The 288,358-nt window shown below is 34.8% G+C and overlaps 1 protein-coding gene and 1 non-coding gene across 2 annotated transcripts; one reads left to right on the forward strand and one right to left on the reverse strand.

Annotated features, from left to right (window-relative positions):
• Positions 1–9,889: 9,889 nt before the first annotated feature.
• SEMA3D (semaphorin 3D) lies at positions 9,890–210,196 on the forward strand. The gene is made up of 18 exons (XM_033088884.1): positions 9,890–10,281; positions 72,628–72,818; positions 97,158–97,318; positions 114,853–114,915; positions 122,491–122,610; positions 127,361–127,454; positions 130,178–130,306; positions 148,565–148,707; positions 164,474–164,588; positions 166,368–166,437; positions 173,502–173,646; positions 186,221–186,443; positions 188,357–188,445; positions 190,819–190,860; positions 193,256–193,413; positions 195,574–195,638; positions 200,229–200,368; positions 207,616–210,196. The coding sequence occupies exons 2-18, from the start codon at positions 72,668–72,670 to the stop codon at positions 208,033–208,035; spliced, it is 2,328 nt and encodes a 775-aa protein (XP_032944775.1). The 5' UTR covers positions 9,890–10,281; positions 72,628–72,667; the 3' UTR covers positions 208,036–210,196.
• On the reverse strand, positions 109,304–109,410 carry LOC117012580 (U6 spliceosomal RNA). Its single transcript, XR_004421188.1, has one exon. It is a non-coding gene; the product is annotated as a U6 spliceosomal RNA (small nuclear RNA).
• Positions 210,197–288,358: the final 78,162 nt, after the last annotated feature.

A 288,358-nucleotide genomic window follows, 5' to 3' on the forward strand; every position in this document is an offset into this window, starting at 1 on the left:
TAAGGTTAAAGAAGAATTAAGCAAAATAATCTAGAGAATAGACCTATAGAAATATATAGAATAACAGAAAAATTGACTTCATTTCAAGTGCCCAAAAAAATAGTCATGAAACTTGATCATATATTTGCTCCCTCACATTCCCCAAATTTCTGTAAAGTAGAGATATTACAAACAACATTTTAATACAGGGATACAATAGATTCAGAAAATAATACAATTTAAAACTAAACAATAACGTCAATAATCCTATCTCTTTTTCCTGGAAATAAAAAATAAAACTGTGAATTAAGGCAAAAAAGAGGAATTGAGAAATAAAATTGTAAAATTCCTGAAAAATGATAATAGTTAAAACACTACGCATCAGACATTATTGGCTAAAATTAGTGATAATCAGAAGAAAACGTACAGATTTATGTATTTATATTAATAAAAATCAGAGTGAAATGATTGAATTAAATTATCCAAACAAAAGTAAAAGATAAAAGAAAACCCTAAAAATAGCAGGAAGGAAATAATTAATGCATTACAAAAAGTTAATGAATTTTAAAATATAAAACACTAAAACAAATTAATAAATGACTAAACTGTTTTTGAAAAAAATCAAAATAATTTCTAGCTTACCTAATCAAAACATAAAATAATGAAAAATAAACATAACAGAAAATTAGAACTAGTTAGAGTCATTGAAATAAAATGATTAAAAATTAAGTTACTGTTTACTCAACTCTAAGCAAATAAATTTGGAAACCAGATGAAATAGATAACATTCTAGGAAAATACATTTTACTATATTTTATTGCTGTATAACCTTCCATTGTGTGAATAGTCCACCATATATTATTTATTCTATTGATAAGGATAGTTTGCATGGTTTCCAAAGTGAGACCATGACAAATAATTTTGTCATGAACATTATTGTACATTTATTTTGATGACTACATCTATATATTTTTATTGGGCTCTATCTATACATCAAATTGCTGGTAATAGGGTATAGGTATATATAGCATTCAGCAGATGATGATAAAGAGTTTTCCAAAGTGGTTGCACAAATTTATACTTCTACCCACACACAGGGTATGAGAGTTCTGACCTTTCCATCCTTAGCAACTACTGGCATTTTGTCATTTTCAGTTTAGTCATTCTGGTGAGTATGTAGTGGAATCACATTGTGCTGTTAATTTGCATTTCCTTGATGACTACAGAACTTATTGGCCCTTTTAATACCCTCTTTTATAAAGACTCGACTCAAGTCTTGAAGCCATTTTACTACTGGTTTGTCTGTCTTTTTCTTATTAGTTTGAATAAGTCCTTTACATATTCTGGATACGAGAGTCTGGGATATATGGATTGCATATATCGTCTCGCAACCTGGATCTTGGACTTTTACTTTATTAATGGTGTCTTGATGGCCAGGAAGTTTTTACCTAATACAGTCCAGTTAATCAAGTTGTTCCTTTATGGTTAACAGTTTTGTATACTGTTCAACCCATCTTTGTCTACTCCAAGTGTGAAGGTGTTCTCCTGTGTTCTCTGCTAAGAGATTTACTGTTTTACCTTTCATTTTCAGATCTGAAATACACCTGTAATTATTGTTGTATAGGTGTGAAGTATGGTTCTAGTTACTTTTATTTTAATGCCGATTCTCCAAAATTTGTAAAACCTGGTGGTTCATTTTTATGTTTAAAATGTTAACGAAAACATTCTATTTGGGGGAATATTGTAAAAGAAAATGTGCTAAATTTTCTCAATATTTACTTAAGTATTATAATAATTACTTATTATCTTTGTCTCATAATTTTAAATACCATCTTTGATTTTACATAGGATATATTTTGAGGAGAACATTTTGGGGGTACAAAATTTTTTTTTTAATTTTTATTAAATTTATTGGGTGACATTGGTTATTAAATTATATAGGTTTCTAGTGTACAATTCTATAATACATCATTTATTTATTTATTTATTTTTTATTTTTAATTTATTGGGGTGACAATTGTCAGCAAAACTACATAGATTTCAGGTGCGCAACTCTGTATCACATCATCCATAAATCACACTGTGTGTTCACCACCCAGAGTCAGCTCCCCTTCCATCACCATACATTTGATCCCCCTCACCCTCATCCCCCACCCCCCAACCCCTTTACCTTCTGGTAACCACCAAATTACGTTCCCCAGATTAATTTGGGGGTACAAATTTTTTACCTCAGCAGTTCTTGGTTACCTTAGGACCCATCAGTGAGTCACTAGCAACCTATGTCCTAACAGGGTCATAATTGAAAGGAAGACCTAAAGGAATGCAATGAAATAAAGAGTCAACTTTCATCCTTAAGATTTCCAAGTAGACTTCTTAAATCTCCTAGCAGGGTTTCAAAAGGCAAGCCTTTGTGTTTGCACAAAAAAATGTAGGTTTGTTTTCAAGTTTGCAAATCCTGAGTACTAAAATACATGACACTAATAAGAGATAACAAAGAGAATAGATGAAAAACCAGATTATCCCTACTCAGGAGCTATACAAAATTTGACTATTCTGGGAAGTTGATGTTAAAAAATTCATATGATGAAATCCTAGTACTTCTAGTACTTCATTCAGGATGTGACTGTATTTGGAGATAGTGCCTTTGCAGAAGTCATTAAGGTAAAATAAGGTCATATGGGTGGGCCCTACTCCCATGTGAGAGATGCCTTATAAGAAGAGGAGATAAAGATACACACATACACAGAGAGAAAAGACTATGTGACGACCCTGGAAGAAGACGGCCCTCTACCAGCCAAGGGCACAAGGAGAGAGTCCTTAAAAGAAACCAACCCTGCCAACACATCAATCTCAGATGCCTACCCTCCAGAACCATGAGAAAATAAATTTCTGTTGTTTTTCTGTTGTTTATGCTACCCATTGTGTGGTACTTGTTGTGGCAGCCCTAGCAAACTAATATTTCTTCTTTCAACTACTAGATTGATTTAAGCCCTTTCTAAATACTCACATTTGAGAGAAAGTAAAAAAAAAAATTGCAGAACTCTGGAATGTAATGTTATTAGAATTTTAAATAGAGGGATCACTAATTCACTGAGTTTACCTGCAAACAGCTGAGTTCAATTTTCTGCTTTCAGGTAGAACTATGGGCTGGTGTTGCTTATTTAACCATTATTTCTGAACCCCACAATCTGCCTTCTGTACTCGATCTGGGCCTGGGAATCTGAAACATTACATGTCGTACTACTTTACCATCTGGCTCTTGGTTAGATTTAGTCAACAGAAGACATTTGCAGATCAATACTGAAGAGCAACAGAAAATGCTGTATGCTTCTGGCTCTCTGAATGAGGCAGATGATGGTAGTTTCTGGTAGTTGCAGGTAGAAAGGTGTTTCTAACGAGGTCAGGTGTTTCTAACTCCAGCACTGCAGAGAGATACTTTTCACTAGCCCATCCCCAAAGAATCACATTTTAGTAAACCAATATGCACTGGAATATCATGCCCAATGCAGCAGGTAAGTAAGACACAATTTGATCTATTTCCGCAGCAACTTGCTCAAGTAAAGGTGCAGATTAGGAAATGGCCCACTGGCCCACTTCATACATAAGTGGGCCCAATAAATGGAAAAGTGTGTGATTTAAGTCCCTTTAAGTCTCTTTTTAAGTAAAATGATAATAAGGGTGTTACTCATAATAATTATTATAACTGGATTAAGGATTTAGCAAACTGGCCTGTTTTAAACCTTTAACATTCACTTCATTACTAAGTTATTTAAACCATAGTTACTTGAAAGTCATTCTCTTGATCAGCAGAACTCATTTCCCACTAAACCCATCTCATCTCCATTTTGCTGTTTTAGGAAAACATCGTGGGTATTTTTTTGTGGTATCATGGAATTAATTGTATCTGCAAATCATAGGATGTAACATTTATTATATCCTCATTTCTGAATAAAATAGGGGGAAAGCAGAGAAAAAAATATGCGCAGAATGAAAATCAGCATTCTAACTGCTTTACCTTATATTTTACTTTTTAAAATGGAAAACTTAACATCATCCACCGTTAAAGAAATCGTAGAGGAACAAATACAGTAGGAAAGGAAATCGTGAACTTTCTTCTGTTTATGGAAACTGATGGTTTAAATCTGTCCAAAACAAACCTCACTATTTAGGAAAGAAATTCTATCTAATGCATTTATTTAGAAGGTATTTTTATAATATCTGTGAGAATTTGTGGGATATTTTGGATAATCTTCCCCTGTTTTTAGGAATACTGATTTCCTTGTGGCTAAGCAGCTGCTTATGACCTTGAACAAAGCAGAAGTCTTGGAATGCCTTCCTGCTGTCTGCACGGACCTGTTCTTTTCAGTTACTACACAAAGGAATAGTTGAATCCACTTGGAATATAGGTATGCTTGAGTTTCAGGAAATAATAGAGTACTGTTGATTAGTTGTGAACTAGAACAAATAAGCCACAAGAGGGCATATTTTTCTTGGTTTCATCACCCTTATACAAATAAGGTTTGCCTTAATTAGGGATCATAGGAATCCCTCCCTTCCCCCATTTTCTTAGAAGAACACATTGTGTCTAAAGTGTGCTCTAAGGGTGGGGTGATGGTGGTATGCGGTATTAAGAAAAGCAAACTTTAAAATGGTACTTTTTAAATATGATGTATAGGAAAGTTGTTTACTTTTCTTTAAGATACTTCCTTGGGGATTGCTTGTTGCTATAAGAACATTATTTTTTGTTTTTGTATTTTTTAAAGTCACTATTTGACTTTAAACTCACCATTCTGCAACAGCTATGTGGACTCCTGTATCAGGCAACGAAAGCCATTCCAACCTCGAAAGAACGTTCATAGACAAGGAGGTTTTCTTTTCTGAGGTCTCAGGACTTAGGCCAAAGGGGTTGGGTTGTGTTTTTATTTTTATTTTGAAGTGCATTCCTGCTGAATTTAATTATTCACCACACCCCAACCCAGCTAAGTAAATATAACCTTAAGATTCTAGCTTGGAAAGGTTTTGAAAAATAGCTGATTTTTTTTTTTTCCAAGAAAAGTTTCTATAGCAGGGTGCTGTATTGTAAATGGCATCGAGGCAGGAGGCAGAAGGAGCTGGGTGATCACGCCGTCTTCTTGACCTTGGTTTCATCATGCATAACGGGAGGGCTAGAAGGTCTCTGAGGCTTCTCCTAACTTTGTATGTTTATGATTATTTATGATGTTATCAGAGTTTAATACTCAAAGACATTAAGCAAAGTTCTGACAGTTTTACATTTCGATTTACTAACCATAAACTATTTTCTGTTTTTATTTGATGATGAGAAACAGATCGGTTTAGTTGTGAGAGTTCCATGCATGTGTAATTAATATTGAAATAAAGATAAAAGTCAGGTGTGTTCTTTTCAACCACTAAACATGATCTAATGATCTTAATATGTAATTACCTAATTATCCGGTGATGAGTGGATTGCCATAATCAAATGAAACAGATGGAAAAAACAAAATATCTGAAGTTTATAAGGGGAAAATACCTGATAAAAGATTAAGTGTGCTCCTTTCAACTCATGCCATCACTTTCCAATTAGACATAAATTAACATATAACATTTGTCTATCGTTACTGATATGTTAATGTGTGGGAAAACATTTACAAAGTAGTATTGATTATAATGTATGACCGAGGTATAACTAGTTTTATATAGGTGAACACTAAATGGCTTGGTTTTAGTGTTGTGGCTCCATTTTCTGTGTACCTGTGCATGGAACTTTGCAATCTCTTCTATCTAACCTTTTTTCCCCTTTAAATTTACCAAAGTACTACACAACCTCCCCCCCTTTTTTTTTTTGAATAGCAGACTGCACGGAGAAATAGGATAGTAGGACTATAGATTTTGTTGGAAAAGAACTACAGGCCAGTACCTTCTGCTGCAAGTACAGCCAAAGCCTCTGAGATCCTGCTAGATTTAAATTGTGGGCCCAGTAATTATCTTTCTCCTGTCTGCAGAGCAGAGGTAGCTATATGTGGAGTTGAGAAAGCCTAGAATATATCCATTCTACTCTTGCACATCAGTGGGGACAGAGCCAGGAGTGCAGTTTCCAGTCTCTCGACCTCACATGGAAAGGTGCTGGCTCAGGTAGTAAATGGCCATCAACTGTGATTGGCTGGCCATCAGCTGTGGCTAGTTGGCCGTCAGCTGTAACCAGTGAGTCACTGGCCGCTAATATAACTGCCATGGTTTCGCTAGCAGCAAATGGGGGATAGCAAGAAGATGGTAGCTGAGCTAGCAAGAGCAGATTGCAGTTAGCAAGTGAGGTTGGTTGGCAGAGAAGTAGACAGGGGGTTGTGGATCATGTGGCTCCTGTCTCCTGTGTCTCCAACCCAGCCGCCAGTGAGACTATAGTGGTATGACTCCCCTACCTATGGCTCCGTGGATGTTCTTTTTCGGCCTCACCATGTCCTGCGTTCTTATGTGGGGAGCGGGAGCAGAGACACTGTGTGACACCCTGCGTGACACCCTGCGTGACACCCTGCGTGACAACATCCCTGCTGACTTCCCCTTATAGCTCCCAACATGGATTGATGATTTTTGAAATTCTACAATTAGAACTTAATTCTTTGGTTTCATTTAGTATTTTAATATGATCCTTTGAGAAATAGTGTATTTCACAGATCTAACATGTAACTACTACCATAGAGTAAGAATAACTTACTCAGATTCTATGTGTGAGCCCTAAGGGAGATGGGTAAGGGGTGGTATGTCACAGGGGAAGTGACCGGATCCTCAAGACAAGTTTACTTATTCAACACATTTTCCAAGCACCTGGAAAGTTCTTTGTTTTCTTTTTCCTTTTCTTTCTTCTTCGTTTTCTCCCCCTCGAACTGAAAAAGGTATAGCAGTATTAGGTAGTTCTAACAGATTATATGCACATCTTTTTCAGTGTAATTAAGGATCACTTGTTGAATCTCAAATAGTCACCCTTGGAGATAAGCTAAACTGTATAATACAGCTAACATTTTAACAAAACTTAATGTAAAACAGACTTCCCACTGGATGTTATTGTAAGGACTCAGACAAGGTACTAGTCCGACAGGACAGATTACCGATTTGCTTTTGATGACAGTAAATCTCAAATTCGTAGGACGGTAAAAACCATGCTGGTGGGATCCTGAACAGTTAGTAGATAATTAAAAATAAATTCAGTGACTGATTATCATCATCATAGTCACTGTTTTCATGAACTCATTTAACACACAACTACTTCTTAAACACCTAACATATGCAAGACACTCAAACAAGTACCCTGAGGATTACAAAGCCGTGGACACGACTGAGGCCATTCATCACAACTTTGTGCTGTGCAATTGATTCTGCCTGCTGTGTGCTCAGAGTAATTAAAAGGAAGAAAAGCACAGAAACCAGTCTCCTCACGATATGTTCAGGATGCCCTAGTAAAGACAGTCTAAAGGTGAAGTCAGGGTACTTCAAGCTATATCAGTTCAATACGTATTCAAAAACATTGTTTTAGGGGCTGGGGAAACAAAGACACAAAATAGCCAAACTCTTGTATGGGATACAGACACATACAAAACTATATGATATAACATGAAAAGGGCTTATAATAGTGCTTTGGGAAAATAGGAGGGCATGATCGATTCTATAGGAACTTTGTGGAAAAGCTTAAAATCTTGGCAAAAGTGTGGGGACAGAGCCAGGAGTGCAGTTTCCAGGCACTCGGCCTCACATGGAAAGGTGCTGGCTCAGGTAGTAAATGGCCATCAACTATGATTGGATGGCCATCAGCTGTGGCTAGTTGGCCGTCAGCTGTAACCAGTGAGCCATTGGCCACTAATATAACTTCCGTGGCTACGCTAGCAGGAAGTGGGGGTTAGCAAGAAGATGGTGGCTGAGCTAGCAGTGGATTGTGGCTGGCAAGCACGGATTGCAGTTAGTATGCTGGATTGCAATTAGCAGGGCAGATTGCGGATGGCCGATTACAGCTAGTAAGTGGTGTTGGTTGGTTGGCAGAGAAGCGGTTGGCAGGTTGTGGATCCTGTGGCTCCTGCTTCCTGTGCCTCCAACCCAGCCACCAGAGAGAATATAGTGATATGATTCCCCCACCTATGGCTCTGTGGGTGTTCCTTTTTGGCCTCACCATATCCTTATGAGGGGAGCAGAAGCTGAGACTCTGCATGACACCCTAACGCATGACAAAAAGGGAGATGTTTGGTTTGAGTACAGTGGACTAGGAATTACACAGGAGGGAAAAAGGGAAAACCCAAAGTTAACCACAATTCTAGTTAAACAATAATCTGGGCAATAAACTGACAAAATGATTAGAAAATTAGTAAATAGAGAGTTAAAAAAAATACACATCATGGACCCACCACGTGCAAAACCCTAAGCGATGCAGTGACAAAAGAGGTATTTTCTCACAATGACCTTGCAATTTGGATTGAGGGGCAATGACATTAACAAATAAAAGAATATAAAAATAAGGAAATGCAATCAACACACCAACGGTATGGTTGATTACAAAATGAGTGGTATAGTCTTGACTATAAAGCATTCAGGGAAAAAAAAAGTTGCCATAGGTGAAATCGTCTATAGGGATTTAACTTTTCCTGTATCCAAAGAGGAAAATTATGGGGCTGGTTGGTTGACAGTCAAAACCAAGGTTATAGAGATGGGGTAGCATGAGACACAGGGAAAAAACCTTGGTCCCAGTTAGGAAACTTGAGTCTCTCCTAAGCCTGGCTCTGCCACCAACCATCTGTAACTTAAAATGACTCATTCAGCTTCTGTGGTCCTCAGCCTTCTGCTGAGAGGAGGCTGAATGAAGAGTCTCTCTCCCACCCCCTTTCTACTTCTTCCATTGTTGCCATTGTCTGCTCACTATTCCCAAACCAAAACACCCCTTGTCATTCTCCAAGGGAGCTTTGGGACCTTACAAGCTATGCTCTTAAATCAAGCAGACAAATGCAGGCCTCCGTGGCTACTTTTTTTTTTTTTTTTTTTTCCTATGGCTCTATCTCAAGTCAGCTTTATATCTGGCACTAATAAGTGAAAGGTGTGTGGCTATAGACCTAGAGTTCCAATCACAGGATTTACCATGCAGCTAACAAGGCTCAAGCTTCAGGAGTCATCACTTGCACAGGCCCTTTCCATGTCCCACAGGGAAGCCAGACAATAAATTCTCATGGTCATATGTTTTCGCAAAATCTGTAGAATTATGCTATTTCTGCTTTACTTTTTTTAAAAAAAAAACCTCACCTCCAAATTGTGTTAAGTTCTAGGCTTCTCTAAATGTGGATCCCCTCCAGGTCCCCATATACTTCCATGTTTTCTGTTGTATGACCAAGATGTGTACAAATCTACAAAGAAAACTTCCTTAAATAGAAATAGGTGACACATCCCTATTGAGCTGGTATGAGGTACAGGGGAAAGGAGACTTACAACTTCATGTTTTGATTTTTTTTTTTTTTTTGTCCTCATCTTGGTCTTTCCTGTGTGTGTCACTCATCCTCAGGCCTGCTCTTTCAAGGCCAGAATCAGTGGATTGAGGTTTCACATACTGGAACACAGGTACTCTTTTGAGACTTAGAATTTTTATGACAAACTTTGTCCTATTTCTTCCGCCGGAGGTTCTTAGAGACTTCATGGTATAGAATAAAACAGATCCTAAGTCACGTCTCAGACGTGCAGGCTCAGACGTCAGAGGTTGTTTTACAGAGTGCCCTGTCCGGAAAAACATCCCTTAGCGCGGCGGGAGCTACATTCAATCCACGCTGCTGACAGCCCGCACGCCGGCAGGGATGGACGTCTGCCGCTGGGGAGGATTGGTGTGCGCAGAGGGCGGGGGGGCCGAGGGCTAGGGGAGGAGATCGGAAGGGGAGAGGTAATCCCCGGCGTTTTGAGCATCCCCGTTTTAGAAAGACTGAGTCTCTCCCAGGACAGCTGCTGCGGTCACACCACAAACTTAAAAGCCGTCCTTCTGCTCGGAGCGTGCCTTTCCTCACCACCCTCGCCTTCCCAAAGCTCCAACTGTTGCCTGGCCCTCCGTCGGTCCCGGCAGCGCTCTGGGGCCAGCAGCGCCCCCTGCCTCTCGGCCCGGCCTCTGCGGCCGCAGCCTGCGCGCTCCAGCAGGGCCGCCGGCGGCTCCGCGGCTCAGCCAGGGCAGCGGCTCAGAGGAGCTCGCGCCTTGGCCGGGGAGTCACCGCCTCGCACGCCCACATCCTGCATCCCCTTCCTCTCTCTCTGAAGGGCCATCAGGCAAAGAGAGAGGGCGAGAAAAGGTCGCGGCAGGTAAGGCTGGTTTCGGGTCACCTGCTACTCCAGTGGGAGGGCGCGCTAGGGGCCGCGGTATTAAGCAGGGGTGACTGTATTTGGGGGTGGCTGTGGGTCCAAAGTGAGGATGCTGAGCGGCCGGGACACTAGGAACCTTCCTGGGACGGAAAAAGCACTGAGAGCGGACAGGGCATGGGCGCGCGGGGAGCCGTCGGCGCATCCGTGAGCTGCGGAGCGGCCGGCCTTTGCGCGCCGCGCCTGGGACAGCGTGGCGGCGGGGCGGAGTCCCACCTCGCGGCCGTGGCGGGCGCCTCCTCAGCTGGAGCTCCTTGGGCGGCCAGCACCGCGCAAACTTTTCCTCCCCACACGCGCCCAGAAACTTCTCCTTTGCTTCCTTGCTCCTTCGCGGGCCAAGGAGGCAGGGAGCGCGTTTGAACTTGCCTGGTGGTTTCTGCCGGCTGCAGGTTCATTTGGAGACGCGTTGGTGGGGTCCGTCCGGGGAGGACTAGAGCAGGGCATTTTATCCTTTTCCCACTGGGCTGGAGGAGAGGACGGGGAGACGGTCAGGATTGTTTTTGTGGTGGTGCTTTTGGGGAGGGATGGACGAGGCCGTTTTCCTTGGGAGGGAGTCGCGATGGTAGGTCGGATGGAAGCGTGCATCCTTCTGAACCCAGAGGGAAAAGTTGGATTCAGACCCCAGCCACAGAGCTGGCTGTCTGGGAAATGTGGTTGCGGCAAAAACACTCTTGCTAGATCGGGACAGCCCTGGGTAGCCCTCAGCTGGACTCGCCCGGGAAAGGCCGGGTTTTAACTCGGACTGGAAATTTCATCCCGTGAGTGAATGAATGTACGCCCCCAATCCCGGGACTTTGCTCCTGGCTCCCTACCTACGCTCCCCGAGTTGACCCGCTAATGGGCTGCCCTGGTTGCGCCCGCGCCGTTTTCAGCACTGGCGGATTCCCCTTGTTCGTGACAGGCGTCCAACCACTTCAGCTGAATTACTCAGCTTCAGTCCCAGCGCGCGGAGGGGACTTGACAGGAGGAGGAGACACCACGCTCTCGCCTGCAGGATAGTATCCAGGGGACTGGACAGGAGCCGCACGCCCAACAGCTGGGACCGCTGAGGTCCCGAATTCCGTGTTACGGAGATCAGAATTAAATGGGCGAGCTTTTAGCTATTTAGTGCAGCCATAATCAAAAGCAAGTGACCCTACAAGGACTCTTTTTCCACACACCCCCTCCCCACTCCATTCCTCCTTTGCTTCTCAGTGCTGTTTGCACAAGCAAAAGAAGAGATCTGCGGTGGGGGTGAGGGGAGGGATTTAAAGTCTCATGTTTAGCAGGAAAGGATTCTCCTGTTGACAGTGAGTTTGTGTGTCTGTGTATGTGTGCTTGAGGGCGTTGGGGGGGATCGCTAACGGGGAGGAAAAGGCTGAGGGGTGGCAGAGGAGATGGGACCCTCCTGGGTCGCGTGCTGCTGTTGTGTAACCGTGGCAACCGCCAGGGCAAGAGCGGTCACAGCCTTCCGGGTTCTGCACGTGGAAAGAAAAAATGTAAAGGGTGGGGAAGGGAGAGAGCCACTGTCATCACTCCAGTGATGCCTTTGCTTTCCCCGCTGCTCCGAGGCCAGACAGCAAGGAGGATGAGCAGTGAGGGTCGGGTTTGGAGTGCGCAGCCCCCGGCGGAAGTTGCTTTAACTCGGTCCAGCCTTGGAATCGCTTTGGTTTGTCCCAGCAGCTAAAGTTGGCCAGAGGAGCCATCGCTGACAGACTACAAAGTGATGGCCCAGGTCATGGAGATGGGAAAAGACCTTGGCCCTTGGAAGAGAAAGGCCAGGAAATACAGGAAAGTGATGAGGAAAGAGATAAGAATAAGGTCAAGAGGTAGCTGAGCTACAATAAAACGGTACTGATCTGGACTGGCAACATTTCAAGTGGAATTTGCCCATTTGTGAAATGGAAAATTGGTGGAGAAGGAAAGGGACGTTTATCAAACACATATTGCATCCCAGGCGCTTTGTACATTATCACCATTGATATTACCACTAATACTACAGAAAGTGTCATTATTCTCCTTTTTTTTTTCTTTTTGATGAAAAAAGCAGCGATACAGAGTTAGAAATGGGTGGTGTCCCATTTGGCTTTTGCAATCTTAAGAAAGAATCATAATTCTTCAAAATGGTATTGATGGTTAGGAGAATAGACAAAGCCGTTATTCTCATTTTAGAGATGAGAATGATGAGATGTAAAGGTGTTAATAGAGATGTCCAAATATAAGCTAGTGAGGGGCAGAGGAGAGACTGGAACTGTATTACCTGGATGTGGGTCACCTTTCAGGGACGTCAGGCAGCTTTCTACGACCGCACTTGAAGGACCTTTATAATATCTGTATATTATAATTTACAGGGGGAGAACACCCAAGAATTTAAATGGATCCATAGTTGAGGATAGGTATGGGCCACAACAAGTCTGCAGGCCAAGAATCACATGCACATATTAATAATCTATATTTATAAATGTCTTATTGTAGCTTATAAGAATTATTAGTGGCTTAAATAATGTTTGTAAAGGAAAAAATGAAACCAAAATAAACGTGTTTTGTCAACTAGTAACCCCATGCTGTGTTGAGAAAATTTCCTGAGACTAATGAAGTTTTCCTTAGTCTACTTATTTGCCTCCATGACCCAAATACCCAAAAACTTACTTCATATTTCAGCACCACTGATTTACCTTTGTAAGAGTCTGTTGCCAATTCATTTAGGAGGAGTAATGATTTGACTTCTGTTACCTTCCTGCTGACTTTCTGAGAGGGAGGTCAAGGGAAAATGTCTGGCAATGTGAAATGTTTTGGAGTTATCAGGCAACCAGAATTAACACAAACTAAGGGTGAAAGGTACAGAAATAATTATGTGGTCTTTCTTTTGCCTTCTTGCAGAACTGCCTTTATAGGTACTTCTTAAAGAATTTGCTTTATATTTTTGCCTGTGAAAAATGCACAAAGATGAACTAAATTTGTAATCTTTTTTTTGTGTGTGTGTGTGTTTGTATGTTTGGTGGGGGAGGGTTGGTAGGGTTGGAGTGGGAATTATTTTTAGTGGCACGGAAGGTCTAGAATATAAACAATTACAAAAGCAGAGGAAGCACATGCACTGTTTCCAATGACAGGCTAACAGATCAACTATAGATCTCAACTTGAGTCACTGAGCTGAATTACTCTTACATTTTTTCTTTTCTAAAAGCAGGAAATATATTGTTTGGGATTGCTGTTAAATCAAGATAGGAAGTTTAATTATTATCCTTCAGACTATATTTTCATTCCATTGCATGGGCATTTATTAACTATCAACAGATTTATCACAGACCTCAAAGTGTCTTTGAAGATATCTTCTGGAATTGGAAGGTGTTTCTGTAGCCTGGAGTTTGTTTACTGCTTGTACAAAGTTACTTGGTCAATGGTCATCCCCATTTTTATGAAGTAATTGGAATATCAACTTCTCAGTCTCAAGGGGGAACATATTCCAATTGGTTCTGTTTTAATGAATGTTAGTATGTCTTCAGATTGCTTGTTATAGTTCATTATTTTGGGAAAAAACAATGTGACTCTGAATTTTACTGTTCTGTTTGGGAGATATAGTGCTTTGATGACATATGTTCATTGGGAAGGATTCTTGTCAATTAATACATGATTTATTTAATAAATAAGAGAAACCATAGCACTATTTGGAAGTTATTATTCTTTCCATAAATACCTGGAGCTATATAGATTACTCAAATAAAGTAATAAGTATTTCAACACTCAATAACATATTCCGTGAAAGGAAAAAGAAATATTCACATTTGTGAAATAAGTAGTAACAACAGTAATAATAATCAGTGACCACCGGCAAAATTTGTTAGTCGCATTCGTTGTTACATTGTCACATTCATTGGTTTAAAAAAATATTGCCTTATTCCCAGCAACCTTGGTCCAAATCCCTTTTTATTTTTATATTTTCATTATGTCTTTCTAGCTGATATTCTAATTTTCAGTCATTTGTTTTCTTCTTTACTTTTGTCGTTTATGATTCCTGACTAGATCATAAGACCCTTGAAGGAAGGAATTTGTCTTCTCTAAAGTTTTATACCTTCAGATGAGTATATGCTAAACATAGCCTAGAAACTTAACACATATTGAAGTCTAATTAATTATCTAAGCAGTTAATAGAATGATTTTGAATTTATTTATTACCTATAAAAGGTCAGATTAAAGATCTTTGGTTTTATACTTTACTTTCTCTGAGATTTGAGGAAGGAGAGTTTTCTTCTATATCTGAGTTTTACCCTTTCACAGAAAAAAGTGGTGAGATGCTGAGTATTTTATCATAATGTATCACATACAGGAGCGCTGTAACGATCATGTGAAATAGAGTATATAAGAATATTTAGTAAAAAGTTGCATGCTACAAAAAGTTATTATTTTGTTTTTTAATTTCTTGAAGACCCAATTAATAAATGAGAATCACATAACATGTATGTCCACATTGTTCACCTTGACTAGATAATACCTACCCAAATAATAATTAGGAAGAAGGATATAGCTTAAGCAAAATTCTTTATAAACAAGAAATACACTGATAAGCAACTGCAACACCTTTGAGATTATTTTGAAATTTAAATAATATTGAGATATACTTAAATTATTATATATTTATAACATAAATGATAAAAACAGATAAGCAGTGCATCAAAAACCTGGAATATATAATGAAATATACTGTTTCATACTTAAATTTGAAATGGTTTTGATGATTTTATCTTCATTAATATTTGATCATTTATCTCCATGTTAATAATATTTAACAATTTCCGATAATTATGAGCTAGGATATCTTTAACCAGCTTGCTGACCTTTCACTGGTAAATTAGCATGTCCTTTTGCAAAGCTTAATAACCTACAAATATTACCCTTCCATAGAAATGTATAAAATAAACCGAGAATTAAGTGACCAAGGATTTATAGAAAAGTTCTCATCTTTCTGAATATGAATCTATCGTCCCTTTAAGGATATGTCTTCTGCTTCAAAAATTAGGACTTACTTTATGTTTGTGTGTTCCATAATGTTCCAGTTTTAAAAAACTTCAGCATTTTATATTTTTAAAACTGGTGGTTAATAATGTGTTCTCTTCGTGAGTTTTACTAGTGAATTACAGGCAAAATAGAAACATTTGCTATATTTTCTAATTAGAATTAAGCTCATTAAGTGGGACCCTTACTATCAAAACCAAAATCAATAAAGTAAGCAAAAAGGTCTTCATTATTGAGCATCTTAAGAGAAATGTAGTCCTATTGCTTTTATGGAAATAAAATAGTATAGCTATATGAAGGTAACATTATTAATCTATCATCATATAAATGTTCAATTTATTTTTCCATTATTAATTATGAATTTTACTAAGTCTCCTCTTTCGCCAATCTTTTGCATATCTTAAACGGATTTTAAGGATTGTAGTATCATACGTTAAGGATTTTGGTACTTATATTACTGGTCCCTAATCAATGAGTCAAACATATGTAGTTTCAATCATATTATAATAACATAAATTAGACTAATAGGATTACTCAATAGAAATAGTGTCTGGAGTTGCCTTAGTAAAGAGAGAAATAATATAATGCATACATTTATTATTAGTGTGTATAGACTGCTTAAAAACAATGTCCAGAAAAGAAGTAACCCTCTTAAGTGGCTTAAGTAGGCCCATAAGAAGCCTTTTATTCAACATACTGTATTGACAACTGGGTCCATGCCTAATGGTGTCTAAATAATCTAGTTTTCTTTGATGGGATGTATAAAATCAGTTTTTTTTTTTTTTTTGTTTTTATCTTTATTGTAAAGACCAGTCCATACATATGAAATTCAGGCATTCTTGGGTTTTGGTATATGTTATTGTTGTTACTTTCAGATAAATATTTGCTCTTCACATCTGAAATGATTGTTCTGTGAAAGAAAGAAGTGTTTACTCAGATGAAAAATGAATACTATTCTTATTTGGAGGAACACTTTTCAATTTTGCTCAAGTGTGTGTGTGTGTGTGTGTGTGTGTGTGTGTATCTTTTATTTTTATAGTAATAATTTTCATTACAGATCTAGTTTATGATCATTACTAAAAAACTAGAAAATGCAGACAAGCATACAGTAGAAAGTGTTAGTAAAAATTTATCCATAAAGCTACTACACACAAAGATATATGTTAATTCTTAGCTTAAACATGATCTTGGTTCCTAATACCACTCTCTGATGAAAAGGAATCAGGGATCTTTGGAGAAAGGGCTTGATTCTAGGACTGAGGTAGGAACTATACAAAGTGAGCCTGGATCATTTCGTAGTGTCAAAAAAATAAAGACCTGCTCAACCCACACACACACACACACACACACACACACACACACACTACCACAACAACCACCACTAACACACACACACACACACACACACACACTACCACAACAACCACCACTACCATCACCACCTACACACAATAATAGTGGTATATCAAAGAGATGAGGAACCACTGAAAGAGCTCCCTGGCCATATCTGGAACAATTTGAACCACAAAAAAATAGTAGCATTGATTATGACCCAAAGTATAAAATAAATATTCATAAGACCATGCTAATATAAATAAATGATTGAAGATGTCAATAAATGGGGAGATTAGACAAATCTCCCATACAGTAGAATTTAAAATAATATGTAGATACTCTGCCCTTAAGCAAGAGGAGCATAACTCCCTCCTTTTGATGTGGGAGATAAGAATGGTTACTTTCTCCAAAAAGTACATCATGGAAAGTGGGGAAAGAATACAGTGGATAAGCCTGGGAATCACCATCTCAGCCAGGTCGTCAAAGTCAACATCAACAATTATAAAACACATTGATAGTATGTGCCCTTGATAATGATGGGATGAAAATGACACTTTACCTCTGCAATCTCTCTCCCCAAAACCCATAACCCCAATAACTAAGAGAAAAGTATCGAATAAATTCCGATAGAGGGGCAGTCTACAATACACATGACGCTGACTCCTCAAACCTTTCAAGATCATCAAATAAAGGAAAGTCTGAGTAATTGTCCAAGATAAGAGGAAGCCAAAGAAATACGACTAAATGTAATGTGGTATCCTGGATGGGATCCACGAAAAGAAAAATAACATTGGATCAACTAAGGAAATCAGAATAAACTATGGACTATGGTTAATAATAATGTATCAATATTGGGTCATGAATCGTAACAAATGTCCATACTAATGTACAAATGTAAAACTAATAGGAGAAACTGGGTGTGGGTTATATAGGAACTCTGTGCTATCTTCTCAATGTTTTTATAAATTGAAAACTGTTGTAAAAAATAAAGTCTATTTTTAAAATTATATATTTCAAAGCACATAGATTAACCGTGGTGAGAAGCTATACAAACGGTGAACATTTCACTGGTCAGCAAGGTTAATGTCATTTGATTAAATGTTTTATTCCCCTAATTCTGCTATTTTGCCTATTTTTTTTTTTACTGTTGATGCTAAATGTAATAGATTGTATCATAATAAACAAATATTTTGAATTAACTGTTTTTCTCATAATTAGTTATTTTCTAAATAAAATGTATGATTTGTATTACTAAGAAGTTCCAGATCACCATTAGTATAGGTTCTCATGCAAAGAAAGCTGTGTACTAGTCACGTCCTATAAATCCATCTTAAATATTAAAAGAGAAGGCTAACATTTTTTTCTTCTTCTTTCTTTACTAGTTTATTGATATTGACAAGATCTATCATCAGTGCCAGATGTCTTCAGGTCTAGATGATGGTTATGCTTCCAAAATTCTTGCCAAAATGACTCGATGACTATTCTTTTTTCCCCTCTTTGAATCTCAAGGATGTCTATTACGTTAAATAATCTTTACCATAAAGATTATTCCCTATCAAATATTATATGTATAATACACATACCATTACTATTTTGGAAATTATAAGCATACCTAGGAGCCCCAAATTCCTACAAGCTGAGACTTACCCTGTGTTCCAGGCAATGTAAGGTGGGCAGGGAAGATGCGCTGCCAGTTCTCTTTCTACCTATATGCTGAGGTCTTATTTTTATTGCCTCATATTCCTAATTATTTAATAATTACTTGATTCTGTGCTATGCAGTTAACTAGTTTCTTCTGAATTTGTGTTCCACTGTGGTAGTCGTTGAGAAGTTTAGGCATGCCTTTTTCCCCCACTCTGTTTTTAGTTTATATGAGTCATAACATTAAAAACACAATTTCAAGAACTTGTTTGGGAAAAGTCATGGAACCTAACCCAGATTTTGTGACTAAAAGTCCTCTTTTTTGGTGATGCCCTAATTTCCTGAAACAATGAGAATGTCTTTAAAAGACTCATCAAAATGACTAATACAATCTGGACTCTCATTGGAATCTCGGATTCAGGGTTTTCATTTTTGTTACATAAAATAATTTAACAACTTTTTTAAAAAGAGAGAGACCCTGCCTGCAGTAATTTAACTCAATCAAAAAGAGGAATTAAAAAATGTAATATTCTGACCAAAAACTTTTAAAATATGTACCTTGCTTGCATAATAGGAATATGGGCAATTCCACATTTTTGCATTTTTTACTTCCTGTCAATATATTTTCAAGTAATTGATGTCTAGTGAATTTGTAATTATAAGTAGAGTGCTATATTTTAAAAATGTCTTTGTTAATGAAAACAATCATCCCAAATCTTATCAATTTTGAGGTTTGACTTTCTATATGAGGAAAATTTCTTTAAATAGTGCAATTGTATACTTATTAATTTTATCTTTGACATATATTCTGATTCAAAATTCACTCTTTTGGTCACATTAGCTTCTGTCGTATATTTCCATACCATAATGTAGTTAGTGTGTTATAAGTTGCTCCTGAGCAGGTTAGTAGAAGGTTAAGTAGCCAGGTGATGCTGTCTGCAAAAGTATTTGCATGATGAAATAGTGTAAGATGAGTTATTTGTAATTTTTAAATGGGAAGTTAATACAAATCAAGATTATCATATCAACTTTTGAAGTTAAGACTTATCACCTGTGAAGTAGCTGTTCAAAAGCATTTTTACTGGATATGCAGACGAGAGAATAACATTTCCCTTTCTTTGGCTTGATTCACATTTCACAGAGCCATGGGGATTGTTGTCTCAGACTAAACTCTGATGAGGTTTGGCAGAGAGTGTTCATTGTTCAGGTTTTAAAAAAGGGCAAGTTTTTGGCAGGAGTCACTTGCATAGAGAAGGAATGCTGTGCTTACACATGTGCACTCAATAAACCCTTCAGAAAGCTTGAGCTAAGATATTACGGATTCCTCACTCTGTCCTACACCCTGTCTCTGGATGTTGATTGTTTAGAATCCTTCTTTTGTTATGTCACTATCCATAGGCCTTTTCATATTTCAGGAAATGATACTTTTGATTCATATTTGAAAAGTTATTCGAGTACAGTGAGAAGTCATATCCTGTTAACTTTCACTTGAGATTTATTAAAAAAAAATAACAATTTAATTTAATCTGCTTTCTCCTAATATTTATCAGTCACACAACCATCATCTGCATGACAGCCAACAATTATACTTTTTATATATCTGTAATCCTTGGTTATTTCTGAAATCAGAAATGAAGATTTAGAGGTTCCCTTTTTTCCCTTATGGTATAAAAACAGTGTTGAAAAGTGTTTTTCTTAGTAGATAATGTATTAGGACGAACACAAACAAAAAGTCTTACAAATTCCCCAAATCAACAAAAAGGACAAACCAGTGTCAACCACATGGGCCAGCAATCTCTGTATTCTTTCGTCTTGGGGCTTTGGCTGTGCTTATCCTTTCACTTGGAATTTTTTTGTCTTTTATAGCCATCCCCTCCCCTCTCCTGGCCCCCAAAGGATGCGTACTCCTCTTGCCACCCTCACATATGTTCATTAAATCTTGCTTGGAAAAGTGCTTTTCATTCAAATTCTCCTTACCTATCCTTAAGATCTTTTCCAGTCCCCAATAACTGTTACCCTTTCTCCTAGTATTATGAGACTAAGTTTCTCAAGGATAAGGACCTAGCAAATGGTTGCTACCGCAACATTTTTATCCATATTTTCATAGCATATGCCCAAGTATTGTACATAATAAATAATCTCTAGTGCTGTAATTGAAATGAATCCATTTGGAGTCCCAATACCTCTGCGTTTTCCTCTTGTGACTACTTTGGATTGATCAAAAAGTTTATTTCACACGTATATTTCTTCCTCAGAAAGATTATTTCACACATATTTATATTACCCTTGATGCCTTTCTATCTCTACTTCCCTTTTCATCTTTTATTTAATTCAAGAAGCATTCATTGAGTGCCTGCTATGTGCTGGGCATTATAAAAGTCACTGAGGAAATACGGATGAAAAAACATGGTTGCTCTCCTAAAGTAGACAAGTATAAAATAATCCATTATCATCATGAGTCAAGTCAATCTCTTTGTGTTATTAAATCTAATGAACACAAGTTTCTATTCATAGCCTTGGTCTTTTCTCCCACAGCATTTTCTTTCATTATGTCATCTTCTTCCCTAAACTCAACTTTTATCTATGTGGAGATTATGCCCAGCGTATTATTTCCAACCCTGACTTCTCTTTCAGGTCCCTGTTATTTACGACACCATGACAACACCTGCAGATTAGTCCTCATTGCTCAATAAACTTATAAGGAGGTCAGTCTGTAGCTGAAAGCCTTAGAGTCTTTGATTAATATAATTTTAAACTGGGCTCCTTAAAATGTGGGCGAGCATGTGGTGCAATGCTTAAGACTATGCCCTGTGAAAGCAGCAGGCTGGGTTCTGATCCTAGCCCTGTCAACTCTTGGCTGTGTGATTCAGACAAATTGCTTGACCTTTCTACATCTGTTTCCCATCTGTTAACCGGGGTGGGGGGTGTTTATTAAAGTACTAACTTTGTATGGTTATTGTGAGGAATGAATGGGTTAACACAGTAAGCGCAAATGCTGTACAGCATATTTACAGTTTCTATGTGAGTGTCTTTTCTGTATTCTTACACAGATTATGCCTTTTGCACATAGATCAGATTCTCATTCTGTCATGCAGGGTCTCAGCTCCCACTCTCTGCACCAGAACACAGATATGGTGAGGCCAAAAAGGAACAACAACGGCACCATAGATAGGGGAGTCATACCATTCATTATATTCTCGCTGGTGGCTGGTCGAGACACAAAAGCAAACATCCGCCAATACCCCAACGAGGGGTCTTCCTGCACCCCTGTCTCGCTGGCGGCCAGGCGAGACACAGGAAGTGGGATCAACACGATCCACAATCCGCTTGCTAACCGCACTTGCTAGCTGCAACCCGCTGTCCGCTTCTCTGCCAACCAACCAACCCCCTAGTGTAGTCACTGCAGTTATATAAGTGGCTGATGGCTAACCGGTAACAGCTGATGGCCGACTAGTTACACCTGATGGCCATCTAACTGCTCAAGCCAGCACCTTTCCACATGAGGCTGAGAGCCTGGAAACTGCTCTCTGGGACTCTGTCCCTGCACATGCCATTTCCACACTGTTCTATGGCCTTCTTTTTCTTTCTCTGCTGAGTTCTGTTCATCTCATTCAAAGTACAGTCCTTTGGTGACCTCGCTCAGTTATATTACTGGATAAGAGGATGCCATTTTAGGACTATTACCACCTCCTTTTTTTTTGCACAGAAGTGTTTTTAAACAGACATAATTTGGGGAACACTGCAGCAGACCGTGATAGAGGGATGTGATGGAGAATCCAGAGCAAAGGAACTCTTCAGTACTCGTTACCATACAGAAGAAGCAACTATAGGGGCTAAGCAGCAAGTAATACAATCCTTAGGTGACCCATTTAAATTTCCAGCCTTACTTCTGGGCATCCCACCGTTCTCCTTTAGCTAACTACTACTGAATTCGTAACATTGCATGATTCTTTGTTGAAGTGCCCTCATCTCCAAATACAGATTTGTTCACAACCTCCCCCACCCTGTCAATTTTTTTTTTTTTTTAATCAAAGCATAGACTTTTTTTCCCTTAACCCTCCAACTGGGCCCTGCTGTCATTGTGATTCCCTTAGCCACAGCTTACACCTCCACTGTTTGATCACTATCTTGCCCTTGTACCTCTCTTAATCACGCCATTGCCCTTGGAACCTCTCATTAAATGCTTTCACTATTCTTCAGTTTCAGAATATTCTATTTCAGTTCCCTTTTTACAAAAGTGTAGGGAAATGAGATGACCTAATTCTCTATCTATCACTTGAGGATCTGGAAATATGCCCAGCAACATTATCTTGCAGGACAGTCTCATGCCCGGGGACTAGACGTTTTCTAGATGATAGACCAATGCTGAACTTTTCCGACCTGAGCAGTTTAACTACGAAGAGAGCCAAAGGTCCTTACTCCCTGAATTTTAGGCTTCAGGGGACTTTGCAGAAACTGCAATATTGTTCTTGGGGAATCAAGTCAGCTAAGGGAAGCTAAGCTCTCCTCTCTGAAGGAGGAAGTGTAGGAAGAGCCCAGAGATCAATGAGTAACGCCTGCATCTAGGTGTGAGCAATTGAGTATGCAAAGAACATCTTTATCCTGTGTTGCCCCATCTTCTTGGCAGGTCTCTGGAATATAACTAACTAGTAGAAGCAGCAAGTATGTTAATCAATGTATTTTCCAGAAATTGAACTTAAAGGTCACTTTAGCTTCTGAGCAAGTGGAAGTGAAACTGAAGAGTGTTCAAGTTATTTTATGGGAAAATGCTTTTCTAATGCCTTTCTTGGTAATGTTTCAGATTAGTCTTTTCCCATAATTGTCATTTTCACTTATGAATATTCATCAATATACTTTGTAGTAATTTATAAATTACTTATATATCAATATTAATTATATATTTTATACATATGTTAATAACATTTTGTAAAACCATCTTTCTATTTCACAAAACGTGATTTTTTTTTTAGAGGTAAGATAAATAAGATTTACTTAAAATATTTTCTAAATAATCATAAACCCTATCCCTCTACAGTGTTCATCCTAGGAATATTAAATATTTTCATGGTTGCCAACAAATTGATGTAAATATGTGTCAAATGTTTCATTTTTCTTTTCATATGCAGAGGGAAAAGAGATAGTGTGCGTGTGTGTGTGTGTGTGCCTTTAACATGTTTCACATTGAAAAATTCTTAAAAATAATTTTTATAATTTTTAGTAAATTTATTGGGGTGACAATGGGTAGTAAAATTACCTATAATACATCGTCTATATATTGCATGTGTGCTCACTACCCAGAGTCAATTCTCCTGCTACCACTATATATTTTACCCTCTTTTCCACCCCACCCTCTTACCTTCTGGTAACCACTAAACTGTTGTGTGTGTGTATGAATTTTTGTTTCTTTGTTTGTCTTGCTCATTTGTTGCCTTCAGTTTTAAATCCCACATATGAGTGAAGTCATATGGTTCTCGACTTTTTCTATTTTACTATTCGTTCAGCATGATAATATCAACATCCATCCATGTTGTTTCAAATGGCAATATTTTATCTTATGGCCGAGGAATATTCCATTGTGTATATGTACCACATCTTCTTTATCCAGTCATTTATCAAAGGACACTTTGGCTGTTTCCATGTCTTGGCCACCGTGAATAATACTGCAATGAACATAGGGGTATGTATGTCTTTATGGATAAATGTTTTCAGATTTTTTGTGCAGATACCCAGAAGTGGGATTGCTGGGTCATATGGTAATTCTAGTCTTCATTTCTTGAGGAAACTCCATACTGTTTTCCATAACCGGCTGTACCAATTTACATTCCCTCCAGCAGTATATGCAGTTCCTTCTTCTCCACAACCTCTTTAACACTTACTATTTGTCTTGTTGATAATAGCCATTCTAACAAGTGTTAGGTGCTATCCCATTGTGGTTTTGATGTGAATTTCCCTAATAGCTAGTGAAGTTGAGCATTTTTTCATATATCTGTTGGCCATTTGTATGTCTTCTTGGGAGAAGTGTCTTTTCAGGTCCTCTGACCATTTTTAAATTGGATTGTTAGTTTTTTGGTTTCTGAGTTGTAGGAGTTCTTTATATATTTTGGATATAGCCCCTTATTGAAGGTATGGTTTGCTAATATCTTCTCCCGTTTGGTTGGTTGCCTCTTTGTTTTGTTGATGGTTTCTTTTGCTCTGCAGAAGCTTTTTGGAACAAATCAATAGAAGAAAACAGTTTTAAAGACTAGAACCATGAGCCAATTTAGTTTTTGTTTTCATAAATTCACTCTTATTCTTACCAGTTTTTTATTACTGTAGTGAATAAATATTTATAAATATGCTGGCTTCTCTCATGTTGGGATTTTAAGTAAAAGAGATGATTTATATTACTTTTCTGATGATTTTGCTGGAATAAGGGGGCTTATTTTTCAAATAATTACTTTTAGGTGTCATCATGGGGACCAGCCTGGCTAGTAGTGGATTTTCTGAGTAGTTCCTGGGTCATTAAGATAAGGGTGATCTCTGTCAAGGTAACAATTCTTGTTTCAGGTTGTAGCCCAGGATTGGAGACAGGTAGGTCCTGTGGGAAAATCCTGGGGCTGTCCTGTATATTCTTATTTTGATTTCCTATAATTCTGGGGTTATATCTGAATGCTCCTTATCTAACTCTTGTCACACCTTCTCCTTTCTCTTCCTCTTACCAATTGCACTTTGCCCATAGTTCTTTTCTCTTTACAGATTTTCCTCACTGATCCATTCACTTTACTCTTTCCAGTTTTTGTTTAAATTGGAAAGACACATAACCTTGGTGTCTTTCAGACACTGACCTCTCTCCTGGTCTTGATCACTCTGGCAGTGCTCTGTCCAGTAGGCACTAGTCTAAGGCAATTCATCATCCACTTAACAAGCAATTTAAGTTCTTATTGGGGGAGAGGGAGAGATTTTTCTCTACCCATCTTTCAACTGGTCTAATAATTAAATCAACACAAGACAGATTAACCAGAGAAAATTACCAAATTTATTTACATATATACATATGGGAACTCTACATACATGAGAGAATCAGAGACCCTACATACATGACAGGTTCAGAGACAGAAAGCTAAAATGAGGTATATATGGCATCCTGAGATAAGGAATGAGGTAAGAGCCTGGAGCTTCATTGGGGGAGAGGGCAGTTCACAGGATGATAAGAAGAGCCAGTGTTCAGTAATTAGAAGTTTGCTCTGCCATATAGATAGGTCATAAAAAGTTATTTCTGGTAATAAATCTTTTTATGGACAAGGCCCCCAATTTTCATTTTTTAAGGGAGAGGTACTGGTTCTATTAAAGTTTTAACACAATACACCATGTTTGTTTGTTCGTGTTTTTGTTTTGTTTAAGTCTAGTCTTGGAAATAATCGGGTGTAAGCCTGATATACTGTTAGTCTCAGGATATCTATTTGGAAATACCTGTAATTAAGAAATAATAAATAGTAAAATAATTTTTGTTTAGTTATCTTATAGACTTATGGTATCTCAGAATAAAAACAAAACAAAACAAACAAAAAACAGAAAACAAAAAACCTGAAAGACTGTCTAGTCTAATTTCTTTATTTTATACAGAGGATTGAGGATGAAGCAATGTGAATTCTCTCTCCTCTCACTCTTTACCTTTCCCCCTCTGTTCTTCCTTTCCTCCCTCAGTCCTTAAGTTCCTTCCTTAAATGTGAGAGAACATCTTCTGTATACTAAGATGGGTGCTGAATATTTGAATAGAAATGGCCGTAGTCTTGAGTGATTCATAAGCCATGTCTAAGTGACAACTCCTAGTCACATAATGATGACCATTTCTGAAAGAACAAATTAATATTTTATCTGATAACCAAAGACTCATGGGATTGGTGTCTAACTGCACCCCTTTCCCTCAAAAAATGCTAAGTAATGGATAGATTATGTGGACAAAGATGGGTCCTTTTCTTCATTTTTAAAGTAAGAAAGATGGTACAAAACGCTGTCAAACCATTCAATTATACTGTAGACTGTAATCCAAAATAAATGCCCTCATCAAAAATATTCACATTAACAGTGCACAATGAGGCTATTGGTTTATTGTTTTCAGCTCTTTGTCTGTAGGAGGCATAGACTTATCTAAAATGTTGCCATTTTCCATTTATCATCTGGGTGTGCACAAAGAAAAAGAGATAACATTTTTTATACAATCTCATGCTTTCTTGATGTGGTCACCTTTAATAATAGAAACCAAAAGAAACATTTCCCAAAGTATTCATCATAATTCTACCAGGAAGCAGATGTGCATGCCTATTTTTCTCTTAATCATGTATTTATTTATTGCATTACATCTTTCAGTAGTGGCTATTTTCCTGTAGAGGGAAATTCCATCCTTCCTGGAATAATAATTCCCCAAGTTTTTATATGTATTTTTTTAAGCTGGTGAGTTGATGTGAAAATATATTTTCTTTTTATATGTATATTGGTCTTTTGATTATATCTCTATACAAGTAGAACTTGAGTGATTATAAATCTTTCTGAGGATATTTTTGGGTTATCGTAAAAATAAATTGAGGTAATTTTAGGGGGAAAATAATGAAATTCCGACTAAAATATAAACAAATGGATCGCCAACAATAGAATCAACTTCTTAGAACATTGTATCACATAAATGATATCATTATATAATCTAAAGCTGAATATTTATAATAATTCAACTTCCTATCATTTTAGCTTTTTCATTTATTTTCTTCGCTCCTGCTGAAATGATGTATGTCTCCCCCAGAACATCTCCACCCTTGACTGTCCTCCATATTTCTGGGGACTCTTGGTTTCACTTGTCCATGTTCCAGCCTTGATTTCCAGACCAGGCATTTTATACAAAAATTTTCAGCCAATTATAACATCTCATATGCTGATGCTTTGATGTAGTTTCTTATGTAGTGATGTATAATATGGCTTTAATTATTTTGTCTCCATGTGGGTTTCTATTCACCTGTGTCTAATGAAATGCCTACTGATTCAGTAGCCACCCATGTTGGTGGATATTTCTCTAGGCCGATTCATTTGTGTTGGCTTCAGGTCATTGTTTAGCCATCTTTTGATGAAGATGGTAATTTATAGTCACCATACCGGTCATTCAGACAATGGCATGATGCGTTGCCTTGGCCATAGTTTGTTATACCCTCCAGTATAAACCCTCCAACTCGTTTCCTTATCTACCTTTATATCTTCCTGGCTTTGAAACACAAAATATATAAAATAAAACAAGGTTTATGCAAGTTTCATTTTCTTTACTGAACTTTTTCGCCCCTTTATTTTTATTATTATCATCCAACTAGTAATCTGAATTTTATACAACAGTCATCTCTAATACAAGGTAGAACATCTGTTTTGGGCCTCATCAACCTGGGTTCCCATCCTGACTCTGTCACTTATTGGCTTGTAGCTTAGGGCACCTTATTTTATCTCTCTGTTTTAGTTTCCACATCTATAAAATGTGGTAATAACATTTAATGGGTTACTGAGGAGATTAAATAAGTCAATATGAGTTCACAACTTAGAATAGTGTCTGTTCCTTAGTTATCCTTGCGTAAGTGTTAGATGTTATTATTATCACTTCCCTTTGCTCTGGATTTCCACTTAGTTCAGCAAGTTTTCTTAAATTCCCACCTTTCTATTCTCACTGCTAACACCATGATTCAAACCTTCATGATCTTTTGCCTGAATTATTTTAATAGTTTTCTGTTAAATAGTTTCTAGTTAATAACTCATATCCCTCTTCTCATTGAATCATAAACCCTAACTAACTGAAGATGTTGCATTCCAAAACCTTTATCTTGGTTAGGAATACTGTATTTGCAAGATCAAGGTCTTATAGAAAAATATATAATTTAAGCAAGACTAAAAATGACAGTAATGAAGTACTATGTGTGTCTGTATGGGTATGTATATGTGTGTATGTGTATGAAATCTTGCAGTCAATAAAAGTGAAAGTAACCGTATTCTAACCCAATTAGGTAATCCAATTATCTAACCCAATTATCTAACCCAATTAGATAGTCATGGTTGTTAAACCTGCTGATACTAACCATTTTCTTGGCACATTTTTTGATTAATACAAAAACTACTGAAGCATGTAATATGCTCAGGTATATACTTATATAACTTTATATTATGGAGACTATCTGTTCTTTTAATATTTGTGAGGCAGTTTTCATATAAATACATATGTACATACACAAAAACACATGTACGCACGCACACACACACACATACACACACACGTACATTTTTCTCTACCACAATTTCTCTTCATAAATTGAAATTCCTTACACCACACACTTATTCCTATTTTATATGAGAGGGATCAGAATTAATTGATGCTCTTGTTTTGTTCAAAGGGGATGACCTGAAGTGAACTTAAATGTTGTGAATTTTTAAAAATTGAAATACATATGCATCAACTTGTTGAAAAATAAAAAGTAGTGAAACCATTGAGGGTAAGGCATGATTTGCTCCTGGTAATATGATCCCCTCATTATCAACTATGCTCAAATGCCACTGCTGTCATCCACTGCCTGCCCTTTGTGATGGCAGAAGCCAGTCTAAATGCCTTAAGTTGGCATGATCTGGCTGTAATCTAACTTTGCTGCTTAGATCAGACTTATCTTAGACACATGAAACTATGACATCACCTCTTTTCTCATGCCATATCTTATGCGTCTCTTGAAGTATTACTCACTCTCCAATTCAAGCTTAAATGACATCCCTACTATGAAATTTTCATTGATTCCACTCCATTCCCCTTCCATCTCAATCAAGAAATACTTTTAAAACTATTTAATTCATATGTATATCTCTTTTATAGCACTTACCTTCTGCCTAAATTGTAGCTATTTGTATGTAGGTTTTCTTTAAGTACACTGTTATCTCCTTGAGTAAAGGATCACATTTTATTGACCAGCTGCAAACATAATATACTAGAGTGTAATCTTATACAGATTCTAAATTCTAAAGTCAGTATTTAAAGTTGAATTGCATACTGTCAATATCATCCTGAAAAGTAGATACAAAGTAATACATAAAATGTATTACAGCATTTATGTGCCACATTAGGGGCTGATATTCAGTCTTTCAATAATATATAGCACGGAAAGTTTTTCCTCGGCGTTGGATTAAGTCACTGTTTCCTCACTTCAGCACAGATGAAGTAATTGGCTTGTGTTTAGAGCTGTGTTGTATGAAGAAATCCATGCATCTTTAAACACGAAAATCAAAGACAGCTTGGTGAAATGCTCAGACTATGAGAACTGAGAATGACTAAGGGGACTTATTTTCCGTAAAATTATTTTTTAAAAGCTAAGTGGTCCAAAAATTCTGTCTCCTTGGTTTTCACAAAATTTGGTTGCCCATATTCACAAGAGTTTGGGTAGATACATAGGCAGGTAGGAAGGTAGACAGATGATTGATAGATACAGATTTGGGTACAAAATGTACTAGTTTTTGGGACTATATCAAACTTTAAAATTTCTGTGAAGCAAAGAAAAAACAAAGCGATAATGTAGCCTTTAGAATGGGAGAACATAATTGCAAATCATGTGTCTGAGAAGGGTTACTATCCATAATATACAAAAAACTCCTACAACCCAATGACAACAATAAAACAAACAAACAAACAAAATGACCCAAACTGATTGAAAAAAAAGCAAAGGACTTGAACAGACATGTCTTCAAAGAAGATATATAAATGGTCAAAAAGCATATGAAAAGATGCTTAACGTCATGATTCATTAGAGAAACGCAAATCAAAACCACAATGAGATATCACTTTATACCATTTAAAATGGCTACCGTGCAAAGTTATAATATACAAGGGTTGATGAGGATGTAGAGAAACTGGAACTCTTGTACACTGCTGGTGGGAATGTAAAATGATCCAGCTGCTTAGGAAAGCAGTTTGGAATTTTCATTAAAAAATTAAAAATATAATTACCACATGATTCAGCAATCCCACTTTTGCATATGTAGTAGTTCCCCTTTATCCACAGTGTCAGTTACCTGAGGTTAACTGTGGTCCAACAATATTAAATGGAAAATTCTAGAAATAACAATATCTTAAGTTTTAAATGACGTACCATTCTGAGTAGCGAGATAAAAATCTTGTGCCATCCTGCTCCATATCGCCTGGGATGTGAAGCAGCCTGTGTATATGCTACTCACCCATGAATCATTTAGTAGCTCTCAATTATCAGATCAACTGCTGAGGTATTGGTGTTTGTGTTTTACATAATAATGGCCCCAAAGTGCAAGTGCTCACATTTCAATATGCCAAAGAGAAATTGTAAACTGCTTCCTTTAAGTGAGAAGGTATGTATGTATAGTAAAATACATATGAGATATGACTATTAAGTTCACAAACTTGCTATCCTGAGCTTACATTGGAAGCACTGTACAAACAGCTCAGTAAGGTTTCATAACCTTGGTGTATTAGGGTCTCACAGCTGTGTTCATGTCAACGGTGTGGCCATGTCTTGCTGAGTGGCTTTCATTATTGTCATTGCGTGTTTTTGTGTGCTGTCACGAGAATGTCGGCATTTGAATTAGAGCAATGAAAAAACTTTAAATTTCTTGTTAAAGTTGGCAAGAGTGGAAGTGAAATCAGGGATGTGTTAGTCCAAATCTATGGGGATAATGTCATGAAGAAAACGGCAGTGTACAAATGGATTAAATATTTTTCTGAGGGGAGAGAATGTGTCACTGATGAAGAGAGGTCAGCGTGGCTAGTAAAAAGAGTAACTGATGAAAACATTGCAAAAATATGTCAAATTGTGTGTCAATATCATTGGCTGACTGTGAGAAGCATAGCAGACCAAGTAAACATCGATAGAGAAACAGTTAGGAAAATCTTAACTGAAGATCTTGGCGTGAAAAGGTGTGTGCAAAGCTGGTCCCAAAGGAGCTCACAGAAGAACAAAAGCAAAGGAGAGTCAAAGTTTGCCAAGACCTTTGGGAGAGGTAAGATGATGTTTTGGGCCGTGTTATCACTGGTTATGAAACATGGGTGTGCCAATACGACCCTAAACAAAGCATCAAAGTGCACAATGGAAGTCAGCCAATTCTGCATGACCAAACAAGTTCTGTCAATCCAAATCAAGAATCAAAACGATGTTGCTAACCTTTGTTGATATCAGAGGGATTAGTGATTATGAATTTGTACCAAATGGACAAACAGTTGACAAAGTTAACTATTTGGAAGTGCTGCAAAGGCTGCGTGAAAAAGTTAGACGATCTGAACTTTTCGCCAACAATTCATGCCTCTTGCATCATGACAATGCACCAGCGCACACAGCACTGTCTGTGAGGGAGTTTTTAATCAATAAAGAAATAACTGTATTGGAACAACCTCCCTGTTCACCTGATCTGGCCCCCAATAACTTCTGTTTACTGGAAGATAAAGGAAATATTGAAAGGAAAACATTTTGATGACATTCAGAACATCAAGGGTAAATACAACGACCGCTCTAATGGCCATTCCAGAAAAAGAGTTCCAAAATTGCTTTGATGGGTAGACATAGCTTCCCAAGGGGAGTACTTTGAAGGTGACCACAGAAATATTCAGCAATGAGGTATGTGCACTTTTTCTAGGATGAGTTCACAAACTTAATTGTCATATCTTGTATACAGTTTCCGGTACTAGGGAATCCACTGGGTATCTTGGAAGAGGGGAATACTGTATATTTCAAAGACTTGAAAAAGCATCTTGAGATATTTGCACACCCATGTTCATTGTAGCATTATTCTTAATAACCAAGAGGTGGGAACAACCTAACTGTCCATCATTGAGTAAGTGATATGTATGTACAATGGAAAATTATTAAGTCTTAAAAAAGAACGAAATCCTGTCACATGCAACAATATGGATAAACCTTGAAGACATTATAGTAAGTGAAATGATTCTATCACAAAAAAAAAAAATACTGTATGATTCCACTTACATGAGGTATCTAAAGTAGTCAAACTCATAGAAACAGAAAGTAGAATGGTGGTTTCCGGCTGGAGGGAAATGGGGAATTATTCAGTGTGTTTAGAGTTTCCGTTTGTAAGATGAAAACATTCTGGAGACATGAATTCACGACAATGTGGATATGTATAAGAATACTGAGTTACAGCGTACATTAAAAAGTAGTTAAGATGGTAAATTTCATGTAACGTGTATTACCAAAATTAAAAATGATTAAAAAAAATAGGAGTTTAAATGACCAGTTTAAATCTAGGATGATTGGCATTATATGATGTAGTGGTCATACAAATTATTATTCAAGAAAGTCTTCAATATGGAAGCACTTTTAAAAGAGTAGACCTTTACTTAGTAGATTGACTTTCATTCAAATGCTCTGCAACTGACTGGCTACAAGACCTGAAATGGTAGTTTCTCTGACCATAAATTTCATCCAAAGCTAATTTGGATTAAAAAATAATATCTACCTACAGGAGCTTGAAATGACAGGGGTGTGGTTTAGCACGTGTTAAGCACTCAAAAATGGTTGGTTATTGTTACTATCAATATTGATGGTTCTATTTAAAAATAAATATTTATAACTTGTAATGCAAGTTTAAGTCGGCTTTGTTAGAACAGGCATCTGTGACTTTACTTAATTCACTTCATATTTGGAAGATAGGCAGGAATTACTTTTCTATTTTGAAAGGGAATTTAGACATGAAATGCTTGATTATTTACTTGAATCAGTATTGGAACACTTGGCTGGTTGAAGGCAATTCTGGGAATGAGAAGAAGGGCGCCTCTCAGAATGATTGAAGCTGGATTTCTGAATTGGGTCTTTCAGAAATAAGGGGCTTCTCTGCCCATTTTCCATGAATTTTCATTTTTCATAGTAAATTGCCCTGGATCAGATACATTTTAAGTAACATCTCTCATTTTTCATTCCTTAAAAAAATGCAGCTTAGGTCATTTTAATCTTTCTCAGTCTTATATACTTTTTTTGGACACTTGATTCTTTCTTATTTTGTTTCCTGTCGTGTTTACCATTTTTATAGCCTTTGCTTTTTTAGATTCCATTTCTTATTTTTCAAATATCATAAATACGCTCATGAATTTTGGTAAAGTCAGCATTATTTTACTGTTTACTCCCTCACCAAGTGTTCTTTGCTTTGTAAGAATTTTCTTACTGAATTACCACGATTCTGTTGTGTGGTGCGTGATATTATTTTCTACTTTTTACAGGTAAGGAAACTGAGGCACAGAGAGATTAAATAATGTACCCAAGTTCCCTCCTACCAAGTTGTGAAGAAGCCAACCCTGGGCTCCAGGCAGTTTGATTCCAGAGCTCAGGCTCTCAACTGCTACACAAATATTAGCTTGCTTTCTTGGAGAAGGACTTTCAAAGGCTGTCTTTTCTTTTTCTTTCTTTTATTCTCTATACGTTTTACATTTCTGCGCATTTCTCTTAGGAATTTTCCTCTCCCTTTCAAAATGTAAATTAACATTTTAAAATACACTGCTTTTCCCTGTCCTATTCCTCCCCTTTAATTCCACATCTGTCCTTCCAGTTCATTACCTCACTGCTTGGGATGTCCTCAGCCTCTAAACCTCTGCCCTGTGACAGTCAGTCGCTGACTCAGTTCCTTTACTTCTTCCAAAGAGTCTGAACATTTTAAATGTTATTTTTCTTTCAGTCAGTTCCAAAATGATGTTTGCTTCTGCTAAGTGTATTTTCCTTCAACTACTGGAAACCTCCTGTTTTGCAGATTGCTCCTTGGTGCATTTAAGAGGAAGTTGCCAAGTTTCTTTTTGTCCATAAGCTTGTTTTTCAGTTCCTGGAGACTTGACAGAGTTCCCACCCTTTTTCTACATTCTTCTTTCTCAGGTTTTGCCTCACTCTCCTAGTACACCTCTGCCATATTGTTTTCTCTCCACCCCCCTTCCACTTCAGAATATCCTCTTGCTCTGAATGCTTAAATCTACCTGAACCTTCCTTTGTCTTTTTTTCCTTATGGCAAGAGTTATATTTTCATCCACTATGTATGATATGTCATTCTGTGAAATCAAATGGCTATATGTTCTGGAAACTTAAGCAACTAAGTGTTTTTCTTGCTATATTTTACCTGATCTATTTCATCTGCTTTTTTCATTCCTGTTATATAATAATTGTACTTTAATGACTCCTAAACAACTCATGGTGAAGATGTGGCTTTACACAACAATCACTGTTATGGGAGCTCTGTTTCTTGGTGCTGCGATTGAGGGCATGAATCATTGAAGAAATCCAGGGCAGTAGAAAGAAAGATCACAGAACATGTAGTCAAATGATGCCGGTGTTTGCTCTTGGTGGTTTTTCTTTTCAACTTGACTCTGGTTTCTCAGTAAAAACTCTGATTCTCAGCTTTGTTATTTGTAAAATGGAGGATTAATAACATATACCACCAAAGGTGTGGTTCAAATGAGATAAAAAGCACATGTGTTTTAGAAATGGCAACAGCTACCTGACAGGTACAGATTATTATTATATAATGACTCTCAAAGCACAGAGATGAAAGTTTGTCAAGCACACAAAAATTTAAATGAAAACAAACGGAAAATAGGACTAGAGCAGTATACAAATTTCATTTATTCAGTTTTCAATTGAGCATCAAGAGTTTTCTTAAAATGCTGAAATCTGCATTTTGTCTTTTATTTAATCAAAGAAAACTTCTAGGTAGCCTTGTCGATATTTGAGTGTGTGAAGCAGGTGGGTGACAGACCTGTTTTGCTAACCCAAATACCATAATCCCAAAATAATACGTGCGTGGGTAGCTCACAGTTTCTTCCTGTGATAGGATGGGTATTCCAGTATGATTCACAGGAAAACACACACGGCCCACGTGGACGTGCAGCAGCCTGCGCGGATACTGATCACCTTCCACCTGAGAATCCTTTGCTTCCCGCTGTGAGGAGCCATCTCACTCCCACAGGACTGGTGATTTCAAGATTTTATATCTATCTACGTGTCTAATTCTGTACGTGATTCATTTACCTTTTGACCTTTAAAAATACCACATTGTAAACCAACACGTAGAATCATTGGAGACAATATTTAAAGGAGTCATTATCCCATTTTAGTCTCTTCTGGAAACTGCTGAATTACTTTACTGTGTCAGGTCATTACTTAATGAAGACCATTGGATGAATAAAATCTGGAGAGTAAAGCTAAATTTTTCAGTGCTTTTGAAAATCGAGCTTGAATTATTAGTATTCCAATATTTCTTTATTCTGTTGATCGTGTTGTCTTCTAGAATTATAGTAACCATCTGCATGGTTAAGTTCCTTATATCTTATGCATGCAGCCTGATATCAGCTGTTTTCTGGGACAGTGCCTTGTCTCCATAACACACAGATATATCACTGTGTGTTTATACTTCCTTTTTTCATTTTAGGATTGCCTTCTTTTCTGCCTATTCCAGTTTTCTCCGTAAACCTCTCCTCCTGGTATGTGGCTGAATAATAATGTTTTCCCTCTGGATTATTTATGTCTTCCGCCTGTTTGTAGATAGCTATTTTGCCCATCAACTTGTTGCTCAGCCAAGTTGGGCTTGTTCAATGCTTTAATCTTTCATCACAAATCATTTTTCTCTACATCTTAATCATTCTTCCATCATGTCTCTGAACTCCTTCCAGCTTATCTGAACCTTTTAGATAATGAGATGCCTGGGTCTGAACACCAGGTGCAGTCCCACCAGTCCTGCCTAGGAGGGCCCACGGCCTCCACTGCTGCTAGGATACCTTGTGTTCCTCCAGGTACTCATGAGAGAGGTGATGTCTGGCTCTGCAGGCTACATCTCCCTCATTCTTTTGCAACTCCCTTCTGACTTATCCTTTTTCCACAGTAAAAATTTCTTTCTCTCTCTCTCTCTCTCTCTCTCTCTCTCTCTCTCTCTCTCTCTCTCTCTCTCTCTCTCTCTCACTTTCTGCCTCTCTAGCTCTTATTAGAACTCTGTCTCTGTTCTTTCCTGTTTTAATTTACTCTTCCTGCCTGACTCCTGATATAATTTATCTGTGTCTTTCCCTATTTCTCTTTTTTTCTTGATCTAACCCAACATCTTCCCAGTTCCACAATTTCATACTTGGTGCTAATAGCAATCTCTGCCACTCTGATTGCAAGTGCATCCATCTCTTCATCATATCAACTTCATTCCCACCTCCACGGGAAAAGGTACACATTTCCTTTATGTTTATCTAATGTCTTACCTTTTCCATTTTTTTAAAATCAAAACGATAAGTTAATTTGGCATTATTCTGCTAGGCTTGAAAATTTAATTTTAGCACAGTTAATCAGAGAATTGAGCTATCAATTATTTTCATCCTACTACTTGCAACTTAACAAAATAATATTTAGTTCAGTTTTTATTGACAAATTATAGATATATATTGGGAAAAGATTTTATACCTTTGAAATAGTTACAATGTAAATTATGGCTTACGTTTCTTAAATACTAGTTAGTCCTTTCTTTCTTCCTTCAGACCATTCCTTCCTGTGTTTCCTGCTTTCTTCCTCCAATCACATAATATTTACTGAAATCCTGTCATTTGCAGGATAGTGTGCGGGAGAGAATACAGCACCTGTGTTGTAGACTCTGCTGTAAGAATGATTAACTCTGCAGCTATGTCAAATCACTTACATTCTGTCATTTGTGTTTTTGTACATAACAAGTGGGGTTGAGAAATATGATGATTAAGTAAGAATGAGACAGCATTTCGTTTACGAATTATAGGAATAGTGATAGATAGATCCCAAATAAAGTTTTGGATCAGAGTGAGGAGGACCTTGAAAACTCGAAAAGTTGTGTACAAAACAACAAAAAAGCTCCCCATTGCCTGCCAAAGAATTTTATCAAAACACCTTCAGGGTATGAATATGGTTTGTGTGTATGAATGGAGAGTTGAAGTGAGGGAGTGTGTAAAAGGAACTAGGAAAATATAATAGTCCATGAATTACATAATAAAGACAGATAAAGATTAACATTTAGAGGAACATTTGAGTCTGATACTATGGATTTGGGAACCAACTTTAAAAATGGTGGCTGTCAAAAGTAGTTGGATTGATTGTTGCCACCTGGGGTGTTTTCATGGTTAATCCAGTTTCCTGATGACCCCTCTGTGATTTGCTGAAATGGAATATTTGGAGATGGGGAGTATGGAAACTATAATTGTTACATTCCCCTCAGTTGATTCATGTGCTTATAACTGGTTACAAATTTTTCAGATGAAATAGCAGTCATTGTCAACATAAATGAACTTTATGGTCTAGTGTGAGTAGGAAAAGAAGGAATAGCCAAAGGGGGTTCACGGACTAAGAGACTAGAATCACGGAGAGTAAAACCAGTAGTTGCAAGGAGGGAGTGATGTGATTAATAAAGCAGGTAGACACCATAGACACAGTTGGTGGGAACCAGTTAAAAGACATTAAAGGGATTTGTGAGAGACTTAGGAATTCTGAGCCCTTGCGCTTAGTGGAATAGCAAAACTTCTGAGTACCGTTGCAAATATCAGGATGCCTTGGGTGACTAAAGTGAAAAGTTGAGGACAGAGTATTGTTGGGGAAAAGGAACTACACCTCTGGCCAGCAGAGATTTTGTTTTATTTGTTTCTTCGAAATAATAGTGGTGAATGTATAGCTGTAAATTGATGTTTTTCATTTACTTATAAGTCTTGGGAAAGAAAAAAAGTAAAGATTAAATGGCAGATCACATAAGGGCATAGTGCAAAAGATCCAGGCATAAGAATATCAGCGTGAGCACTTTAGATAATATGTGTATACAGGGATTGGGCAACGGTCAAATAGTGGAGATAAGACACATAAATTGTATAGTGGGGAGCTTTTTAGGTATACCAAATTGTTAACTTATTTATAGAAGCATCTTTTAGGAACTTAGTCTCACTTGGAGAAATTAGTTAAAAATCTTTCTGTTAATATTTTGAAAATAACCAGAATCTTTCATTCAAATTATTTTCTTTTATACTACACCAGTATTTTAACATTAATATCAAATTGTTACCTTGTTTGATATTTACATTATTGATTTACTTACTGCCACATTTTTAGTATTGTCTGTCATTATTCAGCTAAGCAAATAAGCCTGAATCTTTATTCTTATAAAATGAAGAAATAGAGTCGAAACCCAGATTTTTTTATTTTTCATTTTTTTAATCTAACTACAAATGTAGGCTTGTGTTAGGGATAATGTCACTTTCTATATTTTAAAGTGGCATTAATTCCTGAAGGATTTCAGCCTCTATGCACAGTAATTTACTGCATTTATCTTTATAAAGAGTAAAGTAAACTATTAATGCAAACTCGCTTCCATTTGGGAACTGTTGTGCCAAGTGTTAATGGCACCATTATTTCAAAATGTGTTAGAATCCTTACTTTTGGTGACAGGTTTCTTGTGGGAATTTCAATGAAATACTTATGGTGCATTAGATGTTTACATGGCATAACTACATTTTTGTTAATATCTATTATGCTAATGTTTTTCTTTGGGAAAGGTTGGTCCTTTTACAAAAGTTCGTCAATTTCTTCACCTTTGCCTGCTATCTTTTCATATGTATCCTCCATATTAAAGGAACATAGATATGATAGCTTTGGGGGAAAATGTAAACAACACATACGGGAATAGAGTTTGCTTATAAGTTGGTAAGCATCTTAATACTTTTCAATATTTAATTAGAATGTTGTCAAGACCATAAGCCTTAAAAAGAGACTGTTTGGTTTTTTTTCCAAGAGAGAATCATGGAACTTTATAGTCTTGAAAATCGATTTATTCCTTCAGGTTAGTAGTAGAATCAATGTCTAGCATTCTATGATATTGTAAAAGTTAGAGGCTGTTTTATTAAGAATTACTTATGGCATAATATGAGATATAAATATATTAACACCTTATTTTGTCTACATGTAACATTTCTAAGTATATATATATATATATATATACACACACACACACATACATATATATATACATACATACATACATACATATATATATAATAGGTCATAAAAACTACCGATCTAAAGAAGAAAAATCAAAATAATTGAATAAATCCAGATAAATTTGGACTTAAAAGCATATCAGGTAAAAAATAAAGGGACTTGTATAAGTGTAATGAGTCACATTGTTTATTCATATTTTCAACAACTCATCATTAAATTGTTAAGATGCCTCAGATTTCTAATGAAAAATCAATGACTGCTTACTTGTTCTATGAGAGATGCAAACATCACAATATTAGACTTTTACTAATTTGCATTCTGTTGAAGAGCTGATCTACATTATAAATAAATAAATATCTAAAATAAAATAAAGCACTCATATCTGTACATAGGATATACACCTACAGGGTAAATAGGCTATAATTATTTTATTATAATTTTTCAAATAGTAAATCTGTCTCACAGTCACTAACTATATAAATGAAACATTCACAAAATATCTTTAATTAACACCATCAGTAGGATATACTCGCTGATTAGCCTATAACTAAAGTTTTGTGTACTCTTGCAGGTTACTCCCTTGTTGAAAATACATTAAGTTTCAGTATTGCTAAGTGTTATTAGGAGTTTAATATGTACCTGGAAAAGCAAATTACTGATTGACCCATCAGGTCTTAAAACTAAGACCATTACCTCATAAGCACTGAATTCTAATGGACAAGTTAAATAGCCTCCCAGTGATTTTGTGCACAGTAAGAAATGTATTATGTTAAACATTATTATCTTTTAACAACGTATTTTTAAATTACAAGAGAAAATAGAAGTATTTATATCATTCTAAAGTATTTAGGGGTGAACTGGTATCTTCATTTCACTTTGAAAAACTTTTTTTTTTTTGAAAAATTAGATGGATTTGGCTGGATGGATAGATGTGTGATAAAGTATATACAGAACAATGTTAATTGTAGCATCCAGGTATAGGTATATGGGTGTTTGCTGTACACTTTATCTTTTATGTATGTTTGAAACATTTTGTAATAAAATTTTGGGAAAAAAACATTTGCAACCTAAGAAAGGCTATTACATCATTTTGAAAATAATGTGATAAAGCATGAAAGTAGATGCCAATCACATGACACAATTCCAGTAAGTACAAAGATAAGCATGCTATGTTTTAAAATGAGAAGTATATATTTTAAGTAAATGGGAACGTTAGCTAAATTCATTTCAGATTTATGCAATTTTTTAAAGAAAGATTTTACTCTAGATTTTGTGTTTAAACCTAATTATTTTTTATGGTTGTCTATTATTTAGTGCTAACCTGAAGTTATCACCTTGTGTTGTATTCTCGTCAATGGGCTTATTCACGTTTATGGTTCTCTCTGCTACATTTACAAAGTGCACTTTATACTGCACTTGTAGTTCGCTATAAACTAGGAAACAATCTGTACTACTGTATTTCAAATTATTGCCATCCCGACCATTACTTCATTTGCAATAAAAAGCACAAATAAACTGTGCAAGTGTAGTTCATAGGTACTCATTTCCAAAGTGTTAATAAGTAAATGTCTGGTCAGCCTCAGCATAGAGGAAGTGGCAGACCCCCCACATGGTGGGATTTGTCTGAGGTTTGTTGGAATACCAAGGGTGTACCTCCCTGCCTATTAGCCCTTCCAGGTTTTGTTCATCTTATAAAAATAAAATTTTTAAGGGGTCTATGAAAAGGTAAATGTTATCAGCTACTATGAGTTATTAATATTTGAGCTTTAATTAATGTATATGCTAGAGAGTCTTAAGAAAATGGGGCATAGAGAGAGTTTGGAACTTAGAGAACCTCTGATGTCTGTAACATCTGAACATTTCTCAGTTCAGTAGGCACAGAAGGGATAGCAGCTGGAAGGCTAGGCAGTCAGGCGCATCCAGTAAGGAAGGCACAGTGTGCTGAAAAAGGACAAGAGAAAGGTCTTTGGGTTGAGCTGATAGAAAGAGAACAGATAAATCTGCATGATACCGTGTTTCCCCGAAAATAAGACCTAGCGGACAATCAGCTCTAATGCGTCTTTTGTAGCAAAGATTAATGTAAGACCCGGTCTTATTTTACTATAAGACCGAGTAGAATATAATTAATATAACATAACATAACATAACATAACATAACATAACATAACATAACATAACAACATAACATAACACCGGGCATTACTATAAGACCAGGTCTTGTATTATATACTACAATATAGGGTTTTATATTAATATTTGCTCCAAAAGATGCATTAGAGCTGATTGTCCGGCTAGATCTAACTATTGGGGAAACAGGGTAGCTCTTTTAATAAAGAACTATATACTTTCTGGAACTGATTTTGAAAAAAAAATTATTACTGTTTGTTAAGAACATCACACTGGTTTTGTTTGTTTGTGTGTTTGCTGTGTTTTATTTTAACTTGAGATTGGAAAGGATTTCCAGAAATTATTTGTATATGTGTAAACGTAGAGAAGTTTACCTAATTTTATTGAAGATACCCAAGTGAAGAATGAATGAAGGAAAGAAGACAAGACTATGCAGGAACAAAAAAAGGAATGAGAAAATGAACAAACTTCATGAATGACAACGCTTTATTTTCTCTATTCAATTTTTACATAGGAGTTCTGTGGCAGTTCCTTTTTCATGTAGCTTGACTTGCCTTTTAGTATCAGTAATGTGAGATAACCTCCCTAATTGCATAGGGGTGTGTATGTGTGTGTGTGTGTGTGTGTGTGTGTGTGTTTTTTCTGTGTTGCAGGTAAGAGTGCTACGTAAACATATATGTTACTTAGCATTTAAAGGAAGTTCAAGGTGATATTGAGCTTTTAAATATTATAACTGGGTTAAATTACTTTTAAAACTTTAGAAACGTTGTTGTGAAATATCATTTTGTTTATCCCACATTTACAATGAAAGAAATTGACAGGAAACACAGAATAACACCATCACCACAGGAAGACGTGAGTGTGAAGAAAGTCAGCCTTGGACTCTTTCCAGTGGGGTTTAATTGTGGTACTACAATAAAGACATTGTTATACCAGGCTTTTGCCTACCTGGTGAACGCACTAAAAATACAGCAACATACAAGAGCTTCAATGTCTATAATTTTCTGGCTATAAATCTAGCAAAAGCTGGAAAATACGGAAGAGTAAACACAGTATCAAAATGACGCTTGGAGATTAAGCAGTAAATTGATTAGTAAATTGCATACACAAATTCTCCTTCAGATATGATTTGGTGGGTGATCTTACATGCAGTCATAATTTTCAGATTTTCTAGAAAAGCACTTAGAATGGAAGTTTCCAAAGTTTATTGGTTCATAGTACCTTAACAGCTCAGTAATAGTTTCTTAGCACCACTTAGGCCAACAAACAAGAACTGTGTTTATTAAATAGTTACAGCCAAACAATAAGGATTTATGTCCTGATAACCTAAAGTGAAAGAAAAATAGAATGGATATTTTTATTTTATTCTTCAATAACCACAGGTACTTATTAATGGGCGAGTGTGTGTGTGTGTGTGTGTGTGTGTGTGTGTGTGCGCCTGCCTGTGCGCACATGTTGGGAACTGCACAACTTCTCAAACCTTGGAAATGGATTGAATGCTACCAATTTTATTACCTGTTTCACATGAATTTTTGGCAGGTAATTGCTTTTTATCACATCACCTGCTGAAAATTCAGCTTCACACATGTGTGATGTCCTTGATAGGAATGTTGCATGTTGCACTCTCTACTGCTGAAACTGTGAAATACCTTAACTAATAGTTTGTATTGTGTCTGACAGATGTTGAATGTTGTTGTATTTACCTGGAAATTTTAAAATATCCCACAGCAAGCCCTGTGAGTTCACTTAGCATTGCAGGGTGCCTTGCCACACAGTTATGAAATCACAAATTTAAACTACTAGCTGCTAAAGTGAATCATAGCCCCTGAATTTTAAAGTTGAAAAAATCAAAAAGCCTCCACTATAGTGGAAGTGAATGGAAAGCACTGTAAAACAACTATAAAAGTCTCACATCTTGTTATTTAGTCTGTGTTTTCTAGTTTCCTCAGTCCATTTATCACAAATATTTCTCAGTATTCACACTGTAATTTTCTGTGGCTTTAGAAATTTGATGTTAGCAAACAGTAGAAAATGGTACCATCTTCATTGCTTGAGATGTTACTTGTATACTTTTTAAGAAAACAGTATTATCAGTGTCTATTAGGACTTTTTAAATTTTGACATGGCATTTTACGAGTTGGACTAAATGTTTTTTTCAAAGTTTCTAGCTGTACTTTTTCATTCAGAAGAGCTAGTTACTTTTTAAACAGCTCACATGAAATGTATTGTACTGAAAGCAGATGATCTATCTTCTTGTGTATCTTCTCATGTATCTTAACTGCAAATAAGTCCGGGGATTTGAATTATTAGGTTGGTGCACAAGTAATTGCGGTTTGAAAGGTTAAAAATAATTGCAAAAACCGCAGTTACTTTTGCACCATCCTGATACTTTTCCATGTTATCTCATTTTTGCATTTCAGTAACTATATAAACATTATTTTTTTAAAAAAAGAAAAGTTTCTTATAGAAATATATATTGACTTTCAGCTAAGAAACTCAGTGGATCTTATCTGGATTATTGAAGAAATTAAATATGAGAATTTTAAAACTAGGTGACATACGTTTTCTGCACAATAAACTATGAGAGCGATCAGTGTCCCCAAGAGAAGGCTCAGAACAGAAAACTGAAGCAATAAAGTGAATTGTCAAGAACATAAATCAATGTTTAAGTGAAAAGAAAAACAGAAAGCTAATAGCATAGAGCTCTTCTTATATATCTCAGGCAGGGCTAATGATGGTTATTAATGGTGACACCTAGTTCCTGTTACTGACAGTCTTGAGATTTTGATTTCAAATTTTGAGTTATTAGTTTTTTTCCCATCTCTTTATTTTTAATCCAAATTTCCTACCACTGACTTTCTTGATGAACTTCCCATACCTTTAAATAGAGTAAGTCATCATAATTTCTGGTTGTGGTGACAAATTAGCGGGCATTAGTAGCAGGGACAATTTGTTTAATTTTTATATTTATTAGATAATAAATAGGTATTTGAGGGAATGAAACTCAGAACTAGTGCTGGGAGGGCTGATTTGTCTGGGACCTTGTGAATTCCCTCAGCTGAAAGACTCCTAAAACTCAATAGGGAGACACAGCAGGGAGTTAGTTGTATGAATGAATGGAAACTGTAAGAAGGTAATGGAAAGGACACTTCACCTATGATATATGAACAGGACTGACTCTGATTATTTCATATCCAACTGTAAAAGCAGAAAGCAATAAATTAGCTGATAATTGTGGTCTGCAATATCTAAGGAAGGAAAACATGAGGAGAAAAACATAATATGTCAGTCATAAGCTACTAAAAGAAAAAAATAATTTGATTTTTTTAATCATTTCATGAAATTTTATCACCTAAATGTCACAAGCAGATGTGTGTGTGTGCCTGTGTGTGTACACGTGTTTCCAGATTTTGCCTTTAAATTCATTGTGGCATTATCGTTTTCATGATTGGCATTGAATTGCTTTCTAGCTAGGTAGCTAGTAGCAGGTGTACAGACAGAGGTATATTTAGATAGTTAAAGATAGGGATGATTAGAAAGATGGACTGAAACTCTACCCCAATGACTGGAACTGTGAGGAAATAATGTTAACATTGTGGTTTGCAGCACCACGAACCCCATCCCTGGAGGAATGAATGGCATTTTCTTGGTTCACTTACTTCAGCCTAATTGCTATACCAAAGTGCCTTCATTTGGACTTTTTCTTCCTGAGCCTCTCTCCTTGAATTGTCCCTATAAATTTGCAACTCCCCTGAGCATCCACACAGATTTTTTTGCAACTTCCTTCTATAGCCAGCATCAAAAGTTGGCTGCCGTGTTATCAGAAGTATCTGGAGATTTTTCTAGGTATTTCTCCATAAATATGTATTTATAAACATATGAGAAAATTGGTTCTTGGGCCATACTCCATTTCATTTATCTATGATAACTGCCAATATGCTAGTTTTTTTTTTAATATAACGAATTTATTTTTATTAATATAATGGCTTGCTGTCATAAATGTAGAATTAAGTAAAGGATTTTAAAATAGTACGATACTTAAAATGTGATTGTGTGTGTATACATATATTTATAATGAAACTATAAAGTACTACACAAATATAAGCTCAATTGAGTTATTCATTTATACCAACTGGTTTTTCTTTTTGTATATATATTTTGAATCTCTCAAAGTTTTGTATTCATGTCATCCAAACTAACTTCTTTTGCAAATACATTATAATTTTTCCCCCAAATAGATAATTCTTCCAACAGGATTTTTTTTTCTTTTTTGTTATTAAACATATTTCATCATCTTGTTCAGTGAGAAGGTTTTCTCCTGATAATTTTCTGATCCTTTTATGGGAGTTCTTCCCTTTGAGTTGTATTTTCAGTACTCCCAAGTTTCCAACAGGGCAGCTTTTGTAATGCCAAGTTCCTTAATTTGTCATTCTGTTCTTAAATACCTCTAGTACTAAAAATAAAGCAATAGAATAAAAATATGTCCATATCCTCTGATTATATTATTGTTTGATTTAAGGATTGAACTTTTGACTATAACCTTCAAAAACAATGAAACATTAACGTTCTTTAGACCATCATATCTGTGTCAATACTTCATAATTATATTTGGCTCCATTCATTCATGTACTCATTATTTTGTTCATTCTGTGTAATAAATTGAACATATCTTATGTGCCAAGGGTTATGTCACACTAGGGAATAAAATAAGTGATAAAAAGTAAAAGTATCCTCATAATTTCTATACTGAAATGGAACCATTCCAGGAAGAGGTTAAAAATTTGGGAGTTAGATTGTTGTGATGCTGTCATTTATATTCAACAATTCAGAGCCTTGAAACACTCTTAATGAGGTTTCAAGGATTATATTTTTCCTCCTTGCCTTATAAAGGAAGAAATTAAACCAAACTAAACACTAATAAAAGCCAAGCTAGGATTGTGTATATTGTCTAGCTGCTCCAAGATTTCCCTCCAAAATTTACTTGTTCTCCTTAGAAAAGTTCAATGGCCACCAAAGCCATGCTGATTTCTAATGACAATTTCTCCCATCTTTGAAATGTTAATCAGTGGATCGACATATAGTAGGACTCCATTACTCTGGATTCCTAAACAAATCTTGTGAGATATTAATAATACCTGCTTTATGTTAATCAAATATTTCAAAGTAGTGGTGAGGTGCACAGGGCAGATAAGAATAAATGCAGCTTTAATTTTGAGCTTTAGACTGACTTCAAAGTGTTAGATATTGTAGGCTAATTCTTTAAATAAAAAAAAGAAAAACAGAAAAAAAATATTTTGCATATAAATGCTTGGAAACCTTGCTAAAGATCCTCACAGAAATTCTGTGATTGTGTAAATTGTTCGTTTTCCTGTCATGTAAAGTATAAGGCAAAATATATATATCTACACTGGGAATTCCATCTCCTCTATCTCACATCAAAATAGATTTTCTACATCTGAGGACAAGGATGAAAGGTGCAGATTCCCACATGTTACCTAAGTTTCAATTAAATGTAAAAAGTGTTACTAGATTCAGTTATTAGAAAACTTTTAAATTTGTTTGAAACAACTTAATTGTTGGTTCAATTAAAGATGATTGATCTATTCAATCTCCTTTTTCATTTAAAATTTTATTAAACCTGAATAGAGACCAAGTATTCTAATGAGAATTTTGCATCCAAATAGAGAAATGCTGAAAATAAAATGCACAGCTGATTTTGAAGACTTAGTATGAAAAAAATAAAGTATCCGATTAATACTTTTTCTATTGATTACATGTTAAAATGATGATATTTTAATATATTGGATTAAATAAAATCAAAATATTTGTTTCATCTGTTACTTTTTACTTTTATTATGTAGCTACAAAAATTTTTTAAGTTACATATGTCTCACATTATATTTTAATTAGACAGCAATAGTATATATTTTAGAACTGGATTGTACTCATATGCGTTCTACTTTTATGTTATTTTTTTTATCTCTAACCATCTTGAAATAACTATAATAATGAAATTATTAACATTTACCTGTAGAGGTTATATTTCAGGCACTCTGTTAATTACTGTGCCCATATAGTCTGACGATATATGTGTGCTCAGATCATCTCATTTTTATACCCAGTTGCATGTAGCATCATGATAGGTATGTAGTAGGTGTTCATTATAATTCTTGAGAATGATTAATTTTTTTTTTTTTAATTTATTTTTAATTTATTGGGGTGACAATTGTTAGTAGAATTACATAGATTTCAGTTGTGCAATTCTGTATCACATCATCCATAAATCACACTGTGTGTTCACCACCCAGAGTCAGCTCCCCTTCCATCACCATACATTTGATCCCCCTCACCCTCATCCCCCACCCCCCAACACCCTTACGCTCTGAGAATGATTAATTTTTAAAATGATCTTTTTGGAAATAATTTTTGCCTAATGGGTAAAGGTATGAAAGACAAGGTTATTAAAAAGAGGAGAGAACTTTTAGCAAATTTTCTGAAGTAGACTTGCTCTTGATGTTATTTTTCCCAAGTAAGGTGTTAATGTCTTAACATTTGGCATTCCCAGAGAATTCATGATATAGCTCAAGAGAAAAATTTTAGTAAAATATGTATAAGATGGGTGGTATTTATTTTGAGAAACCATTACTCAGCCAAAAAGAGAAAAGGTTATTACATTCACATCATATTGCTTGTCTGGGAATCTTTCTAGTGAGAAAGCAAAAGGAGCCATAAAATTAAAGAAAATATTGACAGGGTTTTCAGACATTAAGAAATGCCTTCCCCCTTTACTTTTCCTATGAAGAACCTCTTTCTGGAATCTCTGAAACCAAACAAATATCAAAAGCCTTTATTCTTCTTTTTAAAACTTCTCTGTGTCCTGTTCTGTAAGATCTATGATGAATGCAAATTGGGCAAAACACCTTATTAGCAGGGAGAACGATAAAATAAAAATAAGACCCCCATGAGATAGTTAGATTCCTATTTCCCTGATGTGGTCTGTCTTTTATCAATAAATTATAACATCTTCAGAAAGTTTTTATTATAGAGTTTTAAACAAGGTGGTAATTTCATGTCGAAAGAAATAAATTTTGACTTTTAAAACAATAAAATTCATATGGAATTAACTCTAGCTAATAGGGAAGTTGAAGATAAAAATAAGCACTTTCTCAACATTTTACTAGGTATTTTTTATTCAAAAATCTGTTAGATTGGTAAAGTAATGACTCCTCAAATTTTAAGTAAACAACTGAATAATTTAAAAATTGGAGGTGAAACACCCAACAAATTATCTTTCTTTTAGTGATGTTGATAGTATTGTACTTAGAAATTCTTACATACCAAAAGCAACTAAAATTTATTGCCAACTTCCATATAATGCACATAAACACATTTTTTTCTTTTTAATATTTTGGGGAGCTCTTAAATTTAAATTGTTTATTAAAACTCTGTTTAAATGCATATTTTTAAACTCTTTTTTTGTTCTTTTTCTTTGAGTGCAAAGTGCATCCCACACATCATAAATTAATACTGAAAAGTCCAAATTTACCCCAATAGGGTCTCTCAGTGACGACTTTATAAACTCAGTCCTTGTTTATTCTGTGTGTGGCCACTTTGGTTATTAGTAGGGGTTACACTGGCTGCCTTTTCCCAGATTTATGAGACTTGGCAAAAACCTTGAGAAAACAGAGCCCCACTTCTCTTGATAGGAAACATTATTAGATACTAAATAAACATTAATTTAGGTAAACTGGTACAACAATACTCCTTTATTTAGATTTCATGTTGCTGGGTGAAAGAAGACATCGTGGGGGGGTTGCTTTATGGACCACAAAGAAGGAACATTTAAGTGCTAGCTATGACTTTGTCCTTAGAACACCTTCATGTTCATTCATGAAGGGCAGTGCTTGTCTCCCAGGGAGGCATGCCTCATGTCCTTCTCCCAGTGGAGAAAGATCAAGAGAACACTCAATCTTTTTAAAATTAACACAGAATCCCTGAAAGCAAAATGATTAATTTTCTCTGGATTACAACAGACACTTTGAGAAATAGGCATACTGTGCAGTTACTTAACACATAGTTTTCAAATAACTTATTAACTCTTGATAACATTGAAATTTATGAAGAGGTTGAAGCATCATTAAAAGAATAACTTGAACCTATCTCTTGCGAACCAGTTAATGTCCTGTAAAAGAAAGGGGGGGGATAATTTGTGTGCTAGATTAAAAATTATAGACATGCAACAACTAGGTACAATGTGTCACACTAAATTGGATCCTGAGTTGGACAAACCAGCTATAAAGAACAGTTTGGGGACAATCCTGAAAATTTTAATACAGACTGGATATTTGAAAAAAAAGAAAATTTATTGGCAAAATGGAGATATTAATAATTAAATTACAACTAGGTTACATAATAAATATTTGTTATAATCTCATTGTGATAAAATATATTTATAACTATGCATAGAAAAATATGGAAAGATGAACAAGATTTTAACAGTGACGATTTCTGAGTAGAGTGTGAATAGAAATATGATGCTTTTATTTTCTTCTTTTTGCTTTCCTGAGGTTTAACTATGTAAAGTGCAAACACTACTTTTGTAATAATCTATTATTGATGAAATAACTAAACAGCAGTAAAATTGACCTTGCTGTTGACGCTAAGATATTGTGTATTGTGAAAAAATATAAAGAACCCCTATTCTTTAGTCAGTGCAGTAGGTAATGTCTTTATTTTATTGTATAGAATCCCATAGGTTTTTTGAATAATATCAAATTTGTTTTTCCTGATACCAAAGTAGTTGGTACAAAGAACAACACTCAAACTTTGCTAGGAATTTCAAATCTCTTTTTCTACAAAACAACCCAAAACAGACCTTTTCTTTTTTGAGAATTCTAAATGAATTTTGAATTTTGTCATTTTTAGGGTAACAAAAACCAAAATCATTGCTCTAAATAAGAGCTTTTCAAAGTGCTTTCACTTCCATCCCTAGTCATGTTATGCATTCATTCATGCAGTTTAGACCATTCCCTCAGGAAAACTTCTTGAAACTTGGATTAAATAGATTTAGCTCTTAATAGGGATCTTAATGGTGATCATCAGAAACTGTTAATAATGTGTTTGTGTCTTGCAAGTTGCAGACTATTGATTATAGGGAATAAATGAATGACAGAGTCAGGAAATAAGAACTCAGCTGTAACGGGTTGGATCGAATTGTGTGCTGATGTTTGATGTGACTATGATGGAGAATACCTACACCTTTCTTTTTTTAAATGTAAGTGATGTTACACCCATTGAAACAGTAAGACACCTTAAAGACCACCTGCACTCGTGCTTTCATTTAAAGATGAGGAAACTGTAATTTACAAAGATGGAGTCATTTGCCAACAGTAACACTATTTATTGGCAGATTTTAAATCAGAACTTAACTTACACGATTTTTAATACTATGCATTTTCGCTCTGGCACACTAAACAGTTTTCTGTATTGGATGGAGAGGAGAAAATGCCAAAGTGTGATTTAGTAAATCAATATGCATTACAGAAAATCATATTGAAGTTACAAATGAAAGCATGATGCTAAACTGATTTCTTTTGGGTTACCAAATAGATCCCTTTAAAAATTCAAGAACAGAAACCTTCAACACATTCGTTGATGTCCATTGGTGCTATGAGTTTACTCTAGCCCATTATATAATATACAGCATTAAATAATACCATTTAATGAATTAGTCCTCCTGTTCAGAAATATGGAACTTTTGTAAGAATTGTAAGTCCAAGTAGTTACTTATTACTCACCTCAGGATTGATTATGAGTAGGCTGGTGATATTTTCACTATAATTGGATTTCAAAAAGAAACCACTCTTTGCTGTGTTCTGCAAAAACTCGTTTTGCATTTCTCTTTTCAATATTCATGTCAACTGGGATATTATGGTTTTTAACCATTTCTTGAAAATACATTTGGGTACTTACAACCCCACCTCCTATATCTAGAAAGGAGCAATGCTCGGTATAAAAAGAGAGGCCCAAGGCTACTTGACTTCAGAACGAAAATCGTTCTAGTTACATTGAAGGAAACAAGACCTTGTTCTAATACTATAAACCAGTAAGTACAAAGCTTCAAATGAGAACTAAGTCATTGCTTTGAAGGCAGTAACTCCGTTTAAAAGAGTAGAAATGTTTTCAATGTTCAGAAGCTACTTAATGCCACTTAAATAAGTTGTCTTATTTAGATGGCAACTTCCCCATCCCACCTTTTTGTCTTTTCCGTTTTTCTCCATAGCACTTATCACATTCTAACACATTATATAGACATTCTGACACATTCCTTTGTTTTTGTTTGTTTTCTGTTCCTTCTTCTGAAATCCAAGCTTCTTGAAGAGAAATCCTTTCTTTTGTATTCACTCCGTACCTGCAGTGCCTGGAAAGGTGTTTGACACTTTGAACACACTCAATAAATATTTCTTGAATGAGTAAATCAATTAGTAGTCATCGAGTAGTGATTCAATTATTGTTTTAAATCAGATAAAATAGAATATTTTTCTCCTGATGTTAACAAGTATTATATATAAAAGATGCTATCATCTCTTAATAAATCATCTTATAAACTTAATTTACTAATATGTTAGCAAATATGTTTCATATATGTACATTTGAAAATTATGGGGCACTTAATACTAGCTTGTAGTTATCTGTTAACTGCTTAGTAATTAATTACAGCCTACAACAAAATTATTTAATTTTACCTGTTTTGATAATTCTTCCTTGTCCTGGTATGCTGATACTTTACCTGGGGTGTAAAAAGGAGTGATTCAGTTTGTTTTTTGTTGTGTTGTGGGAATGATTTCTTATTCTGCAAAAGTACTGTAAATTATAGTGTTTACCATTTGTCTTACTTTTGATTAAGAAAATAGAATGTATATGTTAGCATAACCACAGAAAGGAGATGATTCTATAACAGTTCATGAATTCTAAGATGGGTATTGTTTTCCTATTTTGAGATCTCTGAGAACAGGATGCATCTTACACTCAAAAGCGTGCCATAGTTTGGCAGCATTTTTTCCTTAGACCTAACAAAATGCATATTGTAATAGCTTCTTAGGTTAGATTATATGAGGTATAATAAATAATATTGGTTGAATTTTTAAAAATGTTTTCACAATATGTTTAAAATCTTCATTCTTAAAAAAAACAGCATTTGTCTATAGACTCTGTGAGAAAGGCAGAAATATTGTCTGGTTACATTGATTTTAGGTTCAAAGCCTTAAATTTAAAGCATTTGTTCATATAAAATGGTATTTTTATTTGGAAAAGTGCATAGAATAAATATCTGTTTGAATAACAGTTGATATTTTTATGTATTGCATAACTCTTAATACCATTTATGTCCAATAGTCAGATCTCACTTTTTGACATATGCGTATAATGAAAATGTTAATGTGTTCAGTTGAGAATATTATTACTATAGTGTTATTTATGACAATATCAGAATGATGTACTTATGATAAGAGTATAATCAATAAATACTGTGAGCAAATATTATCCATTTTTAAAATGCAGTTCTGATCATTTTGCTGATGGCTTCTCAGATTGACCAAAACAGTCAATCTAACATTAGATATCATGTCTAACTTTTTAAGAAATAAAATTCCAGTTATGTAGATCAGCAATTTTCCTTCTGTTTTTCATTTTACAATTACTTAATATCCTTTAACACAGAAATATACCATGTTTGAGCACATGATTTTCTAGTGTTTCTATAACTGACACTGCTGTAGTACTAAATTCATTTCATTTACAAGTTGAGGTCGAAACATATAATAATATCAAAAAAGTAAATGTATTGCCTTTTGTCACAAATAAATTTATTACAAATTCCTTTAACATTCTTATTTTTTTGTTCCTTTCAACCAAAGCCACCTTCGCTATTTAAAGATGCCTCTTTATTTTCTTTGCTACAAGTGTCCAACCATTTCAGATGTGATTGGAGATTATATAATAATATTAAAATGAGTTACTATATTTTAATTTGCATCCCATAGACATTTTTGTGAGAAAAGCAAAAATATTGTCACAGTGCAAGCAGAACAGGTATCTTGTTATGTTGATGTCATGTTGTTGTAGCTTTAAATTTAAAACATTGGAAAAGTAACGTGTTTTCATTTTTCAAAGCTTTATAGAAATGCAGTTTATTTGAATAATAGTTTTTCATATTTTATGAATCCTTATTGAAACTTCTCATGGGGCTTTTTCCCTACCTGTCTTGAAGTTCTTGAATAATTGTGTCTGCGATACACTTTGTTTTCTTGAGTAAACCTGAAATGTTAAATCCTTCAAACATTTTGACAAAATCATGTTCAACACTGCAGGCAGAATCTAAAAATAAAGGTTAGCACTCTTGTTGCTGATAAAGTTTTCTTTCAGACTGTTTGTATGGCTTTTTACTTTGGGGAAATTGGAGGCACTGCAACATGACTAGATCTGCCCTATGGGGATTTTAGATTTAGAAAAGATCTTAACGTTCCAATAGTTCTAGCTTCCTCATTTTAAAGAAAAGGGCGGTAAAAACTAGAGAGGTCTATCTTACTCTGTTTAAGTTGCTATAGCAAAATACCACCAACTGGGTAGTTTATAAACAACAAAAATGTATTGCTCACAGTTCTGGAGGATGGAAGTTGGTTGCTTTTTTGAGTGAGGGCCTTCTTCCTGGTTCATAGATGACACCTTCTCACTGGGTCCTCACGTGAAGGGCCCAGGGATCTCTCAGGAGTCTCTTTTCATAAGGCACTAAGCTTATAGGGGTTCCACGCTCGCGACTTAAGCACCACTCCAAGGCCCACCGACCAATGCCGTCGCTTTTGGGGGTTAGGGTTTCAACATTAAACTTTTGGGGGACACAAACATCCAAAGCATAGCAAGGTCACATAAATTATCTTAGGAGAAAAAGCTTGTTGGTGGCAGAACCTGGTCTTGAATTAATGTCAAGAATCCATGTTGATACGGTTTCTTGGGACTGATAGTCAAATGTTTGGTTATACCATGATGTTTTCCATTAAAGACCATTCCATCATGACAAAAAGATGTACTGATTGCTGTTAAAAGAATAGCAAATTCTAAGAGGGTGAAAATAAAATTTCCTGAGTTTGCCCTTTGTGTGAGGACTATGCTGATTACAGTAAGTATGTTTTAAAGTAATGGAGTTATTCCAAGAATGTGAGTGTTACCATACAGTCTCTCTCTCTCTCTCTCTCTCTCTCTCTCTCTCTCTCTCTCTTTCTTAATGTTATCCCAGATTAACTCATAGAGCAGTTTCATGGTGCATTTTTCACATGCATTTATCATGTTTACAGATAAAACATGCATTGTTTTTCAGCCATGAAATGAAGTCATATGTTATATTTACCCATTCTTTTTAAATTTCTAATAAATTCTAAGTTGATTATCATTATCAGATTTTTGATCCACTTTTTAACACTTCATTAACTAGTACTTCAGCAGTAGCATTATCTTTGTAGTTACTGTTATAGAACATGTCTGTGAAATTCCATAGCAAAAATAAAGAAAGGAGGAATAGCATCTCTGTGCTGAAAGTAAGACAGAAACGTAGTAGGCTGTTGATTAAGTACTGCTGAAATATGTTTGGCCAAGAGAACTGGAATTGTACAAAGAAGAAAGAAAATCTAATCTGCTAATTCTTAACCTCTGATCACATAAAAGCGATACTAAAACTTGACTTCTTAATAATTTTAGAGTAACTATCATTCTATATCTGTATTGTTTTAAAAATTATTTTATTATGAAAATGTATTATAAATAATAGAGGAGAGAAAACCTATCAATGGTTTCATATCTGTAGGTTTTAAACCAATATTTAAAATCAGTTTTAAGGCAGTAAAATGAACATTCATTGTTTTCCTGTTACATGAAGACACCCAAATGTAGTTCTCAAACAAAACAGTGCTGTGTTTCTCTGTTTCACAGAACAATTGATGTAATCAAGGGTTCAGGGTGGGTAAGTGGCTCTGTCATGCTCTCAAATACTTTCCGTCGCATTAGCCTGAGTGTTAATCTCAGGTGCAGTTTTACCACAGCTGGCTTTCAAGCACCTTGACCATGTTCTAGCCTGTTTGAATAGGGAATGAAAAGAAAGGGAGGCAAGCAGTTTATTTTAAAGAAGTGTCAAGTGCATCATAGACATCACCTTTGAATTAGTGAGACTATGTGGACCCTGTCTCACCAGCTGTGAGAGGGGATGTGCAATGTAGCTTCTCCCATGTGCCTTGCTCAACTTCAGGGCTGATCCATTTCTATTCCTAACATGAAGTAGGGATGTTGGTACTGGGGACAATTAGTATTTTCTGCCGGACCCATCATAAAACAGAAAATTTTAAAAAATATGCTTTCTCAAGGAAAACACGATTCGTAATGTTAGCAGCTAATTTTTATCTTTCATTATGATTTTGTTACGAATTTTCAATCAAACCATACTTTACTAAAAACCACAGTGGTTGTTTTGTGGGTATACATGTAAATCATAACCATGACTGTGGTTATGTTGTCTGAAATGTGATTTATTTTTTAGGGTGAATTATAAACCCACTAGATGATTTTTGAAAAACAATTTACATAAAAATTTGTTTTAAAATAAAATCACCCTGTTAATGCCTAACATCTTATGGAAATAGATACTATCAGCGTGAATTAAAGAATGGTTCCACTGTACCAGACATCTTGAGAGTGTGATTTTTTTTTATCCACACCTAAATGTTTTTTTTTATATTCATAAAGCATAATCTATGATTTTTCTAATTCCTTATCATAATTATTCAATTCTGTCAGGTTCTTCATCACGAATGTACATGTGATCCCCAGGTTATGAAAGAATATCATTTATTTTTCTTAGAAAATTTATAGGACCTTTCATCCCTCAAATTCATTTAGTATATACTACGACAGAAGAACAGATATTTTTATTATGTTTTCCCTTTATAATTGTTTCCTATCTATCTAATAAATAATTATTAGCCTTCTACTTTGAGCCTATTCCACTTTTATGGGCCATTTGAGGTAGATTTAAAATAATATGCATTTTCTATGTTTAAGCATACTTCAGTATTTTTGGAGAGGTAGGAAGTGCCTACAATTCAGGCCGCATACAAGATAATTTACTGTAAGTTAATGTGGCAGAGAAAAATGTGCCATTTATCCTGATAGAGAGTGAATGTTTTGACCTGGAATTTATCCAGAAATGCCGTTTGGATGCGATTGGATCCGGGAGGGCAGGCCGTTATGCACAGGGAGAAGACAATGGACACGTGACTTGGATGGATGTGTTCATTGACCAACTTGACTGAAACATGGAGTGCACAGTGAGGAACCGAGAGAGGAAATGATTTATGTAAAGAAGGAACTGGCATACCAAGCTAGAGAGTGTATCTTTTAAATTAGAGATGACATTTTGGAAGCAAACACTTTAAGAAAACAAATCTGAAAACATCAGGCTCTCCCAGGATTGGCGTCTACAGGCAGAAACCAGAATATCAATTGTAGTAACTGAGGCATGCAGTCCTAGCAAGTTGGGGGCTCCATTAGTAGCCTTGAAAATGAAAATGCTAGAGATAAAATAACATGTACATTATTAAAAGGCATCATTGACATTGATGACAACCTTATTTGGTCTTTAAAAAACAGATAACCCCTCACTTTTCCCCCTGGTATACATGTTACTTCTCTATTTGAGAAAGATAAATTAGAATAGATCTGAAAGTCGGCTTTTTGTTGCCTGGCTGCAGTAGATAAGGTCCAATGACAGTGATCCTCGAAAAAGCAAAATTGAATTAAATCAAAAAAGTTAATCTCTTTCAAGGAATAGGTTCATATATGTTGTCTATTAATCATTTAAAGAATATTTCCATGCACTTTACTAGAACTACATAATATCCCTGTTAGGTTGATGACATATCAACACACTAAATTTACATAACAGAATTCTCACACTCTGAGTGGTTAATTAAATTCCTGGAGACAAAATGTCCTGTATGAGGCAAAGCAGGACTTTAGTCAGGTCTTTAGTCCCTTAACGCAAGTGCTCTTTCTGCTATAACATGATTCATCCTTGCTCATGATCTCTGCATCCTTTATAAACTAATGACTGGAGAAGCTGATGTATACTTACAAAGTCAGATTTTAATAGTTAAAGTTGTGTGACAAACTATTGTAAATAGAAACGTATTGAAAATGTCCTCTTCCAGTTGATGCAAATTCATTTTTAACAGCAATAAGGCACAATTTGCCTTCTGATGGTAATGATTTTACCTTTTTTATAGTATTTCAAGTAAAAATATATTGTAGACAATTGTATAATTTAATTGCTATAAACTTAAGTAATCTTTAAATACTGTTTGCGGATTATAATTTTTCCTAAAGTATATATGAATTTACAAATTTGCACTGCATAGATGATATATATTCTTCTTTTAAATGAATCAAATGCAATATTTGAAAAATTAAAATTGTGTGTCTACTTAATACTTATGCTTATCACAGTACCTGGCAGTCAGCCCTTTTTTAGTGAACAAAGAAAATAATATGCAAGGTAACGTTTAAAAAGAAAACTCTTAATTTTATTAGAGTATTGCAATAAGAGAGTTTTCTTGAAGAAATGTCTGAAAAACTGATTTTTTCAAGTGCCCTGGATAAGAAGATATGTTTTTTCATTGTTTTATAATCAAGACTTTTTCAGTTTTATTGAGATATAATTGATGTACATTAGTGTACAAGTTTAAGTTGTACAATGGCCAACAATTTTTTGCTCTTTGACATTCCTGAAGATGCGTGCATGCAGTATTACAATTGAACTTCACATTCTTTCTTGCCCAAGACAGCAATAATCTTTAGGTCTCTGCTTTTTTCTGTAAGTGGCTTGCATATTTTACCACTTAGACACTGCTCTTCTATTCCTTTTTAATCTGGATGTGCATTTACTTAGGAAAAGGTTTGTGCTGTCACTGTTCTTGGAATGTGGGAATTATAAAGACAGGATGAGTGCTTCATGAATTCTTAAATATATGCTTAATTTCTGTTAATGTTCAATTTTATGCTTCTTCTGGGGAAAAAATCAACAATTGACAGACGGAGAGAAAGGTGAAGTATAAGGAGACAGTAAGAAAGAATCACATTAAAATATAACTTTCTTATTATAAAAGTTTCTTTACTGAGACTATGGGGCTATTAGGGGGGGAAACTTAACAGAATTTCCCAAATGGCTAATGAGCATTTGCTCACTTGCAAATGATGGGTATCAACAGGATTCTTTGGCAGACCACACCCAGCTGGGGTAATGGGACTATCCTAATTTGTAATAGGAGTAATCACAATGGCCAATGTCTATTTTATACATGCTATGTGGATTGGGATTTTAACATATATTATTTCAAATTGTGTAACATAAAAAAAGTTGCCATTATTTCCTAAATTTGGAAGAAATGCTTGTCCAGAAAGTGGTAAAACTGGAATTCATACCCCAAATCACCTGATTCCAAATTTCAAATTCTTCACTATTTCACGGCCCCTCTCTACATAGAGGGGTTTTCTGTAACATTCTTAAGTGAGATTAGAGAAAAATGTGATTCTGAAAATTCTTGAAAAAAAGAATCTAAAAATACCAAGAATACGCCTAACCCACTCAGTCATTTCTTATATTTTTCTTTGGGTAGGAATCTTTATAGCATCCATGGGTCATTCTAGTTTGATCCCAGCATTCCCATATCTTTATGGTACTTTTGAGGCTACACAAGTTTGTCATGTCTTCATGATATGATACACAGGGATATAATATAGAGATTTTAGCTACTTCATCATCATACACCATCAGGCTGATAACTGAAAAAAGAGATCGACTACTTTCATTTATTTAACAAATCTATGGCTCATCTCCTATGCTATTAGGCTTGGGGGATACACTGTTGAATGTGATCGATGTCCTGGCCTTTGTGTGGCTTAAGAAAAAGTATGTGTGTCCATAGATGGAGATCACATTTGTTCTGAAAGGTACAAATGCAAATCTTATGAGATGTAGGCAATGATCTAAATATTATTTGGGACAGTTTTTTAAATGGTGATTTTACTGTACTATAACAGTTTATTGTTTGAATACTCTGAAAAAGTACAGCAGTTATAATTAAAGCTGAAGTTCTTTATGTGTATAAATTCTTTTGACTCTTATAATATCCAAATAAGCTTTCAGGAGTAACTTTAGGTTGGCTTACTATCAGTCTGTTTCCAAATATTAATCTCAGTTCTAAGAGTTCCTTCATAGACTTTTTGTTCAAACATATTTGGTAACCTCAAATTGAATATTCTAAAATAAAAACATTTCTTTTTCACTCTTCCTTTATTTTTATTTTCTAACAATTTCCATATCCAATAAAGCAATTAAATGTGTTATTTTGTTTAGTATTTCATTTTGGCAGTGCATAGGCGCTCAACAAATTGGAAGTTCAGAGAAAATAACGTATTATTATTACTGTAATAGGGATCTTATCTAATTGTGCATTGAAAAAAATTACATTATGGAACGAATGTTGGGAACTTTAATGCCAAATTACACAAACACATTTGTAAGCATGATACGAGAACATGGGAGTTTCCAGGTTTCCTTTTAAATTTCATTTTCACTTAATATCTTTGGAAAAATAGTTGCTATCACAATCCATGCAAAAATGGAAGACCTTTAAGCTAACAATTTTTAAGAGCTAGCTATGTGCCAGACAAGGAACTAAGTGCTTTCCCTGAGTTATTTTATTCTCACAACCATCATATTTGATAAGAACTGATAATCCTGTTTTATAGATGAGGAAACTGGATTTAGAGAAATTAAGTGAATTCTCTCAGGGCGTAAAGCTGATAAGTAGTAAAACAGGGATTACAATCCAAACCATCTCATAGCCAGGGCCTGAGCTCTTCCTAGGCTATTACCCCTGGGAGATTCAAGAATTTTATCCCAGTTGCCATAACACATGGTAAAAATAAATGAGTTCAATTATTGAGGATTTTGAGAGATTTTATCTAAGGTGAATTCTGTATTTTAAAATCCAGACTACAGTGCTAGTTTTACTCTTGAGTCAACTTCAGAGGTCATATACAATATGATATGACATTTTCTCTAAGAGACAAATACGTGAAAAATAAAAATGGAGAAATATCCTTCTGTAGCTGTGTGCTCAACTCAGAAATCCCCTGCTTATCTTAAGTGAGGCAGAAAGATTTGTGATGGCCGTTTCCATCCAGTTTTTTGGATATAACTGAGGACATAAAGATGGGATTAAACACAGCTCAGAAACTGATTAAATTACACAATGTTATATGTCAATTATATCTCAAAAAGGATGAAAAAACTATACTAGTAGATAGCGAACTAGATAAGGGTGATGATGAGGGTGGAAGGGGAAATTGGATAGCTACATATTCAGCACATGGCTTCAACAGAGTAATTGTGCACCCCCACCCTGAAAAAAAGGGCAGGATATGTTTACATAAGGAAGACCAGAAGGGTGTTTAGAAACATGGGGCTGCCTGATAAAGAAGGTGAAATTTCTGGTACGTACATATTTTATCAGTCTCATTTCATACATCAGCACCCCGATCGATTTTTTACACAGACATATTGTTCATGCACTGTGTGATGGCAGATTCCTTTTTTAATACAAATGTGAGTCCAGGAACTACTGTCTTGTATGTATTAAGAGTATAGAAATAAAAGGGATGAATTCAGCTCTACCCATGAGCTCTTTCACACAGTCTACACTGTGCTTCTCTACTGCATATCTAATGTGTCTCACAGTGTTTCTGAAAGAAAGTGCCATAAAGTCATACTTTAAAATATAATATCTTCATATGACAATATGTATAAATAATGTTTAAAACTTGTATTAAGTATAAAACAATATTTCATTTTTTTACAATAATGCTATTTGGTATTATATAACATTTCGTCATATTTATTTTTAGTTTTATTAGTTTCTGATGAACATGAATTGAGATATGCATTTTTAGAACAGTAAAGCTCATGTTATATAAACATTAAATACTTATGCAAATATGTATACGAGTAATTATTAAATATAGAGGGAATTTTTAACATGTACTTTTAATATTCCATCGTAGGGCTAGCAGGTACATTAAAATGTTCTAAGAGGTAGAATAGCTCTTTGAATCTGGGGAGAGAGAGCCTCAAATGTTGGTATGTTATAAATACAGCAATTATGAAAACTGATAATTTTTTAAAGTAATACTTGGCATGTTTAGAGGTCTGGAATGGTTTAAATGTAATTGAACATTGTTTTTTACTTACTAATAAACCTGATTGAATATTAACATAACATTTAATTTTACCCTGCTTTTAGTCATGAGATATTGCTTCCCTGTTTTCGGGGTTACCCTGTTTCCCCAAAAATAAGACCTAGCCAGACCATTAGCTCCAATGTGTCTTTTGGAGCAAAAATTAATATAAGACCCGTTCTTATTTTACTACAATATAAGACTGGGTATAATATAATATAATATAATATAATATAATATAATATAATATAATAACGGGTCTTATATCAATTTTTGCTCCAAAAGACGTATTAGAGCTGATGATCCAGCTAGGTCTTATTTTTGGGGAAACACGGTATTGTAACCAATAAACTAAAAATTATTTTCGAGCTCCTGCTATATACCAAACAAAGTTTTGTGCTATTATGATAGATAATCATAGGATGTTAATAATGAAGTTAGATCAACTACGTTTTGTAAATTGGTGTGAATTTAAAAACTACTTTGTAATAAAATGGCAATTTTATTGTATATATAAAAATATAAAAATACTTGTAAAAATGATCTTGAATAAAATATAACTGTTTTTAAATGTGATTATTTTTTCATGTGGGGAAATTATTTTAATTACTTCTTTAAATAATCCTATGCGTATGTTAAAGGATGTCAGCAACATATAAAAATGTATAAACTTCTTAAGTGTCATCATATTTGGGCAGAGCAATTTGTTTAAAGAAAATGAAAAACAAAGAACTTTAATAAGAGTTAATGAAAGATCTTTATATCCATTTTAAAAATAAAGGGGGAGAGGTGGGAATGAAAAGTAGTACCACACTGAATTAAATAGGATAGCTGGATAGAGGCATAATAATTAAAAAGTGTATGTGTATGTATAAAATGTGTTAACATCCATTACAAAGGATATATAGAATTATAGATGTGTTATTGCATTACTTTAACTATATCCTTCAATTCCACACAGCCCAGAAGGTTATTTAAATTCCCTATTTTTCCCCTTTAAGGCTAGTATCCTATCTGGAAAAGACACCAAGAGAATCCTAATGCTTTTAATCTTTTTAATACAAGAGAAAATTTTAATGTCAAGTATTAGACATATTCACCAATGTGTATTCTGTTTTTATTTTAAGGTTTTACATGAAGTTATTTTTGGGGTTCTTTAATTATTTCCCATTCTTGAAAAATTGCATGTTTCAATTGCATGAGTAGCATTGGAAGCACTCCATATACAATTATGTCTCATCCTTCATAACAAAATTATAACTATTTCTGATCGTCTTCTCTTAAGCCATAGAAATGGAGTCTGTTTATTTGCTTGCATGTTCATTGGTTTGTTTGGGTGAGCTCTTGTAATTATCTTCCTCATTTGCATTCATACTCTTGGAGGTTATACAATATTTTTCTGAAACCACTTTATTTTACAGGGGCATATGTAGGCATATGTCCAGGTCATTATTAAAAGTCTTTAAAACCATAATTTGCCTTTGTACTTAAAATAATTTTAAAAGAAAATTAAAACAAATTGAATACAATAATTTTAAAATGGCTAATACTCATCGATCACTCACTATGTAATAGGTATGGTGTAGTGCTTTACATCATGGTTTTTAAAGCCTTACAACATATGAGTTAAGTAACTTTCCCACTGATAAACAGGAGGCAAGTGAGAGACCTGGGCTTTGTGCCTGAGTGCTCAATTATCGTGCTACTCTGCTTCTGACATGTACTGGAGGAATTACAGAAGATATAACTGGAGACATTTAGAAAAGTATGTAGAAGTAATTTAGCAATGCAGTCATATAAGGGTACAAAAATGAAAACTATAACATCAGTTTTTTTTACAAAAGTTATAACTTCATTTTTAAAATTATTTTTAGTGTTTTAATAACAGAACTAAACCAAATGTGAGAACTTTAACTGGGTTGGGGTCTTGGGGACTCTTGAATTTCTGGTAGTAGCTAGTAGATCATCTATGGCATAATTCGAAGAGCTCTGTTATGCATACTTGTCTTCCAGAGATCTAGCCGTTTTCTGGTCTAGCAGCCCCTACAACAGCATGGGCAAATTTATTTTGTAATATTCACCTAAGAAAGACACAATTAGAAATATAAGTGGTGAAATTAGCAGCAGTTGTTATATAACCAAAAATTAGTCTTGCATAGCTGATAAAAATTTGTTTCCAATGCCACTGAAATAAAATGAATAAAATGAAACATGATCTTTGTCACCATCATACTCAAGTTTAAGAGGAAAGAAAATGGAAAAAATTAAGGTTAATCTGTTTAGTTTTGCTTTCAGAAATATAGAATAGGTGAATTGTGCCTTATAAACTCTTTTAATCAATGCCTATATTTTCTTACCAGGAAAAATAGGGAAAAAAATTATCCACTATTTTGTTCTGTGCTTACTTAACATTTATGTCCCAGAACTAAGGTTACTATTGTTATTATTACATAGTAATTACTACTTTTACTACTCTAGGACACATATTCTAGTTTCTGGACATGCACATCAGCAAGACATGCAAAATAATAATAATAATAATAATAATAGTAATGATAATAATAATAATAATAATAATAAGTTAAATTGTCAGAAGTTAGCAAAATTTAAATTTCAGTTTCTGGGTTTCATGCCTTTCAAGTGTTCACTTGCTACATAAGGCTCATGATTACCATGTTGTACAACGGGATACGGAGCATTGTCCTCATTGCAAATGTTTTATTAGGCAGTGCCAGGAGAGATACTGCGGGGAGAGCCCATAGTCATGGCCACTAGGTTGAGAGCCTTACTCCACCTGCAAAGCATTCCCTTGACAATGTGGACCCCGGGAATGCCTCTCACCTGCCCCCGCCCTTCCATGGAGTCCCCCTCACCTGTACTGTTTTGCAGAGTTCTGTATGTGTTTGATCCTGGCAGAGAGACCTTAGCAAGTGATGTACTTTCTCTTGGCTTCGGTTTCCTCATGTCCCAAGATCAAAACTGTTGAGTGCAAAAACACACACACAAAAAAAAAAAAGGAAGAAAAAAGAAATGCAAATGGATTGGAATAATTGCATATGAAGCATCCTGAACAAAGATGAAAACCATTACTAGATGTCATTATCACTAGAAATATAAATAACAATCTAAGTGCTGGACAATTTTTTTGTTTGTTGAAAGCAGCTGCCTTATTAACGGTCATTAGTTGTTGAATTCAATATACTAAAAACAAATAAGATAACATTAGCAATTTTTACATTTAATTAAATTCAATTGTTATTTATTTAATTTTTGTAGCTGAGTTGGGTCAAATATCATGAAATTCAAATCTGATATGAAGATTGGGTTCCTAAATTCTACATGTGACACTAAATTCCTTTCACACACTGCCTACTCTTAATCCAGATAGGATTATATTTATGAAGTGAATTATTTAAACTCTTCTGCTTATACAGATGGAATGCCTCACCTTGCTAGAAATGTTTATTTCCCTAAGGTGTTTCATTAAATAGTGAAAAAAAGAAATAAATAGTGTTAATAGGTTTAGCATATCTTTTTCCTTTAAAAACATAAGGCTACATAGGAGTCATTTAACATATTATGTTTTTTTGATCTCAAAAGTACATACATTCCTGGAGAATTTATGTGAATATGAAGTTCAAGGTCACATTTTTCCTGCTATACACTGTTTTTTAGATTAGTTTGCTGTTAAATATTGGAGTTACTGGGAGAATTGATTGAATTTCTTGATTTGTTTATGAGTTTTAAAGAGAATCCTTATATTGTTCTATATCATACGTGTCTTAAAAACATGATTTTATTAATTCATTATTATTTGCTGATTTTCAATAGTTATAGCTTTAAGATTCTAAAGTACAGTGTGTACCCATATTATAACTTAGATTTACTGTAGGAACTTATTTAAATACTATTTTCTATACGTAAGTGATTTTGTATAATAGGTTGATAATCAGTTTTACAAATGGCAACTAATAACCTCCATATACTGTTTTTGAGGAGATGATGAATTCCCTAAATCATAGTCCTATAAAGTTTCCAAGGGCACAATTATTTCTTCTGATACAGAAACCATGGGGTCACTAAGTTATAGTTTGATGTACACTATTTTGTACATTTTATCACTGAAGAGTCAATTTTTAAAAAGATTTTAAATTCATTTATTGCCCACATTAGCAGAAATGTTAGATAGATATTATAAAATCTGGGAAAACTTTTATTGGACGTATAACTCAATGTTTAAATTAATAACTAAATGTGTATTTCAGGAAAGAAAGTTAAAATCTTTAGATATTTACCAAAACATCACTCAGTTTTGGTAATAATGACATTCCCAAGAGACATAAGGCATAAAATAAATTAGAGTGAGAAACCTTTCAATAATAGACACATACTCAATTGGTATTTTATTATTCAAGAAAATATAATTGTTTTGCCTTCTTAATTTCAGTAAACCCTAATCTGCTTCATTCAACATTTTACGTATAAACAAAAAACAACTCTTTAAACAGTAGGCAGCACATATATTCGTGCTGGAGGGTGTAAAGTTTTAAAAAAAAACAATCAGGTTACATAATACACAGTTCTATTTTGAATAGAAAAGTCAGACATTAAAATTTGACAAATTTTCTAAAATTTTAAACATATTTCCATAGAACATAAATATTCTATAATTCTCAAAAAGCATATCAGAATACCAAAGGGTGAGGAGTAAGGTGACCTTGGTCATGAAAAGGTACATGGATTAAAATGCTATCTACAGTGTAAGAATTTGAAAAGGAAAATCTTAAATCTTTGGATTGTGGATTAATTAAATTGAAAGAGAGACCAACTATAATTATGTTGGTGGTACTTTCTCTCACCCACAAATTTTAATTATCAGTGCTCTGCTTTGAATACTAAATTTACATGATTTTTAAGGTAAGGAGGATGATTAGTAATAAAATCATTTACAATTGTGTTTTATTTTTTATTTTTTTGTAAATGTTAGTTATTTGAGCAGTTGGGACCTTAGGGACTCTTGATTTGTTTAGGACCTCTTTACAATATAAATATTGATTTGTTGTTACTGTTACGTTCAGGAAAAAAAAATGGAGTCCATAATATTAAATCTAGTAGGTTGCATATGTATGCTCTGAAATCTCACTAGTACATTATTTTCTATTGAGATGGTTTCATTAGGGTTAAGATCTTGAAGAATTTCATCTGGCTGTAAGTAGAAAGCTATGAGGCATGCAAAGCCAAACAACTTGTAACAGTGGTGTTTTATTGATCGGGTATTTACACAACAATATACATTCAGTGTATTTTGGAAATATAGACGTTGTGTTTAAACCACTACAAAATTAAAATTTATCTTTACTGACAAAGGGTTACTGACACCTGATTACTGATGATGTTCATATTTAGTTTAGTATACCGTAAAATATCACTGGCTGTTATCATACGGATGTGAGGAAGGAGATTACCATTTAATTAAATATAAGTATCTTTATGATATCTGAAAAATCAGATGTCTTCCAGACTCCATGGGAATATATCAATCGATGAGGAATTCACGACATGTGAAAGTAATGAAGTCCATTAATGGACAGTTAAAATTTTTCAACCCAAAATTGCTGCCCTATAAATTCTACTCATTGGTGCCAGTACTGTACACTCGAGCAGTGATTGCATATCCGTGACTGCACTAAAGTGGTAGGGTATTTGTGTATATTAGAAAATAGACAAAGAGAAATTTAGAAAGCATGAGATCAAATAAATGCATATGGACATTTTTGTATTCCAAACTGATCCCAGTGGGTGATGCAATTTGCACTCTGCTTTGCCATCATTGCCCTTGATCAGTGGAATATAAAATTACCTTCTGCTAACGTAAAGCTTCTCTTTGTTTGCCTACATTTTCCCTTTGGCTCTCAAGTTTCTTCCATAATTTCTATTTGGTTTCTTGTCCATATTTGTGTCATGATGTAGTAATGTTCCTAGTAATTCAGTCTTGTGTATCCTACAGGAAAACCATTTAATCAAACAATTAATCAGAAGTATGAGCTGCAATTTATTAGACAAAATTGAGTTTATAACAGGTATTAGCACTTTTAATTTGGGGGTGGTCATAGCACTTCGTTTCTCCTGAGTTCAAAAAAATTCTCAGGTGAGCCCATGAACACCATGAAGGTATGAAGAATGAATAGTTCTTTATAAGTTAAAAATAAATCAAGGATATGTTTCTCCCTTTCCCAACCTACACACACACACACACACACACACACACACACACACACACACACACAGAGGAAAGAACCCTAAATTTAATTGTTCAAGGTTTTCATGTGAGAAGGCCTATTGTGTATTTTAATTCTTGTTCTATGCATAAAATCTACTTTTTCACTATGATTATTATACATTATCTCGCCTTAATGCTTTTTAGAGCAAATGGATATAAATATATAGGGCAAATCAGTGAATTTTGCATGTAAAATTTTATATCCCTTGCTCTTCAGATAATATTTTTGACAAGTTATCATCCATTTAATAAGTTCTGCACTCTTTGTATTCCTTTGGGAAATGGCACAAGGTCTTTTTGAGTGTTAGATTATGCATTTGGATCTCTGATTTAGTGGAACAGTGTAAAAGTCTCTCATAATCAGAGCACTCCCTATTGGCTCCACATCTGAAGATCCCCAAGAGTGCTGTTTGTCCCAGTGAACATCTGGAATAGATTACATGCACTTAATTGGCTCCAGGTCGAGCTTGTTACAGACAGTAGCATGCAGTATAACCTATGCAATTCACTAAATCCACCCACTTTAGGTTAAATCACACCTACTTCTCTCTATAATTCCTCCCAGATGCAGGACACACACACACACACACACACACACACATACACACACACACACGTGCATACAGAAAACACACACACATACTGGAAGATAGCAAAATATCAATAGATTAGTGGAGAGGTTGGCAATGCATTTAACCCATAAGTTATCGCAATTAAAAGATTCACTATTGAATTCAAAGGATTGTTGGGAAGAATAACAAAGAATCAGGAGCAGCAGATTGTAGAGAGTGACTGTTTTATAGTAGAAAAATATTTAAAGTTTTAAAAAAGTTCCAGCAGGTTTGGGGTTTTTGTTTTATTTTGTCCCTCACCCTTAGCATATGTTTTAGCACGTGTAGGTACTTATCTGAATGTCATAGTAGCAAGGAAAGCAATGCTTTGATTTTTGACTTATTTAACAATATTAATGAGTTGGGTTACAAGGAACAGTATAACTACTGTTCATTGAAAACCAAAACATCAATCTTCTTAACTTATAGTGTTGGAGGCACAGGGCATGTCATAGCGATTAATGACCAGTTGGAGGAGTAGATATCTCAATACATAGCCAAGGGCCATTAACCCCAACTGGCCATTAATTTCCAGGAAATGTCCTGTACTGAGGTCATTATTGCTAATAAAATGCACACATGGAAAGTTTCCTCTCTTTTTCCCTCTGTACATAAACATACATCCACATTATATGCATTGTTACACGTCATGAAAAAAAAAAGTAGTATTTCACATGGCCAGAGGTTCAGAAAAATAAGCCTAATGAGAAATGTAATATAGACTCATTGTCTACATTCAGTTTACCTTTCACTTTTTTTTCAGAGGGTATGGGTAGGTGGAAGAATACATGGTTGTAGGTCAAGGCTGTGGATCTGCTGCAGTCAGACACCCATGTTCCGTTAATATGTGGGTATAGGGAAAAGTGAAAGGAACAGGCAAATGGGATTAGAGAAACGTGATGCATGTGGATGGAAGCAGCACACGTGACCTATTACCAAAGCAGTGTGGGATAACAGCATGTTTTGCGTCATAATATATTAGGTACTAGAACAGGCAGGAGGCATATTTAAGAGTTAAGTCAAGGTTCCTCTTTGGTGTCTTCTCTTTCCCACCCTACTGAATTATGCTACACTCTCTGCCTTTACCTCATAGCATCCTAACCAAATCCGTCATGCTCCTTGCTTTTCAGGGACTTTTAACTAGGTTTCACTCTTTTCTTGAACTGTCTCTTTGCTTTCCATGCTTCTTTATCTGGTCTTCCATGAAACTATCCTTGTCTTCCTTAAAACAACGTGATACTCCTTTGAGCTGTCTTCATAACATTCCCTTAAATATCTCAATTTTAGGAATTATTTCATGGTACTTTAATTATTTGTATATACTCAATTGCTTTCAGGAAAAAAACAAATCTCACCTTTTTTTTTTCACTTCAATAAAAGTTTGGTGTTTAGCTATGGTGTTAATGACTGTTAAGTATATATGAACACACACACACAGACACACACACACACACACATATATATATATATACACACATAATATATATGTATAAGTATAAATGAATGCATGTATATAATATAAATATATATTTGTATATATTCTTATTTGCATACAAGTAGTATGTTTAAGGAGAAACTGGAAGTCAAAGAATGCCTCTGTTTTACTGGTGTAAGTGTCAAAATGAAAAGTTACAAGGATGCATGTTTAAGAGATTAATTCAAAATTTACATAATTTAAGTTTAATCCTGTTAAATTTTTCTGTAGATCAGATACAGTGACTGTTTTGTGGCAATAGCATAAACATTTTGCCCTCCTAGATTTAAAATAATGCAATTCTTTATTTTTGAAGTGTTTGCTTTAAATGTTATATCAATAAGGACTTTATTAGAGTTTTATATTAAAATATACATTACTGAAATTTTAAAAACAAATTTTCTTAAAGGGATCTTTATGATCATAAATACATTCTTGTTTTTTATTAAATTATATCTTATTAGTTGAAACCATGAAGAAATATCATGTGTGAATAAAATATGTGATATGTAGCATATTTAGTACAATGTTCTTAAATGAATATGTAAATCAACTCTATTATTTGCATTTATAGTAACCTTCTAAATCAAAGAATTAAATATGCATAGATTACACGCAAGACAATAGTTTGGTATTTCCTATAGGTATCTTTGAAGGTAATTAAAGTAACAGAAATATAATTTATTAAGCATTTGTGATCAACATTTCATGAAAAAAACAACATAAAGTTTGTTGTCTATTTTTCAAATGTTCATCATGTATAAAAGTAAATTAATACATCCCTACATTTTATTTTATTTTATATCCCTTTCCCAGATTGATTTTAACGTCTGAGATTTAAGATACTTGGAACCATGATATAAAGAGTCTATGACGCATTTTAGTAAAGAGTTGATCTTCCATAAGAAAACATCACTTGCTACACCTTCTCTTTAAATTATCTAGACAGAAAGTATTTATTTTGATACTAAATAATTAGAAAGTTTCTTAAAGTACAATCCTTTTTTTTTTTTTTTTTTTTTTTTTTTTTTTTTTATGTGGCCAAAGCTGTCACCAAAGAAGTAAAGAAATTACTGGGACGAAAGCTGTAGCTTGTATTCCATGTGGATTCCTCCCTGGAAATAGGAATAGCAAATCCTTTCTGTGGGCATTTCTTAGAAAAATAGCAGTAACTGTGTGGTGAAGGAAGAGAAGGTGAAGGGCTGCATCAAGAGTTGAAGATCACTAGATTCTGCCATAATGAAAAGCACCCAAAGACTTGGGGTTTAGAAGGTCAATTTTAGCTGAAGTCCAGAATAAAAAATGTTTTAATCTATTTCTTGTTTGCCAAATGATCCTTGGGAGACTTACTTAACGCGTACTTCATTTTCCTCATATGTGAAGTAATTGTCTATCTTTCTTGGCCGTCATTGGCATTAATAAAATATAAAAGGAGGCATAATACAATTTTTAAGAATCTATTTGAGCAAAACTCAATTTGAATTGGATGGCACCAAACTGGAAGAGGTTAGGAGCACTCTATCAAGAGTCAGGGGAAATACTTATATAAGGAAAGTGGGGAAGCAAATAAAGGAACTTATTTGATTGGCTATAGCTCTAAGGCTGTTTGTGATTGGTCATCTTTAGTGTTTTGAGTTCATAACTTTCAGGTATTTACAGGCTTAGATTTTGGCCATCATGTCATTAGAGCCACATCAGTCTAATGGCCTCCTTATTTAATTAATAGCATTAAGCCATTTAATTTATGTAAAGCACTTTTTTTAAGTATCATATATATAAATGCTCAATGAATGTAACTTGTAATTATTATTATCAAGGTTAATTTGTAATAGTGAGTTTTGATTTACTCCAGATCTTAACAAAGACAATCAAGGCAGCTTATTTATGTCAACCTAGTTAATAACTTCCTCCTCCCTCTTATAAACCCTTTTATTTTACAGTTTGTTTTTCTATTCAGTGTTGCCCTGTGTAGTATAAGATGACGTGATCATATCCAATTTTCCCAATTTTAGGTAGACTATTACAATATCTTTTTAAGTCAGAAGCAAGAGAAGAATGCCCTCGAAATGACAGATTTTATTTGTTTTTGCTTGGGAATCTTTTTTTTTTTTTTTTTTTTTTTTTTTTTTTTGCCGGGTGCTGAGGGGTGTGACAATGGGGGAAAGAGTAGGATTCTACCAGTATGTTTATCTGATCAAAGAATTCATCAAGTTACAGAAATAATTGGTTCCCTCTACAGTTGCATTTAAAAAAAAAAAAAAAAAAAAGCTTGAGGAGAGGAAGAGATGCCGACTAACATAAATCATTGATTTTAAGTTAGGCGCTCCTCTCCACAACTGAGTAAAGCCAGAGCTGAATTTTAGTACTCATTTCTGGCTCATTTCCCTAGCAACAATTTGTAAGAGCAAAATGGGAGAAGGAGCAATTAGTTTTTAAAATCTATATACATTCATAAATTTATAATTTTATAAGTCTAGGAAAATCTGTAAACTGCTATATTAATAGTTTCTTTCTTATTTTTAGATTAAATTACCACTGTTTCAAAGAGAACATTGTTTTCATCATGAATGCTAATAAAGATGAGCGACTGAAGCCCAGAAGCTACTATTTTTACCTTTTTCATGCCTTGATGGTGCTAAGCATGACCATGCTGTTTCTTCCGGTCATTGGAACGTCTAAGCAAAATATTCCACGACTCAAGCTAACCTACAAAGGTAAATATGTAAATGTTTTTCAGATTGTCTTTTTGAGTCTTGTATTTATTTTATTTAGAAATGCATACTGGTTTCATGGAAATGTTTTTAGTATTGGCATCAGTTAATACAAATACTATTAGAGAACACAAAGCTGCATTGTTATTTTTGTGAGGAAAATAGGTGCCAAAACCGTTCACGTACATACACTTTTCATCCAGTTATTCACAATAATCAACTACTGATTAGCAAAATTAGGAAATTTTGGTCTGCAAGTTGTAATCAATTTTGCGTTTAAACCAATCCATAAAAATAAAAAAATAAAACATTAATCCCATATAGTTGCTACAAATCACTTTATCACTCAAGGGGATTTTTAAAACATATTTTTATTAAAATTATAGTTAGTGTATAATATTAGTTTCAGGTGTACACGATAGTTATTCAACATTTATATACCTAAACAAGTGATCACCATGATAAGTCCAGCAACCCTCTGATACTGTACCACATTATAACAATAATATTGAGTATATTCCCTATGCCGTACATTACATGTGACTTAATTGTTTTATACTGAAAATTTGGACTACTTATTGCCCTTCACCTCCCCCCGATTTAAAATTTTTCAGTTACAGTTGACCTTCAATATTGTTCTGTATTAATTTCAGGTATACAGTATAGTGGTTAGACTTTTATATAATTTAGGAAGTGATCCCCCTGACTAGTCTAGTACCCACCTGGCACCATGCATAGTTATTACCATATTATTGACTATATTCCCTGTGCGTGACTTTACATCCCCATGATTATTTTGTAACTACCAATTTGTACTTCCTAATTCCTTCACCTTTTTCACATACACCCTCAACACCCCTCCCATCTGGCAACCAGATGAGGCTTTCTGTTTTGTTTATTTTGTTCTTTAGATTCTACATATAAGGGAAATCACATTGCATCTCTCTTTCTCTGCCTGACACACTCCACTCAGCGCAATACCCTCCAAGTCCATTCATGCCACCAAAGATGACAAGAACTCATTCCCTTTCTTGGCTGAGCAATATTCCACTGTGTATATATATGTATCACCTCCTCTTTACCCATTCTTCTATCGACAGACCACCAAGCCTGCCTCCACTTCTTGGCCGTTGTAAACAATGCTGCAATAAACATATGGATGCACACATTCACTCAAAGTAGCATTTTGGGTTTCTTCAGATAAATACCCAGAAGTGTGATTACTGGGTGCTGCTTTGTCTGTTCTTATAGCCTTTGTTTTAAAGTCTATTTTGTCTGGTATAAGTATTGCTACCCGAGCTTTTTTTTATTTTAATTTCCATTTTCATGAAATAATTTTGTCCATCCCTTTACTTTTGGTCTGTGTGTGTCTCTCAACCTGAAGTGAGTCTCTTGTAGGCAGCATATGTAAGGGTCTTGTTTTCTTATCCATTCAGCCACCCTATGTTTTTGATTAGAGCATTTAATCCACTTACATGAAAGCAATGGTTGATAGATTTGTAGTTATTGCCATTTTATTATTTATATTTTTGATTTTTTTTCCCCATCTTAAAGAAGTCCCTCTAGCATTCCTTGTAATACTGGTTTGGTGGTGATGAACTCCTTTCTGGATAGAATACCTTTAATTGTAGGTCCTTGCTTTTCTTCACTTTGAATATATTGTGCCAATCCGTTTTGGCCTGCAAAGTTTCTGTTGCGAAATCAGCTGACAGTCTTATGGGGCTGCCTTCTAAGTAACTAGTTGCCTTTCTCTTGCTTCTTTTAGGATTCCCTCTTTGTCTTTAAGTTTTGCCATTTTAATTATAATGTATCTAGGTGTGGGCCTGTTTGGGTTCATCCTGTTTGGGACTCTGCACTTCTTGGGCTTGTATGTCTATTTTCTTCATCAGGTTAGGAAAGTTTTTATGTATTGTTACTTCGGATAGGTTCTCAAGCCCTTGCTCTCTCTCTTCTCTGGTACCCCTTTGATGTGAATGCTGTTATGCTTGATGTTGTCACAGCAGTCTCCTAAACTATCCTCGTTTTTTTGAATTCCTTTTTCTTTTTGCTGTTCCTATTGGGTGTTTTTTGCAACCTTGTCTTCTAAATCACTGGTTTGATCCTCTGCTTCATCTAGTCTTCTGGTGATTCCTTCTAGTGCATTCTTCATTTCAGTTATTGTATTCTTCACTTCTGACTGGTTCTTTTTTATGGTCTCTATTGCCTTTTTTATGCTTGCTATCTCTTTGTTGAAGTTCGCACTGCGTTCCTTGAGCATCCTTATAACCACTGTTTTGAACTCTGTATCTGGTAGGTGGCTTGCCTCCATTTTATTGAGTTCTTTTTTCTGGAGTTTAATCCTGTTCTTTCATTTGGGACACATTTCTTCGTTTTCTCATTTTGGCTGCCTTTCTGTTTATTTCTATGTATTAGGTAGATCTGCTATGTCTCCCAGTCTTGCCAGCTGGCCTTATGTAAGGTCCTGTGGGGCCCAGTGGCCCAGTCTCCCTTGTCACCTTAGCTGGGTGCTCCAGGAGTGTCCCTTGTATGGGTCATGTGTGCGCTCCTGTTGAGCCTCCATTGCTGTTGGCATGTCAGTGATGGGAGTGACCCTCAGGCCAATGGCTGTGGAGTTTGGCCAGATCCATATCTTATAGGCTACTGTGCAGGGGGCTTGCCCCATGGAGTGGGATTTGCCCCAGAAGGCTCTGGCTCCTGTTGAGACTGCCCTTTGTGTGTGCTGTTTGTGGGACTAATTGGGCAGAACTCTGCTGTGGTCTGAAGCCAACCTCCAGGTATGTTGGTTCTGGAGACTCTTGTCAGGGGCTCGAGTCCAGCCACTGCCTGTGACTGACTGGTTGGGGATTACCCGGTAAGAGCTACAAACCTATCCACAGTTGGTAGCTGCCTCTGCTGGACCTGGAGCCATGTGGGCGAGGACTTGCTGTGAACTAAGGATGGCTGCCACTAGTACCGGGCTGCCACTTGCTCCACAAAAAGCCAGGACACCCCGAGGCCTGCTGTCACCTGCCAGCTCACTTAATGTTCAGCCACTGATAAAGCCTCTTATTGTCTTCAAGGTGGATGCGGTAAGGTCTCAGTGAGTTAGCAGAGTGGAGCAGTGGAGCTCACCAGGCCAATTTGATTCAGGTTTGGCCTGTGGGGGTGGGCTCAACACAGGAAATGTGGCACCTGCCTGCTGGCTGCGTGGGGAAGGGCTCCACATAGGGCAAATGGGACTGCCCGTCCAGTCCTCGCCCTGAAGTTACACAACTCTGTCTGTCCCCATATGTCTCTGGTGCTCGCAGAGTAACCGTCCTCCGCCAGAGCACAGGGTGAGTGCCTGTGTGGGCCCTTTTATAGGGTGTCTGGGTTTCCTGCAGCCTTCCATACCACCTGGATGATTGGAGTTCTTACTGTTTTTCACAGCCAGAAGTTGTGGGGGCTCTTCTTCCTGACATCAGTACTTCGGGCTGGGGAGCCTGGTGTGGGGACCGGTGTCCCTCTCTCCTTCATGGGGAACTTCTGTGGCTGAGATATCCCTTGCGATTTTCATCTGCCACATGGAAGTTTGAGGCCTGCCTGTTGTGTCTCCGCATGCCTTAGCAGTCTTACGTGGCTTTTCTTTATGTCCTTAGTTATGCAACTTCTGTCCAGCTAGATGTCAGGTGGTTCTCCAGGTTGATTGTTCTGTAATTTAGCTGTAATTTTGATGTGTTCAAGGGATGAGGCAAACACAGCCTTTATCTACTCCACCATCTTGGATCTCCTCTCAAGAGGATTTTTTTTTAAAGAGTAAAATATCTTCAAAATAATTAACACAGTAAAATACTTTGACATCTCAAACAAATACATGTTTTAGTATTTTAAAAAGGCAATATGAAAGGCTTAAATATAGAGATGAAAAAACTACCTTGTTTCCCAGAAAGTAAGACCTAGCCAGACCATCAGCTCTGATGCGTCTTTTGGAGCAAAAATTAATATAAGACCCGGTCTTATTTTACTGTAATATAAGATTGGGTTTATCTAACATTATATCATATAAGACTGGGTCTTATATTAATCTTTGCTCCAAAAGATGCATCAGAGCTGATGGTCTGGTTAGGTCTTATTTTCGGGGAAACATGGTATTTAAGAAATGAAATCTGCTAATTATTTCTAAATGTTAAAAATAATATAAAAGCAAAGCTAAGAGTTGTATTTAATCATTTTGTGTATATGTATATATAATATGTATTTGTACGTACGTATATGTATGTATAATATATATGTATATGTATCTGTAATATCTTAGAGAGAGAGAGAGAGAGAGAGAAAGAGAGAGAGAGAGAGAGAGAGAAAGACATTTTTGCACTCAAATATTTATTTCTTTTGTTTTCTTTTCTGTGATATATGCTTGGCTTCTTTAATACTTAAGTAATGCGAGGGAGGTGGGAGAATCAGACTTCTTTATTCTGAACTTGGCAGGTAAAAATTATGCTAGCAGTTTTGATATCCTCGATCTTCAAGACAACATATTTTCAGCTCAAATTGAATATCAATAATACAAGCTAATTTGATGTCAAATGTAAGTGGAAGTGGAACTAACATATTATTACACATTTTCTATGTTGATGTTTGTTTGGAATTTGTATCTCATGAATTAAAGATTTTAGGCCACATACTATTTTTGAGCTTTTATATTTTCTATAATTTCTAGAACAGAGAAAACTAACTTATGATTTAAAGAAATCAGAACATTGGCTTTGTCTGTTGAAGGGAAGATTGACTGGAAAGGGATGAGAGAGGAAACTTTCTGAGATTATGGAAATATTCTCTGTCCTGATAGAGATGTGGATCACCCAAGTATATGTATTTTTTCACAACCCATCATATTGCATGTCATATTTGTTTATTTTCCTGTATTCAAAATTACCTTTAGAAAAGAACAGAAAACAAATATTAAAAATCAAAAAAAAAAAATACAGAGAGTTTGAAAATAAAGAGATTAAAGGAATAATAACGCATGTTATCTTGTTTCTATGACATAGTGAATAACACAAGAATATTGCATTGGTAAGTGTGAACAATGCAAAATAAATCAGACTTGCAAAGAAACTTTAATAATAGTTAATAATCAGTAAACATAGATTCATTATGAGTAAAGCATTGATATCAGTACTGTGTGTGAATTATGTCATTTCATCCTCATCAACACCCTTTGAGGTGTGAATTTTTATAGCATTCCCTTCTTATATATGAGGATACTGAAGTGCTAAGAAATGGAGATATTTTTCCAAGGTCTCAAATTAGTTCATGGCTCAGCTCCTGAGTCAGTTCAGTGCTGCATAGAACCTGGGAACCTAATCCTTATTCTTAGACCCTAGACTTAAGTAATTCTTCCCTGAGGCATTTATCTACCAGAGTGAATTTTCAAGTTTGCAGAAGCTTCTTGCTGATGTTTGACTAACTGATTTTGATTTTCAATTGTCAAATTTAAATGGACTTGAAAGACCACATGCTCTATTTAAGATCACTTGGGGGCCAAAAGAGGTTTACAGATTTCTGGGATTTTATGGCCTTTGATCAATTAATGGAAAAAACAAAACAAAACAAAAAAAGTAGATCGTCACTGTGATTATTTGTGTTCATACTCAAAATTTCATTCGATTGTAAAATATTAAATCAAGTGTGGTAAGCTGATCATTTGAAAATAACAGTTCAATCCTTAAAATAGAAAAATATCAGTTAATTCCTTATAGCTGCTACTGATTAGTTTATCCATGTGTATGTGTGTGTGTGTGGGGAGGGGTGTTGTGTGAATATATATTTTGGACTTGGAGCCAATCCTATAAGAGTTCAAAATCGTGTTTTATTTATCTCTCTATAACGTCTCACTGCTCTCGGCACCTAGTGCTTTTGTAAAAGGAGAAGTGGTTTAGGTGTTGGATTAAATACAGTAAGAGGTATTCTTTTGAGGGCTCATATTCAGTATAGTTTTGAAATGTTACATTTTTTATGTTTTTATCTACAAGTAGGTTATCTACATATCAAAGACTGGTAAGTAGTAGCAGGGTAGGAATTATGGAAATGTCCTCCCAGCCTACCCTCAATAGACAAACACACACATGCTCACGCACATGCGTGGCCATGAATGCATATCCAACACTTCTGCTGGCTCTCCATGGCTGCTACTAGCCATTCATTTCCATAGGTATGCTAATAATGGAGTAGTCATTTTGGCTAGGGGAATTACTGACAACCCTTAGGGAAGAGTCCTCTTTCTACTTTAAAGAATGTGGGGTCCTATCTTTGGAAATCATCAGTTCAGTAAGTACTATGAAGTCTACCTATCCCATCCACTTTCAAGAATTTCAACTGTTTCCTTATCCACCTCTTTTGTACCATATCTGAGAGTTTAGAAGGGAAGTAGTTCAAATTCTGACACACTACTTTTTGAAAAGCGGCCTATTTCTGAATAAACAAAGTTTTGGCATAAGAATTACTGCTAATTGAGGGTTTGGTGAGGAAAACTGTTTGCATTTTGATTTTTGAGGTAATAATCACGACTCTCCCTTGGCGTTTTCTATCTTTCTTTCTTGTGTGACTCTAATGAATTGAGATCAGCTAGTACCACCCATTGCTTAGGTAGTTTTAAGAGAGTCTAATCAAAGTTTGTGCTTGGGCACTGAAACAGTGCCAAAATGTGAAGTTAGAAAAATCAGCCACGATGGAAAATAAATTTTGTTTTCAAAGAAACTAATTTTTATGGTCACAAAATCAGCTTTGTTTTTCTGCTTTTCACAATTCATGCTTCCTTAGGTGTTGACCAAAGATTCAGCCAGTACAGTATCAGAAGAGTTAGCTACTTTGAACAGCTGCAAGATTATTTTGAGGGATTTCTTAAAGGCCAACAGAAATGTAATAACCATTTTATCCAAAGAATGTTCTTTGATAAAGACTTAGCTTTGAACCTTTAAATCCACAGGAGCTTGTTTTGTTCTATTGTTGTATAAAGAGATTTCTATTCAGTTGCATATTTTGAATTCTTGCACATTTATTCATGTTAAATCTGTTTCTTGAGTAACAAGTAAGGAACCTTAGAGATTAGGATGTTTTATATTTCTGGATTTTCAGGATGCTCTATATTTCTGGATATATATATATATATATTCCTACAAGGTGGGCTTCTCACAGTAACTTGTAAAGTTTATACTACAGATGTAGTAACAAATTTTTGAGATATGACCTACTTCAATCGTGTAACAGTGTTAACCTTTTCTATCTCATAATCATCATGAAGGAACTGACATAGGTTAAAGATATTTATATGCAGGAATCATTAGTATCTGTAATGTTATTTGTTTGGAAAACTCCAGAATATAAGATAGGTGATATAGCTAAAGAGGAAATGGACAAAAACTTTGAAAGGTAAGAGAAAATGGAAGTTAACCAATATGCAAAGATTCATCCTTTAAAATTAATTATACTTTCTTCTGTTTTCTTTTTTATGTCTTCTCTTTAGCCTTTCTTTTTCTTTCCTATTTTAGATTTTAGTATTAACTTACATTTGAATGGCTCATTATAGCTATAGGTATAGACATAATTATAAACCTGCCGTGTGTGTGTGTGTGTGTGTGTGTGTGTGTGGTTTGTTTTCTTACTAAATCCTTTTGAGCATAGCACAGTGAGAATTCAGCTATCAATTACATTCGAATATTTTCCCAACAAAACTTTTGCTGTCTCAAAGAATCACAGTAAAGCTACAAAAACACCAGCTAGTCAGCACAGAACCTATGCATATGAGACATCAGGAAGGAAAAAACCCACACATACTATTTAATATATATTTACCCATTCCCCAAATATGTAGTGAGCAACTACTGTGTACCTGACACTGTCCTGGTGAGGGAAAAGTCACTGTCCTCTCTGAATTTCTTTGCCAGATAGGGAGACTAAGACTGAACAAGTAAACAAACAAACAATATCATTTTAAATAGTGGGAAGTGCTATGGAAATTATAAAGCAAGAGAGTGACTGGGTACAGGTACGCTACTTAGACTTTATCATGTCTAAGTTTTATGACACCCTGAAAACCATTTTATGCCCATTTTATAGATAAGAAATCTGAGGCTCAAAGCCTTAAGGCCTGTCGCCAAACCAAGATGCTATTAAGTGGCAGAACTATATAGTGTATTTGCATCTCTCTATTTCAAGGCTCATGCTCTTGTCACCTTGTACCCTTGAGGGAAACTTTATATATTCAGGGACATAGTTACCAAGGTATTTTCAAAAAAAATACAAAGTTCAACTATTTTTGCTTTGGCAATATGCTTTTTTCAATAGTTACCAATAGTACTAATTCCTTTTTGCTCCTCTAAAACTTTCATGTATATGCATAGAAAGGAAAAACTTGAAATCATATTTAATTTTTGTTTTTGCTATTGTATAATAAAACAATATAGTTGATAGAGTGGTTCTTTGTTTAGTTGGGATTTTTTGAGAAATGAGTGGGTAAGTCTATATATTTTTTCTTTATTTAAAAATTACTCTATCTGTGAAATCTGACGTGTCTCAAGTAGAGATTCATGGCTATTTGAATCATCTAACTCATTGATTTCATTTGACTAATCTAATATTAGTTTGATTATCTCAATTAGGTATGATGTAGCAGTGGAAGAAAGCAGGTTCTCAAGTCAAACTGCTAGGTATTAACTGCTCTTACTAACTGTGAGGTATTTGGATTTTTATTTTCTGTGCTGCAATTTTCTTGTTCATAACAGAGTAAATCGAACAGTAAATCTAAATGCATTCATTTACTTATTTATTTTTATTTTATTTTATTTATTTTTATAACAGTTTTTTATTAGTTTCAGGTTCACAAAACCATGCAATAGTTAGACATTTATCATTTACATCCCTCACACAGTGACATCCCCCCTGCCCCATCCACTACCCCTCTGACATCGCACAGAGCCATTACATTTCCACTGTCTCTATTCCTAATGCTGTGCTCCACTTCTTGTAAATATATATACATATATATGTACATATATGTGCATATATATATATATATATAAAAAATTGTAGCTAACATTCATTATTGTTCAGCTTCAGCGTCAGGTATACAGTGCAGTGGTCAGGCATCTACATCATCAATTTGGGGAATGCAATCAATAATGTTGTCAAGATTTTGTAGGGTATCCGATGGGCACTTGTCTCATTAGGGAGACCACCTCAGGGATGATGTAGATGCCTGATCACTGCACTGTACACCTGATGCTAATTTACTTATAAGGTTGTTGTGAAGGTACATTGATCCATGTAAAGCACCTAAAACAGTGTTTGACATAGTAAGCATTTAATATGTTGTCAATATTTTTTTTTATGCAATGTCATTATCTTGCTAGATGTTAATGGTTGTTCCAAGACTGAAGGTTTCCCTATGTAAACATTTTTGAAAAATATTGCATAATTTCCTCTTGGGAATTTGCAATATATATTACAATTACGTCTGTTTACATCCAAGGCATTTTCTACTACAGTTAGTTTCCCTTAATCAAATACCATCTACAAATTGTGAGTTTATTCAAGGTACTTTCAGTATTTTTACCTTTGTTGTCTTCTAGTCGTTAACAAGCTCTACGGTTAAAAAGTCATTGTTGACCTTGATTAAAGTAGTGTCTTTGAGTGGTTGGTAGTCCTCAGAGTGGTTAAAAATAAATCATAAAATCATTCAGAAGTTCAGACTACATGATGCTATCTAACGTGGGCATTTTGTGTGGTCAAATTCATGGGAACGAAAATGGCTTGTTCTGAAAACCTCCTCTTAAAGTACTTAATGAAGAAGCATTATCAATCTCATAGTGAGAATTCCTATATTTTATACATATCAAGCCATTGATGATTTAATTTTGGTGAATGTAGTATGTTTGAATGGACTCATTTGTTTTCCCAGACATATTTTCTCTTAAACTGAAGCTGTGCAGTTGGGCTTCCATTTGTTTGAGAGTTCAAAAATAATTTCATTTTTCATGTAATATTCAACTGTCTACAGTTTATAACAATAGCTTCTGAAAGTTCACTATGTTTCTGGTCTCATTCTGGCAACAAGGGGCCTATCAGTAAATAGAAGAGGAAAAATTTCCTGTCATCACGTAGTTTACATTCTGGTATAGAAAGGCAGACCATACATAAGTATATTACATACAAGATAGAAGATAAGTACTATGGAGAAAAATGACACGAAAGTTAGCTAGAGAGTGGTGGAGGGTGTATTAGTGAAATGTGGTGGTCAGGAAAGAGATCACTGACAGAGTGATGTTTTCAAAAATACTTAAAGAACAATTGAGAGTCATGCAGATAATTGGGAAAGGAATATATACTGGGGGTGCCAAAAAATTTATACACATCACTTGTATTCATTTTTTGTTATCGGTATATATTAAGTATTACAATTTTAATACAGTTTTTTTTTCCTTTCTTAAAATGTGTATGCTTTTTGGCACCTTCTGTAGATATGCAAAAAGAACAGCAAGTACAAAGGTCCTGAGGTGAAAAGATGTCTAGCATGTTCAAAGATCCTAAAGAAAACAGTATGGCTAAACAACAGTGGGATGTCAGAAAGGAGATTGTTTAAATCAGAGAGTTAGTAAGAGGGAAGAAGGATTAGTCCTTCCACACTTGCCATTGTTAAAAGACTCACTTTTAGTCTAAGTCTTCTGGGAATCCACTGGAGAATTTTGAGCACAGAGGGGACATGATCTGACTCTCATTGTAGAAACTTTAGTTCCTATGTTGTGAATGCACTGAAAGGAAGATATCAGGGAAATAGGAAACCAGGTTTGAGGCTATGGCAGTAATCCAGGCGAGAAATGATCGTCCATGGACCAGACTGGTTGCAGTGGAGGGAGGAGAAGAGGATATGAAGGTAAAGCCAACAGTATTTGTTCATGGATTGATTGGATATGAAATAAGAGAGAAGTCAAATCTGACTCCATGATGTTTTTTTTTTTTTTTGGTCTAAGGATGGAGTTACTATTAATTGAGCATTGATGAAGACTGTGAAAGAAGTAAGTTTGGGGAGATCAAGTGGACATAATTTTTTGAGGAGGCTATTAGATGTCTAAGTGAGATGTCAAGAAGGCATTTGAGTACATAATTTCTGGAGTGTATGGGAGATATCAATTGGAGATATGATTTTGGCAGTTGGCCTATAGACATTTTTAAATCCATGAGACTCTGTGAGATGACTAAGGGATGTAGAAGAATTTGAAGGATTGAGTTCTGGAATACTCTCAAGTCAGGAAATTAGAGAAAGGAGGAATGAACATCAAAGTAAACTGAAAAGAATTGCCCAGGTTTCTAGGAGAAAAATCACGAGTTGTTGTATAGAGGAAGCTAAATGAAGAAAGTAAAGGGAAAAGGATTATCAGCAGTGTCATATTCAGCTAATGTGTTATGAAAGATGCCAAGTAAAAATTAACATTAGATTTAACAACAAAAGTTCATTGTCGTCTATGAGATCAGTATCTCTGAGTGTGGGAGGCATAGCACAATTACGATGGATTCTTATGGGCTAAGGGACTGGAGACAATTATAGATACTTTTTTCAAGGACTTTTCTTGTAATGGAGACATGGGCAGCAGTAGCTGGAAGGACAGTGTATCAAGAAACTTGTTTTTCTCTTCTGCTAAATAACAACATATGTATATGCTAATTGAAATAATCTAAAAAATAAATAATTGGTGATTCAGAAGAGATATGAGATTAAAGAAAATATTAATGAGACTTCATTTGTTTCTCTAAAAACAGGCTACTTTTAGAACATATGTAAATAAAAGTGGCTTATTTTGCATAGTAAACTGTTATCTGGTTCATTATCAGTGTCAACTTTTGTCTAGATGGAAAGAGGGTAAACAGATATAAAATATGTTTAAGGGGGAATGTGTTCAGTTTGATATAGTGATGTAGGCTGTAAGTACTATATATGTTTAGAAAATTGACATAAAAGGATTTGGAAATAAACCCCAAAAATATTAAATAATCACTCCAGGGTCACATAAATAAATAATTAAAAAAACTTATCCAAATCTTCTGCTTTTCAGTTCAATAGTGTTTGTACTACAACTTGCCTGTATCCAATCCTATTAGTTAATAATAATTAGTATCTATTTAAGTGTATGTGGGACACTGTTCTAAACATTATTGATCTGTGGAGGTTCACAGAGTGGTGGAAGTTACACAGTAATATGAGGTGATATATGATGTCATATTGCCATACAAATATCATACAAAAAGAATTCCTCGAATTAAGGAGCTACATAAAAATCACTGAGGTTTGTAGCAGTCAGTGATGCTGCCTAGCAGGGTAAAGAGAGCTATACCATGGGACATTTTGGTTTTGTCTTTGGTTATGCATTAACGTGGAAGGGACTTTAGAAGTGTTATAGCTTGAGTAAAGTCAGTATTTTCTGAGATTAAACCCAGTCAACTCTTTTTTTGGTTAAAAAAAGTTTTCTTTGAACAGATCTTTTATGTAGTTGGTTTACTATTCTATAAATTATTGAGGAGATAAAAATATTTATATGAAACTGCTTGTTTTATGACTTCACTTACCTAAATTTTGGCTCTAATTCCTTGGGTCTTATTAAAGGAATTTTTACAGTGAAATTCTTTCAATACATGTGTAAAAATATAAATTTATGGACATTTTTAAAATGAATGTTGCTGGGTCTTTTTAGCACAAAATTTGACAAATGGCTCTCTGTTTCTTGAGCGCTAGTAATACACATTTCGTATTTTTGTAAGAGTCCTTCAACCATGTTGATTTAATCCTATTAATTCAAAAGACACATAAATTAGAACTAAAGTGCTTTTTACTTATAAAGAAAGATACTCATAAAGAGGCTTATTTGACTAAAGCCACAGTGAGCCAGACACAGTAGAGAAAATAAGAAAAATATTTCGGTAATCCCGATGGAAGTGCAAGAAGCAATAGAAGTGACCTTGTCTGTGGGTATACTCCATAAATGTAAGTTGAGTTGTTTTGAAAAAGAATATTGTTTTTCTAAGTAATAGTAAATATTAAAATATAAATTACAGCTGTAGTGGCTGATGGGTTTTAGAGTTAGAAGACCTAGATAGGTTTCAGCTCTTTCTTGGCGTGTACTGTTCATGCTCCATTAGAGTGATTATTTGTTCTTTCTGAGTCTAGGTTTTCTCATCTGGAAATTAGTGATAATTCTGGATCTCTTTGAGGATCAAATTAAATAATATAGGGAAGGCTCCTTGGATATTACAAAACACAATATGGATGTTATAATAGGCTTCAAAGGGAGACCAAACATAATATATTATCAAATTAATTGAAGCAAGATATGAAGAAAATTGGTCTTTAAAAATATAATTATATTTAGGTATCATGGATAGAATTTCCACGCCAGATAACAGGAAATTTACTTGAAAGTCAATAATAAATCTAATTTGTCATCTTTGCATCTGCCTTCCATGTTAATGCATATTAAATGAATGTACTTCCTTTCATTGTCAGGGAAAACTAAGGGGGGTGAAGTTTATATCTCACTGGTTTAAACCAAGCAGGTCATTTATCACTTATAGCAATTATGTTATAACTTAATTCAGTTAGGGTTATATGGATTTGACCAATGTAGAATTGTAAAGGAAAAAAAATAATTTGCCCATCTTGCATAAATACATGCCATCATTTAAAGATTTGAGAAAAACTCTAGTGTGAAGAAGGAAGGGGTCCAGCTCTTCAGGGCATTGGGCCACAATGCACTGTTTCAAGGACCAGTAATATCCACATAACCTGGAAACTTGTTAGAAATACAGCATCTCAGCCCCACCCACCCAGATTTCTAAATGAGCATTGTATTTTCACAAGAATTCCAGCCGATTTGAATGCATGTTAAATCCTGAGGAGCACTGCTCTAGAGTGTTTTGTTTCAGACCTCCTCCCCTTCCCACCGCACACATGAACATTTGGAGATCACAACAGGAACTTCTTATGATTGCAAAGCATAAGAGCCACAATTGGATCTCCAAATGGCAAGCACATTAACCTCTCTAAATTATTAATAAGCCTGTAATAAATCCTGATTTAGATGGAAGGTAGATAAACTAATGCAAACAAGAATCACTTGTTTGAAAAATCATTAGTTAAATGTGTATTAGATTTATGTGCAAGAAGTGGTGTTGGATTACGGCAATGGTTTAGACATTATTCTTATCTGCAAGGGTTTCTAGTCTTTTTAAGGGACAAAATAACTGCAAAAAGATTCATACCATGGGATTAGAGTAAATAAAAGCAAACATTTCAAAGAATTTCAGAGGTGGTTGGGTATGAAATTGAACTTCGAACATTGGAGGAAACTTACTTAGGATTTACTGAATGAAGTATATGCTGGCATTGGGGGATTTTGATCATGAAATTGACCTAACTTAATTGTGATTTAGGGGGAAAAAAACAGAATAGACAGCATTATGTTGTAGGGATTGCCTGGGAGGGGCACACAGAAGAGCAACGTTGCATATGAGCCTGTCACAGTAATTTAGAGAAGTAGTCATATGGATCTTAGCCTGGCTGACAGTGGAGATACATATTTGAGGATAATAGGAAATTTGATAGAATCTACAAGGCTTTAAATTTAGCTGGATGTTGGTGTTAGGGAAATGAAATAGACTTAGAGGTACCAATTATTTAAATAAGGGGGAAAAAGAGTAAGGGAATATGGAAAAGAAACTAAAAATGATTCTGACATTTTGAGCCTGGGGACTAGGTCGTGTCATTAAAGTCAATAGGATGAGATGGTTGTGTGGAAAACAATACAAACAGGCTATTGGAAATTCTGAACTGTGACTTGGGAGAAGCAATGGGATTTAGGTTTGTCTGTTTTGAAGTCATCAGTAGAAATTACAATTTATGAGTGAAAAACAATTTATGGGAAACATTATTGAATTGCTTTCGCCCTATAAATACTGCCTGAATTTCAGGAGAACATTATTTTATGATGTCTTTTTAATCTCCCTTTGGGAAGTCTATGTGTGTATTCTAATGCAAATTCTCTGCACACCTATACCAAGGGAAAACCTAGAGAAAAGTTCTACAGATAACTGACATCTGTTTGTTCTTAATGAAAAGCCAAATTGAAATTTTCCTGAATCAATGGAAATTAAATTTCAGGTCAGACATCACATTGAGTGGCCCGCATGATAAGTGAAAACAAACAAACAAACAAACAAACAAAACCAAGACATATTCAGGCCAATTATTTTAAATTTCATAGTAGCAAGAGGAAGTGATTCAAATAACTACCAGGAAACATAGAAGACACATTTAAAGGCTTGGGATATGGATAACATCAGACTTCTCAAACGTGACTTTGGAAGTTGGCAGATAGTGTACAAATGCCTCAGAGTTGTGCGGATGAGTGCTGTTCAACCTACAATTGTATAGTTGGCCCAATTATCAATAAAAGTAAATTAGAAACATTTTCACACATGGAACGTTTCCAAAATTTAAATCTCAGTCAACCTTTCTTAGGAAACTTCTGGAGATGTGTTCACTAAAATAAGACATGGAATCCAGGAAAGATGGAGTTCATAATAGAAGAGAGGTAGACGGAAGTTTGAGATAGCTGTTCCTCAGGTCAGATAACAGCCAATCCAGACTGTAAGAAGAGGAAATAGGCCCTAAAAAGGGCCTTTCCATCTCCAGGAGAAAAACAAAAAACACATGGAATTTCATTTGAAGATTTTAGGGAGGCGTTTTTCAGAAAGTATAGAAAGATTTGACCAGGATTTTATAGAAAACTAAGCAAATGTAACAATTGGGGAATTACTAATAAAAACAATATTTTGTTTTCAAGAAAGTGTAATCAGAGAACACTACTTTTCTAAGTAGGGAAGGATATTTATTTTGCAATAGTAATGGAATCATTGAATACATGTTTCATAAAAAATTACATATTTTAATATTAGGAGCTTGGTTGGAGGGAAAGTTGGAATAAAAAATCTAAAATTCTTAACTTATGTAAACAGGAATTTAATAGAAATGTCTAAAAATGACATTTTAAAAGTTAGTAATATATACATGAATAGAAAATAAACTAATAAATGTGTTAACTGGGGGTTAGATTGGGGGACAGAGAAGAAGACAGGAGACAGATGGGCTTATATATGCCTTTTAACATTACCTTTTCATATGCATGTGCTTAATTTTGATTAATATGATGAGTTTTTTAAAGTAATATTTTTAAAATACAGAGGGTACCAAAGAAATGTATAGATATTTTAAGAAAGGAAAAAATGTATTAAAATTTTAATCATCAATATACACCAATAACAAAAGATGAATATAAGTCTCGTTTGACTTCTGCAATTACAAGAGGTGCTTAAAGTGGTTACCATCAGCATCCAGACATTTCTGATTACGGTGAATTATTGCTTGAGCAAACTTGACCATTTGTATACATTTTTTTGGCATCCCTGGTAGTAGTTACCTTTTAAGTTATTCTCATAACTCTTTACTCTATGCATTAGTTTGTGGGGATTTTAGCTTGAAGGATTATTCACTGTCACATTTGTGTTGCTTTTTAGAATCAGTAGTAGGTGGTGTATTAAGGTGATTTTCTGAGTCTTTTTTAAAAATTAAATTCACATACTTGATTGAAAATAAACCCACATTCATTTGTGACATGGTGTTTTGATTTTCAATATTCCTTGAAATTTGAAAAAGGGAGAAATTCTCAATACTTTGAAGGGAGTTAAGGGAATAATTGTCAAAGTAGAATCAATCTTCTCCTGAATTATCCTCTCAGCTATTTCTGAGAAGGTGTATTCTTTTATGGCATTGTTCTTCTGGAAATGTACTAGGTATTTATAATGCTAACCTCTTTTTATAGGTCGATAGGAAAAATTACCGTAGCAAAGCTTTTGAGAATTCAAAAGGAGTCATTCTTACTCAAAGTAAGAATTTAAAAGGTCTCATAATCATAAATTATGAATCTCATCTGTGATGGATTATATAAAGCATCTACTATTGAAAACTAGCCAAATAAGAACAAACCTGTGATTTAAAAGCATGGATGTAGATGGAAATGTGACAGTTTAAAATTGCCCACTCCTACTCCACATCCTGTCCTGGCAAGAACACAGCTCTGATGATATAACAGGCTTTATTTGTTTCTAATTTATGTTTCCCTATGTGGTATCATCTGATTTATTATTGACAGAGATAATGATCTGTCTAAGACGTAAAAAACTGAATCGTCTCCAACATTCCATTGCAGAAGAGTAAATGAGAATTTTATTTATTTATTTATTTTCTGATTGGGACTTGCATTTGCAGGAAGAAAACAAGGTTGGACTTCTCACCTCAGAAGTATAATGATAATATAACATAGACATATAATATTGAAGTAGTCTTTTGTAGGGATTTTAGGTTTAACTAACATTTCTTTATACACTTGATAATGTTTGAGCAGTTGGCTCTGGAGACTAAATCTATATATAAATAGAAATTAATTGATATTTTTGATAGGTGGAGGTAACCAGAATCTTTTTATATGATCTCAAGCATCAGAAAACTAATTGGAGGTCTTGTTGGGCCAATGTAAGATGAATTAACTTTCAAAGGTTGAATCCAAAAGAGATCCCATGCTTTGCCTTGTACCAAAAGCTGGAGACACAAAAACAAGTCCACAGAGAGCCAAAGGGGCTGAGTGAGCCATAGCACTGGGAACTAATTTTCATTTTGGAGTGAACAGTTTGCTTAATTCCTGATCCAAACTGAGAACAGGCTTTTTTTGGGGGGGATTTGGGGGTGGAGGATGCTTTGATAGCCAAAACATTTCTGGAAACTATGGGAAGAAGGAATTGCATAGACGGAATCTTTGAATACTAACAGGCAGCATGGAAGCCTTGGGAATTCAAAGCTCAAGAAGGAAAAGCTGAATTTATGGTGAAGGCAGGAATAGAAATTCCTTTACTTCTTTTTAAAATTAGTTTCAGGTGTACAAAACAATGTACTAGTTAGACATTTACATGCCTCACAAAGTGATAACCCCGTCCTCCAATCTACTACCCCTTTGACATCGTATTTAGGTGTTACAATGCCATTGACTCTATTCCCTATGCTGTATTCTGTATACCTGTATTCTGTATACCTGTAAATTATAGTTGACATTCAGTATTATTCAGCTTCAGCTTCAGGTGTAGAGCGCAGTGGTCAAGCATCTGCACTGTTCATGAAGTGGTCTCCCTAATAATACAAGTGCTCATCTGACACCCTATAAAAGCTTACAACATTATTGATTATATTCCCCAAACTGTCTATCTTAGCTTTACAGAGAACACATTGGAGATGTTACTGTATTCAAGAAACCTCAGAACCGCCGTACTGATACGATGGCTATTTCCTTGATGAAAAAGAGGAGTGGGTAGGATAAGAACTTATGCTGAATATCCTGAGATGGTAGGGAAAGGCAACTGGGTTTTGATCTGGACCCACATTAACTTGTCAGCTTTCTCTGCTGATGAATCTACTCCTTAGATTAGAGTAGATTGGAAATTCACTCTCCTGAAAGGTGATTTTCTTTTTACCTCATGAAGTTCTGCCTTTAATAACCTTGATTTTCTTCTTTAAACACACACACACACACACACACACACACACACACAAACATACACAAACCAAAAAAAAAAAAAAAACAAACTCTTCTCTTTTCACTGTTTTTTAAAGGTTACTGGAAGCCTTTTTTTTTTTTTTTTTTTTAACTATGTAGACTTCTATGAGAGAAACTGTCAACTCCACCCAGTTCAGGATATCTGGCAATAAATGCAGCGTTTCAAGAGTAGGGGATCTCATTCATTTAACAGTCAAACATTGAGGAAGTCTGTTGCTCAATCCTAAATTTATTAGATTCAATGTGACTAACCACTCCCTTCCTTTCTGGGGTGAAGAGGAAGAATGTAGACCATGAGATCAAATGTTTCTTCGGGCTGAAAACAATTGTATTAAAGGGACACTAAAAGGGAGATACAGATAATACTTTTTGGAAGAAATGTTTATTTCCAACAGGAGCAGGGATTATGGGATCCTTATCTTTCACCTCACGTGGAGGAGCATCTGGCTGTGCTTGAGGACATTCGTGGTTCCTGTGCTCGGTCTCTAAGAGCAAATTGGTTTCGTGAAGCCCACTTAATTCTTCTGGACTTCACTGAATTGGCACCATGTGAGGCAAACAGGAGAAGCTCTTCCTTTAGCCCTAGTTGCTTTATACTGTATATTTGTTTTTCCCACGGATTAGAGACTACCTGCTCCAAAGAATAGAGCAATGACCAGGAACAGATAGGTGAATGACAGTTTGCTAAATATTTGATATATCTTCAGTTTTAACCAAGTTAAACATAAGGTTCTAATGCCATAGAGCTCCAGTGTTGGAAGGAGCTTAGCGATCACTTGGTTTTTCTACCCACACATATTGGTGAGAGAACTGAAATAGCATTATTTGGCTTGCTAAAGAAAATACAGATAGGAAGGTCTTTCCATTTTACCCTGAAAGATATTTAGCAACAGTCTACTACTTCAAGTACTATTATCCTTTGTCACGAGTATGTTTTCATTTTCACTGTGGGTGAGCATTTCCTCTCCACTAGGCTGTGCAATCCATGAGAGTGGAATTGTTAATCACTCTTTGCAGCATGGTCAGAGTACCTGGTGATCTTAGATGAGTCAGTTGGTAGCCTTTAAAAGTGAAGTTTTATGAGGGTAGTGACTCACGTTCTTGTGCTAGAAATGAGAAATTATTGTAAATCAGTTTATTAACTATACGTGAGAAACATACAATTTTCCCTGTGACTTTTGGTAAGACACCAAGAGTTGCTGATGAAGACTCGGGGCATACTACAGAAAAAATGTACACACACATACAATACATGCAGATATCACACTGTGCATAGGGTTTTGGACCCTCAGGATTATCCTGTTGCTCTGTAGTAGTTTTTTGATCATGGGTCCTGAACTCTATGTCTGTGTCATCACTCAATTAAAATCCATCACCTGCATAATTTCCATATTGAAACCAGTGGAATAAATAAGTGATCATATCTTTGTTTCATTTATTTCAAAAAGAATCCGTGTGTAGATTTCCCAAGCGTCTATTGCTAGAAGAAGAGTGAGGATTTGAGAGTCTGGACAATTGAGTGAGGTGACAAACTGAGAAGAAGATCTTAGGACAAAGAGTTAGAAGGAGTGATTATGGTGGATGACGTCACAGGTTTAGGTAGACAGAACAACGACTGCATTTAGGACTTGGAGGTAAATACTGCTGTCATCTGAGGAAATGTGGGGCTGGTTAAGGAAGTGCAGAGCCGGCCTCCACTGAAACGCATATGAGAAGCAACACACCTACCCACTACCCAATCAGGGAAAAAAAGGGTTCCCATTCAAAAAGGTTATAAAGTATGGACAGTCTTAAAAATACATGCCTGACAGTTGCCAGTTTAGGAGAAAAAAATAAAGCCCTGAAGTATATTGCCAGATTATTAGTGTTTTAACTTTCATGAGTTTTCAGTTTGCAGAGCCAGCGTCCATTTCTGATTGCTGAAATCCTGGGAGTGTATTCGCTTTAGGTGTTAAGATGCAGGCTCTGGATTTAACCTTTTTTTCCCCCTTGGCTTTAGTTGATGATCCCGTGGAAACAAAAATGACTTTGCTTAGTTTGGCAGAAATGCAAGAAAGATAAGCTGCTTGGGGAAGAGGGAACCTGTTCCAATCCCTGTCCCAAGGTCTTTTCAAAATATGTGCGTCAGCCTGAGAAATTTTCATATGTAATGCCTAAGTCTAATTATTTAGTTTGGCTACAAAGGGTTGGCGAAGCATGCTTTAATCGTTTTGATGCTAACACTGTCACAAGGCAACATTAAATCATTTTGAAATGATAATACTTCAGGTTAGTCACTATTTTTGCAGCTGCGTTTCCTTGTCACATTTGTTTGAAACTAATAGAATCGGTTATGATGAAAGAAAATAAAGCAAAAGACTACGTCAACTTTATATTTCTTCCCCTCACTGTATAAGTAGAAACACAAAATGATATGGGAAATTCTTAAACATCTTCCTCTTCTGATTGGCGTAACCATAATTCAGAACTCACCGTCTTTTGGAAACTTTCTGGGTAGTTTCCCTTCCGCCACCTGTCCTGCTTCTCATCCTTCTTGGACACTGCAGCTAGACTTATTCTTCTAATATACAGTTGTAGTTTTTGTCACTTTTCTGCATAAAATATCTCAGTGACTTCCAGTTAGTTACACAGTGACCAAATCCCCCAGCCTGCCATCTTAGGCCCTGATTCTCTGGGGCTGCCTTTATGTCCAGCCTAACGGCTCACTCTCCCCACACATTCTCTGTGTGCCAGCATACTGAACTACTTCAATTCCACAAGTATTTATGAAATACTTACTTTGTCTCAGACTCTGAGCTAGGTGTTGGGTATTCAACGATACATATGATCGTTGGACAAAAACCATGATATGGGTTTTGCTCTGAAAGAGCTCACACTCCACGGTAGGAGAAATATTAAAAACACGGTGTATGAGTGCAACATACAGTGATATATGCCCTTGTACATTCTAGTATTCTTCTGCCTTCAGTAAACTTTTCTTTATATCGTTCTTGTAAAGCTTCTATCTTTCAAGACTGTTCTCAAATATCACCTACTTTTGTAAGGTGATTGGAAAGATCTGCTGATGTTTTGTATATACTTCTATTAGAATTTATTTCACTTATGTTTTATTTTGTGTACATATCTATTTGCACATTGATCTGCGAGCCCCTTGGAGGCAGGACTCAGTCATCCCACAACCTTAGCTACACGCTCAATACCTAAAATGTACTAGATGCTTATAAATATTTGTGGATTGAATAGCTTTATAATAGTCCAATATTCTAAAAAAATAGAGATGTTCTAATCTCCATCAGCTATGTTTAATGGAAGATGAGATAGTATTTTTCTTTAATACAACACATTTGGCTCAATATGGAGTTTAATAATCATGTTCAAAATAACAGTTTATATTTTTTGAACTTTTCCTATCTTCAAGGCATTTTTCTAGGAATTTTATATAAATCACCTCCTTTACATCATGACAATTATATGAACTGGGAAATATGACTTCCTTTTTACAGGTTTTGTATAGAGTTTAAAAAAATACGTCATCATCATCATTATACCTGATAGTTACGGGGCACTTACTATGCACCAGGCACTATTCTAATGCTTCATAGATTAACTCATTTATTCCTCACACCTACTCGATTTATTCCATAGTTTCTATTATTATCCCCATTTTATAGGTGAGAAAACTAAGGTAAAGAGAAATTAAATTTTGTGTCCTAGATCACATAGCCAGAGTTGTGAGGATAGGATATGATGATCCAGGTGGTCTGGACCTAAAGCTGCCTCTCTTCCTCATGGGGCTAAGCCATGTTTCGTTTTGTAATTAACATTGCAAAACATGGTTCAAAATAGTTGATTATTACCGGTGGACACTGAAATAATAAGGATTTATATCATATAACCTACTTTCTTCTCTAAATTGGGTCAATATATACTCTTGGAAATTCCCTTACATACTTTCCATGTTGTCCACTTCATTCTTTATCAAACACGGGGAAATCCCATGGAAGAAACAGAATTGCCTGATTGAATAAAAGTTTGTGTGAAATGTTTTCTCTTGTTAATGCTTTGGATCATACCTGTCTTATCTATTCTCTCGGTTTCATTCTTCTTTCCTGAGTTCTACTTACAACTAGTATGGATTTTTTTTCTTTTTCTTGGTATTAGACCTGCAAAAATAGACTTACTGCATTTGGAGATGCTAAAATATATTATTCCAATGTGTTTCTAGTCTGAAAACCTATTAAAGTTATATTTAGCTTAATAGAAAAATAATTAGTATAGAGTTCATACTTCATCTAGTGTACACAAAGTATGATTCATAAATATTAATAAGACATTTATGTTTGGTAAAGCTATACTCACTTGAGAATTCAGATAGCATCATATCTTCTTCAGCATACAGCCTTTGGGTTTGTCAAAACTAAGACAAACTGAGACTAAGGAAAATATCATTTAACCATTGTAAATTAGGAAAAAAGAGTGAAGAGAATTCTCAAAAATATGAAATAAGAATAAAGCCCGCAGTTGATGGATGGAATGTATAGGCTTTCAATTTTAGGGACCAAAATCTCCATTTTAGAGAGGTTAAAACTGCTATGATACATTTTAGAAGTATCTTTATGCCTATTTCTGAGATGTTATCTATTTTTATCTTTCTTATCAATTTATAATGAAATTTATAATGAACTTAAAAATAATGATTAAGGTTTAATGTCCAGTAACATATAATGGAGTTTTTAAAAAAAGTGATTAATGATGTTATTATCTTATTGGTATTTAACTTTAGAGTTGTGAAAATGAGAGGGTATAAGTACTTGAGGTAAAATCTGTTGAAAAGATTTAGGTTCCTATAAACCCAGATCTAAACTTAAATAAGAGTCTGTCCGTATCACATTTATGAATAAAATAAACAATTAAGACCTATAGACAAGTGTCAAAGAGAAATGGAGAGTGGGACTGAGGTTATATTATCAGCTTTATCATCACATAATTTTCTGACTTTAGAGCATGTGGTTCACCTTGATGGGATTAAACCTTCATTTGTAAAATCATAAATTTGTATTAATTGACTTTCAAAGTCCCTCCCTGCTTTACAATTCTGATTCCATTACTTGTTCAGGATCACATCTCTTTCACAATCTGTGTCTTTGGATTGGGCTTTAGTTTACATCTTTCTGATAAATATGAAACAGGTACAGTGTAATCCTCCAAACATTGGCATAGATCTAAACACTACCTAAAGTAGGAGAGAGAATGCTATGAAATTTACCACACACTTAGCTTGAGGCTTACTTTGCATATATTGATTAATTTAATCGGTTTGCAAATATTACTGTAGTTAAAGTAGTTAATTTGTAACTTGAGGTGAACACAGAGTTGTAAAATATTTCACATTTAATTTCTTTGTATTAATATGTTTTTATATTCATTTTAATATCATGCATTTTTCATGCATTAAGATATTGTATCAATAAAATCAAATACAGTAAATTGCATCTATTTCTAAATGAGTATGTGCTAAAAACTGCATATATATAAACTGGAGCTTGTTTGCCTACATATAAGCTGGAGCTTTCATGCATTCACAAAGTGGGACAATGTATATGTATTGAGGTAAATAAATATCTTGCTTATTAAGAATGTTTTTCTTTTATTCCATTCTTCTTTTACTTTCCCGTAGACTTGCTGCTTTCAAATAGCTGCATTCCCTTTTTGGGTTCATCAGAAGGACTGGATTTCCAAACCATTCTGTTAGATGAAGAGAGGAGCAGGCTGCTCCTGGGAACCAAGGATCACATCTTCCTGCTCAGTCTGGTCGACTTAAACAAAAATTTTAAGAAGGTCAGTTGATTTATATATATTTGACTGGATGCATTTATTTTGTGCCCTGCTCTGTTTCTGTTTTGTTTTAAATGACTCAATGTCAAAAGCAGTATAGCTCATTTACATGTCAAAAAGAATATATTGCCTCTGATAGAAGTATTAGGTTGTATAAAAGGGAGGGGTGGTAAATGAGGATTTAAGTACATATACATGTTCTTTGTTAAGAGTGAATGAGTATAATACTATAACCTTTGAAAATATGAATGAAAGGCTTGGAAGAAAGAAATGGATTGTTTCCATCATTCAGGAGGAATGCAAAGCTCTTGACTGAAAAGCTGGCAAATGAGTTCTCACCAAGTGTTAACATTTACATGCATAGCAATTATTGTAAAATTAATTTTTTAACATTTACATGCATAGCAATTATTGTAAAATTAATTAAGCACACTTTTGTAAAGTGTGCTTACAAAAAATAACAAGGAAGCACACTTTAAAATGATAGTGTGACTATGGTAGTATTTTAACACCACACTGTTTCTCCACACTCTCATTTTGTATCTAAACAGATTTTTCCAATGGCCCAATCACACTCCAACAGTGAAGATTAATAACGCCCCAACTATGGGCTCATTAAAAACAAATTCCCTTTCCTTAAAAGGAAATATACACAACACACAAAAGGCACTTGCTGCTTTATCCCACATTTTGAACAGCACCGTGATACCCAAAGGAAAGGGGGCAATACTTTAGGACTTATTATTAGCTAGTACTTTAGCAAGTATCTGTTTCTATGCAAGCAAAGATAGACACGAAGACCAGAAGGGACTAAATGACTAATGAGAAAACATACTATATGACCTATTCTGCCTCTATGAGGCGTCTGTGAATGTGTTTCTTCTTCTTTTCCAGTTGTATCCCAAAAGAAATACTAGGAGTCATTGCAAGTTTTCAGGTCAATAGTTCCCAGTATTGAGTTAGTACAGACTTCTTCCCATTCAAAGAGTTCTTTATAGGTCACCTTAGGACAGTGAAGCTTTATATAGCATTCATCTACAATGACCACTTTAACTTTGTAATTTTGAGATGTTTTTAATAGCTAAATATCAGTTGCTTAGTTATTTGAATGCTATCAATATTATCAACACAGGGCTTTAGTCTACATAGGAGAAATGTTTATCTCCATATATATTCATATTGCTTAAATAATGTCTGCATGAGAAACAATTGTTTTTGCTTTTGAATAATTTTAGCTTTTCATTTTTTTCACACATTTTTGATCAAGATCCACCAAAGGCAAAGGGGTTATTTATTTTTTACGAATGCTCAGACTTGATAAAGTAATAATAATCTTGGAATGCAAATGCATATGCGCGCATTTCTTATAATCTATGTTTCTAGAATAAAAGTGAGGGTTAAAATATTGTCGGTAGTTGTTCCTGACTTGTTTTAATCCAAACATACTTACAAAAACATTGTTATCTTTTTTTTTTAAATTATTATTCTATAGCCTGGATATTGTTTACAGTAAAGTGAAATAAGCAGTTGATTATGTGCTAGAATTGAAAAGCTTACCTTTATTCTGCCATTATCGCTCCCTTTCATTTATTTTTAAGGGTTTATTTTTTCTTTAGGATTCTTTTTGAGGACTCGTGCTCCTAGGAGAGCCTTTTGATGGTATCAACTAAATCTCAGTCATCAGTAAATATCTTAGCAGGGGATGAATCTTTTTATAAAAGAGTCCAAAGAAAATCTTAGTCAACTTTGCTGTTTTGCTTTAAGAGATGCTACATAGCTAACAGCATTTTTCCAAATATGTCTCGGTTTAAGTATAATAGTAAAAAGCAATTCATACTTTTAAGGAAATTTGTTTTTGTGCTGTTTTCTGCCTTCAGGGACTGGAAGAAAAAGTCCATTTATCTGAACGGAGTGTATTAGATCATTGCTTAAAATAAATTCTGATAGCACAACTTCCTTCTGTCACTATTTTAAGCAAGTTTCTCTTTGGCCATATTCCGTGTTTGAAATCTGCTAATATTTAATAAAGTAAATATTTACAAAATATTGATTTCCCTTATGATGTTATTGAAATAAATGGTTATTTGAACACATTATAAAATTAGAGTCTGTACTTGAGATTTCCTGCCTAACTGATATTGTTTTATGTCTGTATTACATGTATAATTCATAAAGGGGTTATGTACGTAAAGGTATGAATTTATGTTTGTGTAGGTATCCACCTTTAAAATTTATATAAATCACTCCAGTGTGAAAAGGTACTCCACAGCAGCAAGTAAGTGTCAAGATGTAGTACTTTAGCAGTGTTTAGACCTATGTGGTTTGCATTGGCTCCGTGCCCCGCGGCAAAAATCCAGACTCCTCTGTGGAAGAAACCACACATGTTGGGACTCTGTGGGGCTGAAGGATGTCCTTTGTATTCCTTGGAGTGAAAGCAATATACAACACATAATTGAGTTATGAGTGACTGGTTGGGATTTTTTTCCCCCCTCTGGGAAATTAAAAAAAAAAATTCTATAGAACTTGTTCAATTGAAGTACTGAAATTTAGGATATACGTTTACTTAAAGTTTTTGTTCAGGCAAGACTATGCCTATTGAAAAATAGCCATTATCATTTCATATTGGCCACAAGACTTTAATAGGGAATGACCAGAAATTATAGCAAAATCATGCACAAAACTAATTCAGTAATATATAGTTCATATTACCCTTCTTATTATCTTTACTCTGTTCAGAATCAATTTTAAGTCTACAATGAATGCTGCAGGTATATGCTCAGTAACTTTGATGAGTAAATGACTGTAGAGGAAGAAAGTCAAAACCAGATTTATTAGGGCATTTTCACAATCCAGAAAGTAAGTAAAAATTAAGTAGACTGAGGTTTTTTGTTTTGTTTTGTTTTGTTTGTTTGTTTTTAACTTTGACATTTATAGATACGCATAAGAGGGATAATAACATTCTAATTATTTTGTTTGTTGTTTGTCTGTTTTTGAGGGGAAGGACTGTTTCTACATGGACATAATAAACTTAAGGGCAAGTTTAAGCACACATCATGGGGGATGTGATACCTCATAATTTAAGAGGCTTTTCAAAATTTGCTTCATAAAGCCTCTCTTTAGTTAAGAATGCCCTGTGGATTCCTCTCTGGGACAGGTTTGGGACATTTATGCACACTGATTTGACATTCTCTTCCCTCAACACTAGACCAAAATGGAGCGTTCAGAAGCAGCCATTCCAAGGGAAAGACGTGGATCTGGAACTGCATTTATCACTCCTGACTGTTTTGTTGTAGGTTGAGTTCCCCCAGAAACCAACTATGAGGTGAAGATTAGCTTATAGGATATTTGTAAGGTAGTATTCTTGGGATCAACATGTGTGAGAGGGTCGCTAAGGAAGTAGTACTAGACAAAGGGAGAGCTGAGCTGTGATGCAATTCCAACAAAAGCCTCAGCTGACAGGCCAAGCTGATAAGATGGAAAACGTTTCAATATTTTCCTCTAGTGTAAGTGATAATACCATTATTTAGCTGGGTTAATCTTATAAAAGAGAATCTCCATTTTCTTCCTATCTAATCCATTTACCATGACCATCAATGTTATCTCTTAAAAAAAATAAAAATCTTATATTTCTTCCTGGTTTATACACTTCTGGCAGTTCCTGATTTCTGACGAACTTAAATAAACTCCAGATTTCTGCTGGCTTCCAAAGCTCTTCTCAACACATTTCCCCAACCCCCATGTTTTTATCCACTGTTTATATTGTTCCCTCACTCACATTTTATGGAGATGATAATATCATCTGCTTGATGATGTTATCAAGGACCCAGTTCTTCCTGTCTCTGCTGTCTGCCGCTCTAGGTGTTGGCATTATCCTTAGGTTGGCAGCAAGATGGCTACAACAGTTTCATCGATCACATGCTAACGATGAAATGTAACGAGGTAAAAGACCATAACTTATTATGTCTCTGTCTTAGGAGCAAGGGAACCTTTCCTAGAACCCTCCCGCACAGCTAATTGGCCAGAAACATGTAAATTCTGATTCTTAAACTCAAAAGAGGAGTGGAGTAACTACAATTTGCTTACACCTGTCAGTTACCTTAGGTGGCAGAGACGTTCAGAAATCAATCACATTAATCACTACACTTACAGGGAAGGAATAGAAAACAAGCTTTCTGAAAAATGTAATTAGGGGACCAATCTTGTTTTTCTCATTAAACGTTGGTTACCTGAGACAAACATAATTTTTTCTCAGCCAATGGGGGGAAAAAAAGAGTATATTGTCCATTTGGAGAGAATTATCAAGATTAGCTAATTCTATAAGTAAATGTAACATAAGGATTCATTTTTCTTTCAGTAGATAGCCTTGGGAAGTATTCATTTCAAGTAAAAATCCTTGAAATAATTTATTTTTCTCCACCTCACTTTGTAAAAGTTGGAAAATCTGCTAATCTTTACAGATACTTCTCTTGCTTATGTAAGAGTTTATTTACCTCTGTAAAAGTTTTCTGTGACTTTTAAAAATTTAATCTAAGCTTTATGAAATCTAGTGTGCAGCAGATCTCTTAAAATTTGCTGATACTCTCCCTCCGTTTTGTAACTGTTGTTGGGGGGTGACATTGTCAGGAGGGAGTAGATTGCAATTTGACTAAAAGAATTAAAGACTATATTATTATTCTAGTTCTAGTATTTAGCATTACCCACTAAATATTTAATATACAGAGAATATATTTTTTAAATTAAATAACTAAACATAATTTAAGCATTATTGACTATATTTCTTAGCAGAATCATATCTAAAATAATACTGCTTTGATTCATTTGGATTTGTCATTGTCTGGGGTTGGAACCAATTATATGCATTTGTAGAATTAAAAATTGAGATACTTTTTTAGTGACTGAAGTTTAAAATTTTTTTTTTCTTGTTCGACTTTAGTCAGTGATTTTTCCCCCCATTAAAAAATCATGATTATCTTCTGTTGGCACTTAGTATATTGTAATACAAGGTCTGACAATTAAGTTCACAAACTTATTGCAATCATGTTGCTAACATTGTTTTGATATCAGAGGGATTATTCATTATGAGTTTGTACTAACTGGACAAACAGTTAACGAACTTTACTACCATTTGGAAGTGCTGAAAAGGCTGTGTGAAAAAGGTAGATGACCTGAACTTTTCTCCAATAATTCATGGATCTTGCATTGGCATTGTCTGACGACGATGCACCAGCTCACACAGCACTGTGTGTGAGGGAGTTGTTAGCCAGTAAACAAATAACTGTACTGGAACACCCTCCCTACTCACCTGATCTGGCCCCCAATGACTTTCTTTATCTGAAGATAAAGGAAATCTTGAAAGGAAGACATTTTGATGACATTCAGGGATATGAAAGGTAATATGATGACAGCTCTGATGGCCATTCCAGAAAGAGTTCCAAAATTGCTTTGAAGAGTGGACTAGGCACTGGTGTCAGTGCATAGCTTCCCAAGGGGAGTATTTCGAAGGTGACCATAGTGATATTCAGCAATGAGGTATGTAGCACTTTCTCTAGGATGAATTTGCGAACTTAATTGTCCGACCTCATAGAATATAAAACTCAGGTCTTGTCATTGCTTATGCCCTAGTTAGGGAGACAAGGCATAACAGAGTGAAATGACTTAAAAGGCAAGTCAGAAAATCTTTAAAGATCCAAAATAATGAGACAGATCACATATCATAGGAATTCAGGGATGGGGGAAAAATCACGTATTTTGCATGGGATATGAACTAGTTCATGGTGGATGGGTAAAATTTGGATTGTTGTTAATTAGCTGGTTAATTAAAAATGGCTTGCATTTGGATTTGAAACTTGACGTTTATTGTTTCCTTTTTCAGTTAGGGTGAGGGTCAACATGTTTGAGGAATGGAGTAGAAGAGAGTTGTTTCTCCCCTCCATGTGTATATTTTTCCTAGTTTAAGTTAAAATAGATTCCCCTGCCCTTGCCTTTAACATTCTACACCATCTTTAGAGTTAGAGGGAGGGCATATAAAAATGATTTCAATAGTCCTTCAGAAAGGTGTTCAACTGTGGATGGACATTTGCATCCATTTATCATTCATTTATAAGTGATAGATTAGGAACCTTTTCAGGATAGACATCATAATAATGAAAGTGTTTGACATTTGTGCAATATGGTTTAAGGACCTATGATTTCTAAACAAATGGTTCTAAACTACATGTTATCTGTCACTGTGACTGCAACTGATCATTCTGTACCTCAACCAGCTCTATGGAATCCTAGCAATAATTCATATGAAATCCAGAGTCCTTTCTATGTAAACTTTGGGAGTAATATATACAAGCTGGAAGTCTCTCTCTTTCTCTTTCTCTCTCTTTTTTTAATGGATTCGTAGTTGACATTAAAAAAAAAAAATGCACAGTACTCTCTGTTTGGTTATGTTACTTAGTTGAGCTTCTGAGTTAATGAATTGTTGGGATCCTTCCATATGAAAATGTTACTCATTTTGGAAGCCGTTCAAACCGTGCATGGATGTAGTGAATTTCTAAAACAGGATGTAAGCAAACAGGTCACAAAGGGAATGATTTATTAAACTAAGCGCTGCTTTTGTATCTGTTTTAGTCAAGCATTTATTTTTTGTTTTTCTTTCTTTTTTCTTCTTTATCCCTGTTTTTTTTTTTTTCCAAGTGTTCTATAGAGGCAGAAAAGTAGACCAGTGAGAAATAAACTTACTCTGAGACTATGATTATTATTTATTTCACCTACTAATCTAATAGCAACCAGTATGTCAACTCATAGAGTATAATAATAAGCAACTTTATTTTACTTTCCACATTCCCTTTCAATCTACTGTGTGGGACTAGTTCTGGACTTCTTCGTTAACTCCAGCTGGCCCCGTGGCTTTTGAGGTCTGTGTTAGGTAGTACAGATAATTGTTATCCAGCAATTAAAAGTTCCCATATAATGTGATAAAACTTCCAACCTCATTTAAAATTGAAAATCTGCTCCCTCTACCTACCCCCGATTGGGCATGCCATGGGAGGGAGTAGGGAGATGTTCTGAGGCTTCTTCTCTCTTGTCCCTACCTAGCACTCTTCCTCTTCCCTAAGCTTGTTAAACACCATATACAACATCTCTGGCATCCAATCAAGAGAAGGGAAGAGGAGAAATGTCTACTGTCCTTGTCAGAGGGACCTCTCAACTTTCTGGTCTTGTCAGACATTTAAAGGTGACTTTTCTTTCATAGACACCTTTGTGAGTTTTTGGAATTTCCTCTTTCTGAAATTCTTTCCCTTGCTGTTCTCTGGATTAGCGTGACTGCCTTTCTCCTTGGATTGGTATGTTCTCATTCTTTATCCTGTGACAGATTGCAATTCCTCCAGGTGTTAACTTCTGAAGTCTTTTCTCAACACTCTTGAACAGGACCTAACGTGACCTCATGCCATCCCATTTTTGAGCGACCATGGCTCCCATCTGTTCCATGGGAAGCCATCGTGTGGAGTTTCCTGCCCACATTCTAGAAGTTCAGGCTGATACGCATGTAGCCATTGAGCCTGTCCTCTGTTTTCCCTACAGCTTGTCAGTCTCTCTCTCACCCTTTAGACGTTAGTCCTCCATGTCCCACGAACTGTAAGTTCAACAGCAAGTGCGTCTCGAGGGCCCGTCAAAGCCCCTTCCCTGGCACCTACCCCTCACCCTGTGGGTTGTAGGACACATGATACCACTGTCTCAGACGAAATATTCTTCTCAAGGGAAAGGAAAAACATTCTCATCTCCAGTTTCTAACTATTTTATAGTTTAAACATGGGTGAAATCATCTAAATGGATCTTGGCCACCTCCTTTGAAAATTTTTGCATCTAGAGCTTGCATCTCAGTTTGAATGTTTTCTCAGCTAAAACTTCTTTTCACATCTCGTTATATTATCAAAGCCATAAAATGAGCTCTCAAAAGAATGTTTGCTTTACCTCCAAATGTAATGGGCCAGCTCATTGTATATCATTCCTGAAGTATACACAGTAGAATTATGGACATAAGCAAATGGAGAATGTTAATATTCTTATTAACATTATTCACCTTCTGGATATCAACAGCCTGCGTCAAAATGTTTGCTGTTCTACATCTTGTTTCCTGTGCTTTTCAATAGTATTTCTGTTAGGCTCCAGCAAGGTTAAGCTATAACCAAGAATCTAGATCTGTATTGATTCATTTTTATATTCAGAATTAGTCTTTGAATAATTTACTATCATGTTGAGATGATACTTAATCATCTTTATTCCTTTTTATTTGGATAATTTATTTCTCTTGAAACTGATATGTGTCAAAATTAAATATTGCATATAAAATGATCAAAGAATTGCAATGTTAGCTAAACAGAAGTGAAGGGCTTAAACTGGGCCCCAACAAAAACCTATTAGGTAACCTTATAGTGTTGAAGGCAAAAACAGAGTAATACTTAAATTTTTCTGTTTAAAGTTATTTACATTTGTTTTTAATGTAAAAAATCATCCATGTGTTTCTGGGGTTAAAAAAAAAGGACGTTTTCCTATGGGTTTTAAAATGAGAAAGCAATGTACTGAAGCAATATATACATCATACAACCTATTTTACTCATTTTTATGGAATAATTTTTATGTAGACAATTTCATTTCACCTTGCTAAAATTTAGGTCCCCGTATTTGCTTAAGAACTTTACTCTGAGAAGATGAATAAGTTCTGGGGGTCTAATGTACAGCACAGTGACTGTAGCTAACAATACTGTATTATGTACTTGAAAGTTGCGGAGATAGTTCATCTTAAATGTTCTCACCACACACACAGAAAGGTAACTATGTGAGGTGATAGATGTGTTAACTAACCTTACTGTGGTAATAATTTTGCAGCATATAAGTGTATGAAATAATCAGGTTGCACACCTTTAACTTATACAGTGTTATATGTCAATTGTATCTCAATAAAGCTGGAAAAAATACAACATTAAAGTATTTTTCTTGTATCTCTTTCCTCCTATACTAAAAAATCTTGGTTCTTAATAATGTCAAAATAATGATTTATTTGCTATATCTTACAATGTACATAAAATGGTTTTGAAACAATAATATTGATATTACCACTAATAAACTGGAAAAAGTTAAAAAAATTTGTTGGTGATTTAGTGAAAAAAAAAAATCTGAATTATTTAAAAGGAAATAGTGGATAAACTTAAAGATGAAATATTTAAGCCAGAACTAGGATATTTTAAGAGGAATGACTTTTTTTTAAAGCAGAATGTTAATAAAACAACTTTATGTTTACAAATATGATCGATTTTTTCTTCCACCTAGCACTGGTGATTTTTGTATTATTTTTCTCCTTATTGAACATGAACAGTAGGTCTATAATTACAGCAGTTAGTCAGATTACTTGAAATTCACCAAACTATGCCTCTATTTTAAAACACTTTTATTAGGAAAATAAAATAAATGAGTTTATAATTTTAAATATAATAATTTTAAGTGAATTATTTAAATGCCCTTTTTGTGTAGCATGAAAAGGACTTTGTTATTTTCCTTTTCTCATGGAAGTCTAAAACAAGAGGGTTTTCATACACGAGGATCCTGTACTTGCTGGGTTTATATGAGTATAAGCAGAAATGCTTTTATAAATCAGAATGACCTTCTGACTCTAGTTCATTAACTTGCTTCATGGCTGAATAAGATATTCCCATCTAATGCTTTTACCCTGTAAGGCTATTATTTAGGGGGAAAGGCTCAGAATAAATAATTTCTCATTTAAAATCACGTTATTGATAAAAGAACATTGCCATGCTTTTTATTCTTAGTTCATGCTTGAAATTAAGAAAATATAAACACTTGGAAGCCATGTGGACATCCCAATAAATTAACTTTTTGTATAAGGCACCCTGCTTAGTTTCATGGTGATTAATCTCTTCTTACTGCCTGCGGAACACATGCTGTCTAGTAATCACAGAGGTAAAACAATTGCCTCGTTCATGGATGTGCTGGCTCCCCAGCCCGGGTGCTGATGTGCAGGTCCCATCTGGTCACTGTAACGGGATGTCAGGATGTTGTTAGACGGCTCACACTCCTGCCAGAACTCTGACAAGAACTCTTTCTCTGTCTCCATTTTAAGGGATTCTCCGCAGATCACTTTGTAATAATTATGGAGTGCTTATTGTACATGTGATACTGTGCCAGGTGCTAAAGAGGATAGGAAGAAGAAGCGATGTCCCTTGTCACTCAAGAAAAGTGGCCAGTAAACCTCAATGAGTTATATGCTCCTTTAACAGGATAATGGAGCCTCTGACCTGTATTCCTTACAAAATTTTGAAATCTAGACACCACCATAATTGTACCACAGATTCAAAATTACTAATTCATTTGTGGATTCCTTAAATTTTCTTTTAATTTTTATGATGCAATAGCATTTCTCTCACTTTCTTACAGTACATATTTGTACTGTACATTTTTGTACTGTACATGTCTTACAGTACATTTTATTGAAGGCCTGCTATATTCCTAACACTCTTCTAGAGGCTGGGAGTATAATGTAGAATACCTTTAAATTGGGGAGTGGGGTGATGGAGAAGAAAAAAAGGAAACAAATAAAATATCACTTAGTGCTGTGTTATTTTAAAAACCGTGTTATTCTTGGAAAACTACTTTAAATTGGTCTTCAGAGAAGGCTTTTCTGGGGAGATGATATTAACATGGACACTTAACTTTTAAGAAGGCACCATCCAGAGGAGGTCAGATATATTCCAGGTAGAAAACATTCATTCTGAGGATAACACTGATGTAATATTTGAAAGCACAACATTAGTTTTTAACAAGTGTATTAGAATTCTGAGATGGTTGGTGGATGAAAACTAAATGTGAAAGAAGCATTGAGTTGAGTTCTAAGGGGAAAAAAAGGGAAAAAAAATAAATAAAGGAGGGAGAGACTATTTTCACTCAAGACTTCTGGAAGGAAGCTACATGGGCAGATCAGACCAAAAACTTGAGAATTTAAACTTCTCATCTGTAACAATTTATGCCCCAGCCAGTTTTAATTATGCAGGCTTTCCCTTTGGTGTTCCTGTCCTTATTTTTCAATACTTCGTTCTTTGATTTCAGATCTCTTACCTCTCTCTGTCCATGGAACCCAAAGTAGTCATTGCGCCCTTGATTCAAATAGTTGTGCCGTACGGCATTTAGAGCAAAGTTTATCCAACTTCTTTGCAACTGTTCAAAACTTGAATCCTGTTCTTTGATAGAGATGGCCACTTGCATTTTTAGGGCTCTGAATTTTTCATCTTTAATTAGGTTTTATGAACAAGTTGTAACTTCCTCTTGTGTATTCCAGTCAGTCGTTTTGGCATCTCTGAATTAGGCCAAAGGGCATTTGACTGACCTTGGACTTGCTAACTTGAGTCAATCAAATTGCTTCTCCAAAGTTGAAACAAGGAGCAGATATAATTAGAATTTCCTTAGGATGTTGTTATAAGGCCTTATCACTATTTGAATGCTTCTTGATTAAAATTAAATAATTAAAAATGAATTGCCTGACACTTTCACCTTACCAAATGATAACTTAAGGAATTATATAACTTAGGAATGAAACAATAATTTTTAGGGATATTGCAATATTTTATTTGTGAGTTCCTCCTACCTATTTGTATTCAAAGTGAAATAAAAATGCTTCAACAAACAAACAAAAAAAAAACATTTTGGATTTAGATAAAAATAAGCAAATTAAATCAATAGATGATATCTAGATCAAAGGTTGTGTTTTTAAATGAAGCAGCTCCCACTATATTTTCATCAGAAAATAAATATTAAATCTCTTTTGCAAAAATGTGTTTAAAATATAACTATAGCAAATGAACACATGTAAAATGATTGAAAAACAATTTTCATTTCATTAGAATGATCACTTTTCATACTGGTAATCTGTATTCTATAACTTTAAAAGAAAAAATATATACGTATATATTTGTACTCTCATTCTTTTAAAAAAATACGGACTGCTTCACAAATTTGTGTGTCATCTTTGCTCAGGGGCCAGGCTAATTTTCTCTGTATGGTTCCAGTATTATTATATGTGCTGCTGAAGAGAACACTATATATACATATATATTTAGAGGTTAGTTTTTGATTCTTCCCAGTATCACATACAAAAATTAATCCTTTGGAAATAATCGATTTCAATTGTGAAATAATATGAAAACTGCATTAACATACTAACAAGATTAACTCAGTAAATTACAGAATGTGGGGACTGACTTATCAGACATACTTGTTTTAAAACATTAACCCAATAAATGATCCCTTCCAAGTGGAGAAATCTTACAAATTTATTTACTTTTGTTTCCCATAGTTTTCTGTTATCAACTTGATTAGCACTCAAATTAAAACCAATTTGCAACCCTTTAATTATTTAATAATGGTTAAAACCCTGGATACTTATATTGAGTGATTCTTGGGCTCATATGGATCTACAGAGAAGATCTGTTGGATTTATGATATCTGTCCTGATGTAGGAGGAGAGAGCAGCAGTAAGCTTTCTACATATTTGAGATCCTTGATCTCCAAGCTCCAAGGTCCCAACAAGTAATTCCCACCAAAATGATAGCCTTAAAATGTGTATCTGGTGCATCATACATTAGTTAAGAACTAGTGTTCTGTGGGAATATTTCAGGACAATTAAATACGGCAATTATGCAAGTGGCATCTCTGCTTCTGGCATGCCCTCCTTTGATAAGCGAAAGGAAAATATCTGTGGGTCAGTGTCTAAGGGAGTGGTGCAGCTGTATCAATCTTCAGGAAAGGGGTATGTGTCTTGTTTTGTCCTGTGTAATGTAAACTTTTAACGAGGCATGATACTGCATGTGCAAAGCTCTAAAGTACAGGAAAACTGTGTGTGTCATTTTATTGCTCATGAGTTCCGAGAGCAGTGAGAATATTGATAATCACTGCCTTAAAGCTGTACACAGTACCCAATGACCAAGAGAACTTCTTATAGATACCGTGGACATTGTATTTTTAGGTGAGAGATGTGATTTCTGTCTGGGAGTCAGGCAGTCTCAAAGGTTACTGACTGGGCTACTGAAATAATCTCAGGACTTTAGGTATTTCTTGGGCATTGTGTAAACCATGCTGAAACTTGAGACCCTATGTGAAATGTGTTATTTTATACCCAGAGTTTACATGTCTGTATCTTCCTCTATGTAACTGCATGCCTCTTTCTCTATTACTGTTTCGCTCCTTTATTTATCTAAAAACAAATGTTACTTGAACATATTTCTTCAAACCCTATAGAAATATGAAAATATGTCTTTTTTGTTTGTTTGTTTTGCTTTCTTTTGTTTTTAGATTGAATTATGGAAAATTCTGTTTCTTTACATTCTTTACTAGCAAAGAATCAAAAGGAATATTAAAAAAAAATAAACCCTTTGTTCTAATGACTAGGTGGCAAGTAAAAGAATAATCCTGCCATAAATCATAACTAAAATTATATCTTTTCAATATTGGCACAACTACAGTGATTTTTTTTTTCTTTTTAAGTAAATGTTTAGAGTCTGGACGATAATCAGATATCTGCTAGGTTGTTATTATTAAGGTAATTCTATTTGTGACTTCTAGATTCTTGACAGAATTGTGTCAAAATAAGCCAATATATAATCCCAACTAATCTTTACTTTTAAGGCTTGAACGTTACCTTAAGAAGTAAAATTATCTTTGTGATACTATCTTAGAGTCCTGTGCAATAATAATAATAATAATAATGATCCAAGGATAATTTCTATTTTTAACAGGTTCTAGACTTCATGGATTGAAGGTAAATGAAGAAAAATGAGATAACATTTCAGAAAAAAAATAGAAAGTCTGCTTTGTAAACAGAAAAGACAAGATTTATTAAAATTGGTTTCTGGAGTTGAACACCTTATGTAACATTTACCCACTGTTCAAATCCTGACTCTCTGAAGTGTGTAATTTTAGTTTTATTGCTTCATTAACTAGGATGACACAAATCAATTTACAATTACATGACTTACCATCAATAATTGAAAATGTACAAGAAAACCATTAAAACATCTTTCAGAGATTTATATTCCTTTGCAAAGAGAAAAAAAGAAAAATCTACAATTACTATTTTAATGATGAGTCCTTAAGACAAAATTAGAGTTGAAACTTCAAATTATTACATTACAGTTGAAATTATTAAGAGAAAATAATTTAAAACAATGGCTCAGAAGTTGGGACAGCTACACATTTTGTTTACTACTCTGCTGTTGAGGGCTCCGAGAAGGGCTCTATCCTCTGTGCTCTTTTTTCACTTCAAAGCTGTCTCCCTGACTCAAATCTTAGTGTGTCAATGCCACACCTTCCTAGGCATACAGAAAACCCTTTATAATTATGTGCCTAGTGAACAAATGATTAATGAACAGCAGTTACTCTGTGCCAATGTTGGAAATTTCATTAGATTTAAAAATGATATCAAGATTGCTTCCACATTTTGTCAGTCTTTAACTAACTGCCTCTTTTTTGAATCCCCTGTATATGTATTCAAAATAAATTTTAGAAACATTATTTATCTCATGATTTACTTTAACTCAATCATCCAATACACAGGTTTAAAGTAAAACAAAATAGGATGCTGTAATGACTTTTTCTTCTTTAAGTCTCATTTACTTAACAAGAAGGAGTTCTATATTCTCCTTTTCTCTTTTTTTCTGTAGTGTTAATACCAATAAGATATTCAGGTATCAACAAATCCATAAATATTTGTTCTAAATTTATTTCTGAAATATGATTAAATCTGACCATCTTCTAAAACAAAAAAATAACAGGATCTGGCATTTCGAAGGATTCAAAGAAATGTTAATCTAGATTAGAGGTAGAAGAAAATGAACTAAATATTAAACCAAGTGATAGATCATGGACATGCATTCTTTGTACAATTTAATTTCATTCCAATGATACAAAGTTGTCCTTTGTAAGATTACTTATAATATTCATTAATCAACAAGTATACCTGAAGCTGACCTGAACAATAATGAATGTCAACTACAATATATATATATACACACACACAAGAAGTGGAGTACCGCATTAGGAATACAGGCAGTGGAAATGTAATGGCTCTGTGCGATGTCAGAGGGGTAGTAGATGGGGAAGGAGGTTATCACTGCGTGAGAGGTATAAATGATAAATGTTTAACTATTACATTGTTTTGTACACCTGAAACTAATAAAAAATAAATAAACAAAATACAAAATGAACAAATAAACAAAAAAATAAGTACAGAGTTGCAGTTTGCAAGATGAAAGAATTCTGGAGATTGGTTGCCCCATGTGAATGTACTTAACACTGAACTGTATGTTTACAATGGCAAAGATGCAAAATTGTATTGTTTACATTTTACCACAATTGAAAAAAAAAAAGAATCGGCCACAAAAAAGTGTGCGAAGATACCTTGAGCTCATAAGCTCAAATATGAAGCCAAAATTTCATAAATTCACAATGTAATTTTAAGGAGAAATAAAGAACACTTAGTTCAGTATTTTGCTACTAGTGCTTAAAAAAACAACAAACAAACAATAAAAAAACAACTTGAAGAAACTTCCAAATTTCCTGCCAGGTGCAGTTTTTATTTACTATTCATTTATTCATTTATTTAGGACTTCGTGATTCTAGGTTGATGACAGACTATTGTCATTGGCCTATGCATGGTCCTATTTTGGCATATTTATTTATTAACATTACATAATTGTTTTTAATTATGTATTAAACACCAGAAAATGCCCCATCCAGAATAAAAGCTAAGATCTGGTAAATAATCTATTTCTTTACACCAATTTACCCCTTTCTTTTTCCTAATCTTTAGTAACCATCTTTCTGAATCCTGTTTATCACTCTCTTGCTTTTCTTTTTATATGTCTATTGCATTTTTCATATGCACGCAAAAAGTGTCTGGTTTATTTCAGTGTTTATTTTTACATCATTCTAAGAGGATCATACTATTTATAATTTTAGGGAATATACTTTTTTCACCTAATAATGAATTGTTCAGATCCATCCATATTGCTTTTCATTGCTGTAGTCCATTCATGTTTTACTGCTGGCTACTATTTAAGGTTGTGTGAAAGTATAATTGCACTGATTTAAACCATGTCTGAATAAATAGCATCTTTGGGTCCTTATTGTGAACCACATCAAAGTTAGCTGGTCATTTGAGCTTGCTGCTGGTTCAGCCACCCTGCCTATGTACACCTTTGGATTGTACATTGTTAAAATGTGCGCAAAATGAACAACCTTGTTTCATTGAAAGTTCTCAATAATTTCATTGTATTTATCTAGTAAGAGAATTTGCGTGCTGTTCTCTGTTCTTTATTATTCATACACAAACCCCTAAAATTTCACTATGAAGATAATATCATGTAAACATCGGTGACTTCTAAATCATTTGTTAATTCCAGGTTTAACAAGTCTTTTTCAGTGTATTCCCTCAGGATATTTTCCTTTTCCTCACCTATTAAAACATTTTCTGTTAACATTGGTGAGAACCATAATAAAAGTTTGTGAGGAACTCTTGGAACATTATAAGCAATTCAGAGCTTGCTTTTCTTGTTTCTTCTTGCCTATAGCTTAACAGAGGGCATTTCTTTCTGTAAACTAATGGAGTAATGTAGCTGAACCTTATTTTGCAAAAACTTCCAGACAGAATTCCTAAATTTTGTTAGTTTTTACTTTCTGACAAATTCAAGACTGTTAAAGCATGATTAAAAGCTATCAACCAAGGAGTTTGCTGCCCTTGTCCTTAATTATTTGCCCAAATAATATTTATTGTGCAGTGTGTCCCCTCCACACACACACACACAAGTTCAGGAGACGGACACTCGGTCATATTTTCGCTCTGCTGTGAACTAGCTTCATGATCCTTGACATGTTATTTAATATGAGTAAATTTTCTGACTTGAAAATGGGGAGAGTAAATACAGCTAACTCATAGGGTCATTGTGAGATAAAATAAGGTAATGCATACAAAATGCTTAACTAAGTCACAGATGCTTCTGAGCTTCGTGCATATTAAATATTGTCAGCAAATTCACACTGGTCTTTGACTTGGAGTGATAACTTACGCTTGTAACGAAGAGCTCTTTCCCACACCTCATTACACATGTTTACAATGCACTACCATTCTAAGTAAACATAGAAACACAGAATAAAATAGAATCTCTTACTTAAGTAAATGCTAATCTCAAATTTTATTAATATCACAATAAGAATTTATAACTTTCCCAACAAAATTTACCTATTGTTAAATGGATTTAAAAATAAATAAGGTTAACAAATGAAAATGGATAATTGTGTACAGTTTTTCTTAGAAATTTTTTTTGGTGACTTTGGAAAATACTTAAATCTCAAAATTCTTACATCATACCTAACAATATGTTCTTGGCTTGATATCCACTCTTCAAACTTCACATGCTCACTTCCCTAATGAGAATTGTAGGGTGTTTTAGATATTCAGATTCTAACACACCTTTAATGTTTTACAGATTTATTGGCCTGCTTCAAAGGAACGGGTGGAATTATGTAAATTAGCTGGGAAAGATGCCAATGTAAGTATGAGACTTAAAAATATCTTTGTTAAACTGGTACTGATATGATAATATATGTTTATGTTGGATTTTATTGAATGAATATCATTAGTGTATTATGTTTAAGACTACACTAACTTATTCTGTGACAAGATTATGGTATAAAATATTTCTACCTTGTCAAAAGGAATAATATCATTCTCAAAAATTTAGAATTACTATACTTTCTATAGTGTTAATTCTGAATATTACTATTTTTTTACAAAAAAATCTCAGAGTACATTTAAAATATTCAAAAATAAACTATCAGCAAATATTGTGTTTCTAGGGTTGTGTACTTTTCATTTACATGCATGCAGTTTGTGACTGTACACAAGACGATAGTTATTTTAGCATTGTGAACATACAATTGTTATTTAATTTGAGTTGAAATTAAACTTGCAACATCTAGAAGGATTCTTTCAAAATCTGACGTTACAGAGATGTTAAGAAGGATTGGTTGAAAATGAATGGCCCACATTCTGGAATAGGAACTAGAAATAATTTGCTCTCAAATGTACTTAAGCCTAATTATATGGAATAACTTATAAAGGATAAATAGGGGGGTTCTAATATAAACTTGTAGTTTAAGCTGCCTTAAGGACCAGAGACAACCTTTCGATAGGTGTGGCTAACCTAATCACCGTTGGGCTGTCCTGTCTGGATTGCTTTGGCATTGTCCAAGTTGTCCTGCTTGCTCCCCCAAATTTTGTTGCCTGTTTTATCTCCAGCTATGACTGCAGAGTGCTGTGGCTCAGCCTGCCTCTTCTCCTCATCCAAGTGCTCTGATTCAGGCCAGATGCTCTGTGTGTTGCCCTGACATTTTGCACTGTGGTGATAGGGAGGACTGCTTTTTTCCCCAAATAAATCACTTCCTGAATGTAACTCAAGATGATAAAAGGTTCTAACTTTGGGTAGAAACGTGGACGGATGTCTTGAGGCTGCTTTCGCAGCATCCCGTGGTGTTGCCTCTAACCACAATACCCAGGAGGATTAAACAGAGCAGGGCCTCTATATTTAATAGCAAATATTGTGTGTTTTATGAAAGCGTAATTAGATTTAAAAATTCTCATTTTATTAATGTGATAAAACTACATGATGCTTAATGAATTAAGGGGAAGATCAGAAGACTAAGAACCGGATTTGTTCACTCATTTGTTCAGTCATTTATTCAACTAATAGTTACTAAGAGCCTAAATATGTGTACAAATATGTGTACGAAACTGATACAGTATCTGCTCACCAGGAGCTTTCAATTTAATGAGGGATACATATATTACTCCCATGATGACTTAAACACAGGGTACTACAAAACAAAATAATTAAAACAAACTTTTGATTATGTCTGATTTTGTATTCAGTTAGTGTTAAACGTGATCTTTTCAGGCATTTATCTTAGTAGAGATACATCGGGGAGTGTTAGCATCAAATGCAACAGGAACCAGTTTTTACATTTATTTTACGAAGAATGGAAGAGATTAAACTATTGTAGAACACATTCTTCTTTTTCCCATTGTCTCTAATCTCTTTACCCCGTGCAATATTCCATCTCTGAGCAGGTGCTCAGGTCTGCAAAAGCGTCAGTGTTTTTTTTGAAATCGTGGGGAAAAAGATGTTTTAGCTATGAGTGTTTTCAAAATTATTTTGTTTATTAACAGTAGAAGCATGTCATAAACAGTATGAACACTGTAATGTTTTGTGTTTCACCAGTACTGAGTGTGTGATATGGAGGCAAGTAGGAAAATAATGTTTTCAATTTACTCCAATAAACTAATGTCAAGTTTCCCATGGAGTAGGTGAAGGATAAACACTCAAGGTCAAACAGTCAGTGGAGGTTTTAATTGTGACAGTGTTCTCATTTCAGTATGTTCACTACTTCTAGTTATATAGTAACTCAGTTGCCTGTATTATTAAGTTAAAGCAAAGTGTGATAAACCTTTCTGGAGGTGGCATCCTAGAGCCAATAGGACCCTGTAAATGGAACCTATTCTTCCAATTCAGTTGTGTTTGGAAACTAGTAGTAACCTCTAACCTTTAAATTAAACACCTACTGCTACCCAGGATTAGAGATTTGAGGAGCTTTTCTCTTTTTACTGAAGTCTGTAAAGTTTGATGCTGAACCATGAAGGCATAATACAAATATTTGTCTCCTTTTTAATTTGCCCCTTTAAAATAATATTATATTTTAGAATTACTAAGAATAGCTAACACTTTTATAGCATTTACCCTGTTGCAGGAGCTGTTTTTAATGTTTCATATTTATAATCTCATTTTATCCATATGACAATACTATATGATAGATTTATTATTATATTATATTACTATTATTATTATTTCTCATTTTCCAGATGCGAAGACTGAGGCTATAAAAATTAAACGACTTACTCAGTATCATAGGTCTTGTAAATAGGGAAGCCAGGAGTTGAATCCAGAAGTCTTGCCCCCACAATATGTGCTCCTATACATCACTATGAGCTACACCTAACGGTCTGAACTTTACAAATAAGGTCTGAAATCTGTATCGTATCCCTCAAAGCATTTCTCTCTCTCAGTGTCAGCATAGTGTAGCGCCTCCTCAGTCAGCGTTGCAGAGATTTTGGCTGACCGAAAACGGAGACAAATGTGTGTGGTTTTATTGACATTTTTTACTACCTTTGGCACTACCCTCTCTTTTCCCTTCTCTCTAGTAATTTTTACCTACTTCCCAAGAGTGTGTTTAGGATTAACAAGTGTTTGGAAAGGCTGTCCCTTTACACAAAGGTACTATATAACTGAAAAATAGTGAATTATTTACCATAATGAAAGTTAGCTAATTGGGGTTGGGAGGGAGTGGAAGATGAGGAAACAAAAGAGAACTATTCCACTTTTTGAACACAGTGCCCAGTTTAATCCATGCAAGGAAAGAGATGACAGGAAGCTATTTGGTAGAATTTTTTGCTAAAAATATTTTTCAAAAGAAAGTCATTAAAAACATGTCTTTAGTCCTGGCTGTGAAGAGTGTGGTAAGCAGGTCGATCCAGGCAGAAGGGTACACAGTGTGTGGGTAGCCGGTGCTGTTTGTCAGCTTAACCGCTGAGGCTCACGACCTATCAATAGAGACATTACAGAGAGTTGAAGGATCTTGCTTCTCTACAGTTCTGTGATTACATTTTTTTTTAGAATGTCTAAAAGTAAAACAAAGTGTTCTCTGTAGAAAATTTGCAAATTATATAGAAATCATCTGTAAATATTTCCTCCTCCATGAACATTACCCAGAGATAGCTGGTGACATTTTGATGTTTACTCTTCTATCTTATCTATTTAGTATTTTTCAGAATGAAATCATTGTATACATAGTCCCTTAAAACACTTTTTTTTCCACTTCACAGACTGCCATGAGCATTTTCCCATGTCATTAAATTCCTTTTTATAACACTACTTTTAATAGCTACACTGCATTCCTCTATATATTATTTCATCAATCCCCTATTGGTAGAAGTTTGGTATAAGTCCAGCTTTTACTATTGTAAATGATGCTGCACATGAAAACCCTTATATATAAATATTGTGAACATCTTTGACTACAGAGTAGAATTACTGGTGAAAGGATATAAATTTGTTTTATACACATTGCAAAATGGCTCTCCAGAGCTTATGCCTCTTACACTTTAACCAGCAGTGATGCTTATGAGAAGGTATATTTCCCTGTACCCTTGCTAATATTGGACACAACATAGAGTTAATATGTAATACTAAAACATAAATTTAAAATATATATATATATATATAAAATATTTTCCAACAAAATAAAATGCTGTTTGTGTTTCAGCTTGAAAGTTTTTCATTACTATGAAAACTAAATATTTTATGTAGTTGTAAAATGACTATTTTTTGGAATGACAAATTTGTTTATTTTTAGATTTAACATGTTCCTTTCCCTTACTGATTATTTTCAGAGATTTACAGATTATATATAATTATATATGTATAATATAAAATATATTATCTCTTTTGATCCACTTATGTAAAAATGAATATTTCCCAGTTATCCCGTTTGATATAGACTCTTAAATACATAAGTAAGTGTATCTCTCATTTTTTTTTCTTTAAGATGTTTTTCATTATTCTTCTACCACAACTAGGTTTAGCTCTGTAGAAATCTCCACTGTTAGATCTTCCACTTTTAAGAGAGAAATGTGATATTTGTTTTTTCATGTGTTTATTATGAAGTGTTAAAATATTTTCAGCACTTTTGATCTAAGGAGATATCTGTGCAGACTGGATTCTGAGGTCTGCTGGTCAAACCTAACATGTAGTACAATGATAGGCGTGTGATGAATGATCAAAAATATTTAATGATCTATAGTATTCTGAAAAGCATACTGAAATAAAAACGGATCAGATTCCGAAATCATGAGTGTCTTTCCATATATGACCTAAATAAGTTAAAATTAGCAATTACAATTCAGTTATCAGAAATACATGTAAAGCTCGATTGGATTTAATTGTACTATACATAAGTGCAGAGAATTACCAGTACTTCTCTTTTGTTAATACCAGATACCTAGGGAGAGACTAAAATTCCAAGTGTTAATATATAAACTAATATATACTTGTCTTTTCTCCAAAAACTAACTCAGTTTTATATTTGTTTTAGTTAGTTATATATATGTATGCATATATGTGAGAAGAAATACTGAAATTAATATCACTTGAGAGAATTTTTAAAAGTGGATACTAGTCTTTAATCCTCCTCTCTCTCTCTCTGTCTCTCTCTCTCTCTCTCTCTCTCTCTCTCTCTCTCTCTCTCTCTCTCTCTCTCTCTCTCTCTCTTAGTGAGTGTGGGGAGTAGTTACAAAGAATAAAGGAAAGAAAGATAAATTAAATTTTTTTCCAAAGTTGAATATATTGCTCAATGAATTGAACTGTTTGGTCAGAAGCAACAACCCTTGTCATTGTGGGCAACAGGTGAAATTAGCCAGCTCTCAGGGAAAGTCAAAAAGCTGCTTCTAAAGTTATCTTTCTTCATGCTTCACAGAATTATGCTCCCATTAATAGCCATGCAAGTCGCTAAGTGAATTAAATCAAGTTAATTATTGCTCGTGCTATTTCAGCAAAACATGAAATCGTTGTACATAGAAAGCAAGCAGCGCAGAATCTTTGAGGTAAAAATAAATGAATGAATAAATACATAAATAAATAAATAAGTTACACATTAAAAGGAAAATCATTGTAAAGTTTTTGCCTCACATCACCAGTTTGCTGAAATGTCTACCCCAGGCCACATTTGAAGTAAAAGATCTTATCCTTTAGGATGGCTGTGTCTTTCCTTCAGGCAACCAGTGCCTTTTCATTGCCCCGTAGGCTGCTTAGAGAATGACCCTGTATCAACTTCACTACAGAAAAGTTTGAGCAGAAGGGACTTTTTTGTAAACTGTGTCAGATAATTCAGGACTCATCTATACCTTCATATAGTCCATGTCAGCCCAATCTGAGAGAAGAGAGGGATTTCATAAATAAACCCTTGGTAACACCATACCAAGTCAGAAGCTAGTGTAATAGGTTACTTTCCCTGGCTGGCTGCATTTTAATAAAGTACTCCTAGAAAAGTTAAAGCATGCGAAATGTTTTAGGTATGATTCAGAGCCTTCTCTTTATAATCACTAAACTTGTATCTCTTGTGTGTATGAAACTTCATCTTAGGCCTTACTGGCCTTTTTAAACAGTGCTGTGTCTCTCAGAGTCCTTAATCTTTCTGACTCCGTAATTTATAATCTGGAAAGAGAGTTGTTTTATTTCTTTATACAAATATTTAGTTCAGAATCTTGTAAAATTAATGTCTTTCTTATTAAGCTTGGGCTACTACAACAAAATACCATAGACAAGGTGGCTTAAACAACAGACATTTATTTCTCACTGTTCTGGCAGCTGGGAAGGCAAAATTGTCAGCTAATTTGGTTCCTGGTGAAAATTCTCTTCTTGGCTTGCAGATGGCCATTGTCCTGTGGTATCTTCACATGACCGAGTGAGAGAGCAGGTGTCCCCGTCTCTTCTTAATCCCATTAGGAGGAGCCCACTCTCCTGCCTCTTAAACTGCTTACCTCCCAAAGGCCACATCTCGCAGGACCATCACACTGGAGAGTTGGGGTTTCAACCTATGAATTTGGGGAGCACACAAATATTCAGTCCTTAGCAATTACCCTTCAATTATATGACTATTTGATAAAACTGAGCTTTTAAAAAAATGATGAAATGACTGGCAGTAGGTCTATCCCACCTCACTTCAGTCAGATAGTTCTATTCCTTCCCTCCCCGTGTACTGTTTCTTATGTAGATCCCGCCCTTGCATAAATCTCTTCATTGGGGAAAGACTAGGAAATGAAAGTCCCTTCGGTGAGCATCAGTGAGCAAAATAAGAGAGAATATTAAAACCTCTTACCTTTGCACTGAAGCCATCATTTCAAATTTATCTGGTGACCATGTACAGTTTTAGACTTTACCCTTGGTGTTTCTCACACTACCGTCTCCATTATTTGTTCAAAACCATTGGCATATTTACTCTGCATTAGGTTTTCTTTTGAGATTGTGGAACGTGATGTTAAAGACCATGAAGCTAGTTCCCTACGGTGCCTTTGTGCAAATAGAAAAAAGTTCTCTTCATCAGACACCTCGGCACAAGAGAACTGACATAATATGATTTTATTACACAATACTATCTGCGAGAAAATATTCTTAGTGAATATAAGACGTTCCCTTTTAAGGAGTCTACATATAATAAATATATGAGAACATATACTAAACGTATGAAAATATTCAGGATAATGAAGATGTCTGTAGTGTGATTTACACATCCTTAGATAAGACTGTGGGTTTTTTGTTTGTTTGTTTGTTTTGCATACAACCTAAGCAACCACATGCAGTGGCCCTGCTCCTATTAGAGAAGCTGAATAAACAAGCAGAAGTGTAAAAATCTCTTCTGTGATTGGACTTGGTTTAAAAAAAATATTCATGGGAAACACAGAAGATATTCTGGGAATAAGCAGGAATTAATCTGACTCTTAGTCTCTGTAACACTGAAAATAAATGGAAATAAAGTGATAAGGAATTCCATCCAATTGGAATGGAACACATATATAGGAATAAACACCTGTGTTCAGTGTTTTGTTCGGTGTAGCTGAGACAGTTGGTGTTGCAAACAGTAGAATCTATATGGGGTAGACAATTTGGGAACATCAGAACATGAAGGGTTTTGTTCTCTGGGTAATTCTTGGAAGAAAGTATGGATACGTCATTAAAGTTCTATGTATATTCATTCTCTAGGCCCCATTGAGTACTAGTATAGAGATGTGCATTCTAGCACTCTGATTCATTCAAAACTTTTAAAATTTCAAAAAGCTTCAAAGTCCAGTTTCTAATTTGTTTTGCTCCCTTTGCTAAGTCAGATGTTTAAACATTTCTTGTAAATCATTTTTTTTTTGGTGACTTATCTACTTTGAAAACAGGTGACATGGATGATAATCTTTTAAAAGCTTGAACTGTGTGCTAATAATGCTTTTATTTTTTTTTTATGCCCAATAGACAGAATGTGCAAATTTCGTTCGAGTACTTCAGCCTTATAATAAAACTCACATTTACGTTTGTGGAACCGGAGCATTTCATCCCATATGTGGATATATTGATCTTGGACTCTACAAGGAGGTAGTATGATAAAATCGCATGAAAACAATTTATTGTAATACCTTGTAACTTCATGCCTATGGCATTAGACAGGCAGATTTGAATATAAAGATGGAATCATATATGAACTGTATAAGAACTCATGTTCCCAACCACTTTAAGGATTACCATTTTGATTATACACTTTATCTACCTAATTAAAAATTTTTCTATTAAAAGTTTTTTTAGTGAGATGATCAAAATTAATAGTGTAAAATGTTGAAAGTGCTTGTTTTCTATGGGCTCTATGTATGTCTTCATTTTCTCTTGAGGTTCCTTTATACTAGATCTGTACAGTATGTTGCTGTTGGTAAAAATCCATTTCCCATAAGACCTTGCAATGGAATTATATCTTATAAGTAATTTCATTTTTTGTATCCAACAAATTTAGCCTGTTACTTATGTTTACAATAGCGGATGTTAAGTACAGAAAAATTTAATGATTTCTCTTTTTAAAATTGTATAGATAGTCATATTAGCACATTGAACTCATTATTTCTGCCGGACCAAATTAACATAGTGGAGATAAAGGATGTATTCATTAGGAGTAATGTATCCCTGCTATCAATGAGCATTTCAGTAAATGAGAAACATGCAGATTTTAGTAATTAGTTAATAGCTTAATAGGTTAGAGTGGTTTCTACGTGTCGTGGACTATTCCAGACACTTGGATTGTTTCTTTGGAATTTCACAACACTCTTAATGAAGCTGGTACCTTTATAACTCCAATTTACAAGTTAGTAAAAATTGTCTCAGTGAAATTAAATAACATGCCTAAGATCACTCAGCTAATAAATGGTCTAGCAAGGAACTGAACCGAAGCAGTCTGTCTCTAGAGCAAGCATTCACAACTGAGTTTTAGATCATGTACTCGAAAGTGTATCTTTGTATGAGTTGATGGGTTGCACTATCATCCTTATGTTTATGTATATACTTCTTTGAATAACTGCACATATTTGCAGGATGATTGGCTGTGTGTTTGAACTTAAAGTCTGGGTTTATGGAACAGGTTTCTTTACGTTGGGTTAAGGGAGTCATGCAGAAACCCACAACTGTAGCTGGGTAAATTTTCCTCTCTAATGGACTTGTCTAACCAGCCCAGATTCAACTGTTTGAAAATAAAGCAACCCTGATAGTGAATTCTCTGAAGCACTAGGAGACTTGGCAACTTGAATCCATCATTCTTTGTTGCTTGTGTAATGTTCTCTTGCCTAGCTTTGATGAAGGGTAATATATAATAGTAGCTCACAGCATTATGGTGTAATTACATGAGATAGACCCACAGCTTGGATGTGTTCTGAGGCCTGAGGCTAAAGGCCAAACTCACAACCTGCTGAAGGGTGAAAACAGTGTTCTTTTAGCTCCTAAAAGTCACAAGTGCTAAAAAGGAATTTAGATGGAGCTAATTACTTAGCTTGGGACTGTCAAGAAGCCCGGAGGCAGTCAAATTTACAAGTTCTGTGAGTAAGAGAATTGAGTGAGCAGGGGTATTGAGCCTTGTGAGTTTGCTGATGGTCGGGGTACAGGTAATTATATTCAGCCCTGCTTGAAGATTATTAACATTTTAAATGAATTATTAGTCCCAGGAATTTACTGTCCTTCCAGAGGGAGTTTAGAAGGCCCTTGGGTTTTTAAACAGATAACGTTTGCTGTAGTGTTACAGGTTGGGAAGAGGGAACAGCAATAAATATTAGGGACGGAGGAGAGAAGTATGGGAAGTCCCCTTTCTGGGGACTCCTGTTCAGTGTAGCTGGGGCAATGGGAAGAAGCATAAAAAAGCTAAAATGAATCCCAGATTTCTGTTTTTGGCAGTCAGTTGGAGAGTGGTGTTATTTATTGAGGTGAGAATAGTAACATTGTGGGGAGCATGGTGAGTTAATTTTGTATGTTTTGCATTTGAGAAATATTCAGGAGGTCATGCCAAGTGGGCAGTTGGATCCAGATTTCAGGACAGAAGTCAGGGCTGTTGTCAACAACTAATCATTTGAGCATGAGGAGCCGGAGTGAGAATTACAGCCCCAGTCATTTACCAGCTCCGTGCCCTTCTGTGCACTGCATATGCTTTCCAAGCTGCTGTTTTTTCAGCAAAACAATGATAATACTAACTACCTCACACTTATTTTGAGGATAAAATGAGACAATGATAGTATAGGCTTTGGCATAGCACTTGCTTCTTTCCTGTCACTTAATATTTAGCCATGGTAGGCAACAGGAACCCATAAAGGTAAAGAGGCAAGGATTTCAAAAGTGTGTGTGTGTGTTTGTGTGTGTGTGTGTGTGTGTGTGTGTGTGTTTTGTGTATATACATACACATATAAATTTTATATAAAAGTAACGTCTGCAATATATATGTACTATGTGTATATATACATATATACATATATGTATATGTGTTGTATATACACATATATATGAATATATACATATAGTTGTTAAATATTTAGGTTCAAAGTATTGATATGTTCTTCCCCCTGGAATCTCCCCTGTGCTACTGCAAATCGCATCTTTAACTAGGGATGATATTAATAATAACTTTGCTAGTTGTGATGAGTAAACGTTTCCTATCACTCTCCTTATCCCTTTATTTCAACAATATTTCTCTGTGTGCAGCTTAGATAGATATGTTTTGCATATTTAATTAGGCTTAAGGAATGCAATGGGAAAAACCTTGTAAAATTGAACTGTCATGTAATTCAGTCAGTTTATCTGAGGCAGTCCACTTAATCAGCTATTACATTTTACATCATTGTCCTGTTGGTGTCCTTGACTCTGGCTCAAGGAAACTTGCTTTCCTCTATCTTCTTTCTCCCGGAGATTAGAAGGGAGACCTTGTCCTCAGCCTGCACAAATACCAATTTTATGGACTTATCTTGGGAATTTAATGAAATGTTGCCTTTGAAAACAGAAGTCTATACAGTTATGGGATTTATCCAGTACTTTGCAATCAACCTCTGACATTCTCTCAGATAGTTTCTTGGTTTTTTTTAGCTTTTTACTATGATCTTCTGGCACACCATGATTCAGCTTACTTTTCCCCTTTACAACGAACTCCATTATAGGCTTTAGAGTCAACAGTTCAGTTTGATCTGTAGAGAATAATGTTCCTTTAATGATATTTAAACATCCTGAAGAGCCACTATCTACAGGTGTTTTTTTTCCTGACTTAATCTCTAGTCGCATCCACAGTTGGGAAGAATACCCTAAATGTATTCTCGGTGGACTTTTTACATGCCTGGGCTCCACTGTCATAACTTGTCATTAGCTGACCTGTTCTAATTAAACAGACTTGGGCATGATCATGTTACATGGTCACTGCGAGTCTATTATAAATTGATTTCAACACACTTTTCAAGTTCACGAGTTTGAAATGCTGGGACTAGATTAGTTAAAAGCATAAACTTTGGAGACAGCCCTGAGTTCCAGCTACTGTTTTACGTCTTACGGACTATGCAATAACGAACAAGGTACTAAACCCCTTTGATCCTCAATATTCCTCTTGTAAAGCTGGAATTCTTAAAGTAGCTACATCGTTAGGTTCATGGTGAAGATTGAATGGACAGAGTTCATAAAATTCCTGACTATTGAATGGCTATTTTTAATACCATTGTTATTAGTATTAAAGTGCATACTGAGAACTATGAAATAGCAATTGTTAACCATGCTATTTAAATTGTTATTCCTTTTTTTTTTTTTTTTAAAGCAAGTGGTTACGGTCCGTTCTGTTTATAAGAAAAAGAGCCTATGTAATACAACAGATGATCCAATTCCCTCTATCCCTTTTGCTTCATTGCCTTGATTTCTAGATAAGTAGCAGTGAATGGTCCTTCTTATAATATGTATGTGTGCTCTGATAGAACTCTGTAGATGTGTCATCTAGAGAAAATGCCTGAAATGCTGAATTTCTCTAACTAGTGCATAGGCCAGGGTGAGTCATCAGCTGTTTTGCTGCATGGTAGTGTTGTCATTGTTATGAAATACTCAAGCTCATGGGGCCATATTCATTATACATTCATATTTTTCTTGGAAAGTCCAACTTAAAATGTTATTTTTTCCTGAATATTAAAAGCCTACCAGTGTCACTCTGTCTGTGGTCATTATTGTAAAAATAGATGTTTCAGCCAATAAAACCATGTGGTTTTTAATGTGTACAGTGTTTTCATAAAGTAAAAATACAACAAGATTTTTTTTTTTACCCACATATATCAACAGCTCTGAAATGAACTGCCTACCTTAGAACACTTTTATGTCATTGAAATTACAAAAATATCACATGGCTTAAGTAACTTGGAAAAGTTACAGATGCTTAGATAAATAGACCATAACAGCTATGAAAAGTAATTATTGTAGTAAATTGATTTCTTAGATGGAGAAATTGGCTTATTAAGGCTCAATAAATTAGTTAGGCTTAAGACATATATGTTTGATGGTGATATTGATAATGATAGTGATCCAGACTAAATAAATGATAAACATACTACTAATTCTGATGGAAAATTTAATTCAGTATTATCATTACTACTTTGGGCAAATGGAAACCAAAACATGGGGAATTGAGTCTTGCCGGAAATGGTGTTTGCGAAAGAGGTAAGGGGCACAGCATGATGCACATGCTGGATGCTCAAAAATCAATTTGTGTGGAATTAATGAATTAGAATTTAGTTCTTATCTTTTATGTTCTTGCTGATTCTGGTATTTTAAGAAATCTCATTTGTGTTAATATTTCTCATAACAGGAAGTTATATTCAAACTAGACACAAACAATTTGGAGTCTGGCAGACTGAAATGTCCTTTTGATCCTCAGCAGCCTTTTGCTTCAGTAATGACAGGTAAGATCAATGACAGATAGTTCTTGTTTTAGGTGTTTTTCTAAAAAGGTATGTGTAAATTAAACTACTTTTTTTTTTTTATCGAGTAAAAGATTATTTTGGAATCTTCCACTGGCTGTTTGTTTATAGTATTTTAGTACCCAATCTTTCTATACTTAGCCTCCTTATCGATAAAGGGAGACCTCAGCCAACCTTAATGTCTGCAGTTACTTTGTATAAATGAACTTCCGGTTGAATTCTTTTGAATGCACATGACACACACTCACTTGTTCTATAATTTTACATTTAGATGGCTCAGATTTCCTTATACTAAGACATGTCCCTATTTGTTTCACTATGGAAGTTAAATTTAGCAGTTTCTTTAAACATTAATATGTTGAAGATTTAAGTGGAAGTATTAACAAGACACATCAGTGGATAGATTGATAAAACAAATGAATCAAACTATAAAGTACAAGTAATAGAATGTTATAAACCTTTTCCCCCAATTTCACCATAACCTGATTATTTTAGTGGAAATGAGAAATTTTTTGCTAGCACGTTCAGGCTTCTCTTGTTCTTTATATATCTTAAATTCTCTTATAAAATGAGTCTCCTGTTTAAAGAAGGCAGTTCTGTGTGGTTTGAAGTCTGTTCTGAGGAATGTCTGCACAACCATTATAAGGACTCCTTTTGTCTTGGTTGGTTCATGACTTTAGTCTTTTTTTATTTAACTTGTCTATCAATGTTTGAATAGACTATAAGAATGAAGCACCATGACGTTTTAATTTTCACTTAGTTGAGGACCCACTGATCTTCCTTTGAAGTGAAAGCGTGTGCTTTTGTGTTTTGAAAATCGTGACTAATGTACAGTCATTATCCTCAATAAAATGAGATAGATGATTTGTGATTCTGATCTGCCAAGTAGGGTGGACACACCTTTGATGAAAAACAACAGATTGTAGGCACTGGTAACCCCTCTTTGGAATCCCTAAGTCTAAGTACTTTAAATACAACAGAGTCAGCTTTAAAGCCTGGATATACAGAACCCATTTTGGAGTTGAAACATACAATTTTTTTCCTGACAAAATGTTCAAAGATCCACAAATTTATGTTTCAAATTAATCATGTGTTTCCTTTACTCCTACCAAACCTTTTTTCCTAATGTCTTTGTTGATGTTGTTACTTTTGCACTTCTACGTTTTAAAATTTTCTCCAAAATGAAATATTGCCATTTACCATGTACTTTAGGTGAATGCTTTAAGAGATGGCACCAGTGCCATATCCCACATTTACTTCACATAACTGGATTTCTCTCTTTTGTGTTTCATTTTTTTTTCTTCTTTGAAAGTTCACTATTGTCATTATTTAGGTTGTTTGTCTCAGGTCGTTCAGTGAGAGGTTTATTGAGATGGATATAATCAGAGGGTTAAGAAAGTATCTGAATCACGTATACAAAGGCAGAATTTGAAAGATGTTTCTGAGGAAACTGAAAACTGGATTTCAGTGATAAAGCAATGTCTTTAGGTTGTTCTTCTATTTAGGCATAAAAACAAAAAACAAACAAACAACAAAAACCTAAACTAAACTAAATGCTGTGTAGAGAATAGCCATTTTTGTTTGTTTGTTTATTTTAATTTTTGTCCATTAAGTGTAGCCCGTAGTAGTTGACTATGAAGATTTCTTGAAATAGAGACTTAGCTCTCTGAGGGGCAACATATTCTACCGTAGGAACAGCATTTTTTTCTGCCACTTCCCTCCACCCCAATAATGCATTAATAAGCATTAGGGAATATTGACCCCCATCCCCTCTTTTTCACCCTCAATCCTTTTCTCTACCCCTCCTTCGCCCCATCTTCCCTTCTCCCTTCTGTCCTTTCCTCCTCTCCTCTCCTTCATCTTCTTTTCCTCCTTCCTCTGTCTTCCCACCCACTTGTTCCTTCACAGCGTCTCTCTTTCTCTCTCTCTCTCTCTCTTTTTCTCTCTCTCTCTCTCTCTCTCTGGCGAGCACGCCTTCCTCTTCCTCCTCTTTCTCTTCCTCTTCCTCCCTGCCCCCCACCCCGGTAAAACATGGCTAGGCACTTTACATAAATAACAGGACAAAGAAATTTGGTATGCTGTAATGGCAACATCTTTCCTTTTTCAGGAATTCCTGTTTATCAGAACTATTAGAGAACATGACTAGCTACAAGGAATGCAACATGTTATAATTACAAAGAATGACTTCAGTGCTGAAAGCTCCCTTTCAGCAGAGATTAGGTAAAGGAAAGTTGTGGCCATTGAGGCTGTGTTGGTTAAGTAAATACTAATTATAAAATCCATTCCTCATTATGGCATTTGCTTTTTAATATTTGTGTGTGTGTGTGTGTGTGTGTGTGTGTGTGTGTGTTACTACAAAGAGGAACTCCTAATTATGATATATCCTTGAATTGTTAGTGAGGAGAAGGAAAAGAAGAGTTCATTCGTAAGAGAAGCCAATGCATGTGTAGTTATTAATTCAGAAGCCTTTGGCCCTTTTCATATTCAAGTATCTAGCATCAGCTTACCAAAGTTCATTGCGTTATCTTTTCTTCAACTAAGCAAATTTTTCAAAATCTGAAGGTGAAATTTATGAATTATAACATCAGTATAGTCCGGTGTTAAGCAATAAACATCTTTGGTTTCATGCTGTGAAATTAGTATATTGTAAATAGTTTCTGCTGGTAAACTCTTAGAAGTCCTGTGTATTCTTTTCTCCCACCCAGATGAGTACCTCTATGCTGGAACAGCTTCTGATTTCCTTGGCAAAGATACTGCATTCACGCGGTCCCTTGGGTCTACTCAAGACCATCATTACATCAGAACTGACATTTCAGAGCACTACTGGCTCAATGGTGAGTGACTTTCTCACTTTTCATTGTTTTGCCTTTGCTTTTGGGAAGATAAGAAACTCATTATTATTTATTTGGATGTGTTATGAGAGAAGCGATCTAGCTCAACATTATAAAGTAGGTTTGAAATAATGCTCACTAAGTTAGACGTACCTCCAGAGCCTGTTGTGTATATAATAATAGCTGACATATATTGAGTGTGCGCTATTGTCCTTGACAAGTCTATGCTTTAGTTGATTCTTTTAAAAATATTTACAATGACATATGAGGTACATATTTTTTCTTATGCACTTTTTAAAGAGAAGTAAACTGAGGTAGAGAGAAGTTGAGTAATTTGGTCAAGGTCTTACAACTTGTCTCTTGCAGAGCTGGGGTTCAAGTCAGCAATTGTTTCCTTCAGTCTGCTGTGTAATGACTAAGCCAAATATTCTCCAGGAATGAAGGGAAAGGGGTTAGACTGTAATGCTAACTTCCTTTGTGTGCAGATAATTATGTGTGGGTTAATAATTTTAAGCATATTGATATTGAGATTAGTTTGTCTAATTACTTTTTTTGTTTAGGGATCATACAGTATTCCGAGTTTTAAAATCAAAACAAAACAAAAACGAAACCTAAATGTATGTATGTATGTATGTATGTATGTATGTATGTATTTTAATTAAAGTTTATTGGGGTGATAATTGTTAGTAAAGTTACATGAGTTTCAGGTTTATTTAATTCAAAGAACAATGCAAGGCTTTTTATTTTCCCTACTGCCTACAACAGTTAAGGTTTTATCATGATTTTCTAAAGTTTTCTAATTAACAGGACTTTATTCTACTGCCTGACAGAGTAACATAACACTGCTGTTTAAACAGACAGACAGCATTTCTCATTCCCACTATAAATATTGGGTTTTAGAGGAGAAGGCAGGGCAGAGATATCCTAGAGGCTATCTTTCTATCTCTCCATAAGTGACAACATAAACAAAAGGGGGAAACACTTGAAAAACATTTCTTTAGTCAAAATATCCAGATACATTTGTTTACACAACAATGTGATCTTCATTGACCAAAAGAGAACCCTAATAGAGAGAACAAATTTAGAACATCCCCAAATAAGTGATTATTTGTTATTTCTTACACTAATGCAAGATAGGACTATCTTCTCGAGCTTTGTGCGGTTTTATGGAAATAATTGGTCTGAGAAGGACTCCAGACATTGTAATGTTGGAAAACCACTATCTGCTTAGGTAATAAGATATACTTTTCCAATTAAATTTATTAAGGTGACATTGGTTAGTAAATTATATAGATATCAAGTGTACAATTCTATAATATATCATCTATATATTGCATTGTGTTCACCAGCCAGTCTGTTCTTCTTCCATCACCATATATTTGATGCCATTTACCCTTTTCTGCCACTCCCTTTCCCCCTTACCCTCTGGTAGCCACTAAACTATTGTCTGTGTCTATGAGTTTGTGTTTGTCTAGTTCATATGTTGCTTTCAGTTTTATATCCCACACATGAATGAAGTCATATGATTCTTCACTTTTTATGTCTGAATTATTTAACTTAGCATGATAATCTCATGATCCATCCATGTTGTTGCAAATAGCAGTATTTCATCTTTCTAAGGCTGAGTAGTATTCATTCCCCTGTATATATATGCCACATCTTTTTATCCAATTATCTATCAACTGACAATTTGGTTGTTTTCCATGACTTGGCCACCATAAATAATGCTACAGTGAACATAAGGGTACATACTGTGTTTCCCCAAAAATAAGACCTAGCAGGACCATCAGCTCTAATGCATCTTTTGGAGCAAAAATTGATGTAAGACCCGGTCTTATTTTAATATAAGACCAGGTTTTATATAATATAAGACCGGGTCTTTAGAATAGAATAGAATAGAATAGAATAGAATAGAATAGAATAGAATAGAATAGAATAGAATAGAATAGAATAGAATAGAATACCAGGTCTTATAGCATACAAGACCTTGTCTTATAGCATATAAGACCTTGTCTTATGTTAATTTTTGCTCCAAAAGACTCATTACAGCTGATGGTCTGACTAGGTCTTATTTTCGGGGAACACAGTAGATCTTTTTTTTTAAGAGTTTTATTTAAAAATATGGCTACATACAACATTATATCAGTTTCAAGTATACACCATAGTTTTTCAACATTTATATACATAAAGAGATGATCACCATGATAAGTCCAGCAACCATCTGACAATGTACCATTCTATCACGTTATTATTGACTATAATCCCTATGCTGTATATTAAATTGCCATGACTTATTTGTTTTATATCTAGAAATTCGAACCACTTATTTTCCCTCACCTTCCCCCCTTTAAAAATTTTTAATTGTAGTTAACATTCAATATTATTTTATATTAATTTCAGGTATACAGAATAGTGGTGAGACATTTATATAATTTAAGTAACGATGCCCCTGACTAGTCTAGTACCCACCTGGCACTGTACAGCTATTACCATATCATTGACTATGTTCCCTATGCTTTAATTTACATCCCCGTGGCATTCTTTTAACTACCAATTTGTACTTCTTCATCCCTTCACCTTTTTCACCCTTTCTCCCCACGCCTCTCCCATTTATCACCCCAATAAATCTAGTACCCATCTGAAATTATATATACTTATTGCAATATTATTGACTATATTCCTTAGGCTATAACCTACATCCCCTTACCTGCTTTGTAACAATCAATTTGTACTACTTAATCCTTTCCCATTTTTCACCCATGTCCCCAACCTCCCTCCCATTGGCAACCATCAAAATGTTCTCTTTATCTATGAGTGTGTTTCTGTTTTGTTTATTTATTTTATTCTTTAGATTCCAATATAAGCAAAATCACATTGCATCTGTATTTCTCTGTCTGACACTCCACTCAGAACAGTACTCCCCAGGTCTATCCATACTGCAGCAGATGGCAAGATGCCAGTCACTTCCCTGGCTGAGCAATATTCCCTTATATCTGTGTACCACCACCTTCCTCTTTATCCATTCTTCCATCAACCAACACCCAGGCTGCCTCCACATCTTGGTCATTGTAAACAATGCTACAGTGAACATATGGATGCATGAATCTCCCGAAATAGCATTTTGGGTTTCTTTGGATAAGTACCCAGAGTGGGATTACTGTGTCCTTCTTTGTCTCTTCTTATAGCCTTTGTTTAAAAGTCTATCTTGCCTGTTATAAGAGCTGTTACCCCAGCTTTTTTTTCCTTTTCCTGTTTTCATTTTTCATGAAATAAATGTTTCTATCCCTTTACTTTCAGTTTGTGTGTGCCTTTCAATCTGAAGTGAGTCTCTTGTAGGCAGCATATGTAAGGTCTTGTTTTCTTATCGATTCAGCCACCCTATGTTTTTGATTGGAACATTTAATCCATTTACATTTAAAGTAATTGTTGATAGATATTTAGTTAATTGCCATTTTATTATTCATATTTTTAATCTTTTTTTTTTTTTTTTTTCTTAAAGAAGTCCCTCTAACATTTCTTTTAATACTGGTTTGGTAGAGATGAACTATTAGCTTTTCCTTGTCTGGGAAGCTCTTTATCTGTTCTTCGATTTTAAATGATAGCTTTGCTGGGTAGAGTAGTCTTGGTTGTAAATCCTTGCTTTTTAATCCCTTTGAATATTTCCTACCAATCTCTTCTGGGCTGCAAAATTTCTGTTGAGAAATCAGTGCACGATTTTATTGGGACTGCCTTATAAGTTACTACTTGATTTTCTCTTGCTGCTTTTATCATTCTCTCTTTGTATTTAACCTTTGCATTTTAATTATAGTGTGTCTTGGTGTGGACCTGTTTGGGTTCATCTTGTTCGGGATGCTCTGCACTTCCTGTGCTTATATATCTATTTCCTTCACCAGATTAGGAAAATTTTCAGTAATTATTTCTTCACATAGGTTCACAATACTTTGCTTTCCCTCTTCTCCTTCTAGTACCCCTATGATGTGAATATTGTTAACGCTTGATGTTGCCTCAGAGGTCTCTTAAACTATTCTCATTTTCTTGGATTCTATTTTCTTTTTACTGTTTTGATTGGGTGTTTTCTGCTACCTTGTCTTTCAAATTGCTGATTCAACCCTCTGCTTCATCTAGTGTATTGGTGATTCCTTCTAGAACATTCTTCATTTCATTTATTGTGTTCTTCACTTCTGAGTGGTTCTTTTTTATGGTTTCTATGTCTTGTTTTTTTGCTTGCTATCTCTTTGTTGAAGTTCTCACTAAGTTCCTTGAGCATCCTTATAGTCAGTGTTTTGAATTCTGTCTCTGGTAGGTTGTTTACCTCCATTTTGTTTATTTCTTTATCTGGAGTTTTCTCCTGTCCTTCATTTGGGATGTATTTCTTTGTTACCTCAAACTTGGTTGCCTGTGTTTGTTTCTACCATGTTTCCCCAAAAATAAGACCTAGCCGGACAATCAGCTCTAATGCATCTTTTGGAACAAAAATTATATATTATATTATATTACATTATATTATACCCGCTCTTATATTAATTTTTGCTCCAAAAGATGCATTAAAGCTGATTGTCTGTCTAGGTCTTATTTTGGGGGAAACACAGTATGTATTATGTAGATCTGCTATGTCTCCCATTCTTGCCAGGCGGCATTATGTAGTAGGTGCCCTGTGGGACCCGATGGCACAGTCTCCCTGGTCATGTATGCTGGGTGCTCCATAAGTGTCCCTTGTGTGGGTTGTGTGTGCCCTGCAATTATATTTGTGCCTTGGTTAGTATTAGTAGTCAATGGGTAGGATTGTCCCTAAGGCTGCATGGCTGTGGGGGTTGACAACGTCCACTGCTTATGGGTTGCTGTACATGGGGTTTAACATAAGGAGGGAGATTAGCCCCAGTGGGCTCTGGGGCCTGTTGAGACTGCTCTTTGGGTGTGCCACTTGTAGGGCTAGTTGGGTGGTACTCTCCTGTGGTCTGAAGCCAATCTCCAAGTATGTTGGCTCTGGCACCTTTTGGGAGGGGCTCTGGTGCAGGCCACTGTCTGTAACCAGCTGGGAACAACCTGTAACCTGGTAGGAACAACAAAGCGATCTGCGGTTGGTCACTGTCTGTGCTGGACTTGGAGTCTCATTGGAGAGGACACAGTTTAAATGGATGACAGCTACCACCTGTACTGGGTCTGGGTAGCTCTGCAAAAAGCCATTACTTGTACATTTTGAGGCCTGCTGCCAGCTGCAAATTTCCTTAAGGTTCAGCCGCTGATAAAACCTTATGCATTATGGAGTTGGATGTGGTGGAATCTCAGTGAGTCACCAGCGTGGAGTAAGCACAACTCACCAGACCAATTCAGATTCAGATTTGGCCTGTGGGACTGGGCTCAATACAGGAAAGATGGTGCATGCCCGCTGGCTGCATGGGAGAAGGACCCTACACGGGGAAAATGGCAACTGTCCTTCCAATCCTTATCCTGCAGCAATGCAACTCAGTCTTTCCCTGTATGTCTCTGATGCCCCCAAGTCACTGTCCTTCCTCCGGAGCTCAGTGTGAGTGTCTGAGAATGAGTCTGTGCAAGCTCTTTAAGAGCTTGTGTGGGTTTCTCACAGCCTTCCATCCCACCTGTAGGGTGGGAATCCCCACTTTTTTCCACAACTAGATGTTGTGGAGGCTCTTCTTCCTAGTACCAGTACTCCTGGCTGGCGAGTCTGCTGTGAGGCTGGGGTCCCTTGTTCTTTCGTGGGGAAACTCTCTGGCCGAGATATTCCTCCCAATTTTCATCTGCCAGATGGTTTGAGGCCTATTTGTTTCGCATCTCAGCCCCTCCTACCAGTCTCAAAGTGGCTTCTTTTTTATATCCTTAGTTATAAAACTTCTGTTCAGCTAGACTTCAGATGATTCTCCATGTTGATTGTTCTATAATTTAGTTGTAATTTTGATGTATTCAGTATTTATCTATTCTGTCATCTTGGATCCCACTGCTTACATATTTTTACAGATGTTTTCAGATTTTGGGGGTAGATACCCAGAAGAGGGATTACTGGGTTATATGGTAATTCTATTCTTATTTTCTTTGAGGAACTTTTGTGCTGTTTTCCATAATGGCTGTACCATTTTATATTCCCACCAGCAGTGTAGTCTCTCCAACAAATGTTATGACTTGTCTTGTTGATAATAGCCATTCTGACCAGAGTGAGGTGACATCTCATTTTGGTTTTGATTTGCATTTTCCTACTAGCTTGTTAGGTTGAGCATCTTTTCATATATTTGTTGGCCATTTGTTTGTCTTCTTGGGAGATGTGTCTGTTCAGGTCCTCTGCCCAATTTTTAATTGGATTGTTTTATTATTGCTGAGTTATATGAGTTCTTTATATATTTTGGATATTGACCCCTTATTGGACGCATTGTTTGCAAATATCTTCTCTCATTTGTTTAGTTGCCTCATTGTTTTGTTGCTGGTTTCTTTTGCTGTCCAGAAGATTTTTAGTTTGATATAGTCCCATTCATTTATTTTTGCTTTTACTTCCCTTGTCTCTGAGGTCAAATTCATAAAATCCTCTCTGAACCCAAGCTCCATAAGTTTACTATCTGTGCTTTCTTCTATACAGTTTATTGCTTCAGATCTTAGGTTAAGTCTTTGATCCATTTTGAGTTAATTTTGGTATATGGTGACATCACTCTATTTTCAATCTTTTGCACATGGCTTTCTAATTCTCCCAGCACCATTTATTAAAAAGGCTTTCTTTTCTCTAATGTATGTTTTTGGCTTCTTTGTTGAAAATTATCTGCCCATATGTATGTGGGTTTATTTCTGGGTTTTTAATTCTATTCTGTTGGTCTGTGTCTGTTTTTCTGCCAATACCCTGCTGTTTTGATTATTGTCACCTTGTAGTATAGATTGAAATCAGGGAGTGTGATACCTCCTTGTTCTTTTTTCTTAGACAAAAATCTTTGGCTATTTGGTATCTTTTGTGATTCCATACTTATGATTTTAAAATGAAGGGCAGATTGTATTTCCCAGTCTTAGGATTGAAGATATCATCATCTTGCCATTTAAAAGATTGTTTTATTTTTTTCTTAACTGTCACATGTCAATAAAAAGGTCTGAAGCATTGTTAAAACAATAAATGTAGGAAATATTTATTAAACTATTATTTGCCTAGTATGCTGTTCTTTGGGCCACATGAAAATAATTACAAAGTAAGAAGACTTTGAGTTGGTTTAACATTCTCTTGATAAACAACTTTTTAGGTCTTATGGAATACTGAATGCTATTCTATACACTGGGCCTGTAAAGATTGTACAGGAGGGCTGCTGACTTCATGGATGACACATTTCTGGAGTATAAGAAGAGACTGGGAGATGGGGCTTGGAAAGCTACAAATATTATCCTGAAACAAATGGGAAGTTATGTGTGGTTTAACTTTGGGGTTTTTTTTGAGGTATAATTGACATATAGCATATTAGTTACAGATATACAACATGATGATTCTATATTTGTATATATTACAAAATGTCACCACAATAAGTGTAGTTAACATCCATCACCATACATAACTACACAGTTTTTTCTTATGTTGAGAACTTTTAAGATTTACTCTCTTAGCAACATTTATGTATGTAATACTGTATTATTAACTATAGTCACCATGCTGTACCAAGATGTAATTATTTTATAACTGGAAGTTTATACTTTTTGATCCCCTTCACACATTCCCTAATCATTATTAGGAAATTAGATTTTTTTTAAAATAAACATAACTGACAGTAGCATGAATGGAAGTCTAAAGGAGAATGAGGACAGAGAGGTGGCCATTGCACAAAAACAGGAAATTTAGGTTAGAACAGGAACAAAGGTAGTGTCAGTGGAGGTGGACATAAATATATACAGGAATGCTTATTTGAAATAAAAGATATTTGTTTGGGAATAGAAGATTTTGAGGAAGAATTTAAGGGAAGATTTTAGATACTGGGAAAAATTTGCATTTAAGAAGTAGAAAGAAAGAAATTGAAGGTAGGAGAAAGTATACACAGCAGAAGAAGTCTCAATGTATTGAATGCAGGCAAATGATTAAGAATTAGGAGAACATTTTTGGTTCTAGGATATTCATGGCAGATTGTTTAGATTTTAATAACAGGGGGACCATATAACCTGGTTTATCTTGGAGATTTCTAGTTTACCTCTGTTCTTCTTTAACTCTCAAAAGTGTCCCAGTTTAAACAAAAATTATAGCTCTGTTTCTGTGGAACTTAATTGCCCAAGTTGAAATACTGACTTGCACTTATTTGTGGTCGTGGTCAAAACTTTCTGTTCATCCAAATTCTTTGTCTAAAAATTTGGCATAATAATAATATTCACAGGGTGTTGTCAGTATTAAATTAGATCATATAGAGAGGTCTGATGGGAACCATTTTAAGAGCAATTAAGCGTTAATATTATCATCACCACCATTATCATTATTCTTGAAGGTGAGAGTGGTAGGGGATGGGACGAAAACCTTGAATACTCTGATTCTCTGGCATACATTCATCATTTTTTAACTGTTGACCGTCTTTCCTTCTCTCTCTCTGCAGTTCATAATTCTGTCAGTTCATCCATTCTACAAGTTTCAACTGTTTCTTGTGTTCTGGCACTTCCTAAAACTATATTTCCAGCCTTTTCCTGTAACTAAGTGCTCTTAAAAAGTATTTATTTTGGATATCTTACATTTTCCTCTTAGATTAGAAGAAAGAAACTGGTTGTTTAATATGGGAATAAAGATATTTAAGCCTTTGCCTTGACTGTGCCATTAAAGTGCTTTGAGATTTTTACAAGTTATTTAGTGATTCTTTGATTGAGTTTCTTCAAATATATGCAGACATAAATAGATATAGAGATATATAAAAGACTAATTGTATCTAAAATCCTATGGTTAGTCTAACTTATCTTGTTTTCTCTTTCTAACCTGTCCTTCAATACCAGCTTCCTGATTTTTATCTATCTTAACCTTCTTAACTTCATCCACCCAGTTACCTTGAAGTTAGTTATCTTTGATTTCTTCCTCTCCTTCACCCCTTTTATCTAATCTATCTCTAAGGGTCTTTACATCCTCCAGAATATCTATTGACCTTGTTATTTCCATGACCACCACCTTCCTATAGGCCTCCATTACCTTCTCTCTGGTTTGTCGCTGCAATTTTATTGTTTGTTAAATCATTTCCCTATCTCTGGTCTCTTCTGCTTCAAATTCATTTTACATAGCATCCATCCTGGTGACTGTATTAAGTACTTTTAAAGTATTGTTTTATTTACTGGTATAATCTTGAGAGATTACTATTTCCACTTTACAGTTTGGGATAGAATAGAAGTCAGATAAATAGTCCATAGTTAGACAGCTATTAAAAGTTACATTGAAATTCAGGTATGTATATCTAGCTTTAGACCCTTTATTCTTTCCCTTGTGTGATACAGTCCATCAGCCTAAATTCTGCTCTTTTGACTACACATCTGCTGCTCTTACAGCCTCACTACAAACAGGGTCCACATCTCCATGTCATGCTGGGCAACAGGAAACTGAGGATGTGGGTTTGGTTGCAGAGACCAGGGAAGATAGAGAAAGTGTGGTTAGGAAAGCTATGTGGAAGACATAGGTGGTCTAGCTGGAGTCAATGTGAGTGCGAACATCAGGTCAGATGTTTGCTGAGGGACAGGCAGGCCAGAATTAGAAGAGCACAATGCTTCAGTAGACCCAGCAGGTTAGGAGCTTCTGGATCCATGGACTCTAGGGCAGAGCAAGGGAGAAATTATAGAAACTATATGAGATTTTTATGACAAGTATTTTCCCTGACATACTAAGGGAAAAGAAAGACTGTATGCCAGCAAATTCAATAACCTAGTAGAAATGGATGATTCTTTCTCCTGGACTGAATCATGAAGAACTGAAAAATCTAAATTGACTTATCAACAGTAAGGGAATTGAAACAGTCATCCTAAACCTCCCCAAAAGCAAATATCAAGAATCAGATGACTTGAGTAGTGAATTCTAACAAACATTCAAAGATAATTTAATGCCTGTCCTCAAAGTCTTCCAAAAATTAAAGAAGAGGCAGTACTCCCTAACTCATTTTATGAGGCTAACGTTACCCTGATACCAAAACCTGGTAAGAATAACACAAAAAAAGAAAAATACAGATGAGTGTCTCTAATGAATACAGACACAGAAATCCTAAATAAAATACTAGCAAATTGAATACAACAATACAGTAAAAAGATTATTCATCACGACCAAGTGGGGTTCATCCCAGGGGCACAAGGATGTTTCAACATATGCAAATCCATCAATGTGATATACCACATAAACAAAATAAAAGATAAAATCAAATGATTATATCAATAGATGCAGAAAAAGCATTTAACAAGATGTAGCATCAATTTATGATTAAAATACATAATGAATAGGTATAAAAGGAAAGTACCTCAACATAATAAAGGCCATATACAACATACCCTCAGCTAATATCATACTTAATGGTGAAAAACAGAAAGGTTTCCTCTAAAATCAGGAACAAGACGGGATGCCCCCTCTCACCATTGTTACTTAACATAGTATTGGAAGTCCTAGCCAGAACAATCAGGAAAGAGAAGGAAGGAAGTAAAAGGCACCCAAATTGGGGATAAAAAAGTTAAATTGTCTCTTTTTGCAGATGACATGATTCTTTATATAGAACACCCCAAAGACTCCACCAAAAGAACTATTAGAAACAATAAACAAATACAGTAAAGTTACAGGATACAAAATCCATTGTATTCCTATATACCTACAATGAAATTTCAGAAAAAGACGTGAAAGAAACCATTCCTTTTGCAATTGCAATGTGAAGAATAAAATACCTACGAATAAACTTAACTAAGGATGTGAAGGACCTATACCCTGAAAACTGGAAGCCATTTAAAAAGAAAAAGAATTGAAGAAGACACAAAAAATTTGAAAGATATTCTGTGTTCATGGATTGGAAGAATTAACGTAGTTAAAATGACCATATTACCCAAAGCAATATACAGATTTAATGCTATCTCCATCAAAATCCCAGTGGCATTTTTTCAAGAAATAGAAGGGAAAAAAATCATCAGATTTGTACTGTGTGGTGATGGAAGGAGAACTGACTCTGGGTGGTGAACACATAATGTAATTTATAGATGATGTGATACAGAATTGCACACCTGAAATCTATGTAATTTTACTAACAATTGTCACCCCAATAAATTAAAAAAATAATAAAAATAAAAATAAAATAAAATAACAAAAAAATAACCGAATGGGACTATATCAAACTAAAAAGCTTCTGCACAGCAAAAGAAACAAAACAAAGTGGCAACCAACTGAATGTGGAAGGTATTTGCAAACAACACCTCCGATAAGGAGGTAATATCCAAAATATATAAGGAACTCACAGAACTTAACAGCAAAAAAACAAACAATCCAGTTAAAACTGGAGTGAGCAAAGGACCTGAACTTCTCCCAAGAAGACATACAAATGGCAAACAGATATATGAAAAGATGCTCAACTTCACTAACTGTTAGAGAAATGCAGATCATGACCACAATGAGATACCAGTTCACACCTATTAGAATGGCCATCATCAACAAATCAAGTAATAACAAGTGTTGGAGAGGCTGTGGAGAAAAAGCAACCCTCATACGCTGCTAGTAGGAATGTAAATTGGTATAGACACTATGGAAAACAGTATGGAGATTCCACAAAAAATTAAAAATAGAATTACCATACAACCCAGCAAATCCTCTTGTGGGTATCTACCTCAAAAATCTGAAAACCTTTATCCATAAAGATATATGTTCATTGCAGCATTTATTCACTGTGGCCAAGACATGAAAACAACAAAGGTCTCCATTGATAGATGATTGGCTAAAGAAGATGTGGTACATATACACAATGGAGTATTACTCGGCCATAAGAAAAGATAAAATACTGCCATTTGCGACCACATGGATGGATGGATCTGGAGATTATCATGCTAAGTGAAATAAGTCAGACAGAGAAAGTCGAGAACCATATGGCTTCACTCATATGGGGTATATAAAACTGAAAGCAAATGAACAAAACAAACATAAAATCTTAAACACAGATAACAGTTTAGTCGTTACCAGACATAAGGGTGGGTAAGGGTGGTGGTAGAAGAGGGAAACGGGGTCAAATATATGGTGAAGGAAGGAGAACTGATTCTGGGTGGTGAACACATGATGCAATATTTAGATGATAAATTACACTAATGTACACTTGAAATCTATATAATTTTACTAACCAGTGTCACTCCAATAACTTAATTAAAAAAAAAATTAACTTGCTTAGGTTGCATTTCTGTCCTCCATTCTGAGAAGTGGACATTTTTCAAATATAGTCAGCTTATATATTAGGGTCCAAATACAGAGGTCAGTTTGGTCATCAGGCTAGTGTCAGGAATATAGGAAGATAAAATACAGTGATTGTTAGACAAATTGTGGTGATTATTCAGAACAAAAGTTATCCTAATCATCTTATTCAACCTCATATTCCATAAATTGAGACTCAGTATGAAGAAGAGATATGTCTAGGTCTCCTAACCACCAGGTCCACCCTTCCATTACAATACCAAACACCTGAAAAGTAGCATGTCATGTCTTCTGGAAGCTGGAATTCCATTTTGGTGGCAGTTATGGGGATAAAGTTTCAATTTCTTCTTTAACACTGGACCTGACACAGCCTACTTGCTCTATAGTTGCACTATCCAGTATGGTAGACACAGCCATATATAACTACTTATGTTTAAATTAATTAAATTTAAATAAATTTAAAATATGGTTTTTTTAAGTCATACTAGTCATATATAAAGTGCTTAACATCCACACGGGCTGGGTCTACCATATTGGACAGCACAGATATAAGACATTTCCATCATCACAGAAATTTCTATTGAACAGCACTGGTCTAAAGTGTACTTGTTTATTAACGATGTCCAATAGCCCAGAATAACATAATGCAATGTATGTATAAATTGTTTTTATTATTCATTTAGCACATAGATGTAAAACTCACTCCTAGCTTTCATAAAGTTGTTGCCGGATGGAAAGAACTGAAAGATATTTGATATTTCAAGTAATGGGGTCGATATCTAATTTGTTTCTCCTACATTATTACCTCATTGTATTATTTATTTTTAGTTAGACAATTTGAGAATTATTTTCTGTTCAATTTTGCTTTCCGTACTTTCATTTTCAATTTAAAATCCTACTTTTTACATTTCTGTGATCAACTAAACTTTTGTAAAAGTAAATTGATATCATGTGTATATTAAGTGAAATAGAAAAATTAAATTAAATTATAATTGAGTATTTAACTGTTATGATGCAGGTTTTAAATAATTAACCATTTTAAAAGTATGGTACTACATGAATCGCTTATAAGTCCATTTTTATATCTGAACCACTTTGGAATTTAAAATCCTAGATGCTTGGGTGTCTGCCATATTTTGTTCTTTGCTCTGCCAAGAATTAACCAGAGTGAAATCAGGTAACTTATTAGTCCAAGGATCCTTGTCAGAATCTCTCTAGGACTTTTTCAAATCCAGTTCCGAGAGACTGAATAAGTAGGAATCCCGATTCCTTCTTTGAGAAACTAATCCACGTATTAAATACCTCATCCGGATGATGAAAGATTGCAAAAGTGAAATACTATGGGCAGTTCTAGATGAAGACAGATAATTCCACACTTTTCTTTATCAGATTAATTTTAGGAGTGTATAAATAAGAATATAAGAACAAGTTCCAGTGGTTACTCAAACACCTTGGCATTTTTGAGAGTTTAGAATAAAACTAAATTATGGAAAAATGAACACAAATGATGATGCCTCAGATACATATTTTTTTTGTTTTCTTTCCCTGAATAAATAAGAACTTTTGTTTTGACCTTTTTTTTTTTCATTTTTAACACATGGAGGCAGTTTTCATTTGAAATTTCTCTTGCAGTGCTCTGTTGTCTATAAATTCTCCTTCCACATAAAAAGGTAACATTTTTCAAAGTAGTAGGAAAAAGATATTACAAGAAGTAAAGCAAAGTAAGGAGCTCACTATGTATTAAGTCATAATATAGGTGAGCTCATCTGGGTGAAAAGAGGTCCATAGGAAGAAATGAAAGTGTTGTGTGGTGCAGGCTCCGTGGATTTATGCCATTTTCGTTTGGCACTGACTCTTGGTGTCATGCTACAAGTTCATTGGTGAAAATGCACAAGCACAACAAACTCCATCCCTGTTAGGACATGTGTTTCAAACGCCAAAGGGGAAAAATGTTCTATAATAAAGCCCAGGTGTCTATTGGTATAATTTTAAATGATTTAATTCAACTACGATGCATGTCGTACACTGATTAAATGATACCTATTTTTACTCAAAATTGGCAGCAAATCAGGAAAGAGTTTCTATCATAACATACTAACATCAATGTTCTAAGACAGGACCTCAATTGAAACTGAAAGAAATAAACTCTCTAATTTTGAAACATATATATATTTTTAATTCATACATATGCTTATTTTTTAAATGACAGGAGAGTACTATTTGATACTAACTTTTTTCATAATTAGATTTCTTCATGTAGTAACCATTTGGCTTAAACACTTCCACCATTTGATTTTCTCCAAACAATAATTTTACCCAAAAAATAAGTACTCCAAAATAATTTTCTTTAGTACTGGAAAAAGAATTAACATTTAAAAGAGACTTCAGTAAAACTAACAGTCACTGAATAAACACAAGAAAATCATCTATATTATACGTTAGTTGAAAGTTAAAATAAATATAACTTGGAAAAGTATCTGCTCTGTTTTTCCCCATGGATGTCATAATGAAATTCCTGAAACGTGGATTGGTGTCAGACTACCTTTTGACCATATTAAATGACAATACTGTGTTTCCCCGAAAATAAGACCTAGCTGGACCATCAGCTCTAATGTGTCTTTTTGAGCAAAAATTAATATAAGACCCGGTCTTATAGTAAAATAATAAAAGTAAAATGATATTGTAATATAGTAAAATTAATATAAGATCTGGTCTTATACTAAAATAAGACAGGATCTTATATTACTTTTTGCTCCAAAAGACGCATTAGAGCTGATGGTCCGGCTAGGTCTTATTTTCAAGGAAACAGGGTATGCGGCGCACCTGGATAATGTTTTGCATTGCCAGAGTGGTTTGTTCTGTGTATTTCTACTGTGGATAATAAGAATTATCATATTTATTTGTTCTATTAGACCCTGTACATTCTGCTCTGTTGTAGAATTGTGTTTCTCTTGATGAATTCTGTAAACAAGTGGAAACCAAACAGTTGACTCATTTAACTACTTCTTCCATCTGAGTGTCTGAGGAAAGCTTTACGAGTAACTCTCTTCACACTGAAATTCCTTTTACCTATATCCTGTTTCAAATCATTGATATATCATTTTCTCTCTTGAGAGAAAAGATTGTGAAAATTTTGTACCACTATGTCATTTTTAAAATTATAAATTCAACTCAATCATTAAGCAGTTCTGATATAATATTGACATTACAATGGTCATCATGTTGTATGCATAGCTTCTACTTAAATTGTATTTAAGTGCTATGAAAATTATACTTATGTTAATCCATATTTTAAGTTTACATATTTGTTAAGTAAAATAAGCTTATAATAGTCCTATAATTTCTGTGTAATTTCAGTTATATCTCTTTTCTGTTGTGCTCTAATTACTTAAAATTCCGTATTTTATCAGTCCTAACTCTGCACATCCATCCATGTATTTGCATTATTGACCTTGGGTTAATGAGTCCTATCTATATCCTTTTCCCCACATATGAAATGGTAGTCTTATGTCAGTGACTCTTAATCTTAGATGCTTATAAGAATCACCTATAAGGTTTTATTTATTTTTATATTTCTATGTTTTAAATATACACATGCCAATGCAACTGGAAATTTCCATGCAGGTCAGTAATATTTAGTTGAGACATCTCTAATTTCAAAAGTGTTCTATTTTATTATCCATGCCTGGTCTATATTTATGGGAGTCCACAGTTGGTTGTCTTTTCCCCTACACATTGTTGAAATCTCATTTTAAGTCATCGGAAACAGAAAGACTGGGCCTTCTTCTTGGCCAAATCTCGGCCATATGTTAATATCTCCTTAATCTAAATTGAAATTGATTTGAAGTGAACAGTCAGTTCTTACTTGTTTTTATATTCTTTGATCCTACCAGTTTTTCTTCTATGTGCCTTGAATATAGTAGTAATTATATACATTCTTTGTTTTCATGAGTTTGCTAAAATCATAATGCCACATTGATAGGAAAATTTATTTCCACAGAATTTTCTTTCTAAGAAAACAATATATTGAAATAAAAAAAATTAAAAGTGTTTATTTGTGACGATGAAAAAAATTTTACTTTGCTCAGGAATTCAAAACCAAGTGTTTGTGATTTATCAACAATTTTAAAGAGGGGCTGGAGGAGAAAAATAACCATAAAACCTTGAGTGAAATTGTTAATGGAACTTCCTCATTTAAGATTAATTAGAAAAAAAATTTTAAAACACCCTACATGGTTTTCTTACAGTTAACTTTTATATAATCTAGGATCATATCCAAGTAAGATTATCGGGAGTATAAGAATCCACTGGCGTTCTAGAGCTCAAGGAAAAACAGGGAAATAATGAAGACCAAAGGGGAGAAAGTTCATGCACATATTTCCCTTTCTCTTTTCATCTTAAGTCTTCTCATTTAAGGAGAGATTGAGTGGGAGACCAGGGCTGGCCCAGAGAGGGTGGGATGATAAAGACTGAACTACCCATCACTAGGAATCAAACATTAATTTCTGTCTGTTTAAAGTGACTGTGAAGCCTTGTTTACTGGACTATTGACCAAAGGCTCTGCATTTGCAGGTAATGATTTTCAGTACTCCTGGGGTACACAGGCATCATCAGGTCTCCGGGCAGAACTCTAGAAAAGGCACTGTTGATCTTTCTTTTTCTCCTCTCACCCCCACCTTGGGGTGGTGGGGTGGGGGGAAAAGGGAGATTGCCTTTTGTCTTGCCTTGTTTCCTGCTTCTACTTCTTAAACAGTGCTCTATGCTTCCTTCTCATGTTTTCTATTTAGCGGCAGTCCTTCCTTCATTTGTTAATAATCACTCTCTTTCTCTGTAGTTTTGCTTTAATCAAAAAAAGATTATTTCTGGAACTAGTATAACCCAAATTACAGATCTGTTACCTGGTTAATTCACAGTTATACACAACCAGGATATAATGACCCAATACTTCTTAAACAAGGAATTAGTAACTCAGATTGACTTATCATTGATGCAGTACAAAGGGTTAAGTGTATTGCCAATATTTTTTCATTTAACGTGTATTATGGACATCTTTCCATGGCAGTATATTTAGAACTATTCCATTTTTCACAACTACCTATCATTCTAACGATTGTATGGATATGGTCATTTTTTTTTATCATTTTCTTGTTTGTGGTCGTAATAATAATAATGATTATTATCCCAATTATCATCTTAGTAATAAACAGCATTTACTAAACCCTTATTTTGTGTCAGATACTAAGTGCTTTACAAATATTAATTCATGATGTCTGTTATCCTAGTAGATAGATGATATCATTGGTCTCATGTTAGTTTTGAGAAAATTGAGGCATGGGAAAAATAAATAATTTGCCTAAGGTCACCTTTTCAGCAAGTGGCAGACACATGATGTAAACCTGGAGAGAATGTCTCCAGAGCCTACACTGATGTTGACCCACACACTATTGTTTTGTTTTGTTTCTTTAATTTTTCCCCTTTGGCAATTACACAGAATGCAGCAAATCACTTAATAATATATCAGAATTTGGGATATATTTATAGTTTTTCTTAAGCTTTTCCATAATAGACATTGTGGCTTTAAAGCAGTGACTCTGTCATATAAAAGGAGAATATAAAATGTCCAGGTTTGAAAGGGCTTTCGAAGTAATATAATCAAGTTGCAACAATTGTGAATAGCAGTCAGTCATATTCTCATCTGCCCTCTGGAGTTTCTAGAGAACTTGTTCAGGAGTTCTTCATGCTTATACATGTTTCTACATGTGTCATGTTTATTTTGTGTGTATGTCTCATTTCTCACATTCCACTCATGTTTTTTTTTTCTTTTTTTCTGCTAATTGTTTTACAGACAAAAGATGCCAGTACTAGTGTGGTTAAATTATTTCAGTATTTTAATTTAAAGCTTCTTTTCTTTCAAACAGGAGCAAAATTTATTGGAACTTTCCCCATACCAGACACCTATAATCCAGATGATGATAAAATATATTTCTTCTTTCGTGAATCATCTCAAGAAGGCAGTACTTCCGATAAGACGATCCTTTCTCGAGTTGGAAGAGTTTGTAAGGCAAGATATATTTATTTTATTTAGGTATATATGTATGTGTACAAACGATTAACCGTATAATGTAGTAGGATATATTCATACTATCTCACATGTATAAGTTTTGAGATCCAAAAGGAAAAAAGAAAAAAAAAATGATTCAGTATATTACAGTTTGTTTTTCCAGTGCCTGAGCTGTTGCCCAGGTATGAGTTAGATCTCTTAGGCAGCTCGCTCCTTTTACTGATAGGCTATCCCTTTGCTATTTATTCAGATTCCAGTAAAATCTCTGCTCAATTAGGTTAAAATGATCTTATACATTAATAATCTTATTTTGAAATAGAAAGGAACTTAATGCAATCACTAGAGTAATTTGAACACTTAACAGAATCTGTCTTGTATTTTTATTGAAACACACATCTAAAATTATGGATCTTTACGTGGATCAAATAAGCTGAAAATATGATTGTAGTATTACTATAATAAATACCTGTAGAGCATTAATATAGATTAGGTTCTGAGAGAAAATGGGAGAAAGAGAAAAAAACAACAAATAAACCAAAATACAAACATTTATTTTGAAGGATATTGCAATTCGTTTTTTAATACAGCCATTTTATGTAAATTATGGGAAATCATGAACTCTATGAGATACTTCCATTTTGTGCCATCAAAGCTTTCATTTGAGTGAATACAAGCTTGATATAAATAGAATAATAATGCTTCTGGGATTATGCTTTTGACTTCAGTATATTTTTTTTAGTGGGATTTATCTTCACTGAAATAACTTTTCTTAACTAGACAGAGATCTTCAGCATAAATTCAGTCATTAAGAGGAAGAGCTGTTAAGTTAATAAATACTCTCAGTGGGAAGCTTTCTTTATTCTTGTACAAACATTTCATTTTCTTCTATTTGAGCCTATCACTGTTTTTTGTCTCAATTTGTGCCTTCAGGCTTTTGCATACTTCCAGGGACAGAAATACAAACCATCATTGAACTTAAAAGTGCTAATGAAAACATGACTTTTGAATAAGGCTAACTTGTGAGCGCAGATCTTTCTTTACTTAGCGCCCTAGCTGGTGATGTCTCCCGCTGATCCTTTCACCCCCAGGGAACAGTTTCTCTAAAAAGCACACTTCTTTCAGAGTCCAGGAATTCACCGTCATTTCTCTTGAATCCTCTTGCCTAGAGATGAATGGCTGTTGCTTGGAGTAGTCGTAGTGTGTCAGTGTACTGAAGGAAGCCTTCTAACAACAGAATCCTGACCCTGACAGGCTCTGCTGTGGATTGACATCCTTTGTATAAATGAGCTACGTTAACTATGTCCTGAGAGATTTACAATCAATTAAATGCATTTCAAGAGTCACTTTCTAATGAACTTATGTAGCAAATGTGTGTTTTGTGAACCAGTGCAATATTTTCTTCTCGATAGGTTCATTCAGGTTATAGAAATTCATTTATAACAAAGTATTGTATTTACCTTACTATCAATTCACTGAAAATTAATCTTAGAGGTGGAAAAATATATAAAAGAAAAATTTAGTTGCCCTCATTTACAAATTTCTGTGTTAAAAATATAGTGTAGACTTTAAGTTATCAGCCATGGGATATTTCATTTAAATTATGAACAAATTCCTATAGAATTGAAAAGACAGGAGATTCTAATAGTTGAGTCTTCCCACCACAAAACCTCTGGGGCCACACAGGAAGATTTTGTCATTCTATTGTTTCTGGATAAAAAGCTAACAAATTGTGAGATCAAATAAGGACATGTGATGGATGAATTTTCTTTTCAGAAAGGTACAATAGAGGTTCTTCTCACTTTAGTGTATCTCGTTACTCAATCACTGTTTTAAGTGAGGACCACCTTTAGAATTTCCCACTACACGTATGACATTGATGAAAATTTTTCGTTCTAAATGCTTTCTTTGTACTTTCTTAATTGCAGCACACCCTGCCCATTTTTAACTTTATTTAATAATTTAGAATTAAAGTGTGTAAAAGTGAGCACTTCTAAGTGGAGATATGACTGGAGATTAAAATTATTCTTTAAAATGTCATGTCCTGCCAAAAAACAAAATTAATAATAATTTAAAAAACAACTACTCAGCATTATCATTGTTACTGTTACACATTTTTTTTAATAGAAAAACATTGGGGACATTATTTGGAACATGTTATTCCTCTCTGTTGTTTCATTTTTGTTTTTTTACCCCCATTGGGTTATTATAAGATTGTTTTTCTATTTTCAACAAATACTAACAGAATGTATCTTTGCTGGGAAACAAAATTGAGTTCAATAGGTATATGTAAAGATCTAAGAAGAAAGAGATCATGTCAGAGATTGGAGTTAACTGTGTACACTTCACTGAGTTTACAAAGCTTTTCAGAAAGTAACATAGGAGTTCTTTATATTATTTTTTCCACTGGAATATTCTCACGGACCCTGTTTATTTGGAAACATTCAGGTGTTGTTCTTCCTGTTAATTGTTGTTTATTTGTTTTCATTTTTAACCGATAACTTCAGCTCAATGAAAAACTATTGACAATTTTAGAGCTCCCTACCTTTTCAGCTCCTAAACTAAAGTTGTTTTATTGACTTGTCAAAGACATTACTATTAGACTAAGTGGTATACAGTGATTGGTGGGGAAGAGGTTTTAAAAATAAGTAAAAATTACACAAAAATGACTAAAGAATTATTTTCAGAATAATGAGAATCTTTTTTTAAATTTTGTAACCCACTCATTCATTATTTCATTATTTCAGCAACAACAATAAAATGTAAGTTCTGTGCAAAATGCAGTACTCTAAACACTGGGGAATAAGTAAGCTGTTGTCCCTTTTCTTTAAAACCTCATAGTATATTGAGGGTAATAGAGATACAAAAAGATAAACCCAACTTAATCTGTAGAGGCAGAAGGAGCTGAGAACTCTCCGCACATTCAGTGAAGCTCAAAAATTGAGTCCTATGAGGGAGGAGGATAGGCATTTAGGGCAGCATTGTCACAGAGTATATTTTGTTTCCAGAACACTGAAATCTTAAGTGGACCTCAGGGGTGTGTATGGGGAGCAATGTCATTTGAAATTGGTGTGGTAAGTTGGAAGATAAGAAATCTTTCCGTGTTCAGGTGTTTTAAACTCTATTCTGCAGCCAGTGAGAAATTATAATTGTGTTTAGGCAGAGACATGACTTGATAAATAGATATACTTAGCAATAATTTGAGGAATTCATCTGTGTTGAGAACTATTCGTGCCTGGGAGACCTGGGAGGTGGTTACCTAAAGAGAGTAGGAATGAAGATATATGGGTAAGTTCAAGAGGTATTTCTAAGATAGCATCTATGTGTGGATTCCTAACAGGTCCTTAATTTATTACCAGTCTTTCATGAATTGCTTAGTGGGGACTCGTGCTGTCCAATAGAACTTTCTGGGGTGGTGGGAATGTTTTCTGTCTGCACTCTCCTACACAGTAGCCATGTGGCTGTTAGTGTTGACATATGACTAGTATGTTATTACTGAGGAATTTTCTAATGTTATCTAATTAATTTTAATTTAAATAGCCTCGTGTGGCTAGTGGGTACAATATAAATAGAGACTACCAAAGCATTCATTTACTTAACACATTTAATGGTAACTGATCCTGTGTATGACACTATATGTAGCACTGTGCTAAGCAGTTGTTTTATCGAAGGTAAAAACAAAAGACATACGTGTCCTCACTGAACTTACACCTTGTAGATGATATATGCATTAAAGAAGAAAACACACATTAATATATATATATAATTGGAAAGTGTGATACATGCTATAATGGAAAAAAATCACAGGGTGCAATGAGGAAACAGAGAGCATTCAATTGGTTTTGGACGGTATCTCTGAGAAAGTGGCTTTTGAACCAGAGGTTGAAAATGATTAGGAAATTGGAGGGCAAAAGTGGCAGGGGTGTGGAAGAGGATTCCAGGCAGAAGGAAAGCACAGGTGAATCTCAGGTGTGGGGCAAAGCATTTAAGGAATTAAAAGAGGTTCACTGTGACTGGAGTAGAATGAGTAAATGGAAAAATAGCACAGTACTGATTGTTTTCTCTTTAAAAACGTACATAAAATTTCATCAGTCTTTAGAAACCTTACCTTTCTTGTTTATAATTAGGACTTACTGATACTGCAGATATTGATTCCACCATATACATGGGAGGCTGCAACAAATTTCTGCCCTGTTAAGTTCTCAATGCATTTTAATTCGCCCCTATACCTATCTCAGAGACTTTGATATTTGCCCTGTAGACAGGGACTCCTATATTCTTAGTAATTGTGATTTCCAGAAGATAAGGAAGAGAGCAAGAAAATGTGCAAAGAGATACACTCTGATATTTGAGACAAGGGACAAACAATTTATGGGCATAGATTTTATATTTGCATATGTTGACCTTGATGTGGCTCTGGGATATGCTACTGTAATGTCTAGTTGAAAAACATGAACCAGAGTCTCAGTAGTGTCTGAACTCATGAATTTGTAAATTACCTGTATATTGGGGGTTCTTGAAGTCAAGGAAGTGTTTGAAATTACCCAGGAAAATTTGTAGTGCCAGATCAAAGAGAAAGGAGAGAATCCTGAGACAATGACATTTAAGATAGGGTAGAGGAAAATGTCTACAAAGGCAATTGAGGAGAAATAGTTTGATAGCTAGTTGGAGAACTGAGCAAAATGTTGTCAGAAGTTAGACAAAAAAGAAAAGTGTTTCCAGAAAAAAAGCAGTTGTCAGTAATGTCACGCTCCAAAAGGAAGTCAGGTAAGATTATGATTAAAAATCTGGTATTAGATTTGGCAGTAAGGATGGTAACTTTTGCCCAAATGGTACTAATATTCAACTTAACATCACACACACACACACACACACACACACACACACACACACACACACACGTCATCCACGCACACTTCCGGAGCCAGATCAACTAACTGCTTAGGTGTGGTGGAGTGTGTGTGTATTGTGGGGGTTAGAGACAGGTTAGTTACCAAAGGCTGCTGAAAAGAGATGGTATTTTATTACTTTTAAAAGTTGAAATTACTATTATTTTGCCCTGATTTTTAGCAATATTTGTACTGAGGATAGATCTTATTTCTGGACATAATCAAAATAATTTGGAGACATATCTAGTGAAAATTGTGTGAACAATTTGAACAGTGACAATTTTGGACAAGCAGTATGCACAGGGAGAGACAATCAATAGTAAAGAAACTGATTTAGAAGTTATTTTCTTAACTCAGTATGCTTACCATTGTACATGGCATAAGACATTTACTGATTAATTATTTTCCAGTAGTGTCGTTACTTTTCAGTCAGACTACTTACTCAGTTTTCTCACATTGAAAATAAGGTGCTTAGCCCAGAATGATTTCTAAAGTTTTGCCACGAACAGCCAGTATTTTCAAGCACTAAATGGTGCACCTTACATCCTGAACTGCTCTCATAGATGGTAAATTACACAGATCTTCTTCATAAGTTAATAAATGCTGATTTTATGAACAGGTGAAACAGCATGAAATAAACCTTCTGAAAAGATTTGTGTCCATTACTTTGCAAGTTACTCCTTTCAGATACTATTATTTATGTCTATGAGATGTTTATTGCCGTGTGTGTGTGTGTGTGTGTGTGTGTGTGTGTGTGTGTCCTTTCAAGAACCACCCTGTCAGTTAATGTGTAGAAATTCCAGTCACTTCACTGAGGCTTGCTTACAACTTTCTGCCTCAAGGCTGTTTTGCATTATTTTTGGATTCTATTCGTTTTTTGGAAGTGCTGTCCATTAGCTTACTTATGCTAGCCCACTCCGGATTCCAGCTGTAGGTTATGCCAGTTCTTTTTTTTTTTTTTTTTCTTTCTTTTTGTTCTGCAGTATTTCCTTTGTCCATGCCAGGAATTTAGTTTGGATGGCCTTTTCACATAACTTGCCTGGGGTGGGGGGGCTAATTAATAACTCTGCTTCAATTCCACTTGCAGTGTCTATTTTGATATATGGTCCTATTTGGACAATTACTGCCTTTGAAGATTTGTGTTTTTGGGCTGATGACACTTTCCGTATTTATTGATCTCCGCCAGGTTGTGGGGTTTTTTGTGCTTACTTTCAGCGTGTCACTTACAACCTAAATGAGAGATTTAGAGCCCACGAGTTACAGATGTGCTTTTGCTCCACTTCCATCTGTTTTCCTGTCAAATTCCTAGGCAAGGGTTTATAGGGTTGGCCTTAGACTTTTTTTTTTTTTAATGTAATGAACTCTGATCCTACCTTAAAAAGACTGCCTAATATGCCTAGATTTACTAACGTTTATCTGTTAAGTCTTAGAAACTGAATTTTTAAGCATTGTATGTTACCTAAGTCCGGCATTTCTAATAATCTTTACAAGTTTTTGTAGTTAGGAAAACATGTTCTCTATTTTGACTCTCCAATGGCAAATCAAAAGCAGTCATCTCTAAACACTAGAGTTCTCTTTAAGACAAAAATATTTTGCCTTCAAATCCTCTACTGAACTTATCGTTTAAAAACCACTGTGTTCAATGCCTGCCATACAAGTTTTTTTCTTTGCTTTTTCTTCTGTCCTTTGCCTGAAATGTTTGAGTTTGTTTCTTCTACTATTGAGGTATTTCAAGATTATTAATAGATGAAATAGAAGGCACATTATTTTCTTTTTTTTGCTTTTATATTTTGCTGGTCAGAAAAACAGTTACATGACACATAGTTATAGCATATTGCAAAAGAAGACACATCGGCTGAAAAGGAAAGTGCAACATAGTTCTCTCATTTGATTCAGCTTCCATCAATTCACTAGCTTCCATCACTAGCTTCCATCACTAGCTTCCATCACTAACTTCCATTAATTTATTTTATGTATTAAAATATCCTCATTTAAGCTCTTCCTCTTCATATAGCAATGTATTTTAATATATATGGAATCCCTTCTAACAAAGCTTTTGATATCTTACTCCAGATTTTCCTTTTCGTTACTCTCACAACATGATAAAATATTTGTTTTCTTTTTTTAAAAATTAAGTTTATTGGGATGACAATAATTAGTAAAATTTCACAGGTTGCAAGTGTAAAACTCTATAATATATCATCTGTATATTACATAGTGTGCTCACCCCCAAGAGTCAGTTCTCCTTCCATCACCATATATTAGACCTCCTTTACCCTCTTCTACCATCTCCCCACCCCCTTTACCCTCTGGTAACCTCTTTAACTGTTGTCTGTGTCTATGAGTTTTTGTTTTTTTTATTTGTTTGTCTTCTTCCTTTGTTGTTTTCAGTTTTATATCCCACATATCAGTGAAGTCATATGGGTCTCGACTTTTTCTGTCTGACTTATTTCGCTCAGCATAATGATCTCAAGATCCATCCATGTTGTCAGAAATGGCACTGTTTCATCTTTTCTTATGGCAGAATAGTATTCCGTTGTGTATATGTACCACATCTTCTTTATCCAATCATCTATTGAAGGACACTTGAGTTGTTTCCATGTCTTTGCCACTGTAAATAAAGCTGCAGTGAACATCGGAGTACATATCTTTATGGATAAATGTTTTCAGCTTTTTTGGGGGTAGATACTCAGGAGAGCGATTGCTGAGTCATATGGTAATTCTACTTGTAATTTTTTGAGGAACTTCCACACTGCCTTCCATAGCAGCTGCACCAATCTGCATTCCCACCAGCGCTGTATGAGGATTACTTTTTCTCCACAGGCTTTCCAACACTTGTCACTATTTGTCTTGTTGATGATAGCCATTCTAACTGGTGTGAGGTGATATTCTAGTTTTGATTTGCATTTCCCTAATAGCTAGTGAAGTTGAGTATTCTTTCATATATCTGTTGGCCGTTCGTATGTCTTCTAGGGAAAAGTTTCTGTTCATGTCCTCTGCCCATTTTTTAATTTTCATTTTATTTTATTTTTTGTATTTTTGTTGTTAAGTTGTATGAAGTCCTTATATATTTTGGATGTTAGCCCCTTATCAGAAGTGTTGTTGCAAATATCTTCTCCCATTTGGTTGGTTGTCTCTTTGTTTTGTTGGTGGTTTCTTATGCTGTGCAGCTTTTCAGTTTGATGTAGTCCCATTCATTTATTTTAGCTTTTACTTCCCTTGACTTTGAGATCAAATTCATAAAATCTTCTTTGAATACAAGGTCCATAAGTTTAGTACCTATGCTTTCTTTATAATAATTTCAAGGTTCTAAATAGGCCATCCTGTGTTTGGATTATCCTTAGTATTATTATTTACTTATATAACGCCATATAGACCATCTGAATGAAGTTTACAAAGATTCTAAAACTCTGTCCATAGAACTCAGTGAAGATTAAGGCCACACAGAGATAAATAGATTGGACAATTACTCTGAAATGTTAATTGCTATGATTATATCTCCAGTATTTCCTGGTACAAATGGGTATTTCGGCGATTTGAAGGCATATCTCAATACAAGACTATTTTAAACCTTCAAGGTACAGCTGTTATTATAAATGACATATCAGATAAAGAATATGAATGATGTATTGAAATATAACGGGCATTACATTGAAACCACAAGAGCATTAAATTGTCCTAGTCTTATTGGTTGAATTTGTAACAAGAATCAACCTTGTGTTTGCCTCACTGTGACAGTTACAGTTAGGGAAGAACATTTCATTTAGATTACTGTAGTATTTTGGTCACACTTCAAAAGAAGGTGGTAGTGTTTAAGTTAAAATATCTGAGGTTAAATGTTATTGGGTAAAACTGTGGAGAGGATGCACAAAAGATTCATAGATTATGAATTTTAAAGTGTTTCAGGGAATTCCATTCTTTTGCCTGCACAAAGATATGGAAAAGCAGCATTAAGCAAAATAACTAAATTTTAAGCAAAGGAGAATTTATGACCTCCAGCATCAAACTGTTTTTTTGTTTTTCTTAAGTGCTTAAGGTATGTTATTCTCAACGGTTATTGATTTGAAAAGCCTGGCGTCCTTCAACTTAAACGTGTCAATATGGGTACAGATTTATGAATGCACATCCATATTTTAATAGAATACAACATGTTCACAAATGTCTTGGAGATTTCATTGATATAAAATCTTCAGGATTTAAGAGCATAGGAACTGATAGTCAATCATTACATTTTCCATGAGCTTCTGTTTCTCAACGCATAGGTGAAATGACAACATTTATAAAGTGCTGAGAGATCCTCAAAGAGAATGGTATATGTAGATAAAATCATGTTTAACAGATGAACCCAGCATAGTGACCCGGAGGTCAAAAGACACACTCAATAAAAGTTCATGTGTGACAGCTTGTAGCTACTCTACATGTCTGTGTAAGATTTATAAGGACTTAAATTTTCTGGGAAAATAGAAGGAAAATGGAATCACCGGTAACCTGGCCGGTGACTGATGTACCCATTAGTAGTTACTATGATTCAGAGATCATAGTTGTGCTTAACATGCAGCCATCACCCAATCTAATGGCTCTGAAACACTATATTTTAAAGCTGCTGAAAGATTTTAAATTATGTTTCATTCCATCTTTAAGTTTTTTTCTGTTTTTATTAATCACATTAAAATGTAAAATACTGCAAAACATATAAAAAGCTACAGAGAATAAGAAAACAGGTACCCTCTGCACTCACCACCCAGACTGAACACGTGTTCGGGCTTGTTTACATTTAATTTCTTTGTTACTTTCATCTGCATCTTTGTGTAGAGGATGTCGAGGCTTTTGGCAAAGAAGCTGTGATAAATAGAGTGGAGACAAATAGGAGTGACTGGTGACTAAAAGCTGCTGATTCTGACATCTCAATAATAAATCTATTGTGTTAGTGAGAGGTTGAGTTCTTTAGACCTTCACAAAAATAAGCAAGGAGGTGACACTTTAGTACAAAAGTGGTTACCTCCCTTTCAGCCCTCTTATGGGCTTAAAGTTCTCAGGGGGGATTGTGTAGATTTGCAAACAAATCCGAGGACTGAGAGCTGGTCAACAAAGTCAGCCAACTGACACTTCCCTCCAGGAGAAATACAACCCCTTGTGAATTGAACTTTGCCATCCAGGTCATGCTTCTGGATGTCTCTAAGAGTTACTATCCAGTCATTAAATGCTTATGATCCATCCCTGAGAGCTATTATCCCAGAAACTATACTCGTTTCCTTGCTGACAGCAGGTGGCTTTCATCTTTGACCTGTATTTTTTTTTTTTATCTTTTTATTCCTTGAGGGGCCAGGGAATGCTGCTAGATGGGTAGGCAAGAACATTTAAAGATTCTTTTGTTCAAAGGATTGCAATTCCCATTTGTCAGTTTAAAAAATATGCAGGTATGGTATAAATCCCTTTTCTGTCCAACGAATTTGGAGTTAGTAGAATAGTTAGAATTTTTTCATGGCTTGTCTTAAATATGGGTGATAATTGCAACTAGAAAGGGGGACAATGTTTAAAAGTGGACATTTCTTGTCACTTTTACCTAATAAAATATTAAAAAGGGAATGCGATTGCTCATTTTTATGATGAAGTAGTGATGTGTACACCTGTTAAAGGAAGGTCGTCTAGCCAGTATTTGATATATCTATTTATTCATTTAGAAAAATAATTTGGGCAACTACTCTGTGCTAGGGGTAAAACAGTAAACCAAATGTATTCCCTGGCATTATATTCATGATAGCTGATATGTTTCTTTACGTATATCAAGTCAACACTTTTTAATATTTATTTCTGACTCTCAAAATATACAATATAGGCAATGAAAATTTAATAAAAATCAAATTATATAATAAAAATACATTGAAATAAAAACGTTTTAGCTAGAGCTCTGCTTAGTACGATTAGGATTCTGCCAGGAAATCACATAAAGGGTAGATATACGAACTTTAAAAGTTATAAATCAAGGGTCATGAGAAAGATAAAGAGATAACTTACCTTGTATTTTTAAATTCATGTAAAAAAATCTCTTTCTTTTTGAGTAATTCCAGATAACACATTTTCTCACTGGAATCCTACACAAAATTTACTATTACATTAAGAGGAAGCATCAATATTTCACCCTTTATATTAACTTTTGGATTTATATTTATTAAATAGCTGAGGATATAAGCGCTACAAATAAAAGTCATATCTAGATAAATCTGCCTTCACATCTGCAGACATCTGAAGTCATCCACTAGCTAACTGACATATTAATTATTTTTATTATTGAGCAATGATACTCAAATAATATAAGCATCATGTACAAAATACAATTTTAAGAGCAATTGTAGACATGTTTGTTTCTAGAAGGTTATTACGTGACATATATTATGAATTCATTTCTGAAAACTCTTAATTCATTTATTTACCAATTATCAAATATTTTAGCAATTCTTTATCGTGTAATAAATAACATACAGATGCTTTGCCTGGTATTAAAGCCTTCCTCGATCTTATCCCAATTTACTTTTATAACATTTTCCTCCATTTCAATGTTTCTCAGTCTTCATCTAAACCGAATTTGTCCTGGTCCTCCATACATGTTCTGAATTCTTCCACCTCTTGTCCTTTTTCACCTAGTTTCCAGCACCTAGAATATTTCCTGAACCAATCTTTGCATGTCTGAACCCATCTATCATTTTAAAGACAGTGTTAAACTCTTCAATGAATCCTTTCCTCAATTTCCTATTACAAAGAAATTTCAGAGGAGATTCAAATTCTTTGGCATATATCCATACTTTTTAAATACTTTTCTAAAGATTTGTATCAATTGTATCTTACGTTTTTAGTCACTCATTATTAAACATGTATTTATCAAATATCTGACAAGCCAGGTGTTAAAGACATATCTGGAGTACATATTGGGTGAAAGGAATGAGAAAGTGCATTTTCTGGTGAGAATTAAAAATTATTACAAAACCTACTAGATGTTATTTTGCTTTTTATTATCACCATGTGTCTGCAATTCTAAACGATAACAGTGCCAAAATACTACTGCCAGAAAAGTATTTTGTTTGTCTAAATTCTAAACAATCGCTGTGGTTACCATTGTGTTTCTGCTATGTGTATGTATACATATATGTATAGTCAGTCTCCAACACACAGGAACTTAGCTACACACATGTCCAAGAGTAAGTTGACAATTATTTGGAATCATTTCAAATTTAAAACTGTGAGACATAGTACAAACTGTGAGGTGTGATATTTTTTAAGTATAAATTTTAGTTCATATCTGAAATATTTTGTTCCATTTGAATGTCTTTAAATTTCAAAATTATTCTTTTTAAACTATGTGTTATACACCTAAAGAACAACTCAAGAAAAATAATAACTTATTCATATAGAGCTATTACTGAAAATAATTCTGTTGTTTAGGAGAGAGAGAGATAGAACGTGATTCACCCGGGGTGTCGGGGTGCATCATTTTCGTTAGTACTAAGGCTGTAAAACTAGCTGTGGTCTCAAGAACCTTCCTTGCCTTCTCATCTCTCCCCCAAATCTAAGAAGTTTCTGAGATTTGCTCTGTTACTATTATTATATCATGTTAAAAATTGGATTTTCATGTTACCCATGTTAATACTAAAATGGAACCCTCTCTCTTTTTCTCCCTTCTCCTCACTCTTTCTTCAAGAATAGTAACTATTTATATGATTTTCTAATCTCCCATTTGAAGTAGTCATTTAGATGTGTTTCTCTAATTTAATTTTCAGAAATAAAAAAAAAAAACCAGGAAGACTGTTCCTAAATATTCAGACTTGAAATTTGACTGGGAACTTTTTGTTAACTTTACAGAACACAGACTGCATGAAATATAAAATTATTTATAGAATTTATATTTAAAGGTAAATAAATACATTAATGGAAATAGTGGCTCCAAAAGTAATTGTTGAAAGTCTAAATTAAGTACATAATATATATACTTAAAACAATCTCTTTTTTATTATAAGCACAGCATATTTAGTTGAGTCAAACAAAAATCATTAATTTATCTATTTTGAGTTAATTTGGTATTATAGAAATATATACTTGAAACATATAATTTTGCTAACCAATGGCACCCCAATAAATTTAATAAACATTTTTTAAAAATCATATTAATTTAGTATTCATAGGGACAGATTAAATTAAAAATAAGAACTATATGTTTTTATGATTTATTTAATAGCATAACCCTGTTGTGTTGGATGACAGAGAAACACTAAAAATTGTTAAAGACAGGTGAGAGGAAATAGTAAAAGTTGACGAAAGCAGGCTTACAATGAATTCTGAATGCAGTTTTTCAATGACTATCAAGTAGAGAAAAAGAGAACTATTACAGTAGTAAATATAAGGAGAGAGAAGAAAATAACAACAACAACAAAAAAGGAAAAACAAGAGATCTCTGCCAGGAGAATCAAGAAATTAAAGGGAAATTCAAACCCAAACTAGGAATACTAAATACCCACAAGAAGCACATTATCTGACCAGGAGACAATAAAGGGAAGGTTGAAAGGGAAGATTTTCAGTATGTTGAAATCTATACAGAAGAAAGAAATCATGACAGGTGCCTCTGAAGAAGATTCCTATGAATAAGATCCTATAAATCTAGAAAATGAGGTGAAAGCTACCCTGACTGTATTGGGAAGAAATAAATCAGGATTAGATGGGATATCAACAGAATATTTCAAGCCACAGAGACGGAACCTGTCAAAATTCTAACAAGACTATGTCAACAAATACGGAAAACAAAACAATGACCTACAGATTAGTAATGTTCAATATACATCCCAATTTTCAAGAAAAGAGATGCCCAGGAGTGCAGTAACTGTAAAACTATTGCTCTCATTTCCTACGCAAGTAAAGTGATGCTCAAGGTGATGCAACAAAGGCGTTTAACGTACACGGATCAAGAAACGCTGGATGTTAAGGCTGGATTCAGAAAAGGAAGAGGCACTGGAGATCTAATTGTGAATGTTTGTTGGATATTGGAGTGCTCCAAAGAATTTCAGAAGAAGGTTAGTTTATAGTTTATAGAATGCAGTAAAGCCTTTGATTACATGGGTCATGAAAAGCTACAGTTTGCTCTGAAAGAAATGGGCGTGCCTCAGTACTTGATTGAACTGACATATAACCTGTACTGTGGACAGGAAGTCCCTGTTGGGACAGAACATTGAGAGACTGAATGGTTTTCTATAGACAAAGGTGTCAGGCAAGGGTACATTTTATCTCCCTATTTGTTTAATCTGTACTCAGAATGTATTATTTGAAAAACTGGGCTATACTCAGGGGAAGAAGTGGATATTGGAAGAAATATCTGTAATTTAAGATACACAGATGATACCATCTTACCAGACAGAAACTAGCAATGATTTGAAACAACTTCTGATGAAAGTGAAAGAAAAAAAATGCCAAAGTGGGATTACATTTAAACATCAAGAGGACAAAATCATGACTCCAGAAGAAATACACGACTTTAACATAGGCAATGGAGACATTTATATTGTTAAAGTTTGCTTACCTCAGTTCAGTCATCAATTCAAATGGAAACTGCAGCCAAGAAATCAAGAGAAGACTGAGACTCGGAAGGTCAGCAATGGAAGAATTAGGGAAGAGCATCAAGAGCAACGATGTGTCATTAGAGACCAAGGCTAAGGCCATCCACACCCTTGTATTTCCAGTTACTATGTATGGATGCAAAGATTGGATGAAGGCTGGTTGGAAAACAAAATGATTCATTTGGAACATGGTGTTGGAGGAGAGCTCTATGAATATCCTGGTCCTCCAGAAAGACAAAAATGTGGGTCCTTAAACAAATTAAGCCTGAAACATCACTGGAGGCAAAAATAACAAAATGGAAGTGTCCTACCTTGGGGACATCATGAGAAGGCAGGGTTCTTTGAAAAAGATAACAATGTTGGAAAAAATACAGGACAGCAGAAAAAGAGGAAGACCAAGTAGGAGATGGATTGAATCCATAAAAGAAGCCATAGGCATGAGTCTACAGGAGCTGAGCAGGGCTGTTGAGGACAGGACGCTGTGGGCATCAGTCATTCACAGGGTCACACAGTATCAGAGCTGACTCAGTATAACATAACCCTGTTTATTCTACTTAGTTGATTTAAATGCTTATATTTTTCTTAATATCTAAAGAACATTTTAATGAAATGTTTCAGAGTAAAATAAAACATGGAAAAACAGGATTGCTTTTATATGTACATTATAAATTATATGTTTATGTTGCCTGGGTGTTTAATTATTAATAGGGCACTAAATTCGGAAAAGACCATTTTTAAGTCTATACCAAGGCATATTTCTAAAGATGAAAATATTGACTTAAATCATATGCATGATATACAAGTCAGTGCTAGCATTTGTTGAAACACAAATTACCTGGCATTATGCTAAGCACTTTACACAAATTTTTCCATTTAGTCATCAAAACAACCATATTTGAAAGCATTAATCATATTTTATAGATAAGGAAACAGAAACTTGGAAAAGTAAAGAGCTTTTTAGAGATCCTGGAGCAAAAATTGGGAAAGATGGGAGTTGGTTCCAAGACTGTCTTAGTTGCTGTAGCCTGACATTCATCTAGTCATTCAGTAGAGCTATGCTACTTACATTGCATTCATTTAACCATGAGAAAAGCATTCAATATCGAGGGACAAAACTGCCTTTTCCCTCACTCGAAAGTACAAAGACTTACACATGTAGACTTGCTGTATTTGTAAACAAGGACATTAGTAAGACACTGTCTATACTAACCACCAGTTTTAGTTGGTGACAGAATCATGATGGTAAATCCCTATCTTTATTTCCTTCCCTCCCCTCCCACCCAGAATGATGTAGGAGGACAACGCAGCCTGATAAACAAATGGACAACTTTTCTGAAGGCCAGATTGATTTGCTCAATTCCCGGAAGTGATGGGGCAGATACTCATTTTGATGAGCTTCGTAAGTCACGTTTTCACTTTTTCTAAAAAAGCCTTACTGCTTAATTAAGTAATTCAGCATTTATTTTATTTTAGCCCCAAATGCCTGATTATACCAGGGGTGCTAAAAAATGTATACATATTTTAAGAGATGTTATCTATGTATTACTTTTTTTTTCCTTTTTTTTATTTATTTTATTTATTTTTTTAAATTTATTGGGGTGACAATTGTTAGTAAAATTACATAGATTTCAGGTGTGCAAGTCTGTATCACATCATCCATAAATCACACTGTGTGTTCACCACCCGGAGTCAGCTCCCCTTCCATCACCATACATTTGATCCCTCTCACCCTCATCCCCCACCCCCCAACCCCCTTACCCTCTGGTAACCACCAAATTATGTTCCCCAGATTAATTTTCAAACCCGTGCCCATCCTGTGGTCACCAACTGCCCTCCAATCCCCTCACCCTCCCCCCCACCACCCACCCCTCCCGCCCATCTAGCAATGAACTAATCAGAAACAGTTTTGGAGACAAAGAGGAAAAACTGAGGGTTGCTATGTATTACTTTTTGAAGCTGAATTGAATTATGTATGTAGCAACGTATGAGGTTCGCTGAAAAGATGGCATTAATCAAATGAATGCCAGCGTCATTCATTGTATTACAATTTTAATACAGTTTTTTCCTTTCTTAAAATGTGTGAACATTTTTTAGCACCTTCTGTATAGACCAGTACAGCTTGCAGGAGTGGTTCTTACTAAATATGCACACACAAAGAACACGGAGGTGCAGTAGGTCAAGTGCCCATGGTTATGAAGCAATTCCTCTTTCTGTAAGTGCCCTCCGACTAAGAGGGAAACAAAACTACAGTGAGAGACAGAAAGATTCTAGCTCTGGGACTGCAATGTCCATCCATTCTCCTTGCAGTCTTTCTCTTTGGAAGGGAACAAGACCTGGGGTTCCTAATTCTGTGGATGCCCTCTGCTGGAAAGCATAGAAGATTAGGTGAATTCAGTCCCCTTTTGTCAATAAAAAGAATACTCAGAGAAGCATTAGACAGCTTCTTTTTCATTTCCCCTTATTACTCCTCTCAAAGCTGATTCTAGAACCAACATTTTCAGTTTCGTATAAAGTTAGTAGCATCATTCGCTTTTACCTTCTTTAACTTGTTTTTTGTTGGAAATATAAAAGTGGTTATATCATTGATGAATTTGTCAGTATTGCATTTTACAGTATTAAAGTATATATTCAATATTGATGGATGATCTCTAATGCTGTGTATAAGCATGCTTACATCTTAAATAATCTTTTAAAATATTATTTACACGTACTTTAGTATCAATACTGCATAATTACACAAGTAATTAACTTGTATAGCTATTTTCATATTGTTACCAAATAGGTAATTGAATTGAACTACTAACATGTTGACACAATACAGAACAAATTTTTTTACACTGGCAGATAAAAATAACCTATGTTTTTAGTTTCTATTCTATGTGAAATTACATATTCCTTATTGGAAATAGTCATGGAGATTATGAAGCAAACCATTCCATGTATAGGTGATTGAAGTAAACACCTAAGAGGTTAAATGTCCAGCTCAATGTCACATAGCTAGTAAGAAAACCAGTCCTCTACCCTTAATTTCTTATGTAGTAATACAATGACTTTCACTGTTAACTTCATTTTATATACTGTTTAGAGTCTCAGAAATATTGTGTTACTAAAGCAAAAGCAAATATATAAACTGAAAAATAAAAATGTAGCGAATCATTATTTTTTTTCCCATTAATAGAAGATATTTACTTACTCCCCACAAGAGATGAAAGAAATCCTGTAGTATATGGAGTCTTTACCACAACTAGGTAAGTTTAAAAAAAAAAAAAAATGTTTGTAATTCTTCCAGGGAATTGTTTTATATATATATATATATACACACACACACACACACACACACACACACACACATATATGTATATATATATGTATATATGATATATATTTCATATATATCATATATATGTGTATATATATATGTTTCATATATATATGTAAATACAGTTATATGTTCTTTGTCCCTTTAGTGTGAAAAAAATAAATTAAAAAAAAATTTTTTCATGTATTGTTTCCTAGAAATCTTTTAATATCAGTACATAAAAAGTTTCTTTATTCTTTTGACACCAGCAAAATTACACTGGTTAACTAAATTTAGTTGACACTGGTTAACAAAATTGTGGTAATTGATATAGGGGATACTATATCAATTACCACAATTTAGTTAACCAATCCCCCATACATAGATATTTCCATTGTTTCCAATCCTTTGCTGGTACACATAATACTTCAGTGACTAACCTTGTACATATGCCACTCCCTGTATCAGCAGACATACCTTTAAGCTAAATTCTCAGATGGATTAGTATGTACAAAGACATATGCATATACTAACCATAATAAATCTATTAAGCTGCATGACCTAGAGGTAGCACTAAATAAATATATGTCTCAGTCTTTGGCTAAGCTGTAATCATGAGATGGGACACTCTTGACTTACAAAATGTCATCAGATGCTATCTTATTTATTCTGCCTCATTACCCTGCACAGACGGGTGTTTGGCTGTTGCTATCACCATATCATCACTATTCTACTAATATAGGCAAAGAAAGTTTGTATACTTGCCATAAAAAGAGGAGCCAATTGGTAGTAGAAATGGGACTAGAATTAAAGGTGTTTTCCTAGTTTTTATCCCTGTATTCTTTTCTTCCTGGTGCATAATACTGTCCTGTAGTTGTCACTGAATCTCTGTGACTTCCTTAAAAGTTTTCCTAGCATTTATGAAACTTTGTCAAGTACTATATGGACTATACTTAATTTTATTTAATATTAATTTTATTTCATTAAGTAACTTACATTTAACAGTGTTCAAAGTGCATCTTTATTCCTGTTACATGTTATTAACTACAATACATTCTTTGAAATACCTTTTACTTTTTCCATAGCTTTGCTATTAATTTTATCCATGTTATATTGATACTAGTATTGGAGGAATTGGCAGTATTGGTATTGGTATTAGAGAAATAGTCTTATTGTCTCTTTTGATTAAATTATTAAAATAATTTTGTAGGCAAATCATAATTCCTTTTCTGTGTCATTACCCTCATTTATGTATACATGATATTTTATGTATAACTCAAATGTACTATTGGCTCAGAATATATCAGAAGACAAAATACTGTTGGTTCATTGTAAGATATAAAATGTGAATATTTAAATGTGAGAATAAAGAAGATACGCTAAGAAGCTGCTGTTTGGGGATCCATGTTTTCTAATTTATGTCTGAACTAAAAAGGTGCAGGAAGAGCAAGTGCCTGTACTTAGTCAAGTTAAGTATCTCAGCCCTAGTTCTCTTGGCATCTTTCCAGTCACAGAACTGCCTTTGAAGTCACTGTGTGTTCTACACACAAGGCATAGATGTGTGCCAGGGAGATGTAGCCCCAAGATAGTTCTTTTTTTCTTCTCCCAAGTTTCTGCCCACCCAGAGTGTGAAGTTACAAAGTCAGGTCTTTGTTCTTGGCGTACTTTATTATCGTATTTTTAATGTTGCCTTGAAGACTGACGTAATGTCGGAATGCATGTCACAGCCTTTGTGCAGCAGAAGATGTAGTTAATCTGCAGTGATAGCAATGTCGTTAAGCCTGCTACACCGTTCCTTTAAACATCATACGCAGAGAAGGTGATTGTAATGGGAACATCACCTCCCATAGCAGAGAGTTTTCTCCCAGCTGTCTGTTTACCATCAGCTCCCAGTATTTTCCATTAATGTCATTCCAAGAATATTAATGATTGACTTACTCCTGCTAGAGAATCCTTAGCTCATTTATGTACTACTGAGATGATATGTCTCTTAGATCATAAAGGGTGATCTTGGTTCTAAGAACAGGAATAATGGAAAGTTTTAGACTCAGAGAAAGTATCTTTTAATTCTCAGAAATAAAACAAAAACAGAACATCTGATCACTATGTTAACAGTTTTCATCATTAGTTTGCAAAAATTTGCAAAATTCCCATAGAGTTTTTCTGCCTCTTAATTATATTTGCTCCAATCCTAAGTAATTAAGAATAATTTTAAGCATTGGATAAGTTACATACATGAACTCAGATTCAAGAAGGAGCAAAAAATATTGTTTCAAAAATTTTAAATTAACAATAATTATATGAAGAAATTAATAGCCAGTATTTATGTATATTCACTCATGTTAAGAAAACAGACACATGAGATTTTCTGGTCAAGATGATGGAGTACATAAACGCTGTGCTTAGCTCCTCTCACGACCATGTCAAACATACAACTAAAGTGCAGAACAACCATCATTGAGAATAGTCTGAAGTCTAACTGAGCAGAAGTCCTACAACTAACGATATATAGAAGAAGCCACGTCAAGACTGTTAGAAGGGGCAGAGATGCAGAACAGGCTGGTCCCACATCCACATGTAGCAGTTAAAAATTACAAGGGATATCTCAGCTGCTGAGGTCTCACCTGAAGAGCAAGAGATCCCAGCCCCACACCACACTCCCCAGCCCAGGGTTCCAGTGCTGGGAAGAGAATTCCCCATAATTTCTGGCTGTGAAAAACAGCAGAGATTGTGGCTGGGTGACACAAAGGGCTGCTGGAGTCCCAAGCATTCCTCTTAAAAGGCCCATGCATGGACTTACTGACGTACTCAATCACTGAGCTCCAGATAGGTCAGCAACTGGAAAGGCACCATGGATATATGGAGAGAAGCTGAATTGTCTGAATTCAGGGCTAGGGGTAGGTTTCTTCCAGACAGAAGTGCTGGCAGAAGGCATTACTCCTTTGTTACGTCCTCCCCACTCCCACAGTGCAGACTGTGATAAGCACCATATCTGAATCTCCATCAACATAGATGACACTGTTTGCCCCACCCTAGTGATTCCCTGACACCCTGTACTACCTTTCAGGCACACCCAAACCACTTCCACTGGCTTTTCCATAAAACGACCTTTCTTGCTTTGAACTTTGCTAAAATATTTCAAAGTTTCACAAACCCCAAATAAGGAGCATCTGGTCTCAGCATGCCCCATACCTCTTGCTAATCAACCCCAAGCCAAGCACTAGTGGCAGCTGGCCTCAATTTGCTGCTTAGCCTCTCCCAGGTGCCTCCAAGAGCAGCACAGGTGGCAGCCATCTGTGGATTGCTTTGTGGCTCATTCCAAGTGGTCCCAGGCAGAGCACAGGCCACAGCTGAACCTGGCCTGCAGTGACACCCCTCCCAGGAGGTTTGGACCAAGCCCAAGCACCACTCTGCTGCCTCCGCAGACAACTTACCCAAAGAGCTGGCTGGGCAGACACCAGAGCCCTGCTAAAGTGAATCCTGCTGCTTAGGGTCAACCCCTGAACAATGGCTCTCTACTATAGTTATGGACAGTCCTTACAACCAATTGGCCTGAGAGTCAATCCTTCCCATTGATGTGCAAACAACCACCAAGGCTCAACTTCAACAGGAGGGAACATACAACCCGTACAAGGGCTACACCTGGAGTACCCTGCTCAGGTGACCAGGGAGACTGTGCCCGTGGGCCCCACAGGACACCTACTACTTAAGACCAATATACTAAGACTGGGAGACATAGCAACCCGATATAATACATAGAAACAAACACAGGGAGGCAGCCAAAATGGGGAAAAAAAAGAAACATGTCCCAAACAAAAGAAAAGAACAAAGCCTCAGAAAAATAACTAAACAAAATGGAGACAAGCATCTACCAGATGCAGAATTCCAAACACTGGTTATAAAGATGCTCAATGATCTCAATGAAAACTTCACTGAAGAGATAAGAAGCATAAAAATGGAGACAGAAAACATTAACAGGCACCATTCAGAAATGAAGAATACAATAATTTAAATAAAGACTACATTAGAGAAAATCAACAGTAGATTAGAGGAAGCAGAAAATTCAACTGGCAATTTAGAAGATGAGGTAGCAGAAAACCCCAATCAGAACAGCAAAAAGAAAAAAAAATTAAAAAAAAGAATGAGGATAGTTTAAGGAGCCTATGGGGGAACATCTAATGTACCATTTACATCATAGGGGTACCAGAAGGAGAGAGAACAAGGAATTGAAAACCTGTTTGAAGATATAATGATGGAAAACTTCTCTAACCTGGTGAAGGAAATAGACATGCAAGCCCAAGAAGCACAGAGTTCCAAACAAGATGAACCTAAGAAGCCCACACCAAGACACATTACAATGAAAATGCCAAAGGTTAAATACAAAGAGAGAATCTTAAAAGCAGCAATAGAAAAGCAGTTTGTTACCTACAAGGGAGCTCCCATAAAACTGTCAGCTGATTTCTGAACAGAAACTTTGCAGGCCAGAAGGGATTGGTGGAAAATATTCAAAGTGATGAAAATCAAGGACCAACAACCAAGATTACCCAAAAACTATTGTGTAGAATAGAAGAACAGATAAAGAGCTTCCCAGGCAAGAAAAAGCTAAAGGAGTTCATCACCACCGGTATTATAAGGAATGCTAGAGGGACTTCTTGAAGAAGAAGGAGAAAGAGATTAAAAGTATGAACAATAAAATGGCAAAAACTACATATCTATCAACAATTACTTTAAATATAAATGGATTAAATGTTCCCATCAAAAGATATAGGACATAGGGTGGTTGAAAGGATAAGAAAGCAAGACCCTTACATATGCTGCCTGCAACAGACTCACTTCAGATTGAAAGATACACCCAAAAATCTTCTCCCATTCCAAAATATATAAGGAACTCATGAAACTCAACAACAAAAACACAAACAATCCAATTGAAAAATGGGCAGAGGACCTGAATAGACATGACTCCAAAGAGGACATAAAAATAGCCAATAGACATATGAAAAAATGTTCAACATCACTAATCATCAGAAAAATGCAAATAAAAAACCACAACGAGATATCACCTCACCCCAGTCAGAATGGCTATCATCAACAAGACAATAACAAGTGTTGGAGAAGCTATGGAGAAAAAGGAACCCTCGTACAGTGTTGGTGGGAATGTAGATTGTTGTAGCTGCTATGGAAGGCGGTGTGGAGGTTCCCCAAAAAATTAAGAGTAGAATTACCATATGACCCAGCACTCCCTCTTGGTATCTACCAAAAAACTCTGAAAACATTTATCCATAAAGATATATGTGCACCGATGTTCATTGCAGCTTTATTTACAGTGGCTAAGACATGGAAACAACCAGTGTCCTTCAATAGATGATTGGATAAAGAAGATGTATATACACACAATGGAATACTATTCTGCCATAAGAAAAGATGAAATAATGCTATTTGCAACAACATGGATGATGTTGCGATTATTATGCTAAGCTTTATAAGTCAGACGGAAATAGTTGAAAACCATATGATTTCACTGATATGTGGTATATAAATCTGAAAACAACAAAACAGCAAAGGAACAAGACAAACAAATGAAGAAACAAAAACTTAGACACAGACACTAGTTTAGTGGTTACCAGAGGGTAAGGGGAGAAGAGGGTGGCAGATGAGGGTAAAAAAGGGATCAAATATATGGTGATGGAAGGAGAACTGACTCTGGATGGTGAACACACAATGTGATTTATAGATGATGTAATGCAGAATTGTACACCTGAAGCTTATGTAACTTTAGTAACAATTGTCACCCCAATAAACTTTAATTAAAACAAAAAATAGAAGAAAGAAAGGTACGCACAGACTGAAAGTAAAGTGATGATAAAAGATATTTCGTGAAAATGGAGCTAAAAACAAAAAATTAGAGTAGCGATTCTTATACCAGACAAAATAGACTTTAAAATAAAGGCTATAGCAAGAGACAAAGGAGGTCCCAGTAATCCCACTTCTGGATTTTTATCTGAAGAACCCAAAAAAGCTACTTTGAAGGATGTGTGCATCCATATGTTCCTTGCAGCATTATTTACGATAACCAACATATGGAAGCAACCTGGGTGTCTATCAATGGATGAATGGATAAAGAGGTGGTACATATATACAAAGGACTATTACTCAGCCATAATAAAGAATGAAATCTTGCCATCTCCATTAACATGGATACACTTAGAGGGTATTATGCTGAATTGAGTAAGTCAGACAGAGAAAGACAAATGCCATATGACTTCACTTATATATGGATTCTAAAGAACAAGATCAATGGACAAAACAGAAATCAACTCATAGATACAGAGAACATTTTGATCGTTGCTAGATGGGAGTGGAATGGAGCTGGGTGAAAAAAAGGGAAGGGATTAAGAAATACAAATTACTTCTTAAGTAGTTACAAATTAGTAGTTGATTACAAATTAGTAGTTACAAATAAGTAGCTGATTAGTAGGGATTAAGTAGTTACAAATTAGTCATGGAGATGTAGAGTACAGCATAAAGAATATGTGTAGTCAATAATATTGTAATAACTATGTGGTGTCAAATGGGTACTAGATTTATCATGGTGATCACTTCATAAGTTATGTAACTGCCCAATCACTATGGTGTACACCTGAAACTATTATAATATCGTATGATAACTGTGATTGAAAAATAAAAAAAATATACTAAGGAAAGAAACAAACACATGAATTAACTATGATTAAATACCTAAAATTCCTTTTCTTAAAAAAGTAGGTAAGACACCTTTTTATTTTTCAAGTTCTTTAGAAGAAAACTTACCAGAGAGCCCTGTGGGTACCCAATGTATGCTGTTTAGCTTACTTTAATTACCTGTAATGTAACTTTTATCATACTTTATTCAAGATTACTTGGTTAGAAGCTCCTTGAGAACTTGTCCACATTTTGTCTTCAGCACCTTTGTATTTGTCTTCAATAAATGCCAATGAATGAACCAGTGGATGATTGAATCACGGTGCTTTCTTTCAGCTCCATTTTCAAAGGCTCTGCTGTTTGTGTGTATAGCATGGCTGACATCAGAGCAGTTTTTAATGGCCCATATGCTCATAAGGAAAGTGCAGACCATCGCTGGGTGCAGTATGATGGAAGAATCCCTTATCCCCGACCTGGCACAGTATGTATCCAACTTATTAATCAAATGATTTTCTCAAGCCTATTTTCTCTTCCTAAATCTATTATAATAAACTATGCAACTCACCACAGTAACATGTACTATGGTTTTTAAAATAACTATTATTTATTTACAGTGATGTATTAGCCTTCCCATCCTTTACTGGAACGTAATATTTTTCTTTTGAGTAAGAATGTTAATTCCTACAGGAAACAATGGACTCTATTAAAGGTGAACACAATGCTGATAATATAGTGCTTATCCTCAAAGAGTCTACAGAATCACCGAAATGATTTAGTATATAGAATGATAGATATTTTAGGTTAGATGGAAATGCCAAAGTATTTATTTATTATTAAGTATTTTTTCCTCACATACAGCACTATATGTAACTAGAGTTCCCAACTTCTACTTTATTTATTTATTTATTTTAAAGATTTTATTGGGGAAGGGGAACAGGACTTTATTGGGGAACAGTGTGTACTCCCAGGATTTTTTCCAAGTCCAGTTGTTGTCCTTTCAGTCTTAGTTGTGGAGGGTGCCGTTCATCTTCAAGTTGTTGTCCTTTCAGTCTTAGTTGTGGAGGGCGCAACTCAGCTCCAGGTCCAGGTGCCGTTGCTAGTTGCAGGGGGCGCAGCCCACCATCCCTTGAGGGAATCGAACTGGCAACCCTGTGGTTGAGAAGACGCACTCCAACCAACTGAGCCACCCGGGAGTTCAGTGGCAGCTCAGTTCAAGGTGCTGTGTTCAATCTTGGTTTCAGGGGGCTCAGCCCACCATCCCTTGCGGAAGTCGAGGAGTTGAACCGGCAACCTTGTGGTTGAGAGCCCACTGGCCCATGTGGGAAGCGAACCAGCAGCCTTCAGCGTTAGGAGCATGGAGCTCTAACCTCCTGAGCCACTGGGCCGACCCCCACAACTTATACTTTAAAAAGACTACATCAGTTATAAAGTTTCATTTAAATGATCTCCTTTCTTGTTATGCATTTGTCTTTTCCTTGTTATGTTGTACTTTGGAATAATATGCATATTTTAGGTGGGGAAAAGATCTAGAGAATCCCGGGTCCAAAATTTCATTTAAATAGTATAAATCTTATTTAAAGCACAGATGAAACAAGTAAGAAATGTTTTCTAGTGTTTATGCATCTGTTTAAAAAAAAAAAACTTTGCAGTTTAAAATCCAAATGTGCATTATAAATAGAAGGCTTCTGTTTGTTGATGTGATTAAAACCCTTTTAAGTTATTTAAATATTTTAGGATTGGTTATTGAACCAATTTATATTGAACAAATTGAATATTACGTTGAAGTAGTGTAAAGGAAAAATGCCTTTTTTAAAATTTAGGATTCACTATGACTATTTCTACCAAAGAGATCTAAAATGATCATTAAAATCTCTGAGAAAAATTGACTTAACTTGTCTAATTCTACTAAGTTTTGTCTTTTTATATTTTTGGTCTTAAAGGGGATACAGCTGATAAGCAGGCTTTCTGAATTCTCTTTTCATCTTCCTGTTGTACAACCTAATTAAATGTGGGAAACACACTTTACAGCCATATCTATTTCCCCTTCATTATCCCTCAATATAAATATGTTTCAGGGATGTTTCTGGACTGATATGAAGATAATCACAACTTTTGTGGCAACAATTTTTTTTTTGCAAATATCATGATTTTTAGGATTTGCTTTTTTATTTTTTTTTGAATGTCAAAGCTATACTTGGTTGTTTCATTTTTATACTTGAACAGTAACATAGGGTGTAGGTATTCTTAGGGTGTGCAGGTACTCTTCTAAAAGTTTTACAAACCTTAATTTTCATATGACTCTATGAAGCAAGTGCTATTATTATTAATACCATTTTGCAGGTGAAGAATCTGAGGCACCGATAGGTGACGTAACCTGCCCAGGGTCACAAAGCTAGTGAGTGGTGCAGTTGAGTTGTAACCCAGACACACTCAGGTGGCAGAGTCCGAGCTCTTGGTCCTTGTACTATGATACTTTATTACAACTTTTGAGGCTAAAATACATTTATTTTCCCTTTCCATGGAAGGTCTTTTACCGAGTATACATTACACACACACACACACACACACACACACACACACACACACAAATATAATGAATATATCATATATATTTGGGGGAGTGGTTGAGGAGGATGGTGAAAATTCAGAGAGAACTCTAGCTGGGGTTAAGTATCATAGACTATCACGTTTTGAGCTGTTTCTACATAAATTTGTTTTTAAAAATCAACACTGTGACCATGCAGGCCATTTAAAAACGTATTTTCAATTATCTGGATGTTATAGAAGAAAGAATTTGAGACAAACCATCCACATTAATTGCAGAAAATAACTTGCATACATATACACAGCAGTTGATTCTTTTACTACTAGGAAATTTGAATTAATTTTCAAAATGGTCGTGTGCTGACGCATCCGGATTGCATTACATTCTAGTTATAGTGTCCATTAGAGGTGCTGTAGAGGGAGTGGTTGTCACCACTGCCCTGCTCCTGCCTGAAAGAGCTGTGAATGCTGTGTGAGGCTTAATGACTGTGCACATGTAACGTGGCTCTCCTCAAACGTACACGACCACTTCTATAAAATGTGCATAGGTGATCTTCCCTTCCCAAATAGTAAAACACATATGTCAGTGAGGAGGGTTTTTTTATCAATGAGAAAATAAGCACCACATTATGGTAAACAGACCAGTCTTTTGCTGTCGAAATACAATTTACATTGTAGATGTTTTTTCTAAGAGTTCAACATTATCTAGGAGGTAGGCTGTATCCACACTACCAAAGAAATACTTAACTTAAAAAAAAAATAAACGATTAACAATTTAGAAAAGAAAAAATATTATCAGGCATAAGGAAGTGCCATTTCACAGAGTTATGCCTTATCTTTAATAAACATCTACATTTCTCATCTAATTCCTATGCTTTTTAAAAATGTGTAAACATATTTGCATCTGAAGCTGAGCTTTGAGAATTATGCCTTATAAATAATCTTTTATCCATAGCCCATTCTCAGGCCACTGTTGGTAGTGGAGACAGAAAAATAAAGTCTCCCTCAGGAAGACTCCAGTAGAACACTCTCTTTGATCAGGTAGATTATGTCCTTTTTATAGAATTTGGATTAAAAAAAATATTCTAGTTACTGTCAAAGGTTATATATATATATATATATATATATATATATATATATATATATATCGCTTTATATATATTAATATATATATATATATCGCTTTATATATATCGCTTTATATATATATATATATATATATATATATTGCTTTATAGTTTTGGTTAATTCTTTCTTGTTGTTCTGAACTAAACTCAGATTGTTAGCTAGTTTTACATGGGGAGTAACCATATAAGCCTATCTAAATAATTTATTCATGTAAAACAAAAAATACTGAGGTATTTTAAAACTACTTTTTATTGGCTAACCCTTTCTAATTGGTTCTGTGTAAGAATAATGATGACCAGTCCTCCTGAAAGGTTTGTAAGCAGTATCTAGCCTAGAAAGCTATAGTATCCAGAAGATATTAATTATTTCTAAGTCACTAGTTACTTTTATATTCTCTTTGAAATTACTATGACCAAATTTGAAAATGTCTAAAATCATAAATAAATGTGTAACTTTTTTGCTTCACTACTTTAGTTATTTTTTAATATTTACTTTTTATTCGCATACAATTCAATTAGTCAGATTTTCCACATCACATTTTATATTTGGAGGGCGGTATTGAAGTTAGGAACATCGTTTATTTGGTGTGAAAATCTGTTACACAAATGTGCTTTTTATAAACTAATTTTACCATTTTAAATAACTCTGTATTCATAAAATCATTGAAATTATATTTCCCAGTGCATCAAGTAACTGCACTTGTAAAATTTGAGAATCTAAACCAGAATGGATATTAGAGACCTCCCAATTCATCCTCCGTTTACAGGAGGAAACTGAGGCCCAGAATAATTAAATAACTTTCCAAACATTATATTGCCAAACACAGCAGAATGAAGACGAATGTTGGAGTTTTCTGATCAGTCTTCTCTCCTTTATTCTTTAATATTCTCTAACATGCACCTGTTCCCTAAATTAACCTGACTGATATACTGCCCAATGCTCTATCTAAAATTAACTGCATTTATTTTTACAAAATCTCGTACATTCTCTTTTAAGTGTATTTTTTAAAGCAGCCTAAGTTCAGTAATTTTTGTTTAAGTGAAGCTATGAATCTTCTTATTTTCTACAAACTTCCAGTTCAGAAATTTTAGTCCAAAGTCATTATTGAACACGTGTCATGATCCAGCCACGGTGGTAAAGCCTTATATGTTATGTCAGTACATCCTTACAACATAATAATGTAGATATTTTATGGAAAAGAAACAGCCCAGTGAGCCCAGCTCATGCTCCTGGCCTCATAGCTTGTCAAGTGGTGAGACTGGAACTAAATTTAGACCTACTTAACTGCAAATCAGATGCTGTTAACCTCCATGTCTTTCTCCCTTCAAAGTGAAAAAAAGCAAACAATGGAACTGAACCTGACATTGTTTCCCCAGGGATCGATCTGTTCTCTGCACAAATAATAACAAAGAAGTTTCGAAGCCTTATTGCACTTATCATTCCTTTTTATTGTAATTTCAGGTAACACATCATACTTGAATAAAAGCATTGCCGAATAACTTGCTTTCATGAAATGCAAGAATCTTTAGTGAAAGCCACTTTACACTTAGGTTAAAAATCTTAAGTGGATTCTTTTAAAAACCACCTTTGCTTTTACATTTTCTGCATTCATACTGCTATGAAGGCTGAGTTTCGGTTCTTCCAGGAGTACCTTTTGTTGATGTTACCAGTCAAACAAATAAACACTTTAGTGCACCATAGCTACTTTAATTTTTTTTTTTTTAGTTTTGACATAATTATGTACTTCCTGTGACCAATCACACCTGTACTCCTAGACTTACAATGATATTACCACCCTGTAATGTTCATAAGTCTGGAAACTCAAAGATGCACTAGGATACCTTTCCAGAATTCCATTACTTCAAGGGATTTTTCTGCCCTCTGCTGTTCAAATAGCATGTCTGAACAAGCTACATTTTGTTCAGATAGACTTTTACATCATATTGAACTGAGAGTCTTGGTAATAAGAAATTCCAAGTGAAATGAAATATAGCAGAATCCACCATACACTGAGTGGTAGAGGTCAGATATGGAAACCAAACTGATTTCAGGCCAAAAATGACAAGCTGCTAGAAAAAAAGATCTGGGGAAGATTTTTAAAGGCAGGAGATTTTATTTTTTATATTTGATGTATTATAAAAGATTTACTCTGTAATTTCATTCTGTTGATAAATAATTTTTAGGATTTGTGCATAAATAAAAATATTAATGTTTCAGTTTTTAAAGCATTCTCTCATCAAAAAATGAGAAGAAATACTTCTTAAAAAATTTTTGTTGTGGTAGCATTTAACATGAGCTCTAAAATCTTCACAGACTTTTAACTGCACAATACAGTATTGTCCATCTATGGGAATAATGTACACTAGATCTCTAGAACTTGTTATGTTGTGTAATTGAAATTTTATACCCATTGATTAGTAACTTTCTGTTTTCCACTCCTCCCAGACTCTAGCAATAATCACAAATCTCTTCTTTACTTCCATGAGTTTGACTACTTTAGATACCTCATATAAGTGGGATCATACTGTAATTGTTTCTTGTGACTAACTTATTTCACTTAGCATATAGTGTCTTCCAGGTCCATCTATGATGTCACATATTACACAATTTCCTTCTTTTTCAAGGCTGAATAATATTCCATTGTATGCATATACCACTTTTTTTTTTTATCTAGTCATCCACTGATGGACATTTAGACTGATTCCACATTCAATATGAAGGTTCCCCGAAAGACTAGAACTAGAACTACCGTATGGTCAATTAATCTACTTCTGGGTATTTATCCAAAAGAATTAAAATCAGGATCTGGAAGAGAGATTAGCACTCTCATGTTCATTGCAGCACTATTCACAACAGCCAAAATGTAGAAAGTACCTGTTTTTGAAGTTCAATTATTCAGAAATATATGTTTTGCTACTCTCGAATCATTTTGCCAGTGTTGCTTTTATATATATAATTTCTAAACCTCTAATTTTGTAAAGATAGCAGTTTATTTTTAAATTCCACCCTCCCCCAAATAGTTACTGGTTTTACTGTTAAACAAACTTTATTTTAAAGATAAAAACTTGCATATGAATTTCCCAACTAAGGGTCCATTTTTGGTAGGAAGCAAAATTAGATATTTATAAGAATTGTTTTTTAATTTTGTACCTTGATTTAATTGACTTTACTTTGTGTACTTTGCTGAATGATAGATTGTAATTTCACTAATAGCTTACACACCAAAACCTTATTTTAGTGAGAAACAAAGAAGGAAAATCAGTATATCCTATAAAAACTTTAGTGAGAATTCTTAAGTCTCAAATAGTCCATAGAAGGGTCTGCAATTCTATTTTAGGAATTCAGATCTTTAGAAAATGTTTAAGTTTTTTTTTGTAATTCATATTCATATATTAATCAATTAGCTATTTGATTTAACCAGCCCACTACGAAAACAATCTTAAGTGATTTTTCAACTACCACCAAATGTAAAATAATGCGATATCTTCCTCTCTGTAAGAAGGCCCACCACGTACAACTCACGTGGCTTTTTCTCTAGAGAGACTCAAAGGTAAATCAAAACAGTTTCCTCCCTTTACACTAGGGCCCTTTTTGTCCCTCTGCTATAGGATAAAATCTGAGATACAGTTCACATGCCATAAAATTCACCTTTTTCAGATGTACAACTTAGTGTTTTTTAGTATATTCACAATGTGCAACTATCATCACTATCATTCTAGAACATTTCCATCACCCCAAAAAGAAACTCTATACTCATTAGCAGGCATTCCCCATTCCCCTGTCCTCCAGCTGCTGAAAACCACGAATATTTCTTCTGTCTCTATGGATTTGCCTATTCTGGACATTTCAAATGAACGATCATATATATATATATGAAATATATAAAAATATATATATGTATATATAAAACATCTTCCAAACTCAGGATGTGGATGTATGATAGTCCTTTTATTTCCCACAAGACTTTTTTTTTTTTTATTGGACTTTCTAACATAGTAAAAGACATTGAGAAATTGCAAAATTCTTTTGATTCCAGGTACACTGGAAAGTTCATCATTCTGAATATGCTACCATGGACCTTCTCTGGGTCCTGGCATAATTTTTCTGGAAAGGCATTTTTTCACTTTAACATATCAAGCCATCACTGTCTTAACTGAGAGTGGTTTATGATTTTGCTTCAACAAAGCAAATCATGGAGGGATTGCATCACAGAATAATGATGTTTAATGTCAGCAACTCGATCTATCTAGCCCACTGGATATCTGTAATGATGCTTAACCTAGAACTGGAATGACTGCTGAGAAATTCCAACTTTCATCTTGGAAAGGGCAGGCATTTGAGATGACCGTGTAATCTACAAGTTCCAGAACTCTTTAGGGAACCCGTTTTATCTTCTTGGTCTACCTAAAATAGTTGGCTTTTGAGCTGATGATTCTCAGAATTTTATGTCTTCATTAATCTCCGAATTTAGATCTGGGTTGTAAAGTAGTCTGGCCCCATTAAATAAGAATTTTCTAGACTATATTGTAGATAAGAGGTGCTTTGAGGTTGATTTACAAAGATAGGTGTACCTGCCCTAAAAGAAATATGTGTTTTAAAAATAGTATCCTAAACTTCCTTTTCATTTGTAGATGTTAGACTGATAGTCTTACCAAAGGGGACTGAAAAATAATGGAAGAATTTCCTCACAGTGTCTCATGATAATCTTCTCACTTATGCAACTGAGGAATATGATTAACATTTTTGTTGTTGTTATTTGTTTTCTTTTATTCTGTTTTAAGGCTTTCCTAATTAATTTAAAATCTGAGGAAAACTTCTCAGAAATCTCATTTTATGCATCACTGGCTCATATACAAATTCCCCTCATATACAAATTCACAGTTTTATTTTCTCCTCAACATTTGTTTACTTCCACTTATTGGATAACAAACTATTACTTTGTCACTGCTTCTCCAAATTACTGAGTGTATCTTTAATTCTATTCATTTTAGGTTTTGGATTCTAGAAGAGAGAAGCAAAGGCAGGACTAGATTCCGGGCCTCTAGATTCCAAATTCCTAAAACTGATTTCACCTGAAGAGGGTCTATGACAAAACATCACTTTCATTTCCCTTTAACTTTATATATAGGTTGTGTTTCTCTGAAATGATGAGAGATATCTGATTTCTAACATAAATCAATATTTTCCACTGGCTTTTAGTTTTCTTTTCCATAAGGCCAACGTTCACTCTTAAAATGAGGTTCTCCAAATCCCACATTGCTTATTATGTTCAATAATGTTTTCCTTATTTTTAGTATAGAAATTCCCTCTAATAGAAATGGAACCTTTAAAAAAGAGACAAACAAACTTACCTCAGTATTTGTACCCCCAGCCTTTCTATCTCTGATATTGAATATGAGTTCTTTCCTTGTCCACAGTTGTAAACTGACTCTTAGATGAATAAGCAGGGGGATAGGATGGCACTTACTAAGTTTGCATTTTTTAACTTTATAAATAAAAATCGGACTTTCTTTGCATTGTTAGTTTATTTTTCCCAGTTTGCTAGAAATGAAAGCCTGGTTCAGTCTTTCCTCGTGCCAATTCTTCCCTCACGTTAGTCATTTTTCTGATTTGTTTAAAAGGAAACTGCAACCTGTAGAGAATAGCCTGAAGCAGCAGGGGAAGAAAACTTTTAACAGCTGTCTGGTGCTGGGCCAAGGGGCAAAGTTCTCCCATTGGATAAAATCCATTTTTCTCCTCTTATCCATTCTTCCCACTGCAGTAGTAAAGGCTGCATACAAACACGTAGATTTGTCAAGCATAACATGATCACACCTAGACAGCCATGGCCGCCAGCCATGGGAGATAGGCCCTGGACCAGGGCTTGTTGCTATGGGGCTTACCCTTTCATCTCAGGCTTTGTCTCGGCAGGTCTCATTTCTCTTCTACTCTTGTGCTGGTTTTATTTCCATCAAGATAATGACATTTAAAATTTTTGGTAACTGTTCTCTTTCTTGCCCCCCTCAAATTTTAAACCATGTTAGAGTTTCTCAAAACAGGTGGAACACAGATAAGTTCCTTGATTTATTTCCAACAGTCATAGGAGCTAAATACATGGAAGTTAGGCAAATGTTAGAAAGCTAGAGGCAGAAGTAAATAGCCATCTACAGTATATTCAGGTGGACTGTGTTATTTTGTAGAAATTAAAAGTACAGCCATGCAGAGAAAAATTCACTAGATTTTTCATACCAGGGATAAAACATAGCTGCAATAGGAACATTTTCTAGGTTTTTGTTGTTTTTTTTAATTAAAGTTTATTAGGGTGACAATGGTTAGTAAAGTTACATAGGTTTCAAGAGTACAATTCTGTAATATATCGTCTATATATTATATTGTGTGCTCACCACCCAGAGTCAGTTCTCCTTCCATCACCATATATTTGATCCCCTTTACTCTCATCTACCACCCCCTCCCCCCGTATCCTCTGGTAACCACTAAACTATTGTCTGTGTCTATCAGTTTTTGTTTCTTTGTTTGTTAGTCTTGTTCCTTTGTTGCTTTCAGTTTTATATACCACATATCAGTGAAATCATATGGTTCTCGACTTTTCCTGTCTGACTTATTTTGCTTAGCATAATAATCTCAAGATCCATCCATGTTGTCACAAATGTTCCTATATCATCTTTTCTTACCGCAGAATAGTATTCCATTGTGTATATGTACCACATCTTCTTTATCTAATCATCTATCGAAGGGCATTTTGGTTGTTTCCATGTCTTGGCCACAGTAAATAAAGCTGCAGTGAACATCAGAGCACATAGATCTTTACAGGTAAATGTTCTCAGACTTTTTGGGTAGATACCCAGGAGAGGGATTGCTGGGTCATATGGTAATTCTATTTTTAATTTTTTGAGGAACTTCCACACTGCCTTTCTTAGCGGCTGCACCAGTCTGCATTCCCACCAACAGTGTATGAGGGTTCCTTTTTCTCCATGGCCTTTCCAACACTTGTTATTATTTGTCTTGTTGATGATAGCCATTCTAACTGGTGTGAGTGATATCTAAAAATCACAATGCGATATTACTTCTAGGATTTTTTTTGAAGGAAAATAATTGAATATCATCACTAGCTTTAGATGGAGCATTTTCCCACACTTTCTCTTTTTCCTTTATGGAATTTTTCTTTCCTATTTCACTCTTACCTGCATGCATTGCTTGGCATTTCAAGTTATTTTTAGATATATGTGCTACATAGCTATATGATATCAAAGGAAAATTCCTCTGGTTTTTAATGTACTACAATAACACTATTTGATTCAAACTGTACTATCTTAAACCACAGGGAGTAATTCTACCAAATCACTTTCATTTGTGAAAGCATAGAGGCCTGATCCTGAGAGATCATGCACAGCAACCTAGAGGAAAAAGATCCTATGCAAACACGGGAAGCATGCCATGAGGAAAAGCTGCCATAAGAAAACAGACATATTCAAAGATTATTTTATAATAGTCAATAGAAACCAGGTTTTCCTTCTTTTTTTTCATTAGATTTTATCATACTTAAACCTTTTTTGTCAGTAGCGAGCAATGAGGGAAATTGTCGTATCTGTTTCTTTGCTAAATGTTCATATCTTCATTCATCTATACTTTCTCACTTTAAAATTTCGAATTATTTGAAAATTCGATACCATAACCTGTGTCTTGAATGTCATGATATTATTTCTTTTGAAATTTTGGCTACTGCATAACTGCAGCTGCAAAGTCAAAAGAGATTTTTTTCCCCTTAAGTTGGAGGGCAGTTTCAAAAATGTAATGTCGGCAAAATCCTGCTTTTGCTTTGATTTTAATGATAGACCAACCAGATTGTACTACAGGCATTATAAGCTGTAAACCCACTATGAATCGCCTTTGACTGAGCCTCAAACATGCAGCCTGTAATTGGGCAAGAGCTTTGAATCATTTGAGCTCCATATCCATTTTGAGTCACAGCTTAATCTATTTAATATAGGGTTCCTTCCATTATAGAGTTGACAGATTCCACTTGACTGAAGCCTAAGTACTAGAAACAACGACTGAGGACACAGACTTAGTTAGATCTTTATCCCAATATCCAGTTAAGAGTATGCTAATTACCAAATGGCTAGTATTCTAGGTCATTTCTAACCTCTTTAGTGCAGACCTGGGACAAATGAATAGATATCAAGAAAAGATCCGTTTCTTAAGACCAGACATGCAAGATTTTGGGGAAAGATAAAGATATTTTCAAATTAAAGTAATTTAGAAAATCATTAACAGATTTTTATTTTATACAACTATTTTGATATTTCTTCTAATTTAGTCAGTCATTATGCTTGTATTGGTCTAAAATTGGGTCAGGGTCATATACTGTGACTTTAAAGATACCGTAGTGTCTTTAGTTCTCTGAGAATGACCCTCTTTGAATGCGCCGACTAAGAAGTACGGTATGTTTTGGAGTCTTCACTGGATTTTAAATACGGCCTAGTCAGAATTGTTCAGTTCAGTGGAGATTATTTCCAACTTGTTTAAAAACTAAAATATGGAAAAAGCAGCACTTTCTTACAGACTTTCCTCAGTGTTACTCATTTTCTTCTCTACGCCTGCATCATATTGCCCAAGTTTTCCATTCCAAAAGAATGTATTAGCCCATTAAGGACTCAAATGTGACAACAGAATTATTCTGCCATAACTTCCTAAATTCCAGTATGTTGATATCATAAAACATATTTAGGATATACGAGTGAAGATATGTACTAAAAACGTCATAATATAACTCTGTTCATATGCTTTGGATAAAGACATCAAATTCATTTCATTTGTACTAGTATGAGTTTTTTACTTTATCCACCAGGGGGCAGGGTATGTTAACTATTGAATTAGAGGACAGTAAAAGGCACACGAGGTGTTTTTAGACAAAAGTGAGATAGTTTCACAGATCCTTTAGGGGAAGAGCTGTTGAATTTTTTACAATATAATTTTCACACCAATTATAATTATGGTTTTAATTTAAAACTGAAATCTTAAACGAAATAGAAATAATAGTTTCTCATATATTCCCATCTTTATAGATTACTTTCTTCATAATTATTTCAACTCAAATTTCATGAATCTTTGTAGTAAACAATAATCTTCATAAGAAATGAGCTTCTGTAGAAACTTTAGATAATAATTATCTAAAGATATAATTTAGGATATTTTTGAGAGAGAAAACTGGATTCAAATACACCTGAGGAAAACTGCACTTATTTACAAGCGCATGTGATTGCATCTTGATCGTGCTGACCATTCCTTTAATGTTAACAATGATAAGCCTTAACAACAACTTTACTAGAAGTAAGTGTAAATTTCTCAAGTGCATGAATAATACTCCTCTCATTTCTTTTCAGTGTCCGAGCAAAACCTATGACCCACTGATCAAATCAACCCGAGATTTTCCAGATGAGGTCATCAGTTTCATCAGGAGGCACCCTGTGATGTATAAATCAGTATATCCAGTTGCGGGAGGACCAACATTCAAGCGAATCAATGTAGATTACAGACTGACACAGATTGTCGTGGATCATGTTGTCGCAGAAGATGGCCAGTATGACGTAATGTTTCTTGGGACAGGTACCTAGACCTGGATTATGCTTTCTTTCAAAGGCATTTTTTATTATTAGACAAATAAGGCAAAAATATTTATTGTCGAAACAACATAAGTAATTATTAGCTAATGTCTAGTCAGTAAGTTTTTGTTGTTGTATTCAAATGTCTCAATCTTTATAGGAAAACAACCCTTCACCCCTTTCCAAACACACACACCCACACATGCACACCTGACACTTTTTCTCATTCATTGTTTTTTGGGGTTTTAAGTCCTTAGGGATTTTTGAGGTACCCTTCCTAGGGAATTCCCCAGATCAGGATACATGCATCTTTTTCCAGGCGGGTTACTTATTACTCATTATTTCTTAAAATTGCATAGCACGTGCTTTTAATTGACAATCCTAAATATCTCCCAGCCTTCGTGAGTGTTCTTTGAGATTTCAAAATATATTTGTATATTTTGACTGCAATGGGCCTGCTATATAGATTAGGTGCTCAATACATATTTGTTGAATGACTGTGGACTAAAATTAAACAAATAGGGTAAAGCAATGTTTCTTTATTTTCAAACTTCACATTTCCCTTTCCCTACAGAGATCTTTGGTAAGTCTTACTCCAAAGGATCTCTAAACCCAGTCTTGAGAATCAGTGACTTAAGATGACTTAAGATGGCTTTTCAAAAAAGTTAAGCATTGCTTTGTAAAGCTCTTTAAGTAGAAACTTCTTGGACTTTATTTTTCTCTTCCTTGAATTTTGTAGGTTAAGTATCACTTTTCATCATTGGAACCCGTTTTATTTTTTTTTCCTGCCAACTCAATAATTACAAAATTATGAAAAAATATTTTTCAGAAAGAAAACTATTGCTTATTTAGTGCATCTCCAAAAGAAGAAACATATTATCTAATAATATCATGTGAATTCTAGTGGCAGTAGATATGTATCATTAAAACAAAAGCACTGCGTCTTACGTATGTAATTTAATGGCTCAAGCATTGCATGAAGATAGACATTAATAGGTTTTCAAGGAATGAATATTTTTATTGGGATAGTTTTTTAGGAGTGCAGATCAACTTTAGAATAATTTTATCTTATAAACTATATTAATCCTACAGAAGTAAGGTTTATTAAAAAGCGTGTGTGTAATAGCGTCCAAGCAAGAGCTTTCGAGAAACTGACCAAACTTGGTTATGTTGCAGATGGCAATACTGAGGCCCAGAAAAGAAGTTATGTTCCCAAGGCTACAGAGGTTACTACTGATGCATCAAAACGTGAAATAATTAGGTTGTCACTGATTCCAATGAGTTTGCCACTTAATTTGCATGATCCATCCAACGTTGATTCCTAGGTCTTGAACATTTCAGTGTCATGAATGCCACTCAGCCACTAGGTGGTACTGCCTAACTTTTACTGAAAAAAATCACAAGGTTACTAAGATAGACAGAGATAGACAGATAGGTATTAAATTATGACATTTGGAAAAATGTATATTTAACATTTTTCAAAGATCTTAGCATCATTTAAAAACAGAGATGAACACTCCAGACTATTTTGTGCAAACAGGATTATTGCCATCCATGTTAATATGCTCCCACCCCGGTGCTCAGACATTCAAAAGCATCTGTTTTTATTATCATTTCAACCAATATTTAAATGAGACATATATATGTCTTTTGTTGGGAATCTACTCCAAGCATGTGTCTTTTAATGTTTTCTTTATAAACCTGTCTTTTTTTTTTATGAGATAAAAGCTGTAATATTTCAGAAGGGGAGAATCCTATACATTAAGCTTCAGTTCTTGCATGATTTATGTAATCTGATTTCTTGAAAGGCATTTAAAGAAAATCTAGGGTAATGATGTAAAGATTGTTAGGAGTATGCTTACAACTAAACATTGAAGTAGAAACAGTAGGATAAATGGGTAATGTATTTTTTTTCAGACATTGGAACAGTCCTAAAAGTTGTCAGCATTTCAAAGGAGAAATGGAACATGGAAGAGGTAGTCCTGGAGGAGTTGCAGATATTCAAGGTAAACCTCAGTCAAGAGTTCTGGGGAAAGAGATGGGGAAATTGAGTAGCCCTTGATATACAACACATTTGTTTTAATACATCAACTCTTTTCCTGGAGAAGTCTTTGCAAATAACTCCTTTATTTTCCTTTTCCTTAAGCAATGGAAAAAAGTTTTAAAAGCAGCTAAGAATAGGGCTCACCTTTCCCTGTAGACTACCACTGAATTCAGGGCCCATGGGGCTGCCCCTCATTATTGCATTCTCTGAGCATATGGTCAGACAAATTGCCACAGTAGATGAAAGTCTGGGGTCTCTTTTACTATCCAGATGCTTTTCTACTTTATAAATTTTACTTTTCAATTTTTCCCCAATTGAATTTGAGAAAACTGGAAGAGTATATAAATCACGTGTCCCTGCTTTTCTGTAAGGAATATTTTTTTAAAACAAAAGTTGTATGATAGTAAGTCTTCATGTATGCTAAACTCCCCCAAAGAGTTAGGAGATCTAAAATAATAGTTCTCCCGATTGGAGCAATGTCTTCGACGTTTAAAAATAAATTTGAATTGTGGCATTCTTTGTAGATCCTCAGTGATACTCAATTTAAAAATATTATCTGAAAATAACATTCGAAATACAATTGTATTTCTTAGAAGAGCATCTAAAAATACGCTGTGCTTTTTGTAACATTTTTGTTGGAACAGTTTATCAAATGGACTGTTTCCGTGTAAACCACTGTTGCCTTAAAAGAGAGTAAAGCCCTCATGTTAATTAACATGCTGGGTTCCACAGAATCCTGTTTACACTGTGAGGATAATAGTGGTCAAGGAGTTAACAAGAACAAGACCTGCTATCTGGCGTCTACCAAAAACAAAATTGTGAGTGGTTCCTAAGGGAGACTCCAGCTGATGTCAAATATAAGTCTGAACCCAGAGGCCAAAAAGTAAAGTCCCCACAACACATATAGGCACATTGGAATAAGTCTCACTCAGTGGTTGTTTGTGGTCAAGAGGAATTCTTTGGATTCCACTGCTAAGATTAAATAATGAACCTGTTTTCTTAATCTATGCCAAAGTTATTGGCTAGAATTTTCTCACTTAAAAAAAAAAAAGCACATGGTGACAGATAGCAGTCCAGTTTCATTCTTTTTCATGTAGCTTTCCAATTCTCCCAGCACCGTTTATTGAAGAGGCTGTCTTTTCTCCATCTTGGCTTCTTTGTCAAAAATTATCTGTCCATATTTATGTGGGTTTATTTCTGGGTTCTCAGTTCTATTCCATTGGTCTGTGTGTCTGTTTTTTCTGCCAATACCATGCTGTTTTGCTTATTGTTTCCCTGTAGTACAAGCTGAAGTCAGGGAGTGTGTTACCTCCAGCATTGTTCTTTATTCTTAGGATTACTTTGGCTGTTCGAGGTCTTTTGTGGTTCCATACAAATCTGATGATTTTTTGTTCTATTTCTTTTAAAAAAATGCAGGGTAAACGGGGTCAAATATCTGGTGATAGAAGGAGAACTGACTCTGGGTAGTGAACACACAATGGGAGATATAAATAATATATTACAGAATTGTACACCTGAAATCTATGTAACTTTACTAACAATTGTCACCCCAATAAACTTTAATTTAAAAACAAATAATTTTAAAAATTCCCTTCATATGTATTTTCTTAAATTTTTGTTGTCTGTTAATGTTTGTAAATATTGACTGGCGAGAAATGAATGATAAACAGAGAACAGGTAGATAGATAGATAGATAGATAGATAGATAGATAGATAGATAGATAGATAGATACATTTTCAAACATTTTAGTTAGGAAGCGTTTGTGTTCACGTTTCTGATTTTATATTGCATACACATAGCCATATTTTCTACAAATAAAACTGGCCGCAGTTTATATCAAGAAACCACGCCCGTCAGCATCTTGCTTGCAGCGTGCCGTAAAGAACGTGGTCCTCCACAAGGAGCATTATAACTCCTCCGAAAGCTGCTCCTTGAACAAGTTTTTGAACTACTGATCTAAGTAAGAGCAGAAAGAGGTAATAAATAATTATGGAGATGTTCTTGTCAACACTAGTTTGAATTATATGGAAGTAGTTAAGATAAGCAGATTTAGAAGAAGGAGAAACCTTGTGAGTAACTAGGAACAATTTTCAGTGTAGTGTTTCTCATCCATTTAGGTGATTTTCCTTTAATAAGATACTTTAAAATAACTATTTTGATCATTTCTTGAAGGTAGAATCGCCACACATTGGAGGGAAATAGTAAACATTAAGATCTTTTCCTCCCTTCTATATCAGAGCCTTGTAGTTTACTTCAGTGATCTTTAGTACACGATAACATACTCACTGCTGTAAAGACTGTTAATGATTAATAACATTTAACTTCTATTTTCAGCACTCATCAATCATCTTGAACATGGAGTTGTCTCTGAAGCAGGTACTTTTCTAATTTTTGTGTAAAAATTAACCACAAAAGCAATAGGTTGCTTGAGTCAAAGTTCATTTTAAGGGAAAACCCAATGAAATTGGAAGTGAAAAATAAATATCAATAATATAAAAGCCTTAGATTATGTGTTTCTTTTATAACTGATTAAAGCCTATTGTTTCAGCCTTGCCTTAGGAGAAATGAAACCAGATTTCATTAATTGAGTAATATATTCTCCCCTTCCCTTGGCTCTTGAAAATGGAGCTCACTTTTCTAGTCCCAGGAGGATGTCTTTCCGTCAAGGCCGTAAGTAATTCATGTAGAAGACCGGCCCTAATCATTAAAAATGGTTTTTAATCAGGGAGTCTAGGAATTAGGTGATGAACTCTGTGGTGGCAAATAGCCCAAGAGTTAACCTCCAACCTACCATTTAATATTTGATTCCCAGAATTAATTTCCTCAACAGCAAAGTTAGAAAAATTATATCCACCTCCTAATAAATAGGAAGATGCATACAAAATTCTGGGTGAAGAGCTTGTACATTATAAGTGTGAAGTAGATGGTAGCTAGCAATAACAGCACTGATATTTATTAGTTCTTGGATATGATACTCTGAGTCCCAACTGATTCAAGAGATTCAGACTTGCACTCCCATTTCTATATGTACTTTCTAAAATTTAAGAAAGTCATGTGATAATATGTTTAACATTAAGGTGTTGCTAAAAGTATCTTAGCCCACTATGCCTTGTATGGTACAGGGATTATTAGGGAAAAGAACTCAAAATGAATCTGGGGAGATAAGGCAGAGCAAGATTACGTACATCTTTGTATGTTCTCCTAAGAAGTTTAACAATTTTATCTAAGGACAATAAAGTCTCTACAGATTTTAAACAGGGAAATGTTGTGATAAGATTTTCCTTTTAGAAACATCAGTCTGGTGTGGCAGTGTGGAAGATGGATTGAGCCTTAGGTTATAAGTGGGGGAGGCTGGAAAACAAGGCTGAAGCTGACAAGTAGTCCAGGAAAGAAATGATAAGGACCAAAACAAAGGCAGTGGCAGAGGAGAAGGAGAGGAGGCGATAGATTAGAAAGTTCTATATGAGAGAATGGAAAAGATATGGGGACAGACTGAATGGGACAGAGAGATTCAATGTCAACTCCAGCTCTTCCAGTTTTGTGTCTTGGGTGGCTGGGAGGGAGCCTCTTACCAAGTTTGGGTAGCAGGAGTAGATTTAGGGTAATCCGTGTGTCTACATTTATGTTGTTTTCAAGATACCTCTAAGTCTGTACAATAAGAAGGGTTCAGCAATGAGAATAAAATAAAAAAAAAGATACCCCGCATTTAATGCAAAGAAAGGAAATCATCGAAGAAAACAAAAGACGGACAGAAATAAGGAAGAAGAACCAGAGAAAGTGAAGGGGGTTTCAAGTCCTTAGTGTGAAACACTGTAGAAAATTTCAGTAAAAACCACTACTAAACAATGTACATTGCATTTAACCACCAGGAAGTCTTAATTGACAGTTTAATGGGTGGTACAGGTATAAGACACATTTCTGTAGGTTGAGTACGTGTACTTGTATGCTATTTGTGCCAGTATCTATTCTCTCATTTTTTTTCCCCTCCATTTAAAGTTACACTAGAGTTGACCGTGAGTTGTGTGAAGGCACAAACTATGGCTTATTTACTTGTCTCATCCCTCAATACATACCCTCAACCCCCCTCAATACATACACTCAAATGAACACATGTAGGGAGCCGTGCGTTATTCTGAGGACTTATTTTCCAAATGTAATTCTATTTATAGGTATTTCAGTATCCTGCAGCCTTTCATTTGTGATGTGGCATGCCTCAAGTCTCCTTAATATTTTCTTCTCAATGATACTAAATGCTTTCTCTCCCACTTAAAACCCACTTTCCATCAGGGATCAGTAAATACTTTGTTAGCAAATGAAAAGGTTAGTTAAAACCTCAGGAAAAGTTTTACAAATCACTTTCTAGTCATCTCCTTTTTAAGAAACCATCTCAGGGGAAGGCCATCAGTATTGCATGTGGCATCTGTGCGTGATGTAATCTACGAAAGAGTATTTTCAACTATTGGGAAAGAATTTGACATCTTAATTCCTCAGTCTAACAGCTGGTTTTTGACCTTCTTAAATCACTGCCAAGGTTACTCGAGTTCTAGAGGATGCTGTCCATTTCAGTGTCAACATCTTCAAACCACCATCCTACCAAGGGTAGAAGTGATTGACTTATCTTACTCTTTGTTATGTGTCTGTACAAAAGTTTATTATGGGCAGGACACCTGAGGAGACAGAATTAGAGTTGTGATGTGGTATTCAAGAAAGGGAAGTTTTTAAGACTAGTCTAAAAGATGCTTCTAATTCATTTGTTTTGCCTGCTTTGCAGCAACAATTGTACATTGGTTCCCAAGATGGATTGGTCCAGCTCTCCTTGCACAGATGTGACACTTATGGGAAAGCTTGTGCAGACTGTTGTCTTGCCAGAGACCCTTACTGTGCGTGGGATGGAAACGCATGCTCTCGATACACCCCCACTTCAAAAAGGTAAGAGGCACACAGAGTTCATATGACACCTTCCTTTCTACATAATGAATATTTCACACAAATACTTTGTCTTATAATTTAAATTAAAGAGAAAATATATAGATAACATGGTATATAGTAGGAATATTAAAATTAAAATATTATTTTATAGTTTTGCATAAAACCAAATTTTGAAGGAGAATAAAAAGAATGTTCTGAAATTCTGAAATGTGGAATTTTTAAAAATTCTGATAAATTGTTTGCATTCTTTTGCTTCATCTATATTAAACACCAATAGAAGTTTGGTGTTTTTTACTACTTTAACCTTTCTACATTCCTCCCTTCTTCCCTTTGTAAAAGTGTAGATTATATACAGTCCAACATATCCAGTCACTCGGTACAATTTCTGTTTTATAGTAGTAACTCTAACTTGCCCAATTTCGGCCGCTCAGCTATACTTAAACATCAAACTATGCCCTGCTGTTTGTAGTTCATTGCTTTATGTGCTCTTAAAAACAATGTTATTTTGTGTCAGTAATTCCCAGCTAGGAATTTATGCTACACACACAAGGGCAAAAGCACCACAAAGTTACAGGTTCAAAGATGTTCATTTCAGCACTGTTTTCAGTAGCAAAATTAATGGAAGCAACCTGACTGCCTGTCAATATGTCTGATACTGGCTAAATATATTATAATTATTATTATTTTTTAATGTAGATTATAGTAACTGTTTTCTCAAGTATTCTGCAAAGTATATTTTCCTCTAGGTAAAAGAATCAGCAAATTGTATATGGTATTTTTTAAAATCTTTAGGTCTTTATTAACAAAATAAGATAACAGGGAAGTATATGTTAGTCCCACTACTGCCTATGCACTTTTTCTTTTTGAAATTTTACCAATTTGTCAAACTGCAAATTTTAGGGATCACAGAGTGAATGTATAATACAGCAGCAGATACCGCTTAAAATTAGGAGGCATTTAATATTCCCTGAAATCTCTGAATTAAATGTGAGTGGGGATTATTATAAATTGAAAATAAAAAGTCACCAACATTTTGTTAGTTTTTGGCCAACATATGCTTATCACAGTGAGTATTTGGGGAATGCTTTTCTCTTCCTCAAGCTGAAAAACAAGAATGCTCATTAGTTGGTAATGAACCTTCAGTTTGATGAATTGACCCTGTTCCTTAAGAAGTCAAGATTTAAAAACATTCTTGACCTGTGTACCTTATACCATCATAATTTTTTCTCCTTCTTTTTCACAAGACTGTTTCTGTGATCTTGCAGACATGCCACTGTGATGTGTTCCCTTACGTAACATAAAGTCCATGTGAGGCCCCAAAACTGTGTACGATAGATAATTTCTTATACAGCATTGTCATCTGGTCAGCATTGCCCTCAAGGAACACCCTAGATACTGCAAAAGGTTTACTGTGACTTCTGTGCTCTCAGAACTGGCAACATAAAATAGCCAAAGCAAGTGAAGACATACTGCAATTGTGTAATACATGTTTAATTCAGATATAGCAGATTTTTTTTATACAATAGTTACTATTCTCTCTTAAGGAAAATATGAAACAATAATTCAGGAATCCATTTATTATTATTATTATTATCACTACTACCAAAAAACAATGTGAAATATGTATCAGCAGATAGGAGTAACATCTAGCCATTCACACCATATCAAACTTGTAGTTTTATTTCAAGTGACAGTATGTAACTTACTGCTTAATCAAATCTATGTAATACTGAATCTTCATATGATAAGGTGTACTTTCCTACCCATAACTAAGGCTCGTTTATATCTTATGACTTTCCTAATGACTGATGGAGAAAAGAGGGTAGGGATGGTCATCCGCATTTGATGTATATAAAAATCTGGATTATATTTATAGTTAACCTATTCTATTGTCAAAAGTCAGAGAAAAAGAACAAACTGTAGTGGTTAAAATAAAATTCAGATCATATTATTGGGAAAACAGAATTCATTCTATTAGGACTCTACTACTACTGGCATTTGAATTAATGTTCGAGTGGTTAGGACATTGACGAGCACTTAAATGGAGCGATAAGGCAAGCATCGTTCTGCGTCTGCCACTGCTATTAGTATTAGACGAAAATTTTGTATATCCCAGGTTTCATGCTAGAAGTTCTAAACAGTTTAATCGCTTTTCCATAGGCGAGCTAGACGCCAAGATGTCAAGTATGGAGACCCAATCACCCAGTGCTGGGATATAGAAGACAGTAAGTATAGGCTTAATATGCTTTTCTCCGATTTAAAATTTTAAGCCTAGTCTCTGTGTGTCTTTTTACTATATGACTTAAACCATCTATTATAGAGGAAGATCTCATTTTGTGGAATGCTTATGTTCTGGAAAAGCAATAGGAGACTTTACAAATCAACATTCAGCCTATGTGCCTAAGTCAATGATCCTTTGTTATTCATTTCACTTGTCTTTTAATACATATATTTCTTTTTTACTGCCGTATCCTATCCATCCCTATAAAGTTTAAAAACTGCTATTAGAAATAAAGCAGGATATAGTCCACAACATATGGACATTTACAGAAAATTCAGACACCCTCCCAAAAAAGTCTGATCAAAGTGTAAGCACTTATGAGAAAGAAGTTTTAGGTAAACTGCATTATTTGTATTCACTTGCTAATTCAGGTATTCATTTAATCAGTAAATATGTATTAGTGACTTCCACGTGCAGATACTTGTCTCAGGTAGACTCCTTACAGAGCTTACAATTCTTTGGGGAGGCACAGTTAGTGATACGGGCACAGTGAGTCATAAGGCACAGTTAGTGATGTGGGAGTTTAGCGAAAAGAGAGATTATCAGAGGCTATGTGGTTCAGAGAAAAATCTCATAGAAAAGTGAGAGTCTGAGTGTGAGAAGCACAGAGTGAAGAATAGAGAGGAGGTTTGTTGACTAAGTGTGCAGACAGAGAAAAAATTCTATGAAATTACATATTCCAGGGCTTTAGTTACTTTCCACTGTTAAGCTCTGCCATCAGTTCGAAAATATAAGTGCACTGACACACACACCACACACACACACATCACACACTCACACATACACATACACACATACAACACACATATAGCTAGAGGAAGAAAAGAACTACCTTACTTTAATCACATTGTTAGGAACCATCCAGTATGAATAAACAACCCAAATTTCACAGTCTATAACTGATGGTTCAGCAGTGTTTTCATAATTTAAAAATGGAACAGTTATTTACAATTTATAATTTCATTGTTCTGAAAAATAAACTCTGGTCTAGAATCCTATTTTGACGTCTCATTCTTATGTGTAGGTGATTAACTCTCATGTCCAGGGGTTTATTTGGCACTCATCACTGTGTGCAATGTGTGTGGTTTTCCACATGTACATATGAGATGTATCAGCAACTGTTATAGGTATTGACAATATACCAATATCTTCAAAAAAGGTATCAACAACAAAGAAAACAATCTGTGCATTCATGGAACTTATATTCAAGCATATATTAGTGGAGAGAACAGGCAATAAACATAAGAACAAGTAAAAATATGTGATGTCAGATAATAATAAATGTTATAAAGAGATATAAAACACAGTTGCTGCCTAAGGCACTCACAATTATTGCACCTACTCTACTGTAGTCCATTCTTGCTGGAACCCATTGCACACAGGCTTTTCTAATCATCACCATCACTTTACCCAGTTCATTTTTTGTCAAGGTCCTCGTTGCCAAATCCAATGGCCAATTTCCTCCTTGCCAAATCCAATGGCCAGTTTCCTCTTTGCCAAATCCGATGGCCAATTTCCTCCTTGCCAAATCCAATGGCCAATTTCGGTTCCCATTTTTACTTAATCTCTAACTCCTTCTTCCTCGAAACCCTTTCTTTAATTGACTTCCATGCAAGTGATGTGCTGGACCAAGTTCTCATGATTGTTGATTATTTAGGAATTTTGCGAGCTGCTTTTAACTCGCTGTTAGTTTGAATTAGCCACGATGGCTGTTTTTGCACCAGGAAAATCAGCAGGCCCTACAAATCAGGGTCTTTTGTTTGCAGAGATGGTGTCCCAACACACCTATGCTTCATGATACGACATCCTTTCAGTTTTCCTCTCACCTTCCAGGTTGCTCCTTCTGAGTGTTCTTAGCTTCCTTTTTCATCCCACCAGCTAAATATCTACTCTCTGCCTATTTACCCCTTACTACTATCAATTTCAATGCTCTCGTACTCCCAAATTCGTAGTCCAGTTCTGAGTCCTCTCCTGTGTGTAAGACTTGTGTGCTTACATGCCTACTCCAGAGCCCTTCTTAGATGTCTAATAAACATCTCAATTTATATCTGAGAAATAATTATTGTTCTTTCTCCGAAGCTTTATTGTTCTGTAGAATTTACCATACTCATAAATAACACCACCATTCACCCAACTGCTTAGGTCAAAAGGAAGCCAGGAGTCATCTTTTGATTCTTGTCTTCCTTTCACGTCCTATCACCAACCTCTCTGTGGCCACAACAGCTCCTTCTCATCACCTGCATGGATGCCAGCCCAACCAAATCCACCTACCGTACCTCTCCAGCAGCGCTGGGACCGGTCGCCCTGCTTCCATGCTTGCCTCCCTGCAGTCTTTATCCCACTCAGTTGTCAGAGTAACCTTTTTAAAAACTTCAGTCAGATCCTGTTATTCCCTTACTCAAAATCTTTCACTGCCTTCTTAGAACAATCAGTAAAGAACCCATAGCCTTTACCGTGGCCAACAAGACTCTTGTTCTTGCCTTCCTTCCTTCCTTCCTTCCTTCCTTCCTTCCTTCCTTCCTTCCTTCCTTCCTTCCTTCCTCCCTCCCTCCCTCCCTTCCTTCCTTTCTTCTTTCCTTCCTTCCATTATTACTTTCTTATATACTGTGATACTGCATAATTACTAATGATATAAACCAGAAATACATGTAGATGAACTGTAATTAATAATGTTAAACATATCTGATATTGCTAAAGTGACTAATACCTGATTTCAGTAGTATGTCATATATTTGTTATAAAGAAATATTCCAGATATATCATTACAGTCAAAGTTTTTTATTGTAATCTGGAAGATTAAAATATTATCTTCAAAATTATTTTACACTTAATGAGGAGATAGTCTACCATTTTAAAACATTTTAAATAAGTTTTGCACCTTTAAAACTGATAGTAACAGAATGTTATATGATATGTGTAAATGTGTATATTATACATGCATATACACGTACCTGCATATATTTTTTAATCACAAAATAGGAAATTGAAAACTTAGAAATGAAACGCAGATTAGTGGAAGCAACAATAAAATTTATTTCCAGTCAAACTGATGCAGTGATGACTTGATGTCAGTGAGTCCCTGTTTTTACTGATTTGAAAAAGGATTTCATGGAGGTCAGCTCACTATTTCACTTCTCTAGTTGATTTTACGAATTAATCTTTGTCTAAATTGACAAATACTTTGCTTGAATCAGTCTAATTGAGTTTCCCCTGAGCCTTTGCCCCTCACCTAACAATCAACCTGCATCTTCCCTGCTTTGTTCGTGACTCTGTTTGCTCAGGAAAATGGAATCTGTTACGATGAAATGATGCATATCTGTGTCTTCCCGATCAGTACTGGTGATCTTTCTGTGCATTAGAAATTGAGTAACTGTGAAAATTGTAGTTATAATCTGTTGAATTGGCAGAGATAGTGGATAGATTACAGGTTTCAAATGGAATCCACACATTCTGAAGGTTAAACTAGATAGGCAGATCATAATGGTGACAGCATGCTTTACTTCACCATTGTTAATGAAACACAAATAAGCTCAAAAGAAGTTGCTTGAAAAGAAGCCTAACTATTGGGTATATATTCATTCGTGCATTTTGCTGATAATTTTGTGTGCTTAGGTTTAGGATTCACTTAGGTCCCTTAAGCCTTGCTCTGGTTTATGCCTAAAATGCTAAGTAGGCCCATCTGCAGAATTGAGACATCTGAATATATGATGAAAAAGTACATGTTTGGTCCAAGCTGTGCAGCTGTCATTTTTTATTTGATCAAATTTGAGCTACAGATCTTAGATCACACATGGGACACAGCCTTTGGCTACTCTGGATGGAATGTATTTCAGATGGTGCAGTGATTTACGAGAATGAGGTGTCTGAGACACTGCTCCTTGAGCATCCCACTAACTATCCTATAGCAAATGCATGTTGGGCTAAAGTATCCCTCTTTGAATAAAAGAACATACTTCTGTAGATAATATAGATAAGGTCCTGATTATGAGTATTAAAGCATGTAGCTTACTACCATCATTATAAAATTTAATCAAGTCTAGATCACTGTACTTACTTTTCTGATATCAAAATTTCTCAGTGTTCTTTGGCCAGCTCTGTGGACTAATTTATGACAGAATATCTCTTTAAAGGTGGAGTAAATTGCTCATCCAGAACAATCTACAAAATTCATTATATTTTATACAAATTAAAAGATGTTAAAGCATTAAAATATGGTAATGTTTTATTCTGTTCAGCTCAGAGAAAGAGACTCAATGTTTAGAGTTAGATCTTGTGACTTCTTATTTTAAAAAATCAATTGCAAATGATTGCTATATTGATGAGAGTGAAAATTGCAATGCTGGAATAGAGTTTTAAAAATCAATCCATTAGATAATATTTGACTTTTAGGTAACAATATTATAACCTGAATTTCCTTTCTCCTTAATAATGTCTATGAATTTTTCCCCATGGCATCTGTTCTAAATCAGTCTATTTTCCCATTGCTTTTAAAATCAGGTCAAGGTTAATCTCCTATTCCATGTTTGCTTTCCAGGCATTAGTCATGAAGCTGCTGATGAAAAGGTGATTTTTGGCATTGAATTTAATTCAACTTTTCTGGAATGTATACCTAAATCCCAACAAGCATCTATTAAGTGGTATATTCAGCGGTCAGGAGATGAACAACGAGAGGAGGTAAGTTATAGCCATCATAGAATACTCACCTTGAGGGAAATAGTATAAAACTTAAATCAAGTTTTGGTTTAAGAGATGTTCCACTTTTAGAGCCATATGGTGCTCTCATCACTATTTGATAAAAAGGAAAATAACAGCTTCAACTAACACCAAAGGTAACAATACCTTTGAGATAAGAATAGGCAAACTTAATGCAAAGTGTTAATAAAATAAATTTAAAAGCAGATTAACTGTTTAAAAATAAATCTATATGATATTTTTCAGATTTTTATTTCTCATAGATTGTCTCTATATTTTAGAACAACTTCCCGATCAAGAACGAGAGCACATTTCCCCCCACCATAGCACAGTGACTAAATTTTAGCTCAACTTGTGTTCAATTTAGATCATAAAATGAAAAATGTCAAGTATATATAAAAAAATAAATGAAATATCTAATTTTATCGTATCTTATGAACAGTTGGATAAGTATCTGGACATATGTACCTTTTCACTCTTATGTATTTAAATTAACAGAGGGAAAAGAAATATGGATGTTCTATTTATCTTTTGACTTTTCTGTTTCTGGCTTTCTAACACATATGTGTGATTGAAACATATCACAGATTTTGTGAGGTGCATAGATATTAATTTAATGGGATGAGTTTGAGTAATCTGAAAAATCTTGTATTAATATTAATTGAATGTCATGAAACAAAGGTTAATTGGCAGAATTTTTATTTTCCTACTTCAGTACCTAAGAGAAACCGCTGATACTCAATTTTAGTTCTGAAATTCCCAATATTAAACTAAGGACACTTAATGGGTAAGGGAATGAACATGGGATTCAGAATTAGATGTCTTGAGTTGAATCATAGTCTTCTGTCTTTGGGTAATATCACTGAGCCCCTGTGAGCCAGAATTTCATAATTGTGAACAAAATAAATTCAAAAGTTATTGAGAAAATACGTATAAGAATGTGAATTTCAAAGCAAAAGATTACTCACAAGTATAAAATACACATATAAAATTGCTTATTCTCCCTATCAAGGAGGATGTATAAAATAGGAAATAGCACTGATCATGTGCTCAGCTAGACTGCTGAGGATTTATGGGCAGATTGTAACTTCTCTGATATTCAGTTTCTCTGTCATATAAGGAGATGGACCAAATGTTTTCTAAAACACCAGCCTCCTTGATAAGTCTATAAACATTTAAAATATTTTATATAATCATTTAAATATTAATATAAAACAGTGGTTCTCAATCTTAGGCAATTTTGCTCTCAGAGCGTTCACATTTGGCAACTTTTTTGGTGGTCACAACTGGGTGGGTGGGTAGAGGGTCCTACTGGCATCTAGTGGGTAGAGGTCAGGGACGATGCTAAACATCTTACAATGCACAATCCCTCACAATAAAGAATCATTCGACCCAATTTCAGTAGTGCTGAGGTTAAGATACCTTGGAGTAGAAGAATCACATTTTATCATAATAAATTGATTTAAGGATACATTCCACCATTATATTAAAAATCATTCTTTTCATCGAAGATCTTCAATGAAGTCTTCAAGTTATTCTATCCAAATTATGACACTCAACATACTTAATACCATTCATTATTATGTCAAATTTCTCCAATAAAACTTGATTTTTCATTATTACTGATATCCATAAATTCTAAGATTATGGCATATCCATATTTAATACTAAATGTTTATTTTTAAGGGTCCTGTTTTACCAATATATATTAAAATATATTTGACATGGAAGTTTACTTTCTTTCAACACATAAAGCATTGACATTTTATCCAAGAAATATTAGCATATTATTTGATTTTTTTATAACATGCAGATTTTCTTTTCGATACATTGCAACATTTTATTTTTAAATGTCCCAAACCAGCATTTTAAATTTTATAGTTAATAAAGCTTGTTAATTTATTTTCAGTTACGTATAATTCTTGAATAATGATTTTTTTCCTCCATGGTAAATTTAATCTGACTTTTTAAAAAAACATGTTACTCTGCTTGGGGTAATCTCCCAATTATAGATACATATATTTGCCTCGGCATGTTTGCATTCACATATTTTATATTCCTGAAAATGCTATGCATTACTTTAGTGTACGTTTTAACAGTATATTATACAGTCATGGTTGTACCGTGCTCCATGAATTTCAATGGAGTGGAAATAGTGTACTTACTGAATTTTACTTAAAAGTATCTTAGCTCTAATATTTCAACTGGTATTTTCATGTATCTTTGTAAATAGGTAGTTACACATTATCCAGGATATGCAATCCTGCTTCCTGAGCTGAGGAAAAGGGCAAAATCCAAACTAGGTTTGAAGTATTTTTCCCAGCAGGATACCTGGTGCTCCTTACCAAGGAGGTCACTTAGAATCTTTCATCCACTCAGAAAAAAGCCTGAGGGAGGGTCCAGATCTCCTGTGGCACAGAGGCTGTCACCAGATTATTCTCTGCCAGGGGGAGAACATTTCCTTAGTGAGCTGTTTCACAGTTGGGTGCTGTTGGAAGGTCATGAGTCAGTTATCTGCTGACTTTCCTATAAAGCTGTGCTTGAAATTGATGATGTTTATGCTGTAACTAGTGAGTTAAGCTGCAGTCCCCAAGCTTCTGCTGAACTCTTGAGATCTGAATCAGTAAAAGAAGGAATACCTCGTGACATTTACGGTAGAAATTTTTTTTCTGTGGATTTCAAAACTATTTTAAAGGCATCTTCAAATATTTGCATTTTTCTCTTTGTAGATCTAGTTTTGTTTTTGTTCTTTTTATTATAAAACCAATATAAATGGTTTTGAAAGTATGATAAGATGCACAGAACTGTGAGGCCTCTAAGCATAGATAAGCACAAATACCATTTTGATGTCTGTCCCAGCCTTTTTCCCACTAACCATTACATTACGAACATTTTCCATCCTCATTCAATTTTTTTATTAGTCTCAGATGTACAAATTAGACATTTACACCCCTCTCAAAGTGATAACCCCCCTGCCTGAACCTACTATCCCTCTGACATTGTATATAGTTGTTACAATTCCATTGACTCTATTCCTTATGCTTTTCTCCACATCCCGTGACTATATATGTATTAAATTATAGTTGACATTCAGTATTATTCAGCTTCAGCTTCAGGTGTACAGCGCAGTGGTCAGGCATCTGCACCGTCCATGAAGTGGTCTCCCTAATAAGCAAGTGCCCATCTGACACCCTACAAAGTCTTTACAACATTGATGATATTCCCTAAACTGTCTTCCATATCCCTGTGTCAATATGGTGGCTACTAATTTGCACTTTCTAATCCCCCCACCTTCCCCCCCATCCCCACCCCCCATTGTCAGTCAATGTTAATACCATGTTTTCCCTGCCTGCCACTTCCACTCTTCTGAAGCCACAGCCATCAATGAATTTTCCATGTTTTATTTAAGTAGCTCTTACTTTCTCCTAAAAAAAATGTAATCAACTTCCCTATATCAAAATCTTTCGCCACTTTTCTAACTAGGACAAATACTTTGAAAAAAATAAGTGAGTTAAAGGCTTTAATTATCTTTATGGCTTGGGATAAACAAATGTATTATTGCTAATTTCCCACCAAAATCACCATATTATTGTCTTTTCTGAATTCCTGAGGCAAAATTGTATATTATAAATTTAAAAAAAAATCATTATTTTGACATGGAAAATTATCACGGTGTGTTAATGTCTATTTTTTTGAGTATTACTGGGTGTGAACTTATACTCTCATGTTTCTTGTGTACTGGTTTCAATTGTAATTGGTGAATTGCCTTACCTGTCATTTGCTTAATTTACATCAATGTATTTATTTAAAATTATTTTAACAAACCTTTATATTTCATATATATTAATATTTTATACATATAAGTTCTTATTATATTCTATATCTCTAAAACTTTTTGTGTGTTCCTACCATACAAAAATTTTATAATTTATATAACCAAATCTATTGATTTATATCTACATGATCTCTATTATTATGCTTAGAAATTCGTTCTCCAATGAAACAAAGTATATTTTTTCTAGTTATATTATGACTTTATTTTTACAGTTATACTTTACATTTACTCAAAGATATTAAATTAATCTGGGAGCTAGTCATGTATAAATTAGGTTTTTTTCTTTTAAATAATGAGCCGGTTGTCTCAGCACTATTTTTAAATAAGTCTTCCTTCTGTGTTTGTTGAAGAAACGGGATATTCTTGAAGCCCTAGTCACTTCTATGACATGTGCAAAGCTTTAGCTATGAAAGAGCTGACAGGTGAATTATCTGCACAGGAATTGCCATTAGGCTGCTATTATCAGAGAATGAGGTCCCTGACCTTTACCTGCTGCTTAGTACCTAAATGTCCTTTGTCCCTTTCCATGTTACTCTTCTCATTTTAAATGAATTGCCCTTCACTGAAGATCTACATTTAATAATGCCAAATATATTATCCTTGTTCACATTAGGCAAATGGATAGTCGACCCCAGTTCAAGCATGGTTTTGATTTGTAAGGTTGAGCAGTTTTTACTTATCATTTCTAGAGCGGAGAAAATTCCAAGAGTTTAAATTAGTGGCCAGAGATTACATTATCTCTTTGTAGAGGAGCTGAATCTTCTAAATTGACTGTGCTGACATTTCATTGTGGAGATATCGTCTGCATAATGCGTCCTATTTCAGCATGGAATTAAAACATTACAAAGAATGGGAATGTAAAGTAGGCAAATATTACTCAACCACTTAATGTCTGGGCCACAGATTCCTATCTCTAGATTGCAAAAATCCTATGAAAATATGTCAATTCAAAACGTATTTTGTTATAGATACCATTTAATTAAAGGCATATTTTTGAAATTTTAGAAAGAAAAAAAAAAGCACTTAAATGATCTGACAGACATTAGCTAAATCCACAAAGCCTAAAATTTATCAAAGTAAGTTTTATATCTGTAGGTCAACAACCAAAGGAAAATTAAGCATTCTGTGGAAGAAAGGAAAGGTGAAGGATCACAGTGGAGTAATGAAATGCCAGGTGTCTATGAAACTTCCTCCTGTGGGGACAGAGGTAGACTGGGAAAGAGGGACAGGAACCAGACTTCAGAGTAAAGCAACATAAACAGAATACAAGAGAATAGCAAAAAAAAAATGACAAAGTGTGGCATAATATGTGTGAAATCAAAGTCATAATTTCTTCCTGTCAGAAGATTAAAGAACAATAAAAAGTAGTGAGTCAGAGCTGTGACAATCTTTAAAGCCACATGAAACAGTTTAAACATTAGCAAGAATACCGTTATGAAAAGGAAATCTACTGATGTACTGGAAATGAAGTTACCCTCTTTGATTGTCGTGCTAATAACCGTAGGCCTTTTCCTATTAAGAGAATTGCAGAAATAAAGGTTTCAGAACATCACTTCTCTAGCAAACTGACAGTAGTCCATAATGTTGCTAATAATACTTCACACTTTAACCTTCAAAGAGCTTTACTTTTACCACCTCCCCCTCCCAAAAAAAAAAACACACCATATGCTATGTCATCAACTTGATAAATGGGAGACAAAGCAGGGAAGATAAATGAATCATCATAGGAAGCCTAGCAGATAAGGACCAGAACCTAAGCTACAGAGTCAGTGTTTTATGTTCTAAGCTGTATTTACATTAAAAACAAATAATAATAATTTCTATAGTAAAATTATTTAAAGGAAAAAATATATCCAGTGTGTTAAATTTCAGATTGATGTTCCTGTTTCAGATTGGCCTTTTAGAACCCTACCAATTCAAATACATATTTATTTTAGGCACGAAACTCCTATGGTTACTGCAAATGTAAGTGAATTCAAGGTTAGTTTGTGTTACAATGGCATTTAAAAATGTCTGATCCTTTAGAATAAAACCCTTAAAAAAAAAAAAGTTCTGCCCACCCAACTCACCAAATGGGCCAAGTTAAGGAAACAAACAAACAAAACCCGATGGTGGGGATTCAGTGTAGAGCAAAGGCGGGGCTGGAGACCATTCGGCCTCATTAACCAGGGATCCGAGCTGTGACCTGCCTTTGGCCTCACGTGGTACCCCGCCAGCTGTACTTCTCTGGCACAGAGGGTGGTTGGCCATATACTTTTTAGTTAACTGGGCTGGTAGCCAGAGATGTTTCTTTTCCTTTTCTCATATTTCCAGAATTGGGGGATTTTTCCTACATATTTTTCACATAAAGATGCAGAGTTTCGTCCACCCACTGTGAATAAATTTAATTTAGCTGTCTTTATGCCTCCTTGATTTCCATCAACTAAAAGTCTCCAATACAGGGGCAGATGTGTACACTGGGAAACCTTCCAGACGTCTTTGTTGTTGTTGTGAGCCACTTAACAATACTCCACATTAAACAGGGCTCTTGTGTCGGTAAACATGCCTTTCGTTTGACTGAAGATAGGTTTCCTATTCACACCACCAGACTGGGGGCCAGGCAAGCTTACACGTTTGAATTGCCTTTCAGTAGTGTTGTTTCATAGGGTAAAGTGCATCACATTTCAGGAGAGGTTCCTTTTGTTCATGGAGTGTTCTCACACTTGAAATCACATTACTGTGCTATAGTGTATCAAGGTATGGCAAATATTTCCACAAATGACATAATCTAAAGTATCATGTACATAGCACACACAGTATCAAAATTCAATCCAGGCTCAAAAGAGAAAATTCAGCTTTCAGTGTTGCTAACCTGACTATGGCCTGCTCACTTATAGCTCTAACACCCAAAAGTCTGTTTCCATGCCTTTTCGTTTGCCTTTTAACAAGTCACCACTTACAGTTTCCATGTGCTAATCAGATCATTTATTTGGTGATATTTAAAAAACAGAGTAAATTCCTTTGGAATCATTGTTCTATTCTACGTTACAGATAGGACACGAATTAGTATCTGAAATCTCTGTCAAGGTCGTCAGTTGGTAGTTTCCAGTTTTCATTAATTTTTACAGCTTTCCTTTCCTATCTGTAGACTGGGGGAGGAAAAAAACTAACTCTATACTGTATTCTAAATGTTCAGTTAGATGTAATAAGATGCAAACATGCATCTTTGGGAGCTATTACTTTAGTTGAATTTTTTTCACTCTGTTGAACTATGGCTGATTATGTTATGCTTGATGACAGAGAGATGGGGAATGTATCTTTTAGGTTCATCTAAGTAAAACTATGTAGGCTGTTATCATTTGCTCATAGCCCTCTCTGTTTTTCATTTATTACCTACATTTTTTCAATTCTGCAGTTGAAATCCGATGAAAGGATCATCAAAACAGAATATGGGCTACTGATTCGAAGTTTGCAGAAGAAGGACTCTGGGATGTATTACTGCAAAGCGCAGGAGCACACTTTCATCCACACCATAGTGAAGCTGACTTTGAATGTCATTGAGAATGAACAGATGGAAAATACCCAGAGGGCAGAGCACGAGGAAGGGCAGGTCAAGGATCTGTTGGCTGAGTCACGGTTGAGATACAAAGACTACATCCAAATCCTTAGCAGCCCAAATTTCAGCCTCGACCAGTACTGCGAACAGATGTGGCACAGGGAGAAGCGGAGACAGCGAAACAAGGGCAGCCCAAAGTGGAAGCACATGCAGGAAATGAAGAAGAAACGAAACCGAAGACATCACGGGGATGAGCTTCCTAGTGCTGTGGCCACGTAGTTTTCTATTTAATTTAAAGAAAAAAATTCTTTTCACTGCGAAAATACTGTCTTCTGTTCTGTACATCCCTTATACTAACTCATAAGAGTTTTCCATGGAGTTTTGCTAAGGCACAAGAAAAATAATCTGAGCAAGACTATGTATGGTAAATATGGCATAGTGAGGGCAAATAGTTCATCTGAACCCATTTTCCAAGAACTAAACTTGTACCTGCAATGTGTCAGAATTATCCTCAACATAGGAACTTACTTACATTTGTAAATGTTTTATGTTGTCAGGTTTTGAATTTATGATGCCATGTAAATAAGTGAGCTAAGCAAGTATCATATTTGATATTGTACTGAGGTGCTTCGTTTTCCTTGCATGGCCAGTAAGCATGGAGTTTATCATGCTGTTGTGTTATGTGTTCTTACGAACAGATATATCATTCCATTCTAGAACTGGCTGCCTTGTGGTAGGAATTGGAAGGAAGACACAAATCCAGACTGCTCACATTATCAACAGGAACTTTCCCAGTCAGCCATTCACACTTGGTGCATGGTTTAGGAATTTGGAGAAGTGCATTATTTCTTTCAGACCACAGGGGTTATTTAGTGTGGGACAGCACTGATTTACTGAAGGGTATAAATGCTCCTCCGAGGATTCCTTGTGACTTGTCAAGAGGAACAGGTTCACAGAGAGAGGTGGGTGCTCAGTTATGTGTTTTTAGATTATTTGCTGAGATTTACATGGACAGAATGCTTGATAAATATTTCAGTACAATAGGGGAGAACATTTTAATAAAATAAGGGAAACATCATGATGTCTACTGCATCCTAATGGGAAGGCATACAGATGGGATCTGTTAGGAGACAGAAGGAAAGACAGCCATAAATTCTGGCTTTTGGGAAAACTCTTATCCCTATAAAAAGAAAGAGCAGTCACAAATAAAGTGAGTGAAATGTAATGTAGCTTATTCACCAGAGTATATGTAGCTGCCAATTTATAATCCATCTGTTAAAAAAATTCTAGATTATAACAAACTGCTAGCAAAGTCTGAGGAAAAGTAAATTTTCTGAAGGATCTTGGGAAGAATGAACACAAATTTATTTACAACCAATGGGATTTCAGTATGCACTTTCTCTCTTCAAAAAAAAATAATCATACTCTATAAATTATTTCCATTTACTGCCTTTGTTCTTTCCAGAATATTGGGACATTGGATTTTATTTGAGTGAATAAAAAAAAACAGTATATACATATATAGAGATAGAATTAAGTAGACAACAGTGGTGGGGGAGCAGGGAGGTATATTTGTTGAATAACAGAACAAATGCAAAAATTTTGACAACGGGAAGGGTTAAATTAACTCTTTGACATCTTTTTTTCTCACAATCTTTTTGCATTTCTGAGATTATAGGCTGTAACTCAAGTAGCATTGTTTTAGTAATTTAATAATAAACAAGCCTAATGCATGTAAAGAAAACAAACAACATAAACATTTTTTTATACTTTGTTAGCACTTTCAAATATTTACAATTTGACTTTACCTCTGAATATGCATGGCATGGTTCCTGCCTGTTTAAGAAGGACTCACCTTTCCTTTTTAAACACAACTCTTAGCCTTCTTCTGTTTTGCCTTTTCACGCCCTTTTTAGTGTGAAATGAAAAATTAGTCACTTCCTCACATGGAAGGCAGCTTTTCAGAAAGCTAAATAGCAGACATTTCTCATTTCTCATGCATTCTACGTGTCTTGAAAGAAAAGCCTCTGAGAACCCATGTGATTAGTACAGAGTTCAATATCATGTCTGTAGCTGGCTTTATGTTCAAAACATTCTATCTTACATTTCACTTCATTTACATCGCTTACCTATCTCAAAGTAGTCACACTGATAGCTGAGGTTAAGTATCCCTTTTTGATATGAAACTCATAAATATTTGTAGATGTTTCAATATAAGGAAAACTTAAGGATTTAAAAAGAAAAAGCAAACCAGAACAAATCACTCTTTTAAAAAATAATGCATAATAATAGTTGTAGTAAGATCAGACTACTTATTGAATATTGCAACGAGTATTTGTAACTACTGATTTGCTGGGTTAAAATGTTCCAGGAACTCATAACAAATTCAAAGCAAATAAGTGGGAGCATGCTTTATTTTTCAAAGATTTCCAAATATTTGTAATCAGACAGTAATGATCAAGTTATGGATGATGGCTTTGAGAAAATTACATGGAGCTTAAATGTTAGGATTGACTTGTGAATATAAATTTGGTTTGCATCCAAATATGAGTGTCCAAGCCATTTTTAAATTACTTTTTATCATAGTTATTCAGACAAAATTTGGGGAACCTATTTTACTGTACAGGTAATAATCTGGCTGCTTTGGATCTAAAACTATTAATTTATGATAATTAAATATATATTTCAAACATTGTTAGTAAAATAAAATGTTATATGATTAAAAAACAACATATGGGCAAAGATTTACATGTATTTATAAAGATAGAGGACATCTAGGCTATGTTTAATTTTTTTAACCCTTTAATTGCCTAGAACACTTAGAGAAACAGTGTGAATGTATTAAATCTAGAGATGAGACACAATATGTGCTTCCTCACAACTGAAGAGTTTACCAAATTCTGAAATAATAAAAAATAAAATTATAGGGAATAGTTTCAAATACATTTGCCTAGAAATCAGCTCTCTATGGAGAGGTCTTAAAATGTGTATGTTTATTCTTGAATTGATAGTTTTCTCTCCTGTTTTGAGTACGTATGTCTTTGACTGGCATAGTCTCATCTGCATTTCATTTCAGCTGTTTATGCTGCTAAATGCAATCCTGCCTGTCTGCATTCATTCACATTCAATTTATTGGGAATTTTAGTAGTTTGTTTAGAAATGGATAGTTAAGTAATTAATTTATATAGAACCCGTCACCATCCTCCCCACCCCCCCGCCCCCATCCCTGGAGAGCTGAATATGCTACATTCACATTGTTGAATAAAACATTTTTGGAAATCAACCAAATTAACAGAAGGAATGATAGTCATAAAGAAATTTAGGAATTTGCAAAAGCCACAATAGTAGAAGAATTATAATTCACACAAAATCTCATCAATCTGTTGGCTCAGTAATACTCATTTACAATATGCTGCCTGCAAAATTGCCTTACTTTTGATTTTCACTTTTGGTCTGTATTTTGGTTCTTCATATTCTATCAAGTTTTGTTCCTGCTGAATGGTATAGATTAAACAAAAAACAAACAAACAAAAAAGTTTGCACTGGCCAGTGCCTCTTTCTTGAAACATTATCAAAATTAAAATGTTAAGGACAATTTAATACCATCTAGATGTCCACAAAATACTAAAAACATAAACACATATTAATTTAAATATTTTAAACTTAAAGACATATTTCATATATATCATCAATAAAAATGAAAATCAAAACTGAAATAGCTTCCCTTTAGAAGGTTACACTTTTTTTAGACAACATGTTGGAATTGATTTGCCTAATTCAAAATGGGTAGTTTAGAAAAAAAAAAAATATTTAAAGTGTTTTTATAGAAATATATATTTTTGTCACAGAAAATGACCACAATATTTAAATAATTTCACTAACATATGAGGTTAAGAAATAAGCTCTAAAATACCAAGATGCTACACATTGACAGTGCAAAGACAGGAACATGTACATGACTTATACCTCTCATTTAAATATTCTGTAGTATAAAGTATTTATAATCAGTTTGAGATAGATGATTTTGGGGAAAAGGGCAAAAATCTGTCAGTTAATTGTGTAATTTAATTCTGGAATTGTAAGTGGATAGCTATCAATTTTGAATTAACAGTTTTGCTATTTTAAAAGAACTGTAGTCTTGTAATCTAAAATAATTGAAATTTGTTAAATGTATATTTTGATTGTACTATAATAAAACACAAACATTAGTATTCTATGGTTATAAACAGAATATTGGCTTGTGTGCAAGTTTTGTTTTCAAACCCTAAACACAGTAACTAAATTTCATATATAGAATTGCACTAAATCAAATACCAAAAAAAAATTTCCTGACAGTTTTCAGTAGATGTGTTCTGCACTGAAAGTATGCAGTAATTTCCAAAGAAAAGAGAATGTCTCTAATTAATACAATTATATAGTTAAGCTTTACTGTGATATAAATTTACACTTTGGTGGACTGAGATGACATTACCACAAGTAACTACTTTTAAGACTTCCAATTATTATTTTACAACTGAGATTTTAAAATACTCATCTATATATTTAGCTGTATGAGTATAATTTACTAAAGGAGTAAACTGAGGGTTTTTGTTGCTTTTTTTTTTTTTTTGCTTTATGAAGACAGTTCTTGAATTTCTTTTTGAGAAAATTATATCTCTCTTGTCAATTTGATACACACAGGAAGGATACTTAGTATCAGCAAACAGATAATATTATTATAACACCGCCCCAGCCTCGACAGTGAAATAATTTGTACAGATACTGCATAGAGAAATGTGAAGTTTTCTGAGTGCTCTGACAGGCTTCAAAATGAGAGTTTACAGTAATCATAATCTTTAAAAGAAAAAAATTGCATAGGGCATTCTTAGGTCCTACTAGATCATGTCCAAGCTGTCATTTTAAATAAAATACAACACAGTATTAATAATTGAGGAAATTCCAGTTGTATTTATTTGAATATAAAAAGACACATGGGTGATTCTCAGGACAAAACATAGAAGAGTTTAACATTGAAGCTGAGAGTCTAAAGCATCTATGACCACCAAACTTCTTATTGCATTAGTGTGACTTTACTAGTCCAGGAAACACTTGCCCTAGAAGGTGAAGCTGCAAATACTGCTGCTACAGGACAGAAAGAGTTTGTCCACCTGACACTAAAGAGTCTGTCCACCTGGCAAAGCCAAACACTAAACAATGAGAATTACAGTAGAGAACGATTGGCTATTTTACTATGAGTGACACCAGCCATGAGAACAGGATGCTAACGCTCAAAAGGCAGAACTCCAGATTCAGGGATGGGAGCGAGTTTTTTGAGGCTGTAGGGGAAACAGGTATGTGCAAGCACTGGTGGGCAAGTTTTGACTGGTGGACCTTGGAGCTTGGCCATTTATGGTAAAGGGGCTTACCAAACAGGGCAGGATTCACCCCAGGAGTCTCTGGTGCCTGTTGAGACCGCCCTTTGAGTATGCCACTTGTGGGGCTAATTTGGATGGTGCTCTTCTGTGGTCTGAAGCCAACCTTCAAGTATGTTGGTTCTGGAGCCTCTTGGGAGGGGTTTCGTTGCAGGCCCAGGTCAGCCACTGCCTGTGACCAGTCGGGGCTACCTGGTAGGAGTTATGAAGTAATCCATGGTTGTTCACTGCCTGTGCTGAACCTGAAGGCATGTGGGAGAGGCCACACTGTGAATTAATGATGCTTGCCACCTATACTGGGCCTGGGGTAGCTCTGCGAAAAGCCGGGAAACACCAAGGCCTGCTGCTGCCCACTACCAGTTCCCAGGTCCAGTAAGGTTCAGTGGCCAATAAGCCTTCTGCAGTAGGGAATTGGCTGTGGCAGGGTCTCAGTGAGTCAGCAGGGCAGAGCTGCAGAGCACACTGGGCCAATGAGATGCAGATTTGGCCTGTGGGGGCGGGGTCAACACAGGAAAGATGGCGCCTGCCTGCTGGCTGCATGGGAGGAGGTCTTCACACAGCAAAAATGCTGACTGTCCTCCAGGCCTCCCAAGGCCACACACTGCAGTCTGCCCCCTGAATGCCTCTGACGCCTCCTGAGTCACGGCCCCTCTGGAGAGCCCCGGTGAGTGTATGCGAGCGAGTCTGTGTGGGGGCTCTCTAAGAGGATGTCTGTGTTTCCTGAAGCCTTTTGTCTCACCCTGATGGTCAGAATCCCCCGTTTTTCCACAGCCAGATATTATGGGGGCTCCTCTTCCCTACACCAGTACTTCTGGCTGGGGAGCCTGGTGTGAGGCTGGGGTTCCTTGCTCCTTCATGAGGAACCTCTGTGGCTGAGATATCCCTCCCAATTTTTGTCCACCACAGGGAGGTTTAGGGCCAGTCCATGTCATGCCTCCACCCCTCCTACCAGTCTCTATGCAGTTTGTTCGTTATATCCTTAGTCATAAAATTGGTGTTCAGCTAAACATCAGATTGTTCTCCAGGTTGATTGTTCTATGATTTAGGTGTAATTTTGGTGTGTTCATGGGATGAGACACGCACAGTGTATCTACCCCACCGTCTCGTATTGTTTCCAGAAGTTTAAGTGAAACAACAACAAAAAAAAGAGCTGCGTGCGTCACCCTAGAAATATCTCAGAAACAGAATGTTGAAGGAAGGGAATTAAAGAATGCAGGAATGCAAACAGAATTATACTGAGTATATCAAGTTTAAAGAAGCAAATTATGCTGCTTGTGGGTACATACATTCATATGCAAGTAGAAAACATAAAAAACAGTTCTGGAAAAGTTAAACACCACATGCAAAATAGATTTCCTCTTAGAAATAAGAGAATGAGGACACAGGAGCTACAACTGTTTCAATCATGTTTTATTTATTTTTTTTAATCTAATTCAATATCACATTTATTCTACATATAGTTATAGGAAATAGTATATTTAAATGTTAATATTTGACCAAGTTGGGCATTGAATTTCCACTTAAACATATTACTGCCAACATAATTTTGTGTGCTTGACTTATTTCATAATAAAAAAGTAAATTAAGGACCTAAATCTCAATAAAAACAAATTACTCAATAATAAATTCTAAAGAGAGAGAGAAAGAAAAAGAGTGAGAGAGAGAGAAGAGAATAACATAGAAATATTAGATATTCAGCCGTCATAATAGACGCAGCCTTCCAGTTCCAGTTACTCTTACATTATGGACTTTCTTAGACACCCTGATTATTTCTAAAACGTGAGAGTTAGAACCTTGTTTGGCCTAAGGGACCCTGGATAATGTCAAAGCAATGCCTTATTGTTATGGAAATGCCCGAGGCATCTAGGATGTGGAACTATGTGCTTAATATGCAAAAAGACTCTAAACAGCGGAGTTGGCCTTTCTTGGATTGAACACTGTTCCAGATTGATAGTTAAAATATAGAATTTCTTCTTTCTGGTTTACATATCAAATGTATAAGCCAACACGTGCTCTTGAGGTAACCTGAAGAGGGAAGAGAAAATATTTATATCTAGCAAAATGTCTTTAAATGATCCCACAAATCATTATTTTCTATAGGAGAGATTCTATATCAATTTAATTTACACTTTTAATTTACTATGTTTTGTTCACATGTGGAGATAGGACAAAATTTAGCCCATAGTTTTGCCCTTTGCAAATTCTCAATTTTATTAAGTCCAGTTAGTGAGGGGCTAGTATATTAAAATATGTATTGTAGGAATATAAAGGATCGTATTCAGAGAGTATTAATTTAAAGTACATAAACTTGGATAAGAAGAAAATGATACCAATTTACCAGCTGGGAAGTTATCATTTAGAATCAGGAAAAGAGTTGTTTAATGGCCCATATCCCACTAAGCTTTTAATATATTGAAACAAATTACCGCTGGGTAATTATCTCCAATGACTGAATTGTAGTAAAATTGTAGTCCTTTCTAAAAGGCCATTTTTACTATTGAAAAACAAATAAAAACTTAGACTCTCCTGTGGTCACTTGTGTTGTTGTAGTTAGTCTTTATAGACATTTGGAAGAAGTCTTAGATTTCAGGCAACATTAAGAGGAGAATCACCATATCATATTCATGTGTGGAAACCATAGAAAGCTAGACAAGAAAGCAAGGGTCTGAATAATAGGAGCTTTATGATTCAGACTAGATAGAGATTTCATGTTGTAGACTCAGGAAATATTCTGTTATTTTTAAACAAAGAAACGATAATGAGAGTTTCATCAAATCTGCATATGAGAAATACACATAAAGTGAAAAATGACCCCCTGATTTCCATGTTTTGCAAGTGGGTGGATGACACTAAAAAAAAACAAAACCAAAAAATACTAGCAAGTGTATTCAGGAAAATGGTTAGAGTGGGGAGATCGTAGTTTCAACTTTGAACACTGGAAGTTTGAGATGATGTGAAGAGTGTCTGGTGGGCAGTTTGATACATGGGTTGGATGCTCAGGACAAATGAAAGCTGGAATTATTTTTGTGGCTACTGGCATAGATGACAGAAGCAACATAGTGATGAATGCAGTGAACATAAGCAGAACTGGGTGGTCAACATGGGACCTAAATTACTTTGTTTTCTGGTGTAAGTTATCATTAATTTCTCTGTACCTCAATGAGATAGCTCCAAAGTATCAACCAGCTTAAAAATGTATGAGTTTTCCTTATTTCTTCCACCAGCAGCTAAATTTCTTAAAGACAAAAATCTCTATTGTTCACGTCTAGTAGAGACTCTAGCAACTAAAAAAGATTATGATTCATTATTTAAGAAAAAATCCACCAAATAATAGCATTTTCTAAAATTCCTACCCCATATGCTTCTTTTTAAATCAAACTGGTAAATTGATAAAGGTCTATTTTCATTTTGAATGCTCATCTGTTTTAAACAAAAGAATTACAAAATGGTGTTTGAGTTTTTTGTTTTTTGTTTTTTGTGCACTTGTTTGATACAGGTCGACAGAGTGCCATAAACTACAACGTTTAAAGTGTAGAAATGTCCATATAATTTGTAATGGGTGTTCTGTTTCAACACAAGGACTTTGAAAATGTCTTTAAAGAAAACTTCAAAGATTTAAATTCTTAGCACAGATTATAGATTTCTCTGACAGATATTCTTTGGTTAATAATAGTTTAAATTATTTTATTTGTGCCATAATATTTCCCTGCTAAATTCACATTAAAGACCATTTAAGTCTTAAATGGAATCTTCTTGAAAAAACATTCTGCTAGACCTTTAAGTCCAGTGCCCAGAGCAAACCAAAGTTACAACACTGTTTCTTTGTATATTTTTGATCCTGTTTATATTGTTTCAAAAAACGTAGTTGTTTTAGGCATTGGCGATATCTACACATTTTGTCTCTTAAATAGCAAAATAAAGTTAATTTCTGTCACTGACTTAGAGCTCTTAAAATGCATTACTTAAGATGTATTAAATATTTTAAAAAGTGAAATACTGACATACGGAGTTTTGGTTTTAATATGAATCCAGGATGATATGTGTAAATTTAAAATTTCTATTAAAATATAGCTAACATAGAATATTAGTTTCAGGTGTACATCATAGTACATCATAGTACATCAACAGTACCCAACTGGCACTATACATAGTTATTACTATATTGTTGATTATAGTCCCTATATTAAAGAAGCGATCACTATAATAAGTCCAGAAACCATCTGACACCATATCATGCTATCACAATATTATTGACTATATTTCCTATGCTGTATATTACATCTCCAAGACTTATTTGTCTTATACCTTGAAATTTGAGTCTCTTTATCATCTTTGCTTTCATACCCGCTTTTAAATTATATTCCCTATGCTTTACTTTACATCCCTCTGACTATTTTATAACCACCCACTTGTCTTTCTTAATCCCTTCACCATATTACTGCACCCCCAAATGCCCTCCCATAAATCACCCAGATAGATCTAGTACCATCTGACACCATACTAGTCATTACAATATTATTAACTATATTCTTTATGCATACCCATGACTACTGTGTAACAACCAAACTGTACTTCTTAATCCCTTCCCCCTTTTCACCCACCCCCAAGTTCCATTCTATCTGGCACCCATCAAAATGTTCTCTGTATCTATAGTTAATTTCTGTTTGTCCATTTATCTTGTTCTTTAGATATAAGTGAAATCATATATCATTTGTCTTTCTCTGTCTGACTTACTCCACTCAGCTTAATACCCTCTGAGTCTATCCATGTTGTTGCAGAAGGCAAGATTTCATTATTTTATATGGCTGAGTAATATTCCACTGTATATATGTACCACCTTTTTTTCATCCATTCATCCAATCAGGGACACCAAGGTTGCCTTCATATTTTGGCTATTGTAAATAATGCAGCAATGAACATGTGGATAAGCACATTCTCTCAAAGTAGCGTTTAGGGTTTCCTTGGATAAATACCCAGAGTGGAATTACTAGGTCCTTCTTTGTCTCTTCTTATAGTATTTGTTTTAAAGCTTATTTTGTCTAGTATAAGTATTGCTACCTCAGATTTTTTGTTTGTTTCCATTTTCATGAAATATCTTTTTCTGTCCCTTTCAGTCTGTGTGTGTCTTTCAATCTAAAGTGAGTCTCTTGTAGGCATCACATGTACCGGTTTTGTTTTCTTATCCATTCAGCCCCCTTATCTTTTGATTGGATCATTTAATCCATTTACATTGAAAGCAGTTGTTGAAAGGTATGTAGCTATTGCCATTTTATTATTCATAATTTTGATTTTTTTTTTTTTTTTTTGGTCTAAAGAAGTCCCTCTGAGATTCCTTATAATACTGGTTTGGTGGTGACAAACTTCTTTAGCTTTTTCTTGTCTGGGAAGCTCTTTATCTGTCTTTCGATTCTAAATGATAGCTTTGCTGGGTAGAGTGATCTTGGTTGTAGGTCCTTGATTTTCATCAATATGAACATTTCCTGCCACTCCCTTTTGGCTGCAGAGTTTCTGTTGCGAAACCAACTGACAGTCTTATGGGAGCTCCCTTGTAGGTAACAAACTCCTTTCCTGTTGCTGTTTTTAAGATTATTTATTTGTCTTTAACCTTTGCCATTTTAATTATGATGTGTCTCGATGTTGGCCTTTTTAGGTTCATCTTCTTTGGAACTCTTTGCGCTCCCTAGGCTTTTATATCTATTTTCTTCACCAAGTAAGAGACTTTTTTTTTTTTTGTCATTATTTCTTCAAATAGGTTTTCAATCCCTTGCTCTCTCTCTCTTCTCCTGGTAACCCTGTAATGTGAATGTTGGTATGCTTGATGTTGTTCCAGAGGCCCCTTAAACTCTCTTCATTTTTTTTTTTTTTTTGGAGGGGATTCTTTTTTCTTTTTATTGTTCTAAATGTGTGTTTTCTGCTATCTTGTCTTCTAAATTGCTGATTTAATCCTCTGCTTCATCTAATCTATTGTTTATTCCCTTTATTCTTTATTTTAGTTATTGTAGTCTACATTTGTGACTTGTTCTTTTTTATGTTTTCTATCTCCATTTTAATGTTTTTTATCTCTTTATTGAAGTTCTTCCTGATATCATTGAGCACCCTTATAGTCAGTGTTTGGAACATTGTGTCTGGTGTATTGCTTGTCTCCATTTTGTTCAGTTCTTTTCCTAGATTTGTGTTATGCTCTTTTATTTGGGATATGTTTATTTGCCTCCTCATCATGGTTGCCTCTTTGTGTTGGTTTCTATGTATTAGGCAGGGCTGCTAAGTCTCCCAGTTTAAGTAGAGTGTCCTTATGTAGTAGGTGTGCTGTGGTACCCAGTGGAGCAGTCTTCCTGGTCACCTGAGCTGGGTGTTCCAGGTGTGTCCCTTGTGTGTGTTGTGTGTGCCTTCCTCTTATAGTTGAGACTTGGTTGCTATTTGCACATCAATGTGATAGATTCACTCTCAGGCTCATTGGTTGTGAGGACTGGTGTGACTACAATGAAGGAATTGTGATATAAGAATCGTGATTCTATAGAGCAAGATCTGCCTCATCAGTGCTCTGGGGCCTGCACAATCAATCCCTTGGGTGTGTCATCCATGGAGGAGGCTGGGTGATGCTCCAGCTTATCGAAGCTGGCCACTGGGTGTGCCAGCCCCAGGGTCACCTGACGTGGAACCCACTGAAGGTCAAGTTCAGCCAGAACCCATACCCTACCTGAGGCCACCAGGAAGGAACCACAAAGCAATCCGCAGATGGCTGCCACCTGTGCAGTGCTTGGAGATTCCTCAAGAGACCAAGCTACAAACCAAGATAGGCTGCTATCAGCACTGGGCTTAAGGCTGCTCAGCCAGAGGTACGGGACATGCTCAAGCCAGATGCTGCTTGTCTGGGCTTCATGAACCTATGAGAGACCCTAGGAAAATCTGGAACATGAGCCAAGGCAGGCAGTTTGCATAAAAAAGCCACTGGAAGGGGCTTGAGTGTGCCCAAAAGTTGTGTATGGCAGAGACTCATAATCACCAGGGCATAGAAAAGGAATGGTGTCAGCCAGCCTGACAGAGACTCAGATATGGCAGCAGCCTGCATCTGCATGCTGGGAAGGGGTGGGCTCAACAAGAAAACAGTGGCTTCCACCAGCTTCTCCATCTGGGAAAAGCTTCCCCTACGCCTCATTCTGAAGCCAGACAGCTCACTTTACTCCTCTGCCCCAAACTGTATGTCCCTGTCACCTCTCCAGCCGCTGCCCCAGTACTGGATCTCAGAGCCAGTGATTCCATTGTGAGTCAGTCTCTATGTGATCCCTTTAATAGTCGCGCCTGGGACTCCAGCAGCTTTCTGTCTTACTTAGCCACAATCTTTGCTAGTTTTCACAACCAGAAATTATGGGAACTTCTCTCCTTTGCCCTGGAACATTGGACTAGGGAGACTGGCATAGCACTGAGACCCCTTGCTTTCTCAGGTGGGGCTTCCACAGCTGAGATAGCTCTCCTGATTTTTAATGGTCACACGTGTGTGTGGGATCAGCCCGTTCTGCATCTCTGCCCCATCTACCAGGTGGCTTCTTCTCTATGTCCATAGTCGCAAGGCTTAAGTTCAGCTAGACTTCAAGTAATTCTCAATGATGGTTGTTCTGTAGTTTAGTTGTAATTTTGATGTGGTCATGAAAGAAGGTAAGCACAGCATTTACCTACTCCACTGTCTTGACTGGATCCATGATGTGTGGTAATTTGATGAGCAGAAATCTACTCTTCAAGGTCCTGCTGTGGAAACACAAACGTCCTAGTCATTAGCAAAGCTTGGAACTATTTGCTTTCCTTGTAATTATCTAAAACTAAAAACAAGAAGCTACAATCCTCTCTTTTGGAGACTTAATATTCATTAAAGCTATTCATAAGCATATTCATATAGCAGCATTTTACATATCAAGTGCACAAATAACCTAATTGACAGAAATATAAAATAATTATTTTTAAGTATTAGGGAGTTGTCTGAGATTTATATTATAAAGATGTATATCTGGGGACTCTAAGAAGGAACACTATATCACACACATTTAGACCACTCTCCTTTGTTTTCTACTTTATCTCACCAAAAAGTGACTAATACCAAGAAGTGGTTTGTGGCACTCTTGCCATGATGGCAAATTGGATAAGGTTGTTGTTCATCCCTCTCAGTGTCAATGTGATGGTGTGGCACATGATAGGGACCATAGGGAAATAAAACTGTTTTCAATTCTTATCTTACTGGAGAAATATTGATAAGTGTAGGGAATCAGTGACAGTGAATTAGCATGAGTTTATTTAGTAAAAGACAAGCTCTATAAAAATCAAAAATAATAATAACAGGTCTCAATTCTGAATTCAACATAGGCCAATGGACATTTATAACTAAGAAACAGATGGGAGTCAGTGGATGGAAAATTACTCAAAAAAACGTCACTGGATGGGATAATTCTAGTAAAACTTGACAAGATTCTTGCTAAAACAGGGTGATGCAGTCCCAACAAGGATAGACACTGGAGCCCAAGCTCAAAGCCTAGTTCAGAATACTCCTTAGAGGAAGCTGACTGAAGTTTGGTTAAGGAAAGAGTCTTTGTCAGTGTGACATCCGAAGGACCAAAAATGCATAGTAGCGGAGGATGGAACATAGATGTGTAGTTTGCGGTGTTCACATGCCCATGCCTGAGGCCCCTTGAAGCAGAGAGAGTCCACTGGCCTGAGGCCTCCATTTATCCTTTTGCCCTAACCCTGCCAAAATAGTGGGCTAGCTTAGGTATGGGGAGAAAATAAACAAGCAGATAAACAAAGACAGACGATTTGCATGAACCAGTGATAATAATGCGTGATGAACTGTGGACTATAATCAACTCAACGTTCTGTAGCTGAGATTAGGAAGGAAGAGAAGGAATGTGGTTTTGTGCAGAACAACAGGAGAGGACAGCTAAGGAATTCCTGGTCCACAGGAACATCTGCCCCTTCGTGGACAAACATCCCACCCTGTATGTTACTGCAGGAGAGACTCCCTTTTGTGAAGGTAGCCATAGTCCAGGTTCCTAAGTGCGTACTTAGATTGCTATGTTTTCATTGAATGTTACTTTTGTTTGCATTAATTTTGGATTGAAATATTCTTACATGGACTTTTCTAATATTGACCATAATTTGAAATATAGCTTCTTGGGGAAAATGCGATTTGAATTTCAAGCCATGGAACAGCACAAAAATGGAGGTTCCTGATACCCAGCAATGATTGAATGCATACTATGTGCCAGCGACTTTGCAGACATATCTCAGTAAATACTCACAATAATAGTTAGGCATAGAAATTATTATCTGTATTTTTCAGAAGAATCTGAGACTGGCAGAGAATAAATGTGTGCCCTAATGTCATCACAGATATTACAAAGCTGTTTAAATGGCAGAATCTATATATATCTACCTGTCTGATTCTAAATTCCAAGTTGTTAACAATAACTATATTGTCTCTTGGACTATATGTAAATTGAAAATGACCATAGTAAGTATTCTCATTACTGCTACATGGAGATTTAGTTTTGTTTCTAGTTCTTAATAGCTAATCATTATAGGAGCTGATATTACTTAATGCAATCTGCATTAAATATTTTAACAATCTAATAAACTAAATATTATTTCAGTTTGTATTTACTAATGATAAAACTCAGAATTCCAGAGATTAAATAAATATACCAATGATGTTTTATTCATTTTACACATACTAATAGAGACAAGTTTGTACCGGTTCTAAGTGCTGTGGAAATATTAACTCCTATAACCTCCTGTGAACTTATTACTATTTTCATCTAGATTTTAAATATGAGGGAAAACAAGGCACAGAGAGTTTAAATAACTTGCCGGAGACTACATACAGGCAGAGATAGGGTTTGAACGCAAATCATTCAGCTCTGAATAAATCTGTGTTGCCTTCCAGCTGCAAATTGATAAAAGCAAGACTGACTATCAAACCCAATCCTTAAACTCTCTTCTAAAACAGATATTACATTATCACAGTCAAGAAATTATACTTCTGATGACTATTAGGTGAAAAATTGAATAGTCATACTAATTTTCCATGTTGCAACCTAATAATTCTTATTAACTGAATCTGCTCTCTTGTTTTCTGAGATGAATCTCTGAATTAACACATTCCTAGAGATTTAGAAAATACAATCATGGAGTTAAGAGATGGCATTTGCATTTACTGGGTGTGATACTTGTGGCACCAGTTAAAATACTCATGTTCATGAATTAAATTAATAGCATTCTAGTTATTCATTCACATTTGGGAAATTGAAGCCTTCCCTTTCATAATCGTTAGTTACATTTGTGTTTTAATATTAGCCTATCAGCTAAGGTTGATTGTGGTTTCCAGAGTAAGTATCAAGTAAGTATCAAATTCAGGCTCTTTGTTAAGTCTGAGAGGCTCTGCTGGTCAAAAGTTATTGCTATTCTTCTTAGAAGTAAAGAGTGATAGGGTCTTTAGAACTTAAGTGAATTATGGCTCCATTTTTGGAGGCATATTAGACAGAAGACCTCTGCTAGAGGCTTGAGGACTTCATTCCATTTTTTCTTTTGGCATAGATCACTTTCTCTCCAGGAGCCAAGTTTGTAATCAGGACACATGTCAGGTAACTCTATCAATCGGAGCAGCCTGTACTTTTCTCCAGAACAGCCTTTGTATATTCTGTGCTGACCAAGGTGCAGGACTGATTACACCCAGATGATTGCACGCAGAAGAGTGGATTCCAAAAGAAGTTACAGGCAATTACTATAATGGGTGTTTATAAAAATAATGAGAGAACACCTTGTCCTAAGACTTTGACTTAAGCAAAGCAAAAAATGGAAGGAAAAAAAAGATAAGGGAGTGCTGATTAATAGCGTTCTAAATTGGAAGTTACTAGTGGCTGGAAACCTGGCAATTTTCCACCAATATTTTATTCTTTATTTCAAATTATCTCCTGTCATTTTTGTATTATAAAAGATTTATTTTGTGAACACATTGTGAATTAATATGTACTGTATAATTGTGCAATATTACAAGAGAGAGTGAAGCAACTCAGACAGGTATATTAAACTGTATCTTTCCCTTCCCCTTGAACTTTGTGGAAGTTCCCATGTCACTGTTGAAGAAAAGATATCCCTAAAGCAATAGCATCAGACGTATTTCATTAGGACAATAATCTCTTTAAAAGCAAAATCTAAACTCTCCAGATTTATTATTTTTTTTGAGTGTGTGTGTGTTTGTGTGTGTGAGTGTGGATGAAGTCAATCTTTACTCATCATTCTGGATTTTTCTGCTTTGAATATAGGTGAGATAAGAAATTAATCTGGTCAGGAAAAAGGAAGCAAAATGCATGGAAAAATGCTTTTCTACATGGATCTTACACGGTGCTTCCCCGAAAATAAGACTGGGTCTTATATTAAGTTTTGCTCCAAAAGACACAGTAGGGCTTATGTTCAGGGCATGTCATCCTGAAAAATCATGCTAGGACTATTTTCTAGTTAGGTCTTATTTTCGGGGAAACATGGTAGTATGCTAGGAAAATCATAGAGGTTTACCCCTTTTTCTTCCTGGGATTATCTCCCATATGATTTCCTTAGTTTTTTTCTAGCCTAGTAAGACTCCACAATATCCTTCCTGCCTGTGTCTCCACAGTTTAGCCGGCCCCAAATGTTCAACCACACACTCATTTAATTAATATATACCCATCCTGGCCAGACATCAATGCATACACTAAATAGTAGGCATCAAGTCCATGTTTAGTTGTGCATTATTCACACGCACACACACGTGCCCACATCTAACAAGTTTTATGAGATTTTGATACATCAAGAATTAAAAGAAGTGAGGACTAGAGAACAGAGCAAGGGAATGAAGATAAGAGAAAAAGGAAGGTTGAATTGGTAAGCCAAATAGTAGTAGAGACTGCAGCTAGACAGTTACCAGGGAATAAAACCTGGATGAGAAGCCAAGTGAAAGGCCTGAAAGAAGGCAGATTAAAAAGCTCAAAAGGTGACACTCAAATTCTGATATTGATTTGGAAAGTAACATAAATATCAGAATCTGGGATTATAGAGAGATAGAGATTTACATGAACTAAGGTGGAGTTATGGTGAGCAAAGAAGTCTGTAGCTTCTTATCTTTTTTTTTTGAAGGATTTTCTTTTTAATTAAAATTTATTGGGTGCTCTACTTTTTCTGTTTGACTTATTTAGCTTAGCATAATATCCCAAGATCCATGCATGTTGTCTGAAATGGCATTATTTCATTTTTTCTTATGGCAGAATAGTATGAACCATATGATTTCACGGATATGCAGTATATAAAACAGAAAACAAAAAGGAACAAGATAAACAAATGAAGAAAAAAATCTCATAGACAGAGACAATAGTTTAGTGATTACAGAGGGGAAGCGGGAATGGGGGGCCATAGATGAGGGTAGAAGGGATCAAATATATGGTGATGGAAGGAGAACTGACTCTGGGTGGTGAACACTCAATGTGATATGTAGATGATGTATTACAGAATTGTACACCTGAAACCTATGTACTTTACTAACAATTGTCACCCCAATAACTTTAATTAAAAAAATTATTGAGGGTGACAATGGTGAACAAACTACATAGGTTTCAAGTGTACAATTCTATAATACATCCCCCTATAAATCCATTGTGTGTTCACCAGCCAGAGTCAGTTCTCCTTCCATCACCATATATTTGACCATTTTTACCCTCTTCTTCCATCCCCCTCCTCCCTTACCCTCTGGTAAGCACTAAACTGTTATCTGTATGTATGAGTTTTTGTATCTTTGTTTGTTTGTTGTGTTCCTTTGTTGCCTTCAGTTTTATATCCCACTCTAAGTGAAACAAGTCAGACAGAAAAAGTCAAGAACCATATAGTTCCTTATCTTGTCTACTTAAAATTTGACATACCCCAGGGAAAAGTCTAAGTAATCTGAAGCCATATTTTTTAGTCAGATCCAGGTTCTACTATTTGAGAGCTATTTGACTTTGGGAAAGTCATTTATCCTTTCTGCTGCCCACCTGTAAATTGGGGATAATAACAGTATCATAAAAGTGTTCTATGTAAGTGTTTACTATAACCATTATTTTCCACAGACAATTTATTTCTTGCCTTCATCACTTCCTGTCATTTCTATTCAGGAAGTTTGTAAATAAGCATCTTGTATTGAGACTCTTCTCCTAAATTCCAGACTCTTATGCTAAAATTTCTATTAGCTTTCACTTTCTAGATTTACCATTCATCTCAAAGTAACATAGCCAAATCTAAACACATGACATTTTATTGTTTATTTTGATGGATGACAATATGCAAAAATTTCCCTCTCCCCATTTTGGTCCCAAATCTGACATGAACTATCATTAATTTATTTTAGTTAACTCTTGTTTACTAACTCAAAAAGAGAACCGAAACACTTTTCTCATCCACCTTCTCATTATCTCATTTATTTTGCCTTACTGTAGACACCTCCATTTGTCTCCAGAATGATTACCAAATTATTACAACTTCCTTTCTGGGTTCCCTGACTCTTAACCTCCTGCCTCTCAATCCGTCTTTCACATAAATGCCAGTGAAATTTCTCTAAAGGGGAAATCTGGTAATTCCAATTCTTTTCCTAAGAATTCTCCAAATCTTTATCATTCCAAATTCCAAATGTTTCGCCACAGTAAACCCTTCTGGGTTGGCTCCTTCCTACCATTACAACTCATCTTCCACTAGTCTCTCACCCCATCTTTTCTACTAAAACAATACATGCAGTTTCCCTTTTGTGTGACCATATACATATGTTGTGCCATCCATCTAGACTGCCTGTTTTCTGTGTCTACTGGCAAACACATATCTTTAGGGCCTCATATTAAGCAATGCTACCTGGATAAATCCTGCCCTGAATCTAGCCATCAGCTTTAGGGCTCTGTTCTCTTCTCACAAAATGTCTCTATTTATTGAATTATAGTTCATCTTTGTTATTTGGGGATTGTGTATTTGAGAATTTTCCTTCTCATTAAAATTGATTTGTAACTGTAAAATCCATAGCCACAGTGCTCTTGCAGTCATTTGCAGACACGATGCGGATAAGCTTTGTACAGGCATGAATTATAGTGCTATTGGCCTTACGTTCAATGTTAATTAATCAGCAATATATTGAATAAGTTGTCTTTAAACAGAAACATGCATAAAACCAAGACATGTGTTAATTGCTTGATGAAAATGTGACTAGATAGAGACTTGCAGGAACCTAACCTGTTTTTTCCCCTAGGAGCAATGGTTCAATATTCATAATTCAGTGTTCGCAAAGGCTTTATAACACATTACTACAGCCAATAGTGAAACTAAATTGTATATTTATTCATTAACATGCCCATATGTAAGTTTCTGAAGGCTGTTAATCTGTTTTTTTTTCATAATATCTGTCTCCAGGGTCTTGAATAATTCTTGAAATGAAGTAAATATCTAATAAATATTTGTCTAATGAATAACATACAAATATATGTATGCAGGGATTAAAAGATATGGCAGCATTATTTATTGCAGTATGAGTATAATCTCTGAAGAAATATAATAAACTGGGTAGGTTTCAATGAACAGAAAGGAGAAATAATTATTCAAGGACAAAGCTGGGTAGGACAGTAGTGTCCATATTTGTGTGTCCTAGGAAGGGGTCTAGGGTAAGTGAAAGAATGAAAGTGTTGAGGTGGGAGTCAAAGTCTCTCTCTGAGTGAGGGGAGCTTTAAAGTAAGTGACCAATGACAGAATGGTTACATGGGAGGCTACTGAAGCAAATCTTACCTTCCTTTAGATCTAGTGAGGATTTCTAGTTTCCTTTCCTGTCTCACCCAAGGTCGTGGTCACCCTGTTTACAAACTACTATATCTTGATACATAACATGTTTTGCAAATTAAGACAGTACCTACTTAGTTTAGTGTTCATCCATTATACATTGAAACTATAACTGTCATACTTCAATTACTAGGCACTGTTTACTTCTTGAGGATACAAAGATGAATTTGATATTGCCTTTTTCCTCAAGGATTCCTGTGTAACGTCTTAAATAATTTGCATTTCAAATTGTTTCATAAATATGTAGTCAGGCTGGAAATTCACAGCAATAGGTACTATTTGTATATAGATTCTTTTTGTTTTTGATTGAAGACTTATTTTAAGAGAAGGTTTAGTTTTATAATAAAAATTAGAGGACGGTATAGAGATATTTCCCACATACCCTCTGCCTCTACACCTGCATAACCTCCCCCATTATCAACATTTTTACTAGGATGGTGCATTTTCACCAAGGGAAGCCTACATAAATACATCATAATCACCCAAAGTCCTTAGTTTACCTAAGGGCTCACACTTGTTGTGCATTGTATGTGTTTGAACAAATCTATGATGACATAATTATATTATATGAGTATTTTCACTGTGCTAAAAATCCTCTGTGCTCTGCCTATTCTTCTCTTTCTTCCCACCACCCCCTATCCCTGGAAACCACTGATCTTTTATTTTCTCCACTTAGCAGGGGTCTCCTCTATCTTATTTTCTCCATAGTTTTGCCTTTTCCAGAAGATCATATAGTTGAAATCATACAGTATGTAGCCTTCTTGGATTGGCTTCTTTTGCTTAGTGACATTCACTTAAGGTTTTTTTATTTCCATGTTTTTTTATTTCTTTATACCTCATTTCTTTTAATGCTGACAATATCCCATTGTCTGGATGTATCATAGTTCATTCATCCATTCACTTACTGAAGGATATTTTGGTTGCTTCCAATTTTTGGAAATTATGAGTAAAGCTGCTATGAATATTTGTGTGCAGGTTTTTATGTGGACATACGTTTTTAAATCCTTTAAGTAAATACCAATGAGCATGATTGCTGGATCATATGGTAAAAGTGTGTTTAGTTTTATAAAAAACTGACAAACTGTCTTGCAAGTGTCTGTACCATTTTTCATTCCCACTGCAAATTAATGAGCATTCTTGTTGCTCCATATCCTCACTAGCATTTATTGTTGTCAGTGTTTAGGATTTTGCCATTCTAATAGATGATATCTCATTGTTGATTCTTCATAAGGCTGATAACCAAAGTCTATTTCCAGAGAAAATGTATATGTAAAGGCTATAGCATTTTTAAGTTGTACTTATGTGGGATAGGTAAAAGAACTTCAAGAAAGAAATATTGTCACACTATATAGAGGAGAAACATGCTAAGGAGTAACATTCTGGGGGAAAGATAAAAGAAGAAATGTCTGTTCCTTATATTGCATGATATCAGGTTTCTCGAGGACCCAGAAACCTATGTGTCTAATCATGGGAAAGATAAATAAATAGGTTCTTTTAGGTACAGCTAACCTTCTATTAGAATTTGATAACTTTTTTTCTAGAATGTTTCTGATACTGGAATCACAAATTCTTTTACAATAATAAACACTTTCCTGTGGAATGAAGCATGGTAACCATGAAATTATTGTACAAGATGGTTAAATTTTTTACTCCAAATTTTATCTTGTTTAAGAATAACAGTTCTTACTAATGGTAATAATTAGATTTTCATGTATATTTTACTTTGTAAGTTATCTCTAGTGTGGTAAGTTATACTTACTATGTAGTTTACCACATAGTTTAAAAGACCGCCAGAGGAAAGTTCCAAAGACTTTTGCATGAAAACGCTATTACTTTTTCTCCTGATTCAATCTGTAACAGTTACAACCTCACTCTAGTTTTGTTTACTGATCAGAGTGCTCCCAAAATAGCTTTACCACTAAGACTTTCCTCCAAGAAACTAATATATTTTGTATATTATTGAAACATGTAACTTGACTAATAGCAAAACTGCTTATTTATTAAAGGGGTTCAATCAATGCTTTATTATGAGTACGAAGTAGATACATAAACATTAGATTCAGATTCGATTTAGTTGTGCCAATGAAGAAAAACATATGGTAGGCCAACTTGAACTATATTTTGCTTGCTATAATGAAATATTTAAACAATATCATCCAACTTATATTGATTCCTCTCAGTCTTGTATCATTTGATTTATACTAAAAATACGTATATGCATTTGGTAAGATAGTCAAATATAAAAAATAAAGTAAAACACAGCAGCTTTGGCAGTTTTAGAATTACTGATTATAAATTTATTAGACATAAAATACATCTTTAATATATTCTACAATAATAAGAAATAATACAATTGTATACAGATGTATACAGTGTATACAGATAAGAGATCATCCAGTGGAGATACACATGCATGTTGGAAGTGTGTGATGTAGTGGAAAAGCCTGGAAATCAGGGTCTTGGGTACTATTCTGGGGATTGACAGTAACAGATTATGACTCCATCACCTAGATTATCTCTGCCAGGTTTCTTTCATGAAAATGAGAAAGTTGGGATAGATATGTTTCCCAAACAGTGCTTTCTGAAATATTCTTCTAGAAATTTTTAACAGATATGGCATTGAAAAAGGTTGATTGATCACATATGTTTGGGAAATACTGTTTTTCATACCCTGTCTTGAAAATTCACAGTATATACATATAAATGAAAGATGAAATAAATTAAGGATGTAATTCACCTTTTTGGAGGACTGTATTTAATATGGTTAATTCAACTTGGATCACATTTTTATGTTAGTTTTAGACATAAAGCTAGCTGACTTCCAAAGTCTCTCATTTTTGAAAGTCCGTGATTATATCTCTGAAAGCAATGAAATAACATGCCAATGAAAACAAATCAATCTTTATTAATCTCATCTAAGTTAGTTTGCTTTTTTATTAAATTTATTGAGGTGACATTCGTTAATAAAATTATATAGGTTTCAAGTACACAGTTCTATAACAGATCATCTGTATATTGCATTGTGTGTTTAACACCCAAAGTCAAATCTACCTCATACTTCTGTCCCCACATATTTCACACCTTTAACCTTTTCCACCTCCCTTTCCCCTTCGTCTCTGCTAACCACTAAATTGTTGTCTGTGTCAGATACTGATGGATGCAGAAAATGTAGACTGCCTATTTTACTTGTAAATTGTATTTCTCTGAGCACAACATCAAAAAGCCTTCATTCCTTTATTCACATTCATGGGGTCAAAGGTCAGTGATTAGTATTTTCTGGGTGAGAGGAGGAATGCAGTTGGAAGTATATTAAATTAATTTCTATTGACTAAATCCTTCCTTAAAAATAGGTCAGCAGGCTTGTAAGTTGGCTAAATGTTCATAACTTAGATACGTTTGCATTTGAAATGCTGGGCTGTGTGGCAGGACACCTGAGGCTTTCCTTACCTAAGTGTACTGAGATCATCTTTAAGTCTATTTCTTGTACAGTGTTTTCCCCTCTCATTTGGAAAGTAAAGTTCGGAAAATTTTGTGTTGATGAAATTTTGTATAAATTACAACCATTTGCATATAAAAAAATTAAATACTCTATGGGAAATATCTTTTCTCTTTCAGTCTTTGGAAATCACTACATTTCTCCAGATAAGAGAGTAAATGACTACTTCCCAAAACCCTGTCTTTCCTTCCTTGCCAGTATCCCTGGAAATTACCAACAGGATATAAAAATGAGGAAAAGCTACATCAGTACAGAAAAGTAAAGAATTGTACAGTAATAAAAATAATAAAATACCTCCCAGAAATTTTAATTTTTGTTATAGCTAGTCAGATGGGATAAGTTTAAGGAATAGCATGAAAAACAAAACAAAACAAAATAAAAAACACTTGGGATTTCCCCTATCTATTTGCATTGTGGACATAATTCTGACAGAAGTCCAGTAATATCCTTTATACAAAATGGAAACCACAAGGGGGGATTTAAAGTGGGTTTGATCATCAATCCAAAAATGAGATACTTGGGAGCTATCCTTTGAATTGTGTGTCACCTACGACACTCATTTATGCCACAGGATGGCTTCGCAGGAGCAAAACTCCATGCTGTGACTTCTCTGACTCTAAGTGTCCTTATTCTGGAGCTGAGAGCTTTGGTATTGCAAAGTAAATTCACAGTAGCTCTAGTTTCCTTTTCGCTATTTTGTAGATTTGAAGATTGCAGGAAGGGACAGACCTCACTATCTGATGGGATCTATCACACCTTCTGCTTGATTATAAATCAATAGTCTCTAGTAAAAAGACCCCTACGGAGAAGTGTGAGCAAATATAGAAGAATAACCACATGAATAAAAAGATTCCTCATGAAAAAGTTGAAGCCCTGCTAACTAGGCCTAGTATTTGCCACTGAACATAAACAATGCTTGCAGCATATCAACAATATTCAGATCTAGCCATCTGGTGAGTGTGGTGGAGCAGAAAGACAAGGCTACTCCATGACTATGCCTGAAACCAGACAGAGACAGGCTATTTTACAAATACAAAAATAACAGCCCTTCTGCTGATTAACATGAAGGACAACTGCTCCTTTATCAATGACAACTTTAGCTTGGCTTTAATCCTTTCACCTTCTAGATAAAAATGACCAAGACACTCAGTCCCTAAACTGCCCCTGCTTCCTGACAGAACTCAGTCCAAAATAGGACTCCACTCTCTCTATCCCTTCTTAGGATTGTATAGTCTTAGCCCCCAATACTATAATAAGCTCCTCTAACACGAAGAAAGGTAAGTGTGTGTGTGATGTGTGTCTCACAGTATAGGTCACCTCAATTCTATTCGTATATTGAGTACCTCTAACAATTTTTACTGCTCCGTCTGCTTGGTCAAATTGAAAGCAATCAGTTCTTCTGCTGAGACCTCTGCAGAAATCCACCCAGGTTTAAACACTTAATAGCTTTTCATAAACTTCTCTCTTACTCCACAGGTCCTTGAATGAGGCCCAACATTTTCAAATCCCTTTTTTTTTTTTTTTTAAATCTAACTATTCTACTCTCGGTTTTCACTTCTAATTTTTTCTTCAATCTCTCTAGCAATCTCTAAATAGAATTAAAATATTCTCTATTTGAGTTTCAGGTTTAAATCTTTGTGGGTGGTAAGGGAAGAAAATAAAACAAAATCAATGTCAAACAACACAAAACACAAAGTCAATAATGATTATGTAGCTACCTCTTTGACTATCACCGTTATCCTTCCTCTTGCTCTCCTTCAGAAACCCTGTTTTCTGGCTAATTTTTCATTTCATTCCCTGATATAGGCCTTAAAAAGTACTTGGCATTAAATCCTTCTAAATATTCTTATCCTCTGTTTTTTTTCCTCCCTCTCCTTAAGCAATTTTATTATGTACTAAACCTGTACTCTTTACTTAGCAGCTTTTATCTCAGATCCTTACAGGGATCATATTCCCGAAACAAAATTAAGAGACGTTGATCAACAATAGCACACAATTTCTAAAATTGTGATGGTGAGCCAGTATCAATTCATAAAACAAACGAGAGAAACACTGTGGATAACTTCAGCAAATAGGGAATGACTGAATTGTAATAAGTGAATTGAGGAGCTCATAGAATTGATGAAACTTAGTAAATTGCCTGGCAGTAGGAAAAAGTTGTCGGTCCTCACTTAAATTTCCGTAGTTGGATATGAGAGCTCTATGGTGCCCTCATTATAGGATTTTATAAAATAGATGTTATATTCTGATTTTTTTTTAGTAAATTCTACATTAATTCATCATTTCAATGCTGCTCTCCTTTTCTATTTTACTCTCTACATTCTAGCTCCTTTTCTTGGGCTGCTATTTCTATTGTTCAGATTTCCTGTCTATTTATGATATGCTCAGCACAGTACTTGACACATAATAGATGTTTGATTAATATGCTTCACTTTTCTTACATACATTTACTGTTTTAGTACATCTTTACCCAAGATTTCCCTCTCCCATCTGGACTACTAAAATGCTTTTTGTTCACACTTCATTCTGTGTATAATCTGGGCTGACACTGTTCAGAATTCTGGACTTCACCATATTTGTATCTTAAAGGCAATGCCAACCCCAACTACACTTTGAAAATACTAAAGGCCCAGTGATTCTATCTCAAAAGAAGTATGTTAGGCCCATTGCTGGGAAAAATCTATTCAATCTCTACTTCTTCTACTGGGTGTTATTCTAATATTGCCCCCTCATGTGAAAAGTCCCAACTAATTAGACCCGGTGTCTTTTCCTTCCATGTATCTCTTCATTTACCCACTAGTCCAAATTTTATATTAGGAAAGAAGACAAAGGGAAGAGAGGTAAATGCCTGTTTCTAAGTTTTCCAATTTTTCCCTGAGTTCCCTTGAGAACTAAGACTCAAAATTATATAGACATTGTTCCCTTTAAGATAAAAGGAGATACTGTTACCCCACATAGTGAATAAATCATAATAAATCTAAGACATAGAACAAGATGAGCATTAGCAGGAGACCAGAGAGCAAGTCTGGAGAATCTGAGGATTAGCCAATTGCTCCATAATGTCAAACCAAGATCCAGTAGAAATAATCATTCTGGCATCTGACAGAAGAAGTCAAAGGTCAGGATTTAATGTCGCCATAGACTGATTTTCCAATTTCATTGAGCAGGTGCTTAATAAGGCATGATTATTTGTTTTGCTTAAAGAGTTTCCAGCAAAGGATGATGTAGTCATAAAGGAGAATGACTCCCAGCTCTCTGATTCTGGTGAGAACACTGTAACCTTTTTGCTAACAACAATTATGTTGAGGTCATTACTTTGTCAGAGTTGATTTCTTTGCCTAGAAAAAATATAGAATACAAACATATTATATTACGCAGAACTACTAATGTCACTGATGAGTCTTCAGTGATTACAAAGTAGAAGAGTTTAAGGTCAGCACAAAGAGTCCTGAATAGTGGGTGATTTGATAAAAATGTGTCTTACTGTGACTTTTAAGTGGAAAGGTTCTGTAGAGCTGGCGAAAATTTTCACACAATCACTATGATTTATCTGTAGAAAGAGAATGACAGCAAGAGCTAGATGGAACAAGATGGAGAGAGGGAGAGAGGAAAAGAGATCTTTTCACAGCAAATGTAATTAATGCTGACTGTAAGAAGTTTCAATTAGTAACATCTTTAAGCATAACAAGCATAGCATCCAGGATTTAAAATGTAATTAGTGGGCCTGTTTCATTCTCTCTCTCTCTCTCTCTCTCTCTCTCTCTCTCTCTCTCTCTCTCTTTCTCTGTCATTCGCAAGTTGTTTATGTCAACAAATTTAACAATTAACAATTAACAAAGAGCAGAGCTCAGGAAAGAACAGCTTCTGGGTTTGAAACCCATTTTTTCCCTTCTTGAGGCATCTTTGCTTGAGCATGAGTCTTAACTTCTCTGTATCTCTGTTACTTTGAAATAACACAATTATGAGAAATAACAGTGACAATCTTAGTGAAATAAATGTTTTTTGAAAACTTAACATTCAAGGACACTAATCTTCATTCCTCCTGGTATTTATGCCCTCGTGTATTTCTCTTCCGCCTTCACTCCTCTGGGGAAAACCTCTATAGCTAATATATTCCTCCTAATTCTCAACCACACAGAAGTTTGGGGCCCATTCTGTGTCTCCGCTCCTCCTACCAGTCTTGATGTGTCTTCTTTATATCCTTAATTACAAAAATTTCTGTTCATCCAGACTTCAGATGGTTTGCCAGGTTGATTGTTCAATAATTTAGTTGTAATTTTAATGTGTTCATGGAAGGATGTAGGCACCATGTTTATCTCCTCTGCCATCTTGGATCTGTCTCCTAAAGTCCATTCTTTATTCAGATTTCCTTAGTTATTACCTACTGTCCCTTATTTATCTCAGTATCTTACCAAGATATTACATTTAATCATCATATCTTCTTAGGCTCTTCTTGCTTGTCCCCGCTTCTCAGAAATTCTTTGTTTTTGATGACTTTTAGTGGGTTGAATGGTAGTCCTCAAAAAGATATTTTTACATCCTAATCCCTGAAAACTGCAAATGTGACTTTATTTTGGAATATGAGTTTTATATGTCATTAAGTTAAGGATCTCCAGATGAGATTGTCCTGGATTAGCTGGGTAGACCCTCAATCCAATCACAAGTATCCTAATAAGAGAAAAAGGAGAGACTTACAGACAGAAGAGGAAGAAGTGATGTGATCACAGAGGCAGAGACTAGAGTGATACATCCACAGACATAGAAGATGGAAGTCAATGCATGGAATCTCTCCTAGAACCTACGGAGTGAGCCCAGCGCTGCCAATACATTTGGATATTTAAAACAATGACCTTGACAGTTTTGATAGTATGGGTCGGGCATTTTCTCAAATACCCCCTATTGGAATTTGTCTGGTGTTTTTCTCATGGTTAGACTGGGGATACACATTCTTAGGAGTAGGACCACAGAGATAAATTACCATTTTCATCACATTATATCAAATGCACATACTACCAACATAATTAATCACAGTTGATACTGAACTTGATCATCTAATTCTCCACTATGAAGTTACTTCTCCATATTGTTCCCATTGGAAGGAATTTTGACAAATCAAAATAAAACTTATAGTCAAATCCATAGGAAGAAATGGCCATGAGAGCTGCTTAGAAGGAGGAATAGATACTGAGTGGTTCAAGGAGAAAAATAGATCAACTAAAACCACAGTGCAAAAAGGGTGAGGCTACATTTGAAAAGAAGGAGAGATCTCTCCTCCTCTGAGACAAGAAGAAATAAATAAAGGAGAGGTAAAGATCTTGAAATATTGAATAAGTAATGAAAGTTAGAGAGCTCATAGACAAAGAACTCTTCTAAAGAAAGTAAAATTCAATTCAATTCAACAAACATTGAAACTTACTATATTCCAGACACTGAACTTAGACCCTAAAGAAACCAAATTTAGCAAGAATTAGTTTCTGTCTTAAGATATTTACCATTTGAAAATGAAATATATCATATGAATAAGATATAAAAATAAATATAGCAATGCAGGGGTATTTTAAAGGGCAATAGAAAAGTAACATTCCCATTAATCTGAAACTCAGGAACATTTTCAAAGGTTAGCTGGTATTTGAGAGAAAAAAAAACCACTAACCACAAAAACTGACATGGTAGCATGACCTAAAATTAATTGTCAGAATAGTTCTCAACTTTGCAGTTTCCGAAATCCTATTTGTCACTGAACCAGAATTGATTAGACTTGGGGATAGAATTCAAGCCAAGAAAAATTATAAAAATATAAACCAGAATGAAAAGTATTAATTATATTGAGAACTAAAACTGCCAGACAAACTCAGTGTGGAAAAATTATATGAAAAATTGAAGTATTAAAAGATTGCTTGATGAGCCTTGAATGGGCGAATGGGGTATTAGTTATTTACATGGGTTCAATGTGAAAAGGCATTAACCTGGCAAGCTTCAGTTCCATGGCCTGTAAAAAATGAGAATAAAAATAGCTGCTAGATCAAAGGATCAAGTGAAGTGAGGCTTACTAAGCACAGGGTCTGGAACGTAATAAACTCCCAGGAATTATCAACATTACTATGACCGTTATTATTTGTTTAACCATCATTTTCCTTCCCCATCCTGGTTTCCTTCAAGGTGGCAGCCATATCATACTCATTATGTCCTCTAGTGGCGAACAAAGTGCTTGTCACCAAGAAGAAATAGAATAATGAGTTTAAAGAGGAGCTGATTGTATCAAGGATTATGACATTTAAAAGTAATTTAGAGGTTGATAGCAACAATATGCTTCAAACTAATTTTGTCTTTAAAATATATATATATAGATATATATATATAAATATATATATATATATTTTTTGAATGTCTTACTAAAAGCTGTTTTAATTCTCATGAATATATACATAAGAAAGTGTGTATATGAAAAAGCTTTAATTCTCTTTGCAGCCTTACTGTGCCCTGTTCTTGATTACATGGAAACAATTAAAGACAAGCGCAAAGGAGTGGAGGTTTAGGGTGTCTGTGGTTTGGAGTCTTGATTGCTATTTATAAGTAAAAAATGGAAAATAAGGTGTCATAAACTTAAACTAGGGAGGTCCAATGCTAACTAAGTCACAAGATTGTCTCTACGGGCTGAGTTAAGCCCCTTAACAACGTCTCTGTTTTATTCTCTCCATCTGTTTTACCAGACTATTGGGAGGATTATTTAGTTAATGCTGAAGACTATATTTATCAATTCCACAAAATGTCTGTTATTTAATGATGAGAGAGCTCTAAATGACGCTGTGGGAGTATCACAGGGGCTAGCAACAGCGTATTGTCAGTTGAGTCCTTCAGAGACCCACAGGACAAAACACGATACGCAGTTCTCAAAGCATTTGGAATTGTGTTTCAAAAATTATTTCCTCCTCGTTCTCCTCCAAGTCAATTGAGTGTTCTACTTCGTGGGCTTGACAAGCAATTTGTTTTTTATGATGGTGGAAATTTTGAGTGGTCTCAACATTATCCTGAAAATGATTCTTCTAAGCAGAAATTATAGTGGCACAATGCACTACAAGGTGAAAATCTCTTTCTATATATCCAGGAATGTGAATACTTCACTTTAAGTCCTTACCCGAGATCTCTCTCTCATTTTTCCTTTAAGTGAACGAAATAGTTTAATGTGTAGTAACTTGATCCTAAACTACAGGCTGGGAAGCCCTCAATATATCACATTTAATTACAATTTTTTCTATAGGATATACAATATAGAGAAACTCAAGAATGTCAAATAATAACATATGCTGAATACCTCATGGAGAAAATAATTTCCTTTGTGAAGCAGGGTTTATAAACAGTCTGCATTTTAATAATTCCATAATAGGTATCATTCGGACTCAGTGAACATGAAAACACAGCCCAATATTCTTTAGCATAACTCTGATTTTCAGTTCTAGAATTTTAACTCAGCACCTTGTAATTTGCAAGCAAATATGAATCTTTCTATTTCAAAAAAGGACCATAGGGTAGAAAAATATTCCAATACACTCTTAATCAGCATACATTGTGTCAGTCTTACAATAAGTTCTGGTAAATAAAATCCCCTCCAAAATGAAACCTCCATATGAGGTAAATTTGTTCTTTCAGGTCAGTGGGGTACCATTTGGTAAATTACCTCTGTTCCTTCCTACCACAAGAGATTGATATTACTTCACATATGTGGGCTGGTAATGCTCACCACACATCAAACTCTTCTGAATTGCTCCAAGGATCATGCCCGGTTTGAATAAGACTGAAAATATTACTAATGGATAATTTAGACTTTAGGCCTGAGGCTAGATTCATGCTGTTACTCGGTCAGGATATTAGCACTTTCCCTTCTTTAATTTATGTTTGCACAACAGTCACATGAGCTAAGCTCGAATATCCTTCCAGAAATCTGGCCCCAATCCCTCTTTGTGTGGATTTAATTTGCACCCTTCATAGAATTTCTGTGCATTAGCGTTGCTTTCATACTAGGTTAAATGGAATTTCAGACATGACTGAAAGGAGTTCTATTTTCATAATTCAAAATTAATTATGCCCCAGCAACGTGAACGTAGCTCTCTGGGTGGTAATCCTGGAGTTAATGTTCTCACTTGAAAATGAAAACACTCATTTGTGATCTATATTGAAGGTTATCATGTCTACAAAGCATGTGTTTGGCATGACTTCAGAGCGTGGTTCCAGTAATTTCTACTGTGCTGCATGTTAATCATGTTAATGCAGGGCTTGATTTCATGTCAGAATCACAAACAGAGCTGGAGTCCCCATTGCTTTCTAATGTGGAGGTGGGTGGTGGTAACCGAGATGTCTGGAAAGGGTCAGCAGGGGCCCAGAGGTGGCTTTATACAAGGTTCAAATTGAAACAGATTCCTTGACCCGATTGCTCTACATTTCTTGTCTTTTTTCCTCTGCACTACTGCAGAGGCTTATAGTAGATAAACACTTACTTACTTGAATTGGCAATCACTCTTGGAAAAGTTAGGAAGCTTGACCTATGTTCTCCAACATAAATTTTGCAATCCAGCATCCTCCATTCCTGCTATTTTCTCCAATCAACTCAGTTCTCCTTCCTACTTCCTCTTACTCTCATGTAAATCCAGCCTTGCCTGACCACTCAAAAAACCTGCGTGGATTCTAACCCAATACTCAGCTCTAGATCATCACTCACAAATCAGTGATTATTTGAATGGACTGCCGGTTGACTACAAGTTTAACAGTCATTTAAATTTGTGTGTGTGTGTGTGTGTGTGTGTGTGCACGTGCATGTATGTGTGTGTGTGGTTTTCTAGGCAATATTCACATTTTAATAGTGTCCCTTCATAATTTGAACTAAAGGAAGTGGTAGATAAATTATGAGGTGCCCGCCTGTCTCACATCCTACCTCTAAGAAAACCAGTCCTATCGCTTTACATATCATAAAAGACTTTCCCCATATAGCCTTGCTGGTTTTGGTTAGGGGTGGACACCTAAAGTGCAACCAATCAAATTAACTCTTTGGAGAATTAGGATTTGAGCATCAGAGAGGGAATTCATTAGCTCTATGGAGTACAACTGAAAAAAAGCCAGGTAATATCTCGTATTAAAGGTAGCATTTTTTGATGTCCATTTGTGAATGGATTACTAAAGGGAGGTTAATCTGTAAAGAGAAAAAGCAAACAAAGCAAGTATGATGAATAAGATAAAGATGAGAGTCTCTCTTGTAAATCTAAGAAATAGAATAAGTCTCTTACTTTTCAATTCTTTTGATACCTGATTTTCATCTTGTACATGGGTTTTACAAGGTATGTGTAAAATTTCCTTTATCATTCTTTTTTTTCTCTAGTGCCTCTTTCACTTTCTTGTTCTTCCTCCTTCCCTCTGTTTCTCTTACTCTTTTCGCCTCAGAATCTCTTGCTTTGCCCTTCCCTTTTCTTCCCCCTCTCTCTAACTCTTTGTCCCCCTCATGCTCACTCTTTTCTATGGAGGTTCTCTCTCTCTCTCTCTCTCTCTCTCTCTCACTCTCTCTCTCTCTCTCTCTCTCTCTCTCTCTCTCCCCCCCCCACTCTCCCTCCCTCTCCTTTTCTATCTCTGTTTCCTCCTCTCCATTTCTCCTTAAACTTGAATTTTTCTAGATTTATTTTTCTTTCAATTAAATAAGACAATGAATTTTCTAAACACCTTGGTAAGACTGGTGGAGAATCCAAGTTTCTTTACAAGTGAATATGTTGTTGTGGGGAACTTTTTCTGTGCTCCTCAAAGTGCATCCACTCTACCTAAGTGAATGCAAGAACAGCATTTGTGGCAATGCCTTCTAAAACACTGGATATTAAATGCTCTGCTGGCCCATTTTGAAAAATAGTGTGAACTGTTAGCAGAGCTGCGATCTATTTTCAGACATGAGAATGGCAATTGTGAACTCTGAGAAGCATGGTGGTGTTAACCGTTAAATCGTTTGTATACGATTAAATGTTATACTGGTAGAGGCTCCAGTTCCTTCCACAGTATTCCCTTAGAGTTGGAAATAGCAAGGGAATACTGTGGAAGGAATTTTTCTAAAAAGTTCCTTTCATGACTACCTCTTCTAAAAATCGCTGAGTAAAAGGGGGACATCAAATGTAGAAATTTGAAATGGAAGCTTTCATTTGGGAATTCACTGAATAACAAAGAAGTATGGATTCTTTCAGCTATTTTTAAGTTCTGAGGACAATATAGGAGAAATAAAACCTCACATTCTCTATGATGTTGTTATTTTGTACATGGTCATTTTAATGAGACTCAGGTATCACCTGCCTAAAAAAAGTAATAGGCTTAAATAACCTAAGGTTATTTCCTTACTTTTACCCCAAGTAAGTGCTCTGTGGTGTTGTTTCTCTTGAATTAGATAGTATTTCAAAAATATGCATGTTTCGAGAGTTTATAATGTTACATCTACATGTTAATTATAATAAAGAAACTAACCTCATGTACCCACCAAACAGGTTAAGAAATAGAACACTCAAATATAATGCAAGTACTTCTGTAACTTCTGTAACTCAGGAATGGAGATTGAATTTTATTGAATTATTTTGTTTTACTACATCTATTGAATGACCTTGTAATTTTCCCCCTTTACTCTGCATTATATACTATAAATTCGAACTTCTGACCCAAAATTATCATGAGAGAGTCTGACTGTTCCAGTGTCAGGTGTAAACATGAGCCCAGCCCGCTCTCCACGGAGGAGACACATTAGGTCCCTACAGGTCATTCCTCATTCAATAGAGGCCGTGGTTAGAGCCCCTATGACCAAGGGTAGGATATATCCTATAGCACATCTAGGTTGGGGGTGCTGAGCAGAAGATGATTGTTAGATCTTCTATACCTCCTTTCTTGGTATCTTAGTTTTACTATTTTTATTTGGTAGTCCCTTTTCCAACTCAAGGCAGTTGTTGAGTTAACAAAATGTAAATGTACAGTGTCATCAGCATTCACTAAAAGTTGTAATAAGTCACAGATAAAAACAGTTAGTTTGTTACATTACACACACACACACTCCCCCTCCAAAAATAGAATCAGTAAACCATCATTTTTAAACAAATTATTTTTTTTTTATTTCTTTGTGCATATTTTACTATTGAAAAAACACATAAAAGCCTTGTTGCTAGATTAAGGCCAAACTGTTAAACTAATTTATAATTAATTTAATACACTCAGTATACTTAGGAGATTATCATAAATTGGCAATATTTTATTTCTCATTATATATCTTGGCACAATGCCAAGTTTGGCATTAATTTACAAGTTATTCTGACATCAATAAATTAGCATATTTTAAAAACGTACTCAGTGACAAAGTAATATGCCGGAGTGCATCTGTGCATGGATGATAAACATGCTATTGATGTAGTATGCAGAAAACAAAGGGATATCATGCAGGTTTTGGCAGGGTGAAACAACAAGGGATAATGAAAAGAAGCACAGCAAAATTTGAAAGCCAATTATTTGATCTCCTCTGCAGGCTTGAAGTGTTGGTGAGATTTTCTATCCACCAAACATTTTAAAAATAAAGCCAATTGTCAATTATCAATTCAAAATGCTAAGTATGTTTATCTCAATGTGGTAACTTACTAAGAACTTTAACTATTCATATTTGAATTATTAGCCTTGGCAAAGGTCCTCTTCAGGTACTGGGCCTTAAAAGATGCTATAACTCCTTGATCCATTTGTTGGATCAAAAGAGGTAATATTTGAAGGGAAAAAACCATTTTGACATTAGGATGAAGATGACCCAAAGAAGGAGGACGTCTGGGAATATTCTCAGTAATTAGCAAAATCTTGAAATATATGTTATTCTTCAAAAAGCACTTCTCTATTTCACTGGCGTAGCAATTGAGGAAGGCATCTTGAAGAGAAGCTGGATCATCCATCACTTTTTATTGTTCCTTTAGTACAATGGCAGTGTGTGCTAATTGATATGCTTGAAGGTCCTGGGGTTCTCACAAAGGGTTTCAATGTGTAACCTGCAACACTGCTTCCAAGCAAAACTATAATCCTGTTTTTAAATCCCTGAAACCTGGAATTGGCTTGGCTGTCGTTATGGATGAAAGTCCTTCAGGCATCCATTTTCAGAATAGGGAGCTTCCATCTCCCTATTAAATACCTGCTCTGGCAATTAATTTTCCTCCACAATCAGCTACCTAGAGTTTCCAAAAATTCTTCAGGTGCCTTCACATCAGCGCTCACTGACTCACCAGTCACTTTCACGTTATATAGTGAATAACGAGTTTTGAATCATTTAAACCACCCAGAACTAGCAGTGAAGTCAACATCTTAGTTAGGTCCAGACTTTTCTTTGAACATCACACACATACATTTTGCTTTGGCCATGATTGTCATTGTGCTGGCAATCCAGAACCTTCATTCCAGAAGTTTCTCCACATCTGATATAGGACCTTCTCAAGTTTTTGTCTTACTGCTTTCAATGAAGCAGCTACTTTAATAGCTTTTTTCATTTTGTTCTTGTTCTTCACGATTGTAGCTGTGGTAGAACAGGACATATCTGACTGGAAAACAATAACCCTCACTGAGTTTTCACCTTAGTCACTTTTAATTTTGTTTCCAGGTTAAGCAATCAATATGGTCTCTTCCTGGTAACATCAGCAATGGATTTTGTGTGCTTAGGGGCCATGATGAACAAAGACTAAATCAAACACAACAGAAAATGATTCCATCAAAATACTTAGTAAGGCTGCTGCTGGCGTAACATGACGGACTGTTTCACAGCAAACTTTTTTGATAAGTAGAAAAAGTACATTCTAAAATAATGATAAAAAGTATAGTATAATAAATATATAAATCAATAGCAGTCATTTATTATAGCTATCAAGTATTATGTACTGTACACAATTGTATGTGCTCTACTTTTATATGACTGGCAGTGGAGTAGGTTTGTTTACACCAGAATCACTACACATATGTGAGTACATGCTTTGAGCTATGACATTAGGACAGCTGCAACATCACTAGGTGACGGGAAGTTTTCAGTTCCATTATAATCTTATGAGACCATTGTCCTATATGTGGTTCGTTGTTGACTGAAATGTTGTTATGCGATACACGGCTGTATAAGATACAGAAGAAAGTAATATTTTGTCCAAATTGTTACTGAACAAACCTGTAACTATTTTCATACTGAGAAACTGGATATTTAAAGGGACGGTTGTCGCCAGATAATATAAAATAGAACTCTGACTCATAATCTGATTAACTAGCATATAAGGCAAATGACAGCCTCTGCAGCAATCATCCCAGAATAGACCTGACTTGATCAGTGACTGCCAGCTTCCCTCATTTTTGCCCCTGTTGCTAACTGAGGACCAACTAGTGAAAGTCAACTGTGCTCCCCAATCCAACGACACAGGATGGCTCACTTCCAGCCAATGCCTCTAGCTTCCCCATGACAAAAACCTTCAATCAGAGTAGATATGGAACCTTTTTTCCTTTTTTTCCTGCATATAGCTTTCCACTCTCGTGACTGCATTTGGCCTCTGCGAAACCCAAGTAATGGTGGCCGACTGCCTTGTTACAGCAGGCTCTGAATATCTTCTGTTTGTCCTCGTTTTGTGGTCTTCATTTATTTCAACATATTTTTCTATATCAAGGTACATTAAATATTCACTAAAACTTTTACTAGAACAGTTATTCTAATTTTAAAAATATATAAAATACTTCATGATATCTTTGAGGAGATACCTAGGGACAGTGGAAGACTGATCACATGCATCGTGTACTTTTAACGACACTGATGAAAATAAACCTCCATCAATGAAGAGAATAGTAATTGAATATTAGTGGACCTGATATCTCAATACATTTCTAAAGGACAAGGTTAGTTATCTGATAGACAATGTGGAGTAGCCTGAAGTACAGCAAGGAAGAAGCACATCTTCTCTGAAGAATCACAAAGAGAATTAACAAGAGGAATGAGGGTCAGAAATGTCTTTTTCTTATTTTTCTATAAAGACAAAGTGAATTTTGACAAGAAAACTAGAGGATCTACTGTTCCAAAATAGAGATACCCGGGTTTTGAAGCTTTCAACAATAGTAACCAACTCTCTGCCCTCTTACTCTAAAACACCAATCAAGACGCTCCAATTGAAAATACAGAGTTCCTAATTGGCATAGCCAAATGGGTAATTCTGCTCCTGAATAAGACATAATAAGTCTAGGCAAAACCAAAGTTCCATTACAACAACTAGAAAAAGCTCATTAAACTACAAAATTCATATTTCTTTTTAAGTTATCATATAGCTGTTGAGGGAAAGAAGTCCTGACTGGCTAACATTTCAGAGATGGGGTCATCATTCAGACCTGAACTAACAGGTAGCTTTTTCTCCTTTTGTGGTACTTGGTGATCTGAGGCATGAAACAAGCAGCAGGCCTTTAAAGGGGAAAGAGAAACTCTGCAATATTTTTAGCAGCTGTACACAGAGGGATTAACAAAACTGGATATTTGAGGGGCCCCTACAGCAAGCTGAATTTGCTGAAGACTAAGGTAACAGAAAGACCAAAAGCATAGTGGACTAGGCAGAGTGTAATCTCCAGTCTCACAGTACTTAAGAAAAAAAAGACCTTCCTGAGGAGGTTCTGAAAACAAGAGAAATAAGAGACGAAAGCCCTACAGGGAATGATGAATTGCCACTGTGTGTCTATAATCACTTTTCTGCTTGAGGGACTTCCTGAATCTCGACACTGGCTAGTGGCTAAGGAGGAGGAGAACTTGGCTTGGCTTTGGCCAGAATGCTGCTGCTCAGGACAGAGATTTGGAGACTCATGTTACTGACTAAGCAAGAGGTTTGAAGAGGCCCAGTCCCAGTAGACCCCGGATGTAAGGTATAAACTTCGACTCAGGAGGACAGGCCATAAACATAAAAACCCCAAAACATCTTGACAATATACATTGTCAGAAAGTAAAGGGACATGTCTAGATGAGGGTGGAAGGAATATAATGTTGGATCAGTCTGAGTATATTGTTATCTGTGCACTAAGCAGAGATTCTGGATTCAGTGTGTTAACTCAAGCGAGCGGACCGCTCTGACAGTTTGCTTGATCTACACCAAATGAAATTGAAATCGCAGAACTTTCTTGGAATACTACAGAGGGAGGTATGGAAAAGCTCATGGAGACTGGAATCTTAGAGGAGATTTTTCATTTAAGACCTGCTCAATCACCCCCTTAAAATGTCCCCTGGGAGAGTGTAGAGGACACTCTCATTACAAAGCTGTTTAGAAACGCACTGAGGAGAGTCCTGGAGTCCTGGAAGAGCTCTGTGGAGGCCTTTCTCCACAGGTTCGGAATACAGTCAGAACGCCGCTGAACTGCACTCTCTGAATTCAGCGTGGATGATGTGCTCCTGGGAGATCAGAAACAAAGACGCGGCACTCCATCACCAGAGGAAAGGTGAGTGTGGTTGCTGTAATGGGTAGCACAGGCAGTGCGGGAATTTGAATGGTTTTATCTGCAGAAATTTTTTCCATTTGTTAATTGGCCACGATCTCCCTAGAACTGCAATAGATGGAGTTCTACAAACATTTTACTTAATTTATATATTTTAAAAAGTTCTCAATTTGGTTAATGACAATAGAAGTCTAACTTGAATTACCAAAATAGTGAGTTATAACCCCTTAACCAATTCCCATACTTGATCTTGTTTTCAGACTCAGAACCTCTAGAGTATATGGGAGGCCAAGATCCCTTCAGGAAGGACCCTGTTACACTGCCAAAAACATACTATAATTCTTCTTCCTTCTTCAAAGAATGTGTGGCCAGTTCTCAGAGTGATTGTGAATTTGGGAACGGAGAATAAACAAACTATTCATGGATTACTGGTCACTGACTCTGAACTGACCCTAATTCCTGGAGACACCAAACCCTACTCTGGCCCAGTACTCCGAATAGGGGCTTATGCAAGTTAGGTGACCAATGGAGGTTTGGATCAGGTCAATTTCAGAGTGGGTCCAGTGGGTCCATAAATCCACCTTTTTTTTTTTTTTTTTTTAAATTGATATCTGGAATTCTTAGTTGAAATAGATACATTTAGCAACTGGCAGAATCTTCACATGTGTTCCTTGACCCATAGAATACTTGGATATTGTGAAACTTCAGCAGCCAAAACTCACAGCAGATGGGGGATAGCCAGAAAATGGGCTCTGGGAGGGATATCTATAATACCACTACTACAGATACCTCTGGGAGGCTGGCTAAGAGAATGGACCTTAACATTTTAAATTTGCACATAGGTTTCATTTGAATTCCTTCAAATTTTTATATCATTCCTTTCCATATTTGAACTTCATTTCCATGTGACATTTTACCCTAACTTGAAACAATTCAAAGAAGAGAAACTGAATTCTACTTTGAATTTGCCCTTAAACTGTTAATACAGTAATGGCTTGAAAGCATTTTTAAAGAACAATTGCTATGGTAAAACTTGGGGATGCCCATTTTTCAACCCAAAACAGAAGCCTCACTCTTCAGAAAATGCCAGAGTAACTGAAACCTGTTGACTTTAAAATTTCCTAGACTTATTCAAATTCTCATTATTTTTCCATGTTTTTATTGACATTTGTATTGTGGGATGATAGAAAAAAGGCTTTGCAGAGGTAAAATAGACTCATCATTGGTAGTGCTGAGGAACTTAGAAACTGTTTGACTTAACACCTTATTTTAGAGATAATGTTATGGACATACAGAAAAGAAAAGGATGCGTTGACAAAAGTGGAAAATATTTAGAAGAACCAAGACCCACAACAACTGTGTTCCAGTTCCCTATTAATGCACTTTCCACATATTTTATGAAGTCCTAATTCTCAAACTGAGGTTTATTTATTGGGCTTTTCTTTTCTGATCATCTGTAAATGATCAGAAATCCTTATATAGCAGAGAAGAGAGAAATAAAACCAGAGCAGATTCATTTTGTTGCAAATAAATACTCACTATTAGTTGAGTGTAAAAAATGAAATGATTTGATTATCAAAATTTTCCTTAGTGTATGTTTTTATTCTAAAGAAGGGAAAATAAGATTGAAAAAAAATAGGACAGGAATTAAAATTTTCCATTTTGGATATCAAAAAAGGGGGCAAGGCTTAGTTTAACCCAGAGATAGCGAGTTACCATATAAACCAGCAGTCAGTTCCAAGGAGGTCAAATAAGGAGAGACATAACTTATGGAGAACAAAAGTCTAATAATAAGCAAGGTACACAACACTATCCATAGTGTTAAGCATACTATATGGCCACATATATAAAAGTGAAGAATACTTTTATATTTGCCTGCAATTATGCAGAATATTGGAAGGGTATAGAAGGAATTGATCATGAGTTCTCTTGTGATAGGGAACACATTCTTTCCTGAGAAAAGAAGGCAAATGTGTTGCCTACACTAATTTTTAATATTATGAGATGAACGTAGAGTTCCAAATTCTAAAAAAATGATGATGACAAAAATAAATAATATTTAATAACACCGTACATTTATTTAGCACATCCATGTGCTAGGCACTTTTACACGCATCACCTCGTTTAATCCATATGGGGGAGAAATCCCATTTCTCAGATTTTGGGAAACTAAAGTTTAGTGAGGTTGTCTTTCTAAGTTTTCTGAAGATAGCTAGAGCAGTAAGCATTTACCTTCAATATGAAACTAAGAAATTAATTAAATATCCAGATATACAAATTAGCAATGCAAGTGTTTCTTGATAAACATTGCATGTTAGCATATCTAGATTCTAAAATTTGATTGAAACTGACTAAAAAAGAAAAAAAAAATACTATGCAGTACAAAGTCAGAACTGCAGATCCAGAATCTTGTTGATTATAATTGCAGAGTCTGAATATCTTCTGAAACCACAAAGCTACCTGCAGATGTGAACCTAGACTCACTCTGCCCTTGGTGTCTTCCTTCTCTGCCACTGCAAATGAGCTTCAAAGCAGAGGGTCAAATCGTGGCATGTTCAAAGCCATGTGGAAAGCATTTTCCTCACTGACTGTTGAGATTGAATGTGAGCTTAAGTTCACCTTTTGAAAAACCTTTATATCATTTTAGTAAATTGTTTGGTATCATACTTTGCATACAAAGTTGCCCAAACTAATTCTACATATAATTCAAATATCTTATATTTGTAAGAGAAGGAAAGCAACAACCTATGTGAGATCAAATTGGACTCTAATAAGTATTACATTTCTAGAATCCTGCTTTATAGTTCGTTGAATATTTGAAAGAAGAGCAACAAAGATCTGCTCTTGAAAGCTTGTAAATAATTTCTAAAATATCAAAATGTATACTATCTTCACATGTAACATATTTATGAATCTCTCAGTGCTTCATATTTTTGTGCTGAATATTAGTAAGTTTATCTCTATTTCACACAGGTTTGAAAAGAAGCTGTCCTGTATAAATGAATATTAATTTTATTATTTTACTTTCCTGGTCCTCAAACAATAATTTTAGAATCGATCCCTTAAACTTACGCTAATTACTAAATATTTACTTAAAAAAACTTCACGTATTAAATCTCTTTTTTGTATATTCAGATCATATTTGCCTCAATACCAGCTGTTTATTCTATTTTAAAATAATTTCAGAGACAGGACTCTCCAAATAATTATTATGTACTAATGTAAATGGCTTTTATAGTATGAACTCAATAAATTGCATTCCATACATTATTTTTAGTGACTTAGTATGATTCAAAAACAATTCAAATTTAGAATTATGCATTTCACCAATCATTAATGTCAGTATAATAACTGCAGCATTCTAAGATTACATTTCATTTCCTATAAATGGTTTTATTTTAAAAAGAACTATTACTTTCAAGAGCAAGCTCAAATGTCCCTGATACTGAATTTTATTTGAAACTATATTCTTTGGAATGATGATATACTGTATTTAACAAATCCTCTGTGTTGCTAGATTTTTAATTATTTTATTTTTCTAGCAAGGGAACATTTGGCTTCTAAATTGCACTCTGACACCTGTCATTTCACTAAAACTCCATAACCACCTGAAAATAATCTGGCACAGGGCTATACCTCACCAAGTCCAACAGAGATGGAAACATTTAGGTATCTCTTTGGAGGGAAGGAAATGCTATCTGTAATGTGCCTCTCTATATACTGTGTCAATCTCATAGTTAAATTATACTATGGTCTCATACCAAGACCTACTCCTGGTCGCACTTCTTATCCCTTTATTAACCTTTAGGATTTTATGATCTGTTAGGCATGGATACACATCTGCTTGACAGACCAAAATCATATCTAGCCACCTGCCTAAGTTATTTCAGAGGTTACTAGTAAAAATACCTCAAGCGTATAAACAGTGCCTAGCTCCACTGTAAGGGGAACACATTTTTTATCTACCACAATCCTCATGGCCTTGTTTTCAGCAACTCACATGGTTGACACCTGTGGCTGGTTGGTATTGGATTTGAGTGAGGCCTAACATCTCAGGTTCAAAGTATGTTGCATCACGTAACAGGAGGAGAGTACAAATCAACCATGGACCATATAATGAAAACTCTTTAAAAATCATTCATGCCCAAGTGTAAATTTAGTTTGGATTAAATTTTCTGGGTCCTGATGACATTCCAGGAAGTTCAAGGTTTTTGAAAGCAATATTAAAGAATTTAAAGATATCTCGATTTTTGTCCCATTTATTTCAAAGTCTTATCTAAAAGGAGTTAATCAGTACAAGCTGAACATACCATCATTTAAGTATTTTTCATTAACATTTTCTGGTTTTTGCCTTAAATACTCTACCTCAAGAAATTTTAATTTATGTTGAAAAATAAGGAATGCGCTCAATTGTTAATGAATCTAGGTTTGATTAAAGATCGTGACGTAAAAGAAGCTCACCTTTCACTAGAAAAAAAGTCTTGATCCATGTATCAAATCGTACATGGAAGTAAACAATAAAGCTATAGCTAAGATTAATTAATTATTTTTCTATGGCAAGCTACAGAATTTAGAAACAGTAACAAGGTAGAATATAATATCCATCATATAATTGATAAGTTCATATTATTATATAATGGAGAGAAACAGTATTTAAATGACACCATGAAACTGAATTGAGTTTTACCTTAGATGGCCCTGATCATTGCTATGATAAGTGTTCTGTTGTTGAAGTTTTAATAGTTGATTTTTAAGGGAGTATTATTTGTAAGCCATGAAATTTACAAATCAGAAAAAAAAGGTTTTATAAAATGCTATTGATTCTAATTATGGAGTTTCATGCTGTCTTAATAAATTATAAATCTGATTTGAAAATGCAATATTAGTTATTGGTATGCAAATAGGAACTCATTTTATTTTATTATTGTTATTATTATTATAACTTTCTGGAGGAAGAATTCCATTAGAAACTATACTAATGTAGATTTTTTACCAGGAGCTTTCTCCATAGTATATGCTTCATTTTCAAGTACCTGTAGAATCTCAGCAGATTTTAAATATGGCTGCAGTTCTCAGCAAAATATCTCTTCAATGAATACATTATAAACAATTTTTAATATTTTAAATTTAAAGTGCCTTTTTGTGGTCTATTTTTCCATGGATTCAAGAGAAGCCAAGAAGTTGTTTAAAAGTATATTGTTGGATACATATGACATCTGTTGGCCTTGAACAATCAACATTCATCTCGTTGTGTATATTTACAGTAAAAATAACACATAAGATTTGTGGCTAGAAACAATCTACTTATTGCCCAAAGGTATCTAAAGAATAGATGATTTCTATTACATTTGATGTCATATGTCTTTGTCAGCTTAAATTTTATTTCATTATTTAGAAAATCATACTAATGAAAATTGTATCAGAGTAAATGATTTTAAAATAAGATGGAAGCAAAAATTATATTAGCTATTGCACATTTTCATTTGCTACTATATCTTTGTCAAAGAAAACAAGATGCAACCATGAAAAGGGTTAGGTATGAATCCATAGTATAACATAATTCTCTATACCTCTCTTTCTGTGTGCACCATTGTAGGTGAAAGACATGGACACATATGGATACAGGTGTCTTCATGATTCTTTTGTTTTGGCTTAACTGGGTGTTCTCCAGTACTGAGATTAAAATATCAGCAAGTAAGATACAATTATATTGTCAAGGAATCAACAGTGAACATAAGATTTGTTGTTGCTTCATTGCTTTTCATAATTCTTAGTGGCTAACCCTTTAATACAGGTGTTTCTGGTTATAAATCACTGAGAGAATCTCTAAGCTTTTCTCCTCTATCAATCAACTTTCACTGACTTGTTGATGCAAGGAGTGCATTTGCCTCAAGCAATTGGTTTAAAAGCACTTGTAATTTAGAGAGGAACATTTTATGGTGTCTCTGTTAAAACATTACAATTATAACTTTCTGCCAAATTTATGGATGGAGATAGAAACCAACTTATGGGTTCCTGGTGGAAATTACTGGTATCGTGAGAGAATGGAACAGATAATTTTGCAGTTATCAACAATTTCAGGAAGATATGTTTCCGTTCTTGTTTACCTCTGCATTTGAAATTTGAAGGTATTGTACTACTGATGACAACTATTATGAAAGCTGGAATGTGAACAACTTGTGTAACCAGTATTTCCTCAGACCACCCTAGGCTTAGGATTCAATAGTGTTGCAATAATAATGAAAAAATTTCAACCTCAACTGCAGAGCTGTGAGAATTATAGTTTCCTTCAAATCCTTCTCAGCTCTCTTTTCAGCATTTCCTGTTAGGAAGGGGTGTTAAAAAGCTCCCAAGGATAACTGTTTGGGATTTCATAAAATATATAGTTACAATTTACCCCTCATTTTCCAAGACTCAGATACAAGTGCATGGAAGTTGAATTTAGGAATCACTTCAACGACATGCTATTCAGGAGTTAATATTTCTATCTCTCTTCCATAATTTACCAGATGTTTTCTACTCTGTCTCCTAAGGAAGGTGTTCTTTCATCAAGTATCTCAGTTCCACATATGCTGGTCCACATTGCTGGCCTTTTTGATTTTCTGTTGTAGGTCTCTTGATATTTTAAAATAAGTGTGTTTGTGAGTGTGTGTGTGTATGTGTGTGTGTGTGTAAAATATTCGTAAAACCTACCATTTAAACCATTTTAAGTGTACACAGTTCAGTGGCATTAAGTACTTTCACATTGTGTGTAACCATCACTACTCTCCATTTCTAGAGCTTTTGCAGCATTTCAAACTGAAACTTTGTATCTAATAAACAATAACTTCCCATCTCACTAACCCCCCAGCCCATGAAAAGCACCTTTCTACTTTCTGTCTCTATGAATTTGATTACTTTAGGGAACTCACAAAAGTAATCTTTAGTGGAATCATACATATTTGTCCTATTGTGTCTGGCCTATTTCATTTAGCATATTGTCTTCAGGGTTCATCCATGTTGTTACATATATCAGGATTTCATTCCTTTTTAATGCTGAATACAAATCCATTATATATATGCCACATTTTGTTTATCCATTCATCCGTCAATGCACATTTGGGATGGTTTCATGTTTTAGTTATGGTGAATAATGCTGTTATGAACATTGGTATACAAATATCTGTTTAAGTCCCTTTCATTTCTTTTGGGTACATACCCAGAAGGGGAATTGCTGGATCGTGTGTTAACTCTAGGTTTAACTTTCTGAGGAACTGGCACACTGTTTTCTCTAGTGGCTGCACCATGTTACCTTCTTGCCAGCAAAGCACAAGGGTTCCAATATCTCCACATTCTGACCAATACTTATGATTTTTTTTTGACAGTAGCCATACTAATAGGTATGAAGTACTATTTCATTGTGGTTTACATGTACATTTCCCTAATGATTAGTTATTAGCATTTTTTCATGTGTTTATTTGGCCTCCTGATTGTTATTTTAAGGTCAAGCTACCATATCTAAATTTAGAATAGTTCCATCATAAAGCAAGTCCAGAAAGCAATAAATGTAGCCATTGAACTGAAGGCCAAGATAACTAGTTCCTGTTTCTTAAATTGAAATTCACTTCTAACAAATTTGGGAACCTTTTCAGACAGCTGGTGACTATCCTACCATATATTGAAATTGGTACCTTGAAAAAAGAGCAGCCATGAACCAAAACTGATGCATGGGCCATAAGCTTAGTGGTCAAGCAGCAAATGGCTAAGATATAGACATCCTAGACTTGAAAACTGGAACTCCATTACATGCAAAGGCAAAAGTTTTGTAAAATTGTTTTCTCTACTAGCAGGAATGGAACTAGTAGATTATGGGCCTTCTAAGAATAAGTCCACATGAACTTTTCTCTTTGAAAAATGAAACTGGTGCCATTAAAACACAGCCTCAGAACAAAGATCAAATCCCGGGTGCTACTGTTAGGACAAAGCCTCAAGGCATGACCTATTCAAGGACGTGGCCGGCACAACCTTTGTTAAACCTCTGAAAGAATTAAAGTAGTACCTTGTATATCCTTTGAGTTGGACCAAAGCAATCCTATAAAGACTAAGTGCGTGGTTTACAGGAACCTGATATGTCTAAAACCTCAGTAAATAAGTCTAGACGAAAAGGTATAGACCAAAAAGACCTGTGGCCTATGGATTGACTTGAATCAAAAACATGGAATACCTACAGAATTTTTGACAGAGCTCTATTGGCAAAAAAATTACTTCAGTATACAAGATACAAAAATATCTTTAGGATTCTAACTTTATGAGCACAAAATGGGCCTGGAAAGCTATTTAACCATGAAAATTATGTTCTTCAGTGCCTTTGTCAGATATGACTGAGGTAGATGATGTAAAAAAAAAAAAAAGGACATCTTCTGTGGTAAAGCCAAATTCCTGGAGACAATGGACCAAGGAAGTACTCTAAGTAGATAAAGAGCCTGCCTGATCAAGGGACATGTCCTACCCATAAGTTAGGTAAACCTTGCAACTTTTGGCCTCCAGAATTTCAGAATTACTTTGGAACAATACTTACTATGTGACTCATTTTCTTGCTTTTTAAATGGGAGTGTTTATTGCAGTTATTCTCTTGTATTAATGCTGTATGGAGAACAGTTTACTTGTATTTTAGCTCATAGGTCTTCATAGCAAACAAATGCTTATCTGGATCTAAGGTAGATCATAAGGTCCTGGACTTCAAGCCTGACTTTGTGATTGGATGAGGATTTGGGAATTACAACAGAGTAAGTGAATTTTACAGTGGTACATTGGATATTTTCCATCCAATTCTTCACTCTTACTTCTGCCATAAGATATAAGATACATCTCTTCATACCACTAATATTGGCATGACCACATAACCAGCTTTGGCTAAAGAAATTTTAGTGGGATGTGATGCAAGTAGGGGTCTGCAAAGTATTTGCATGGTTTAGCTTTGCCTCTCGTACTTCATTAATATATCATGGTATGAACATGCTCCAGGGAACTGCTGGTCCAAGGGGAATGTAGAGAAACGTGGGGTGAATGGAACCCAACCTGAAGCTTGAACCCAAATTGATCTGATAAGTGACCTGAGGTAGGGCCACCTTATTCAAATTGCAAACCTGTGAGTGAGAAAAATTAATGCTCTTTGCAGTAAGCTCCTGAGATTTTGATGTATTTTGTTTCACTTCATTACTGTGGCAATACTTGACTAATAACAAGATAATTAAAATAAATTTCTAATATGCAAGGGATTTCTCCTTTTTGAATTCATCTCAAAATTATGAATAATGAAGAATAAATCACTGAGGACAACCTAATTATATTACTTTTGGTATCTTGGTTATGTTATTCTTAAAAAAACAATTTCCTACTTCTCCACCCCCTCCAAACACTTATTTTAACATATTAAATGGACATTCTTACAATCTACTTTCTATACATTTATATAGAGTTGTTGTAAAATACAAGCTGTATTGTGTCTGTATGTGTTTACTCAGTATAAATCATAATCGACTTGTGCGTCTTTCTATTTTTCATTGAAAATACTACATTTTTGAGATCTATAATGTTGACATATGTAAATGTCTTTCCTTGATTCTGAATATTATAAAAGTGTTCCAGCACAGGTATGTAACAATCTTGATTCTCCTGTTTCCCTAGTTATGACACCTAGATGATGCTTTGCTTCCACAAACACTTTTAGGATGAAAAACTTGTTTATATTTCCATATAGACCTGCATGTAAATTTCTTTATGTTATGTAGTGAAGGGTAAACATGCTCTGGTACCCTAAATTCTAGCAAATTTTTCTAGAGAATGACTTTGAGTTTACAGTATTATCTTTATCATTTTAACTTACACTTATGTGATTACTTGTGAATTTATATCACTTTTCCTTTTTTTTTTTTTTCCTATTGGATTTAATGTATTTCGTCAACTCTTCCCAGGGTGAAGTAAGGAATCCATAAAAGGAAATTAAAAAGTACCTATTTCTGAATCCTGTTTCCCTTTGTTGTTGGCTGAAGTTCCTCCCAAACCGCTTTGGTCACCCTGATGGTTTTCCCAGTGTTGAGGGATGTTGAACATGGCACTGGGATCCATTAACTTCACTATCTCTCTGTGGCCTCTTCAAGCTTAGGATTCATGCCATTTTCTCGGAAACCCAAAGTCTCCATAATTTCTTAACCTTTATCATCTTGTTATATTGGTACTTTCTGATATTTAAGTAACAGTTTAGAAAAAAGAACACATAAAATCAAAGAACATATTTAAACTTGGTTATGTACTGAATGTGTGTGTCCTCTAAAAATTCTTATGTTAAAGGCCGAATCCCCCAATATCATGGTATTTGGAGGTTGTGCCTTTTGTAAGTAATTAGGTTTAGATTAGTCCACAAGGGTGAACCCCCATGATGAGATTAGTGTCCTCATTGTGTTTCCCTGAAAAATAAAACCTAGCCAGACAATCAGCTCTAATATGTCTTTTGGAACAAAAATTAATATAAGACCCAATCTTATTTTACTATTATATAAGATCAGGCATAATATAATATAATATAATATAATATAATATAATATAATAATATAAACTGGATATAATATATTACTGGGTCTTATATTAATTTTTGCTCCAAAAAACGCATTAGAGCTGATTATCCAGCTAAGTTTTATTTTTGGGGAAGCACGGTATAAGATTAGGAGGAGATGGGAATGCAAATTGGTGCATCTACTATGGAAAAAATTATGGAACTTCCTCAAAAAATTAAAAAAAATAGAACTATTGTATAATTCAGTTATCTCCCTTTTGGGTATGTATCCAAAGAAAATGAAAACAGGATCATGAAGGGATATCTGCACTCCATGTTCATGGTAGCATTATTTATAATAACCAAGACATGGAAGCAATCTAAGTGTCCATTAGTGGAGGAATGGATAAAAAATGGATAAAGAAGATGTTTTATATACAGAGGGTGCCAAAAACTTTACACACATTTTAAGAGAGGAAAAAACTGTATTGAAATTATAATACTCAACATATACTGATAACAGAAGATGAATACAAGTCACATTTGACTTCTGCAATTACAAGAGGTGCTCAAAGTGGTTACCATCAATGTAATTTTAATACAGTTTTTCCTTTCTTAAAATGTGTTTACATTTTTTTTTTGCATCCTCTGTATAAATAGGATTATTCAGCCATAAGAAAGAAGGAAATCCTGCTGTTTGTGACAACATGGATGACAGGCCTTGAGGATATTATACAAGGTAAAATAAGTCAGACAGAGAAAGACAAATACTGTATGATATCACACAGGAACTAAAAAATGTGAACTAAGAAACAAAGACTAGAATGGCTGTTTCCAGGGGCTAGGTAGTAGAGGAAAAGGAGAGATGTTGGTCAAAGAGTCCAAACTTCCAGGTATAAGACGAATAAGTTTTGGGGATCTAATGGAAGTGCAGTGGTTTTATTTAATAATACTCTATTATATGCTTTGAAGTTGCTAAGAGAGTAGATCATAAATGTTTTCACTACAAAAAAATAAGTGGTAATTATATGACATGATGCAGGCAATAACTAACACAATGGTGGTAATCATTTTGCCATACGAGGTGTGATCAAACAATATGGTAAATGTTTACATTAAAAAAAAAAGAATATTACAGTAAACGACACATTGCCATCCCCCTCAAAATATTCCCTATCTTTTTGAACATACTTATACCATCATTCTTGCCACTTTCTGAAGCTGTTCTGGAAGTCTTCCATCATGAGTGTCTTTAGTTGCACTGTCATGGCTGCCTCAATATCCTGAGTTGATTCAAAACGTTTACCTTTCATGGTCATTTTGACTTTGGGAAAGAACCAGAAGTCACATGGTGCCAGATTCAGTGAATAATGTGGATGCGGACACACCATAATGTTTTTATTTGACAGAAATTGCCACATACCAGAAGCGATGTGTGACACAGAGCCTTTTCACTGTGATCAACAAATATGGAGAATGCTGCTGCCAAGTGCCATCTAACGGAAAGGCAGGGACCTTCAACATGGGAAACGTTGCATCAAACCTTAGTAACAGTGTGTGACAAGTTTCAACTTGTTTGGTGCAGTCAGTCGGATGTGAGCTATGGTTGAGAAAAAGTGTGTTTTAAAGTGTGTAGTAAATCATCCTCCATCATGACAATGCTCTGTCACACATAGCTTCTGGTATACGGCAATTTCTGTCAAATAAAAACATTATGGTGTGTCCTCATCCATCTTATTTTCCAGATCTGGTGCCATGTGACTTCTGGTTATTCTCCAAAGTCAAAATGATTCAGAACATTGAGGCAGCCATGACAGCACAACTAAAGACACTCACAATAGAGGACTTCCAGAACTGCTTCAGAAAGTGTCAAGAATAATGGGATAAGTGTGTTTGAAGCAAGGGGGAGTGTTTTGAGGGGGATAAATGGTAATGTGTCTTTTACTCTAATAAGTTTTTCTATTTAAACATTCACCATATTATTTGATTACATCTCATAAGTATATAAAATCAACATATTGTACACACATGTTAAACTTACATAATGATATATAACATTGTAATACACTTATACAATGTTTTATGTTATTATAGCTCAATAAAGCTAAAAAAGAAAAAGAAAGAGAAAGACTAGAGCTCTCTCTGTCCTCAATGTGAAGACACACTGAGAAGTGAGCAGCATGCAAACCAAGAAGAGGGTTCTCAGAAGGAACTAAATTGGCACACACTTGAGTGATATTGGACTTCTCAGCCTCCAGAATTGTCAGAAATACATTTCTGTTATTTAAGCCACCCAGTCTGTGGGGTTTTAATATGGCAGCCTGAACCGACTAAAACAAACCTCCTTCTATCAGCAGGTTTTCATGCATATATAACATCTAAGGAATATTTGCTATTTAGTTTCATAATGTGTCAGAATTATACTATAGAAAGATAATCTGTAACACTTTCCAGTACTTCTCTTGAATTATTGCTGGTATTCCTTCCCAATTCTAAGCACATGTGTGAGCAAGTATTCTCACTTCCCTCCAGGGTATTATTGAAGGGCAGCCATATTTTTGCCTTACAGCACTGTCTTCACCATTTTAGAGCATAATGAAATTAAAAAAAACAAAACAAAACAAAACAAAACAAAAAAAACTAAAATAAAAGTTCTTACTTAAGTAAAAAAAAAGTTAACCTTAAGAATGTTAACTGTTAGTATTACATATTTATTGACATACAGTAATAAAGTATTTCAGATCATTCAGTCTGCTTTGATTTTCTAAACAACTTGAAAAGTAAAGTTCATAATTCAATGTGCTTAATTCTAAATTTATAGTCAAATAAATTCAGTATTTAAACTTAAGTGATATATAAATTCCTAACAATAAATTATTTCTCTCTCTACAAAGAGAGAATATGAATTATATTTAAATCAGGAAGGAAATAAAAGTAACTTTTTAAAAAAGGGTGGAAGTTCTTTCCCATCTCTTTCGTATCTGAAAATGTAAACTAGTGGAAGATTCATAATATAGAATATAAACATTTAGCAAATCCAAGTGACAAATGCAACATGACACAGCCATGCACGAGTTTGTTTCAAGGGTTGTTTTCATTTACTTTTGTCATCATCGTTGTCATTTACTTTTTCATTGGCATGTATACAGTGTTAATTAGGTCAATGCTTTATTGATAACCATTGGATATAAATCACATTAATTGTGGGGTAAACATAGACACTCAAATTTAGAATAAAACGTTTTTCCAATCATGTTTAAGGAAAATCTTGCAGATGGTGTTTTCAATCCCAGGACCACTGGAACAGTTTAGCAGGGGATGCACATGTTGATATATTCCAGTGAGAAAAATATGGATTTGATGAAATTTTAATGATGACAGATTTTGTTCGTCTCACAATATATTTCAAATCACTATTTTAAAAAAGTATTTTAAAGCATATGACTTATCAGAAAAGAAAAATATAAAAATTCAGAAACTATAAGACTGTAAATATATTTTCCCTTTTATTGATATATTTCCTCTTTAGTCATTTAAAAGACTTCCCTTTCTTTTTACTTCACTTGGCTTTTTAAAACAAAATTTCAATGACCTTTATTGTAGCTTATTTGCCTGAGATATAACTATATTCCAAGGGGAGAAAAATGATTAACTTGCTACTCAGTAGTAAAAAAATATTTCTACAAAGTGTACTCATTTTGTTCATTATGAATACGTATGCTGTACTCAGTGAAATAAGTCCCGAATATAGTGAGTGTCCTTGTATGGAGCAAAACCTGCCTGTAGTTAGCATTTTATTACCAACTTAGAAATTTACATCCACTTTGCTTGACATGAAAACATTCGAGGAAGGAATCATAAAGTTAATCAAAGAATGATTTTTCCTTTCTTTCTTTTTTTTTCTTTTTCTTTTTCTTTCTTTTTTTTTTTTTTAATGTCAATCACCCACTAGTATGAGTTGTATGTGTGGGGGCATAGAATAGGACATTTAGACCAAAAAAAAAGAAGGGGAAAAAACCCAAAACAATAAATGTTAAAAAAAGATTTCATGGACTTTAATTCCCACAGTATTTAGCAAACATTGAATTTAATCGCATTGTAAATGTCTATGTAAATGCCCTAGACTCTGAGAAAGGAGGGATAAGATTTTATTTAAGGTAGAGAGAATCAATTTAGTTGGATACAGTTTGAGAAAAACTGCACTTCATTCAAATCAATTTTCCCAAGGCTAAAATAAAAACACCCTTTCTCTTATGGACTATTATGCAAAATTCTTTGACTTTTATATCTACTGTGAGACTGTTTTTGACATAAGTAGATACAAAAACAATATCATTTGAATCTATTTAGTGTGATGAAAAAAGCTATAGAAATTCCAGAGGAAAGAAAAAACTATTGAGATATAAATTAGTATGTAAGAAAACATCAAAAGAAGGACACTTAATCCATTCTGTTGAATACCTTGTCTTTAAATCTCTGTATAATAATTATTAAATGAGATTCATTTTTAAAAGGAATTGTAAAAAGTCTATTACCTTTTTATTCCAAAGACATGTATGAATATTTGAGTCAGTCCGTCTTACCAGCAAAATCAAGTTAGTTTTGAAACCAGACCATTTAATATTCTTATGTGTTTATTTTGACATAAAAATCTCTCTATATTATAATATTTAAATATACTAGAAGCCTGGATAATAAAATCTTATATTTTCTCTAAGAATAACTGTTCAGTTAGTATTTTCACTTAGTATATAACATTTTTCCTTTACATGCTTACTTTAGATTTGATCAAAAGTTATGGTCATCAAAAAGTTATGGTGTGGGAGATGGAATTAAATATAGAGAGTTCCACATAAATAAATTTTTATTTGAAAGTCATTCCCTCCTTCTCCACAGGACAGAGCATTATTTAGTTTTGAAGATAGTACACATAGAAATGCCTATTACTCAGATGTTGAAGAATACAGATAATAATCACTTTCTTTGGGATTCTGCTCTATTTGAGGGTGAGGGAAAGCAACTGGATTCGATCCAGATTTTGCTTTCAGGGATTAATTCCACTGTCCATTTTTCTCCATGGCTACTGTTCATTTTCTAGAAGAGTCTTTCTTGCTTATTGTATTCTACGGGAACACTTGAAATGGGCTTTTAAGAATAAGTCTTCTTGGGTACTGTACAAATCTAATAGCAAGCATCCTAATCCTATAAATTTTTTTTTTTAAGTTTCAAATGTTTGTTTTAAATTTCAAATAATCACATGACTTTGAAATACAAGCTCATGGTTTCTTTGGAATAAACTTCACTCAAAAATTCTGTAGGCTTCTGGTCTACTGTTTTTTTTTGAGTACCATGCCCAAAGTTATTCCTTAGAACTAATTTTCAAGCATAAGGTATTTCTTTGCTTCTTTTCTCCCATGGCATCTCAACTTAATGCTCACCACTTTGTAGCTCTCTGGAAAAGCAGGTTGTTGGGAAGGGGGAATCCCCCTATTACCTTAAAATTCTGATTTCACACTCGCTAGTTTTTTCTCTGAGCTCATCTCTCTTGAGGTACCTTATCACATGCAGCAGCAACAACCCTCTCATGCTATCAATATTCTGTCTCAAAACTTGCCCAGTTCCAGAAATTCTTTAGGTAGCTTTTTGGTCTACCAGGTACCACAGATATTTATTTATCTATTTATGTATTTATTTATAACACAGATAATAATTTAACCCAATATTTTACTACTATGTAATGTGGGTTGCCATTTTCTCAGTCTCTTATAATCCTTGCTTTAATACTCACTACCCAATTGTGAAGCCAGTTATTGGCACATATTTGGGATTTTGTTTATGGCACCATTCCACTTTTGGTACCAACTTTTTATTGGTCAGCTAACACTGAAGTAATGTTGCACAGCCATCCACCCCCAAATTGAGGGCTCATGATAACAAGCATTTGTTGTTTGTTCGTAGTTCTGCGGACTGGCTACAGGCTAGGTTCCAGCACAAGACTAGAGGTTGGATTCAGGCATGTTTCATGTGTTTCTATGTATCTTTGGAAAAACAGCTACTCAGGATATACCCTTCTTAGTAGCACAAGGGGCCAAGCCACCAGAGCCAAACCATTCAAGCTTGTTTAAGGCTTTTGCTTTAAGTCATGTTCCCTAATAGTCTATTGGCCAAAGTGAATCCCATGGGCAAAGCCTTATATCAATCATGTGAAAATTGTACTCCACCAACGCTAATGCACTGCAAAATCGTCTGGCTGAATGAGGTAGAGAAGATTTAATGAAATTAATCTAATTTATATGTATCTATCTGTCTATCATCTATGATGTATATTATCTATCTATCTATCTATCTATCTATCTATCTATCTATCTATCTATCTATCACCTGTCTTGTCTCTATCTTCTTTCCTCTATGAAAAGCAGTAGAGCCATAATTTAATCTAAAACAAGATATTGTGATCTATAAATTAAACACCCATATATTGATCATGTTTAATAATCCTCTACCCCCCTATTTACATGATGGTATAAAGGGAAAATATATTAATATTTAATATCTAATATATTTAATATTTAATAGGCCAGGAGTATGTGTCTCATTTTATTTCTAATCATAGGCAAATTTTAAAAGTGAGCAGATTAATTTGAAACTCCGTTGTAAAAAAGATTCAAATTTTATAAAGAAGGAGAGCACTATGCACAGTCACTTTCCTGGAACACATAGGACACCTTTTTTTGGATGTGATTTGCAACAGCAAAGCAGTTTTGAAATCTGAATCTGTTACAGTAATCAAAGCTTTTCCTGATAACTGTGTACAGCGTCATCAGGCATCCAGGTGCTAAGCATTCCTCACAGTATACAGCAGTTGACATGTTGAAAATAACCAGACCTTTTGCAAAAGTCAAAATGTGGTTTCTAGCCAGGACAATAAGAGTCCTGTCCATGTGAGTGACAACCTAAGACACCGGGAAGTAGCCAAAATGAACAGTCACCACTAGAGTGTTCTATAGTGACAGATAACTTTTGCTTTTGATTAGAGTTGTGATTGTATGTGTGTGTGTGTACGTGCATGTGTGTGTCTGCTGTGCATGGGAAGTGAGGGTGCTAATATGTTTAAATAAGGAGAAATATATCATTTTTATCTAAAGTTCTGCTAAAAATATGACACTTGTGCAAGTAAGCACATTTTTGTTCCTGACAGTAGCTGGCTTTGCTATATTCGATGCACATTCCTTCTATTCATTAGGAAGCTATAAATAGATCAGTTTATATAAACATTAACACAAAGTTATTTCACTTTAAACATTTTTAAAAAATGTTTACTTTAATTGTCTCCCTAGACTAGCAGAAGTGATGGAGGTGTTTGAAGATCCAGTGCTAAAGTAGAAAAAATTCTGGACCAGTTATGTCATTAAAATGTTCAAGACAGTGTACTGTAAAATAATTGGATAGTGGAGAGTCTTGAGAATATGGAAAAAATCATTAGGGTGACCAAACATTTATGATTTTACAGTGGAGAAGCTAAACATTGTTTTATATAAAGAAATGCAAGAAAGAACATATGAGCAAGATCAGACATATTATTATTTAATCCCACACCACTAATTCATATTATTATCACTAATTTTATAAACCATTAAGTCACTCTGAGTCCATCCCTGTCTGCCCTTTCCAAACATTTCTTTTTTAAAAAAATTAAACGTATTGGGGTGACAATAGTTAGTAAAATTACATAGGTTTCAAGTGTACAATTCTATAATACATCATCTATATATCACATTGTGTGCTCACCACTGAGACATTTCTAAACACGGGTATTGTTCCCTATCTATTATTTGCATGCATATTGAGAAATGTAATGCCAGTTCTTCTTGGATTCAATATGTACATGACGTTGATATTTAGGTGAAAGGATGAAAGGAAAGTAAGAGAAAAAAATATCTTCGCAACAAATCCTTTGATATTTTGGTAATTTCACATGGACAAAAAAATCACACACATAGGCTACCACACACTTAAAACTGAGACACAGAATTATGGAAAGTTTGAAATTCACGTACAGTAGAACTTCATCTTAACATGATAGAACATCACATCGATTCAGAATTACCCTTATAAAATTGGGCTACTCTTTCCTCAATTAAAATGGAATAAATACATTTTATATGCAAAGCAGTACATATAATTATATTACTGTCGTCCGAAATTTAGATATGAGTCGTACTTTACAGAACCTGAATTTATTATAAAAGCATCCCATTGGACTATTATTGAAAAAATAATATTTATATTTATTGTGAACATTTCAAACAATTGTTTTGAACCAAATAAGTAAAGGTTATAGTTTAGAAAATATAGTATTTATATTTGCTTTACTAGTATTGATTATCATTTTAATGTGAAAATATTAAGTAAAATAATATTGGAGTTAGAATTTTATCTGACCACAAATCAACAAGTCAAAATTACTTACTCTGTTTTTTCCTGACAAGTTTGTGATAATATATTAGTAAGATAATAAAAATCACAGTCTGATTTACATATTTACACATATTATTAGATATTTTAAAGTACATATTTTCTAAAAAGTTATAGTAAATAGTTTAAATAAACTTAGAGACTAAGGAGGATACATATGTTCAGTTTTAGGAAAAAAAGATACAATTGGGGTAGACAGTTGATAAAGAAAATAGATAATTGGGGAGCATTCCTTTAAATATCGTATGACTATGCAGTGACTTGATCAAATAAACTAAGTGCAGTTCTTTCAGGTAACATCTCTAAATTTGGTGTCAACAACCTGTGATTGAAGTGAGTCTCTTTTTTCATCCAATAATACATCTTTATTTGGATAATATGAAAATTAAGCATTTAAATTATATAACTATATTCAGTTCAATAATCACTTTGTGAAAGAAATATAATTGGCAGCTCAGGAAATATAATTTTTTGGACATTCTGTCTAATAATATAATAATATAAATATAAAGATTAATTGGTAAAATATAAAGTCTTCACTTATCTGAAGCACTTAAATTATCACTTTAATTCATATTTTTTTAAAAAAGATTTAGCATGACACCCACTGTATGCTACATTTAAAAGATATAATTTTGTTACATGAGAATATTATTTCTGCCTGAAAGAACAACAACGCTTATGTTTTGGAAAATCAAGATGTACCTGTGGGCAATACTTTTGAAGCAAGAAGTAAATAATTTGTTTTCCATGTGGCCACAAAATGGCATTTTCCCAAACCTTACTGAGCTCCAAATCTTTTATAGGACAAAAAAATGGTGCCAAATGGATATGATTATTCAGGAAAAATAAAAAGTCCAAAAATTACCTTGTTTTAGTATCTCAATATTTTATTTCAATTTAGCTACTGGTATAGGGGAGATTTGGGAGAACTTTGTCACCAAAACTACTAGTCCCCTGAATGGAATTTTGCTATTTTATTCTTAGGCTAGGTATTTAAACCCATTCTACTCTGCCTGAATGTGTTGTTCTGGTAATATACAGAAATTTGGATGACTTAATGGATTTGAAATTAGAGCAGAATTTTGCTGTATCATTTTTCTTGTGATATATATCACAATTTATTTTTCTGGATAAAAAACTAAAACTCTGACAGTTTGTCATTTCAATAAAGTAGTACTCTGATATGAGAATTAAGATAGTTTTAGTTTAAAATAAATTTCATATATTGTCTATTGTTGAGCAACAATGTTTCAATCTTTGTTTTATAAAAAGATATTAGAAAAGTTTGAATGAGCAAAATCTGGTGAATAGTAGACTAATAGGCAAGAGTTAGCTTTTTTTCCTAGTATTTTTGGTCTTTATTATGAATCTTTCAATATTTTATTTAATTTTAACTTTTCTACTTTTTTTTCTTTTATATTATCAGGATAAGCAAATTGACAAATATTATATAGGAACAGAAAAAACTATATAATTACCTTTCAAAACATTTACAGTTTGAATGCCACATGCTGAAAAAAGTGGTAACGATCAAAGTCTGATTCTAAGAACACAATAATAGCAAGTAGATGATATATAAAGGGAAAATCAGTTCGGAGTATTTGATGCCATGTTGACTCTGGGTCTGTGAATCTGTGGGAGGTGGGTGACAATCTACTGATGAAAGCTGGGTAAGGCCATGTGTAAAATGCTGAGCCCTATTCTTATTTATGTCAACAAATTGTATAGAATGTGTATAAGACCCATGGAAATGATTAAGAGAGACTGACATTCAATTCATGAAAAAATATCACAACGGAATTTGGAAAGATTAAGTAAGCAACATAACTGTCTATGTGAATATTAAGAACATAATACTGGTAATTACAGAAGGGAATTTATCTGGCTAGCCTGAGAGCAAATTGTTAGAGTTGATAAACTGAATATGGTCAGATGAAGTAGTTTTGTCCTAAGTTTTATATAACTTGTTAGACAGAAACTAGTATTGTGCATTTGCTATGTCTGCTGACATGTGATAGAATTGGATGTGAAAAATATTTGCTCATTCTAAATCCTCAGTTCCTTGTTAAGGATATTTTGAGAAGGACCATGCTAATGTTCCTGGACACGATGTTTCTAGCTACAAAAAGGTGCCGTATTCAATTAAAACAGGCAATATTGGTAGGTTAAAATTTAGTACATATGCGTGGGTCATTTTTCTCAGTCTCTCAAATATGTAATTTTTTTACTGTAATATTCTTTGTGGAAATAATCCTATTAGAATACTAATCTTGATTAATGCAATTTAATTTCCCACAATTAATTTTTATCTTTAAGTGAGAGTTTTCTTAAGGACAAGCTAATCTGTTAAACTTAATGATATTCAGAATAGTTTCTATTTTGTGACCGTGACCTGATTTTGTGAAATTATCCATATTTTGGACACACTTGCTTTTTTCTGCTATAGTAAATGTAGTTACCATAGAATATTCGGTGAGAATTGTCCCCAAAACATTATATTACAGTCATTAAAAACAGTTCCTTAGGAAAACAAAGTGATATTTGAACATTCTTCTTTCTTTTTTTTCTTTTAAGTTGGATCATGAATTAGATAAGAGGGTGAAAAAAATGTGAATACTATCTAGCCACTTCTCAATCTTTCATTGGTAAGGAACTTCTCTGACAGTTCAACTTAGGTTTGCTGGTTGTTTTATCAGTTGTTTGGTAAACAGTTATATGTCTGATATGTATAGGAGATATGGAAGGAGAGCAGATTGAGTTAGGTAGTAGAAGGAAGAGATTCATTAAAAAGTGAGGAATGAATAAAGACAAAACTAGGAAAAATAGAGTGAGTAAGAGAGAAGGAAAGATTTATATGAGTTATTATTTTTCTCCATTGTTCATATGGTAGCTTGAGCTTCTAGATTAGAATTTCAATAAGATAAAATTTTTTTTTGTCTTTAAAGAAATTCTAATACACCTTTCTAATTTTAGGCACTACAAAAATACAAGGTGAATTGTATCAAATCTGCCAAACTTCCTGGTTTTAAAATGAGAAGGGTGAATAATCTTAATCAGGGATGGTTGGTCCTTTTGAGGGTAATTTATAAAGGTAGGTTATCACTCGCCAAAATGCAAAAAAATAATAATAATAAATTTATCTTCAATATGTACCTAAATTAGAACTGGGCATTTCCAATATCACTTTCCTGTGATTTGAGATTGAACTTCCTATTAATAATATCGTAGTTGACTAAATGAAACAAAAGCCACACAACAAATTTCTTTCAAAAAGGTTATTCTCTATCTTGGGCCTTATGTCAGGTTGTTGTGAAACAATTCCCTTAAAATCCTTAGGACTCCTATTATTAACTAGCGATTCAATAAGCTATGTCATTAAGATAAGACCCTTAAGCTCTTCTGAGTAGCAGAAATTTTCTGTGGGGCCCCACCATTGATCTTAATAAGGAACTTAACTGCTTCATTTTGGAATTTATCTTTGTCCATTTCTAACTTTGAAAATTTTTTCTGAGGTAAAGACATATTTTAATTTTTGAATACAGTAATTCCTGGTTCCTATATATGTCCTCTAAATTATGTTAAAAAAAAGAACTACTTTTTTCTATAAGGCATTTTTTTTTCTCTTCCATATTATAAATATCTAGAAGAAAGAAGGTAGAACTTTCAATTTTCAGTGTTAAAATCTCCTTAATCATCCACAAGATCATTACAATCCCTTTGTGTTTTTCACATTACCACAGATAATAGTTTCTGAAACTCTTTTATCAGCATGTAATTGGAGACTTTTCATCATTGTCCTTCAAGCCCTTATCAAGAGTCTGCATGAGTCCCTCCCAGCTTATAATAACTGTTCTTCAGTATCCTTCCAGCTTCTGCCCACTGCCTGGTGGGAAAGCTAGTGTCACATACTTTAAATTTTTTTCATTCAACTGCCCCACTTCTACGAATCAAATTCAGTTCGTTATTTATTGCTGCATAGTGAATTACCCCAACATTTAATGGTACAGAATGACAACCACTACATTTTGATTGAAATTCTATGGGTGAGGAATTCAAGCAGGCCACAGCAGATATGGCTCATCTGTGGAGTCTTACCTAGAGTGGGACAAGTGTCTGGGGATGGCTAAGAAGCTTAAATAGGGCTGTAATTTTGCAGCTTTGGTTATTTTTTTTTTTTTTCCCTTTGAGATTTGCTGGAGTTGGAATATACAAGATACGTTCTTTACTGATATGTCTAGCAGCAGAGCTGGGATGGTTATTTCTCCATATGACCTCTTTATCTGGCTAGCCTGCGAATTCTCATAGCATGGTGGACTTCGTGTTTTTAGACTTTACGTGACGATCACGACAAGTGAGCATTCTAAGAATCCAATATGAAGGTTTCAGGGCTTAAAAACTAGGTTTGAACTCATGTATCATTATTTATTCCACAATCTTTTCATTACATAAGTTTAGAGCAGATTCAGTATTGCAGAGGACTACACAAGGGTGTGAATATCAGAAGGCACGGTTCATAAGGGAAGCATTTGGGAGACTTAATCGCCACAATTCCTATTACCGAAGCCAAAGAAGTGGCCAGAGACCATACAGAACACAGAAAATTATAAGAGTATTTCTAGTAAGCTAGAATTTAAATTATGATAGAATTTATGAATCTTAATTTACTTCCACCCCATTGCGCAATTTTCCTATTCTTTCCTTCAGATTTCAACATACCAACATTCATTCTACTGGGATTTTTGTGACACATTCATGAAGATCAGTGAAATCTCATATACACTTTGTAGACATCCAACTGAGATAATGTTAGATTTATTTTCCTTCTAAGGCTGTCTAACAATCTTTTCTGATTGCTTTACAAAAATTAATGATTTGTACCATTAAAATAATTTTCATTGAATCCAAAGATTTAGTTATGATAATTTCTTCCTTTCTTCAAAATTAAACTCTGTCATGCCATAGACGACATGTGTAATTAAAACTGAGTCAGTTTGAAATAATACATTTGAAAATTCTCGCCTATGTAAAATTTTTCATTGCTAACCTCAAGCTTTTTAAAAAAAAAATGCCTTTTTCTATTGTTAACCCTGAAAAATTGTCAGTTGACCAAAACACATTTTGGGAATTATAAAGAGATAAATGTTGTCTGTATATGAAGACTTAGGTTTGGAAAGAATAGCATCACAAGGGACAAATTGTGTGGGATACTGATACTTTGTTAGTAAAGCAGAGACGCAATGTGCTCTTTGAGTATGTCATTATCAGCTGAGACATTTTGGGCACAGCATGGAACACATACTGTGACTAATGATCCTAGGGATAAGAAGTGTGGAACAGTGCATAAAATGGTATTTGAATACACAAACCTTATGTTGCCCATCAAATTTGAGCAGGGATATTGTGTCTGGGAACATGAAACAGACCACCCGTTCATAGGGTCAGGGAACCGGAAAAAAGAAGATAAGATAATGAATTAAGAGGGGAAAAAAGGAGGCAAAACACATAGCACAGATGGCAAATGAAGTATGAGATAAGGGGGAGGAGGGTGGCAGTGATGCTCCAGTTACAGGGTTTTGTTTTTCACATTTTTAAGGGAGTAAACTAGGATAGATTATTGTAATAGCCTGGTCATAGTTTATTTTCTTTTCCTTTTTTCCCTCTCTGTGTACATCAGTTCAAATTATTTCCATATTGGAATAAATGGCACAGATACAGATACAGGTGGGGGAAATAGTCCTCTGCTAGTTTTTGTATTAATTCAAAACAGAAACAATCCTTCTCTATCCACCTTCTCTTTTTCTTCTTTGGATTTCTTAGCATATCTTCTTCCAGCTTTCCCCAGATTGTTGCAGCTACAGCTGCAAAACACACTGAATAGAGCACATACATAGGGAGAAGGAGAGAGAAGTTAGAGGGGCTTTGGTTCAGCGAATGGTCTCCAATGTCTACCCTTTGTAATATCTATGGACAATTATCATGTGATCGGATTGTGAATGTTATCATTTTAATGGAGAGAAAGTGCATTATTTCCCCCCTTCCTTCCTTCCTTCCTTTTTTTTTTTTTTTTTGAGTTCATTATTTATTCTTGACTACCAATGGAGTAAGTTTCTGAAAGGCATTAGGAACCACCCTTACACACCATAAATGTTTTCACAGGGAGGTTTCTGTTTGAACAGAGGTTACATTTAACAAATAAATATAATCCTGGTAATTCTGTTCTATAAGTTTTATTTCCATTAAGATTGAAGCTTAAAATTGAGTCCTGTAATCTGTTTATTCTTATGTTAGAGCAGAAGGGGGCATGATTAAAGAGAATTTCCTTTTGATCCTTAATGTTTGACAGATAGTGAATGGTCAAGACCACACAAGATTAACTGAAGTTGTCGGAAGTAAACTTTTAGAAGGGAAATGATTAAACTGCTTTCCTACAAATATGAATTTTTGGAACTGTGTTCTGAAGAAGTTGTATACAACTCTACAATTTTCTTCCAATATGATCACACCTGGAAATATGTGTGTTTTGCTCAAGGCGTTTTGCTAGAAAGGTATTTGAAAGGTATCAGAGATAAATGAAACCACCTGGAGACTGTCGCTGCAGTGGCAATCATTGGCTTCCCTGGGATGGAGTTATGTTCTCTTGACTGCAGCTGTCAGGCTGCTGCTACTTTGTTCTTTAAAGCTCCTCTCAAAACAATATCCAACAAAAGGTGTCAATTAGGTTTTATAAGTGGCAGCAGCTCCATTTTTATGAAGGGTTGTTATTGACTAATATTGATAATGCCTAATTAAATATTTATGAGGGTAAACTCTATGACCCAAGTCCTGGAAGAAGATAAACTGCTCACAAAATCAAGAAGCCCAGGAAAGCAGAACAAAGTAACTTCAAGTTGTTTAAAAATACTCATTTCCTCACCTGAAAATATTAAAGTCTAAGAGAAAACCCAGGAGGGGAGATAATCGATAAAGAGAATATAATAAAAAAACCTTGAGCAGTTCTGCTGAAATTATTGTCGTTATACAGGTGGAAAGTCAATTCTCACATAAAATGTTCATAGTGTGTTGAAACTACTTTTATAGTTACTCCTCTTCAGGTTTCGAGAACTTATAAAAACACATACAAGTACATCCTGTGAAACAGGAGAATTTTGAGAATCACATGTTAATAATACCCCTATATTTCTTCAGAATGACCAAGAGAGATAACACTATGTTTAAAAGAAGTGTTTTTAATGTTTTGTAACCAATTGTTTAAAGATTATAAACAGTCTTTTATTATTATAAGTTGTATATGTTTATTTTAGAAAGATAGAAAACATAAGCAAAAATAAAAAAAGTAAACTCTATATTATGACCACACATGCTTTACTCATAAAAAAACCTTATTGATGTCCTTAAAATATTGTATCTGTATTTATATCTTCTACATATGTTTATACATACTTTGTATGTATAAAATGAGACCAGACTGCCATGTTTTGCAACCTGCTAATTTTCATTAATAATCACTATATTTGCATATTAATATACATATTCATCTTATCAGTAGATTTAGGTATCTCCAATTTTACCCAAACTATCCTTAATAACTGGTTTAGCTAAACCAGGATTCAATCCAGGCTCACGTGTTGCATTTATTTGTTAATATCCCTTATGTCTCTTTTAATCTAGAACAGATTTTTAGCGTTGTTGTTGTTGTTATTGATTGTTTGGTTAAGTTTTCATTTCAAAGACTTGTTAAAGAGACTATCCTGGTTTTCCTACAGAAAGATCTGTCTTCTTAATTTCTCTGATTCTTATAACATATTTTTCTATCCCCTGTATTTTCTGCAAATGTGGATGTGAATCTGAAAGCTTGATTGATTCAAGTTATATTATTTTTCTCTCCAGAATGTGTTGTAGATAATGTTGTGGACTTCATTATTAATCAGTTCAGGATGCTCTTAATAGATGCTTGAACCAACATTATGAATACTGAGCCTGACTGTTTAATACCCTACGGCTGTTTGGTGCTTCCCTCCTTAACTTGAAAGTCACACGTGCAGTGGTATTTGGTGCTGTGTTTCCCTGAAAATAAGACCTACCCCGAAAATAAGCCCCAGTTAAGATCATCAGCCAGATGGACGCATTTCATACATTATGACGATGTTCCAGAAGAAGATGACATGACTGTATTTGAATAAATGTAGATTGTTGTACATGGAAAAATAAGACATCCCCTGAAAATACACCCTAATGTGTCTTTTGGAGCAAAAATTAATATAAGATCCGGTCTTATTTTCGGGGAAACACAGTAGTACATACGTGCCCGATTCCTCATCTACTGTCTACCTTAGCATTGTCATTTCTTTTGATCTTGCTGGTACTGTTTTTCATGCTAGAAGTTTTTTGTTTTAATGTAATCAAAGTTCTCCATCTTTTTTTAGGGTGATTTTTTTATGGTTTTGAGATTTGTTTACAGTCTTCCCCTATTACAAAATTAATGACTTTATAGTTTCTTCACTTTTTCTTTTTAAACATTTAAACATTTTATTCATTTGTAGTTTATGCTGATATATGGTATGACGCATAATTCTAACTTGATCTTTTTTTTACAAATTATAGTCATTTGACCCAATACCATTTATTTGCTTATTTATTTATTTTTATTTTATTTATTTATTTTTTTGCCTTTGTTACTTTTTGTTTGGATAGTTTTTATTATTATTACTATTACTAGTTTCAGGTGTACAAAAAATGTAATAGACATTTATACCCCTCACAAAGTGATAGCTCCCCTCTACCAATCTACTACCACTCTGACATCATATATGGCTGTTACAATTCCATTGACTCTATTTCCTATGCTTTACTACACATCCTGTGACTACATATATCTATCTATCTATCTATCTATCTATCTATCTATCTATATATATATATATATATATAAAATTATAGTTGACATTCATTATTATTCAGCTTCAGCTTCAGGTGTACACTGCAGTAGTCAGATACCTACACTGTCTATGAAGTTGACCCAAAACCATTTATTTTTTTAAAATCCATTTTTCATTTACTGATTTAAAAGGTTGCTTTTAACATACACTAAAACTCCAAATGTGCATGGTTATATTTCTGGCTTTGTTGTTTCATTTCCTGTCTGTCTTTTTGTGTGCCAATACTATTAAGTTTTGAGGCTTCATGACATAGTATAATGGTAAGGCTAGTCCTACATCATTTCTTTCTCAGACTTCTCCCTGCTGTCTATCTATCTATCTATCTGTCTATCTATCTATCTATGAATCATCTATCTATCTTCCATACAAACATTAGAATCTATTTGTATACTTCCATAATAATATCTGTTGGTAATTTGTAGGAGTCTATTTTGAATTCACAAATTGTTAAAGATAATGGATAGCTGTATGATTTTTGTTCTTCCTATTTAACATGATGACAAATCTTTACATCCCAATATACTCTTGTGCCCTTTAGGAGTATGCTAACGTTTTCTTCAAATAAGAATTATTCCTTTCAAAAGGACCTGTTTTATGTTTTATTACTACTGAACCTATAATTTGGAAAGGGTGTACATATCTATAACCTGATATTAAACTTTCTCCTCTTTTTGATGGGCTGGCATACCTTTATCAAATGTCTTAATTTCTCAATTTCCTGCAGTCTTCATTCTTTTTAATGTGTATTTTGTCCTAGCATATTGCCATTGCTTTAAATTTATTGTATGTTTGAGGAGAGACCTTCTGTCGTTACATATGATGACTCCCTTCTGTGTTTCTTCTTTTAAAAAGACATCTTTATTTTAAAACAAGTCTGAGCCAAGTTTTAAGTCATCTAAATTTCATTTTTGTGTTCTTCATTCTTTGACTTGACAGCTTAACTGGAGAATTTAATATCTCAAAAAAGATATAAACTGATATTATTCTGAAAAAAATGCCTACCATTTATTTAAAGATTTTTATTAAAAGATAGCTAACATACAACATTATATTAGTTTCAGGTGTACACCATAGTTATTCACCATTTATATACCTAAAGAAGTGATCGCCATGATAAGTTCAGCAACCATCTCACATCATACCACACTATCGCAATATTATTGACTGTGTTCCCTATGCTGTATATTACATCGCCATGACTTACTTGTTTTATACCTAGAAATTTGAACCTTTTATTCCCCTCCACCTTTTCCCTCCTTTTAAAATTTTCAATTACACTTGACACTGAATATTATTTTATATTAATTTCAGGCGTACAGCACAGTGGTTAAACGTTCATATAATTTAAGAAGTAATCCTCTGACTAGTTTAGTACACACCTGGCACTATACATAGTTATTGTCATATCACTGACTATATTCCTTATGCTTTACATCCCCATGACTATTTTGTTAGTAGCAATTTGTACTTCTTACTCTCTTCAACTTTTTCACCCTGCCCCCCAAACCTCCGACAGTAAATCTAGGACCCATTGACACCATAACATGGTTATTATAATATTATTGACTATATTCTTTATGTAATACCCTACATACCCACAACTCCTTTGTAACAACAAATTTGTACTTCTTAATCCCTTTTCTTTTTTCACCCACACTCCCAAACCCGGTCCCTCTGACAACCATCAAAATGTTCTATATATCTATGAATTTCTTTCTGTTTTGTTTATTTATTTTGTTCTTTAGATTGTGCATATAAGTGAAATCACATTGCATCTGTCTTTCTCTGTGTGACATATTCCACTCACCACAATACACTCCAGGTTCATATGCGCCATGGCACATGACAAGAACCAATTCCCTTCCCTAACCTAGCAATACTCCATTGTATAGATGTGTGACCTCCTCTTTATCTATTCTTCTATCATCGGACACCCAGGCCGCCTCCACATCTTGGCCTTTGTAAACAATGCTGTAATGAACATATGGATGCACACGTTCCTTCAAAGTAGCTCTTTGGGTTTCTTTGGATAAAAACCTAGTAGTGAGATTACTGGGTCCTTCTTTGTCTCTTGTCATAGCCTTTGTTTAAACTCTATTTGTCGGGTACAAGTATTTACCGCTCAGCTTTTTTTATCATTTCCATTTTCAAGACATATCATTTTTTGTCCCTTAATTTTTGGTCTGTATGGGTCTTTTGATCTGAAGTGAGTCCCTTTTGGCAGCTTATGTAAGGGACTTGTTTTCTTATCCTTTCAGCCACCCTATCTTTTGATTGGAGCATTTAATCCATTTATGTTTAAAGCAATAGTTTAGATATGTAGTTATTGCCTTTTTATTATTCATATTTTTATCTGTTTTTCCTTTTTTGTCTTAAAGAAAGTCCCTCTAACATTCCTTGTAATACGGAATTGGTGGTGATGAACTTCTGTAGCTTTTTCTTGTCTGGGAAACTCTTTATCTGTCCTTCAATTCTAAATGAAACTTTGCTGGGTAAAATAATCTTGGTTGTAGGTCCTTGATTTTCATCACATTAAATATTTCTTGCCAGTCCCTTCTGGCCTGTAAAATTTCATTGAGAAATCCACCAATAGTTTTATGGGGGCTCTCTTGCAGATAACTAACTGGTTTTCTCTTCCTGTTTTTAAGATTCTTTCTTTGTCTTTAAGCTTTGGCATTTTAATTATGATGTGTCTTCATGTGAGCCTCTTTGGGTTCATCTTGTTTGAGACTCTCTGCACTTCCTGAGCTTATGTCTATTTCCTTCATCAGGTTAGGCAAGTTTTCTCTTATTATTTCTTCAAATAGGTTTTTCAATACCTTGATCTCTTTCTTCTCCTTCTTGGACTCCTATGATGTAAATGTACACTTGATATTGTCCCAGAGTTCCCTTAAATTATCATCACTTGTTGAAGCTTTTTTTCTTTTTGCTATTGTGATTCAGTGTTTTCTGCTACCTTATCTCCTAAATGGCTGACTTGATTTTGTGCTTTATCTATTCTACTATTGATTCCCTCTAATGTATTCTCTATTTCTGTTATTGTATTCTTCATTTCTGGCTGGTTCTTTATTATATGTTTTCTGTCTCTATTTTTATGTTTCCTACCCCTTTGTTGAAGTTTTTACTGTGATTGTTGAGCATCCTTATAACCAGTGTTTTGCACTCTGCATCTGGTAGACTTGTCTCCATTTTATTTAGTTCCTTTTCTGGAGCTTTGTTCTGTTCTTTTATTTAGGACATGTTTCTTTGTCTCATATCTTGGCTGCCTTCCTGTGTTTGTTTCTATGTATTATGTAGAGCTGCTATGTCTCCTGGTCTTAGTAGAGTGGCCTTATGTAGTAGGTGTCTGGTTGAGCCTGGTGGTAGTTTTCCTGGTCACCTGAGCTTGGTGTTTTAGGTGTGTCCCTTTTGTGGGTTGTGTGTGCCTTCCTGTTCTAGTTGAGCTTTCGTCATTGTTTGCACATCAATAAGAGGGATTGACCATCAGGCTGATTGGTTCTAAGAACTGGCCATGACTACAGTGGAGGGGTTGTAGTGTAGAGGCTAACCTTATGGAGCAAGACTCACTTTAGCAAAGCTCTGGTGCCTGATAAATCTGCCCTTTGAGTGTGTCATCTTTAGAGATGACTGGTTGATGCTCTGGTTCAGCATTATGTGGCCTCCAGGCATGCCAGTCCTGGGGCCTCCTGGGAAGGACAAGAGCACAGTCCAAGTTTAGCCAACAATGTGTCCTGCCCTGGCCCACATGGCGTAAACCATAAAGCAATCTGCAGATGGCCACCACCTGTGCTTGGCTTGGAGGTGCCTTGGGAGGCCAAGTTTTGAACCTTGGCCGCTGCCACTGGTGCTGGCCTTGCAGTTTCTTAGCAAGAGGTATGGGACATGCCTAAGCTAGATGCTGCTTGTTTGGGTTTTGTCAACGTTTGAGAGATTTTAGCAAAGTCTGGGGAATGAGTCAAGACAGGCTGTTTGTATTGAAAAGCCAGTTGAAGTGGCTTGTTTGTGACTGATAGTTGGGGAAGGTGGGGGGGGGGTCTCAGGGAATCACCAGGGTGGGTGAATAAATTGTGTTAACTAGGTTGATGGAGACTCAGATACAGTTGCCACCTATGTCTGTATGCGGGGAGGGGAGAGTGCTCAACAAAGAAACAATGGATTCTGTCAGAGCCTCCCTGTAGGAGAAAGCTGCCCTTCCAGTCCTAGTTGTGAAGCCAGACATCTCAGTTCCTCCTTGTATGTCCCTGCCACCTTTGGAGGTGCTATCCCAGAGCTGGATCTCAGAGTGAGTGAGTGAGTCTTTCAGGAAGTAAGTTCATGCACAGGCCCTTTAAGAGGAATGCCTGGGACAATAGCTACCCTCCATCTCACTCAGCATAATCGCCTTTGTTTTTCACAATGAGAAATTATGGAAATTTCTCTCCTTGGCACTGGAATCCTGGGCTGTGGAGCCTGGTATGAGACTAGGATTCCTCACATCTCTAGGGGAGACCTCCACAGCTAAGACATTCCTCCTGATTTTTAACTGTCGCACATGGGCGTGGGATTAGCCTGCTCCATGTCTTTGCCCCTCCTACCAGTCTTGAGTTGGCTTCTTCTGTATGTCTTTAGAGGTAAGACTTTGGTTCATCTGGACTTCAGGCATTTCTCAATAATAGTTATTTTGTAGTTTAGTTGTAATTTTGATCTGATCATGATAGGAGGCAAGCACAGAATCTTGACCAGACAAAAATATCCACCGTTATTAAGCCCACATATAATACTTTTAAAAAGTTATAAGTATGTGGTGGAAAATAAACCATGCTCACCTGTTTTGTCTGTTGTTATTGGAGAATCTGGGCTATCGCTAAAAATTCACAAATGTATTATAAAGTAAAAATATGGACATATTAGTGATAATTAAATTATATTATATGGCTTTCAGAAAAATACATTGTACAAATATTAACATTAACCTTAACATTTTCAGGTTAATGAAAATATTAGTTGATCTGAGAAAAGAAATAGTGTACTGGAGACAAATTTAGACAGAAGCTGTACTCATAACTTTAAAGTAACTCATGAATTGATGAATTGTCTAAATTTTCTAGTTCTCTGTAACAATAAATATGATATATTACTTAGTCCTGGAGAAGCTAAGCTATTCTAAAGGAATTGGTAAAACAAACAAACAAACAAAATAATACCAAATGAAAAGTAATGTAAAAAAAAAAAAAAAGTAATGTAAAAAAAATAGGCAAAAATAAAATAAATTTAAAAAGAATTATAGTGAAATAGTAAAATATTCTAGTTTCTAAATATAGAAAGTATAAAAATATATGGCTTAACTAAGAACAACTACAAAACTAGGTCACCAATTATAGCAGAGTACACCAAAACTAATATGAAAAACTTCAACTAAATAGTGGACACAGAAAAACTGATAAACTTAAAGCAAATAATTTTAGAAATATGTGAGAATTCTTATTTTCCAGGTAAAGAAACTAATTCTTAGAAAGATGAAGGTCACTTGCTCAGAAAATCCATCTCATTTCAAAATTAGAATTATAATTCAAGTTTTCTGAAAATTAGTCTATAATATTTTTTACTAAAACATTTTCTGATTTAAATGCTTTGCATAGTAATATTGCCAACTATCATGCCAAATTTTATGCACAAGTAGCTCATTATATAATAGTTTCTTGATGGAAAAATGCTATATTTAGTACTTCTAAGATAAGCTTACTTTATTTTAGCTTACCATGGTTAATATAGTGTTGTTTTAAATGTTTTCTTTTTTCTTAAAAATTGGTATTTGAGAAAGTTCTACTTTATAAATTTATCATATTATAATGAATTAGATAGGGAAACTGACAATACTGAGTGGCTAGGATGTATTAATTAATGCGATAGTCTAAGCAGAAGATAGAATATATGTATTATATAAAAGCATTAATTTATATTTTCCTTGGGAAGAGAAAGGAACACATATGTTCAGGCTCTAGGTTTATGAAGGCATGAAATTTAATATTCTTTGGCAAAATTTTGGCACAGGAAGTATTTTATAGCTATAAAATAATTTTATCGAAAAGTCCCTTATATTAACTTTTTAAAAACTTTACTAATACAGACTTTTAGAAAACTTTACTACTAAAATATATAACCACTTTACTCCTATAATATAGAAATGTAACTGGGAAATTCTTTTAAAAAGAGTAAGTAAATGGCACATACTTTACTCAGATAACATGTGTTTATCTTAGACAAATACACACGTCATATATGCCTTCCCCCCCCCAATAGGCTCATTTTATAAATATTGTTTTATAGCTTGCTCTTTAATTTTTTTCATGTCTTATTTCATTTGTGCCATAATTTGTAATTATGGACTATTTAGATTTTCTTTCCATTGTTTCTCATTATATATTGACATGAACATCCTTGTTGCTAAATCACTGTCAACTGTATTATAATTAGAGTTGCCATGGCTGCTAATAGATCTACAGGCTTGATGGTATTGCTATTGTTGGTAGATTTCAAGACATAAAACTCTATAGTATTCTGGAGTGGTCGTATTCGAGAACCCTGGCAAGCTTAACTGGGAAGCTTTAGTTATTCTATTAATTTATTAGTGTATTAACCTATTAAATATAATATATTAATGAAAGGCATATGTGGGAGGGAAGCATCACATAGACTATTTCACATGAAAAGCTATTCTGAAGGTTATACATGTGGTTCATTCTACTCAAGAAAATTGAGATGACTTGCCATATTTTTCATATGCAGCTGTCTGAAGAAAAATTCAGGGAATTTCTACTGATCTCTTAATGTTGTCTTATATTGTAGAAAAGAGAATGGAAAGGAACTATTCAGAGCAACAGGTGTGTTTACAAAGGTTACTAGGTTTTTTAAATAGTAGGTGAACAACAAATCCCATTCCAAAATGGGTTATAGGGATTAAAACATAGTGAATGAGTGGGTTAGCAGTTGTTAACCCGTGATCCACTATAATTAAATATTTTAATCCTTTTTGACTTTCATAAATTACTAAGAATTCCTGTGAGTCTCATGGTGTTTATAGTTATTTTATACGTCAGAAACAAAAATCATATTCTGACTGTGAATTGGCTTAAAAAGATTCAGATCTGAAAAAATATTTAAAATATATTAATATGTGAATAAAGAGAGAATTATGATATCATCAGATTATGAAAATAAGATCATCTATAATGGAATAAACTGAATCATATTACACTGCAGGAATTTCTTAATGATCTTTGGTGTATGAGACCTGTGTATTTTTAGTTCAGGTTATCTAATTTGACATGATTTTTAGAGATTCCTGAATTGACCTAAAACCAGAAATTGGTTTAAATATTTGGAAATACAACCTTCACCATAAGTTATATCAACTTCTTATGGCTATAAATAATGATGAATACTCTTGATATTGATTAACATGAGTTTTTCTTAATATTAGGGAAATAAAGAGGTGTAATTGGATTGATTTTAAATAGAAAATTGCTGGGAGAAGGGAGGTATGTAGATTATAATTGCTCTAATTCTAAAGAAATCTAAATTCTTCTGAATGCTTAGTGAAATGAAAGGTGGCTTCGATTTAATGTAAAAATGTTATAATGTCTATGTCTATTAAAGTATAATAGGCATATGGAAATAGATGTGACTCAACTGAACTTCTATATATAATGCATTTATTCTATTTCTGTAAAATGCCAAGATCAAAAGCAATCTTGATATTGGCTAATCTATGAACTATTATAGTTATACGAGAAGAATTCTATTATTTACTATGTTCCTTGGGACTTCTTTGTTATGTTTAATGCATTTAGGCATTATCTTTTCAGATTACAATTTAGTCAGAGTGCCTAATAGAATTAATTTTGATATTCTAATAAGGTTTCCTCCACCTATATTTTGGTTGGCCCCAATGTATGTCCTGTGCTATTTTATCTGATGCTAGTTAACTTTTCAAGAACAATAGACTTTCTTTTTTTTAAATTTATTCCATAAAGCTTAAGTGCTTTATTGACTTCCTTTTAAGGGTTGCTGAGAAATCCTAGGACAATTTTATGGACAATTATGTTATGAAACTAAGTCTATCAAAATTAGAGTGAGCTTTCCAAAATCTAGTTGAAGGGATATTGAAACATCACATTTTTATACTAAAATGCTGTCATTAAATACATGACCTATCATTGCTCTAAAAGTATGATTCTGATAAATTAATTTTTAAAATAATTATGCAAAAAATTAAAAGGTAAAATAAATTTTGAAATAACTGTTTGACCTATTGGAGTAAAGACAGAACTATGATTAGACTTACTATTCTGTAAGAAGCCATGACACCAAATAAACTTTTGTGAATATCTTATGATAATTAAAAAAAAAAAAAACCAACAACAACACGTAAATCATGACACCTAATAGCAAGTCACACTATATGATTTATCTATGAAAACGTGTTACCACATGAAAAATTTCATTCTAAAATTTCCCCCCAAAACTCAAAGGCTATCCACTTAAGCAATAGTACAGGTGGTGATATGGAAGTCTCTTGTGATAAGCAGCCTGAGTCCATTTTCCTCCCTTTAGGATCGAGACTATATTCAAACCACCAAACTCTCAGTCCTAGGGGCTTAGAACCATGCTGAGGCTCCATTCAGTGGGGCCAGGTAAGATAAAAAACAATAAAAAAAAAAAAGATATATTTCAAATAGAAGAGTGGTAAAGGTTTATGTTTATTATGTGGATAACATTTTATCTGATGTTATTTTGAGAAATAAAGCTATAATATAAAGCATGTATATAATAAATATACTATTATATGATAGGCTGACAACAGTTCCATTAATCCTCTTTTGCTCTGAGACCTGGTATATTGCTGAAATTCACTGTCTTAAATTACATTAAACCAACATTCTAGGGTACATATTATTCTCTCAATTTTCTCTTCTTTTTCACTCCCCACCAGTCAGAACAGCCTCTCCTCTAGCAGCCTCTTATCTCAACTGCTCTTCTTGCCTCTCCAATTCCTCTCATGGGAAGTGGAGGGACCTTTAAAGGAAATCAGATCATTTATTTCTCCATTTAACACTGGATTAAAATCTTTTAATGGCTTTCCATCTTCCTTAGATTAGGGTTGCCAGATAAAATATAGGATATGTTCAGTATAAGTATTGTCTTATTGTAGTACTTATTTTGGATGAGACATTTTATGATAAGTTATTTGTTGTTTACCTGAAATTCCAATTTGTATATTTCTTTGTAAAAATATCTGTACATTTATTTGTTAAATCTGCTAAAGCAAATCCTTTCTAGTAACCTACAAATCTTTCCCACTCTGGGGCATGCCTATTTTGGCTGTGTCATCATCTTATACCAGTCTCTGCCACATTCTTCTCTACCTCATTGTTTTGCAAATTGCAGGGCAACTCATTAATTAGTAGATTGTGAAATCAACTTGATGATCTCTTATTGCATTAAAAAAGAGTAATTGAAAAAATGGTCAAAGTGCATATAAAGTATAGTTAAAAAATGTTTCATAAACTCTTGTTTAAGTTATGTATGTGTATGTGTGTGTCTGTGTCTGGTGGCTGGATGTGTAGTAGGGGACAATATAAAATTAATTTTTTACTGTGGGTCAAAGTCAAGTATTTTGAAAGCCACTGCCTAGCCTCACTGACACTCATTCATTTCCTCACATCTGTAAGCGCAACCACTTTCCTACCTCCAGGCCTTTGCAAGTTGTTTCCTCTGCCTGAAATAATATTTTCTTCACAAGACCTAATTCCTTTCATGTATTTAGCTCCTTGTCATTCTTTGGTTCTAAACTTAAATGGCACTTTCTAAAGAGGCTTAGGACAGTGGCATGGGTTAGCTATGGAAAGCCTGCTGGCCTCGTCTATTGATCTGGGGCAGGACAATGTACTGAATGGTAACAGTCTCTCTCTCTCTCTCTCTCTCTCTCACACACACACACACACACACACACACACACACATGTTATTTGAATTTACTATCAAAGAAAAGTTGGTAATTTTCTGAGTTGGTTCTATATAATATTTAGAGCCAGTTATGTCACCTTTTTGGGGGGTATATTTCAAATATATCTCTTTTTGTTAAACACAGTCACAAATAATGCAATCAAGAATAGGATTTTTCTTCTAGGAATAGGAATTAATGATTTTGGTTCATCAAATTACATATTTGTTACAATGTGGTAAGTACCTGATTATTTGGAGCTGAACTTCTGTGGAGTGTTCTGTTTTTAATCCACAAGAGGGTTTCACATCTCTTAGGGTGAAATAATATGTAGAAATTTGTTCTGAGGATCGGAGGAAAACTCTTCTTGAATATGCTTACGTAGACTAAATGACACTGATTTTATTCTAAGTGATACTTACAAAAGCCTTTGCATAATGCCACTCTTTTCCATTTATATAGACTTCTAAAAAATGAGCATGCTTGTCTTACAGCTACTAACAACTGATGTGCTTAGCATAAAATATCAGAAGTAGAATTTGCAGACTCTAGCTAAGATCTAGTAAAATTGGAATAAAAATTTGCCTTCAAGGGAGCTGTCTGCTATTTTCTTCTGCAAACCTGTTTCATATTTTCCTTAGAAGTGAGGGAGAAGAATGAACTCTTAGTCATGCTTCTGTATTAGCACTGCCTCTGCTTACTAACTTAAAAAAAAAAATTTAAAGTTCAAATATGTCTTTGTCTTATTGACCTTCAACAAAATGTTTTTAATTCAAAATAGGAAAGTAATCTCTTATGCCACTTTTGTCTGAAAAAGTCAGTTTTAAAATTCAATTGTCTTTGTCATAGAGAATTTTCAAGTATTAGGCATTTCTTTTAATTTTTTTTAAATAATAATTGTTCTTAATTTAAGTAGGAGCAATAAGGTAAACTGAAAAGCATATGAGATTTCTCTTTTAATTTATGATACAGAAAGCTACTACACATGCCTCTTTTAATATTTGTAAGCACTTTCCTAAAATATTACATTCTCTAGCATATTAATTTTCCTTTTAACAGCAATTGTGAGAAGTTTTCATGTTTCTAAGAGCAATTTTTGAATTTATCCCAATGTTCATATTTGTGCTGATAATTTTGAGAATATACTGGCCATTATTAGTAGCTTACTTTTCTATAGCACTTTGCAATATCTGAAGCATAAAATTCTTTTAAATGTTTAACTCTAAATTTTTTTCTCAAAGATTTGTAAAGCATTTTTCTTGTGAAATTTTAAGAAACTAAATTCAATTTTTAAACTACTTTTAAAACAAATCTCTCCAAGACTTGGGATCTTTTCCATTTTTTTTTTTTAAGTTGGTTTTGTTCAACTATGATAGGAAACAAGATGCTCTTTATTAAATCTATTAATCATCAGAAAGCACGATGTAGATATTTTATAAGCAGATAAAAATATCGTTTGTTACAGAATAACAAGTCTTTATTACAAGTAAACATAATGAAATTCTATTTATTTACCCAAATTTATCATACTATACGTTTCTAGAAATACTTTGCAGCTGTGAGAGAAATTGACCATATCAGCGTGCACCCTATCTTTTGTGGCACTGATTATTAGTTTTGTGTGATGACAAACCAACTTGCATGATGACAAACCAAAAGTGTGTTCTACATTAATGCACAAATAAAATTTATTCTTTGATTTGCTACCGAAGAATACATTTTCAAAACTAATTTCACTATTTGAAAAATTGTTTCTGACTTGTGGTTGCTCAAAAATCTTGATTGCAGAAGAACAACCCCATTACTGAATGCAGGGCACCAGGCAGCTGGGTGTTTTTTGTTTTTTTGTTTTTTGTTTTCCCAGAAAATGACAGTTGCAGTATTTGATGCCAAGTCTTGAAGCTTTGCTAAACTAGTTATTCTCTTCTCCCATGTAAGGTCATTAACATTTCATGACATTTGAGCATCTCGCTCAGTTTTTCGTTGGATGTGAGCACACCACAGAAATCACAATAGTGACGGAAAGTTCAAGAGACTGTAAAATTTTTGGTGATCTGAATTGACTTGCTAATATAAACATTACTATAAAAAGAAAGCAATACGTATTACTAAAGAAATGGGCACTTAAACCATACAATAGATGTGTTATGTTTAAATTTCAATATTTCATCTATAAAAGATTAAACATTATAATGTTTATATTGTGCCCAGTACTTGGGCTATGCTTGTGTCACACAACACTCTGAGAGTCTTCCAGATGTAATTTTCATCATCATTTTAGCTTTCTCCGACCTCTTTCTTAATGTGTTACATAAGTGACAAAATTCAGTAGTACATAGTTGCAGTGATAAATTGGCATGTCAGGGCTTTTCTGGAATGTACTGAAATGTGTCCTTAGCATGTTGGGTTTTACTATTTCTCATGCATGCTGGGATATTAATTCTAACATTTTTCCTTATGTGCACAATAAAAAAAAAACTGGAGTTGTTTTCAAGATGTCAGGAAGCGTATGCCGACAGTACCTGTAGATCAATTGTCATTTCATGCTTATGGTTGAATGGAACACATTTAAATATATAGCATTTGGCAACTTGGCTCTACTGGCTCTGCAGAGAACACTCACTGTCTAGTTGATAAAACCATGGTGGCCATGAGAATGTGTTTCTCAGATCTCCAGCTGCTTAAGACACTTACAGGAGTGAAAGTGTCTGAGGGCCTAGAAGTTGTGCTCTGAGATCCACATCGTTTCTTGTACATGCAGGCTTCCCTTAGGCTGTTCTCTGCAAATAACTGAGCAGGCAGGCAAGTCACAGGAGATGCGGGACTCTTTTGCTGAGTGATTTTGGCATAAGGACTAACCAACTGCCTTGCCTAACTTTTCTTAGAACTTCATGACAGTCTGAAATACCTCCACTAAATAACCAGCTAACTAACAACTAGCTAACAATCACTTTTGTCTCTTCTTTTCCACTTGCGTTTTCTAGCAGGAAGAATTGTATCATGGCCTAATGACTGCAAATCTCCCCTAGCTCCCTCCCCATTTTCTCTCACAGACTTTTGCCCTCTGAGATTTCTTTCTCATTTAATCCTGTTTTAATGTCTGCTTCTCAGAGGACATTAACTAACACAATAACCAATTTTTACATTGTGAAGTCTTAAAGAATTATTTCCACAAATATGTAGCTATTATTTTTTTTCTTATAACAGAATACCTGTTTGCTACAAAATATCGAAGGAAGTCAGAAATAATTTTTTAAATTCAAATAACTTGGTGAATAGACAGGCTACAAATTGTTAACTAAAATAAGTGCTTTCTATACCTCCATACCTAAAGAGGTAAAGAGAAAATACAATGCTCACGTCTGTATCGCATATATTCACAACAGGAATAAATGAGTTAATGCTTTAAAATTTTTTTCAGTGATTAGAATTAGCATGTAATTCATAAAGGTTA

Source organism: Rhinolophus ferrumequinum, chromosome 20 (genome assembly GCF_004115265.2).
Source record: "Rhinolophus ferrumequinum isolate MPI-CBG mRhiFer1 chromosome 20, mRhiFer1_v1.p, whole genome shotgun sequence".
In the NCBI taxonomy this organism is placed as follows: domain Eukaryota; kingdom Metazoa; phylum Chordata; class Mammalia; order Chiroptera; family Rhinolophidae; genus Rhinolophus; species Rhinolophus ferrumequinum.

Excerpts from the sequence above, each read along its gene's own strand:
- SEMA3D (XM_033088884.1), top strand. The coding sequence starts at position 72,668 with ATGAATGCTAATAAAGATGAGCGACTGAAGCCCAGAAGCTACTATTTT. Across the intron at positions 122,611-127,360 it reads ATCTTGGACTCTACAAGGAG|GAAGTTATATTCAAACTAGA; the intron begins GTAGTATGATAA and ends TTCTCATAACAG. Across the intron at positions 173,647-186,220 it reads CTTATCCCCGACCTGGCACA|TGTCCGAGCAAAACCTATGA; the intron begins GTATGTATCCAA and ends ATTTCTTTTCAG.